Below are 216,652 nucleotides of genomic sequence, written 5' to 3' on the forward strand. Positions count from 1 at the left end.
ACCCCCCACTGGGGATGTGCCCGCAACCAAGGTACATGCCCTTGATAGGAATCGAACCCAGAACCCTTCAGTTCGCAGGCCGAGGCTCTATCCACTCAGCCAAACCGGTTTCGGCTCTAGATCTATTTTGTTCATCAGTTCATTTTGTTCATTAGGTTCCACATATGCGTGAGATCCTGGGATATTTGTCTTTCCCTGATTGTGACTTATTTCGCTTAGCATAATACTCTCCAGGTTCATTCACGCAGCTCACTGTCCCTGCCTCTCTTTAATAAACCTGAAAAAAAAAGGGGGGGGGGGGAAGGGGCGGGGCTTGCTAATAACTCCCGCCCCCAAAGCTGCGCGCGCAGCCGAGCCTCCGCGCAGGCGCAGGCGCCCGTCACCCCTCCCCTCTGCCCCTCCTCAGGCTCCCGCCCCCTTAAACCCGGGGTCGCTGGGGTTCCCCGGCTCTGCAGTCTGACAGCACCCCGCTGCGCCGCCCCGCGTCTGTCCGCCGCCAGGACCGCGCCGTGGAGCCATGACGATCACCTCCCTGGGGCCCCGGCCCTTGCGCCGGGTGTTCGTGGTGGGCGTTGGGATGACCAAGGTAACGGGGCCGCCCCGCCCGGGAGGCGGGCTCCGCGCTCCGCTCGGTCCGGGTGCGGGCAGGGGAGCCCCAGGAGCCCCGGCCCGTGCTGGCGCGCGCGGGGCGCGGGCCCGTCCCCCACCCCGCCGCCTGGGACATCGGCCCTCGGGGCATCGGAGCGGCAGTTGGCGCGGGTTGTGATGTAGAGGGTCTGAGGGGTTGCAGTGTCTCCCGGTTCTTCATGCGCCAATTTCCTCTCCCTCCTTCTGTTTCGTCCCCGCGACGGAGTTTGTGAGGGACACAGCAAGAGGATCCCCAGCCCGTGTCTCCTTTGACTCTGAGCGGACCTTCCGACGAGGCAAGGTCCACCCCACTCCCGGCAGGGAAGCGGTGGAGAACGCCACCTGCTCAGCACTCCTAGGAACACAGTGGTCCCCCGTATCCACGGTTTCCGTTAGCTGCCGCCAGCCACTGGAAAAGCCCCCAAATAAACATTCCTAAGTTCTAAATTGCACTACCCACCTAGTCACTTAAGCAGCCATGCACTTAGCCATCTTGGTTGTGTGTGTGTGTGTGTGTGTGAGAGAGAGAGAGAGAGAGAGAGAGAAAACACATCTACATAACTTTTATTACAGAATATCGTTATAATTTTTATTTTATTCTTAGCCATTGTGCCTAATTTATAAACTAAACTTTATCGTGCATATGTATAGATAGGAAGTAAACAGTATGTTTAGGGCTAGGCACTCTTTGTGGTCTCAGAGACCCACAGAGGGTCTCAGAGCAGATCCTCCAAGGATAAGAGGGGACTGATGTTGGATTCCTTCTCAGGGACATTTAAAAAATATATTTTATTGATTTTGTACAAAGAGGAAGGGAGAGAGAGAGAGAGTTAGAAACATCGATGAGAGAGTCATCGACCAGTTGCCTCTTGCACACCCCCCACTGGGGATATGCCCGCAACCAAGGTACATGCCCTTGACCGGAATCGAACCCGGGTCCCTTCAGTCCCCAAACCGACGCTCAATCCACTGAGCCAAACCGGTTTCGGCCCTTCTCAGGGACATTTAAAAAAAATTAAATCTTGATTGTTGAAAGTATTAATATGCCCCCCCCCCCCGACCCCTTCTAGCTCATCCCCACCCCCAACCCCCCTACCCTAGGCTTTACCACCCTATTGTCTGAGTCTATGGGTTATGCATCTATGCATACAAGGTCTTTGGTTGATCACTTCCCACTCACCGCCCTCCGCAGCCTTCCCTCTAAGATTCCACAGTCTGTTCAATGCTTCTGTCTCTGCATCTATTTTGTTCCTTACCTTCCACATATGAAGGAGATCATGTGATATTCGACTTTCTCTGACTGGCTTATTTTGCTTAGCATAATACTCTTCACGTCCTGCCATGGTATGTCATAGGGAAAGAGATCCTCCTTTTTGTACTGCTGCCTAGTATTCCCTGGTATAAATGTACCACTTCTTTTTTTTTTTTGAAATATATTTTATTGATTTTACACAGAAAGGAATTGAGAGGGACAGAGAGTCAGAAACTTCGATGAGAGAGAAACATCGACCAACTGCCTCTTGCACACCCCCCACTGGGGATGTGCCCGCAACCAAGGTACATGCCCTTGATCAGAATCGAACCCGGAACCTTTCAGTCCGCAGGCCGACGCTCCATCCACTGAGCCAAACCGGTCCTGGCAAATGTACCACTTCTTTTTTTTTTTTTAATTTTTTTTATTGATTTTTTAATTTTATTGATTTTTGTACAGAGAGGAAGGGAGAGAGATAGAGAGATAGAAACATCAATGAGAGAGAGTCATCGATCAGCTGCCTCCTGCACAACCCCCACGCTGGGGATATGCCCGCAACCAAGGTACATGCCCCTGATCGGAATCGAATCCGGGACCCTTCAGTCCCCAAGCCGACGCTCTATCCATTGAGCTAAACCGGTTTTAGCCAAATGTACCACTTCTTAATCCACTCATCTGCTGATGGGCACTCGGGCTGTTTCCAGATCTTAGCTATTGTAAACTGTGCTGCTATGAACACACATTCTTTCTAATTGGTATTTCATGTTTCTTAGGATATACTTCTAGAAGTGGAATGACTGGGTCAAATGGCAGATTCACACTTAATTTTTTAAGGAAACTTCCTACTGTTTTTCCATAATGGCTGCACCACTCTGCATTCCCACCAGCAGTGTATTAGGGTTCTCAGGGACATTTTGAAGTACAGATGAGGAGAAAACGATGGTCAGTGTCTTGGTGAAGATATTTCCAACCTTGTTTCCTCAAGCGTTAACCATTTTAGAAATTTTGGTGCCTTTGGAGTTAGGACCATATAATTAACCACTTACTCTTTTTTTTTTTTAAATATACTTTTTTTATTGATTTTTTTATAGAGAGGAAGAGAGAGGGATAGAGTGTTAGAAACATAGATGAGAGAGAATCATCAATCAGCTGCCTCCTGCACACTCCCTAATGGGGATGTGCCCGAAACCAAGGTACATGCCCCTGACCGGAATTGCACCCGGGACCTTTCAGTCCGCAGGTTGACGCTCTATCCAGTGAGCCAAACCGGTTCCGGCACCACTTACTCTTTTTAATATTACTTTTATGTGTGATAATCTACTACCCATAGAGATACATCTTACATCACAGCTGAAATAAGTTTGCAAAATTTTGAGTGGTGCTTTGTACATAAAAATTCCTAATTTAGCCGAAACCGGTTTGGCTCAGTGGTAGAGCATCGGCCTGCAGACTGAAGGGTCCCAGGTTCGATTCCGGTTAGGGGCATGTACTTTGGTTGTGGGCGCATCCCCTGTAGGGGGTGTGCAAGAGGCAGCTGGTCGATGTTTCTCTCTCATTGACGTTTCTAGCTCTCTATCTTGCTCCCTTCCTCTCTGGAGGGGGTGCCAGTAAGGGGTGACCAGGACGGTGGGGGGGCAGTTAGGAGTGACCAGGCCATCAGGGAGGGGGCAGTTGGGGGCAACCAGGCCAGTAGTGGGGGGCAGTTAGGGGCGATCAGGCCAGCATGCAGAGGCAGTGAGGGGCAATCAGGCTGGTAGGGAGGGGCAGTTAGGGGCAACCAGGCAGGCAGGCAGGTGAGTGGTTAGGAGCCAGCAGCCCTGTATTGTGAAAGGGATGTCTGGTTTAGGCCCAGTAAACCGGCAGTCGGACATCTCCCAAGGGTCCCTGATTGGAGAGGGTGCAGGCTGGGCTGAGGGGACCCCTTTCCATGCATGAATTTCGTGTACTGGGCCTCTAGTAATTAATAAATAATAATACTAGTAATTAATAAATAATACAAGAATAAATAATTTCACATACTCATAGTTGAAAACCCACTTTTGCCACATCCTATATTTAATGAACTTATACAATTCAACATCCAAAAACCCACAACCCAATTAAAAAACAGACAGAGAACATGAATAGACATTTCTTCAAAGAGGATATACAGATGGCCAACACACTCATGAAAAGATGCTTGACATCACCAGTCATTGGGAAATGCAAATCAAAAGCACAATGAAATATCACCTCACACTTGTCAGATGGGCTATTATAAAAAAGACAACAAATGGCAATTGTTGGCGAGGATGTGGAGACAGGGAACCCTCGTGCACTGTTGGTGGGATTGTGAGTTGGTGCACCACTATGGAAAACATCATGGGGCTTCCCAAAAAATTAAAAATGGAGCGGTGATTCCACTTCTGGGTATTTATCTAAATATTGAATTATAAACAATAATTCAAAAAGATATATACACCCCTATGTTCATTGGAGCATTGTTTGCAGTAGCCAAGAAATAACAAGCTAGGTGTCCATCCATAGTTGAGTGGATAAAGAAGATGTCGTAAACACATACAATGAAATATTACTCAGTTATAAAAAATCTTGTCATTTGTGATAACATGGATGGGTTTAGAGGGTATTGTGCTAAGTGAAATAGGTTGGACAGAAAGACAGTATCATATGATTTCACTTACATGTAGAATCTAAAAAAAGAAACAAACAAACAAAATCAAACAGAGACTCATAGATGCAGAGAACAAACTGACGGTTATCAGAGGGGAGGTAGGCAGGGGAGTGGGTGGAAAAAGGCCTGTATCTCCCTTGACAAAAGTCAGTCTTTACCTTAATTGAGCCAGCCTGTCTATTGACTCATTTTTGTTTAGGAATTTTTTTTTTTTTTATATTTTTATTGGTTTTGTACAGAGAAGAAGGGAGAGAGATAGAGAGCTAGAAACATCGATGAGAGAGAGTCATTGATCAGCTGCCTCTTGCACACCCCCTACTGGGGATATGCCCGCAACCAAGGTACATGCCTTTGACCGGAATCGAACCCGGGTCCCTTCAGTCCCCAAGCCAACGCTCTATCCATTGAGCCAAACCGGTCTCGGCTTGTTTAGGAATTTTTATGTTCAGACCATCCGCTGTGGTTACTTTAGGTCTCAGAAATTCCCCCTCTGCCATCATCCAGTCACTGACTCCTCTCCTCCAAAGGCTCGCCATAGATTAGTTATGACTTTTTTGTTCAGCATTAGTTTGTGAGTTCATCCATAATTTTATGCGTATAGATTGTTTATTCTCATTGATGTAATGTCCAAAATGTGACCATATCACAGTTTATCCAAGCTACTGTTAATTGACATTTGGTAGTTCCCACCTAAACATGCTTTAAATTTTGAAGCAGTAATATTGTATGTGTTTATTTGCCAGACTAATTTTTTAAAGATATGTTTTATTGATTTTTTTTTATAGAGAGGAAGGGAGAGGGATAGAGAATTAGAAACATCGATCAATTGCCTCCTGTACCCCCCCTCCCCCCCTGGGAATGTGCCTGCAACCAAGGTACATGCCTTGACCAGAATCGAACTCGGGCCCTTTTGGTTCGCAGGCCGTCGCTCTGTCCACTGAGCCAAACCGGTTTTGGCCAGAGTAATTTTTTAAAAAATTTCCTTGATTTCAGTAAGAAATGGAAATGTGATGTTATTTTACTACATGGCTGGCAATTTAGTGTTTAATGGCTATTACTTGTTAGAGCCTAGCAAAGTACTCTTTACATACGTGCTATCTGTAAATGCTCTGATTGTGACTAGTCAACTGAAGACTATGTAGAAGGAGAATGGATAATTTTTGGATGCTGAATTAGGGAATTATGAAGGATTCCCAAATTCAGGGGTTATGAAGAATTGGGATGGGTCAGAGACAGAAATAAATGTTAAATATTTTGGTTTGGAGCAGTTTGACAGCTGCATTTTGGCACCACAATGAAGTGTGGCAGTTAAGTTAAATATCTGTACAGTGTTTCACATTGGATTTTGTGACCCTTTGGGGGTAATGAAATCAATTTAGAAAGTTTCCTCTAGCATTTAAAAAATTAAAAATAGAAAATATTGTACCAATATCACAAAGATAAGTATTTCATAAAAGTTTTGCTTTAATTACATATAAATATACAGTTGGTCCTCTATATATGTTGGTTTTACAGATAAAGGATATTCTCCTAAAAATGTCGTTGTAGTTGATGTGCACTATGTATTTAGGCCTATAATGGTTGCAGAGGATGTATCTGTACTGGGCATGTACAGACTTTTTTCTTGCCATTTTCCCCTAAAGAATACAACAAACAACTATTTAGATAGCATTATATTGTACCAGAGGCCCTGTGCACGAATTCATGCACGGGCGGGTCCCTCAGCCTGGCTGGAGATCAGGCCAGTCACAGCTGTCTTGCCCAGTCCTAATCAGGGCCAGCCAGGCCAGGCGGTGAGGGATGTGGGAAGTTGGCCGGCTGCAGGGAGAGACCGAGGGAGGTTGGCTGTGGGAGTGCACTGACCACAAGGTGTGTCATAGCGACCAGTAGTTCGGCCGTTAGGCTGCTTAGGCTTTTATATATATAGATTAGGTATTATAATCTAGAAATGATTTAAAGTGCACAGGAGGATATATGTAAGTTATATGCAAATACAACACTATTTAATGTATGTGACTCAAGCATCTGTGGATTTTGGTATCTGTGTGTGTGTGTGTGTGTGTGTGTGTGTGTGTGTGATGTTCCAGAACCAATCCCTGTGGGTACCAAGGGCAGACTGTATGTGTATGCTGGGTTGTGTTATAATACGTATTTTATTGTGGTTTTCAGTCAGAAAGTTTTAAGTCATCTTTCTACCGAAACCGGTTTGGCTCAGTGGATAGAGCGTCGGCCTGCAGACTGAAGGGTCCCAGGTTCGATACCAATCAAGGACATGTACCTTGGTTGCGGGCACATCCCCAGTAGGAGGTGTGCAGGAGGCAGCTGATCAATGTTTCTCTCTCATTGATGTTTCTAACTCTCTATCCCTCTCTCTTTCTCTCTGCAAAAAAATCAATAAAAATATATTAAAAAAAATAAAAGTCATCTTTCTTTATCACAATGACTAATACCACTTCACTTTATCTAATCAGTCACAAGTTTGGTAGATTTTACTTTCTTTGTGCTTCTTAAGGCTCTCCACTTCTTTCCTCCTCTGTGCTGCTATGTTAGTCAACTCTCACTTGGTCTATTTCAGAATCATGCCATTTGGTCTCACTGCCTCCAGCTTTGCTCCCTTCATTATTTTCCACATTGCATGTAGAGTGATCTAAAATTCATCTTCTCATCTCAGTCTCTCTTCCTTTTTGAAAAAATAGGGCTTTATTTTTCAAAGCAGTTTTAGGTTCGCAGCAAAATTGAGCCAAAAGTACCCAGAGTTCCCATAGACTCTCTGCTCCACACGTGCACAGCTTAATCCACTATCAGTAATCTGCCCCAGAGCGGTACCTTTGTCACAACTGCTAAACCTCTGTTGACACATCATTATCGCTCAGTCTCTCAGTTTACATCCGGGTCACTCTTAGTGGGCAAATGAATGTGGGCAAATGAATGATGATATGTGTCCATTATAGTATCATACAGAATGGTTCACTGCCCTAAAAACCCTCTGTGCTCTGTCTGGTGATCCCTCCATCCCTTTTACCCCTGACAACCACTGATCTTTTTATTGTCTCCATAGTTTTGCCTTTTCCAGAATATCATATAATTGGCATTACACAGTATGTATGTAGACTTTTCAGATTAGCTTCTTTACTTAGCAATATTCATTTAAGTTCATGTCTTTTTGTGGATTGGTAGCTCATAGCATTTTAGCATGGAATAATATGCCATTGCCTGAATGTGCCAGTCTATTTATTCATTCACCCACTAAGTTGTTTGCTTCCAAGTTTTGGCAGTTATAAAGTTATTATAAACATCCATGTGCAGGTTTTTGATTGGACAGAAGGTTTCAAATCATTTGGGTAAATAACAAGGAGTGCAGTTGCTGGATTACGTAGTAAGAGAATGTTTACTTTTGTAAGAAACTGCCAAAATATTTTCCAAAGTGGCTGTGCCATTTTGCATTCCCTCCAGTAATGAGTGAGAGTTCTTGTTGCTCAACATTCATGTCAGCACTTTGTGTTGTAACTGTTTGGATTTTGGCCATTGTAATAGGAGTATAGTAATATCTCATTATTTTATTCCAGTCTCTTTTAAAAAAAATCTACTATAGCCTGGCTGGTATGGCTCAAAGGTTTTGTTGACCAATACACCAGGAGGTCACAGTTCAGTTCCTGGTCAGGGCATATGCTGGGTTGCAGGCTCCATCCCCAAGGTTGGACATGCAGGTGGGAGCCAATCAATAATTCTCTGTCATCATTGATATTTCTATTTATTTCTCCCTCTCTCTTGCTCTCTGAAATCAATAAAAAAATATTTTTTTAAAAAAGTAAAATAAGCTGAAACCAGTTTGGCTCAGTGGATAGAGCGTCAGCCTGTGGACTGAAAGGTCCCAGGTTTGATTCCGGTCAAGGGCATGTACCTTGGTTGCGGGCACATCCCCAATAGGGGGTATGCAAGAGGCAGCTGATAGATGTTTATCTTGCATCGATGTTTCTAACTCTCTATCCCTCTCTGTTCCTCTCTGTAAAAAATTAATAAAATATATATATTTTTTTAAATAAAGTAAAATAAAAAGCCTGTTGTCTTCAGGATAAAACCTTGCCTTCCCAGGTGCCTATAAGGTCCCTTGTGAGTTGACTCTACAGCCAGACTATTGAAGTTTCAGTTCCACTGCATATTAGTTGAGTGTCCTTAATGTTGCTTAATGTCTTTGTGCTCTAGTTTTATTTTATTTTATTCCTTTTTCTTTTCCTGTAATTAGTTTATATGGAATTTTATTCTAACATTTCTCTGATGCTCGTTTTTATGTGAAAATTATTTTTCTGAATTGTTGAAGGAGATAGAGTTCAGGATACTTTTTAACTTTGTAATACTCCTTATTTTATTAATTCTTTGAAGTGTTGCCTCTAGTTTTTTTTGTTTTGTTTTTTTTTTTAGTGGTAAAATGGTGATGATAATAATAGTATCTACTGTGAATATTTCTCTCTTTTCTGCATCCATCGTGGCTCGAGAGCAGGGGCTGCTGGGGATTGAGAAAATGAAAGAAAGAGACAGACACAGAGATGGAAAGAAAAAGCTGGGGCCGGGTGGGACCACTGTCCTCTGCTGGAGAGACAAGGACCCAGAGCTAATACAGCGTGTTTATTTTATGCAGCAAAACCCAGGAAGTTTTACTGAAGGTCAAGACAGGGAGATTATGGGCATTCTTGGGTGGGCCTGAGTCATCTTAGTTCCTGGTGCTTGGCTGGTTTTAAATAACAAAACCCACCCCCTGGCACCTGGGCTGAAGGTCAAGCTGACACACTCCTGCCTCTGGCAAAGCATGTTTCCAGGACATGGCTCTGCCAATGCCACTGGATTCAGCTGACAAAAATTAAAGAAATGCTCAAGTGCCTTCCCAGGCGCTCTCTACAATCTACCTCTTAGTGTTATTGTGAGGACCAAGTGAGTGAATAGATATAAAGTGCTTAGCACAATTCGTAACACAGTAAGTTCCCAGGAAATGTTAGTAGTTACCATTTGTTCCTAAGTTATTTTTCTATCCCTATCACTGCCCATCTTGCGCTTCAACCTCTGCAATATAAAAGTTTTTTGCAGTACTTGGATTGAGCCACATTCTCTCACGGCTAGGCCTTTGCTCTAGGACAGGGGTCTTCAAACTACGGCCCGCGGGCCACATGCGGCCCGCAGAGGAGTCTGATCCGGCCCGCCAGGTTTTTTGGGCAGTGAGCGCAGCCGAGGTGTTACAGTAGGAATTAGTAGTTCATATAGTCTGGCCCTCCAGCTCTCTGAGGGACCGTGATCTGGCCCCCACTTTAAAAAGTTTGAGGACCCCTGCTCTAGGATTTCCTTTTCTCTCACGGGGCCGTTACCCTTAAAGACTTCATAAAAATGTCAGTTCCTCTGGGAAGCCTTTCTAGTCCTCCCTCTGACTCTGGGTAGTTGTCTCTTCCAAATCATTCTGTACTTATGACACTGTAGTGTAATTTCCTATTTTTCATTAGGCTGGAATCTCCTTGAGAGTAAGGACTATATTATTTATTATCAGAATCAAGGAAATGCTAGGTGTTCATTCTGTTTTTATTTGAATAAATGCATTTCTGTGATGTTCTGTTGTGAAGAAATCTAAACTTGCTTCTGTTTGTTATCTCCCTCTGTATTTCTAGTTTACGAAGCCTGGACTTGAGAACTCAAGAGACTACCCTGACTTGGCAAAAGAAGCAGGTAATACAGAACATTTAGACCTTTGAGCATTGTAGCTTGTTGTGTGATCTGCCTTGATTGTGGAGGAGCCTTGCCACCATAAAAGCCTATACAGGCAGCTGCCTAGTGGCTTTCAGGAGGAGGAGGGGAAGAGCCTCGGCATTCCTAGCTGGTAGCCAGAGCAGACAGTGGCAGTGATGTCCGTGCTACCCAGCTGTTGGTTGGGACAGCGAAGGGCTCTGTGGGAGAGAAAAGTAGAGAAATTAAAAGGGATAACTTGATTCTAGGAGATATGACAAAATTAGCATCTTCCTTTTCTAGAAAAGGGATAATCACATTCAAAACGTATTAAATACCTGTATGGTGGCTTTCCTCTCTTTGCTTGACTGAGCCAATGTAGAGAATTCTTTTTCTATCACTAGCCTATTGTGTGACTAAATGAGGTGATGCAATTTGTTGTTGTTTATTCTGGTGAGTATTAAGCAAAGAACTTGGATGCATCCTAGTGAGTGAGCTGGAACTCAGAGAGAGAAGGGTCCACAGTGTGTGGGTCTGTGTTCTCTAAGCCAGCAGTCGCCAACCCGTGGTCCGTGAGGTCCGAGAGGTTGGCAACTGCTGGTTTAAGGAAACCTTTGGAGCAGCAGCTGCCAACCAGTGGTCCCACTGGTGGTCCCTGAGGTGGGAAAGGTTGGTGACCGCTGCTCTAAGCTGTCTTCAGAGGCACGTGCTTGGGCTAGGCTGCTGCTAGCTGCACTATCGATCCTGCTAGCTTGTTGCAATGCAACCCCCCAAAAATGACTGCGGCCCTGACTGGTTTGGCTCAGTGGATAGAGCATCGGCCTGCAGAATGAAGGGTCCCAGGTTCAATTCTGGTCAAGGGCATGTACCTTGGTTGTGAGCACATCCCCAGTAGGGGGTGTGCAAGAGGCAGCTGATCGATGTTTCTAACTCTCTCCCTTGCTCTCTGTAAAAAAATCAATAAAATATATTATTAAAAAGAAGAATTACTACCGTTATTAATTAGATACTCCACTAGTGCCTACAGTCCATATATTGGGATTTTGTTTCAGCTCTATCATTTAACTCAGTATTTAGATATTACTATATATGAAATCAGAGCATCTCTGCTCCTCAAAAGGAAGGTTCATGAGGATTAATTAATTGATGTTGATTCTCTGGGTGGACATTATTCATTTAATATTTATCTTTTATATTGCTAAACATTCTCTTTATTTTGTTTTAATTTTTAAATTGATTTTAGAGAGAGGAAAGGAGAGAGAAAAACCCATAACCTGGGTATGTGCCCTGACCAGGTATTGAACCACCACCTCTTGGAGTACAAGACGATGCTCCAACCAACCTAACTGCACTGGCCAGGGTAATGTTATTAAATATTCTCTTTCTCTCACTTTTGTTTTTTTGTTTTTTAATCCTCACCTGAGGATATTTTCCCCATTTTTTTCAGAGAGAGTGGAAAGGACAGAGGGAGGGGGAGAAAAACAAAGGGGAGAGAGAAATATCTATGTGAGAGAGATGTCATTTGGTTGCCTTCTGTACATGCCCCTGACCAGGGCTGGGGATTGAATCTGAAACCCAAGAACGTACCTTTGACTGGGAATCAAACCCATGACCTTTTGGTACAAAAGCCAATGCTCTATCCACTGAGCAATACCAGCTATAGCTATTTTCTTAACATATGTCTCCAAATAGCTTCTGTCTTTCTCTGAAGTGGGAAATGCTTTAAACAGTTCTTTGTATATATTTTGTTCCATTTCTTTTAGTTAGTTAAAATTTTGTGGTTATTTTAGTAATATATGAATATAACATTTTGATTATAAAATGGTAATGTTGAGGTGAAGTTATGGAGTTTGAAACTAACTGTAGAGATTAACTGACTGTGCTTAAAATTCTCTTCTTTTGTAAGCATAATCAGGAAAAGAAAACTTCATTTAATAAAGAAACTTTGCCCTGGTCAGTTTGGCTCAGTTCATTGGAGCATTTTCCCGTGCACTCTAAGGTTGTGGGTTCGATTTCTGGTCAGGGCACATAGCTAGATTGAGGGTTTGATGCCCGGAGGCAACCCATCAATGTATTTATCTCACTTCAATATTTTTTTAAAAAATATATTTTTATTGATTTTGTACAGAGAGAATGGGAGAGAGATAGAAAGCTAGAAACATCGATGAGAGAGAGTCATCGATCAGCTGCCTCTTGCACACCCCCCACTGGGGATATACCTGCAACCAAGGTACATGCCCTTGACCGGAATCGAACCCGGGTCCCTTCAGTCCCCAAGCCGACGCTCTATCCATTGAGCCAAAACGGTCTCGGCTCACTTCAATATTTTTTTCTCTCTCTCTTTTCCTCCCTCTCTAAAACCAATAAGAAAAAGAAAAGGAACTTTTATGTAGAATAAACTTAAAAAAGCATATGTTTTTATTGATTTTAGAGAGCGAGGAATGGAGAAGGAGAAGGAGAGAGAAACATCATTGGGTTGACTCTTACACTGTATGCACCCTGACTGGGGATCAAACCCACAACCTGGGTATGTGTCCTGACCAGGAATTGAACCAGTGACCTTTTGATGCATGGGATGACACTCAACCAACTGACCCACACCTGCCAGGGCTAGAATAAACTTTAAAACCTAGCTTTGTTCATAGCTCTAGCCAGTTTGGCTCAGTGGATAGAACGTGAATTCTGGTCAAGGGCACGTACTTGGGTTGTAGGTTTGATCTCCAGCTCCAGTTGGGTCATGTGGGGAAGGTAACTAATTGATGTTTCTCTCACATTGATGTTTCTCTCTGTCTCTCCTCTTCCCTTCCACTCTAAAAAAAAAAAAATAAAAAAAAAAAATAAGTAAGTAAATAAATAAATACCCCTTGGTTCTAAGTTTGTAGGGAAATGAGAAGTATAAATATGACTCTACTCACAATTCTGAAATAGTCTTAGGTGAGATGTATGTATCTTCAGACCACAACAATCACATTTAGTTTACCTTGGGGTAAAAACCCATAACATTCTTTTTAAAAAATACATATTCTTACTGATTTCAGAGAGAAAGGAAGAGTAAGAGAGAGATAGAAACATCAATGATGAGAACCACTGATCCCTCCTGCATGCTCCCTACTAGGATCATATGCTACATAGTTTTATATTCTGAATCTTTAAACTTATTTTATCATGAGCATTTCTCTTGTTACTTAAAGTTGTTTGAAACATTAATTTTTTCATATATCATTATATATTTATGCTATGATTTTTGTTGGACATTTAGGGTTTGTAACTTTTTAATATTTTAGAATTATAGTGAACTGCTATATAAATTCAGTATTTATTCTTGCTAAATAAATATTTGGTCTCCCCTGGCCATTTTGGCTCAGTGGTTGAGCGTTGACCAGGAGGTCAAGGTTCGATTCCAATTACTGGTCAGGGCACATGCATGGGTTATGGACTTCATCCCCAGGGGGTGTGTGTCCAGGAGGCAGCTGATCAATAATTCTCTTTTATGATTGATGTTTTTATCTCTTTCTCCTGCTCCCTGTCTTTCTGAAATCAATAAATTTATTAAAAAAATTTTTGTATCATCTCTAGGTACTTTTGAGGACAGAGCTTGGAAGTAGACTAATTGGAACAGTAATTATGAACATTTTAAGACTCTTTTTTTTTTTAAAATATATATTTTATTGATTTTGTACAGAGAGGAAGGGAGAGAGATAGAGAGTTAGAAACATTGATGAGAGAGAGTCATCGATCAGCTGCCTCTTGCACACCCCCTTCTGGGGATATGCCCGCAACCAAGGTACGTGTCCTTGACCGGAATCGAACCCGGGACCCTTCAGTCTCCAAGCCGATGCTCTATCCATTGAGCCAAACCGGTTTTGGCCATTTTAAGACTCTTGCCAAATTATTTTTCAGACTGTTTACATTATTAGTCTCAGTATTATAACTAAAAATTAATTTTTTTGCTCATATGTTAAGCAGAAAAATATAACTGGTCAAAGGTAATCCCATAACCAATTATGTGTCTCTTAGTTTTGTTTTTGTTTTTTAATTTTTTGTTGATTATGGTGTTACATATGTGTCCTTACCTCCCCCATTATCCCTCTTCCCCCATCCCCTCATGCCCTCATATGTGTCTCTTAGTCTAGAAAAATTCAAAGTAATACATTCATGTGGTTATACACACACACACACACACACACACACACACACAAACAAAAAAAAAAAATGGCTTATGATTCCCAGGCCTGCTCCTCAGGAGACAATTTCTTTTAACTGTTTTGGCTTTAGTTGTCCTGGTGGTTATCTCTATATCTCTAAATGTCTATTCTATCACACTTAGTTCAGTTTTTCGCTTATCAATATGTTTGCTTCTCACTGAGATAGATGAGGATTTAACTCACACTCTTCAACCTCCACTCTCCTCCCAAGTTTTACTTTTTTTTATTGTTTAAAATATTACAAATAGTAGTACATATATCTCCTCCCCCCCACCCCGTTGACCTTCCCCCATCCTCCTTTACCCCCTGTCACATGCACTCATCCCCTCCCTCCCCCCCCAGTGTCTTGTGTCCATTGGTTGTGCTTATATGCATCCATACAAGTCTTTCGGTTGCTCTCTTTCCCCCCTCTCCAACACTCTCCAGCCTTCCCGCTCTCTCCAGTTTACTTTTATGTATTTTTTTAGTTCCTCCATTGATCATGTCTATAACTTTAAATAACATCCTTAATGCTCCATTTCTTGATCCTGACATTGTAAGATGAGCACCTGAGTGTTTCCATCCATCTTTATCCTCCATATGGACATTCTATCCAATTTTGCCCACTACATGTGCAGTGGAGCCACAGATATGAATAAGACAAGTGCCTTGCCATTAAGGAGATTTAATATGCTTGCCATTAAGGGGATTTAATATATTTATAGTTAGGTATATAGTTAGGACAGAAAATGTTAAATAACAAATAGTAGATGTGAGCCCAGTCAATGTGGCTTGCTGGTTAAGTGCCAACCTATGAACCAGAAGGTCACGGTTCAAATCCTCTGATTTACCGTTTAGTCCAGTGGGGGTTGTGCAGAACTCTCTCTCACAATGACTCTCTCTCCCTCTTATTTCCTCTTCAATGACTCTCTCTCCCTCTTATTTCCTCTCTGAAATCAATAAAAATATTTTTTAAAGAGAAGGTGTGAAAAAGTGATGCAGTAACTTAGAGGAAGAAATGATTACTTCTGAAAGAAGAGATCTGAAAAGATTTGGTGAAGGATTTGTCATTTGAATTTAAAATAGGCTATATGGAGATAAATTTATTACTCTGAGAAAAACCTAAACTTAATTTTTACTCACCTAAAGCAAATACTTAAAGCGCTGTTTGATGAAACCCTCTGTTTTTATAGGTCAGAAGGCTTTAGCTGATGCACAGATTCCTTACTCAGCGGTGGAACAGGCATGTATTGGCTACGTTTATGGTATGTGGTAAACTACATATTATAAAAATTATTCACCTAAATCTAGCAGCAACCACATAAATAATGTAAGGATATTTATGAATTTTAACTTTCAAAACTCAGAATTCAGAGTTTTACCTATCATTCCTAGATTTCTCTTATGTGTCAGCTTAATTTAACATATATTTTGTACCATTATTATATTGTCAAAATCGATAAATGAAAAGAAATTTATCTTTTAAAATGAAAAAATTATCTATAGTTCTATCATATAAAGAAAATTATTGTTCAGAAGATAAATTTTTGTTCCTTATTGTCTTGAAATTTGCATTTATTGTCTTTTTATTTTATAAAAAATTTTCATTAAACCTTTTCTGATTAAAAAATGTACTGCCCTAGCTGGTTTGGCTCAATGGATAGAGCATTGGCCTGCAGATTTGAAGGGTCCCAGGTTTGATTCTGGTTAAGGGCATATGCCTGGGTTGCAGGTTCAATCCCCAGTAGGGGGCGTGCAGGAGGCAGCCGATCAGTGATTCTCATCATTGATGTTTCAATTTTTCTCTTCCTCTCCTTCCTCTCACTGAAATCAGTAAAAATATATTTAAAAAAGATAAAAAATGACATATACTAATTGTAGAGGGGGAAAAAAAGTGAAACAAAAGCACACAAAAAAAGTCAACTGTTGAAACGAGGTCAGAAACATGGCAGCCTGAAAGGTCCCTATAGTTTCTTCCCTTGAACAGTTATAATTCAACACACAAACACATCTGAGAAAGCCGTGCCTTGAAACATCAGAATGTGGGCCACTCAGAGTGAGCAGGGAAGGAGAGAAGGGGGAAGAGCAGAGTTGGGGCCAGAGATACAGTCTGAAGTTCACTGTGGGTCCTGGGAAAGAAGAGTCAGGTTGCATGTGCACAGTCTGCAGCCCTGAAGAGCAGAGCGGAGAACCAACATTCCTGCCTGAGTGGTCAGCATGTGCTGTGGTTGAACCTAGTGACTGGAGCAGGGACAGGACACAGAGGTGTGGCAGCTGTGATTTAGCAGATGTCATCATCAGGCAGAAAACAAAGCCGCTGAGCCTGGCTGCCTCCCCTTACGCTCCAGAGCTAGCAGTGGGCCACAGAAGAAGCTGTGGAAGTGAGTGTTGAACTGGAGAGGCAGACACATTCCTCCCTGAGCAGCTGGTTCCAGTGGTGGAGGGGTGGGGGTGAGGGGATGGGGGGATGGTGGTGATGGAGATAGAGTTATGGTAGCTGAGATCTGGCAGTCGCCATTGCTGGCAGGGAGAACAAAACCACAGATGCACAAGCTGGCCTTTGCCACTCCACCCCTTGTCCCTGTTGCAGTTGAGCTCAGCCAGGGTACCTGGGAGAGCTGGGCAGTACTGGCAGCATCTGGTTTCAGGGGGGAGTACTGGGATTTCATGGACTCAGAACTCCATTAGACATTACAATTTCCCACGGGGGTGGTGTTCTGAGACTGAGGTAACCTGGTTACAGAGAAGATGCCCACCTCTCCAGGGAATGAATATAGGGCATTTTCCACCAGGCCCACAGAGATCTGAGAAGCCAGAGAAGCCAGAGTAGTGCAAGAGAAAGTAAAAACCTGTGCTCCAGCGCCACCTACTGGAAAACAAAAGAAAGACATCTTAGCCTGCCTGGTAGAAATTGTTACTATTTTTAAAAAAGCAGATTTCATTACCATAAATGCCTAGGCAGAGGCATAATCCATCAAATACCAATGATAACCAAGGTAACAAGGCAGTTCAGAAAGCAAATGAAAAATCTCCAGAAAATAAACTTAAAGACATGGAAAACTCAGTTTAATGAACTCAGAAATAAAATCAATGAATAAATGGAGTACTTTACCAAAGAGCTTAAAACTTTTAAAAATAACCAAATAGAAATTTTGGAGCTGAAGAACTCAACCAAAGATATGAAAAATGAACTAGTGAGCTTAGGAAAGAGAGTTGACCAGATGAAAGAAAAAATTAATGGTATTGAAGATAAAAATCTAGAAATGATTCAGATCAAAGAAGATAGAAACTTGCGAGTAAAAATAAATGAAAGAACTCTCCTAGAACTATCTGACTTCATCAAGAAGAGCAATAATGTGTAGCCCAGTTGGTGTGGCTCTTCAGTCAAACATTGATCCTTGCATCCACAGGTTGCTGGTTTGATTCCCGGTTAAGGAACATGGCTGGGTTGCCTCTTGAACCCCAGTAGGGGGCATGCAGGGGAAACTCTTGGAAATTTCTCTCTCATCAATGTTTCTCTTTCTCCCTATTCCCTTTCTCTCTCTCCAAAATATCAATAAAAAACATTAAAAAAAAATAATAACTTGTATACTAGAAGAAAAGAGAAAAAAGGGAACAGAGTCTATTCAGATAGTTGAGAATTTCTCAAACTTATGGAAGAGTTGGATCCTTAAATCCAAAAACCAAAGAGAACACCTAATTATTTCAATCCAAAAAAGGCCTTATCCAAGGCACATTATATTAAAACTAGAGGCCCGGTGCATGAATTTGTGCATGGATGGGGTCCGGCCAGCCCGGCCCTGATTAGGGTGGATCAGGGCCAGGCCTGTTGGAAGGAGGAGACAGTGGGAGGTTGGCTGGCTGGCCTGCCTCCATCAGGACCCAATCAGGGCCAGGCTGGTTGGGGGGTAGGGGCCCCATATGGCTGGTGGGTCCCACCCCCGATTGGGGTGAGGGGGGCTGTGGGAGGGGCTGTAGGTGGTTGGCCAGCCAGCCCCAGCCCCCATTAGTGTGTGTGTGTGTGTGTGTGTGTGTGTAAAATCAAGGGCAGGGCTGGCTGGGGGGAGGGACTGAGGGAGGTTGGCCAACTGGCCCCACCCCCTGATCAGCCAGTTCATTGGCTGCAGTGGGTGTCATAGCTACTGGTCATTCAGGTCATTACGGTGTTCCGGTCACTGGCTTTTTATATATATAGATTCTCAAAACTTAATGATTAAGAAAGAATTATCAAGGCTACCAAGGAAAAGCAGACAGTAATCATGAAAAGAAATCTTATTAGAATACCGTCAGATTTTTCTGCAGAAATCCTATAAGCTAGAAGAGAATGGAACCAAATGTTCAAACTATTAGAAGAGAGAAATGATCAGCAGAGTTATCCTTTGGATATGAAGGAGAAATAAAGACTATTCCAGACATACAGAAGCTGAGGGAATACTGAAAGAGGTTATCTATGTGAAACGGACAAAAGGATACAAAACTATGAATAAGATAACAGATAAGAGCAGGAAATTGCAACCCTCATTCAATTGCTTGGCTATTACTTGGTTATTTCTCTACTTTCCTATCATTGTATTGTGTAAAGGAAGTGCACATACATTCTGTGAGTTTTTTTCTACATTCTATATTTTGATAATTGTTTATATTTGCAGAGTAGATGGCACTTAATGTTAAAACTGTTTCTGAGTAAGCTGTTAATAGTGTATTTATTGTTCTGTCCATGTAATATAGTAGGCAAAGAAATAATATGGAAAAATAATAATGTGGTATTATATTGTGTTACAACGCCACAATTCCCATGCTGCATATATTAAAATTGTAATTTCTTTTTCTATACAGGCGACTCTACCTCTGGGCAGAGGGCTATCTATCACAGTTTGGGGCTGACTGGAATTCCTATAATCAATGTTAACAATAACTGTTCTACTGGCTCTACTGCTTTGTTTATGGCCCGGCAGCTGATTCAGGGCGGTGAGTAGTGCTGGTTCGTTTATGCACTGAGATAGATGTGGGCTTATCGGTCCCCTGGCATCATGTCTTCATTCGGTCACCTGAGTGATGGCTTTATTACACACAATAAAGGGATATGTGATTTCACCCTGTTAAAGTATACAATTCAGTGTTTTTGAATATATTCACAGATTTATGCAACTATCCCCACTATCTAATTTTAGAACATTTTCATCCCACCAAAAAGAAACCCTGTACCCATTAGCAGTCACTCCCCAGTTCCCTCTCCCCCAGCTCCTTCCTACCACTAATCTACTTTCTGTCTCTGTGGATTTACCTAGTCTGAACATTATATAAATGGATTCATATGATATATGGCCTTTAAAAAAAAAAAAAATATATATATATATTTTATTGATTTTGTACAAAGAGGAAGGGAGAGAGAGAGAGAGCTAGAAACATCGATGAGAGAGAGTCATCGATCAGCTGCCTCTTGCACACCCCCTACTGGGGATATGCCTGTAACCAAGGTACATGCCCTTGACTGGAATCGAATCCGGGACCCTTCAGTCCCCAAGCCAACGCTCTATCCATTGAGCCAAACCAGTTTCAGCGATATATGGCCTTTGTGGCTTTCACTTAGCATTATGTTTTCATAGTTCATCCATGCTTTGGAATGTTACTTGTACTTCATTCCATTTTTTGTCCAAGTTAGATTCCATTGTATGATGTTCCATAATTTGTTTATCCATTTTATCAGCTGTTTTCACTTTTTGGCTATTATGAATAATGCTACAATAAACATTTGTGTACACTTTTTTTGTGTGACTTTCAGTTCTCTTGGGTATATATCATATTTTATATTTCCATATATTTTAGGGTCTTTTATTAGATCCTTTATTCTGTTCTGACTGATTGTTGATTATTGCTCCATACTCAGTATTTTAGTTTTTGGAGCTTTACAATGTCATACTGTTTGACAATGCTAGTATCTCCTGTCCCCTCTGCCTTGTTATTTTTCTTTCTTTTTTAAAGACAACTTTTGTCAATTCTGTCTTGTTTTGCTGTTCTGTTGAACTTTAACATCATTTTTTTTTAAGTGCCCTACCCTCCAAAAATTATTCTGTTGATATTTTGATCATGATTCCTTTTAAAATAAATGTATTAATGTAATGGTTTAACATTAAAAATTACTTATTCATATTCATTGTTCACTGAAACATATTTCACATTAATCAAGTCTTATTAACATTGAAGATCAAAGAAACAATGAAACACTTTCTTGATTTTTTTCCCTCTTACCTAGTAGCATTTAAGAATTTCCCCTAATTTTTCACTTATTAAAAAATTATAGGATTATAGTATATTTTTAAATTTTATATAAGTTGACATATTTTTAAAAATTGGAGTATTTAATGTATTTTGTTGAATGTCTAGAAATTAAAAATTTCAAAATAATTTTCTTTCCAGGTGTGGCAGATTGTGTCTTGGCTCTTGGCTTTGAGAAGATGGAGAAGGGGTCTCTTTCAATAGGGGTAGGTCTCATTTACTATTATTTTGGAGTTGTTATGACACTATAAGAAAAGCTTTGCTCATCATACTGCCATAAATAGCTCCTGTAAATAAGCAACATCCTATATTAAAGGCCTATATGGTAAGTGTCCAGTCATAAGGTTGTCCCTTCAACCAATCAAAGTGTAATATGTTAATAACATACTAAGGTTACTCAGCCGCTTGCTATGATGTGCACTGACCACCAGGGGACACACGCTCCAACTGGTAGATTAGCTTGCTGCTGGGATCTGGCAGATCAGGACTGAGCGAGATGGGTCATACATGCCCTGGTGCCCTCCCATGGTCCCTGACAGCAGCTGTCAGCCCTGATTGCCCCCAGGAGCAGGAGGAGGTGGAGAAGCCCTGAGGGGCAATTGGGGCTGGCTGCCAGCAGCTGGTGTGAGAGGCGGCTCTGGCGCCGCCAGTGGATGCCGGGTGGACCACGGCATGCAGGTGCAAAGAATTTTCAGTAACCACAGAGGCTCGCCCCAATGACAGTGACCGGTGCCGTGGCTGTGTCTGGCTGCCCCGCTCACCTTCTCCACCATCCCATTGTAGCCAATGCCCACCATGTTCCACACTCTGCTGCCTGCTGCTGAAACCCGCCATGTTCTGTGCGTGCCCCCTATTGGTCAGCACATGTCAGTGACCAGTTGTTTGGTTGTTCTGCCGTTTGGTCTATTTGCATATTAGGGTTTTATATATATATATATAAATATATATATATATATATATATATATATATATATATATATATATATATATATATTTATATATATATATATATAGACTAGTAGTCCTGTGCACGAATCCGTGTGCCAGTAGCTCACCAGTAGCTTGCTGCAGCCCTCCAGTAGTTGTCTGCCTGCTGTCCCACCCTCCTGTAGCTCCCTCTGCCCCCTTCCATGTCTCCCTCATAGCTTGCTGCCCTGCCTCCTCCTGTAGCTTGCTGCTGCTGGCTTGTAGCTCCCTGCCCCACCCTCCTGCTGATCTGTGATGTGGTCATTATGTATGGTTGGTTGTTAGGCTTCATGGAGTAACAACCATTTGCATATTATATATTTATTATATAGGATTATTTACTTTTGTTCTCATCACCTTTCAACCCCTCTCCCTCTCAAATGTAAATGCCAGATGAGCAGGGACTTTATGTTTTTTTTCACCTTTAGTGGCTCATATGGGGTTCTTTTTAAAATTTTTTTTATTGATTTTAGAGAGGAAGGGGGAGGGAGGGAGGGAGGGAAGGAGGGAGGGAGGGAGGGAGAGAGAGAGAGAGAGAGAGAGAGAGAGAGAGAGAGAGAGAGAGAAAGAGAGAGAGAGAGAGAGAGAAACATCAGTGATGAAAGAGAGTAATTGATTGGTTGCCTCCTGCACATCCTATACTGCAGATTGAGCCGCAACCCATTGATTTTTTCCCATGACTGGGAATCAAACCCGTGGCCTCCATTGGTCAGTGCTCAACCACTGAGCCATACCAACTAAGCTGAGATTCTTTATAAATGTTTCTTGAAATAATTATACCTCTTTGGTCATTGATTACTTTCCATGCCATGTTTTTGTTCAAAGTATTTCCTGACTGATATTATTCACATTGTCCATTTTTTGTTTACATTGCACTTAGAATAAGCAAATGTCTTAGAAACACTGTAATAGTTGTAAGAGACATTATCATGTCAAGTGCTTATTAAATTTTGTTTTTCCTCTCTTAGTCTCCAAACAGGACTAATCCAATAGATAAACATGTGGAGGTCCTGGTAAATAAGTATGAATTGTCTGCTGCACCATTTGCTCCTCAGCTGTTTGGGGGTGCTGGAAAAGAGCACATGGAAAAATATGGTATGTTAAAAAAAACCTTACGGCTTATTGGTTAGTACATGGTGTATACTACATGTTGTATACATGTTGTATAGCTGTGATGAGAAACAACAGGTGTTTACTAAGGAACTGTGGAATGTGCCAGGATATACAACATATAAAATTGTTTTTGCATTAAGTTGAAAAAATAGTCTGTATAGAACTTAGTTGTAGAGAACATTTATATATAGGACATCATAGTGGAAGTACCTAGAAATTGAAATAGGAAAACTAATATAAATCTTATCTGCTTTAATTGTGGACTGTAAATTAGTTTAAAAATAATAATGAGACGCAAAGCTTGCTCTTGGTAATAGGTTTATATAGTGAAATTTTGTTTCTAGTACAAATTTTATTTGTATTATAGTAACAGGTTTTTATTGTCAATTTTTATTTATTTACTAAAAATATATTTTATTGATTTTTTACAGAGAGGAAGGGAGAGGGATAGAGAGTTAGAAATATCGATGAGAGAGAAACAATGATCAGCTGCCTCCTGCACTCCCCTTCTGGGGATGTGCCTGCAACCAAGGTACATGCCCTTGACTGAAATCGAACCTGGGACCATTCAGTCCACAGGCCTATACTCTATCCACTGAGCCAAACCAGCCAGGGCTGTCAAATTAATACTTAATACATTATCATCTGTCATTCCATAGTATTTTATGAGATTTAACTTTCATAATTGATTTTTCTTTTTTTCTCTTTTTAATATGTTTTATTGATTTTTTGCAGAGCGGAAGGGAGAGGGACAGCGAGTTAGAAACATCAATGAGAGAGAAACATCAATCAGCTGCCTCTTGCATGCCCCCTACTGGGGATGTTCCCACAACCAAGATACATGCCCTTTGACTGGAATCGAACCTGGGACCCTTCAGTCCGCAGGCCGAGGCTCTATCCACTGAGCCAAACCAGTTAGGGATGATTTTTCTTTTGTAGGTAAACATATTAATTTTTGACTGATGGTGAATAATTGGCCTGACTTAGCCAGTTAAAGCATGGAATAATACAGATAGGATTTTTATTTTTCACTGTATGACTAAACCAGTGCCTTGTTGTGTATTGTGAGATAAGAAGGAAAATTTTCACTTGAAAGTCCAGCACTCCTATTCTTTTTCAATTTTATTTTTTATTGATTTTAGAGGAGAGAGAGAGAGAGAGAGAGGGAGAGAGAGAGAGAGAGATTGATTATGAGAGACAATCATTGATTAGCTGCCTCCTGCATGCCCCACACTGGGGATTGAGCCTGCAACCGGGCATATGTCCCGAGTGGGAATTGGACTGTGACCTCCTGGTTCATAGGTAGATGCTCAACCCCTGAGCTATGCCAACCAGACCAGTATTCCTGTTCTTTGTAGGAAAAATATGCCAAGTTTGAGAGCGAAAATAAGGAATCAAAAAAATCTTCAAGGAGGAATGGTAGGATTGGATAAAGAAGCACTGCTAGTCTTTAGCTATAGAAATTTTCTTTTTTGTGCCGATTTCTTACCATTTAGAAAACCGATTCCAATCTTGCTTCCCTCCTTTCTCCAGGCTACCATTGACCACATGCAGTAAATACTTTCCAAACCTGATTGAACAGAAGCATTAAACCCTTTGATCACTTAAAAAAAATCTTTTATCTTGGCTTCTGTGACACCTCATTCTCCTGGTTTTTCTTACCTCTTTGGCTATTCCCTGTCCATTTCTTTTTCAATTAAATAATTCACTTAAAACATTATTGAGCTCTCATATTTCAGGCACTGTTCTAGGCACTAGAATATATCAGTATGTTAGTTAGATTTTGCTGTGTAATAAACCACCCCAAAACTCAGTGATTTTGAACAACAATTATTTATTATATAGTTTACAAGTATGTAGATTAACTGGGAGCCAGCTCTTCTTATCTGGGTTAATCATATGACTGGAGATGGTTGGTTACAGGCTCTGTTCTGGTCTTATTTGACTGGGTCATATGTCTTACCTCCTCCACCTGAGACTAGAGGACCAAGCCTGGTATATTCTTTCCATGGTGAAGCAGAAGCACCAGAGTGTAATCTGCAACATGCAAGTCCTTCTGAAACTTTAGTTGTTAACTATAGCAAGTTACATGGCAAACTTGCAATCAAGGGATAGGGGAACATTCTCTATTTCTATTATGGTAGGAAACTGCAAAAATCAGACTGCCATGGACATTGAGGAAGAAAAAAGAATTAGGTACATTAATGCATTCACCCTCAGGCAATAAACAAACAGATGAGATTTGAGGTTTTTGCTTAAATTTCTAGTAGGGGAGAGACAATAATACATTAAAAAAAAAAAAAAAAACTAAGATAGTTTCAGATAATTACTAGTCCTGTGAAGAAAATAAAATAAGGTAATATACTTGTGGGTAGTGGGGAACAAACAGGGTAGTCAGTGATGGCCTCTGTTTTGGGGATCAAGAATAGAGTTAGTTGTTTAGTTATATTCTGATTTATCCCACTGATGAACTTTGTTGAAGACTCTTTGGATCTAACATAATAGTGGTCACTTCCATCTTCAAGTTTGGTGAGAGTGCCTTTTTAATTTTCTAATCCAGTTTTTGGTAGAAATATTAGTTGGAGCAGCTCTTGGCTTTCCTGAGAATCAAAGCTTCCAAGTCTTTCTCTTATTTAACTTGGTGTTTCACCAGGCGCTCATTTATACACTCATCACATCAGGTTAGCGGTTAGTTATCACTAGATATTTTTCTCTAGAATTATAATCATTAATCCATGTCTTTCATTTCCCAGTGTGTGTTCCATGGGATATTAAGCTTATAAAATACTCCATAATGGCCGAAACCAGTTTGGCTCAGTAGATAGAGCTTCGGCCTGCGGACTGAGAGGTCTCGGGTTCGATTCCGGTCAAGGGCATGTACCTTGGTTGCGGGGGTGTGCAAGAGGCAGCTGATCGATGATTCTCTCTCATCGATGTTTCTAACTCTCTATCCCTCTCTCTTCCTCTCTGTAAAAAAATCAATAAAATATATTTAAAAAAAAATACTCCATAATGTGAGTCAGTCAGGGAACTGCTTCAAATTTTAACCCCCTGTTGAGCAGTCTTAATACATAATTTGGAGCAATAGTAAAGGCTCCTAATATCTTGCTGTAAAGAAATCCATTTAATTCTGTTTAAGCCAGTATTATCTAAACTTGACAGAAGAACCCTTATATTTTTAGCAACACCGAAAAGGAAAGCCCCTTCAAAAACAAAAGAAAAAACCCAAATCCACACTACACTCTTTCCTTATCTTATCCCAAAAGATGTCCTAAAAATTGTCTTGCTGATATCCAGATACCATGTTTCCTTTTATCTTCTCATCGGTTCAATAAAAGAGAAATTAATATGCTGTGGCTTGTTCTTTGTGTCTGCCTCCTGATCACCACTCTTGGTATGAAGTCACCAGCGTGGAATGGAATCTACCTTATTCCCTTTTTAAAATTAGAATTGAGAGAATATTTATGTTATTTCTGCTCTGAAGATCATTCTCCTTGACAGAGAAGATAGAGATAAAACAGAATTGAGGACTCTCCATATTACTGTGACATTTAAAAAAATATATTTGTTTGTTTTATTTCAGGGAGAGAAAGGGAGAGGGAAAGAGAGATGGAAACATCAATGATGAGAGAGAATCATCAATTGACTGCCTCCTACACTCCCCTCCCCCCCACCAGGATTGAACCCAAAACTTGGGCAGGTGCCCTGCCTGGGAATCGAACCATGACTTCCAGATTCTGAGTCATACTGGCTTGGCCACTGTGACGTTTTTAACATAACATTATTAGCTCCAGTCAGTCGACTTCTTCTCTTCCGTGGTCTTTCTAGCTTCAGAGGAGAATTCAATTCATTTTACAAATTTTACCTCATTAATATGCCTGCTTTTGCTTTCTTTCTTTAAAAAAAAATAAAATATATATTTTATTATTGTTTTATTTTTTACAGAGAGGAAGAGAGAGGGATAGAGAGTTAGAAACATAGATGAGAGAGAATCATCAGCTGCCTTTTGCACACCCCCTACTGGGGATGTGCCCACAACCAAGGTACATGCCCTTGACCGGAATCAAACCTGGGACCTTTCAGTCCGTAGACCAATGCTCTATCCATTGAGCCAAACCGGCTTCGGCTGCTTTTGCTTTCTTGACACTATTCTTTAAACTTTCTGTTAAGGAATTTGAAAAACAAACACATTTCTTGTTAGGACGTAACTCCTCAAAAGACCCTCTGTCTTATCATAGGAAAGAAGAGCAGGCCCTGGAGCATAGTGTAAGCTGTAAAAGTCACTTCATCTGGGGGCTTTGGGATGTTTTGGCAGACTTCCTAAAAAATTGTTAGCAGTGCTTTTGTGTCTTAAAACCAATGTGGTCCCAGGCTATATTTTCTAGTTTTTGAACTTGGACCCTAGTTATAGTAGATAGAATAGGCCAGTTTGAATTATTTTCATATTATACAGGATGGGTTTGCAGTTGTGAGTACATGAAACAGATTATTCTTGTATTATTATTTATTAATTATTGTATTATTTTCCATAAGAACAACTGTATACCCTATTTTTGCCCCCCTGCATGCCTATTATTTGATTCAACTCATTAAATATACCCAAGTTTAATGATTAAGAAATACTTATTGAGGGAGATACATTGACATCTTCAATCCTGATATCTGTGCAAAGGAAAATATAGAAATATGTAGCAGGACATTGAGTATCCATTGTAATATGTGCTCACAAGTAGTAGAAAAACATTAAGTCACTAATAGATATTTCTCTACAGGAACTAAAGTTGAACACTTTGCAAAAATTGGATGGAAAAATCATAAACACTCAGTTAATAACCCGTAAGTATTTCAGATATATGAAATATAGTGAAAATCTGAGTTATCTTGCTATATAACATGCAACTTTAATAATGTATTTTAATTACGCTACTGTCATTAACTCTTACTCTGGCAAAATAATATGGTTATTCGTATCCTAAAAAATCATTTAAAGTAAAGTTACATCATGTGTATTACTTGGAGAACCATTAAAAATCCTTTGGATTTCCTGAAACTTATAAGGAACTGTACCAACATACTAGGAATTCACAGCAGTGCAGTTTGTTGGCTTTGAGGCTCCAAAGAGCAGCTCTTGATTTCCCCAGGGAATCAAAGCTTCCCAGTCTTTCTCATTTAACCCAGTGTCTGAGCAGGCTTTCATTTATCCACTCATTACAGCATTCTTCTAAGGCAGTATTTCCCAAACTTTTGACATATGTATACCCCTTCTATAATTTTCATAATGCTGAGTACCCCTCGTACTCATGAGAACGTAGAATTAGGCGCAGCTAAGCACGGTGCAGTGCATATCCCCACCAAACTCCGGTGCAACGCGTACCCCCACCAAACTCTTCCCGTACCCCCGGGGGTACACGTACCACACTTTGGGAAACACTGTTCTAAGGGAATGTTGTTCACTCGATAGTATGTATTCAGTACCTACCATGTGCAAGCCATTGCTTTATCGGCTAGTGATGTAGCAATGAATAAGACTGCTAAGTACCTTATTTTCTTGGATCTTCCATTACATTTTATAAGTTCTCAATTTTGTTGAATAGGCAAATGTTATTTCTGGATCAGAGTCTTACTATATAAAACTCTTTGAAACAGCCAAGAATTTCTAGGTTTGGCTCAGAAATTTCAGGTGCTAACTTCTTGCTTTGTTTGGCTAGTGAAGAAAGAAAATTCTATGTTTGCTGACCAGTCATTAGAGATACCCTGTTATATATTTCTAAGAAAGCTGAACTAAGAAACTGTTCTCAAGGGCTTCCTCACAAGTTATAAGAATAATGAAAGGCAGAGAGAATATGTAATAAGCAGTATAATATTAGAGAAAACCCATGCCACTTGAGCCTTCAGACCTGTGTCTGTAACTTTCTTTTTTTTTCTTCATTTAAAAAAAATATTTTTTATTGACTTTTACAGATAGGAAGGGAGAGGGATAGAGAGTTAGAAACATTGATGAGAGAGAAACATCAATCAGCTGCCTCCTGCACACATCCTACTGGGTTATGTGCCTGCAACCAAGGTACATGCCCTTGACCGGAATCGAACCTGGGACTCTTCAGTCCGCAGGCCGATGCTCTATCCACTGAGCAAAACCGATTAGGCTTCATTTTTTTTTTTTTATTAAGGTATTACATGTATACATATCTAACCATTGCCCCCGCCTCACAGCCTCTCCCATACATGCCCTCACCCCCCAGAGTTTTGCTTCATAATACAGGCATACTCTATTGAATTATTGGCCACATGGTTGAACTCAAACTCCTGCCCCCCTCTTCTCCCTGGGCCAAACTGGCTGAAAAGTCCCAACCCTGTATTCACAAGGTTAGTCTTTCTCTTTCTGGTAAGCAGACTCCTGGGGGCCCCCATACCGCCCAACAGGAAGCCCACAAGAATCACCCTAATAGCATAACGAAGACACTTTTATCACTCAGGAAGTTCCAAAGGTTTTAAAAGCTCCATGAGGGTGACCCACGACAGAATTTAGTCAAATTTTTGTTGTATAGCATATGGCATTTTGAAGTTAGGATTTTTTAAAAATTCAACTCAAACAACTTGTTTATAAAAGTGAACTTTATTATAAACAACTGTTTATAAAAGCCCATCTTTTGGTTTTGAAAAGAAAACTTACATATTTTTCTCTCTTTAACTTCTAGACCAGAACATCTTCAATAAAAAAAATTGTAATTGCTCCCTAAAATTCTATAACTACTTGTTTTGCATTTAAACATTTAGGTATTCCCAGTTCCAAAAGGAATACAGTTTAGATGAAGTGATGACTTCTCGAAAAGTTTTTGATTTTCTGACTGTCTTACAGTGTTGGTAAGAAAAACATTTTAATACTTATTGAAGTTATTGCTTCTCCCTTCCCCACTTGGGTAAACCTTCGGCTCTGAATCTGGATATATCTTTCCTGTATCTTTTTCTATAGAACTACTAATGCTTTGTCAGTGAGGTGTTCTCTCTGTCCCCACCTGTTGGTGGAAGTGGGCTTCTTGCAATGTCACAAGAAAAGGAATTTTCAGAAGGAGGGATATTTATTTGCGTGGGATTAGGGCCCTGAATTTCCAAGGTCCCATCTCCCTGCGTCCCGCCAAGGAAAACGTCCAGCTGTGTCTTCAGCAGGGCTAGGATTAAAGTCACTGCCCGGAGCCTCTGTTCTATACTTGCACAGACCATTTTAGCATCAGGCCATCTTAGCTTGTGTTCCCAGCTGCGGTTCATTGAGTGTGGGGTTCGCGTGGCTCTGGGCCATGTGTCTTCTAGGGCCACATGGTGATGGAGGGAACATGGAGAAGTGCAAGGAAGCAGGAGCAAAGCAAGGGGAGCAAGAGATAGAATTCCTTTGTCTGCAAATTTTAACCTTCTTAGATTTCCCATACTTGCAGTGGCTCCATTCCCTCTAGTCGTTTCCTCTGTTCCAGGCAAGATTGACGGCAAACACCTTCCCTAACTGTCAGGACTATAGGGCAATGCAAGAAGCAGTACACCCTCTGAAATGGCTGTTTAGCCTACCTGAGCATCGCTGTGTTAATCTTTCTCCTATGTCACCCACCCCCACTTGACTGTACATTCCCCCTTTGCCCAGTCCCTTCCCCCAATGATCTACAGGGAATGGACTGGTGGTTCCCTGGGAATGGTGAGGCAGCCCTGATGAACATGCTTATAATGTCTGGCCTTCTTTTCACTCCTCTCTATTATCAATCACCAGCTAATTACAAGGGTAACAAATGTAGTCCTCGCTCTGGAGTGAGTACCCTTCCTTCCTTCTCCTGCTTAGAGAAGACTGTCTCCTCTCTTGGAAAATTATATATTTTACTTTCTTCTTTCATGACTTCTACTACTTTATTTTAAGTGTATTTATTCATTTAAATATGACTTAGGAGGCCACTGAAGTCCCAAGATTTTGCCCTTTGTTTTCCCTGCTGTATGCTTCGACTGTAGGAAATTTTATTCTGACATAGTAGCTAAGAGTAAGCATAAACCAAGAAAAAAAATCATAGCTCTAATAATGGTAACAGTTATATCTTTTTAAAAAAATATATATTTTATTGTTTTTTTTTACAGAGAGTAAGGGAGAGGGATAGAGTTAGAAACATCGATGAGAGAGAGTCATCGATCAGCTGCCTCCTGCACACCCCCTACTGGGGATGTGCCCACAACCAAGGTATATTCCTTTGACCGGAATCGAACCTGGGCCCTTTTAGTCTGCAGGCCTACGCTCTATCCACTGAGCCAAACCGGTTTTGGCAGTAACAGTTATATCTTAAAAATTGCTTGACAATATTTATTTCCTAGAATACTGAGTTAGCACTGCAGAGGCCCTGCCTGTGCCAGGGTATCACCTGGTTGCACCCTGGAGATACCGGCTGGGATGCAGGTGAACAAGTAGGGCCAGCTGTTGTCTCTTACAATACGAGGGTCTGCCCATGTATGAAGTCCGGCCGAACTTGCAGAAGGCTCAGTCATTTGTCACCTTCCTTCACAGCTTACTCTAAAGGAAGGATCTATTTTAAGGAGATCTCAAGAGACTTAACCAAAGCATGGACTTTCTGGTATCGCCTATTCCATCCTTTTCCAGTTTTCGAAAGGATTCTAAGGCTGAGCGGTTTGGGAGATAGCAGAGTTGGAGCTAGTTAGCCCTACGGCAGAATCTGCACTATACTGGGATAGGAATGACCTTCCATACGTCTCAGAAGTCACCAGAAGATGCTACATGTACCTACAAGAGCAAGTCCAGGCTTCTTTGCATTAAGAACTTTTTGAGAGAGATTCGCAGAGACTAAGCAGTGACTGACAGCATTTAAGTTCTTGATAGAGGTTCAGCCCTCCGGAGGGAAGCACAGGTAAGATTTAACTGTAGATATCACAAAGAAGACCATCCAGGGACCATCAAGCACACTCAGCCACCTCTTGTCCCAGAAAGAACCGCTAGTCTGAGATCTTAGGGTTGAGGTGGACCAGGTGTAAATACTTACTTTTATCTCCTCTTAGTCCCACTTCCGATGGTGCTGCTGCAGCAATTTTGGCGAGTGAAGAATTTGTACAGAAGTATGGCCTTCAGTCCAAAGCTGTGGAGATTCTGGCACAGGAGATGATGACTGATTTGCCAAGCTCATTTGAAGAAAATAGCGTTATTAAAATGGTACATCTAAAGTTCTGTTTTATTAACAATCAAGGATTTTTGTTTAAGGATTTCAAGGTTGCTATAGGCTCTGGATTAATTTACTTGAAAAACAGTTTAGGAAATCTAATATTATAACCCATCCTTAAGAATCTGTTAGGGCTGTGGTCGGCAAACTGCGGCTTGCGAGCCACATGCGTCTCTTGAGTGTGGCTCTTCCACAAAATACCACGGCCTGGGCAAGTCTATTTTGAAGAAGTTGTGTTAGAATAAGTTTACGTTTAAAAAATTTGGCTCTCAAAAGAAATTTCAATTGTTATACTGTTGATATTTGGCTCTGTTGACTAATGAGTTTGTCGACCACTGTTTTAGGGGGAAATAACTGATGAGAACATATACTTCCTGGAATAGAGTCATATAACATTATATAATAACTTTATTTATTTATTTAAAATATATATTTTATTGATTTTTTACAGAGAGGAATAGAGAGCTAGAAACATCGATGAGAGAGAGACATCAATCAGCTGCCTCCTGCACATCCCCTACTGGGGATGTGCCCGCAACTAATGTACATGTCCTTGACCAGAATCGAACCTGGGACCTTTCAGTCCGCAGACCGACGCTCTATCCACTGAGCCAAACTGGTTTTGTTATGATAACTTTTAATTAACTAGATGTGCTTTTTATTTTTATTTTGAATTGGCTAAATATGCTTAGAACTCCAAGTTTACAAAGTGAAGGGGAAAACAAAGATTTTTTTTCAGGGAACTTTATTGACACTTCAAAAAAACTATTTTTAAATATATTTTATAGATTTTAGAGAGGAAGGGAGAGAGAGAGAGAGAGAGAAACATCAATGATGAGATAGAATCATTGATAAGCTTCCTCCTGCTAGCCCGGGCCTTCCTTCGTTCTGTGCTGCCCCTGGTGGTCAGCACACATCATAGCGAGAAATGGAATTCCCACTCGGTCGAACTCCCAAGGGGGAACTTTGTATATTAGGCATATATATATATATATATATATATATATATATATATACACACACACTAGAGGCCTGGTGCATGAAATTCATGCACAGGTAGGGTCCCTAGGCCTGGCCGACGCTCAGGGACAATTGGGGCCTTCTAGCTGCCAGTTGGGGCCTTCATTCTGTGCTGCCTGTGGTCAGCATACATCATAGCAACTGATCAAACACCCAGTCTCCTGGTCGAACTCCTAAGGGGACACTTTGCATATTAGCCTTTTATATATATAGATATAATAAGGCATATATATATATATATATATATATATATATATATATATAAAATCTACCATAGTAGCAATAAACAATCATAAATGCTAAACTACAGTTTACAAATTTTTACAACAATGCTCAGAATTTGAAAATGTCCCTATAACTTGCCCAAGATCACAAAGCTAAGGTGCTAGGGTGTGGTAGAGGTGAAACTTATATTTAGGTTTTCTAATTATAGTACATTTGCCACTATGCTATAGTTTTTTTTAATAATATATTTTTATTGATTTCAGAGAGGAAGGAAGAAGGAGAGAGAGATAGAAACATCCACGATGAAGAGAATTATGGATCTGCTGCCTCCTGCAAGTCCCTCACTGTGGATCAAGCCGACAACCCCGGGCATGTGCCCTTGACCAGAATTGAACCTGGGACCTTTCAGTTACAGGCTGATGCTCTATCCACTGAGCCATACTGGCTAGGGCTATGCCATAGTTTTATTCTATGGAGAAAAGTTCAGTTTGCATGTTATTATCTGAGATCAAAGAGGTGTTAAGAGCATTGGTTTTGAAAAAATGTTTTTGAATCCCTAAAAAAATATTATTTATTTTCTTTCTTTTTTTTAAGTATATATTTTTATTGATCTCAGAGAGGATGGGAGAGGGAGAGAGAGAAAGAGAGAGAAACATCAATGATTAGAGAGAATCATTAATTGGCTGCCTCCTGCATGCCTCACACTGGGGATCGAGTCCGCAACCTGGGCATGTGCCCTGACTGAGAATCAAACTGTGAATTCCTGGTTCATAGGTCAACACTCAACCACAGAGACATGTCAGCTGGTGAAGATTGTTTATTTTCATACTAGAGGTCCAGCTTATGAAATCGTGTGGTCCCGCCCACTTGCTGTGCTGTGCTCATAGCCCCACCCACTCACCCTCCACATTTGCTCATTTTCTGCCCCGCCTGCCTGCAGCCCGCCTTACTGTGATCAAAGTCTGTGGGCCATGGGGGAGGGACCAAGAGGTGCTCCATGCACCTCCTGGTGACTTGTCATTTGGTTGTTCCAGCGTTATGGCCACTGGCCTTTTATAATATAGATAAAAATTCTCCCATTATTTTTAAGTGTATCTGAATCATAATGATCTGTTGATAAATCTCTTCAGCCTGTTTACCACAACTATACATTGTGAATGAATAGAGTTTTATAACTTAACATATGTCCTATAGAATTATAAGTCCTTTTATATATTTGATTTTATCTATTTGGTTTTAAATTTCATCTTTTATAGTACCAGACTTAATATGTGTATTTTCCCTCCTGAATATACTTTTATTTGGACTCTCTGTAAAATATAGAATCAGCCCTAACTGGTTTGACTCAGTGGATAGAGTATCAGCCTGCGGACTGAAGGGTCCCAGGTTTGATTCTGGTCAAGGGTATGTACCTTGGTTGCAGACACAACCCCAGTAGGGGAGGTACAGGAGGCAGCTGATTGGTGTTTCTCTCTCATCAATGTTTCTAACTCTTTATCCCCCTCCCTTGTTCTCTGTAAAAAATTAATAAAATATATTTAAAAAATAGAATCAATAGTTATTTCAATATGTGTGGCCAATTTTCAGCTGTTAAGTTTATGCCTATTAATCTCATATAATCTATATTTATAAAAGACTAAGCGACTGGTCGACCAGTTGACTGTTTCACCAGCTGACCATTCCATAACAGCTGATATAACTGGTAGCCATCATATGCATTGACCACCAGGGGGCAGATGCTCAAGGCAGGAGCTGCCGAGCTGTGGTGACTTGGTAGCTGTGGTTCTTGGTGATGCACCTGGAACCAGAGAGGAGGGATCCCGATTCTGGGGTGCTTTACACAAGAACCGCCCTCTTGCAATCCGGGACCCCTCAGGGGATGTCAGAGATCTAGTTTCAGCCCTATCCCCACAGGCCAACCCAAGGACCCTACTGGTGCATGAATCTGTGCACCAGGCCTTTAGTCCTTATATAAAAGTTCCAGTTTTGATGCATTTTCTTTATTTATATGTGATTTTGGTTTTAGGTTGGCTTTGATATGACTAAAGAAGCTGCCAGAAAGTGCTATGAGAAATCTGGCCTGAGACCAAGTGATATTGATGTAATAGAACTTCATGATTGCTTTTCTACTAACGAACTCATTTCTTATGAAGCATTGGGACTCTGTCCAGAAGGTACTATCTTTCATGAGATGCATATTAACTTAGTTTCTCTGATAAATTTTCATTTTCACGATAAAGAAAAGAATTCATAGTTGCTTTCCCCTCCATGTTGCCTCTGCCACACTGCAAAGTGAATGTAAGCTACCTCGATACTGGACTTTTAGAACCTGTAGTTTTACATAATACCAACAGTGAAATAACAGGGTATACAAATAATTTGTATTATGTAAGTCAGGGATATTTTTAATGTTCTGTTAAGTGGGGGAGGGGGGAAAAGAAGGATATAAAATTACACTTGTACTTTGATATTTCAAATTGTGTTTGAAGAAAGAAAAATGGAAAGACTAGTTTGTGGGATCTGGAGGATTTTTTATTTTCATGTTTAAGGTGGTTGTACCATTTTGCATTACTACCAGCAATGTATATATTTCAGTTTTAGTTGCTTTACATTCTTACCAATTCTTGATGGGGTCAGTTTTTAAAAGTTTAGCCATTTTAAAGAGTATGTAGTATGTCTTATTTTCATATCACTGATGACTAATGATGTTAGCATTTTTTATGTGGTCATACATGTATTTTTTGTGTAAAGTGTCTGTTCAGAACTTTTGCCCTTTAATTATTGGGTTGTTTGCCTTCTTTAAGAGTTGTAAGAATGTATATATAAATTCTGGATAAAGCCATTGGTCTGATATGTGTATGCTGTGAACATTTTCTCCCAGGCTGTGCCTTGTTTTGTTTTATTAATAGTGTTGCTTGAAAAACAGCTTTTTAAAATTTTGATGAAATGCAAATTATCAATATTTTTAATGGTTTGTGTCTTTTTATACTCTAAGAAACTTCTGCCTATGTCAAGGTCATAAAGATTATCTTCTGTTTTTATTTCTAATTTTATAGATTTAGATGTTATATTTAAGCATAAAATCCACTTTGAGTAAATTTATATAGATGGTGTAAAATAAAAGTCAATATAAATCTTTTTTATTTTATACACATATCCAGCACTACTTGCTGAAAAGACTTTTTCTCCACATTGAATTGCATTGGAACCTTTGTTAAAAGTCAATTGCCCATATATATGTGATGGACCCTTTCTTCTGTTCCATTGATCTTCATTCTTTTTTAAAAATATATATATATTTTTGATTTTTTTAGAGAGATAGGAAGGGAGAGAGACAGAGAGATGTGAGAGAGAAACATCAATCAGTTGCCTCCCATATATACCCCAACTGGGGACTGAACCTGCAACCTGGGCATGTGCCCGACTGGGGATTGAACTGGTGGCGATGCTCAACCAAATCACCCACCCTGGCCTGGGCTTATCTACATTTAAAATATAAATATATATATATATATATTATTGATTTTTTTACAGAGTGGAAGAGAGAGGGATAGAGAGTTAGAAACATCGATGAGAATCATCGATCAGCTGCCTCCTGGGGATGTGCCTGCAACCAAGGTACATGCCCTTGACTGGAATCGAACCCGGGACCTTTCAGTCCGCAGACCAATGCTATATCCACTGAGCCAAACCGGTTTCGGCCTGATCTACATTTTTATCTTTTTACCAATACCAAATTATTTTGGCTACTGTAATTAATTATATAGTACTGTAGTGAATAGCAAGTCTTGAAATCAAATAAGATAAGTTCTCCAACTTTAGTCTTTTTTGAAAAACTTATTTATTTCCTCACCTGAAGATATGCTTTTTATTGATTTTAGAGAGAGAGGAAGAGACAGAGAGAGATAGATACAGAGAGAGAGAGAGACAGAGAGAGAGAGAGAGAGAGAGAGAGAGAGAGAGACAGAGAGACAGAGAGAGAGACAGAGAGAGAGAGAGAGAGAGAGAGAGAGAGAGAGAGAGAGAGAGAGAGAGAGAGAGAACAGGGAGAGGGAGAGGGAAAGAAAGAAACATTGATGCGAGAGAGAAACACTGATTAGTTGCCTTCCGCATGTGCCCCAACCAGGGATCAAACCTGCAACCTGAGTGTTCCCTGACTGGAAATTGAACCCGCCACCTTTTGGTGTATGGCAGTGGTTGGCAAACTCATTAGTCAACAGAGCCAAATATCAACAGTACAACGATTGAAATTTATTTTGTAAGCCAAATTTTTTAAACTTAAACTTCTTCTAATGCCACTTCTTCAAAATAGACTCCCCTAGGCTGTGGCATTTTGTGGAAGAGCCTCAGTCCAGGGGCCAAAGAGCAGCATGTGGCTCACGAGCCGTGGTTTGCCGACCACTGGTGTATGAGATGATGCTCCAACCAACTGAGCCACACTGGCCAGGGCCGACTTTGTTCTTTTCAAAAATAATTTTAGTTATTTTAGGTCCTATGCATCTCTAAGCACATGTTAGAATTAGTTTGTCAATTTCTATAAAAACTTGCTGGAATTTTCATTGAGACTTCTTTGAATCTATAGATCCATTTAGAGCCAGTTGTCAGCTTAACAATGTTGAATCTTCCAGTCCATTAGGTGGTATGCATTTCCATTTATTTAGTTTTATTTGGAAAATTTCCTAATGGAATATTATTTAACTATAAAAAAGAATGAAAATCTTGCCATTTGCGTTAACCCGGATGGACCTTGAGGGCATCATGCTAAGTGAAATAAGTCAGAGAAAGACAAATACCAAATGATCTCATTTACATGAGGTCTCAGTTAATGGAACTTGAAAACAAAACAAAACAAAACAAAAAACCAAGCTCATATGTACACTGAACATATTGGCGGTTGTCAGAGGTGAGGGTTGGGGTATTGGGCAATTGGGCAAAATGAATGAAAGTAAGTAAAAATGTACAAACTTCCAGTTATAAAATAAATAAGTCATGGGGTATGCAATGTATTACTACATTACATGGTGACTATCCTATATAATAAAAGGCTAATATGCAAATTGAATGAAAGGCGAAATGACCGGTCACTATGACGCACACTGGCCACCAGGGGACAGATGCTCAATGCAGGAGCTGCCCCCTGCGCTCCCGTGGGGGAGCGCCGCTCAGCCAGAAGCCCGGCTGACGGCTGGCAAACGAAGTGGCCGTGGCGGGAGCCTCCTCCACTTCCAGGGCAGCGCTAAGGAAGATTGACTGCCGGCCTCTGGACATCCCCTGAGGGCTCCTGGACTGCAAGAGGGTGCAGTCCAGGCTGAGGAAAACCCCCCCACCCTGAGTGCACAAATTTCACGCACTGGGTCTCTACTAGTTAATAATACTGTATTGTATATTTGAAAGTTGCTAAGAATATAGATTTTCAAAATTAACATCATAAGAAAAGTAAGTTTTGTAACTACATTTGGGGATGGATGTTAACTAGACTTATCGTGGTCATTTCACAATATAGACAAATATGGATTCATTATGATGTATACTTGAAACTAATATAATGTTATATGTTAATTATATCTTGATTAGATTTGATTATTAAATAATGCAAGTACATGTGAAATAATTAGAATTAAGGCCTGACAGAATGAGTGCTTAAAAGCTATTAGCTGCCTCTGACAACCACCATTATCCTCATTACCTCAAGATTTCACCTCTCATCACTTTATCAGAAATATCATCTGGAGGAATAATTGATACAATGCATGCTTTTTATTTACCTTTTTACCATTTGGGAGGATGTCATGGGAATTTATAGGCATGTTGAAGTTGCTAAGCATGTAATGTAATTTTTTTTAAGTTTACATTTATGGCTCAACAGTATTTTCAGCCATTTCCCTTTATTTCATAAAGTGCTCTTTTTTCTGTCCCTCTCCCTCCCTCTTTCCTGTTTATTAAGAATATTTGTATGGTATATGAGAGTACAGTTAAAAATGTAGGGAAATGAATATAATTTGGCAAAGTTATAAATTTTTAAAACGGATATAATTTAGTTATAGTATTGTAACCATTTCTTTTGATTCTTTGAATTTCTATTATACTTGTAGCAATTTTGGAAGCCAAGAACTCTTAGGAATTAATAGATGCTTTTTTTTTTTTTAAGGGCATATGTGAAGTTTTATGATGGTTTATCACATTAATATTTTACAATCAGGCTTTAACATGCTTTTATCTTTTTTACACAAGATTAATATCCTGCCTGAATTAGTTTTATTACATGCATTTTCTTTTTTTCTTACATTTTTTTATTAAATTATCTGTGTACATATTTTAACATAATCAATGAAAAAAATAGATGCTTTTTTCATATAGGAAATGTTCAGAAAATATATGCCTTTATTACTCAATATTTATTACCTAAATTTTAAATGTGCTTACATCAATTTGATGTTAGCTTGAGCTGTTAAGAAATGTTTGCTGTAAGAAATTCGTGGCTCTATGGAAATTTAAAAAACAAATAATTTGTTTCAGTATTATTTCTAACATTTGTGAATATATTTTCCCTTCTATAGGACAAGGTGGAAAACTGGTTGATAGAGGAGATAATACTTATGGAGGAAAGTGGGTCATAAATCCTAGTGGTGGATTGATTTCAAAGGGACACCCACTAGGAGCTACAGGTAATGCTGCTCAGAGAGTTCACATACTTTTTGTTATCATTTGGTGTAGGTGTGAATGATTAGTCATTGATTTAAAAATTGTATTCTCTAAACTTGGTAGTGAGTGCTTTAAATAATTGTTTAGCCAAAGCATTATTTTATTTTTCTTTAAGTACAGGATACTTCAGTGACCTTGATTAATTGATGAGAATTTGAATTAGTTGATATTCGAAATTTAACAATTTGTATTTCTTAAAGTTTGAGTATTTTCAAATAGGTGTACAACTTAATTAACAAGATATTTCCAAATAGAGATCTGGATAGACCTGCTAGATATGAATCATTTGAAATGAACACCTTAATTATATATAGTTATATATGTGGTTGGTGTTGCAAGGAAATTTTTTTCTTTTGAGAGAACTGAACTAGAACTTATGAAATGTGAATTTTATTATGGCTGTACTACTGACTGGTCGTGTGACTCTTTTTGATTAATTACCAGTTACTCAATCACTTTAATTCCTAGTTTCATTAATTATAAAATGAAGGAATTATACAAAGAAATTTCTAAAATAACTTAGTATTCAAATTCTGGGACTTATTTTTATATAGATAGGTGAGTTTTATATTTTTCCATATTATCTTACATTTGAATTAGTTAATTTAGCAAAATTTTATAAATTCCAAGATTCCAAAATACATATGTTAGGATTAATAGTGTACTAGTATTCATTACAGCAGTTAATTTTGGTTTATTGCTGTTTATCACTCACATTTAGTGAGCTTTATAATTTAGTAGAGAAATAGATGTACGTAGATAGATGGAGAGGAAGAGGGAGAGACAGTAAAATATTTACACACAGGTAGTTGCAGTATAATGTGCCACCTTGCTTTTTGTTTTCTGTCTTATCTGTTCTTTGGTTCCTTTGTCTTTTTTATGCTATCTTTTTATTAATTGGGTAATTTTTAGTATTTTATTTTCTCTCTTTTATTGGATTATTTCTTTTTTCTTATTCCTTAGTGTTTGCTCTAGAATTTACAAATGATCTTTAAATTTATCACAGTCTATCTTCAAATAACATTATAATACTTCACATAAAATGTCAGGGATTTTTACAGCAGAATATTTACATTACTCCCATCTTATTCTTTGTGCTATTATTGTATTTCTAAATATGTTATAAACTCCACAACATATTATTATTTTTATTGCTTTAAGTAGTTTAATATCTTTCAGAGAAATCTAAAAGTGAGAATGAGAGTGGTGTCATTGGGGGTGGGAAAATAACATCTGAAAATACTGTCCTTTATAAAGTACCAAGAACACTGGCAAAAATTGTCAAAATTAACTTTTTTCAGAATGTTGGAAATTAACCAGTGGCTTACAACAATGTAGGAGAATATTTATTAAAAGCAAATAGCTGGAGAGAAAGATCAAAACAACAGCAACAACAAAAGAAATCATTTAATTTCTGTACAAACAGCAAGTTTTGTGGCATTTTGACTTGTACCCTCCTGTCCCCAGCTCCATGGTAGCCTTGAAAACCAACAGCCTGCAGGCATAGTGAAAATAAATAGTTGGCACTGGCGGAGTCAGAATGGAGTTAGAACTCTTTCAGAACCCCATCCTCAGAAAATTGTCACTATGTGACCTGTCATTCCCTGGGAAACCCTACTCAAAAGTCTTGTTTTAATGTAACCTAACTGAGAACTTGTCATGTGCAAACAGTATTTTCCCGGGGCTTGTTAAGAACAATCAGCAACAAGGTGCCAATAACAATTGGTGGGGAAAAGCAAACCAACAAAAAAACATAAAAAGAAAAATCTGGGCTATGAGATGTTTGTAGGAGGCTTTGGAAATGTGTGACATATTCCTAGGACTCTAGGACAGCAGTTTTCAACCGGTATGCCAAGGCACACTGGTGTGCTGCAAGAATTTTTAAAACATGCAGTACCTGACCTCTTTTCCCTTAGATCAAGCATGTCAAACTCAAAGGCTAACATGGGCCAAATAAACAAGGTTTAAGTGTACGTGGGCCACAAAAAAGCAAAAGTTTCTATTTTCATAGAAACGTGGGTTTATTTCGATAGAGACATGCTGAATACAAAGGGCTAGAAATAAATGAATAATCTTTAACATAAAATAATAGAATATTTTAAAATAAAAATTAATATTTTTTCTTGAACATTAACTTACCAGACACTGGATAACTGCACAAATTAATAAGCATAATGCAAATAAACCTATTTTTCTTGTTCTCTGAAAGTGAAATATTTCCTGTTGCACACACCAAATAAGTCAGTCCAAGACTAATAATGTGGCAATTGGCTGCTAAAATATTCGCTGCTAGTATTAGTGGAGAGAATTGGTGAGCCTGCGTGTAAGGTGCGTAAGGGAATTGAATGCAACATGATTATAGTAATCAGTCATTAGCGAATGTTGTAGTTATTAATAATAATGTATAACAGGATATTGTAAAAATTAAGTTACCAAATTTTTATTAAAACGTTTCTTACATACCGTTATATTGGCTTGGCGGCAAAAATATTTATTGTGGGCTGCATGCAGCCTGTGGGCTGTGAGTTTGACATGCTTGCCTTAGATTGTCAAATTAAAAAATGACAACCTCAACAAAACATAGCCACCCAGTATGAATGAATCAAAATTATACCTATTTTTTCTGGTGTGCTGCAAAATGTTAGTAATCAGTTGATGTGTGCCATGAGATGAAAACAGTTGAAAATCCCTGATCTAGGACACCAAGTACATAATATAAGGCTGCATGTATGCCCAAGCCTCTGTGTGTGCTCTGGAAGAACAATAGAAGGTCCCAAGAGCTTACCTCTGGCTAAACGTGGGGCTCTGCATAAGCAGCAAGTAAATGCTCAAGTGGAGTTGTAAACTGCCTGGGTGAGTGCTTTGACACAATACACAGAACCTCTGCAAAGACTGGGATACTTGTTAGTTCCAGGCATGTATGGAAGTCTCTGTCCAGCCATTAGCTGGCCACTAAGCTAACCAAGAAGAAAATCCAGTGGCCGATTGTGACAAAGAATACAGACTTTATAGAATTAGTGTTGTGGGATCGAACCCTGGATTCAAAATAAGACCACCAGAGGCTGATGATTGATTAAAAAAAAAGCAGGCAAGGATTTATTGAACTGGCCAGGAGGGCTGCAAGAGCACCACACACAGGTGGCCACCACCGCCCCGTTCCAGGTGTAGGCAGTCCTTTTAAAGGTCCAAACCACAAGAATTTTCCTTTGTTCTAAATTCTAAATTCTAAAGGCTGGAAACAGCCCACAGGGTTCGTCCCAGCCACATCCTGCTGGACATTGGAATGTGGCCCTATCTTGCGATAGATAGCCGGTAATACATAAGCAGAGCTCAGTGTTAATCTCTACAGGTTATCTACAATTTCTATCCCTGAAGCTACTTAGTCAATAGGAATCAATCTCCTGTGGTTCTGGTCCCTGGCACAGGAAAATTGCCTTAGCCTCCAGGTCTCCACCTGGAAGCTGAGGTAACTACCCTATGTTTAAGCAGGTACAGAAGCTAGAATAGCAGGGTTAAAATTCAAACAGCAGTTTTTACCTAAATATGGTTGCTACCATATTTCATTAATTTGGAAAAGTCACTAGATAAAAAATAACAACAAACTCTGGAAACAGGGGAGAATCTGATTTCTAAAATTGCCACATTCTATTATTTAAGTTGTACAATTTCCAACAAAAAAAGATGTGATGCACAAAGAAACAAGGAAGTGTAGCCCATATGGGAGTTGGGGGGTGGGGGGAAGCAGTCAATAGAAACGGAAGTAACTCAAACATTGGATTTACCAGATAAAGACTTTAATACAGAAGATGTATACCTGAAACCTATATAATTTTATTAATCAATGTCACCCTAATAAATTCAATAATTTAAAAAAAGACTTTAAATTAGTTATTTAACTATGTGCAAATAACGAAAGGAAACTATATATAAATAACTAAAGGAAAGTATAATAATGTTTCACCAAATAGAAAATAACTTTAAAAAAATATATATTTTTATTGATTTCAGAGAGGAAGGGAGAGATAGAAACATCAATGATGAGAGAGAATCATTGATCAGCTGCCCTGTACTGGGAATCAAGCCCACTACCCATGCCCACAACCTGGGCATGTGCCCTAAATGAGAATCGAAACGTGACCTCCTGGTTCATAGGCTGATGCTCAACCACTGAGCTACTCCATCCAGGCACTCCTATTTAAGGCTATCATAATAAGGCTGCTGTGAACACTTTTGTACAAGTTTATTTGTGGACATACCTTTTGTATTTCTCTTGGGTTAATCACTCAGTGGATTTGCTGGGTCATAGGGTAGATGTATGTTTAACTTTATAAGGATCTGCCAAATCATTCTCCAAAGTGATATCACATGTTTTTTAATATTATTGCTCAATGACAAATTTTAACATTTAATAAGTTTTTCTCTTCCTCCTTACCCTTAGTTCTAATCCTCGAAGTCAACCTCTTTTAATATTTCTTTTGTATTTTTCCAAAATTGTTATGCTTATTACAAATACATATGTATATGTGTGTTTATACAATCTTTCTGTATTTATGTGTGTATACGAGTATATTTATCACATTGTAGGTTACTTTCTTTACTTACATCTTAAAAATCTTATTAATTTAAAAAAAATATATTTTTATTGATTTTGTACAGAGAGGAAGGGAGAGAGATAGAGAGTTAGAAACATCGATGAGAGAGAGTCATCGATCAGTTGCCTCTTGCACACCCCCTACTGGGGATATGTCCGCAACCAAGGTACATGCCCTTGACCGGAATGGAACCCGGGACCCTTCAGTCCCCAAGCCGGCGCTGTATCCATTGAGCCAAACCGGTCTCAGCAAAAATCTTATTAATTATTGCTTATAAATATTTTTTATTCTCTTTAATGCCTGTGTAGTATTCTCATTCTAAGAAATTTACCTAGTTATTCACTTATAGGTAGACATATAGATTCTGTGAAATTTGTCATTACAAAGAAAGCTGCAATGAGCATCCTTGTGTTATTGCATACTTTTGCAAGTATTGCCTATAGGGTAAATTCCAAATAGTCAAAGGTTAGTTTGTAATTAAAAATAGTTGGAGCCCCACCACGTGGCTCAGTGGTTGAGCATCAGCCTATGACCCAGAGATCATGGTTTGATTCCCAAAATGTGGCATGCAGGAGGCAGCCAATTAGTGATTCTCTTTCATCATTGATATTTCCATATATATCTTTTTCTACCTTCTTCTCTGACATAAACAAACATTTTTTAAATTATTATTTAAAAAAATTTATTTATTTTTTACAGAGAGGAAGGGAGAAGGATAGAGATTTAAAAACATCAATGAGAGAGAAACATCGATCAGCTGGCTGCTGCACACTCCCCACTGGGATGTCCTGCCACCAAGGTACATGCCCTTCACCAGACTGTACCTGGGACCCTTTAGTCCACAGGCCGATGCTCTATCCACTGAGCCAAACGAGATAGGGCATATTTTTTTAATTTTAATTTTTTATTTTTAAAACTATTTTAAAAAATAAGTAGATATTGCAAAATTTTCTTCAAAAGAGATTAAGCTAGTGTATATTCCCAGCAACAGAGTATGAGAATGCTTCTTCTTCTATAATCTTGTCAACATTGGATTTTGTTTTTATCAAATGTAAATAATTTTCCAATCTTGGCAGGTTATCCAGTTTCTGCCCCTGCAGGATACTAACAAGATAACTTAAAACACCCAGGAAGATAACATTTACCCATTTCTTAAATACTTAAAGAGAGACTCATACCTTTTTCAGTTATCTTTTGAAAACACTATCCAATATTTACTTGAGTTTGCACTGTTGGTCAAATTTTCCTCTTATTATCCATTTTTGAGGGACGGTGTTTAGTGGTAGTATTTTAGAGGAAAAACTTATAAATCTTTATGACATGATTGATAGTCTAAATAAGGATGAGCAATTATTGAAGAGTAAATATTTACCTGCTACATTTTGTGACTTGGATGTATTGGATGTATTTCAAATGAATCTGACACATGGTTATTAGCTATAGCCCAAGAAAGAATTCAGACTCCTGGAAAAAAAATATTTCAGAATGACAGCTCTGAGTAGTTTAAATATTTTCCCCTGGTTACTTGGACAACCAACAGCAATAGGATTTTAAGAGAATCAAGTGAGTGTTCCAAAACATGATGAATTAAGATGGGATGGTGAGAGTGTCAAGTTCTCTTCTATAAATGACAGCAGTGTACTAGTAACTAATATATTGCTACTTTGGGAGAACTCAGTTTTCAAAAATTTGCTGTCAAATTAAAGCTGTAGTATATTAGTTTCTGATTTTAACTTGTTCAGATTTGCATAAAAAAAAGCTTCTTAGCTGCTATAGCAATACCCATAAAAAAAGCTTCTTAGCTGCTATAGCAATACCCAGATAGATTTAAGCATTTGAATGGAATATTCTTTTTTTCACTGTCAGTTTGAAAATATGAAGTCCTTTTAGATTTTGCAATGAGAAAGATAAACTCAGGAAGCATACAAGAGGCAGATAATGTAATAACACCAATAATCATAATGCAAGGCAGAATATGACTGCCTTGGTTGAGGACAAATATGTGATACCTTGATCAATAAAGAAATTAAAAAAAAAAGAATATGACTGCCTTAGGCAAAGTACAAACCAGAACTATGAAGGAAAGGAAAAGGGAAAGGGGAATGGCAGCTGAAGATTTATTAAGTACCCATCGCATGCCAAGTTCAGTGCTAACATTCGTACCTACTTGGGTTTTGGGGCAGGAGAAGCACAAAGAAGAAGCATGTTTAAATTGAACTGGACTGTTTGCTTTTACCAAGACAGGTTAATGCCTTCTCACCTTTAAAGACTCTGTCTTTGCTATTTTCTCAATAATAATAACAACAGCAAATACTTATAAAATGCCAAGTTCTGGATACTGTTCTCAGTATTTTTCATGTATAAATCTCATATCTATTTTTATATTTTATAAAAAAGGAAAATAGAGGGACAGAGTAACTTGCACAAAGTCACCAAACTAGAGTGGCAAAGCTAGGATTCAAATCGGGCAGTGTATTTCTAGAGTCCAAACACTTAACTGGACTCTATTTCAATGCCCTTTCCTCAGTGGAAAAGCCCATTTTCAAGGTCCATCTCAGGTGTCAGATAAGTTATGAAGCTTTTCCTGACTTCTGGATCTCTTCCATAGATTGAATTAATCTTTCCCTTTTCTGAACTACTGCTATACTTTCTCTATTTCTCTTTTGACATTTATGTTTTTAGTACATATATTATATATGGCTTAAAAAAATCTCTCCTATTTGACTAAGAGCAGTGAAGGCATATCCAAATTTCATTTATCTCCGAACCCTGAACAATGAATGCCCAATACAAGATTTTACACATGTAAAGGGGATGGTTGAATGAATTGGTGATCCTTTAACATCTAAAAGGTTGTATGGGACAGAAGGAATAAACTTGTGTAGTGTGGGAAGAATTAGGATCATTGGGAAGAAATAATGGGAAGGAATATTTTTGGTAGATACTGGAAAAAATCAACATGGTTTCTCGAAAGTGGAATAGGTTGCTTCCTGAGAGCATGTCTTTCACCGAGGCTGTGCACCGAGGCTGTGCACCGAGGCTGTGCACGGGAAGTACAAGTACCAACTTGCTGGGAATGTTGTAAGGGGATTTGCCCATCTGTTAGCGCCTGAGACTTGAAGAACACTTAGATCCTTTCTAATTCTAAGATGCTTTGATCCTAGCGGGATGTGATTATTTCTCCTCCTGAATTCACACAGCTTTTAATGGTATATATATTATTCTATCATGTGATTTTGGTTTGCATGTTTTAATGCTCTTAAGGATCTTATCTTAGGTTTAAGAATTTGGATGAAAATGAAATGTGAGTAAATGGAATTTTGCCAACCACTGAGTTAGGCAAATCTTGAGTAGAGATTTATCACAGCTACAATATTGGTTGTATGGTACAATGGAAATTATTGCAAAATATGTAAATGCTTTTAATAATTATTCATATTCTTTCCCCTTTTCCTTCCTTCCCTTCTTCTTCCCTTCTCTGCCCCTTCTTTCCACCATTATTCTCCCTCTCTCCCTCCCTGTCTCCTACCTCTCAATCTAATATTGGCTGACTTAAACACTCTCTAGTCTCACTTACTTCACTTTCTATTCCTTGAGCAGGCCATGTTCCTTCTTTACACATGTTCAAATCTATTCATGAAGCATTCTTTCTTTTTGCCTAGCTAGCTCTTCTTTATTCATAGGATCTCAGTTTAGATGTCCATCCATCTGTTCCTCATTCCCTGACCTGCCAAGCTATGAGAGATATTCTTCCTCCGTGTGCTTGTAGCACCTGCGCTAATGCCTATCACAGCGTTATCAGACCGTATTATAAATGCCTGCATTTTTACATCTCAAGACTATCATCTTCATGAGGGAAATGACGGTGCCAGTCTTGCTTATTGCTGGATCTTCTGAGTCTTATGCAGTGTCTGGCACAAAAATAGACATTCAAATAAATTTGTTGGATGGATGGGTAGGTGAATATTTAATTGGTCATTGCATTCCTAAGATGACATCATAAACATTTTCCTAAATTGTTAAAAAAAACTTTATAAACACCATTTTAAATAGAAACATAGTACTTTGTCATATAGCTCATAATTTTTACAACCATTTCCCAGTTATTTCATTTCAAGATTATCTAGTTTTTTACTCTTATAACAATGCGATGAACAGGTAGTTTTGTTAAACTTTGCCTATATTTATGTGAGTGAGGAAAAACTTCCATTTACCCTCAAGGTTCTTTTAGCTGGCCTAATAATTACTAGATAAGTCTACATGAGACAGATTAACATGAGAAAATGAGCACATTTAATTACTTACGTATGCATGGAGCTCCACATACATAAGAGACTCATAGACACCCACACATATGAAAAGTTCAAAGACAAAAGGGGGAAATAAGGTATAAATGACATTATGAGCTAAAGAATGAGGTAAGGTGCCTTGGGGCTTCCGAGGGGAGGTCATTGCAGGGCAATAGAAAGAACGGATGTTCGGTAAGTAGTAGTTAGCCCTGCCATGTAGAAAGATCAAAAAAGTGACTTCTCCTGCCCTGGCTAGTGTGGCCCAGTTGATAGAGCATCCTTCCATGTACCAAGAGGTCACAGGGCACATGCCCTGGTCGCTAGCTCTATCCCCAGTAGGGGGTGTGCAGAAGGCAGCCGATAGATTTCTCTCTCTTTCTCAAGTCAGCAAAAACATACTCTTAAAAAGAAAAGTTGTTTCTCATGGTAACTCTTATTATGGGGAAGGCCTCTAATTTAAATTCTTTAAGGGAGCGGTTAATGTTTCTCATGAGCCTATAGGGTTGTGATTGCCTTCAGCTCAATATAATTCACATGCCTACGTGCTACATTTTGGGTGGCTTGTTCTGAATCCCTGCACTTGATTATATCCGTAGAATGGTTTTCAAGGCATTTTAAAGGATCTTACTACTTTTGTACATTGCTTTCCGAAAAGGCTGTACTGATTTGAGTGTTCATCAGTACTTTCCCCCCAAGCTCCCCAAAATGATTAGTCTCATTTCTAAGCATCCTTAATAGTTTGATTGGTTTAAAATGGTACCGTTCTGTTGGATTTGATCAAGATGGGATTGAATGTTTTCTCAAATACTTGTGAACTATGTATGTTCTTTTGTGAAGAAAACTGGCAGTATTGTATAATAAGACCAATTTGAATGTTTTTTTCATTTTACATATTTATTAACTGTTTAAGCTTTTTGTATGGCAGATTTCTAGTAAAACTGATTGCCTCAAAGTTTGCATATATTAGTAAAATCATTCATTTGACTTTCCTGATTAATTTTCAAAATGTTCACAATTGAAAAAGTATTACAGGATATGGCATTCCCTATTTTAAAAGTGTTTAAAATACATGTCCTGTAAATATACAGATACTGCTTGGAAATGAGAAGTGGCATTTAAATTTCTTGAGGAGGTTGAGGTGTGTATGTATGTATATATATATATATATATATATATATATATATATATATATATATATATATATTATTTATATATATAAAGGACACTGTCTCAGGGACTTGGGAATCAGAAGTTGTGACTGGGGGTGTGGGTGGAAGAATTGACATTTGTAAGTAGACCTGTGAAGCCCTGCCTCTAGGAGGAGAAAACCAGTCTACCCTGATAGGAAATTCTTTTTTTAAAAATATATTTTGTTGATTTTTCACAGAGAGGAAAGGAGAGAGAGAGCTAGAAACGTCGATGAGAGAGAAACATCGACCAGCTGCCTCTTGCACACCCCCCACTGGGGATGTGCCCGCAACCAACGTACATGCCCCTGACCGGAATCGAACCTGGGACCTTCCAGTCCACAGACCGACGCTCTACCACTGAGCCAAACCGGTTTCGGCCTGATAGGAAATTCTTAACTCAGGATCTTCTAATGGCTGGTGTGGTAGAAAGAGAAACAATAAATCAGGAGACTTGGGTTCGAATCTCACCTCTGGAATAAGCCTGCTTTGTGACCATCCACAAGTTACTTAATCTTATCTTTTCTCAGTGTTTACATGATTAAGTTCTTTTCAGCTCTAAAAATCTTTGACTTTATTATCCAGGGGACAAAACTATTTTTGTGGATCCAGAGCTATTCCTGCAATACTTATATATAAGTTTGGAAGACAATTCATTCTTGTCGTGAACTAATTGGGGAAAATAATAGGAAAATTCTCCATACTAGCTAAATTTTTTAGGGAAAATGAACCCCCAGATCCTAGGTTATTTTCTTCTGATACATAAAAATGGAAAAATTAGTAAAATTATTTTTATGCCGTTTTGCGTAGGCCAGAGAACTTTATATGGATTGTTTTCTCCTTCAGCCTGGCCAGAAAGACAAGTTGGGTAAATGTAAATAGTGCAGAGAATTTCTTAAGCCTGCGAATTGTGCAAGTAGAGAGATTACTTAAGAAAAGAAAAATAGATTCAAAAACCATTAGTGCTTCTAAGAGACGTTATTGAAGTAAACGCTGCCTCTGCTTAATTAAATGCTTCAACTAAAAGTCACAATTAAACGTTAGTTAGTTAGCCCTTGTCTGGCTTACGGGAAGACTGGCTGTTGGGGCAGCCACCGAATCTGACTGCTCTGCGTTCGACTCGCTAGGTCTGGCTCAGTGCGCGGAGCTCTGCTGGCAGCTGCGCGGGGAAGCCGGGAAGAGACAAGTTCCTGGGGCAAAGGTTGCTCTGCAGCACAATTTAGGCTTAGGAGGAGCTGCCGTGGTCACGATCTACAAGATGGGTTTCCCCGAAGCTGCCAGGTAAGTGTCATTCTGGGGTTTGCCTGGCAATGAATCCTTCCGATCTTTCACAGCTGATTTCGGTTCACATGTATAGTATAAAGTCCTCATTTTATTGTTTTAAGTACTCAAAGAATAAGTACCTCATCACATTGCTTTAAAGCACAGCTTTAAAACTTTAAAACTGGCCATGAGCTGTAAACTTAACCAGCCTAGGACAATTGTGTTCAAAAAGGAGGCAGCATAGTCAGACGAGGGTGCTGAGCCCTGCCAACCGGAGTCATTAATTCAGGCAAGGCGCTTTTTGGTTTCCTTTCCCACAGTGTGCTTTCTCCCCACGGCTTCCCAGGCTTCGAGGTGGTTTGGAGAAAGTCACCAAACACGCTGCGTGGACCTCCGCAAATTTACTTCTTAACTCAGCTAAGCCCTCTCTGGGGCTAGAATCCTTTCTTATTTACATTTTGCTGATTTTCTTCCTGTCCTTGTCAGATGCCTGTGCTCAAGTATCTCAGCACCCCCCCCCCCCCCCCCCCCCGCCAAGCCTTTCAGGATCCCTCAACTGACTTGCTCTTGTCTGAGGAGTGCTCTTTCCGGGAGGAAAAAGGTCCCTCTTCAGTTCTAAGGCCCAGCTTTCCTCTTTCATGCTTCTCTTTCCAACAACTTTATGTAACTTAGTTGCAAAAACTAAGTACACACTCTCCCTCCCTTTTGAATCCTCCATCTTTGCCTTTCCACCGACTCCTTTCCCTCTTTGATTAAGCAGGTTCAGGTCTGAATTCTCAAACAGTCTGTTTTTCTCCTTCCCTTAATTTTTCACGATGAGCCTTTCATGTGGAGCCACCTTTGTTTTTCCGTGCTGAAATACTAGTATCTTACAGCCCAGTTTCTGACCTCATCTCTGAGGTCAGGTAAGGCCACCCGTGATCTGATTATGAAATTGTGACACGTCCTTGCCTTTAGTGTTCATATTATTCTTGTTCATCCTGTTGTAGCTTTCAACACCAATTGGCTCCTTTTTATCTTGCTGAAATTCTTGGTAATTATTTATTCACACTTTGGTTCTACAAGGTATGTAACACCATGAACAGAATTCCTTATATCCTGATGTTTTGCAAGCTCTTGCGTATATCCCCTTTGTCCTTTCCCTCTTCTTCCTCTGCCTGGAATATCATTTCTGTTGTGAAAATTCTTTCTTTTAAAGGCCCGTCTCAGGAGTACCATCTCCCTTTAAATATCTACAGCACTTTGTACCTCTTGGGCCCCTATCCAATTTTGGTTTCGTTGCAATATGTCTAGTTTGTTTTTATCCCCTTTATTATATGAAGTTCTTGAGGCCTGACTGTGACTGACTTCTCCCCACCTTCTCTGAGGATTTCTCTCATGGTGGTTAAATGTTTATTGAATCAAATCAAATCAAAAGATGTTAGGTTGAATGTTAAGTTTCCTCCCAAATCTGATTCATTGGCTCTGCACTGTCCTCAGAAATTCATCTAGTTCAGATTTGGAGTTGAAAATCCTCAGTGAAAGCCAAACTATAAAGAACTACCAGAGTCAGAATATTAATGTAGCTATTGAATTTGCTCAAAATATAAGGTTATGACTTGGAAGCAATAAATTATATTTTAAACATGGAATTTTCATTTTTATTTTTTATTTTCAGGAGGTGAAATATTGAGATATAGAATTGTTCACAGTAACCACGTTTAATATTTCTGGGAAGGCAGAAGCACAAAAAACAAATCTAGATAATATATTATTGATAAGAAAAAAAGAAAAAGTATATACTAATGACAAAAATTTGGTTTGAAATACTTAAATATATTGATAGTTTTAGTGATAAAAACGTAACTCACTCCAGAGGCCAAAGATGGAAAAACAATTCTAATTCTGATGGTGCAAATATAGTGTTTTTTTAAAATATATTTTTATTGATTTCAGAGAGGAAGGAAGAGGGAGAGAGAGATAGAAACATAAATGATGAGAGAGAATCATTGATCAGCTGCCTCTTCCATGTCCCTTACTGTAGATGGAATCTGAAACCCAGGCATATGCCCTTGACCGGAATTTAACCCTGGACCCTTCAGTACACAGGCCGACACTCTATCCACTGAGCCAGTACCAGCTAAGGGCCAAATATAGTTTTAAAATGAGTTGTAGTTTGGTTTTAAACAAGGTCATTTTAAGATACCATTACACATGATCTAATTTGCTTAGTTTCTCATTTAGCTAACGTTGCTTAGGCTCCTCAGAGAGGTGAGGAGAGAAAGCAGACATACTTTTTTCAAAATGTTGTAGAAGCCCAGAAGAAGGAATTTTTTGTTTTATTGTTTTTGTTAATCCTTGCCTGAATTTTCCTTATCCAGGGCTATTTTTCCATTGACTTCCCCTTTCTCCCCCCTGGAAGAGAGAGTGGAAGAGAGCCAGAGAGAAATACCAATTAGCTACCACCTGTACATGCTCAACCTGGCTGGGGATTGAACCTGCAACCCAAGCACATGCTCTTGACTGGAAATTGATCTCAAGACCCTTCAGTGTGTGGGCCCAGGGCCATTGCTCGGGCCAACACTCTATAACTACTGAACCACACCAGCCAGGGCATTGTGTTGAAAATCTACATTTGAATTGGAATTATTGGATCGCCCAGAAAAAGGAAAGAGGAAGGGCATTCCAGGCCTGTACAGAGATTTGAAAATACTAGGAGGTTTAGTGAGTGGCTGTGCTGTGTGGGTGGAGAGTAGATTCTTTTGTTTGTATTAGGGTAGAGGGCAGAGATCAGTGTGTATAGGTAACAGTAGATTGGATCATGATTTTGAAACTATTCAAATGCTATGCTCAGGTGTTTGGAACTTATCCTACAGAATATAAGTTTTAGCAAAAGTTTATGTGATTATATTATGCTTTAGAATAAATCAGTGGCATTATTTTGAGTTGAATGGTAGAGACCAAAAGCCAGGGATCCTTAGGAGGCAATGATAGTAGTATGGATAGTAAATGTTTAGTGCTGTTCTAGCCAGTGTGTCTAAGTGTTTAGCCCATGCACCAAGGGATTGAGGGCTCGATTCCCAGTCAAGGGCACATACCTGGGTTGCAGGTTGGATTCCCAGCCCAGTTTGGGCATGTGCAGGAGGCAAACAATCGTTGTCTCTTTCACATTAATGTGTGTGGTTTTTTTTTTCCTCTCCCCTCACCCCCATTTTCAGTCTCTCTAAAAATCAATGGAAAAAATAGCTTTGTGTGAGGTTTAACAAAAGAAAAAAATGTTTAGTGCTGCAACAGGGTCTGTGAAAATGAAGAGCAGAGGTCATATTTAACAACTATGATCAGTTGCATTTAACTTACAATTAACTTTTCTTCCCTGAATTTTAAAATATTCAAAATATTAATTTTGAATATGCACATTGACTTTGTATTATAATATTCTATTTGTTTTATGTAAATGGGGAGCTTTCATGATACAGAGAATAGACTTGCATTCTATAATCTGTTAAATGGAACTTACTTTAAAAATCCAACTTTGTTTTGTTTTTCCATTTTTAAATTAAGGTATAATTTACATACAGTATAAGTCACCCTTTTTAGTACACAGTTCTGCACATTTTGACCAACATATACAGTCATGTAACTACCATCATAATCAAGATATAGAACAGTTTCATCACCCCTCAAAATTCCTTGTTCACCTTAATAGCTGACCTTTCTCCTTACACTCCAGCCCCTAATAACAACTGATCTGGTTTCTGTCCAGATAGTTTTCTCTCTCCAGAATATCATGGAATAGGATCAAAAGGCCTTTCTTTCACTTAACATATTACACTTGAGATTCAGCCATGTTCCTGTGTGTATAAGTAAATTGTTTCTTATAATTCAGTAAATATTGCTGAGTGGATTCCACTTGTATGTATGTACCACGTTTGTTCATTTCTGGCTTGGGGCATATTTGGATTGTTCTGTGTGTTTTTTTGTGTGGAAAATTACCTAATTAGCTTGGAAGTTTAACTCAACAGGTAAAAAGCCTAAGTGATATAAGAAATTAAAAGTTAGAAGTAAAAATTATATCCACAAACTGATTACAACTGTATGTGTGTGCTCATAAACAAGGACTTGAAGAGCAATGTAAAAAAATGAATATAGGAAACTTGTTAGAATTGTGTGAATATAGGTGATTGGCTTTTTCATTTTCTAACTTTCTATTTTAGTTAGAACCCTTTTTTTTTTTTTTCACATACCTTCATACAGGAAGGATGACAAGAATGACACAGGGAACTCCTATATACCTTGTACTCAGATTCACCAGTTGTTTATATTTTGCCCCATTTTCTTTATAATTTTATCCTTACACATATTTATAGATATAGGCATATTTTTCTGAAATATTTAAGAAAGTTGGAGACATTATGCTCCTTTATAAACATTTCAGTGGGCATTTCTAAAAACCATATAAGGACATTCTCTGATTTAACCACAGTATAGTTAATAAAACCAGGAAATTTAACATTTATACGTAATCCAAAGAACATATTCACAGTTTGACAACTGTCCTAATAGTATCTTTATAAAAGATACTATAAGCTTTCTCTTTATCCTCCTTGACCAGAATCCATTCCAGGATCCTGAATGCATTTATCTGTCATGTCTCTTTAGTTTCCTTTAATTTTTCAGCCTTTCTTTCTTTGTATTTCTTAACCTTGATTTTTTTAAAATAAAATTTTATTGTTGAAAGTATAACATTAACCTTGATTTTTTTGAAGACTACAAAATATTTTTTAAATTGACTTCAGAGAGTAAGGGAGAGAGAGTGAAACATCAGTGATGAGAGGGAATCATAGATAGGTGGGGACTGAACCCACAACCCGGGCATGTGCCCTTGACTGGAGTTGAACCATGACCTCCTGGTTCATAGGTTGACACTTAACCACTGAGCCAGGCTATAAGTACATTTTTTTTTAAGAATAAAATGTCCCTCAATTTGCATTTATCTGATACCTCTTCATAATTAGATTCAGGTGTTTTTTTTTTGTGGTTTTTTTTTTTTTTTTTTTTTTTGCAGGAATACCACTGAGGTTGTGTCCTTCTTAGTCTATCACAGTGTTTCCCAAACTTCTCTCATGATGAGAATCACCTGGTGGAGTTGTTAAAACACAGATTCCTGAATCCCAACTAAGAAGTGCTAAACTAGAATTTTTGAGAACATATAGGTAAAATTGCATACCTAACTTAGTGCTCTGTATATAAAATCTGTCTTAGAGCACTAGTTAAGTATACAATTTTACCTATATGTTCCCAAAAATTCTAGTTTAGCACTTCTTAGTTGGGATTCAGGAATCTGTGTTTTAACAACTCCACCAGGTGATTCTCATCATGAGAGAAGGTTGGGAAACACTGGTCTATCATGTCTGGAGGCACATGATGTTGGTTGTCCTATGTCAGTGATTTTTAACTTTGTTCACATGATTAAGGTGCTATCTACCATGTTTTCCTCTGAAAAGTGACTGTTTTTCTTTTGTAGTTTTTAAGTAATTTGTGTTGAGATGCTTGAGATTATATAAATATCCTATTCCTCTTCAAACTTTTACCTATTACTCATTCATTATAGCATCCTTTGATGATTTTTTTTCCTAATGTCATCATCCTTTATATTTAAGTGGCATTCTGCTGTAAAGAAGAGTTTCTCTTCTCCCCATTTAAAAATTTATTCCTATCTATTTCTATCTGTTTATCTGTTGATAAACATATCAATGTGAACTCATGAATTTTTAAAAAAATATATTTTATTGATTTTTCACAGAGAGGAATGGAGAGAGATACAGAGTTAGAAACATCGATGAGAAAGAGTCATCGATCAGTTGCCTCTTGCACACCCCCTACTGGGGATGTGCCTGCAACCCAGGTACGTACATGCCCTCGACCAGAATCGAACCTGGGACCTTTGAGTCCGCAGGCTGACACTCTATCCACTGAGCCAAACCGGTTTCAGCAACTCATGAATTCTTATTTCGTTTAGTGGGTTATAATTCATTATTATCATTTCTTTTGTTATTTGAAATGTCCTGCTTTGACCAGTGGTAGCTCCTCCTAGCTGACTCATGTTGTCTCATGATTCCTTTTAGTACTTACTTCCTAGCTCAAGAAGATATTCCAAGCTTATCCTGTACTTTCCATGCACCAGCCCTACGACCGGCCATTTCTCCAAGGAATCCTGGTTCTTTCAGTGGAGAATGGAATTTCTCAACCACAGTGTAGCTGCTAGCTGAGTGCTTGTTTTTATTCTTTTTAGGCCTTCTCAGTGGACACACACACACAAATTTTAGTTTCATTTTAAAAGAGATACTTAAGGACTACATGCAAAAAAATTTATATCTGTCTTCATAGTAATGTAGCCATCCCTTTCTTACCCCTCCCCCCCTAGTTAGCAATTAGAATGAAGAAATTATATAAAAAACTACTTAATTGTCATCTGTCTATAATATCTTTTTACAATTTTATTGATGGGAATGATCAGAAAGGCAGTGTTGATCAGTGGACAGAGCACCCTGTCAACCTTTCCTTCACACTGCCTGCTTTGGGCATGCTAACTTAACCTTTCCTTGGTTAGAAAGGAGTAATAATATTCAGGGATTAGAAAACTTAGAAATACACATTGCAGTTGCTCAATTAACTATTGATTTCTGATCTCCCTGTGCATTTTTCCTTTCTTCTTTCCTATTTGGTTTTTGTCACTGGTCAAAAGGTTGAAAATAGTTGTATTATTAAATTATAAATATTATCTAGGGGTTTGAAAAAAAGTGAATTTTAATTTTTAGTTCAGAATGGGCATACCTAACTCATTGAAACCCACAGTTGGCTCTTTGGGTTGGATTTCTGTTTGTGATGGGACCACGTGCCTGCTCTGAGGTCAAGGGGAGTTTCTGATTGCAGGTGAACCTTACTCTCTAGACCTCGTGAGCATTGCCCAATCATCTGTAATCAGAACAAACTGATTACTGGTACAATGTGAGCTTTAGAGATGGAGCTATGATCAAAGAGTAGGGTTCTATATTCTTCCTAAACACTAAGAAAGATAGCAACAGCTTAAAATTTATAACAGCTTTATTGAGACATAATTCATATGCCACATAATCCATCCATTTTAAGTGTATATTCAGTGGTTTTTAGTGTGTCAGAGTTGTGCAATCATCGCCACAATCAATTTTAGAACATTTTCGTCACCCCAGAAAGAACACATGTGCCCATTAGCAGTCACTCCCCAGCCCCTGTCCTTGCAGGCATTGGCAACCACTAATCTACTTTCTGTCTCTATGGATTTGCCTATTCTGGACATTTCATATAAATGAAATAATAAAACGTGTGGCCTTTTGTGACTGCTGCTTTCATTTAGCATAATGTATTTGGGGTCCATCCATGTTATAGGAATAAATGTAGTTCAGGCATACCTCGGAGATATTGCAGGTTCAGTTCCAGACCTCTACAATAAAGTGATTATCTTAAAGCTAGAGGCTCGGTGCATACCTAACTCATTGAAACCCACAGTTGGCTCTTTGGGTTGGATTTCTGTTTGTGATAGAACCACGAGCCTGCTCTAAGGTCAAGGGGAGTTGCTGATTGCAGATGAACCTTACCCTCTAGACCTCATGTGCACTTGCAGGGGGTGGAGGGGGTGGAGAGATACCTCAGCCCAGCCTGCACCCTCTCACAGTCTGGGAGCCCTTGGGGGATGTCCGACTGATGGCTTAGGCATACTTCCTCCAGGAGTATGCCTAAGCCATCAGTCGGACATCCTTAGTGCTGCCATGGAGGCAGGAGAGGCTCCTTACACCACTACTGGGCTTGCCAGTGGTGAGCCTGGTTTCTGGCTGAGTGCACTAACCACCAGGAGGCAGCTTCTGTATTGAGCATCTGCCCCCTGGTGGTCAGTACACATCATAACAACTGTCAGTTTGCATATTGGCCTTTCATTATATAGGATAAGATAGAAATGAAGCTTGCCACATAAATTGACTTTTCCTCTTACAAACTACTTCTCTGTAGCATGTCTATTTGATAGCATTTTGCCCACAGTAGAACTTTCAAAATTGGAGTCAGTTTTCCTAAACCCTGCCACTGCTTTATAAAGTAAGTTTATGAAATATTCTAATCCAGGGGTCTTCAAACTTTTTAAAGTGGGAGCCAGATCACGGTCCCTCAGAGAGCTGGAGGGCCGGACTATATGAACTACTAATTCCTACTGTAACACCTCGGCTGCGCTCACTGCCCAAAAAACCTGGCGGGCAGGATCAGACTCCTCTGCGGGCCGCATGTGGCCCGCAGGCTGTAGTTTGAAGACCCCTATAATCCTTTCTTGCATTTCAACAGTCTTTACAGAATTTTTAACAGGAGTAGATTCCATCGCAAGAAACCACTTTCTTTGCTCATTCATAAGAAACAGCTCCTCATCAATTACTTTTATCATGAGATTGCAGTAATTCCATCACAAGCTTCGGGCTCCACTTCTAATTCTATGTCTCTTGCTATTTCTACCACATCTGCTGTTACTTCTTCCACTGAAGTCTTGAACCCTTCCAAGTTATCTGTGAAGGATCCAGTCAGCTTCTTTCAAACTCCTGTTAATGTAGATATTTTGACCTGTTTCCATGAATCACGAATGTTCTTGATAGCATCTAGAATGGTGAATTCTTTCCAGAGGGTTTTCTGTTTCCTTTGCCCAGATCCATCAAAGTAATCTCTTATCTATGGCAGATATAGTTTTACATAATGTATTTCTTAAATAATAAGACTTGAAAGTTGAAATTGCTTCTTTATCCAAGGGTTACAGAATGGATGTTGTGCTAGAAGGCATGAAAACATTAATTTTACTGTACATTTCCATCAGAGCTCCTGGGAGACCAGGTGTATTGTTAATGAGCAGTAATATTTTGAAAGGAATTTTTATCTGCGCAGTATGTCTCAATAGTAGGCTTAAAATATTCAGTAAACCTTGTATGAAGATGTGCTGTCATCCAGGCTTTGTAGAGGACAATCAGAGTAGATGTAGCTTAATTCTTTTAAATATATTGTATTGATTTTTATAGAAAGTTAGAAACATTGATGAGAAAGAAACTTCGATCAGCTGCCTCCTGCATACCCCACACTGGTGATTGAGCCTGTAACCTGCGCATGTGCCCTTGACCGGAACTGAACCCAGGACCCTTCAGTCCGCAGGCTGATGCTCTGTCCACTGAGCCAAACCGGCTATGTCTATAGCATAATTATTAAGGGCCCTAGGATTTTCGGAATGCTAAATGAGCATTGGCTTCAACAGAGTCATCCAGCTACGTTTCTAACAAGAGAGTGAGCCTGTCCTTTGAAACCAGGCATTGACTTCTCTGTACTTAATGAAAGCCCTAGAAGGCATCTTTTTCCAATATAAGGCTGTTTGGTCTACGTTAAATTTGTTGTTTAATAAGTAGCCACCTTTGATAATTAGTTTAGCTTCTGGATTACTTGCTACAGCTTCTACATCAGCACTTGCTGCTTCACCTTGTACTTTTATATTATGGAGATAGCTTCCTTCCTTAAACCTCATGAACCACCTCCTGCTAACTTCAATTGTTCAATTAAAAAAAATATATATATTTTATTGATTTTTTTACAGAGAGGAATAGAGAGGGATAGAAAGCTAGAAACGTCGACCAGCTGCCTCCTGCACACCCCCCACCGGGGATGTGCCCGCAACCAATGTACATGCCCTTGACCAGAATCGAACCCGGGACCTTTCAGTCCACAGACCGATACTCTACCACTGAGCCAAATCGGTTTCGGCCAATTGTTCAATTTTTTAAATTGAATTTATTGGGGGTGACATTGATTAATACAATTATATAGGTTTCAGGTGTACAATTTGATGATACATTATCTGTATATTGTATTGTGTACACCACTCTAAGTCAAGTCTCCATCCATCGCCATTTAGCCCCCTTACATCCTCTTACACCTCCTCCTAACCTCCCTTTAACTGCCAAGTGTCTTCTGGAGTTTCCTCACTTCTCCCAGCTTCACAGAGTTGAAGAGTCGGAGCCTGGATCTGGATTAGGCTTTGGCTTGAGGGAATGTTGTGGCTGGTTTGATCTTCTGTCCAGACCATTAAAACTTCCTCCGTATCAGCAATAAGGCTAGTTTGCTTTCTTATAATTCGTGTGTTCACTGGAGTAGCACTTTTAATTTCCTTCATGAACTTTTTCTTTGCATTCACAAGTTGGCTGTATGGCTGAAGAGGCCTAGCTTGGCTCTCAGCATGCCTTCCTCACTAAGCTCAATCATTTCTAGCTTTTGGTTTAAAGTGAGAGACGTGTGACTCTTCCTTTCACTTGAACACTTAGAGGCCATTGTAGGGTTATTAATTGACTAATTTCAATCTTGTTGTGTCTCCAGGACTAGGAATGTCCAAAGAGAGGAAGAGGGGGTTTGGCTGGTCAGTAGAAGTTCATGGTGTCCCAAAACAAGTACAAAAGTAACATCAAAGATCACTGCTAACAAATCACCATAACAAATCAATCTCTCCCCCCCCCCCCCCCCCCCCTATATATATACTCCTCAGGAGTTCAACCAGGAGAACTGGGAATTTGGTCGCTTGCTATGATGTGCGCTGACTACCAGGGGCGGCACTGAACGAACGAAGGCCCCGACTGCAGCTGGAAGGCTCTGATCGCCAGCCAGGCCTAGGGACCCTACCCGTGCAGGAATTTTGTGCACTGGGGCTCTAGTATAATAATAATAATAATAATAATAATAATAATAATAATAATACGTTTGAAATATTTTAAGAATTACCAAAATGTGATATAGAAACACAAAGTGAACAAATGCTGTTGGGAAAACGGTGCAGGTAGACGTGCTCTACCTTTTTTATTTTAGCTCTCAGTGGTGCAAAGTGGCATTTCATTGTGGTCTTGATTTGCATTCTCCTAATGGCTACTGATATTGAACATCTTTTTATGTGTTCACTGGCTATTTGTATATCTTTGGAGAAATACCTATTCAGATCTCAGCCATTTTATTTTTTATTATTCTTCACCTAAGAATACTTTTTTCATTGATTTTTAGAGAAAGTGGAGGAGGTGGGGGGAGAGAAACATCACAGTGAGAGATCTCACATTGATTGGTTCCCTGCCTCCCCCATATGCCCAGACGGGGGGCTGGAGACCGAACCCGCAGCTCAGGTACATGCCCTTGACCAGGAATTAAACCCATGACCCTTTGGTCTGAGGGCCAATGCTCTAACCACGGAGAACACCGGCCAGGGCTCTTGGCCATTTTAAAATTGGATTGTCTTTTTATTACTCAGTTGTAATAGATTTTTTAACTTTTTGAGAGCCTACTGTGTGCCAGGACCTTGTTAGGTGCTTCACATGCACTTATTTGTTTAATCCTCATAAAAGCCCCAAATGGTAGGTTTATGTCTTTTTAAAAAATATATATTTTATTGATTTTTTTACAGAGAGGAAGAGAGAGAGATAGTTAGAAACATTCATCAGCTGCCTCCTGCACACCCCCTACTGAGGATGTGCCTGCAACCAAGGTACATGCCCTTGACCAGAATCGAACCTGGGTCTTTTCAGTCCACAGGCTGACGCTCTGTCCACTGAGCCAAACTGGTTTCAGCAGGTTTATATCTTATTTACAGATGGGGAAATTCATGATCAGAGTTGCACTTGTGTGTGGGGGGTATCCATAAAACAACTTATCTAAAGAGAGTTTTGAGTGGTAGCAATCTAGATTCTAACCTTTAATATGAGTTTAAAGTTCCTGTTTTGTTGGCTATTCTGTGCTTTTGATCTTTGACATTGTTGAAACAGTGCCTGTATTCTAGGCCTTAGAATGAACATTTTCAGGAAGCATAGAGGGAATTCATACACCCAATAATCTTCAAAGTCCCTCCAATATTTTATATTCTGTATTTATTTCAGGAAACTTGTGTATAAACCAAATTAAAAGACAACCAGAATTTAGTTACTGCTAAAAGAACTTTGTATAGAATGAAATCGTGACGAGCATCCTTCTGTAATATGAGTAATCTCTTTCCTGAGTTTGCTTAAATTATTATATTCCATTTCAGGGCACATATCAATAAATGTAAGGTATAAGGGATTTTCAAAAAATACTGATAAAACATTTTATATAATAACTTTTTTTCTAATCTGGTTGAAAAGATTGTTAATCATTAGCTTGATGTGCTTTTCAAAACAAGATAAAGAGATAACTGTGACCTGTCGGAACTTGTTGTCTGGACTCTGCCCCACAAAGAATCAAGATATTTTTAGATAAAGCTTTATACTGCTAGTGAGTGATAGAAGAAAGTCAAGGCAGCATTGTGACTCCGATGAGAAATCAGAAACAAGAGGAAATGGTGTTGCAGATGACCTGGATGCTCCCAAGTCCAAAAAAAGGCTAAAATGAAAGAGAAGCTAACTGGAGCCTCTGAAGAAGGATATAACAGACTTTCAAATGAATTTTCTGAGTCTCATAAGTCAAGAAGAAAAGATCTGTCAAATGGAGATATTGATGAATATGAAAAAAAAAATCAGAGCGAGTGTCATCCTTAGGTCTACTCATAAGTCAAGTGATAATAAACTAGAGGAGAATGTCCAGTGTTTGCCTGGGGACATAGCACAGTTACAAAGAGAAATTACCCGAAAAGGCTTAAAGAAGGTAGTTTTAAAGTTTTGGTGGCAACCAGTGTGGCTGCCATGAGTTAGACATTCCTGAGGTTGGCTTGGTGATTCAGAATTCTCCACAGGGTGTTGAGTCCTATATTCATCGCTCTGGACGCACAGGTAGAGCTGGCCAGACAGGGATTTGCATATGTTTTTATCAACCAAGAGAAAGAGGTCAACTAAGATATGTGGAACGAAAAGTAGGAATGACTTTTAAACTTGTAGGTGTTCCTTCTACAGTGGATTTAGTTAAATCTGAAAGCATGGGTGCCATCAGGCCTCTGGCTTCCGTTTCTTATGGTGTTATTGACTTCTTCCGACTATCAGCTCAGAGACTGATAGAAGAGAAAGGGGCTGTGCATGCACTGGCTGCAGCATTCGTCATATCTCCAGTGCCTTGAGTTTTGAACCACGATCTTTGATTATCTCTGATAAGGGGTTTGTGACCATGACTCTGGAAAGCCCAGAAGAAATATGGGATGTCAGCTGTGCTTGGAAAGAACTTAACAAAAAGCTGAGTGGTAATGCTTTGTCCCAAATTACCAAAATGAGCCTCTAAAAGGAAATATGGGTGTTTGCTTTGAGGTTCCCACAACTGAGTCAGAAAGGTTACAGGCAGAGTGGCGTGATTCAGACTGGATAATCTCAGTGCCCACCAAGTTATCCAAAATTGAAAAATATTATGATGGAAGTACATCTTTTAATTCTAGACAGAGGAGTGGGGGATGTCCATCTGCCAGTTAGGTTGGTCAGGTAGACAGAGTCCACAGGGGAGTCAGTCAGGAAGTCAACAAAGTGGTAGAAGACGAAGTGGGAATAGAAATAAATCAAGAAGCAGGAGCCACAGAGGGAGTTTTGACTGAAAATTTAATAGTTAACCTACAAGTGTGAGCTTACTCTTTCTGCCTAATCATGTCCATGTAATCTACAAGTGTGAGCTTACTCTTTCTGCCTAATCATGTACATGTAATCTACACGTGTGAGCTTACCTATTTTTGCCTAATCATGAACCAAAAACTAGTTCATCATATCATAGTTGCGGTATGTGCCTGCTATTTGCAAAGAAGTTGGTTGTATTTAAAAAAAAACTATTTCACAACAATGGATATAAACAAATCAACTTACCCAGTTAATCTTTGAGTAATAAAACCTTTTTTAACATACATATTTGTATTGATTTCAGAGAGGAAGGGAGAGGAAGCGAGAGATAGAAACATCAAAGATGAGAGAGAATCATTGATCAGCTGCCTCCTGCATGCCCCGCACTGGGGATTGAGCCCGCAAGATGGCATTGCCCTGACTGGGAATCGAGCTATGACCTCCTGGTTCATAGGTCAATGCTCAACCACTGAGCTATGCTGGCCAGGCAATAAAACCTTTTATTGTCTATTAAAAAAAAAAAAAAAGATATTTTGTACACTGAAAAGGCACTTTAATATCAGTTATTACTTTGTCATGTACAATTAGGAAGTGGCAAGCTAGAGGAAGGTACAATGATAATTAAAATCCCCCGGGGAGCGGGCCTAAGCTGGCAGGTGGACATCCCCCAAAGGCTCCTGGACTGGGAGAAGGCACAGGCTGGGCTGAGGGACCCTTGCCGAGTGCACAAATTTTCATGTACCGGGCCTCTAGTCCAGCGGTGGTCCACGGACCAGTGATGGTCCGTGAGGTCCAAAAGATTGGTGACCGCTGCTCTAGTCTATAATAATAAAAGCGTAATATGCTTAATATGCTAATTAGACTGGACATCCTTCCGACGACCTTCTGGATGAAGCTGGGGATGTGAGGGAAGCCCAGGTCCCGGGTGCCAGAGGGAAGCCAGTGCTGGCATCTGGGGGAAGGAAGGCCTGCTCTTGCACGAATTTTGTGCATCAGGCTTCTAGTGTGTGTGTGTGTGTGTGTGTGTGTGTGTGTGTGTGTGTGTGTATTTTTTTAAAGCTGAAGAGTTGAATTGAAATGAAATTGGCCTGTGGAGGACTAGTCATGGTCATTTGATTTTAGGCCACTCATTCAGACTTTTGACAGAGAAGATGGTGACCATAGACAATTCTGCTCCAAACGGAACAGGAAAAAAATTAGGATTTAGGTAAAGGAGAATTTAGTGTAATTTTTGTTTCACTTAGTCACTATTCACTGAATACTTTTGTGTGCCAAGAACAGGTGATATACAGGTTTTTTAAAAAGATGTGATATCTTCTCTCGAGAAGCTGACATTTAGTGGGGATTCACAGCAAAGTAGTTTCTCAGCTTAGGCCTTGGAGGGTGAAAAGGAGTTTGCCAGGACAGAAGTATCCCAGACATAGAGCAGCAAAGGCACGGAAGTAGCATTCCGTGCTCTGAGAACTGCCCACGTTTCAGCATGGCAGGAGCTCAGGTTCCATGCCTCTTCATGACTTCAATAAGATTCCTCTGGTAGGCTGGCTTTCAACTCTTAGACTTCCCGTTCCCACTCTTTCATCCTCATTCTCAGCTGATTACTTTGTTGCGAAATCCTAAACCATTAGACCCATATTTCCTCATCTCTCATCTCAAGATCTGTAACCCTATGGAGAACCACACCCACTTGGTCCTCTTTCCCTTAAGTCTCCTCCTTTTCCTGTATCTCATTCCCCTGTCACCTCAAGACTTCTCTCCTAGTAGCTCCTTTCCCCTGGTTCATTGCCAACATCAGGCTAACATGCTCAGCATGTTAATCTTAAAACAAAAGCAAACTTTTTTCGATACTACACTCTTCTCCAAAGACCACTCCATTTCATGTTCCCCTAAAAGCCATGTCTCAAAAGAGCCACACTGCCTCTTTCCCTCTTCCAGTCACTCTTTAATTCACTCTCATCTGACTTCTACCTCCCACCACTGACTTAAAATTGCCTTTGTCCAAGTCATCTGGACTCTCCATGTGCCAAATCCACCGGTGCTGGACATGGTTCACTCCTCCCTCCAGGCTCTTCCTGCCCGTCAGCTCGTGTGACGCCGTGCTCTGCCGGTTTTCTTCTTGCTTCACTGGCTCTGCTTCCCTTCTCCCCCAGACTTCTCAATAAAGGCGTTCCGGTGTTGTCCTGGGCTCTCTTCTTTCTCCCTTGTTCTCTCTAGGCGAGCTTAGCAGTTCCCATGGATTTAAATGTGTTCATTATGCTGATGATTATCTCCATTGTATCTCCAGCCTGGACCTCTCTCCTCTGAGCACCAGACTCTCCTGTCCAACTGCCTTGTCTCAGAAACATCTCGTACTTAATGCGCCTACAGTGGAACTCGGTCCCCTCTGCTCCCACTGCGTGTTTCCTGTCATCAATAGCTGACATTGCTATTCTGAATCATCCTTGCCCTTTCCCCCACCACTTAGGTTTCCCTCATTCCATCTGGATTCTATCTCCAAAATTTATTTGGAATCCACTTCCTTCTCTCCATCTTCACTGGCCAACTGCCCCCACTGTAGTCCAGAGACCATCACTTCTCACTTGGACTACTCTAGCAGCCTCCTAACCAGCTCCCGCCTCTGTTCTTCAGTCTTCGCCCCAGTTCATTCTGCATACTGTTATAAGCATAATCACAAATTAAACGATTTCACTTCCCTGTTTAATCACTTCCGTGGCTTCCCAGATTTCCTACTTTGTTGTGCACGATCTGGGCCCTGCCTACTTCTCCAATTTCACGTCACTCTCCCCCCCTTACTGTGCTCTGGTGACACTGGCCCTGTCTTACTTTCTTTTACCATGCCAGAGACTATTTTCTCATGGACTTGGCTGTTTCTTCTTTGAATGGCTATCTCCTTTTCTTCCTTTAATTGGGTCTTAGCTCAAATCCATCTGCTCAAAGATATCATTCCTTGATTGCCCTAAAAGTAGGTTCTTCCTCTTTTTGTTTGCTTTCCTAGCACTTGCAATTATTTTGTCTGTTTACTTCCTTTTCTTCCCCACTGAAGAATGATAAACTTAGTGAGGAGAGGGACTGGGCCTGTCTGTCTGCTATTATACTCCTGGTACCTGGAACAATGTCTACCATGTAGCAAGCACTCATTAAATATTTATAAAATGATGGAAAGGAGGAAAGGGGAAGGAAAAAAGAAACAGGTGGGTAGGGAGAGAAAAAAGGAAAAGGAAGGAGAGAGGGGAGAGAAAGGAAGGAGAGGAAAGGCAGGGAAAGAGAAAGAAATGCTCATGGAGCAGCTGTTACACTCTTGACTCTTTCTAGTATATCCTTCCCGTGCTGTGCCAGTGGAGGCCCCGGCCACCAGCAGCATGCTTGCAGTGTGGCAGAGGAATTACCTGACGTCACAGGTGCCCTCTTCTTCCTCAGACCCCTCAGGTTTCTGTCCATCTAACACTTGAGGCTCTGGAGCCATAACTGTCAAGTCTATCATTTTTCATATTTTGGATTCCATTTAATTATGCAAGTCATTGGCACTCCCACCTTCCTTCCTGCCTCCTCACCAGAGGCGCACAGAGAGGACGTATGTGGCTCATAATCATATAGCCAGTGAGTGGAAAAGCCCTTGACATTTCAGCTGAGGCCTTTGTGGCAATAAAAACTGTCTCTTCTGCCACATGAGGCCATTATGGTTCCTTAAGAATCAAACAACCAATACTCAGACAGATGGTTGTAAATTTGTCAATGTAGGAAATGTCCAAACCTGTAGAGAATTTTTATGAGTTTATTTGAGTCAACACTAGTGACATATGCTGGAAGCAAGATCTCATATGCTTCAGAGAATGACAGTTTCTTTTATGCACTGAAATTAAGGAGGGAATATAAGGAAGATTACATGATAGCAGGAGAAAGCAAGGCAATTCTTAACCTAGGTGCACAGAAACAATGGACGGAGTGCTATAACAAAGATAAACCTTTTACTAAAAAGCTGTGTGCCTGGGGCGTGAATGCCCACCATGACCTTACCAGGAAGGAATTTATGATCAGATCACCCTGTGAGGTTACTTTTCATAGAACCCCGTTTTTCATCCACAGAACCATATATTGAATCACATGTACGCAGTGAACCTCAAGTCCATCCTCTGCTTATTCCACACTTCCTTATGAAACCTGCTCCATCACCATCACCTCCTGCCTGGACTTTTGCAGTAGCCTCTGAACCAGTCTCCCTGCCTCCCCGTTTGCCCCTTGCAGTCCATTTTCTAACTGGCAGCCAGGTTTATTTAAAAAACAAACAAACAAAAAACATGTAAATTGGATCATGTTACTTTCCAGTGTATACTCTACAATTCTCATTATAGTTGAAATAAAACCCAGACTCCTACTCATGACCTGTAAAGCCCCTCAATATCTTATCTTGCCCTGCATGTTTCTGTTCCTTAGATCCTTCCACTCTGCTCCACTCCAGCCATGCTGGTTTTATAGTTCCTTTAACTGCCAAGCTATTGTATTGATAGAACTGGCTTCCCCACCTAAATCACTGACATAATTTAAGTATCACTTCCTCAGAGAGGCCTATCTGACTAGACTATATAAAATAGAAAACCCAGCCCTGGCCAGTTTGGCTCAGTGGATAGAGCGTCGGCCTGCGGACTGAAGGGTCCCGGGTTTGATTCTGGTCAGGGGCATGTGCCTTGATTGTGGGTACATCCCCAGTGGGGGGTTGTGTAGAAGGGAGCTAATTGATGTTTCTCTCTATCCTTCTCCCTCTCTGTGAAAAATCAATAAAATATAAAAAAAAAAAAAAATAGAAAACCCAATACAAATAAATATACTTTCTCTATATCCCCTTAACCTGCCTTATTTTCTTCATGGTAACTATATTCTTTATTTTTTTGCTTGTTCATTGCCTCTCTCCCCCACTAGCATATAAGCTTCATGAGGGTAGGTTCTTTGGTTTACCATGTTTTTAAGGATGGTGCCTAGCATCTAGTGAGTACTCATATTTGTTGGGGGAAAAAATGGGGAGTAAAACTTGTCTTATGGGTTTAATAATTTTATTTGGGTAAGACTCATAACATCTCGGTTTTTAGGGTTTTGGAAAATTAAACTGTATAAATGTTGGAAAACCTAGTACCTGTATGACTCCATGGACTGAAATGAAGTCTTTTCCTCAATTCTTTAGAACTCGTCAGATTGAAGCTGCTCCAACCAGCGCTGCAGTTGAGGGATTTAAAGCAAATCTTGTCTTTAAGGAGATTGAGAAGAAGCTTGAAGAGGTGAGTAACATTTATCTATTGTAAAATACCACCAGGAGGACCCAGAGGCTAGAGGAGGTGCATATAGATTCCAGGTGCTGCATGAAGTGATACAGTTGAAAATTTATATCATATTGTCAAGTATTGAGTGTATTTTTGATATCTGAGTATCTATTACAGTTTCCTTGTAATTCTGGTAAAAGTGCATTTCAGAGATATAAATCTCCCAATTTGAGTTACATAGAGAGCTCTAGTAAATTGCTATTAAGATCGTAACTCTTCTCCATCCTCTCTCTGTCAGGAGGATAATAATTATGGATAGAGTTTATATGTAGAGGGATTATAATTTATTTTGGTTTAATTTTATTTTGGGTTAAAAATATTTTACATAAAACCATTCAAAAGAATATTTAAAGGGAACCTTTAAAACTACCTAATATCAAAACTCTGAAAAAGAAATCTTTCATGCTTGAATTTTTCAAAGTAGTTTTAAATTTGTTTTTTGTTGTTGTAAAAATGATGCTAATTTTTAAAACAAAATAAAAATTTAAATTTTAGTTTACTAAAATGTTAACAATAGTTGGCATTCTTTCAGATATCTCTTTGTATATATGAACATACAGTTTTATATAACTAGGATCATACAATACATGTTGAGTTTTTAAAACTATACTATATATGCAGATTTATTTTTATGTACAATAATTAGTTTTTGATAGATAATAATCATACTAAGGTAATCTAACTGAGCTACTTTCTTCAGGCGAAATAGAATATTTACTTAATTGTTTCAAACCTAAAGGCACTTGGGATTTTATTATTGACTAGTGGCCTGGTGCAGATTTGTGCACATTGAAAGGAAATTAATTAGAAGAAATATTTTAATACTAGAGTCCCAGTGCAGTCACGGGTGGGGTCCCTTGGCATGACCTGTAGGGATTGGGCTGAAATTGGCTCTCCAACAACCCCAAGGGGGTCCCGGATTGCAAGAGGGCACAGGCCAGGCTGAGGGACCCCACCAGTGCACAATAGGGGAAGGGAAGGAACTGGGGGAAGGCTCCAGGCTGTATCTGGCCCATCTTGCCCAGTCCCGATTGGCTGGACCCCAGCAGCAAGCTAACCTACCGGTCAGAGCATTTGCCCCCTGGTGGTCAGTGCACATCATAGTGACTGGTCAAACGGTCAGTCACTTATCATATTAGGCTTTTATTATATAGGATTGCTATTCACCCTTTCTCTATAATAGAAGTGTCAACCAAGTTCACGATTGACAATGACAGATTGAAACATACATGTGCGATTGGTGCCAGTGAAAGCTTTATATGTATCGTGCATGTGCGAGTCAACATTTATTTTTAAATTGCTAGTGTATGTCATGTGTACTAGTCAGTTGGATGGTCAGACAGACGTATGGTCAGTCACTTGCAAAGACACAGTTACAGCTAGAGTCACAGAATTCCAATTGCATTTCTACTAAGCTGATCAAAGTGGGCTGAAATAAAGAAAATGATTCAAAACATTTGAGCTATGTATTTCACTCGTGTTAAAGCCACAGTGTGGATGACAAACGTTTTCCTTATCTCATAACTCTCTTATTATAGGACAAAGGACTTCTTAACATCTAAGGTGATTGCATTGTGTATGTATGTGTGAGGGGGAGAAACAGCTAATGTGATGAATGTGTCTTGACAAAGCACCCTGCATTTCTAGGATTTCCATAATGTTCAGTAACCTTTCTGAGGATGAGAGGGCCAGTGCTGACAGTTCCTGGCAGGCAGGCAATGGTCCACCTGTCCCACCACCATCTTGAGGGAATACACCTGTGTGAGATTACCTTTTATTTTTTATTTTTCTATATTTTATTGATTTTTTACAGAGAGGGAGGGAGAGAGAGTCAGAAACATTGATGAGAGACATCGATCAGCTGCCTCCTGCTCACTTCCCACTGGAGATGTGCCTGCAACCAAGGTACATGCCCTTGACCGGAATCGAACCCGGGACCTTTTAGTCCGCAGGCCGACACTCTATCCACTGAGCCAAACCGGTTTCGGCAGAACTTTGTTTTTTTAAGGTAGAAAAATGCAAGGAAGTAAAGCTTTTTCTCCTTTGTTCTTTGGCAATCCCACCCAAGAATTTCAGGGGCCATGCAGATCACATCTTGCTTATAACAAAGAACTCTCAGTAATTCTGTGAAATGGAACCCCTGCCTGCACCATGTTTCTGATGGAAGCTGTTTTATTACTTATGTGTTTAAAGCTGTGTTTTATGTCACATTTAAATGAGGGTTTAATTGTCTTCAATATCTACCACCAGTAGATTCTAAGGCATGAAGATCACAGGAAATGAACTTCACTTCTCAGCATCACAAATGATTGGGGTACAAAAAGTCCAGGGATGGATATTATAATTAAGGAAAGTACAAAAGAAGTTTGCTTTAAAAATAACCCCAGCCGAAACCAGTTTGGCTCAGTGAATAGAGTGTCGGCCTGCAGACTGAAGGGTCCCGGGATTGATTCCAGTCGGGGGCATGTACCTTGGTTTCGGGCACATCTCCAATGGGAGGTGTGCAGGAGGCAGCTGATCGATGTCTCTCTCTCATCCATGTTTCTAACTCTCTATCCTTCTCCTTTCCTCTCTGTAAAAAATCAATAAAATACATTAAAAAAAATAACCCCCCAAAATTTAAAACTTGATTTCCCCCCAAAATCCAAATAATTGTGGTCTAACCATCAGAGGAAAGGCGTCCTTGGCTCAGTCCTTTGATAGGAATTAGTTCATGCACAGCTGTCTATCCCAGGGACACACACATGCATCACACATGCACCCACATACACCCGCACAGACAGACACACAGCTGAGCTTTTGCTGACCTCGGCACTTCATATCCATGCTCTTCAGTCTGCCGCCTGCCCATTGCATTTGGCAAGTTACTTCTTTGGAGGCAGGACGTTTTCCTCAGAGAAGCCCTGGTTGACGACATTCCCTGCTGGGAAGTATCTAGCCGCCACGAAGGAGGACCCATCACTTGCAGATGCCTTTCCCACTCCCATCTTCTTTGTGTTCTTCCATACCGTGGCCGTGAAGTGCCCTGTCCCACAGGGGAAGCCAGGCCGCTGGAAGTTGTGGTTCTTAATGTCATTGTCCACCTGTCCGCCACCTCCTGTCCTGGCTGATGGCAGGATGCCCGGGCCAGGCTCTCCCTGCACCGGCCGCGGCTGGCCTTGGGGCTGTGCTGGAGGATCCTCGTGCTGGCAGCGCCCGAATACTGCTGAGCCTCCCGGCCGAGTGCTCGCTCAGCCTCAGCGGAGGGACGCACGCCGCGGCCGGTGCTCGCTGGGCCCGCAGGGCCTCGTGTTAAACTGTTTGGACGCAGACTTGCCCATGGCCGGCTCGGCACGTTCCCGGGCTCCCGCTGCCTCTACCTTTTATTTTAGCACCTGCTTTTTCCTCTTGACACTATATTTGATGCCATAAATATAAATCATTGCCATCAGTTTTTAAATTATTTTTATTTTCTTTTTCCCAACACCATTTATCCCTTTTTCCACATCCTTCCTTCCTCCCCAGCAGTCCCCACACTGTAGTTCACGTCCAGGCTCCGCACTCCATCCTCTCCCCGCACAAACCCGCCCACCTGCGCTGCTGGCCTGCTCTGTCAGCAGTCTGTCTCTCTCTGGTTTGTTAGTCCAGTTTGTTCATTGAATTCGCCATATGAGTGAAATCATATGGCACTTGTCTTTCTCTGACTTACCATCAGTCTTAATGACCACATAGGACATGTTTGAATGTATGTCCCATAATCTAACCAGACTCCAGGATGGATGTCAGGTTGTATTGTATTTACATTTTGTAAGTAAAACATTGGTTTAATAAATTTCCTTTTGAGCTCATCTTTAAGTACTTAATGCCATGATTACCTGAGCATAAATAATTAAAGGGGGAAATTGCAGGGAGTTGGATATGTGTGTTTTGCATGTTGACACATGTTGCCAAATTACACATGAGAGTGACTTTCTTTTTCTTCGGATCTTCTCTAGTACTAAGTTGGCTGTTTTTTTTTGTTTTGTTTTTTTTTTGTTATTGTTGTTTGTTTGTTTTAATGTTTGCTAATCTAGTAGGGGGGAAAATCTTATTTTTAAAAATTTCTTTCAAATGTCCACTAAAATAAAATTGGGCTCTAAGCGGCTCAGCTTGAAAACATTTTTATTTTTTTCATGCCATCAACAGAGTAACCTGTAGTATAGTTGCTCCTGCCAAGCTGTCCTTTTTTTTTTTTTTTTTTTTTTTTTTTTTACTTTATTCTGTTTAAAAATACCAAATAAAAATAATTAGTTTAGAGAGTATCTGGAATGGCTAGATGTCAACCATTGGATACTTCATTATTGGAATTAACAAAGCAGGGCTGTTTTTATTTCACAGTCCTCATTTAGCTTTGCAAATGTATGCTTCTTGCTCCCACTTTAATTCTTTTCTCTTCCTTCCATAACTTCACTTGCATGGACCTTGTCCCCTTGTTTCTCTTCTCCTTCCCACGATTGTCAGTTTCCTAAATGTTTGCAAGGCTAGAAAGTGAAAGAAAGTCTTGGAATCTTTTGTCAATTCATGCATTTTCTGCCTTAGCAAAGGAAACCCCGCAAGATATTTTATTTCCACTTTTGTCTTTGTTAGCAATACCCCGTGGCCCTTCTCTGAATTCTGTTAATTTTTTGTTCTGATTATGTTTACGACAGGACCTACTCCTTGACCCTTTGCCTACTCAGAAAGAAGAACTTTTCTTTACAAGGAAGCACTTAGAACTTTGTTAGTATTAATGGTCTCCGGTTTTGCAACAAATGTGTATTTGCTTTCCCCTTTTAACTCTCTCCCTCCCTCTTCAGTTGAAATGTTTTATTGACCAAAGGTTGTAAGACGATCAGATGGTTCTGAAAATTAATCTACATCTGTTTTAAGGAGGGGGGAGGAATTTTCCTCCCAGTGTATAGGTAGAATTTCTGAATGTTTGCTGATGGTATCCTGCTCTAACTTGTTGGTGTCTGTCATAGCTCTCTCTGGTCTGGAGGCATTGTGCAAGCAGATGGCTTGGTTGCACCTAGAAATAGCCATTTAGGAGACGCTGGCCCCAAAGAAAGCTTGACTCTTGGAGGGCCCAACACACCAGCATTATTAGCCGCTCTTCCAGATTGTCTCCACAGAACCTTGAGGGATAAAATATTTCAAGTAATGTGGGAAGACTTTGAACTTCCTTTTAGTTCAGTCCAAAACTTTAGACTATGAAAGCAGTTGGTGACAAACTGCTTTCATAGTCCAAAGTTTGGAAGTATTGATATAGTCTACTTTGCAGTATGCTATAATCAAATGGAGAGAGCATTGTATTTGGTGTTAAGACAACCTAGGATTTAGTTCTGGTTGTTCTACTTACTAACCTGACCCCAAGGGAACATAGAGTTTAGTGGGAAGAGAGACATGGAAAAAAATAACTGCTTTAGCAAGAGACCTGATGTACATGCAAAGGGCTATCAAAGTCCAGCAGACACAGGAAAGCCTTCCCAGAACAATGAGCATGTGAGCTGAGACTTGAGTTGGTGAGCTTGGGGTAGGAATGGAGAACAGGAGGAGGTGAGTGACCCGGGAAAGGGCATGAGCAAGGCCATGGGGAGACCTGTGTTCCTGGAATTTAAAATGCTTAGTATTCTTAGAACAGGAAGCCCAAGGGACATCATAAAGTGTCTGAAAACAACAGATGAATATCCTTCAGATCATGAAGAATCTTGAACGATATGTAAAGACACACTTCATCCCATAGTCTGTGGAGAGCCATTTTATTTTATTTTTTTTTTTTTTTATTTTTTTTTTTTTTTAATATATTTTATTGATTTTTTTTTTTGCCCCCCACCCTCCCTCCCACACATCCCCTCCCTCCCCAGAGTTTTGTGTCCATTGGTTATACTTATATGCATGTATAAAAGTCCTTCGGTTGATCTATTATCTCCCCCAGATCTTCCTCCCCTCCCCGCTGTAATTTGACAGTCTACTTGTTGATTTACTGTCTCTATATCTATCTTTTGGTTCATCAGTTTATAATGCTCTTTGTTATCCACAAATGAGTGAGGTCATGTGGTGTTTCTCTTTCATTGATTGGCTTATTTCACTCAGCATGATGTTCTCCAGTTCCATCCAGTTTGCTGCAAATGATGAGAATTCCTTATTTTTTATGGCCGCATAGTATTCCATTGTGTAGATGTACCAAAGTTTTTGGATCCAATCATCTGCTGACGGACACTTAGGCTGTTTCCAAATTCTGGCTATTGTAGATTGTGCTGCTATGAACATAGGGGTGCATATATCCTTTCTGATTGGTGTTTCTAGTTTCTTGGGATATATTCCTAGAAGTGGGATTACTGGGTCAAATGGGAGTTCCATTTTCAGTTTTTTGAGGAAACTTGTGGAGAGCCATTTTAGAAACCCAAACCTGAAAGTGTTAGGTGGATTAAGTAAGGATTAGATGGATTGTTAAATTGATTACTTGGTGGCTGGATAGAGAATAGTCTGAAGGATTTTTAATCTTTATGAGGCTCAATTCTTTTTTTCTGCTCAATGAGCTAATACTAATACTTGTCCAGCTATTTACAGAGTTTTATGAAGATTAAAGAAAAAAGTATATAATAGCATTAAAAAACTTTATAGCCCTCCATGCCAAAACCTGTTTGGCTCAGTGGATAGAGTGTCAGACTGCGGACTGAAAGGTCCCAGGTTCGATTCCGGTCAAGGGCATGTACCTTGGTTGCGGGCACATCCCTAGTGGGGGGAGTACAGGAGGCATCTGATGGATGTTTCTCTCTCATGGATGTTTCTAGCTCTCTATCTCTCTCCCTTCCTCTCTGTAAACAATCAATAAAAAATATTAAAAAAAACAACAGCTTTATAGCCCTCCAAAGATTATTATTGTTGTTAATATTTTTTCCCAAAGTTAACTTAAAATAATTTGAGTGAGACCTTTTAAGGGAGGCCAAAATAAGAGAATTTCTTTTTTTACTTAAAAAAAACATCTGACAGTCATTTTGGTTTCCTGATGTAAGGGAAGTATTGATAGTTGATTTCAGGACACCACATGTAAGAAATGCATCCATGACTGTTGAGATAAATAGGCCTAGACTAAATATTTTTAGAATAGCGTCTTTAGAGTCCTAAAAACTATGGTTGATTCTAGATAGGTTCACGTGTGTTATCTACGTAGAAGAAAAAGATGGACATAGCCATGAGGATAGCTAAAATAAAAAAAGATTAAAATGTTGATGATGTGGAGGAACTGAAACCTTCATTCTTTGCCAGTAGGCTTGTAACATGGTGCAGCCACTTTAGAAAAACAGTGTGGTCGCTTCTCAAGAAGTTAGACATCTTATGAGCCAGGAGTTTCACTTCTAAATACATATATACCTACGAGGAATTAGAGCCTATGTCCATTCAAGAACTTTTACTCTACTTCTCCTTTTTAGCTGGAATCGCTGATAGTAATAGCTGCACAGGAGAAACAACAATCAGCTGATGAACCACTAAACAAAATGTGCTGCATCCATACAATGGGATATTTATTACTCTGACACAGGAAAGAAGGAATTGCTGTTGCATGTTTCAACCTGGATGGACCTTAGAAACATGCTGAGTGAAAGAAGCCAGTCACAAACAGCCATGTACAGCATGATTCCATTTGTGTGGAATGTCCTGAATAAGCAAATCCAGAGACAGAAGTAGATGGGAGGTTGCCAGGGACCCGCAGGAGGGAAGAGTCGGTGTGGAGGGGTGAAGCTCATGGGAATGGGTTTCTTTTTGAGGTGATGAGAACATTCTAAAATTAGATAGTGGTGTTGGTTGTACAACTTTGAATATTAAAATACCACTAAGTTATACTTTAAAAGGGTAAATTTTATGGTATGTAAATGGTATCTTGATAAAGCTGTTATAAAAAACAAACAAAACAAAACAAGAAGGAATAACTTAAATCAGGATCTCGTGCATGCATAGAAATAGAGGTTAGCATCTGATGTTAGCTTATGTAAATTCCTCAGGGATAATAATTATTTGAGTACTTCAGGCATTTATCACAGTGTCTGAACATAGTAAACACTTAAATCTTTGTTAAAAGAATAAAATGATACCAAAAGGAAGAATCTTAGAAGTAAATTTTTATAGGGATATAAGGATAAAATAAAGAAGGTGGAAAATAAAAACTATTAGAAATGATAAGAGAACTAAAAAAGTAGCCAGTTCCAAAATAAATAAAGATTAATATATTTTCTATACATTTGTTGTAACCCAGTCATCTCCACATATAAAAGCCTAATATGCTAATTGTCCCTCTGACTTGTTTGACCAGTCACTATGATGCGCACTGACCACCAGGGGGCAAATGCTCCAACTGGTAGGTTTAGCTTGCTGCTGGGGTCTGGATGATCAGGACTGGGTGAGTCAGGCTAGACATGCCCTGAAGCCCTCCTGTGGTCCCTTCCTCAGCCCTGATTGTACACTGGTGGGGTCCCATGGCCTGGCCTGCACCCTCTTGCAATCCGGGACTCCTCGGGGGATGTTGGTGAACCAGTTTCGGCCAGATCCCCAGAGGCCAGGCTGAGGGACCCCACTGGTGCACGAATCCATGTACTGGGCCTCTAGTAAAATATAATGGGAAATATCTATACATAGAAAAGGGTAATATGCTAGTTAGACTGGACATCCTTCCGGAAAAAGCCATGGTGGTGGGGGCCAAGACAGAGGCAATTAGAGGTGACCAGGCTGGCCAGGGAGGGCAGTTAGGGGCGACCAGGCAGGCAGCTAGGTGAGCAGTTAGGAGCCAGCGGTCCCAGATTATGAGAGGGATGTCAAACTGGTCCGAGGGGTCTCAGAATGAAGAGGTTGCAGGCTGGGCTGAGGGACCCCTCCCCCCATGCACAAATTTTGGGCACTGGATTTCTAGTATTATTAATAAGAGCAATATGAAATACTTAAGAATCTACCTGGCAAGAAATGTACAAAAGCCAATGTGAGGAAGAAAAAGGCATATTGCCAAGGGGCATCAAAGAACACTTGAAGATATACCATATTCATGGGTGGAAGGACTTATTATTGTAAAAATGCTACTTCTCCCCTAAACAGATCTGTATATTTTATGTAATCCCATCTAAAATTTTCAGGGCGGGAGTTGGGGGTAGGGTAAAATTAACTAAATGATTAAAATGTAAATCTAAGAGGAGGAAAAAGTTCAAAACAAATGCAAGAATAGCCAAGAATATTTGGAAGAGAGTAATTGTGATGGGGATTTACTATACTAAAGAGTAAAGTATATTATAAAGTCATAATAGTGGCACAGAAATAGCAGACAGATCATAGAGGAAAATAACAAAAAGAAAATGCTAACATTTATTGAGCAGCTACTCTGTGCTTTATGGGTATTTACAAAATTTAAATTTCATACAACTGAGTTATATAACACTAGTGTAATTATCTTCATTTCACATCTAAAAATGAAATTCAGAGAGGTTTAGTAACCTCAGAGAGGTAATGTAAGTATGTGGTAGAGCAGGAATTTAAACCTATGCTGATTCCAGATGCAGTGTTCTTAATTAGCAAAGATTAATTCTTGCAACTTATGCTATGTAAAAATATTTAGATAAACAAATGTTACTCGCAGCATTGTTATAAGAGCCAAAAGTTAGAACTAATCTAAATATCAAGCAATAGAGTATCAGTTAAGTATAATACACTTCTACAATTAAATGCTATATGTGGTGTTTAAAGTTATGTAGAAGAATATTAAATGATATAGTAATGAGGATAATGGTATTAAATAGAAAAGTGGATTATAAAACACTTCATATGCTAAAATATTTTCTCTGAGTGATGAAATTATGAATTATTTATATTTTCTTTTTGCTTATTGATATTTTCTAATTTTCCACAATAAAATGTGTTTTATCTCTGAAGAAAAATAATTATATTAAAATGATTATTTTATTATTTTATTTTTAAGGTGTGTGAGGTTGTTATCCCTTCACCTGCTAGTTCGCTGAGCTGTCCTCTGTGTTTCCCTCTAATCCCCTGTGTTTCCCTTTATCCCAATTTCTTGTCATAATCATCATAGTGTATTATCACTCTAACTCCTACTTCTATATTCTTGGTGCCCAGAATAATGTCTGGTGCCAATCATTGTTTCAGTCAGTAAATATTGCAGTATGGGAAGACAAAATAGCGTGGGAATGAAGGGGAGAGATTGGAACCAAACTACAGAGATGTGTATCTGAGGTTATTTTTTCAGCTTTGTTCTTCATGATCCCAAAGTAAGATGTAGATGGTATATTATTTGATAATTCTTTATACTAATTCAGAAAATTGGTTGACAAAAAAAAAAAAAGACTTTGATCTCAGAACCATGTATCTTTAATTGTGGGAAACAAACAAAAATGTATGTAAAAGAATTTAACTGCAAAATAGACAGAGAGAGAGAGAGAGAGAGAGAGGATTCATACACTAATAGAGATGCCAGAGTGAATCTTTCAGAAGTTATTGAGACTGTTTCGGCGGAGAATGCTGTCCTTCCTCCCCCATCATCCTTTTCCTTTCACCAGTTGTATCCAGAAAGCCACTCTTAATGAAAGGCTTGGCAGATGAGGGACTTGTTGCCTGGTTGCTTTTCAGACTTTTCTGGGTAAAAGATCTTAAGGGAGCTTGGGGACTGCCCCTGCTGGCCCAGCTGCTCACGTCATGTATCTATTTAAGCATTTAATTTGACTGGGGGAAAAAGCCAGAGAAATGAGCTTAACAACTCCTAATGCTATTCTTCTTTCCAGGAAGGGGAACAGTTTGTGAAGAAAATCGGTGGTATTTTTGCCTTCAAGGTGAAGGATGGCCCTGGGGGTAAAGAAGCCACCTGGGTGGTGGATGTGAAGAACGGCAAAGGATGCGTGCTCCCTAACTCAGGTCAGTGCAGTGACTGCCTTTACGGGAACACAGCAGGGTCACAAAGGAAAATGGAAGTCTGCTTTGGTGTTCCCCAAAATGGGCTGGCTCAGGACCTCGTTAAATTAGTGAATCCTGGGGAATCACAGCTGCCTCCTTACGAAGATTGGGAAACTCTATCACAGAGTCGCCAATCTTAGGCTTTGGAATTAGACAAACTTGGGTTCGGGTCCTAGCCTTGCCACTCTCAGATTTTGACTTTGAATAAATTATTTGACTTCTTTGAGCCTCAGTTTTCTGATCTGTACCTGTGGTACCTATTTCACAGGTTTGGTGGGAGGATTAAGAGAATATCTCTTAAGTAATCTGTAAAGTACATGGTCCAGTGTATGGCTACATGGCTTGAAAAACCTGTCTATACTCACTATCTCCACTTCCTCTCATCCCAGTCTTTCTTTCTTTATGTACTGCCAACCATTTATTCTATAGCTTTCCATTTCTTCCATCCCAGTCTTTCTTGAACCCACTCTAGTCAGCTTTTGTCTTCATCACTGTGCCACAGCTGTTCTTGTCAAGGTGACTGGTGACCACCATGTTGCTAAATTCTCAGCCCTCATGATATGCTCTTCTTACCTACTAGCTACTCCTTCTTGGCCTCTCTTCCTGTTTTCCCCTCATCTCCAAATTTCTAAACATTGGAGTGCTGCAAAGCTCAGGTCTACCTACTGGGGATCTCATTTAGTCTCAGTCTTTTAAAACTATCTCTACACTGATGATTCCCAGATACCATCAGCATGGACTCAGCCACTGAACTTCAAGGTGTGTATCCAGTTGCTTAATTGACGAGTTTACTTTGGATTTTAATGGATATCACAAAACCAACATGTAGAAAAATGAACTCCTGATCTTCCTCCCACTCCCTTTTAATTATGTACTCCTCCACTGTCTTTCCCATCTCGGTAAATTATTGCTCTGTCTTACCAGTCCCTCAGTCCAAAAACCTTGAGGCCACCATTGGCTCCTCTTTTTCTCAGACTCCACAGTCTACTCCATCAGCAAGTTCTGTCCTCCTCTACCACTGCCACCTTGGCCTAAGCTTCCATCACTTTGTCGCCTGGTCTCCCTGTTTCTAACCTTTCCCCTGCAGATTTCTTCTCCGCACACAAGCTTCAACGATCACTTAAAAACTTAAGTCAGGTTGTGACCCTCCTCTGCTCAGAATCATACAAGGCACCACATGGCCTGGCCCAGCTTTCTGAGTCTTACTACACTCACCTTCACTTCGCTCCGGTCACACTGGCCTCCTTGCTGTTGCTTGAACATGGGGTCCCACCTCAGGGGCTTTCTGCTTTGTCCCCTCTGCCTCGAATTGTCTTCTCTCAGATGCCCTCATGGCATGTTCCCTCGTTTCCTTTGGATCTTTATCCAAATGTCCCCTTCTCAGGAACACTTTCCCTAACCACACTTTTTAAAATCACACCCCTATTACCATTCTTTATTTTTCTTTATGGCTCTTGTCACAGTCTGATATGCCATATCGTGTTTTACTTACTATTATTGACTTGCTTTCTGCTCATCCTCCCCCCATTTGAATTGCCTAGAACAGCACCTGACACGTGGCAAACCTTCAGTAAAATAAATAATTTAAAAATGGACAGCAGAATGAATGAATGATGCTTAGTAAGCATTCAGTAAGTGGTAGCTGTATTGTATATTAGGTTTCTCTTGTTGGAGAGAGCCATTATAAGAAATATGATGGATGAGAACCAGCTTTTTGGAGGGTTTAAAATACCATGCTTGTGATTTGACGAGTAATCAAGCAATTGGGAATCTGAAAAAGCTTTTTTAACCCTTTGCACTCCGCTGTCCCCTCTCAGGGGACATCGGAATTCTAGCATATCACTCGGATGTCCCCTCTCAGGGGACATTGCAGTTTATTAGTGATTACGGGGAATTGAGTTAATTCAACGCACGTTTCTGCCGTTAGCGTCGAGTAGCTGGTAGCCAATGTCCAGAATGGTTCGGAGTGCAAAGGGTTAAAATAGAGAAGTGGAAGTCAGAGGATCTGTGTTTTAGAGGATCGAGTTAGTGCAATGGACTGGATGAACTGGGAAGGGAGAAGTCAGAGGATAGAGAGCAGCTAGGAGGATGCATGCTGCCACTGTCTGTGAGCGGAAAGGGTCGCCTGAGTGTGGGCAGTGAGAAAAAGGGATGCTGTTACAGGCCCACTGCCAAGGATATTGGGGTGAAGTTGATGGGACCCTGAAGCTGTGTAGGAGAAGGAGGTCTATCAAAGATGGTAGGGTTCATAACTGATAGAGTTTTGAGGGTGCTCCTGGAGGACAGGCTGACAGCAGGAACGCAGGTAGAAGGAAGGTTAGGAGACAGGAGAAAATGTTAAGAGCAATGCTATACGTACTGTTAATTAAGGAGTCAACTAAAGATTAACTGAAGGGAAAGGGGAGCAGCAGTAAGGCCTTCCATCTGGTGTGGAAAGGGTGGCATTGTGAAAAGTTCCTGAATTATATATGTAATCTTTTTTCTCAAAATGAGTGGCCAATAAAGGACTATATGTTTGACTTCTGTGAGCTGTTTCATCTAGATTCTACCTTTTAGAAATAAAAAGAACTTTTGGGAAATAGTGCTTTTTTTTTTTTTTAAATGACTGAAGAGTTATAGATACTATAGGATTATATTCTGATACCCCCAAGCAGATGTTAAGGTGATTTAATTTTTTTTCTGTTTTGCTCTTGGTGTTTGTTTGTCACGAGAAATAATATGCTATGGAAAGCTATTGCATAATTTCAGGAAAACCTTGTTCCCTGCACAAGGACTCTGGCAGTGAGCTCTCCCTTCATTAGGTGCCCCCTCCCAGACCCGAAGGGATTTTACCCCGGAGCGAGGTAATTTCTGCTGAAACTGACAATGCTGGCAGCCAGGGTGGTGCTGAAACATGGACTTACTCAGTAAAAGCCACCGCTGGAAATTGCCAGCTCCTTTTACATCAGCCAACAAGTGCCCGTTTGTTAGAGATCAGCTATGGTAAAGCATCAATAACCTGTCCTAGTTTGAACTGGCATCTTAGAGAATTGCTAGTACGTTTGGCATGCACATAGTGTGGAGGGATTTTCTTACCGTTAACAAAGAATTACTTAAATATATTTCATTTGCTTGTTTTCTAAGAGTGGTAATGGTTATACTTTAGACTTGGTGCATTTCCCTAATTTTTTTTCCTACCTATGTGCCTGTGAATTCTGCTCCTCTTCTCCTTTGAAGCAACTCACATAGCATATCTTTAGGAAACCGACTTTGATTGATCTGACACGACACAATATTCTTCCGTTCCTTCAGTCTGCCCTCTCAGCACTTACTTGAGTTGTCAGCTCTTCCCTTTGTGGGGAACACGATATAGAAAGCCGTGGCATCTCCTGTCCCCACGCTACAGTAGAAAGAGCATAGCCTCTGGAGACACCCAAACCTTGGCTCTGTCATTTATTGGATGTATATCTTCCCTGAGTCCAATTGCCTCATCTAGAAAACGGTGAGAATAATTCCTATTTATGGAACTGTTGTGAGGATTAAACGAGATAAGGGACATAAAGCACGGTAGCTCAGTAAGTGCTCAGTAAATCACTGCTTCCTTCCTTCCCAACCCAGATATTAAACATTAATTTTGATCGAATTCATTAGACTTCTCTAAGACTCTGTGGAGAACTGAGAATGCAAGGGACCCATCAGATGCTAATGATTTGATAAAGTTCCCAATTAAATCTGAGCTGGTGATGGATTTGCAGCCTTCTAATAACAAGAGGAGCCATAAAGCCTACGAGATGGGATCTGCTCTCACACCTAGCCCACTGCTTATAACTTGAGCAAGTTATGTGGCCTCTCTGACACTCACAGAGTTGTAATGATCCACTGAGTTATGTACATGGAATGCTTGGCATAGCACGAGCTCAATAGATGCTGATACTACATCAGCAGCAATAGCAGCAGCAGGATAGACTTCACTTCCTAAAGCCGCCTCTCTCTGACTGAGAGTTCTTTCTTGGACTATTACCATAGGATCGAGTCCAACTACCTCAGTTTGCTAGATCCCTCCACCCTTCTCTTTGATGTTATATAGCTACAAGAAAGTTGGATTTTCGAGATTGTCAATTCTTTCATTTTCAAGGCTTCATACTTTTTCCAGTAATAAGGGGAAATTTTGTAGAGGCAGAGATGGAATGGCTATTGAATCTCATTCTTGTTTGGGGGTATCTCTGAGTTGTAAGCTATATAATAAAAACTTTTTGTTTTCAATTTTGTTTTAGTTATTTAATAATACAGGCATACTATAATTTAACAGTCTATCTCTGTCTTCATCTGTTTGGGCTGCTATAACTAACGTACCCACAGACTGGGTGGCTTATAAACAACAGAAACTTGTTTCTCACAGTCCTGGAGATTGGAAGTACAAGGTCAAGGTGCCTAGTCATGTTTGGTGAGGGCCCTCTTCCTGGTTTACAGCCAGAGCCCTCTGGCTATGGGCTCACATGGTGAAAGGGGTTTGGGGTCTCTTTCAAGTCTCTTTTATAAGGTACTAATCCCATCAATTAGGGCTCCGCCTTCATAACCCAAAGTCCCTGCCTGCTAATAGCGGCATTAGAATTCCTGCCATCTGAGTTTGGGGGCGGGGGGGTGGGGGGGGGCCACAAAGACTTAGAACATAGCAACCCCCATCTCTGTTATTAAAGCATGGATTGTATGATTAATTTGAATTCTAAATTATTTATTCAACAAGAAATTTATTGATTGCCTTTTATGTATTAATACTCTTCAAGGGCCTAGAATTGTAGCAGTGAACAAAGTGACAAGGGCTCTGCCCCCACGAAGTTTCGTTCTAGTGGACAAGTATAGACGGAAAACACATATAACAATATACAGTGGTGCCTCGCATAAAGAACGCCTCGCACAGCGAACGCTGCACACAACGAACTTCATTTCATGATTCACACAACGAAGTCGCCCGAGCTTCCACGACCGCTTTGCCCGAGCTTCCACGACTGCTTCGCCCGAGCTTCCATGATCGCTGCCGATGTATTGCATCCTTCCTCGCAGGCACTACAGGCAGTCGTTAGTCACTGCGCTTAACTTAAGCACGTATCGCGGCAATCGTTCTTCATTACGAATTAAATCACGCACGTATCACGGCAGTCGTCCTTTTAAGTTAAACTCAATATTTTTTTTATATCATGGCTTCTAAAAAAAGCAGGAAGGTGATTTCTGTTGAAATGAAACAGGAAATAATTAGAAGGAGTGAATGTGGGGTAAAACAGTGTGACCTCGTCAAAGAGTTTGGCCTCAGCAAGACCACCATTTTCACCATTTTGACAGATAAGGATGCAATCAAATCAGCCAAAGTAGCCAAAGGAGTATCAAAACTATTTCATGAAAAACATAGGTCTTCAATCCACGAGGAAATGGAGAGGCTATTAGCGATTTGGATTAAGGACAGGCAGGTGAAAGGTGACGTAACAACCCAAGATATTATCTGTCACAAAGCCAAGAGAATTTATGACGATCTAAAGAAAAACGTCCCTGGAAGTAGCAGCAATCAAGATAATGAAGAAGAATTCAAAGCCAGCAGGGAGTGGTTTTTTAGATTTAAGAAAAGGTGTGGAATCCACAGCGTTACTATGCATGGTGAGGCTGGCAGTGCTGACAAGAAAGAAGCAGAAAAGTTCTCTATTAACTTTCAAAAATGTATTAAGGATGAAGGATACTGCCCACAACAAGTGTTCAATGCCGATGAAACGGGTCTTTTCTGGAAAAGAATGCCGAGCAGAACCTTCATTACAAAAGAGGAGAAGAAATTGCCAGGACACAAAGCCATGAAGGACAGACTTACCCTTATGTTTTCGTCTAATGCCAGCGGAGACCTCAAGATCAAACCTCTATTGGTTTATCACTCTGAAAATCCAAGAACTTTCAAGAAAAATAACGTTATTAAGTCCAAACTGCCCGTCCATTGGAAGTCCAATCAAAAAGCCTGGGTGACCCAAGTTATCTTCAACGAATGGATTCTGGAAACCTTTGCTCCTGCCGTGAAGAAATTCTTGCTGGAAAAAGAACTGCCGCTCAAAGCCCTTCTGATACTTGACAATGCCCCTTCTCACCCAAAAGACCTAGAGGAAATATTGCAGGAAAATTATCCTTTTATCAAGGTGCAGTATTTGCCACCAAACACCACATCCATTCTTCAGCCAATGGATCAGCAAGTTATTGTGAACTTTAAAAAACTCTACACTAGAGCCCTCTTTAATAAGGTGTTTGAAGAATGCGAGTTTGGTGGAGACAATATGACTGTCCGAAAGTTTTGGAAGGAGAAATTTGATGTCCTTATGGCAATACGACTTATACAGAAGGCCTGGGAAGAAGTGTCACAAAGGACCCTCATTTCTGCTTGGAAGATGCTTGTGCCTTCGTGGACCCAGGAAGAAGCAGTAGTTGATGACACAGAAGTGGTGAAGGACATCATCACAGTGGCCCAAAGGTTGGAATTAGAGGTAGAGGAAGAGGATGTAGAGGAGCTTATTGAGGAACACGAAGAAGAGCTGACAACTGAAGAGCTCCAAGCACTTCTGGTCCAGCAACAGGACAATGCTCAAAGGGAAGCGTCATCTGATAACGAGGAGCAACAATCAAACAATCAACCAATCCCAACTGCTGACATCAAGAACATCCTGGTCAAATGGAAAGCAGTTCAGGAGTTTACCAATGCCCACTATCCGGATTCAGCTGAAGCAAACAGGATCAACGATCTTTACTCCGATACTCTTGTCCGTTATTTCCGGCAGATGTTGGAGAAAAGAGAAAAACAAACGACTTTGGACAGGTTTTTCATGAAACCATCGGCCAAAAAGCAGAAAATGGATGAAGATGTGCAAGATTCGGTAGACTCTACTTAGTCTGTCTTAAAATTAAAAAAATGTGTGTTTTTTTTTTTAAAATTATGTTTTTAGATGTATCTAAATAAAAATAATAACAAAAAATTTATCTTTTTTTATGTCATCTTAGCATATTTTATGCTACAGAACGAATTATTTTTTTTAACATGTATTGTTATGGGAAAACACGTTTCACATAACGAACTATTCGCATAACAAACTTGCTCCTGGAACGAATTAAGTTCGTTGTGTGAGGCACCACTGTATAAGGTAGTGTCAGATAAGTGCAATGAGGAAAAATAAAACAGAATTGTGAGACAGAAAGTGACTTGGTTTCTAGGAGAGGCCAACTTTAATTTGAGGAGGAGTACTGTTGTTATATTGATTGCCTGAAATACTGCCGATAAGTTTGATTTTGGGGGGAATATTTCCTATTGTACCTGAAACCTCTCATTTGTCTAAGGTAGAACTGGCTGATTTACCAAAAGATATATTAGAGCCTTTTTTCATGAAACCTTGATGATATTAAAATTAATATTTTTAAAACTTTGTATGTAATCTTTACTCAGTGTAAAAAAAAATCAGAAAAGATAGAGAAAATGAAAAAAGTGCTCTCCTGTAATTCCATCATCTACTTTGGGAGTTGAAAAGCTGTGGCCAATGGGCCAAGTCCAACCTGAAGTATACAGCTTGATAGGTGTTAACAAATGAATGTGTGTCCCAGACCAAGATGCAGAATGCTGCCAGCATCCAGAAACCTCCCTCACAGCTCCTTCCTTCAAACCCGCTCCCAAAAGGAGCCACTATCTCTAATTCTATCACTATAGATGGATTTCATTTATTTTAGAAATTTGTAAGGCCCCAAAATGGAAGCATTGCCAAGATACATCAACCATGGGATGAATAGGTAGATTCTGGTGCATTCACATAGTAAAAATGAACTATTGCTATATGTACAAATAACTTAGAATTCAAAATATTATCAAATTATGGCCCAATATTAATGAATTTTACAATGCTGAGCAAAAGAAGCCAGACCTAAAAGAGTAAATATTGTGTGGTTCCATTTAAAATATTTATTACAAATAAAAACTCTTACATGTTTACTAGTTTATAGAAAACTAGAAAAAATCTAAGAGATGAAACCATCAGTGATATATTAGCAGAAAGCCATTTTCTGCATTTAGTATTCTTGAGAATGTCAGTACACTATCCATTAAAAATCCTCAAAAAAAAAGACCCCAAAAAACTTAGCATATTTAGATGCTTTTAGAATACCTCTTGAACAAATGATTGTTTACACTATACCATCATTTACTTGGTCAATTCTCTCTTATTAAATGTTGAGGTTGCTTGTGGTTTATGCCACATTTTACCAGGCTGCCACGAAGTGCCCGTTTCCCCACCTGCTCTGGTCTGGGTGTGATTCTGTTGCAGTCAGTGGCCTTTGACTAAAATGTGTACATAAAACTGAACCCTCTTTTTCTCTCTTTCCTTCTCCTAAATATCTGTTTTAGATAAGAAGGCTGACTGCACGATCACAATGGCTGACTCGGACTTGCTGGCTTTAATGACGGGTAAAATGAATCCTCAGTCGGTAAGTCTGATGGCACTTGTATCCTTCCAGGAGGTGGGGCTTTTAGCCCACTCCACTTTATCTCATTTCAATATCATGAAATGCAAAGTGGTCACACTCACAAAACTCAGTGCTCACTTAACAAACGACAAACGTGTGGAACAGACTACACGCCAGACACTGTCCTGTGTGCTGGAAATGCCCAGACGAATAAGAAATAGGACCCATGCTCAGGGCGTCCAGTTTGGTATAAGACAGATCTGCAAAAGAGTAAGTGCAGCCAGGTATGGGAGGTGCCATGCCAGGCTGTGGTCAGGGAGGGTGGGGGAAGGAGCAGCCTTGGTTGACTTCCTGGTCTGTCAGAGAAAGGCCACAGGAAGTGACAAGTGAGCTGATCCTCGGGGTTCAGTGAGCGGTGCACACATGGAGAACAGGAGCAATCAGGTGGAAGGAGGGAGACTGAACAAAGGAGGGATCTTTACGTTTTGTATCTTTGCCTAATCGATCCTTCCCTTGTCTCTCAAACTAAGCTCAGACATTATCTCCAAAAACCTCCTTCCAAGTTCTTGGGAGCTGTAGCCAGTTCCTCTTTTGTTCCTCTTCCTGGGCTGCTAGCTTAGCACTTGCCACATTATATGAGGTTTTTGGTGTTTTTAAAAAATATATATTTTTATTGATTTCAGAGAGGAAGAGGGAGGGAGAGAGAGATAGAAACATCAATGATGAAAGGGAATCTTTGATCGGCTGCCTCCTTCCTGCCCCCTACTGGGGATCGAGCCCACAACCCGGGCATGTGCCCTTGACTGGAATTGAGCCTGGGTCCCTTTATTCTGCAGGTTGACGCTCTTATCCACTGAGCCAAACCAGCTAGGGTTATATGAATCAATGTGCCTCTCTTCCCCATTAGATTGTGCTTATCTTAAAGGAACAAACCCCATCTTATCTTCTTGTCTCAAGAATTTAGCCTGACCTTTTATGTGTTGTATAGATTTCCCTCGCCCCCGAATTGTCCAGGATCATCTTGTATTCTTTAGTTGCTAGTGGTGAATAGAGCACTGTACACAGAGCTTTCCATTAGCTATCTATCTATATAAAAGCCTAAGTGACCATCGCAACTGAACAGATGACTGAACAGGCTGTGTGGGACAACTAGGCCAGCAGGGGGGGCAGTGAGGGGCAACCAAACAACTGAATGGGGCGACCCGACTGCATGGGGTGACCAGTCTGTCAGGGGGGTCGTTGGAGGCAACCAGGCTGGTGGGGGCGGGGGATAGTTGGGGGCGATCAGGCTGACAGGCAGAGGCTATTAGGGGTGATCAGGCTGGCAGGGGAGGGGCAGTTAGGAGTGATCAGGCAGGCAGGTGAGTGGTTAGGAGCCAGTGGTCCAGGATTATGAGAAGGATCTTCTGGATTGGAGAGGGTGCAGGCTGGGCTGAGGGGACCCTTCCCCCCCACCCCTGTGCACGTATTTCATGCACTGGGCCTCTAGTAGATAATAAAAAGGAAACTCAGGTATTTCTTTCCATTGTAACTTTTTTTTATTGTTGCCTCAGCCTGATTTGTTTTAGGTCTTCTTCCTATGGTCCCCTAGTAATTATAAAAATTGGATAAGACAACTAAATCTGACTCCCATTTGTATTCCTTTTTAAAATGTTTTTTTTCTAAGCAACTAAGCATATTTCAGTTAATGCGTTGACAAAGGAGAGACATACATTTGTGATGTTTCAACTGAATAGACACCATTGGCACTGGCATTTCCACCCACTGAGCCTGCTCCAAAAATCTGGACAGAACAGAGGCCACCAGTATAGGAGCTGGCTGTCACCCTCCTGCCCACCCACTGCTCCTCATTCCACTGGGCACTCCCTCCGTGCACTCCCTCGGCAGGGCGGTCAGACTTCACACACCAACCACGCTGGGCTCACTCATCTGTTTACTGCCCATTTCGGGGAGTGAAGCGTCAGCTTGTTTTTCTTGAGCACCTGTTAGCACCCAAAGGAACTAAAGATAAAAACCGACAGGCCTTTCTATTAATGTGCTAATGGCCTTCCCTGATGCTCCCTGGAGGGTTTGACTGGAAACCATTAGCTGCAGTGGAAATTACAGTTTCAGTGTCTGGCTGCAGTGGAGACAGAGCATGTGCTCTCCAGGGCGAGCACGTACGAAGAACACCTAGGGCCAGACTAAAATGATTCTTATGTTTGGATTCCCCGAAGGGGTATTTGAAAAAGGCAGGTAAAAACGGACTCAATTTCTAAAGATACTTGGGAAAGTTGTGCCTTTTGACAGCGCTAAGTAAAGCATGGCTTTTATAGTTCCTTCCTGTTGAAGAATCTGGTTTTAAATCTATTTGTGTTCACCATAACAGTTAACAAATAAGAAGTCATTTTCTCTTTTCATTTCAAAAGGGGAAAGATGGTGAGTTTCTCTTTTAGGAACCACTGGTTCGTATTTTTAAAGGACATATGTTAAATATATTGTGTTCTGAGGCACCTGACCTTTAAGTCATCAGACGGAAAGCTGAGTGCCATATAGGAAGGAAATATTTAGTTTGTCCAGACAGAGGAGGGGCGGGGGGAGGAGGAATTACTCACCGTTACTAGAAGGTGTAGGAAAAGCAGGGCTCTGCACTCCCCTGGGTGAGGCAGAAGGGCTCCTACCTTCTTCCTGTGCTTGTTAAACAGCTAAGACTACCGGGAGCTGTTTTCATCCAGCCCTTATTTTAAGAATCCAGCGAAAAGGCTGAGATCATAGCAGGGAAATCAGGCTGTGTTCCAGATTTTGCAATTTGTCCCAAGTTTTCCCGGGATTTTGTTACATGATAAATTCAGCAAGCATCATGTGATCTAATCCCAGGCAATTGTTAAATGGAACAAACTGTGGCTCTGCATTACGGATTGGTTTGATTCTTCTTATTGAGCCAAAGATGAACACAAGCTCCTCAGCCCCAGCAGGCTCCCTCCGGAGGGATAAGGCCTTTATCATGAAGACTGAAAAGGAGGGAAAAGTTGGTGACATGTCATCCGTATCGTATTCCAGGAGTTTCTGAGTGTGCTAAGCATGTGCCTTTTCCTCTCAGCAGACTTCTGAAATTTTCAGGCCGTATTCCTTATCCACATGTAATTCTCTAGACAGAGCCAATCTAGTGTGAACCCACCTCGCCTGGTATTTGAAAAAGGCAGGTAAAAACGGACTCAATTTCTAAAGATACTTGGGAAAGTTGTGCCTTTTGACAGCGCTAAGTAAAGCATGGCTTTTATAGTTCCTTCCTGTTGAAGAATCTGGTTTTAAATCTATTCCAGGAAGTTGAGTTTCATGTTTTGAAGAGAGTACGAGACCTGATAAATAAGTGATCTCAGGGCTGGCTAGTCTAGAAATATCAGCAGTTACAAAGCAAAGAACACTAAGTAATAACTTTTCTTTCTTCTTACTCACAGGCCTTCTTTCAAGGCAAATTGAAAATCGCTGGCAACATGGGTCTGGCTATGAAGTTACAGAATCTTCAGCTCCAGCCAGGCAAAGCTAAGCTGTGAAGAACTTCCTGTGCCTACCTTGGAAATCAAGATGAGACTTACAGATATATATCCATGTATTTCACTGTCAGAACTTAGACCGAATCAAGCATTGGCAATAGCATGAGATTTGTTTTTAAGTGGGTGTGACCAATCCTGTTTTTCCTAAGCTCTGGGTGAATAGAGCCTGATGGTATACTACTGCTTTGCTGAATTGCATACAACTGTGCATTACAAAGTTAATACGGTAATTATGGTTTTGGGTAAAATTGAGTTCCAGAGTAAAATTAGGAACAGCAAAATCCAAAAACCATGTAAACAAAAGCTCTCATTTTGCTTATGAAGTATATTTGAGGATTATTCTGCTGAAGATTCAATTTAAGTTTTCCTTGGGAGAACTAGGGGAGAAACAAAATACCAGAAGCTGGCCAGAAATTAGTGTTGTGCCCTTAATGACCTTGATCTGTTTTCCATTAATAATTTTTAAAATTCTGTGCTGGGATTAAAACAATGAAAATTTTTGCATTTTGTGCCACCAGAATGGTATTTTCTTCCCAGATCTAAACAAAAGAAATATCAGAGCTTGGGGGGGAATTTTATAGCTGAACACAGGCCTATTTTTAAAATAAAAATATTTTTAAATTAGTTTCCTTCTTGAAAAATCAGTGTTAAGTTATTTTAATAAAATTTGCTTTGATATGCACAGTTTCAAAATTATCTAATTTTAAGTTTATAAAGTTCAGTCCTATTATAATATTTCTTTTCATACGTTTAATTGAATAATTACCCACATTTATTTTTCTTCCTAGTTTTTCTAATGCTAATGTTATTTCTTATAACTCAGTAAGATAGGAGGAAAATAATGGAAGAATGTTTAATAGAAAATTAAATTGCTCTTCCTGATCTTAGTTTTTTATTGTGTTTGTCCTTTTTGTTCAGGGTTGTCTAAGTGAAGGAGATGAAGAGAGAAACACTGAGGGATTTCCAACCAGGGCTGCCTCCTGGTCACTTAGACGCCATCCGCAGTTCTTCATTAGGGAGCCTTGAGTTGTCGAATCACTGCACTAGGAGCCAGGACTCCTGCTTCTCTCAGACACCTGCCTGCCTGGCCTGCTTGCTCAGCTGTTAAAAGCGGGGTTTTAAGTCGGTGGTCTGTGAGGTTTCTGATGCTCTGATCATCCTGTGAGTCTATTCAGAGCCCAGAACACTGTTGGGGAGTCACTCAGGCTCCACCTTTCTGTTGTTAACACGTGACTTCGCCCGAAGATGGTCAGAGGCAAAAAGCCAATTTAAGTTTTAGATGCTTGTTGGAGCCTGTGCTGATCAGGACTGTGGATCAGATCCCTTTAGAACTTTTAGCTTCTGTGTGATCCAGCTGAAGAGCATTGGGTGATGGGGCAAGATGGCAAATTAAGCCAATATAAGCTTATCTCAAGTGCCATAAAATGCATTCGGAACACAGACCTACTTCCTAATCATAGTAACTTCTGACTCTGAGATGAAAGACTTTAAGAAAAAAGTGTCCACAAAAATGTCTGATTTTGCTGTAGTTTGGATTTACTACATTATTCTGCCTTCATTTATCTCCGATAGCAAGTGATACCTGAAATAGGCTATAGGATGAGCCTGAAAACACAAAACCAAAAACCGGTTCTTGTATAGAAATGTATTCACATAAAAGTGCAATTTATATGTATTCTAGAGAATTTTTTTAGTAATTAAAATGGCTGCTGTTATTGGTTTTCCTACTTGAGCAGGTTGAGCCTCAGTTGCCTGATTTATAAAGATACTAATATCAACTTCCCAGGATTATTGGGAACCTAGAGAGATAACATATGTAAAGTACCTAAATTAGTGTTAGGCACATCATAGTCATTCTTAGTTCCCTCACTGTATTGTGAATTCCCTTCCTGTCCCCTCCACAACCTCTACCCCTTGCCTCTGTGATATGTGATATGACATCTGTAGTGGTTTCTAATGTCCCACTTTTTGAGTCTTTGTTTTATTCGTTCACTTATTGGACAAATATTTATCAAATGCTTACCTTATATAGGGTGCTATGTGGAGGGTACAGTGCTAGGTACTGGAGACAGTGGTGAGTTCCTCCCCTCACGGTACTTACAGTCTTAGTGGGAGAGACAGTCAGTCCTAAGAGATGAATAATAATTACAGACTGTGGTGAGCCGTGCAGGAAATTGCTGGGATGAAGAATCCCAGAGAGGTGTTGCCTTTGATAAAGCGGTAAGGGAGACATTTCTGAAGAGGTAATATTTAAGCTGAGATCTAAAGGTTGCGGAGTGAACCATACAAAGAATATTGCACACAAGGGTAGAAAGAGAAGTCTAATTGGCAGGACATATACTGTTCCAAAATTTGGTATGTTCCAAAAATTGCGAGGAGGCCCATGTGAGTGGAATATCGTGAATGGGAAGGATAGGCCTAAGCTGAGGTTGGATAGGCACATAGGCTGGTTGTACTGGAATCTGTTCATATGGTCAGGAGTTTGTATGTCATTCTTAGTGCAGTTGGGAGCTGTCGAAGGTGGAGCTTCATGTATGTGTGTTTCTCACTCCTGCTGCGTATCCACTTTGCCATCATATCCTAAGTGAAGGATCCAGCTAATGGAGTAGCTGTGCTGTGACCATCATGTCAGGGGAAGAGAAAAAGGTCAAGCACACATTGGCTCTTAAAGTTTCCACCCAGAAGTGATCCAAATCACTCTTGTTCCCACTTCATTGTCCTAAGAAAGTCACATGCCCCCACCCCCTTGCCAGGTACCAGAAGTAGAGAATGGAGTTGGAACATTTGTGAAAGAACGGATGGCATCACAGAAGGGCTGTAAGCATGGGGATGAAGTGATTTAAACTCACGGTAGCTGCTCTGTGGAGAGTGTACTGAGGGAAGGGGCAGGAGCGGATGCCCAGGTGCAAGAAGGTGGTGTCCTGGACTAGGGCGCCAGTGGTGGAAATCGAAGTGGAAAAGTAAGTGGAGGTGGAGCTGACAGACTTGGTGACTGGATGTAGGGGCAAGAATGACTTACAGTGACAGGCGGCTGAATAGAGGGTGGTGACTGGAATGATGAGGGGACAAGCAGGTTTTAGGGAGAGTGGTTGAAATAATAGGCTCCACTTATGAACTTGTTAACTTTGAGATGCCTGAGAGATTTTCCAGTGGAGAAGCAAGGAGGCAATTGGATTTACAAGATGAGCTCAGAGGTAAGGTCAACTTGGAGATATATATATATATATATATATATATATATATATATATATGAATATATTTTTTATTGATTTCAGGGAGGAAGGGAGAGAGAAACATCAGTGATGAGAGAGAATCAATGATCAGCTGCTTCCTGCACGCCCCATCCTGGGGACTGAGTCCACAACCAGGGCATGTGCCCTGACCGGGAATCGAACAGTGACCTCCTGGTTCAAAGATCGGCACTCCGTCACTGAGCCATGCTGGCTGGGCTGGAGATGTATTCTGAAGTCATGAGCATACAGATGGTCTTTAAAGCTACAGGAATGACTGATACCACTTAGGGAGCCTAAGGGGTTGGAGTAAGCCTTGAGGAACGTTACAGATCGGGTAGAGGAGGAAGAATCTGGCAGTGGGGACGAGGCAGAGGCCCTAGAGAGGTGGAGGGAAATTTCCCGAGAAGAAAGTACAGTGTAACCAAAACGTGGGAGTGATCAACTGTGTCCTGTGCTACTGTGAGGTTGAGTAGGATGATGTCTAAGAATCATCTACTGGATTAAATTTGGCAAAATAGAAGTCATTGGTGATCACTACGAAATCTGTTTCAGTGGAGTAGCAGGGATAAAAGCTAGATTGGAACTGGTGACATAAAGAGCTATGAGTAAGAACAGGAGAGTTCCATTGGGTAGTGAGCAAGCACTTCAGTTAATACTTTCAACTCTAAATTAGGCCATCTTGCACGTGCTGGTCTCTGTGCCCACCCTCTCCAGTTTCTCCCGGTCCCCACCCTCACCTTATCCATTTGGCAAATTCCTTCTCATGCCTTTAGCTGTCAGGAAGCTGTCCCAGTTCATCGCAAAGAGAGCTCCCCATTGCTTTGTTGTAATTGGTTTCTGTCTCCACTGAACAGAGAGCGCCCTAAGGGCAGGGAGAAGCACATCTCGTGCGTTAGTCCGTTTGATACCCCAGCACAAAGTCTTGGCTTACTGTCACTAAGAGAGTAAATAAGATCAGCTGAATAACAATCTCTGAGGATAGGAACCTCGCCACAGAAATGCATTCTCTATTACAGCGACCCTCTGGCGCCCTGATGATGAAAGAGAATATTACAAATTCCCCATTAGCCTGACCCGTCCTGTTCTTTCTTTGAAAATATTTGCAGCTTCTCAGAACAGAGTTCAACCGACGATTGAAGCAGCCCAAAGCAATAAACATGAGAAGCCACTTTGTTGTGGTTTTATTGCATGTTTTTTACAAGGTGGCCTAGAGGGTTCTGCGTGCATTAGAGTCAGTGGTCCTGTTGCTGTACTCTTCTAGAGAATTCCAGCTCTCAGGCTTCCACAGTCTTCGTTGCAGATGTAGGAAAACAACGGAGAGCATGATTAGGAAGCGGAGGGTAGAGGTGGGGGTGCAGAGGGAGGCGTGACCAGAAGAATCTGGTCTCAGGTCAAGTTGGCTTCCTGGAAGCTAAGTTAGGACAAGCATTTAATCCTCACCAGCCTTCAGTTTCTTCCTCTGCACAAGGGGGATGCTAAATTTCTTTTAAGAGTCTCATTAGACTGAACACCTTAAGGAAATAAACGCTATGTCATTTATCTTCGAGTCTCACCTTAATACCATGTCTGCCAGAATACACATGAATAAAAGTTTCTTGGAGAAAGTATTAGACAGTGATCTCTAAAGTTCTTTTTAAATTGTAAAATACCTTCAGAGGTTATATCATATATAAATATAAACTTCTATTTTCCTCATATAGATTACCTTAGAAAAAAATATGACACTAAATCCTATAATTAACGGCTTTAACTTTTGAAACTTATGCAGTTTCAGAAAATAATACATTTAGAGCATTCTGGTATCGTGGGAGAACTCCGAGCTCTCCCGATGAGGGTTTGGGTCCTAGCTTGGGCACTCACAGGGCTTTGGGACTTGGAGGTAATGACTCTGAGCCTGTTTCTCCCTCTGTAAAAAGGCAATAACCAATTCTTGTGAAATGTCAGACACATAGTAGGCACTCAATAGACAGGTGGTGCCTAATGCTATTTGAGAAAAAGAATTTTTTTGACCTGAAGCAATTTATTTATTGGAACGTTTTGTGGCAATCCTTGAGTTCAGATAATCAGCTGGCTTCAGGATGAGAGACAAGCTGCATTTTTTTATTGACTGTCTACATTCTTATATTTTCCTCAAGAATCATTAACATTGCATAGTATCTGTAACTAAGTGAATGAATTTAGGATGAGTTGACTGGTGTTCAGAAGTTTTACATTTCAGCCCAAAATCACAGTTCTAGCTGCCCATGGTATGGTTGTTTTTTGAGCACAAAGAAGTTGCTTGATGTTACTGACTAAAAATAAAGGAGGGAAAAAAGAGGTAATCAGTCAGATTGTACCAATGGGTAAATTACTCTGTGGGATTGCGTTTGTTTAGAGACCCCACTAATATGAATTGGGAACGTGGGTTATAGTACTAACCAGCTAATGAGGGCCCTGGAAGATTTATGTGCTATCAGGAACCATTGCCACGTCTGGCCAAATTTTAGAGTTTTTCTCAATAGAGAGTCACAAAATCTACTGGAAAGGCCCAGTATTAATATCTATCTGGAGACGGCGGCAAACAAACAGGTCTTTAGTTCTTGGTAAGAGCAGAGACTATTAGGCCAGGTTTCTGGCCCTTAACAAATGTGGCGTCTGATTCCATTTGGCAGGGAGTTTAATTTGGTGTGGAGTTTTATTCAGACTTCTTGGAGAAATATACTTTTTAAATGTGTCATATCCAAAACTTATTGCAAAAAGTGATGTCTATTTAGTCTGTCTGTTCTATTAATAGTCATTTAAATACTTTGTAAATATTCACAGTGCTGTTTTCAGCAGCATGTAGTAAATACTTGACCTTTTAGTGCCTGGATTTGTGGCCAAAAACTTTTATGTAAAATTGGGGGAAATTCACTGTAGTCTGCTATTTATTTAAATTGCAGGCAGAGAAGCAAGCGGTAAGTGTTCTCGTTCTAGCCAACCACCAAGTTGGTTATTGTATAATTTACCTTTTAGACTATGGCCCCTTCGGTAGTGTACAGAATTCTTGGTTCAAGATTAAACGCCTCATTAGTCCTCAAATAAATGGGAAAGAAGTTCAGACATGACGACACAGCAGTACAAGAGAAAGGCTGATTTCGGAGACTTCAGCTTGGCAAAATGATACCCAAGAGCAGAGTCTGATAACAGTTCACAAATATTTAAGAAATGGGAAGACCAAAGAGGGGAAGGATTTCTTATTCTTTGTTATTAGGAGTAAAGGGAAGACATAGATAAAGGGAAATTTCAGGCTGAAAATCAGGCGAACTCCCTGACAATAAAAATTGGCCACAAGTAGACTGAACTCTCCAGCCACAGAGATATTCCAAAACCCAGCTGCATTTCACTGTGGAAGACATACCTTCGCAATGGCTGAGAGAGCATCTCAATGGGAGGACAGCCACTCTTCTGAGGATTTCTCTTTTTGCCATTTATAAGTCTTTTTTCCTTCTCTGGGCCAGGAGGAAGACATGAACCTTATGTCTACTTGTCTATGCTCTGACTTGTTCCCCGACGTGAAATCTTTGGAAGAAACAGAAAGGAGAATTCAAAAGCTTTTATATTTTCACTGTGTGAAAGCAGCCTGGTTTTCTTTTATTTTTGTCCTATATTTTTTAGTCCATTTTTTATTTATCTTAAAGTAGATTTAAGGCCACAGATGGTAGCGCAGTGTGGGACCCAACTCTCTCAGGAATTGGAACCTGAAGACCAAAGTTTGATTTGTGGCTCAAGTACTTGTTAGCTGGTCACCTGAGCAAGTTGCTTATCCTCCTCTGAGCATCAGTTTCCTAAAATAAGGAGAGAATAACACTGTCATGCTTATTGTGAAGCTTTAGTGAAATGATGTGTGGGAAAATGCAGTTTTAATAACGTTTGTATTAGTTTTCTATTGCTGCTGTAACAAATTATCACAGACTTAGTGGCTTAACTCAAATTTATGTAGTTCCGAAGTCTAGGTAGGTTTGGCTGGTTTCTCAGCTCCAGATCTCACGAGGCCAAAGTCAAGGTATTGGCTGCCCTGGAGTCTTACTTGAAGGCCCTGGAAGAGAATCTGCTCACACTCTTGCAGGACTGAAGTCCCTGCTTCCTGGCTGGCAGCCAATGCCTAGAGGCAGCCTGTATTTCCTTCATCTTCAAAGCCAGTTGAGTCCTCACATTTCAAATCTCTCTGATGCCCCTTCTGCCTCATCTCTCCGGCCTCCAGCCAGATGAAGTTCTGTTTTGAAGAGCTGGTGTGATTAGGTTAAGGCCACCTGGACAATCTAGGATAAACTCCCATTTGAAGTTCCTTTGGCAGGTAGTATAACATAGTCACAGGCTCTACAGATGAGAGCAGTGGTCGGCAAACCGCGGCTCTTTGGCCCCTTGAGAGTGGCTCTTCCACAAAATACCACGTGTGGGCTTGCACGTAGTATGATTGAAACTCCGTGGCCTATGCACAGAAGTCTGTTTTTGGCCTGGGCGAGTCTATTTTGAAGAAGTGGCGTTAGAACACTCAAAGGGCCAAAGAGCCGCATGTGGCTCGCTAGCCGTGGTTTGCCGACCACTGCGTTAGGATATGGACATCTTTGGAGGTTCCTTCTGCCTATGGCAACGATGGTGTTTTGGGGCTAGAAAGGGACCTTACAGAACCTAAGATTTAGAAGCCAAAAACGAATCTTAAATTCTGGTTTAGACATACTAGCTTAGGTATACAGAACGTAAGATGAGGTTCATGCTCTGGAGGGTTTACAATCCAGTGGGGGAAAGAGATGAAAACAATATACGGCAGAAAAGTCCAACAGTATTTGTATGGGATGTTACAGGAGCCCAGAAGACTTCTGTCCCGGACTTGGCCTGTGGTTTTCCCATCATACCCTGCTTGTTATGTAATGCCTTTTATCAAGATCCTTCAGATGGAATCCATATACACAAAACAACACCATGCGATTTGATTTCTAAATGTCCAGAAAATCAAGCTGCTGCCATAGCTCGGTATTTGGGACTCTGCTACTCTACTCAATAAGGAAAGGTTTTGAGTCCTCGGAGTAAAAGGAATTTTTTCCTCTGATGATGAAGTATAGCCACACCTCACCTCCCTCATCTTATTTCTTATGACCCCTTTTTCCTCATCAGATCCTCAGGATAATCTTTTCCTTTTCCCCTAGCTGTCTGGCCATATGTATGTCATTATTCCTTCCCTCTGGAGTGTTCTTGTTTCTTGTTGTTTTGAATCAGAAGGCACCAACCTGGGCAATGCAGAGGTTTCTGTATAATCCTCATTACCTGCCATTTCTGTTTTAATACCTGTTTCCTGCATGTTTAGTCACGTCTTGGTGATGGTTTATAATAACAGCAGCTACCTTTCATTGGCCACTTACCGTGTGCCAGGTGCTGTGCAGAGTCCTCTGCTTCCGTGCCCTCATTACCTTAGACATTCGGTGAGGAATGGGTACTGCTTTTATCTTCCTTAGGACCCTGCTGGGATTTGAACACAAGTCTAAGTATGAAGCTGGCACTTGACACTGTGCGCTTCAGCGGGAGCTGAGTCGGGGGGCAGCACAAAGGAGCCAAAGCAGCACACGTAGGTTCAGGAGCCCTGTCCTTCCAGCCCTTCTGCAAGGAGGAGGGCTTGCTCTGAGAGCACTGTGGTCACCCCCATTTCCCACCAGAGACACTCAAAGCGACCCCTCCACATTACACTTCAGACAGGTGGCTTTAGCCCGTGTCTGCAGCACTGGGCAGCCACCGAGCAGGTGTGGGCATGCACTAGCTTGGCGTTCCACAGAAGAGCCAGTTTCTTGGGGTCCGGCGAGGGGCCGGGTGTGTGGTGCGCCCCCTGGCTGGCTTCTGCAGTTACAGGAGACAGAATACCTTCCCCACAGCGTTGAGATGATGAAGATGTTTAAGGACTTAACACTATGCCTGGCACGTAGTAGGAACTCATCGTTCTTCTGGAAGGTTTTCCTTAATCCATGGGCATTCAAGCCAGTAGCACCTTGTTCTAGCTCCACTTGACTCTAAGCTCAACATTGAGAAGGCCCGAGATGCATCTCGGTGTTGGCTGGCCCCTGTCCAATCTGTGAATCATACCAATGCTCATAAATTTGAGCTCAGCATTAGGAGACCAAAGAAGGCAAAATATTTCCCCTTCCCATTCCTGTTAAATTCTTGAGTTTTTGAGATAATGGAAACAAACAGTCCTGGGTTCAAACCCAGCCTCCGCACTTGCCTGCTTAAACTACCTACCTGCTTCCATCGTGGAAAGGACTTGAGCTGTTGGGGAAGGATAAACTGGCCATTATACTCAGTTACTCCACCTTATCAGCGAACTGGGTAACGGCAATTCTCTTGCGGGTTGTGGCAAGGACAGAGTAAGCATGTGGTACAATCAGGTGTGGCAGCAGAAGCCAGTGAAAGGCCTGGGCTTTTACACGAGCCATTCATTCATTCTCTCGACCTTGGCCATTTAGGTTGAGCAAGTGACCCCAAGTTTGAGTTACTTCTCCCTCTGCAGTAGGAGGGCAGCTCGGGAAGGTACAATAGTTGTGGGTGTCCTGCCCACAAGGCCAGAGCAGGTGGGGGGGGAGAGGGGCGGGGCAAGCCCTGTTAGGCAGTGGAGGTGCCAAGTACCACCGAAAACCAGCCCTGCCCCGTTCAACTGCCAAAGCCCCTGGCGCCAAACAGTGTTGCTTCAGCTGCTAGCAGTTAATGCTCCCTGACTTGGAAACGTTTTCAGCTCCTGGGAGCAGCATGGCGAGGGCTCAGCCCTCACCCCCATTGTCTCCCTGCCACTGGGATCCGCATGCACCCCACTCCCTGCTCAACTTACCGCCCCTCAAGGCTGACCAGGCTGTGAGCCCGGGGCCAAGGAGGGGGTAAGGAGTGTGGGGCGGGCCGGGAGCTTTTCCGGGAAGCGACTCAACAGGGTCTTGGCGGGCGGCCCCGTTAGCCGCGGCGCAGGACCCCGGGGTGGGAGAGGGAACGGAAAGGTACTCGCGCCTGGAGCGGCTGCAAAACCCGTCCTGAGGAAGGAGCCGAGCGCAGAGGCCCCCGGTGCAAGGGGCCCGCTCCCCGTCCCTCGCTCAGGTGCTGGGGCCCAAACGGGGTCCCGCTCCGCTGCGGAAGGATGGGAACGAGAAAGCGGTGCGGGCTGCACTCACACCCCGCCTTCCCAGGCTCCTGGGCGGGGGACGGGGTGGAGGGAGTGGTCGGCGGTCCCGCCAGCGCCGGGACGGGGAGAGGGGTCGGCCCGGCGGCTCTGCCTCCCAGGGAAGTGGGCCCCGATCAGGTCCGACGTGGGGCAGGGGCCGGCCTCGCCTCCGCGCCCATGGGGACCCCCCGCCCGGGTCCGGGGGAAGCCGGCGTCCGGCAGATGCTCGCGGGGCGGGGGGGCGGGCGGGGGAGAGGCGGGGAGGAGGGAACCCACAACAAAACTCGCGGCGCCGAGCGCACGGCCGGACTTGAATGGCAGGAGCCCGCGCCCGCGGAGCGCGGCGGGGAGTGTGCGCGGCGCGTTCGGCCGGCGGGGCGCGGCAGGTAGGGGCCGGGGGCGCGGGGGGCGGCGTGGGGGTGCGTGTGGGGGTGTCGGGCCGAGCCCCGGCAGCGGGCGCGGACCTCCCGCCCGGCGCGGACCGCGGGGTCGGGCCGCCGCCCCTCGCCCCTCGGGGCGCTGCGCGGAGGGCCGGGCGGCGGGCGGGCGGCTCCCCTCCCGCGGGGCGGCTCCCCCTCCGCTCGGCTCGGCCGGGCCTGTCCTCCCGCCGGAGGCTGGTCCCGGCCCCTCCCCGCGCATCTGGAAGGAATCTGAGGGCGGCGGGCGCGGGCGCGGGAGGACGCGCGGGACCGGGACTGCGAGGGCAGGTGGACCGGGAGGGGAGGGCGCGGACCCCGGACCCAAAGCCGGGCGCAGAGATCTTTTCACGTCCCTCATCCCCGCCAGTCCCCCCTGGACCTCTTCACAGACGCGGAAAGGGAGGCCTGGCGAGGGGCAGAGGCTGCTCCCGCGGGCAGGTGAGGCGGCGCCGCGCCTCCACCTCCGGACCCGCCTGGGGCTCGGTCCCCTCCCGCCCGGCGCGCTGCCCGGAGCCCCCGCCGCGGGCCGCCGCCCGGACGGCCTGACGGGGGCGGGACGCGGGGACACGGGGCAGAGGGAGCGGCGCCTCTCCGGTGCGGCAGAACCCGGGTGCGGGTCCCTGGACCGGTGCGCGTCCGGCGGGGAGGAGGGGCCCCGGGCTGCGGGCGGGGGCAGCTGCACCCCGAACTTCGGGAGGGGAGCCGGGACGGGGTGCGTGCGGCGCTGAGGGTCCGACGGTCGGACGGTCGGACGCTGCGGGGCCGGGAGGTGCAGAGGGACGCGCGCGGCGCTGCGGGTGCGTCTCCAGCCACAGGCCCCGCAGCTGAACGCCGCCCTGGGCCTGGGCGCCGGGGAAAGGAGGCCGGGCGGGCTTGTCCCCTCGGAAGGCCCGGGCCCCGTGTCCTCCAGCCTAGAACGGAAGCTAAGACATGTCAGGGTCCCACGACTTCAGGAGAGCTGAGGAAGCGCGCTTTGTCCTCTTACCTGGATTAGGGTTAAGGGTGGCTGCTGGGGACACCGTTGGGCCCGGTGGAGTCATACACAAGAGCTCTGACCGGGGACCTGCCTGGCATCTTGATGGCGCTCTATCACCAGCACTTTAGGACAGTGGCTGATGCCCTGGGACCTTCTTTCTGGTGACCCTCCTTAACATCCCTTCCTCCCTCCTCCCCATCCCTACACCGTGCCTTTGCGCAGCCCCTCGCCCCCAGCACTGTCTGGAGCGCCCCCCCCCCCCCCCCCCCCCCCCCGTCCACCTGGGGAACCCCTACTCAGCTTTCAAGACCAGCTCAAGGCTCTTGGCAGGAGCCAGAAGACACAAACTCTAGTCCCGGTCTTGCCTGTAAACGGAGGGGATCAGACCAGACAAGGTTGCAGATCTTTTCCACCTCGGCCTTCCAGAAACCCGTTTCTTTATCCAGCAAACATTTCCTGAGCCCCCTCTGTGTGGGCCAGGGCGCTGTGGGAGCCCCAGGAACTCCGAACCCAGCCCGGCCAGCAGGAGCAGCTCCAGGTCAGGGGCGTTTGAGTGGGAGCCTGCTGGGGTTCGGCAGCAGTGGGCACCCCTCACCTGTTTCTCAGCTTGGATTTCTGTTGGGTCTGTACGATGTAGCTAGCTGTTGGGGGCCCAGCGCAGAGCAGTTGATCAGCGAGTCTTTACTGAATTTGGGTGGAGGAGGAAGGTGGTGCTGGGTTGAGGCTCTGCCTGCTGACTTGGGATCTACCCTCCCCTTCCGCCTTCTTCCTGCTTTAATCCCACACTTAGCCCTTGGGGGCACTGAGAATTGGGGTGGCGGGGTAGGGGGTCCCAGCTACAGTAACAACAGCCCGGGGTGTGGATGTCACAGGTGCTGAGTGCCAGCACCAGGGGGCACGTCATTTCATTTCATCCTCACGAAGAGTCCCCAGCTCCATCGCCCAGACAGAGCTCAGAGCTTTCCCAGAGGTGCGAGCTGATCCTTGCCAGGGGGACTCTTCACTCCGGGGACTTCCAGACACCGGGGGTCAGTTCTCTCTTCTGCCACACACAGCGCCAACACGGCGGGCACATAGACGGGGCCGAACAGTTGCTGAACAGTCTTAGAACAACAATAACACCAAAAACTGAGACCTTGATGGGTCTGAGATGTAGCCGAGGCCACACAGCAAACCAGACAGTGGACTGGAGCTGCTCAGGATTCCAAGGTCCTACGGGTGACGGGTCAAGCTGGAGGAGGAGGAGTGGCACTTGGGTCACCACTCTTCAAGCACTGTCTATTTTATTCTTCACTGATTTTTTTTTTTTTTTTTTTTTTTTTCAGAGAGGAAGGGAGAGGAATAGAGAGTGAGAAACATAGAGGAGAGAGAAACATCGATCAGCTGCCTCCTGCACACCCCCTACTGGGGATGTGCCTGCAACCAAGGTACATGCCCTTGACTGGAATCGAACCTGGGACCCTTCAGTCCACAGGCTGACGCTCTCTCCACTGAGCCAATAGGTTAGGGCAAACACTGTCTATTCTTTTCCCTCAAATCCAGCTCCCTCTCTGTCCCTGCAGCCCAGCACCTCCCTGTCTGCCCTGAACAGGCTTCGTAGCCCTTGCCTGCACACTGCACAGCCTCTGAAAGCTCCACACCGGTCCACCCATAAGCCTGCCTGCACACACTCTCCCACAGCTCCTCCTCCCCCGGAGAGAAGGCTCACTCTCCCTGGCCTGGCTTTCCGGTCCCTTCTTCGCCTGGACTGTGGCCGCTGTCCACTTGCATCCCTCCCAGTCTCCAGCCTCTGCCAGACCATGAGCTTTTCAGAGGCCATAATGGGCTCTCTGGTCCCCGGGCCTGTGCACCCACCCTTTGCCTTTCACCTGATACTCTCACCCCTCACGTCTAGAGAGGCATCCCTTCTGGGAAGTCTTCTTGGCCGCAGGCAGGTCAGGCCTCCTCTGGCTCCCCTTCATCACACAGTTTACACATGGTGTCTAAAAGAAACATGTGTGAGCCACAAATGCAAGTCTGCCACACATGTAAACTTTTCTAGAAGCCACAGTAAAAAAGTAAAATGAAACAGGTAAAATGAGTTTTAATAACTTAACTCAATAGATCCAAAATATTCTCATGTCATCAATAAAAAAATAAACGAGTGCCCTGGCCGGATGGCTGAGTTGGTTGGAGCATCATCCCGTAGACCAAAAGGTCACAGGTTTGATTCCCAATCAGGGAACATACCTAGGTTTTGAATTTGATTCCCAATCAGGGCACGTATGGGAGGCAACAGAGCAATGTCTCTCTCTCTCTCTTTCTCTCTCTCTCTCTCTCTTCCCCTCCCTCTCCCTCTCCCTTTTCTTCTCCCTCTCCCCCCTCCTCTCTCTCTAAAAATCAATTTAAAAATATCCTCAAGTGAGGGGGGGGGAACAAAAAAGGAAGAAAAAAGATAAATAAGCTATTTTATGATCACTAATATTAATAAGATATTTTACATTTTTTGTGCTAAGTCTTTGAAACCCATGGACACTACATTTTACACATACAGCACCTCTCAATGTAGACTGGTCACATTTAAGTGCTCAGTAGCCACATGTGGCAACCACACCGGATGAGTGCAGGGGTGAGCTGCTTCAGGGCAGAGCCACCCCTGCGTGGTCTGTCCTGGTCCTCAGGGCCCAGCTGTATTTTGCATCAACCACAGCATCGTGGTCAAAACCTGGGCCGGGAGCTTAGCGTTGCCGTGTAACAGCTGTGTTACACTGGCCACTCCCCCTGGGCCTCAGCTCGCTCATCTATAAAGTGGTGACGATAACATTTTCAATGTGGCTCATGTGTTAATATACATGAAATATTTCTACAGACACAGCTTGCAGACCTACACAGACAGGAAGGAGGAAAACAGCTGGTCCCGGAGAGCACAGGATGTGCGGGGAGACTCCTTTCCCTGGCCCTCTGCCTAAAGTGATCAGACGTCCCGCTTCTTAACAATTTGTCCCGCGTCCCACAGCATTTTTAAAAAGTCCCGATGGGACACGGGACAAATTGTTAAAAATCGGAACTGTCCCGCCAGAAGCGGGACGTCTGGGCACCTTACCTTGGCCCTGATTGAATGTGGGGCCTGAGCCTGTGCCCCTTTCCCCCTCCCAGAGTCCTGTTCTGAGCAGAGCAGACGGAGCAATGCTGGCGGACCCAGGGGCTGAAGGCTGTGGAGCCGGCCGGGGTTATACTGTGCCACGGGAATGAGGGTCTGTAGCCTGGCTGAGGATTTCCCGTCCATTTGGTCAGGGGCGGGGGCAGCAAGTATGTGGGAGGGTGGGCACAGGGCCGGGCTGCAGCCCAGGGCTCTGTGTGTGCTGGGCTCCCTGGCTCTCTGCCAGGCCAGGGCTGGGGCCCAAGTCTGGGGACCTATAGGGTCAAGCAAACCCGATGGCCAGCTCTCTTCTCTGACCTCACACCTTTCAAATGTTCTGGGAGGAGGTGGGCTGGGACTGGACCACAGAGCACAATCAGGAAGGGAAGGAAGCGGGGGGTTCTGGAAAGGGCAGTGCTGGGGCTGAAATGGGAACAAGTCCCACCGATGAGATAGTACCGGTGGGAAGAGCTAACATTTACTGAGCACTTACTGAGTGCAGCACACACATCCCACCGAATCGCACTCTTCTCATTAGGACATCCCCGCTACCAGCTCAGGGACAGGTGCGTAAGCTGAGGTTCAGAGGATGTCCACACTCACCCCAAGTGTAAGGTGACCAGATGTCCGCTTTTGGCGGGACAGTCCTGCCAAAAGCAGGACGTCTGGTCACCTTAGCCAAGTCCCACAGCTGCTAAGAGCCAGGGCTGAGCTCCAGAGCCCGCCTTCTTTTCTTTTTTCTTTTTTAAAATATATTTTATTGATTTTTTACAGAGAGAAAGAGAGAGGGATAGAGAGTTAGAAACATCGATGAGAGAGAGTCATTGATCAGCTGCCTCTTGCACACCCCCTACTGGGGATGTGCCCGCAACCAAGGTACATGCCCTTGACCGGAATCGATCCCGGGACCTTTCAGTCCGCAGGCCGACGCTCTATCCACTGAGCCAAACCGGTTCCAGGCAGAGCCCACCTTCTTAACCAGACATCCGTGTCCCCATCAAGCTTCCAGGGTACCTCCTGCCCACCCTCTCCTCAGACTGAGCAGCAGTGCCCCAGGCCCGGGCACTGGCCTGCGCTGTGTCCGCTGCAGCCCTGGTGGCAGCGCGGCACCTGATGGGCCAGGTGCTTGCGGCTGTGACTCGGGACTCCTCACGGAGGCTGCGAGCTCATGTGGACGAACTGTGAGATGAGGAAGCTGAGGCTCAGCAAGGTCAGAGCTGTTAGGTGGAGGACGGGGACTTCACCTACCCCAGAGAGGTTTTCGGAGTGCGTCCCTGAAGAGAACTCCTGGGCTGTTGGGACAGTGGAACCAGCATCTTCCTCAATGGTCTGGAACTATCCTCCGTGTGTGCCTCACCGCCCCCCCCCCCCCCCCCCCGCCCCAGGGGACCAGGCCGGGGGTGGCCTCCTGCAGGTGGCAGGGGTCATGTGAGCACAGCAGGCCCTGGTGAGGTTCCGCTGAGTGTCCAGCACCAGGAATGGGACTTGGGAGCTTCTAGAGGCGGCAGCAGCTCCAGTCACTGATGCCTACTCTGCCCCTGGACTCACACTGTGGTGGGAAAAAGACACAACATTATGTATTCATAACCCACCCCGATCCATGCCCAGCGGGAGGGGGGCGCAGTCACGGAGAGCCCTGGGCACGTCAGAGTCTTCCCAGGGGACGCAGTGCTGGAATTTCTTGGAGAACTTGCCGATTGCACAAGAGAGGGGAGGGCATTCCAGGAAAAGGAACCAGGCCCGGAGGGAGGACCTACCAAAGAGACGTGTCTAACGGGGGCAGGTGGGTGCGAGAGTTGGAAGACTGGCGGGCCATGCTGAGGGCCTGGAGTGGCTGGCTGCCGGCCGGGCCCCGTGGCCTGTGGCAGCCGGAGCGGGAGCTCTGCCGAGCCCGGCCCAGCCCAGGCCCAGCCCCGCACAGCTCAGGGCTGCCTGGGCTTCCGCGAAGGAGGCAGATTCTGTGGGCCCGGCCTGGGAGGGTTGTGGAGGTTTTGCAGACCTTCCCTTCGCCCCAACCCTCCTGGGGGCAGCCCTGATGGGGGTCTGGGGGGATGAGGGTGGGGGAACAGCAGTCCCCAGGTCAGATGCGTGCTGAGGACAGGATCCAGCGTGGGCTCTGCCTCGTGCCCCAAGGGCCCCATGAGGACGTCGGTGGCCGCAGGCGAAGCCAGCCCGGCTCCCGGCGGGTCTGACTCAGCCCTCCCGCAGGCACCATGGCCCGGAGCAGGGCGCTGCTGCTCCTGCTGCTGCTGCCTCCACAGCTGCCGCTCGGACTGGTGCTGGCGGTGAGGGCCCCTGTGTTCGGCCGAAACGGCGCCCACAGCCTGAGCCCCGAGGAGAACGAATTTGTGGAGGAGGAGCCCGTGCTGGTCCTGAGGCATGAGGAGCCGGGGCCCGGCCCCGCCACCATCAACTGCCCCCGGGACTGCGCCTGCTCCCAGGAGGGCGTCGTGGACTGTGGCGGCATCGACCTGCGCGAGTTCCCGGGGGACCTGCCCGAGCTCACCAACCACCTGTCCCTGCAGGTGAGGGCACAGCAACCCCACTCAGGGCTCCGGCCCAGAGCCCCCCGTTTCCGGTTCCGGCCCAGAACCCCCCACTCACGGCTCCCGGCCCAGGACCCCCCACTCACCGCTCCCGTCCCAGGACCCCCCACTCACGGCTCCGGCCCAGAACCCCCCACTCACGGCTCCTGTCCCAGAACCCCCCACTCCCGGCTCCGTCCCAGAACCCCCCACTCCCGGCTCCCGTCCCAGAACCCCCCACTCCCGGCTCCCGTCCCAGAACCCCCCACTCACGGCTCCCGTCCCAGAACCCCTCACTCACAGCTCCCGTCCCAGAACCCCCACTCACGGCTCCCTTCCCAGAACCCCCCACTCACGGCTCCCGTCCCAGAACCCCCCACTCACGGCTCCCTTCCCAGAACCCCCCACTCACAGCTCCTGTCCCAGAACCCCCCACTCACCGCTCCTGGCCCAGAACTCCTCACTCACAGCTCCTGTCCCAGAACCCCCCACTCACCGCTCCTGTTCCAGAACCCCCCACTCACCGCTCCCGGCCCAGAACCCCCCACTCCCGGCTCCCGTCCCAGAACCCCCCCCCCACTCACAGCTCCCGTCCCAGAACCCCCCACTCACAGCTCCCGGCCCAGAACCCCCCACTCCCGGCTCCCATCCCAGAACTCCCCACTCCCAGCTCCCGTCCCAGAACTCCCCACTCCCGGCTCCCGGCCCAGAACCCCCTACTCACCGCTCCCGTCCCAGAACCCCCCACTCAAGGCTCCGTCCCAGAACCCCCCACTCCCAGCTCCCGGCCCAGAACCCCCCACTCACAGCTCCTGGCCCAGAACCCCTCACTCACAGCTCCCTTCCCAGAACCCCCCACTCATGGCTCCCGTCCCAGAACCCCCACTCACGGCTCCCGTCCCAGGACCCCCCACTCACGGCTCCCGTCCCAGAACCCCCCACTCACCGCTCCCGGCCCAGAACCCCTCACTCACCGCTCCCGTCCCAGAACCCCCCACTCACGGCTCCCGTCCCAGAACCCCCACTCACGGCTCCTGGCCCAGAACCCCCCCACTCACGGCTCCTGTCCCAGAACCCCTCACTCACAGCTCCCGTCCCAGAACCCCCCACTCACAGCTCCTGTCCCAGAACCCCCCCACTCACAGCTCCTGTCCCAGAACCCCCCACTCCCGGCTCCCGTCCCAGAACCCCGCACTCACAGCTCCCGTCCCAGAACCCCCCACTCAAGGCTCCTGGCCCAGAACCCCCCCACTCACAGCTCCTGTCCCAGAACCCCTCACTCACAGCTCCCGTCCCAGAACCCCCCACTCAAGGCTCCCGTCCCAGAACCCCCACTCACGGCTCCTGGCCCAGAACCCCCCCACTCACGGCTCCTGTCCCAGAACCCCTCACTCACAGCTCCCGTCCCAGAACCCCCCACTCAAGGCTCCCGTCCCAGAACCCCCACTCACGGCTCCCGTCCCAGAACCCCGCACTCAAGGCTCCCGTCCCAGAACCCCCACTCACGGCTCCCGTCCCAGAACCCCCACTCACAGCTCCCGTCCCAGAACCCCCCACTCAAGGCTCCCGTCCCAGAACCCTCACTCATGGCTCCCGTCCCAGAACCCCGCACTCACAGCTCCCTTCCCAGAACCCCCCTCTCACCGCTCCTGTCCCAGAACCCCCCACTCACCGCTCCCGGCCTAGAACCCCCCTCTCACCGCTCCTGTCCCAGAACCCCCACTCACGGCTCCCGGCCTAGAACCCCCCTCTCACCGCTCCCGTCCCAGAACCCCCCACTCACAGCTCCGGTCCCAGAACCCCCCACTCACAGCTCCCGGCCCAGAACCCCCCACTCACGGCTCCCGTCCCAGAACCCCCCACTCAAGGCTCCCGTCCCAGAACCCCCCACTCAAGGCTCCTGTCCCAGAACCCCCCACTCCCGGCTCCGTCCCAGAACCCCCCACTCACGGCTCCCGGCCCAGAACCCCCCACTCAAGGCTCCCGTCCCAGAACCCCCCACTCAAGGCTCCCGTCCCAGAACCCCCCACTCCCGGCTCCGTCCCAGAACCCCCCACTCACCGCTCCCGGCCCAGAACCCCCCACTCCCGGCTCCCGTCCCAGAACCCCCCCCCTCACAGCTCCCGTCCCAGAACCCCCCACTCACAGCTCCCGGCCCAGAACCCCCCACTCCCGGCTCCCATCCCAGAACTCCCCACTCCCAGCTCCCGTCCCAGAACCCCCCACTCCCGGCTCCCGGCCCAGAACCCCCTACTCACCGCTCCCGTCCCAGAACCCCCCACTCAAGGCTCCTGTCCCAGAACCCCCCACTCCCGGCTCCGTCCCAGAACCCCCCACTCCCAGCTCCCTGCCCAGAACCCCCCACTCACAGGTCCTGGCCCAGAACCCCCCCACTCACAGCTCCTGTCCCAGAACCCCTCACTCACAGCTCCCTTCCCAGAACCCCCCACTCACGGCTCCCGTCCCAGAACCCCCACTCACGGCTCCCGTCCCAGAACCCCCCACTCACAGCTCCTGTCCCAGAACCCCCCCACTCACAGCTCCTGTCCCAGAACCCCCCACTCCCGGCTCCCGTCCCAGAACCCCCCACTCACAGCTCCTGTCCCAGAACCCCCCCACTCACAGCTCCTGTCCCAGAACCCCCCACTCCCGGCTCCCGTCCCAGAACCCCGCACTCACAGCTCCCGTCCCAGAACCCCCCACTCAAGGCTCCTGGCCCAGAATCCCCCCACTCACAGCTCCTGTCCCAGAACCCCTCACTCACAGCTCCCGTCCCAGAACCCCCCACTCAAGGCTCCCGTCCCAGAACCCCCACTCACGGCTCCTGGCCCAGAACCCCCCCACTCACAGCTCCTGTCCCAGAACCCCTCACTCACAGCTCCCGTCCCAGAACCCCCCACTCACAGCTCCCGTCCCAGAACCCCCACTCACGGCTCCTGGCCCAGAACCCCCCCACTCACAGCTCCTGTCCCAGAACCCCTCACTCACAGCTCCCGTCCCAGAACCCCCCACTCAAGGCTCCCGTCCCAGAACCCCCACTCACGGCTCCCGTCCCAGAACCCCGCACTCACAGCTCCCGTCCCAGAACCCCCCACTCAAGGCTCCCGTCCCAGAACCCCCACTCACGGCTCCCGTCCCAGAACCCCCACTCACAGCTCCCGTCCCAGAACCCCCCACTCAAGGCTCCCGTCCCAGAACCCCCACTCATGGCTCCCGTCCCAGAACCCTGCACTCACAGCTCCCGTCCCAGAACCCCCCACTCAAGGCTCCCGTCCCAGAACCCCCACTCACGGCTCCTGGCCCAGAACCCCCACTCACAGCTCCCGGCCCAGAACCCCCCACTCACGGCTCCCGTCCCAGAACCCCCCACTCAAGGCTCCTGTCCCAGAACCCCCCACTCCCGGCTCCGTCCCAGAACCCCCCACTCACGGCTCCCGGCCCAGAACCCCCCACTCAAGGCTCCCGTCCCAGAACCCCCCACTCAAGGCTCCCGTCCCAGAACCCCCCACTCCCAGCTCCGTCCCAGAACCCCCCACTCACGGCTCCCGGCCCAGAACCCCCCACTCACGGCTCCCATCCCAGAACCCCCCACTCAAGGCTCCCGTCCCAGAACCCCCCACTCCCGGCTCCGTCCCAGAACCCCCCACTCCCAGCTCCTGTCCCAGAACCCCCCACTCACCGCTCCCGTCCAGAACCCCCCACTCACGGCTCCTGGCCCAGAACCCCCCACTCCCGGCTCCCGGCCCAGAACCCCCCCCCCCCCCTCCCAGCTCCCGTCCCAGAACCCCCACTCACGGCTCCTGGCTCCCACCCCCAGACCTGGGCGCTGGAGCAGGTCAGACACGAGGATCTCGCTCCACGTGGAGGTATGCCCCTCTGACCATTGTCTTGTCACTGAGCACATGCTATAACCTGCTGCTCCCCTGGGAGGAGTCCTGGCTGAGGCCCGTCCGTAAAGTCAGGCCTGGTCTGTCATGGACACAGAGCTGCCCAGCAGCTGGCCCCCAGACACCACTGCAGGCAGGAGAGCACGAGCAGAGCGGACCCCGATAGAGGGCTCCGGGGGTTCAGCGGGCAGCGTGCTCTCTCCAGCTGAGGCAGAGGACGCGGGACAGGAGTGCCGATGGGGACTGGGAGTGCTGCCGGGTCCCCCGGGGGCGAGGACGGGCTGTGCGCCCATTTCCAGAGGAGCAGTGACGGAAAGGGCCCCGCTCACCAGCACACGGGCCTGTGGGCCGGGCTGGCGGAGGTGGGAGCCCGGGGCCAGGGCAGCCTCTGCGGGAAAGGGACAAGCTGATGACAACACTTGTTTTTGGCTCATTCACTCCTCCTCCATTCATAAAACATCTCCTGGAAACCTGCTCTCCCCTCTGGTCCCTTGGGGGTGCTGGGCACTGGAGAGGACTCGGACATACCCTGCCTGAGGCCCTCCTGGTGGGGGGGCGGTGAATGGGACAAGTGCAGAGGATGACAGAGGGAGGTAGAAGGACTAGTGAGCCCGGAGCAGCTCCTACTCCCAGTCCAACCCAGGAAGGCTCTGGAGGAGGTGGCACTACGCCCGGGTTTTAAAGTGCTGCCAGGGGGGTGGGGAAGGCAGCCCAGAGAGGGCACCAAAAGCGGGCCTGTGGGCGAATGGGCTGCCACCCAATGGGGCAAGTTTGAACTCCTGTGGACACCCAGATGTGGCCTCCTAGAAGGGGGGCCCCCCCATGCTCAGGTCCTGGCTCCCAGAGCCTGCCTGCCAGGGGGGGCCTGGGCTGAGGACGGTGGCCTCCCCTGTGCTGCCTCTCACCACCCACCCCGCCCCCAGAACAACCAGTTGGAGAAGATCTTCCCCGAGGAGCTCTCCCGGCTGCACCGCCTGGAGACGCTGAACCTGCAGAACAACCGCCTGACTTCCCGAGGTGAGGGGTCGCCCAGGCCGGGGGCACCAGGCAGGGAGGGCCACCCTGCACACCCTGGGGGTGGGACGAGCGGGTCTGGGCGGCAGTGGGTCCTGACGTTGCCTAAAAGCCACCCCTGGGAGTCTGGGACCTGGGAGTCTCTGACTCGGGAGAGGATTCAAAGACCTCTGTGGTGGACTCTTCAGGTCACTGAAGGACTTTATAATCAGAGTTGTACAGTCCTCAAGTGTGATATATATATATATATATATATATATATATATATATATACTTTATTGAGTTTTTATAGAGAGGGAGGGAGAGAGGAGAGAGAGAGTTAGAAACAACGATGAGAGAGAAACATCGATCAGCTGCCTCCTGCATGCCCCCAACTGGGGATGTGCCCACAACCAAGGTACATGCCCTTGACCGGAATCGAACCCGGGACCATCCAGTCCTCAGGCCGACACTCTATCCACTGAGCCAAACCGGTTTTTGCTATTAAATATATTTTATTGATTTTTCACAGAGAGGAAGGGAGAGGGATAGAGAGCTAGAAACATCGATCAGCTGCCTCTTGCACACCCCCTACTGGGGATGCGCCCGCAACCAAGATACATGCCCTTGACCGGAATCGAACCTGGGACCTTTCAGTCCGCAGGCTGACACTCTACCACTGAGCCAAACTGGTTTCGGCAAGTCCTCAAGTTTTAAAAAGTGATTCTCTTGCTGCTGCTGAAAATAATTTTTATTATAATAGAAAGTTTAGAAATAGAGAAAATAAAAAAGAAAATTAAAAAAAACACCCAGTCAATGCTGCCACTTGAAGTTCATCACTATTGACATGTTGGCATATTTCTTTCCATTTTTAAAAAGCTGCTTAATGGAGATGTAATTTGTATACCGTAAGATTTACCCACTGGAAAGGTACAATTTGATGAGTCTGAGTCCTTTATCCAGTTGCACAACTGTCATCACAATCCAGGCTGGTCTCTCTTCTCTGCATTTCCCCATTTCTCGCTGGATGCACAGTGTAGGCGGCACAGCTGTTCTGAGGGCTTTGTTTCGCGCAGGGAGGAGGGCGCAGCCCGCGCCCCTGGGTCAGAGCAGTTAGCTCGCGGCATTCCTCCTGGTGCTAAAACCCTCCGCGGCCGTCTTTCCACGGCAGCCATTCCATGGAGGATGCTGCACCATTTGTGTAGTTAGATAACGGGGTGAGTCCCAGCATCCGAGGGTCTGGGAGCCTCGGGCCTGGAGAAGGGCCCGCCTGGCCGGGACCCCAGTGACAGCGAGTCCGGACCCTCACTGCCTGGGGCAGGGGCGGGCCGGGTGGTGGGGAGAATCCCTGCCCTGCTGTTGATCCTGGGGGGCTGCCCCCAGGGGAGCACGCCTTCCTGACTCGGAAAACCTTAGTCTGGGTCCCCCATCCCCTGGCCTGACCTTATGGCGGGGGGGGGGCACCCATTCCCACCCGGTGGCTCACCCCTCAGCGGACACTGTCCCACCTGCTCCTCTGAGCACGGCCGCTGTGGGCAGGGGGCCGGGGGGACCTGCTGGGCCTGGCTGGGGCGAGCGCAGAGCCACCCCAGCCTCCGGGAGCGCCCTCCCCAGGCCTGGCACGCAGGGTGGGCTTGGGGCTTGGCGCTGGTGTGCTCCCCTGTAGCGTCTCCTTCATCCAGGGCTCTGACCGATGCCTGTCCTTTGAAGGGCTCCCCGAGGAGGCGTTTGAGCACCTGACCAGCCTCAATTACCTGTACCTGGCCAACAACAAGGTGAGGGCCGCGCAGGGAGGAGGGCGCAGCCCACGCCCCCGGGTCAGAGCTGAGCTCAGGGACCGTTCGCCAGGACTCCTTCAGGTCCTGCTGCTGCTCAGACACGGCCTGCACCCCACGCCTCAGCCCGGGGCGTCGGAGCGGGCCGTTAGTAAAGACAGCGGCCACGCGGTGCGGTGAGAGCGGGGCTGGCACAGCTCAGGGCCGTGTGGAGCGGAGAGCAGCGTGTAGAGGCCGTGAAGGGTCACAGGATTTCAGGCAGCGGCCCTGACGTGGAAGGGACGGCAGGAGAGAAGGCACAGAGACGCTCCGGCTCAGTACACGGGGCCCAGTGCCCAGAGCTCCGTGCTGGCCTCCTCTCTGACCTCTCTCCACACCGCCCGGCCCAGGGGCATGCCCCGGCCCCGCCCCCTCCTCCCATCTGAGCCTCAGAGTTCCTTCTGCCCCTGGGTGTCTCCCCAGAGGTCTGACGGGAGTAGGACTGCTTCCTGCCCACAGCCCACAGCCCTCCTGCGGGCTCTCCGTCTCCGTGAAGGGCGTCTCCAGAGGGCTTGGCTCACAGCGTCCAGCCGTACTGCACACCCCTCCCCCCAATACCTCCCAGCTGGCCAGCCCTGCCTCCTCAGAGCGGCCGCAGTGACCTTTAAAAACCGTGCCCTGCGTCTCCCCTCCATCCCCCCTCCCTGCTTAAACCCCCAAAGGAGCTTTGCCTTCCTTCTGCCCAGAATGCTGGCCACCCCCCCCCCCTCTCCTTACACAGCCCCGCTCACGCCCTCCGCTCCTCTGCAGCCCCCAAGCCTGCTCCCCCGCCCCCCTCCTCGCTGGGTTTGCTGCGGCTCCCACTGCCTTGGGAGCCGCCTCTCCGAGGGCACTCACGGCGTGTCATGCCTGAGTGCCTGTCCCTGTCCCCTGAGCACCCAGCCCAGGCGCTGTCTGCAGCCTGTTTGAATTCCCTGCGTCACAGTGATCGGCATCAGATCCTTTTATCCCCTGTGCATCGTCTTCTCCATGAGGATGAGGATGTCAGCTTGGGGGCGGGTGGGGGCAGAGGTGCTTCTCTGTCTTGTTGCCAGGATGTGCCCAGCGGGCTCCGGGAGCCGTGCCCGGAGGGTTGTAGACTCGGGGTGGAAGGAATGAAGGGTGGGCATCGTGGGCTGTGTCTGGGAAAGCGTGGGTGCTCGCTGTGGCTGGACAGCCGGTGTCGGGGCCAGTGAGGGGAGAGGACAGGAGGACGGGCAGGGCAGGGGCCAGGCTGGCAAGCTTTGAATGCCACGCCCAGGGGAGCCGTAGAGGGCCTATGTCTTATCAGAGGAAGGGGAACTGTGGCTGCTGGGAGGAGACAGGGGAAGGGGCCTGAATGGGCAGCAGGCGGTGGGACCCAGAGCTGACCGCCTCCCCTCCATCTCTTCCCCAACTCTTCCCTTTCCAGCTGACCCTGGCACCCCGATTCCTGCCAAACACCCTGATCAGCGTGGACTTCGCTGCCAACTATCTCACCAAGATCTATGGGCTCACCTTTGGCCAGAAGCCAAACTTGAGGTCAGAGGTCAGAGGGGTCCCTGGGCTCAGGCTGGGGAGACGGGGGAGCTGAGCAGAGAGGACCCCGATGGGCCGGGGAGGAGGGCCAGGCTGGCAGCGCGGGCATGAGGGCCCATGCTCAGGGCTGTGGTGAGAGACGCGGGGGGCTGCGGGGGCAGGGCTCCAAAGGCTGAGGCCTAGAGGGTGAGGAGGCCAGAGGAGGAGGGTGATGCCTGTGGAGGAGCCGTGGGAGCTGGGAAGGGAGACTCCCTCCTTCCTCAGCCCCGGGCAGAGCCTGGGGAGGAGTGAGTGGAGCAGGGTGGGGCTGGTGGGACTGACACTCCTGGTGTTGCTTCTGTACCCGAATCTGTCACCTCACTCGGCTCTCTCCACTCCCCTGAGGAGCCAGGCTCACTGTGTGGCCCCATCGCACAGATGAGAAGGCTGAGGCCCAAGAGAGGCACACAGCGAGAACGAGCTGTGTCTCCTGTGTGTTCCCTCTGGCCCGGTCTCCTGGCCCTCTCGTATGTACCTCCGTGAGGCAGGATCTTGGTGGTGGTGTCCACGGCTAGACCTTCAGAGTCTAGAACATTCCTGGCATGTGGGGACACTCACCCCCTCGAGCCACGCCCTGTGCTGAGCACCAGGGACAAGAGGTGTGAGGGTCACGCCGCATCTTCAGGGGTCCCACGGAACTCAGAGCCAGCTGTGTGGGTGTGACAGGCAGGGAATGACTGAGAGTCTTTAAAAAAAAAATTAAAAAAATATATATATATATACACAATATATATATAATTTTATTGATTTTTTTACAGAGAGGAAGGGAGAGGGATAGAGAGCTAGAAACATCGATGAGAGAGAAGCATTGATCAGCTGCCTCCTGCACACCCCCTACTGGGGATGTGCCCACAACCAATGTACATGCCCTTGACCGGAATTGAACCTGGGACCTTTCAGTCTGCAGGCCATCGCTCTATCCACTGAGCCAAACCGGTTTCGGCTGACTGAGAATCTTGAAGGCTTTGGAGAAGCATGGATTGGGGGTCAGGAAATCCTATTTCTGCCACTAACTTGTGGGGCTGGTGGTCCTTGGTCCGCTCAGCAGTACGGGGTGGGGTGGGGACTACATCAGGTTGAGTCTGAGGTCCCTCAGATGGAGAAAGGTGCCCTGGGCCCCAGGCCCACCCTGAGCCAGGCTTGGAGGCTCCCCGGTGAGCGGGGGCGTGGCCAGGGCGAAAGGGGGCGGGGCGGTGGCCGGGGCGGAGCGGGGCGGGGCGGGGCGGTGGCCGGAGCGGGGCCGTGGCCGGGGCGGAGCGGGCGCCGTGGCCGGGGCGGAGCGGGGTCGTGGCCCGGTGGCCGGGGCGGAGCGGGGCGGTGGCCGGGGCGGAGCGGGGTCGTGGCCCGGTGGCCGGGGCGGAGCGGGGCGGGGGGCCGGGGGTGGAGAAGGGGCCGTGCCGGGGCGGAGCAGAGGCGGTGGCCGGGGCGGAGCGGGGTCGTGGCCCGGTGGCCGGGGCGGAGCAGAGGCGGTGGCCGGGGCGGAGCGGGGCGGGGGGCCGGGGGTGGAGAAGGGGCCGTGCCGGGGCGGAGCAGAGGCGGTGGCCGGGGCGGAGCGGGGTCGTGGCCCGGTGGCCGGGGCGGAGCAGAGGCGGTGGCCGGGGCGGAGCGGGGGCCGTGGCCGGGGCGGAGCAGAGGCGGTGGCCAGGGCGGAGCGGGGCCCGTGGCCGGGGCGGAGTGGGGGCCTGCTGGGTGAGGACTGCGCCCGCCCCCAGGTCCGTGTACCTGCACAACAACAAGCTGGCCGACGCCGGGCTGCCGGACAACATGTTCAACGGCTCCGGCAACGTGGAGATCCTCATCCTGTCCAGCAACTTCCTGCGCCACGTGCCCAAGCACCTGCCGCCCGCGCTCTACAAGCTGCACCTCAAGGTAGGAGGAGAGGGCAGTGCGGGGCCGAGAGGGCGGAGCTCACGGGCAGGGCCGGGGCCTCTACACATGCCCGAGGCACAGCATCCCCTAAGGAGGAGCAGGCAGAAGCCCGGGCACCCGGCCGTCAGTGCTCCGGGCCGGCCCGCTCCTCCCGGCTCCCTCAGAGCCCTCGGAGCCCCTGCCCCCGCTGTCTCATGCTCCCCTCCCCCGCCTCTCCCCCAGAACAACAAGCTGGAGAAGATCCCGCCGGGCGCCTTCAGCGAGCTGAGCAACCTGCGGGAGCTGTACCTGCAGAACAACTACCTGACGGACGAGGGCCTGGACAACGAGACCTTCTGGTAAACCCGCCCGGGCCTCCGCGGCACCGGGCACCTCCCGGGAGGCCCCCCCGGCGCCCACCCACCCAGCCGGGCCCCATCCCACGCCTCTCCCGCTCCCTGCCCTCCCTGGAGAGGGAACATGGAGGCTTGTGCCTCCGCTGACATCTCTGCCCACAAGAGCAAGCGATGTGTAGGGGCGAGGCTGCCAAGACTCCAGGGAGGCAGGGAAGCGTTGGCAGCGGCCGGCTTCTTGGTACAAAATAGAAACTCAGACATTCTTGTTGAAGGCAAACATGTCTTAGTTTATTTTATTTTATTTTATGTTTTAGAGTCCAAAGTAGCCCCCTCTTACCCTCCCCCCCCCCCCAAAAAAAATCTTAAACAACTGGTCTTCAAATAAAAACCAGAAACCATGCCACAGCCTCCTACACCAAGGTCATGGCTAATCCAGCGGGCCTGGAGAGCTGGGGTCCCCAGTGAGAACCGGGGTGGATCAGAGGCAGTTCCCCGGCCACCTCCCCTGGGGAAACGGTGGGAACAGGAGCAGGCTCCTGCTGGGTGGGCTCCTGCCAGCCGCCCGTCCCCTCGCCCCCAGGAAGCTCTCCAGCCTGGAGTACCTGGACCTGTCCAGCAACAACCTGTCGCGGGTGCCCGCGGGGCTGCCGCGCAGCCTGGTGCTGCTGCACCTGGAGAAGAACGCCATCCGCAGCGTGGGCGCCGACGTGCTGACCCCCATCCGCAGCCTCGAGTACCTGCTGCTGCACAGCAACCAGCTGCGCGCGCACGGCATCCACCCGCGCGCCTTCCAGGGCCTCAAGCGGCTGCACACGGTGCACCTGTACAACAACGCGCTGGAGCGCGTGCCCGGCGGCCTGCCGCGCCGCGTGCGCACGCTCATGATCCTGCACAACCAGATCACCGGCATCGGCCGCGACGACTTCGCCGCCACCTACTTCCTGGAGGAGCTGAACCTCAGCTACAACCGCATCACCAGCCCGCAGGTGCACCGCGACGCCTTCCGCAAGCTGCGCCTGCTGCGCTCGCTGGACCTGTCCGGCAACCGGCTGCACACGCTGCCGCCGGGGCTGCCCCGCAACGTGCACGTGCTGAAGGTCAAGCGCAACGAGCTGGCCGCCCTGGCGCGCGGGGCGCTGGCCGGCATGGCCCAGCTGCGTGAGCTCTACCTCACGGGCAACCGGCTGCGCAGCCGGGCCTTGGGCCCCAGTGCCTGGGCGGACCTCGCCCACCTGCAGGTAAAGGGGAGGGCGGGGCACTGGGCTAGGGGAGAGGCACCTGCTGGGCAGGGGGTACCTGCTTAGGAATGGGGGGGGAGGGTAGGGGGTGGGCCATGCAGAGAGTATGGCTGCCATGCCCGGTAAGGAGTGAAGGGCCCATTACAGTGGGTGAGGCCAGGCAGAGCTCACTAACTGGCGGTACAGGCTGAGGGCTGAGGGAGTAAGGGGAGGTCATGGCTCCAGGCAGAGGCCCATGGCTCAGGAGGCAGGAGGACTGGGGCAGGCAGTCCAGGTGGCAGGAGAGTCATGCTCACCCACCCACAGGCACAGGAATGTGCGCCTAGAGAAGGGGGACTTGGGAAAGGGCAGCAAGGCGGTGAGGTGGTCTCCGAGGTCTGGGGGCGTCTGCTTAAGGTGTCCTGAGCCGTGGGTATGAATGTTGTGGCCGTGGTCGGAGTCAGGCAGGATGGCTGGCCTTAAGAATTGAGCTTCTTACAATGAAATCCCGCCCCCCCTGACTTAATGAGGGCCCAAAGGGAAGGAACCTCACTAGAGAAACCTGGGAGGCAGGGCCAAGGTGCTGCCAGGACCCCCAGGCCTGCCTTACTGTCCTCTGTGTCCCAGGGCTTGCTCCTCCTTCTCTCTTGGGGATATGCTCAAATGTCACCTCCTTGGGAGGTCTTTCTTGCCTACCTTCTTCCTCTGCTTTGTTTTTCCTCATCACCCGCATCCCTCCCAGGCATGAGGTCATCTGTTTGCTTTCTTGTTGCCTGTTCTCTTCTCTAGAATAAAGGCCGGCATTTTAGTCTCTTGTGTTCACCCAAGGCCCCCACCGGCTAGGCTCCCAGCCCATGCTTGTGGGGGCAGCTGCCAGGATAGGGAGGTCTGAGTGGGGGGCAGGGAGGTGAGGCAGAGCCTGAGGATGGAGCAGCGTGGGAGTCAGGGGGGCAGCTGGTCCTGCAGGAGCAGCCTCAGCGGGCCGGGGGAGGGGTGTGTGTGTGTGTGTGTGTGTGTGTGTGTGTCTCTCCTCACCCAGACTGCCCTGCTGAGTGCCAGACACAGAGTCAGCCCGTGTGCCCCTCAGCCCCTCGTAGGTACACTCCAGAACCTGTTCCCAAGGGGTCCAGACCCCATTGTCCTCTCCCTCACACCGGCTCCTCCTGCATTTTCTAACTCACTAAAGGGGTGACACCACCCCTGGTGCCCACGTGACACCTGGAAGCTGCCCTTGGCATCCCCTTTTCACGCCATCTGCCCCATAATGCCCCTGGTTACTACCCCTGCCAGCTCTGCCATCACCTCTCACCCTGTCCACTCCGCTCCATCCCTGCGGCTCATACTCCTAGCCAACCGCCTCCATTTCTCTCCTGGACCCAGCCGTCCCAGGAACCTCTGCGCCTGCATTCCATGTGCAGTCAGAGGGTGTCTTGAAAAACATGCTCAGTTTACGCTCCTGCCCTGAGAACCCAGATCAGAGTCCTCGCCACGGCCTTCAAGGCCTCTCTGCCCTGCCCCCAGCTGAGTTTATCTCCCAGGTGTGCTGGGCTTTGCTGTCCCGGCCCCTCTGCTGGAGGCACCGCTCCCGCTGGTGATACCCATTCACTCCCTCCATGAGTCTGTACCGAGACCGCACCACGAGCAGATGCAGCTCCCGAACTGAGGCCCCAGCCGGGAGTGAGACAGGCGGAGGGGCACCCCTCTCCTGGTGCCTCCAATCTCCTTGGGACTCCGGCGTCACCTCCTCCAGAAGCCAACAGGGACGGGAGGGTTCGATACCTCCCTCGGCCTGGATTCAGTCAGGGATGGGGTGTCTATGGGGGCGACGCTTCCTCTCACGCTGGATCTTTCTACAAGCGGCAGCTGCTCCTGCTGCTTCAGAGCCCCCCCTGCCCTGGCTGCTGTCCGAGGCCCTGACCCTGGGCTGAGCCAGGTCCTCCTCCGGCTCCCCGTCTCGGCTCCATTCCACCGGCTGTCCTGGTCAGGTCCCGTGTCCATCTCCCCTGCGGCCTGGCTTCCCGAGGGGGAGGCAGTGTCTCAGGGGGCTCCGTGCCCCCAGCACCACGGGCACAGAGGAGCGGGAATGAATGGGGAGGTGCTGGAGCCGTGCGAAGGGACCAGGTGGGGAGCAGGGAGCCTGTGTACAGGAGGAGACGGGGCTTTGTGGTGTGAGAAGCTCGTGCTCCCCTTACATGTTGAATCTGGATTCTTGGCCTTCAGCCTCCTGACCCTGAGCCCCTGCCTGCTGGGCAGGGGAAGGGAACGTGAGATGATGGAGCCCACCCGGGGCTGCACACGCGGGTGTGTGTGTGTGTGTGTGTGTGTGTGTGTGTGTGCTGACAGCCGTGGGGCAGTGAGTGGGGCCGTGAGCATCCAGGTCTCCTGCTCTCCAGGAAAACACCCCATCTTCCTGGTTTCCTGCTTCCTGGAACACAGGCACATGGTGACGCCGAGCCTGACCCCTGCCATTGGCCCCTGAGATCCAGAAATGAGCAGGCCGCCCCCATGGCCCTGAACTCCACCTCCTCTGGACAGTAGGACCCCTGGTCCCTGCCCTCGTGCTCTTCACTCTGATGGGGGTGGCCTGTGTGAGTGAGGAAGCACATTCTGGCTGTGGGTCCACGAGGGACGGCAGAGGAGCCGGGGAACAAGGGTTTGGAGTCAGGCGCGCCGGGTTCTCGCCTTGTCTAGGCCGCGTGGCCATGGACACGTCACCTAACCTCTGAGCCTCTATTTCCCCGTCTGGAAAATGGGGATAGTTTGAGATCCCGCCTCCCAAGGTCACGGTGAGATTTAGATGTGTTGGGGGGCAGAGTTCGTGGCGGTCTTCGCAAGTCGTTAAGCGTTTGCCTCCCTGGCCGCCCCTGCAGCTGCTGGACATCGCAGGCAACCAGCTCACGGAGATCCCCGCGGGGCTCCCTCCATCCCTCGAGTACCTGTACCTGCAGAACAACAAGGTCAGCACGGTGCCCGCCCACGCCTTCGACGCCACGCCCAACCTCAAGGGGATCTTCCTCAGGTGGGAGCGCCGGCCGCCCTGGCTCTAGCGGGGCAGGCAGGGCACTTGGGAACCGCGGGCAGGCAGAGGTCCGGGTGCAGGTCCGAGCCGTGCACCTGGCGGCACTGGTGTGGCTGCGGCAAGAAGGGGTCCCGGGGAGCATCTTCCCAGTTTACAGCTGGAGACACCGAGGCCCAGAGAGCACCGATGTGCCGTGTCCACATTGGCTGGGCTGAGCCTGGGCTTCAGACGCAGGGCAGCAGATGCTCAGGTCCCCACGGGGTTCTGGGGGTTTAGGATAATTCGGGAGCCCAGCTCCCCAAGGAGATGGGGAGCTTCCGTACAGCAGAGCCAGGGCGGCTCTTGCCAACCTCCCACCCCTTACCTCAGAGAGAAGACCTACTGGAGAAAGGCGGGTGTGCTCTCCCAGGGGCTTTGTGGCCCAGAGGGTCCGGCTGGGCAACATTGGGGGGGGGGGTCTGTGACCTGTGCTTGGCTCCTGCAGGGAACAGGGGCACAGAGAGTTGAGGGGGCTTGGGGTCAGAGCCCAGCCTCTGCCTTCCCACATCTGGGTGTCCTGCCTGAGTGCCACCTCACACCAGGCACCGGGGTGACCCGGGCCCAGCAGGCTCAGGACTCAGAGTTAATGCCAGAGGACAGGCGAGAGGAGGTGCCCACATTGTAGTGAGAGCTTACGCAGTGGCAAGCCTTCCCTCATCGTGTGGGTGCGTGGCCCAGGGCCAGCCCCTGTCCCCCCCAAGCGACAGCCACCCTGTACAGCCTGGGCTCCCCGGACACGGTGCCTCCCCGCCCCTGCCTGTGTCAGCTGTGCATCTTCCTGGAGGACCCCTCAGGGGTGGGTAAGTGTGGGGACTCGGGGCCGGCTCCCAGCTCTGATCCATGCGGTGGCCGCAGGTTTAACAAGCTGGCCGTGGGCTCCGTGGTGGAGAGCGCCTTCCGGAGGCTGAAGCACCTGCAGGTCTTGGACATCGAAGGCAACTTTGAGTTTGGTGACGTTTCCAAGGACCGGGATCGATTGAAAGAGGAGGAGGAAGAGGAGGAGGACGACGAGGAGGACGAGGAGGAGGAGGAGGAGGAAGAGGAGAGGCGATAGTGACCAGGTGAATGGGGTCTGACAGAGGTGGGTGGTCTGTGTGGGGCACACTCCCCTCTCCTTGCCAGTGTCTTCTCCCTGACCCACCTAGGGCCTTTCTGTCCACTTTCCACCCTTGTCGCCGGGTCACCGGTCATTGTGAACCTGTGAGAGCACTGGGTGTGCGCCAGGCCGTGGGTGGGAGGCCGGGTAGAAGGGCAAGCCCAGGAGGCTGGCTGTGCCGGCTTCCCTGCAGGGAGGAGTGCCCTGGTGTGGTGGCAGCAGGCGGTGGTGTGAGGCCCGGGCAGAGGCCCCTGCTGTCATCTAAGCCAGAGATAAGGGGCAGGAAGTGAGGCTGCAGACCAGCAGACAGCCTGGAGGGGAGTGGGGAGGCAGACCTACATGGGGGAGGGAGAGGCGAGGCCCAGGTTGGAGCTGGGACGTGAGGGTGGGTGAGAAGAACAGGTTTGTTTGAGGGAATGTTGAGCTGAGGGCCTGGAAGTCGCTGGGAGAGGTGCCCAGGGGTGGGCTGGATATGTGGTCTGGGCTTCAGAAGTGAGGTCTGGGCTGGAGGTGGCACCAGACATCGTCAGCCTGAACAGCCACCATGGCTGCAGGTCAGGGAGTCAGGAGGGAGAGAGAAGGCGTGGCCAGAGGGAGGGGAGCCTGCAGAGAGGGCTGAGATGGAGCAGCTGGGGAAGGAGGTAGGAAAGCCACGGACAGCCCAGATGAGAGGGCATTTACACAGGCATGTAAACAAGCACCCGCACATACATGCAGTGCACAACACACGTACCCATGCGTACATGCATAAACACGCCTGCACACCCACAAAGCACATATGCACACACATTTACAGATGTGGAACATGTGCACGCATGCACATCCATGCACATGGGCCCTCCCTTATGTGCACACATACTTACATGCATGCATGTTATTTATGCATGCATGTTGTGCATACGTGCACAGTGGGGAGAATCAGCTGTGTCAGCGCTGCTGAGAGGCTGCTGGCGCTGAGCACTGCCGAGGGCCCACTGCGTGTGTCCATGGCCCTGTGGGGAGCAGCCTGGGGCGGGGGTGAGAAAGTGGCGGACGGGAGCGGATCCAGGGGTGCAGAGCTCTGTGAAGGAGTCTGCTGAGGAGAGATGAGAGGGGGTGGGGGTGGGGAGGAGTGAGCAGTCCAGGCAGGCTCAGCTCCTGTGGGGCCTTTTTGAGGAATGGAGCTGGTTTGGAAGCTGATGGGGAAGGCTGCTGAGGAGGGAGGCGTTAACGACGCAGAGAGGAGAGCGGGGTGTCCGGTGGTCCCTGTGGGAACAGCAGGAGGCCTGGCTTTGCGGGAGGGTCAGCGCTCCTGCTGTGGAGGATGGACAGGGACTGAGCAGCTGCCGTCGCAGGCTAGCAGCTTGATGGCTGGACATAAAGCCACGCAAGCCAGGTGCCTGCAGCCTCGTGTGTTCTCGGCGGCAGCAGGCGCTCAGCAGACGGTGGTGGGGGTGAGTGAAGATGGGCAATGGGATCCATCCGTGGCTGGGTTTGACCAGGTGTGCGGGACAGGAGGCCAAGGAACCAGGAAATGGAGTGCACGGGCAAGGGACTGTCTGCGGTGCTGGAACCTGAGGCTGGGCTGGGAGGGGAGGAGGTGCAGGCAGGCGGGGCTGGCAGGGGGATGTCGGAGAGGGCAGGGGGGTGGCGAGGAGCCAGCGGAGAGGTTGGATAGAGCGATATCAGGGCGAGCCAGGCTGGGGGTCAGGGCCAGGGTGTGGCTCTGGGAGGCCATGATTTGGGAAGTGGAATTGAAGTAGGGCCTGGGGCAGAAAGGAACCGAGGGGTGTGAGGACCCAGGGGCGGATGGCAGCGGGGAGAAGAGGGTGCTGGGGGCAGCGGTGTGAGCGCGGAGGGCAGGCCCGGGGCAGTGCTCAGAAGTCATCTTTCTACTCGGGGTCCAGGGCTAGGAAGGTGGAGCCCCTTCTCAGGCAGGGGGAGGGGTCCCCAGCAGGGGTGACTGATGCTGTGGCCTCACGAGGGGCCTGGGGAGTCCTGGGATGGGAGAGAAGCTGCCCCTTCTTGGCCGTGGTCAGGTGGGTGGAGCAGAGCCCTGGGTGAGGCCCTGAGTCCAGTGGGACCCAAAGGTCCTCTGTCCACAGCAGCCCGGCCACAGCAACACGAGCACCTCCCGGGGGCGCCCACGGGCTCTGAACTCCCAGGGCAGCTTCCTCTCCTGCTGCAGCCCCCTGCTCTCCCCCCTCCCCTCCGCCTGAGCACTGACCCAGGGGGCTCCCCAGCTCTGACCCAGGGGCTCCCGCAGGCAGGCTGTGGCCGGCGCGTCTGCTCTGGCCTCCCTGACTCCCCCATGTTCTGCAGGACGATGGACGTCGGACCCCTTTCTGCAGCACGTGCCTGTGCCTGTGAGCCGCCACTCTGCCCCCCTCGACACACCCAGCATTGCACCCCACACCCCAACACAGCCGAACACACAGCCTCCCATCCCCACACCTTCCTGCGGTCTGTGCCACAGCCGGGCACTCGCAGATACCATGGCCCACCTACACACAGCCCGCTGCACACCGCCCTCCAAAGGGTCCACTCTCCCGCCCCATCCCCCCATCACTCCCTCTGAACCACACACATTCAGGGAAAGGCCTGACCCGATCCTGGCATACACAGGCTCACACTTCCTACCCTCCCACACACACACATGCGCACACGCACACACATACATACACACACGGTCATGTGCAAAGGGCCCTCCTTGGCCTATGCCACCAACAGCTCTTGCCCCGGCCAGAAGGGGCCAGAACATCGTGTCGTCCGCCTGTCCGTCCGTCTGTCCGTCCATCCTCTGGAGAAGACACAGAGTTATGTCCGAGCTCCCTGCGGCCCGGTGCCTGCTACCCTCCAGAACTCACAAAAGCTGGCTTTTGTTCCTCTTCCCTACCTCCGGGGACAGGAACCTTCAGGACTGCCGGCCCCGCCCGCCCGGCTCCCAGCCGCTGGGGGAGCCACTCCCTGCCGTCCCCCGGCCGGCCACGGGCGCGTCTGGTGGGCCAGGCCGGAGGACAGTTCTCCCGGGACCGCCAGGGGCCACGGGCGGGAGGGAGGTGGAGGTCCTGGCGCTGGGCTGAATGAGGAAGATCCAGCCCCCCCCACCCACCCAGGAGACACCATTTTTACTCTTCGGGCTTGCAGGGAGTGCTGGGCACCTTTTTTGTAAAAAGAAAAGAGTGATGAAAACCTCAAAGCTGATTTTTTTTTTTCTACAGAAAAACTAATATAAAAGCATTAGCCCTGTCTGGCAGCCCGTGGCTGTGTCTGTGTGTGCTTCCTGCCAGGCGCTGAGCTGGCACCCGGCCGGGGGGGCAGGATGCAAGCATCCCAGCACCTGCCAGACCAGCGGGAGTCAGAGCAAAGTTCAGCTCTTGGGGCCAACGAAGTGGCCCCTTAGGCAGAGGTCTGGGGACCAAGGGTGTGGTCGCAGGTAATCCAGCCTGAGGCATGTGGGGCCCATCAGCAGGGCGGGGGTCACCAGGTCCGGCGGGACCACCACCCGGGTCTGTGAGCTCACTGTGCACCCCGGAGGCTGAGCATCAGAGCCTGGCGTTGGGCTGCTCGGGGCCCCTGGAGGGTCGCCTGTGCACGGAGTGGGCATTCCCAATGGGGTCTGTCCCGTAGAGGACAGCTGGGGGGGGGCGGGGATCTGAGACAGGCCTGGGAGCCGGAGCAGAGCCTTGGGAGGAGGTGCAGGCATGCCCAGGGTGCCTGCCACCCCAGCAGGGCCAGGGCTGGGAGGGGGTGCGGTGGGGGCGGCACCTGCTCAGAGCAGAGAAGCGCCTCTGACAGGCAGCGCTGCCCTGCATGGATGCCCGGGGGTTAGCGGCCCCGCTCCAGGGGTGTAAGCACATCCTGCCGAGCCCCGTCAGAGCAGGTGCCTGCCCGTGGTGGGGCAGACTCCGCGGCTCAGAGGGCCTGAGACCCGATGGTGGGAGGGACCGGAGTTTGACATCTGACCTCTCCTAGCTGCTTATCCTCATGAAGGGAGGATGTTCCCATAGTGGGAGGCCCGGGGTCAGGCCCTGGGCGCTGGGAGGGAGGTGTCCTCTTGGTTCTCTGAGTGACCTTGGGAGGCCTGTTCCTCCCCTGGCTTCAATGTGCAAGCCCCCCAGTCCCACCCCCACCCCCCAGAGCTGTACCTTCTCCCCCAAGTGCATCCACAGCAGGCTGTGTGGCCAGAGTTCATCTCTGCCCCCCGTGAGCCTCCCAGAGGCCCCTGGGGCCGAGGAGAACCAAGGACACAGACTGGAACTGTCTGTCCTTGGGCATGACACTTGCCGAAGGGAGCCCAGCTGGCTGAAGAAATTGTTCCTTTTGTGGGTTCTGGTCGCAGAGCCAAGCCCAGGCTAGCGACAGAGCGACCTGTCCACCCTGGCCGTCGCGACGGCCCCCGCCCGCAGGCCGGTTTGCACTCGGCCTCCTGCGTGTGACAGCTCCGACAGGCCTGGCCTCGCCGTGGCCAGCCAGGCGGCTCCTCTGCGCCCTGGCCTCCCCGCAGGCCTGTCCACACGCCGACAGCCCAGACAGGCCGTCTGCATTCTAGCCACAAGGACAAGCCTGTGTATTGTCTGGCCACCTGGACGGGCCTGCCCACGCTCCGGCTGCCCAGACCGGCCGGTCTGCAGGGTGACAGCCTGCGTTAGCTCCGTGAGGAAGTGCTGGCCAGAGTCTGGTGGCTAAGCCCTCAGAACTTGGAAAACAAAAATACCTTTATGGAGTTATCTCTGAGTTTGCAAACACAGAAAAGAGTATAAAACCTAACTCCACTCCATCCCACAGGCTTTGGGGAGTCCTGGCTCCAGAGCCACCTGGGCAGCGTGACCAGAGCGTCCCAGGCAAGCCTGTTCCGGGCCCCGGCGGGCCCCTGTCGTGGAGGTTGGCCCAGGCCCCAGGTTCCCAAGGGCCCCATCTCCACCTCAGAGGAGCTTTGCGAGAGAGCCTGGTGGGATGTGAGACGAGACGAGACGGGCCGTGGCACACGGAAGGCAGCAGGCCGTGCTCCTGGCTGGGCCCCCTTTGGGGGGGGCTGTTTGAGGCCACATGCTGTGGGGCTGGGGGGAGGGCTGGCCTGGGCTGGGACACCGGGGCAGAGCCAGGGCACTGTTGTTGTGTCTTCATAAATGGAAAGCAGTGGTGGCTGCGGGGGTCTGAGGCAGGGCAGGGCCTAGAGCCTCTCCTGGCATCTGGGCCTGCAGGTGCCCCTGCCCCCAGGAGGGCGTGGCCAGGGCTGGCTCTGCGATCTGGGGTAACTGTGCTCAGCCTTAACCCTGCCGCCCAGAAAAGGGACCATCACCTCTGCCTGCTGTCCTCACGGGCCACGTGATGGCAAGTCCCAGCCAGGGCTGGGCCGCGCCGGCCCACCATGCCCCGCGGGTTCCCCTCCGAGACTCCAGTTCGGTCACGTGGGGCTCACTCCGAGCCCTCAGGGCGGGCAGCGTGTGTGAGGCTGGCGCTGTCTGCTCCCGAGAGCCCAAGTTGGAATCCTTCCCTTTGCCCCACCCCTGGAGGCCCCCCCCATCCGGCCCCTGCGGCTCCGCAGGCTCAGACGTTGGTCTCCAGCTCGCCGATCTCTATGGTGCAGTGGTCCGGGCTGGCGGCAGCCGGCTCCCCGTCCTGCTCCTTGTCCTGCTCCACCTGGACAGGGACGTGGTGGGGACAGGCGGGGCCCAGGGTCAGCTCGGAGGCCGCGGCCACGCTCTTCACACAGCCGTTCCTCTGGGTGGCCATGATCTCCTGCAGGCTCACCGGCGTGGTCTCGCAGGGCGGCAGTTTCTGAGGAGGGAGACAGTGGTGGCAGGTGGAGGGGCCGAGGGCAGACTCCGGGGAGGACTGAAAGAGCCTCCTGCGCTGGGGAGGGAGGCTGTGCCACCAGTCCCAGAGATCAGGGCTGGGAACCACACGGTCGGTTTTCCTACGGATGTGCTGTGGACCTCGGCAGGCCGCAGGGCCCCTTGGGTCGCCCGGCCACCGCCTGTGGCTGTCGTGGGAGAGGAGGGGACCTGACCCACAGGGTCTGTGCGGGAACCGGGCCCCTGTCTGGGCCTCAGCGGCCTCCTGGTGGAGGGGGCCGCCTGCTGCTCTGGTCACTGGAGGAGCCCTAAGACCACGAAGCCCGTGCAGATGTGCAAACATTGGCATTGCTGTGGGCAGCGCCACCCACACCTGGGCACGGCTCCCCGAGGGCAGGGCTCCGGCTTCCTTCGTTCCTGTGTCTGTAGCAGGGCCAGCCATGGTGAGGGCTCAGCCATAGCGGTGAGAGCAGTTAGTCACCGGGTACCAGGTGAGAAGCTGAGGCAGGGAGGCTGCGGGGATTGGCTGATGGCTCCCCAAATGGAAGATTGGTGCCCACCCCACTGGGCTCCACCCTCCAGGGCCTTTGGGTGGCCAGGCCGGGGGGAGGGGGCACTGCTCTCACCTCGGTGTCCGTGTCCTGAGCGAAGTCCTTGCGGCAGATGTGGGCCATGATCCCCGCGGCCAGCGCGTCGCCCAGCACGTTAATCATGGTGCGGAAGCGGTCCCTGGGGGGCGGCGAGCGGTGGGTGCTGGTCAGGGGAGCAGGGAGAGGGCAGCGCCCGGCCCAGCAGCCCCTGTGGGCACCCGCTGCCAGGGCAGAGCCACAGAGAGGCGCTGTCCCCAACACCTCAGGCCCACCGCTCCCTCAGGGACGTGGAGGAGGTTGGCTGGTGCAGGGTGGGCTCCACGGGCATGTGGCCGGACAGTCGCTCAGGCCCGTGCTAAGAAGGGCCCAGGCTTGCCGAAACCGGTTTGGCTCAGTGGATAGAGCATCGGCCCGTGGACTGAAAGGTCCCGGGTTCGATTCCGGTCAAGGGCATGTACCTTGGTTGCGGGCACATCCCTAGCAGGGGGTGTGCAAGAGGCAGCTGATCGATGATTCTCTCATCGATGTTTCTAACTCTCTCTCTCCCTTCCTCTCTGTAAAAAAATCAATAAAATATATTTATTATTTTTTTTTTTTAAAAAAGGGCCCAGGTTTGCTCTCACCCTCTTGAAATCCCTTTTAACTTGTACACAAGGGACCTCACGTTTTCGTTTCTGGAGAAGGAAGGGTTTTGAAAACTGGGCTCTACAGATTAGGCCGCTGGGCCAGAGCCGTGGCTGCTGCAGGTCTCCAGGAAGCTGTGCCAACGCCGGGCACTTTCCCTGCGACCCCCAGAGCCTGCTGCGGGGGGGGGGGCGTGGAGGGGGGAACCCCACTCACAGGGCCCAGTCGACGGCGATGATGAGGGTGATGTCGTCGGTGGGCAGGCCCACGGAGGTGAGCACGATGACCATGGTGACGAGCCCGGCCTGGGGGATGCCCGCGGCCCCGATGCTGGCGGCTGTGGCTGTGATGCTGCAGAGGGGAGGGGGCGGGAGGGGAGGAGCAGGAGGGCAGGCTGCCTCGTTGGGACCCTCGCTCCAAAGAGGAGGCCAGAACGCCAGCGCCTCTGGGGCCGGCCCAAGGGGGCAGGGTCGTTAGGAAGTCCACATCAAGGAGTTCTTGGGGCGGGAGGAGGGGGGCATGTTCCTGCCTGAGGCCCTATAGCCCCAGGGGCCCCACCCCCGGCCTCAGCAGGACCCCTGAGGAATTTGTGGGAAACCCTGTGCCTGGAGCCGTGGCCAGGAAGGCTTCCGGGAAGCCGCCCAGAGATTCTGAGTGTCCACCCGCGCAGCTCTGCCCGGCCTCGCTCCGGGGCCTGGTCCCCAGGGTCAGGCTGGCGTGTGCGGCCCCTCCGCCTCTGTCCCTCACCTCAGCGCCCTGCCCTCGCCGCACCAGCAGCCCCTCCAGTGTCCGGCCCCGGCCTCTGCCCTCCTCTGCCCTGCATGCCCAGACTGCAGGCCCTCCTCTGGGTCCCAGCTCCCGCCCTGCAGGGCGGCGCTGGGGAGGGTGGCTGTGCCACCAGTCCCAGAGATCAGGTCCTGGCCCCCCCGCCCCAGCGCCCACGTGCTGTGTGGCCTAAAAGGAGCCCCTCACCTTCTCTGGGCCTCAGAGACCCTGTCAGATCTGGAAGCTTTGGTAAGGTGACCAGACTTCCAGCTTTTGGCAGGACAGTCCCGATTTCCAACCATTTGTCCCGAGGCCCGCGGCGTTTTAAAAAAAAGTCCCGATTTTTGGAAAGATCCTTTTTTTTAAAATGATGCGGGACGCGGGACACATTGTTAAAAACCGGGACTGCCCCGCCAGAAGCAGGATGTCCGGTCGCCTTACGCCTTAGCACCCTCCAGGGCCGCCCAGGAGTCACCCTTCCACCCCCAGCCTCCACCCCGGGCCGGGGGCACCTGATGGTGACGATCTGGCCGAAGTCCAGCTCGCAGTTGTTGACCTGGGCGATGAAGATGGCAGCCACGGCCTCGTAGAGCGCGGTGCCGTCCATGTTGATGGTGGCGCCCACGGGCAGCACCACGCGGGCGATGCGCCGGTCGATGTGGTTGTTCTCCAGCAGGCACTTGAAGGTGATGGGCAGCGTGGCCGAGCTGCGGGCAGAGGGCCCGTGTCTGCCTCCCCTCCCCCTCCAGGGCGGCCGGGGGCTCCGAGCCGCCTCCTGCCGGCGACGGGAAGCTCGCTCCGCCCCAGGCGGCGCCCGTCGCGGGGAGAACAGGCTGGAGGGGCCTTGGAAATGGCCCCTGTGGGCGTGTGGGGCGGCGCCAGGGCCAGGCCTACCCAGGCCCTGGGCCTCAGAGACCCCCCCCCCCCCACCCAACACCAGGTCAGGAAGGGACTTCCACCAGCAGAATCCCACTCTGCACCCGGGACCAGGCTTCACACACACTCTCTTTGGATCCTCATGGCTTCCGGCGAAGGAGGGGTTTCGAGTCCATTTTACAGATGGAGAAACTGAAGCCCAGAGGGCGGGGGAGGGGCTGGCTCGAAGCCACACTGCTGTGCCAGGCTCTGGGCTGGACCTGCTGGGGTCAGGCTCCAGCCTCCCGTTCGCCAGTGGTAGGGGGATCCTTAACCTGTGTGTGTCCTGGGTTCCTCGTCCCAGGACGGGAGAATACCTGGACTCGGCTATTAGGGTGATTTAACGAGCCAGCGCTCAGAACAGTACTAGGTACTAAGTACTCAGGCAATGGTAGCTGCCAGTGCTGTCACTGTTTTGGTACCGGAGTTCCTGGCAGCAGCGCTGGGGCCGGTACCTGGGCTGGTGGCTGCAGAGCCCTCCCCATCCCACAGGCCCCTGCCGGGAGACCCCGCTCCCTCTTGCTGGGCCCCAGGTTGTGGTTCTTGTCGGGCAGGTGGCCGAGGGCGGCTGTGTGCGTGGACACCGACCCCCGGGGTGGACTGAGTGGGGGAGGGGAAGGCCTCAGGAGGTGACCAAGGCTTTCTGCCATTTGGGCAGATGGGGCCTCAGGCATTTCAAAGATGGGCCTTGTTACCACAGCTACCCCGCCGCCCCCCCCCAGTGTGGGGCGCAGGCCCGACTGGCTGGCACTTCTCTGAGCCTGTGGCCACGGACAGATGATGGCTGAACAGGTGGCAGGGCTGAGCGGCGCCCGCCGGCCTGCCGCCCGGGGTACCTGGAGGAGGTGGCCAGGGCGATGAGCAGGGCCTGGAGGACACCCCGGATGAAGACGAGGGGGTTCTTCCTGGTGATGGAGAAGTAGAGCAGGGGCAGGATGAGCAGGCCGTGGACCACCAGCCCGCACACCACGGTGACGGCGTAGAAGCCCAGCTTCTGCCCCACGGCCGTGGGGTCGTCCATCTCCAGGATCTTGCCGGCGATGAGGAACACGATGCCGAAGGGGAAGTACCTGTGGTGGGGGCAGGGCGGCCAGCTCGGTGCCGGGCAGGCAGGCGAGGGTCCCAGGCAGCCCTGGCACTGCATCGCTGCCTGGCCTGTTCCCCCTGAGCCCGCCAGGGCCCCCTGAGCGTGAATGAGACTGGGTGCCAAGGTGCCCAGAACATGGCATGATTGATACCTCCACCCTCAGCCAGCCCGGCCCTGCACCACCTCTCACGCCCCTGCCTTCCTGCCCAGGCCTCTGAGGAGGCCGCCTGCCCCCTGCAGGCCCGTCCTTGAACCCAGCAGTGCCACTGCCTCTGTGCGGGAGCTGGGACAGGCCTCCGCGCGGCCCCATGGAAACCATGTCTAAGAGCTGAGCTCTGCTCCAAGGGGTGGCAGCTGGTTCTCACTTGCAGAGTTCCCTTCCTCCAGAAGCTCAGCTGATGAGCTCCATGTGATGGGAAACGGGGCCAGGAGAGCAGGCCAGGCTCGGCGCTGGGCTCTCCCGCAGCGGGCCTGACCGGGCCAGAGTGGCAGGCCCGGGGCTGGAACCAGGCCTGGTCGGGGCTGGGAGCCGGGGAGCACGTGTGGCTCTGCAGGCCCCGGGCCAGGGCTCAGCCTCCTGGGCCTGGGCAGCTCACTCCTAGGAGAACAAAGGGTGGGACCCCGGGTCCATCTGTCTGGCCCGGACAGGAGTGGAGGGGGTGAAGTAGGACAGGACACCCCCACCCCAGCCAGGCTTACCACACAGCCACCGCCACGATCTTCATGACGCACTCATTGAGGCACTGGCAGAAGCTGACCAGGGGTGCCCCGCTCTCACCCATGCGGCCCAGCATGATGCCTGCGGGGGCAGGGACACGCGAGCGGATCACAGGTGGCACAGGCCAAGGCCAAGGTGATGCCCACTCGTGCCGACAGGCTGGGGGCAGGCAGGGACAGACCCCCAGGCACACACGTCTCTCGCCCTTGGCTGACTTCCCAGCAGCCTCCATGCACAGTGTTCCCCTCCTTCTCCTCGACCTTCACCCTGGACCAGGGCAGCAACCTCGCAACAGGGCTCTCATGTCTTCCTTCTCTCTAACCATTTTCTACACAGCACCAGCGTCATCTTCTCAAGATAAAACTGCTCCCTGCCCAACACTGGCTTCCCTGATGACCCAGACCAGTGTTTCCCAAACTTTTGACACATGTGTACCCCTTCTGTAACTTTCGTAACGCGGAGTACCCCTCGTACTCATGAGAACGTAGAATGAGGCGCAGCTAAGCACGGTGCAGTGCATATCCCACCAAACTCTGGTGCAACGCATACCCCCACCAAACTCTTCCCGTACCCTTGGGGGTACGCGTACCACGCTTTGGGAAACACTAACCTAGACCATAACCCAGCTCCCCATGCTCCGGCCGCACCTGACCTGGCCCCTGTCTGACCCAGAGCTACACCTCCCGCCTCCACCTGGCCCTGCGCGTGCCCTCCTCGCCCTGCTCCGGCCTCCCCGGCCTTCTTTCCATCCTGGAGTCCGCTGCCTCAGGGCCTTCGTCGTGCGGCTCCGGTGCCTGGAACATGCTGCCAGCTCTCCACACGCCCCTGACGCCCATCCCCACGCCCCTCCGAAAGCTGCCAATTTGCTTTTATCTGTCTCCTCTCTTTTGGTCCCTTCCTGTCGTTTATCTGTTATTCTCCAGTTGTCCATGGTTTTTCCGTTTCCTCCAAGAGAAGACTAGCTCCACGAGGGCAAGAACAGTATCTCAGTGGCACGTGGCAGATGCTCAACAATAACCTTCGAATGAATGAATGAATGAATGAACGAATGAATGAAAAGGCTTTTCCCAAAGTCCCTCTGGGGTTCCGGACTCTCCTCTACTTGGGAAGCGTTCGTATGTGTCCCAGTCCCCTGGGGGGCTCCATGTGAGCGAGCACAGTCAGGCCACTCTCTCAAGAGTGACGCGTGACCGCTCTCCCTTCCGTTGACACAGAAATGAAGAGCAAAACGCACTCTGTGCTGCCCTCAGGCCGCTGTGCTCAGAGAGGCTCACTGGCCGACTCAGCCGCTAGGGGAGGGAGGGCAGGGCAGGAGTGTGAACCTGGCCTATGGGGCTCCAGAGAGCTCTTTCCCTACCCCGGGAAGCCCGGAACCTACCCGTCCTCTGACCAGCTACCACTGGGGTGAGGTGGGGCTCTGCTGGCATGGGAGAGGCCCGAGTTGGAGGTGACACTGGCCTAGCCCTGCCCATCGGCCTGGGGAAGCCTAAGTGAATCAGACCCAGGTCCCCTGCTGGCTCTGTCCCTGCCCATGGTATCCCGCCCCTCATCAGCCTCCACTCAGGTTTCCCTGGGGTCCCCCAAGGGCTCTGGTTGGCTGGGTGTTAGTGTGCATGGGCCCCAGGGTGGGCCTGGGCCTCCTCCAACGGTAAATGTCAGTGAGACTTACACCAGCGGCATCCCAACGCCAGGGAGAAGCTGGCGACGGAGGCTGGGTTGAGGGGACCAAAGAAAGCCCTGTTTGGAGCAGCCATCTGAGTGTGAGCAGTTGTCTGAGTGTGAGCAGCCATCCGAGTGTGAGCAGTTGTCTGAGTGTGAGCAGCTGTGGGCACCCATTGACATGAGCACTACATGTGTGGGCACACATGGGCATGGGTACACAGTCTTGGGCTTGGGAACGCATACACACATAGACAGTTACACATGGTCAGTAAACATTTTGTGAATTGAGTCACAGGGTCTCAGGGTTTCTTTTGCTCTGCCAATAGATGTCCTTTTGATGTGTTTTCACCCCTGAGGGAGGCAGTGCCGAGAGGAGGAAGAATGTTCAGGATTGCGGACTAATTGTCAGATGTTCTAAACACACTTCCAAACACCATCTTGTCACACACTTAGGTTACTAAGGTCCTGGCCTCTCTGCATGCCTGGCATTTTGGCCAAGGTGATAAGAGCTCCATTACTTATGAGTACCCATCCATCCACCTATCCATCCTCCGATCCATCCACCCACCCACCCATCCACCCATCCACCCACCCATCCACCCACCCACCCACCCATCCACCCATCCACCCATCCACCCACCCACCCACCCACCCACCCATCCACCCATCCACCCATCCACCCACCCATCCACCCATCCACCCATCCATCCACCCACCTATCATCCTCCCATCCACCCATCCATCCATCCACCCACCCACCCATCCACCCATCCACCCATCCACCCATCCATCCATCCACCCACCCACTTATTATCCTCCCATCCACCCATCCATCCACCCACCTATCATCCTCCCATCCATCCACCCACCCACCCACCCACCCACTTATTATCCACCCATCCACCCATCCATCCACCCACCTATCATCCTCCCATCCACCCATCCACCCACCCACCCACCCACTTATTATCCACCCATCCACCCATCCATCCACCCACCTATCATCCTCCCATCCATCCACCCACCCACCCACCCACCCACTTATTATCCACCCACCCACCCACCCATCCACCCATCCACCCATCCATCCACCCACCTATCATCCTCCCATCCATCCACCCACCCACCCACCCACCCACCCATCTCTCCAGTAGGTTTCCTGAGCACCGCTCCTGCGGGTCACTGTGGTGGGTGGGCTGTGGGGATAGATGGAGGACAAGCCAGGCCTGTCTCCTCCCGCAAAGAGCTTACAGCAGCTGCTGCAGACATTAAACAGTTACACCAGCAGCTACATACCTGCAGAAGGTCAAAAGCTTAAGGAGTAACCCAGGGCACATGACCATCTGGGGTGTCAGGAAGACTTTCCTGAGGATGTAATCTTATAAAGAGACACCCCACCCCCCGCACCCCCTTTACTACCACCCCCAAGGATGAGAAAGGTGCAGGGAGAGGAGGGGCCAGGAGCAGGCAGGCTGAGGAGGTGGGAGGCTCTCAGGGAGGGTCTTCCTTCCGGCAGCCTGGAGCAGGGAGTGAGCGGACCCAGAGGAGTCCGAGGAGCCCGAGGCAGGCGGGGCCAGGTTGCTCGGCGCTCCCAGGCCGCAGTGTGAGGCCCCTTTCCTGGTGGAGTGGAGAGCACTGGAGGCCTTAAGCAGGGCTTAGTGACCCCGTGAGGAGGGCACACCAGGACAGGGGACTCTTCAGGCAGCTTTTGCTGAAACCAGGTGAGGGATGATGGGGGCCTTGGACCAGGGCGATGGCGGTGGGCAGAGGGAAACGAGGGATTGGAGCAGATTTCAGAGGCCGCCTGACGGGCTGTGGGTGTGGGCTGAGGTAGAAAGTGACCCCGGATTTCTTGCTGTGAGCAACCAGAAGGATGGGAGGCTGTTCACCTGGAAGGAAGCCGTGTGGAGAGTCAGGGGAGCAGCAGAGGAGTTCCCAGGCCCTTGGCTGGGGTGATGGGAGGGTTCATGCCAATGTTAGAATGAGACTCTTAATGACCCCTGGCATAGCCTGGAAGGACAAGCTAGATTGTTCCGGATGGGTTAGGAGGTGTCGCCCCAAAGGAAAAGGGGTGTGTGTGTGTGTGTGTGTGTGTGTGTGTGTGTGTGTGTGGTGGAGGGTGGGTTGGGTCACTGCAGGCAGACACATCCCTGGGTTTGTGAGATCTGAAGCTTATAGTTTGGGACCCTCTTTAAGAAAAAGAATATCGCCGAAACCGGTTTGGCTCAGTGGATAGAGCATCGGCCTGCGGACTGAGAGGTCCCAGGTTCGATTCCGGTCAAGGGCACGTACCTTGGTTGCGGGCACATCCCCAGTAGGGGGTGTGCAGGAGGCAGCTGATCGATGTATCTCTCATCCATGTTTCTAACTCTCTATCCCTCTCTGTGAAAAATCAATAAAATATATATTTTTTAAAAAGAATATTCCATATTAAAGGTATAGGCCTCAGAAGGGGCCTGTGCAAGTTAAGCTTCGCCAGTTTCAAGATAAGAAGCCTGTGGTTGGGTCCTTGGAGACCCAGAGAAGAGGAGCAAAGGGGAGGGTGTGGTCAGGGAGGCCGACTGTGGGCCCGAGAGAGGCACAGACATGTCTGAGGGGGGGGGAGGGGCAGGGAGGAGGGGAGGCTGCCTGTGAGAAGCCCCGAGGTTGGGGACGGGAGGAGGAATAAAGGCTCTGAATGCACAGTGATGGCTGAGAGTGTTTAGAGTTTTCCTGTTTTTACTGTAACTGCCTCCTCCCCTCCCCAGTGTTCGCAGACCTCAGTAAAAAGTTCAGGGACAGGAGGGGCCAGAGGCAGGGTCTCCTGTGAGGGAGGGCCCACAGCCCTGGAGGCAAACGGGTACCGGATGGAGAATTCCTCCTGAGGAGCACTGGCTCCCAGGGGGGAGGACCGGAGCCGCGCCCCTGGATGGGAAAGGAAGGAACCGCCTGGAACAGAGGTCGGCAAGCTCCTCAGTCAGCAGAGCCAAATGTCAACAGTACAACGACTGAAATTTCTTTTGAGAGCCAAATTTTTTAAACTTAAAACTTCTTCTAACGCCACTTCTTCAAAATAGACTCGCCCGGGCCATGGTATTTTGTGGAAGAGCCACACTCAAGGGGCCAAAAAGCCGCATGTGGCTCGTGAGCAGATTTGCCGACCACGGGCCTGGAAGATGGCAGGTTCTAGGACACTCAGGGTGCTGGATGCAGCAGGGTAGGTGCAGGAAGGGGGAGGTGCAGGGTGGAGGAGGTGCAGGCAGGGGAGGTGCAGGCAGGGGAGGTGCAGGCAGGGGGAGGTGCAGGCAGGGGGAGGGGCAGGCAGGGGGAAGGGCAGGCAGGGGGAGGTGCAGGCAGGGGAGGTGCAGGCAGGGGGAGGTGCAGGCAGGGGGAGGTGCAGGCAGGGGAGGTGCAGGCAGGGGGAGGTGCAGGCAGGGGAGGTGCAGGCAGGGGGAGGTGCAGGCAGGGGAGGTGCAGGCAGGGGGAGGTGCAGGCAGGGGGAGGTGCAGGCGGGAGAGGTGCGAGGAGGACCGGGCTCCCTGGCACTGCTGGGTGGGTGGGCAGCACATACCCATGGTGGCAGAGAACATGACGATGCCCAGCACGTTCATGCCATCGCTGGTGCCGGGCTCGGACTTGTAGACGACGTCGGGAGGCGGGGTCAGGTCCAGAGCGAAGTGCTGCACGTGAGAGCCGTTCTCTTCCTGGACCTCATAGATGAGGACCCGCGGGGCAGGGGCTGCCTCCGGGGCCACTCTGGGGGCCTTGACCACGGGCGTGGTCTTGGTGCGGTACTGGTGGGCGACACCCAACCGGGAAGGAGTCAGGGCCAATGCTGTTATGAATATCAACAACAACAACAACAATATCTTGGAAGCGTATTTGTATCCACTCATGAACTTTTTTTTATTTTTTATATTTTATTGATTTTTTACAGAGAGGAAGGGAGAGGGATAGAGAGTTAGAAACATCGATGAGAGAGAGTCATCAATCAGCTGCCTCCTGCACACCCCTCACTGGGGATGTGCCCGCAACCAAGGTACATGCCCTTGACCGGAATCGAACCCGGGACCCCCCAGTCCGCAGGCCGACGCTCTATCCACTGAGCCAAACCGGTTTTGGCCACTCATGAACTATTTGATTGACAATAACCCTGTGAGGTAGGCAGGACAGGGATTATTATCAATATTTTACCAAAAAGAAAACTGACCCCTTCATTCATCTACACACTAACCAGCCACACCTGTATTCATCCTTTCTTCCCTCTTTTTCCTTCTAAGCATCATCACACCCTTCTGGGTCCCCTCTAACTGTCTGTCTATCTTTTTCCTTCTAAGCATCATCACACCCTTCTGGGTCCCCTCTAACTGTCTGTCTATCTCTCTCTTTACCCATCCAGGTAACTCTTCATTCACCCAGCTATCCCTCCAGCAAACCATCACCCACCCACCTAGCAGCCGCCAGCTGTACCTCCCGCTGATGGAAACCTGGACCTTCTCTGGGCAAGCCTCACGTTATTGAGCCTTGCTTTATGGCACTTCACAGATGTTTGGTTGTTGTTACGAATTGAAAGCAAGAGCCTCCACCAGCAAACAGGTGACCGTTCATTGGGAGCCCCGGAACCTGCCCTGCTTAGCAGCCAGCTGGCCTAGGTTTACCTAGGAGCTCCAAGGCAGGCCCGTGTGTGGAAGCTCAGCTGGCCCCAGGCCTTCTGGCCCATTGAGCTCCCCGCTGGGAAGAACTGAGCCACTGAACTGCCTACCTTTCCCCAGGTAATTCGGGGCGAAAAGCAAGATGCACACTATGTGTGCCCTGTGATCCTAATTTTATTTTTAAAAATATAGTTATTTAGCCCTGACTGGTTTGGCTCACTGGATAGAGCGTTGGCCTGCAGACTGAAGGGTCCCGGGTTCGATTCTGGTCAAGGGCATGTATCTTCGTTTCGGGCACATTCCCAGTGGGGGGTGTGCGAGAGGCAGCTGATTGATGTTTCTCTCTCATTGATGTTTCTAGCTCTCTATCCCTCTCCCTTCCTCTCTGTAAAAAAGCAATAAAAATATATTTAAAAATAATAAAAAATAAATTAAAATATATTTATTTAGAGAAAAAAACACTAGAAGCATACTAACTACTTCCACTATTGCTAGGTGCTAGAACTAGAGATGATTTAAAATATATATATATATATATTATTGATTTTTCACAGAAAGGAAGAGAGAGATAGAGAGCTAGAAACATCGATGAGAGAGAATCATCGATCAGCTGCCTCCTGCACCCCCCCCCCCCACTGGGGATGTGCCCGCAACCAAGGTACATGCCCTTGCCCGGAATCGAACCCGGGACCCTTCAGTCCGCAGGCCGACGCTCTATCCACTGAGCCAAACCGGTCCCGGCTAGAGATGATTTTTTAATTTTCTGTTTTATATATATATATATATATATATATATATATATATATATATATATATATATAAATTTTGGATTTTTTTTTCTTTTTTAAAAAATATATTTTATTGATTTTTTTTTTTTTTTTACAGAGAGGAAGGGAGAGGGATAGAGAGTTAGAAATATCGATCAGTTGCCTCCTGCACACCCCCTACTGGGGATGTGCCCACAACCAAGGTACATGCCCTTGACCAGAATCGAACCTGGGACCCTTCAGTCGGCAGGCTGACGCTCTATCCACTGAGTGTGGATAGAGAGTCGGTTAGGGCTGTTTTATATTTTTTAGTATTAGGGAACATTACTTCTGTTCTTATTGGGTGGGGTGGGGGTGGGGGTTGTTTTAAAAAGAAAGAGAAAATAGGCTTAGCAGCCAGCTGGCCTAGGTTTACCTACTAGGTTACCCTTCACTGGTGGTATAACCTCTGCAGACCCTTTAACCTCGGAGCCTCGGCTTCCTCATCCAGAGAGGGGTGAACCCCCTGAGGGCAGGCTATTTTGGGGACCCCGTGAGGACAGGGAAAGCCCGCTGTACACCCAGCGGAGCAGCACTCTGTAGCCGGGCTCCACCCTCCCAGGTTTCTTCGGGCAAAGCCGGGCCCAGAGCAGGGGCACGGCTCCAGGAGGCTCTAAGGACCCGGTCGCCCTCCTCCCCTCTGGCATCCTGCCCCCATGAGACGGGAGACCTGCTGGTAAACCTGTCACTACCCGGGGGCCCAGACTGGCCCTGCCTCCACCCCTTCGTCCCCTGGGGACCACTCACCTGTTTGAATGCGGCTTCGACCAGGTTGGCCGGGAACATGTTCCTGGGAAGAGAGTCAGGGGTTGAAGAATTCCAGAGCCTGGGACAGGGAGGCCTGTGGGATCACCTGAGCGCCGCCCTCGTAGCCAAGGCCCCCATGACCCGGGCCCACCTCCCCTGCGGGCTCCCCTCCTCCCACGCCGGCCACCCCAGGACTCAGCTCCAACACAACCCGTCCTCTAAACACCCGCGGCCTTCCCAGCTCCATCCTCTGGTCACACTGTGTCTTCCGCCCGAAATGCCCCTCCTGCTGCTCGGACTCCGGAGGCCGAGCTCCGACTGCTCCGGGCGGGCTCTGCGGCCCTCCCTGGTCTCCGCTCCCCGGCACACAGCGGCCCGGCTCCCATGTCCGCCTGCCCCCAGACTGGCTTCCCTGAAGGTGGCCCTGGGTCATTCATGTCTTCTCTGTGGTGCCTAACCCAGGACCGGGCACTTAAGTGGGGTCATCATTCTTAGTAATATTATCTTCATAAAGCCAGAGGAGCAGAGAGTCTTGTCCTACCAGATAGGATAACAGACTATAAAGACATAACTGTCAAAATATTGAGAAACGGACACAGCGGTCCGTAGAAAACCGATGTAGCCAGAAGCAGACCCTGGGCCATCCAGGCACTTCCTAGTTGGCAAAAGTTTTTGCTGCACAAATCAGGGGAGAGAGGGATCCGTTATAGAGAGCTGTCCGGACACCCAACGACTCAGAGAAATAAGAATCCGATTCCGACCTACACTTTGCAGGTGGTTTAAAGAAATCGGTCATTTAAAAAAAACACAACCCTATCTCGGGATAGGGAAGGACTCCATAACAACACAGGGAGCCATAAAAGTTAGCCGATGGCACTGCATTAAAATTAAGAATGTCGTCAGTACACTACGGCATTCCCGGATGGGGTCCTGGGACAGAGGGAAAGGGCATCAGTGAAAAGAACGGGTCAGGCCCCAATAAGGCCTGTGATTCAGCTCCTCGCCGCACTGATTTAATCCCCGTGAGGACTGCGCCGGCGATGGGCGTGGCTGACGGCAGGGGGAGCCGGGTGAGGGGCACAGGAAGCGAACGACAAACGGGGGGAGCCCTGGGACAGAGTGTGACCGTCCGACGTCCATAAAGACTTTTTACAAGTCCCTCCCGTCCTGGGCTCTGCGCTCACTGCCTCCTCTCCCCGGACGCCGGCTCCCTGCAGGGCAGAGGCCTGTGTCCGGTTCATCCTCGTGTCCCCAGATCCTGGATTCTGCCCGGCGTGACCGGCACCCAGTAAATGTTTGCTGCTGCTTAAATACACGGGCCACAGACACATCCGCCGGCAGTTCACGTCGCCAAAGGAGAAACACAAGCAGCTTCAAAAGCTCTTTAACGATGTTCCGGTTCGTCAGCAAATGAAAGCTGGTGAAGAGTCTTTGAAGTGACCATAGATGAGGCTGAGAGGTGTGGGGACCTGGGCGCTGCCCGGGGTCTGGCAGCTACCTTGCCAGGAAGCATTAGCCATCCATACCCAGGGGCCTAACAGCGTTACCTCCTCGCCTTTCTACGCTGCTGCCGGGACCTGTTCCAACCCAGAGAGCCAACAGAGAGCCTTGTTCACATGCCTGCCCTTCCTGGAATAGGCCGGTGCTCACACTCACACTCACACTCACACTCACACTCCTCACACAGCCTCCACTGCCTGGGTCGTCCCTTCCCACTCAATCTCCTTTTCCTTTGTTAAAAAATATATATTTTTTATCAATTCCAGAGAGGAAGGGAGAGGGAGAGAGAGACAAACATCAACGATGAGCGAGAATCATGGATTGGCTGCCTCTTGCGCGCCCCCAGCTGAAGATCAATCCTGCAACCCCCACTCCACCTTCTTAGCAAATCTCCACTCTTCCGAGGCTCAGCTCACACATAAGTGGGGTTATAGATGTAAATGCGAGTGTGATTATTTCTTAACGTTACACCCCAGCAGCCACTGCTGGAAGCAGAAGCTACCATTTTTTGTTGCTCCTGAAACACAGGGTCAGTGTGAGCCCGTGGCCAGAGGGAAAGGGCTTAGGATGAGCTACCGAGGCAGAAAACGGAGAGAGGATGATGGTCGTGGCTCTTCCCTCTGATTTCAGCTTCGTCACCAGGGAGACAAGAGGCAGAGTCAGGAACTGAGCTCTCGGAAGCTCGAAGGAGGCTTTTCCCCAGTGAGTTATAAGCAGATTTCTGCCACCAGCACCGTAGCTGCCTGCAGGGGCTTTGGCAGCAGGCAGACCGAGCACAGGCCGGCACACCGCCTGCCGGGCGCCGCGGCCCCCAGCCTGGGCGCTTGCTGCCGGGTGAAGGATGCCCACGCTGCTCTGACCGCTCAGTCTGAGAGGCTCTCCCGGGCCCAGCCCCAGGAGGCTGCAGGGACGTCTGAGGCGGTTTTCTCGGGTAGCTTAGAGGAAGGCTGCTTCAGCCTGAGTAGAAACTAAGAGCACCCGGAAGATCGTAAGAAACCTGATGACACCAACCTAGCGCGTACGTTTCTGAACAACTTCCTCTAAAACGAGAATCTTTATAGCATGTGGGCTGTGGCAGGGATGGCTAGTTGCCTAACCAGCCTCCATCTCTTCCTAACAGAAGCCCTGGGATGTTGTGGGGACCAAGGGGGCCCTGCCACCCAGCCCTGCTTCCCAGCCTCTCTTGCCAAGGGGAGGTGAGCGGGAGTCCCAGGGAGGTGTTTTCTGGAAAACTCCTAAAAAGGTGCCCCCTCCACCAGGACCTTTGGGTTCCTTCCTCCAACTTCCTTCTCTCTGCCTGGGACAGGGACACAACCGCCGGCGCTTCAGCAGCCTTCGGGGACCATGAGTCACCCTGAGGATGTAAGGCGAGTGCTAAGCGCGGAGGGAACACCTCATGTGCGCTTGCGCGCGCTGCCCACTCCGGACTGCTTATCCGGGAGAAAGTGCAAGCCTTTCCCTCACTCAGGCCTCTGCTGCTTTCGGGTTTTCTTAACTAGCAGCCCAAAGCAGTTCCTGACAAATGCCTATGCCCATACGGATGGTCAATGAACGTATCCTGCAGATTTTAATAAAGAATTTACTTTTGCCGAAACTGGTTTGGCTCAGTGGATAGAGCATTGGCCTGTGGACTGAAAGGTCCAGGTTCGATTCCGGTCAAGGGCATGTACCTTGGTTGCGGGCACATCCCCAGTAGGGGGTGTGCAGGAGGCAGCTGGTCAATGTCTCTCTCTCATCGATGTTTCTAACTCTCTATCTCTCTCCCTTCCTCTCTGTAAAAAATCAGTAATATATATATATATATATATATATATATATATATATATATATATATATTTTTTTTTTTTATTAATAATTTACTTTTAAACGGGAAAATGTACGACTTTTGTTTTGTGTTTGAACACCCGCGGGAGCCTTCCTGTCTGCCCCAGGAGGCGTGCTCCTGGAGGCAGTTCCATAAAATGCAGACGTAAGGGGCCGGAAGGCGTCCATGGCCGCGGCCACCGAGCACACACATATGCTGCCGTGGGCCTGATTGCACATCTCTTGGCTTCTCTCCTCACCTGCCGCTTAGACGTTCCCACTGGGTCCGTCTCAAGCTCACCCTAACCCCATGTCCCCAGCCCAGCCCCTGCGGTGGGAATTGTTCCTCTCCGAGCACAGCTCCCGGGAGCTCCATCCAATCCCTGAGAGGGCAACGGGGAGACACAAATAGAGCCAGATCATTACTTCATCCCTCTGGTGTTCAATAAGACGGGGGTGGGGGCGGGGAGATGCTGTGGTTAGTGCACTGCTGGGCTCCCTCTGGGAGGCTGCCCCGGGAGCAGGCCCGACCCCGGAGCCCTGGGAGATGAATGCACGTCTCGGAGACTCAGCCAGGGACACGGCCTGTGGTGTCCTCTGCAATAGTCTTTGAGAGACAGACACATGCCTTCCCACCCCTGAGCTGTGCCCTGCCCCCACATCATCCGGGCTTTTCACTGGTCACACCTGCCCCAGTTCCCAGGCCCCTGCCCTGGTCATCGAGTTCTTGTTCGGGTTCCCACACACGGTGGGTGTCTGCTCTGGGCAGCGCGAGAGCGAGGGGGCCCTGGTGACCGCCCCCGCCCCTCGCTGGCATCCTCACTGCACACACAGCCTCACTGCACACAGAGCCTCACTGCACACACAGCCTCACTGCACACAGAGCCTCACTGCACACACAGCCTCACTGCACACACAGCCTCACTGCACACAGAGCCTCACTGCACACACAGCCTCACTGCACACAGAGCCTCACTGCACACACAGCCTCACCGCACACACATCCTCACTGCACACACAGCCTCACCGCACACACATCCTCACCGCACACACATCCTCACCGCACACACAGCCTCACTGCACACACATCCTCACTGCACACACATCCTCACCGCACACACAGCCTCACCGCACACACAGCCTCACCGCACACACATCCTCACTGCACACAGCCTCACTGCACACACATCCTCACTGCACACACAGCCTCACCGCACACACAGCCTCACCGCACACACAGCCTCACTGCACACACATCCTCACTGCACACACAGCCTCACCGCACACACAGCCTCACTGCACACACATCCTCACCGCCCACACAGCCTCACCGCACACACAGCCTCACTGCACACACATCCTCACCGCACACACAGCCTCACTGCACACACAGCCTCACCGTACACACAGCCTCACCGCACACACATCCTCACTGCACACACAGCCTCACTGCACACACAGCCTCACTGCACACACAGCCTCTCCGGACGTCGGGGCTAGAAAGGGTCTGAGAGGGTGGCTGTCCAGTGCGCTCTTCCTGTCTGTCTGTCCTGAGATGGTGATGGCCTGATGCAGGGACTTATAATTGCCCCGCCCCCACCCCCAGCTCTCAGCACGGTGTCTTCCCCAGAGCAGGCACTTAATACAGACGGGCTGGCTGGAACGGAATAGACTGCACCCCCTCCCGGGGCACCCCCATGCCTTCAGCCACGTCCTGTCCACTCCACCCTGCTCCAATTGTCTTCCCAAACTTCCAGCTTCTTGTTTCTAAAGCACAACAGCCAACCCCTCAGCGTGGGGTCAAGGTCTTCAAGGTTGGGCTGCACTGTCCTCCTAACCTCGGGCCCCAGGACCGGCCTCCAGAGGCCTCCGCTCATGCTCTGCAGCCTCCTCAGGGGACCGGAGGCCTTTGTGTTTCCGAACCACACAACTAGGAGGGAAAACCACTGGGGAAACCGAGGCCCAGAGGGTGGGACCGGCCTGCCCTGAGCCACGCAGGGACTTACGCGCAGAGCGGCTCCCAGGCTCCGGCTGCGGGTCCCGGGAAGCACACATACACCCCTCCCCCCTCCCCCCCACAGCCTCATTCTCTGACTAAGAAACGTGACAACCTCCCAGCTTTGCAGAAAGACTTGCCTGGGGGTTGAGAGCCACTGGGGGGAAAGCCTCAAACCAGAGGATCGGTTTTCACCACGTGAAAAGGAGCCGAGAGCAGGAACTGCTCCTGGAACATTTGACCCTGTCACGTGCCCATCCAGAGCCTCGGGCCCTGGGCCGGGAGGCAGCGGTGGGCGGGCGGGGCTCCCTGAGCATCAACAACTTCTCCCTCGGGAGGGAAGGCTGTTTCGAATCACAGGATCCAAGAAAAGATGAATCATAGTCACCAAATCTTAGACATAAGGGATCTTAGAAATGAAACTTCTCGAAATTCCTCTTCCCTTGGCTCCCAGGACATCTGCTGTCCTGGTTCTCCTCTTGGCCCTGGGCTTGCTCCCGCCGTCAGCAATCCAGCCTCCAGTGTGGCGGAGGCCACGGCTCAGGCTGGCCTCAGTGCCCTGTGCTCAGCACAGTCTCTGCCCCCCGCCCCCCATCTCTATTCCCCCACCCCCAGTGCCCGGCCACTGCTCCCCAGCTCCGAGGAAGACCCCACACCCCCATATGCATTCAGCACACACTCGGCTCCTCCTCCCTGCCAGCTGCTGCTCTGGGCTCCCGGACGCTGCAGGAAACAGGTTGTTTAATGACCTAACCCTCCTGAGCGTTTTTAAATCCGGGCTGGCCTCCTGGAGGAGCGTGGTTAGGTTATCTCCGCCAAGATCAGCCTAGATCAGCTGCGCCCCGGTTGAGGGACCAGCTGCCTGCAGTACACAACCTTCCAGCTGATGTTTAGACTCGGAGTTGTTTTTTTAAGCCCCTCAGGCTTGGGTTGGTTTGTTGCACAGCAATTAATAACTGAGAGAGAGGATAAGGAGGGAGGTAGAAGGAGGGAGAGGGGAGAGAGAGAGAGCGTGGGGGGGGGGGTTTGAGAGAGAGAGTTGTGTGCTGGGCATCAATCCCCATAGAGGAGGAGAGGAATGTCTCTTAGGACCTGAGGACTGTCCGGCTGGTGCCTGACTCATGCCCAAAGACCCTGGGAAGGGTTTGCGCTCCCAGCAGAGATATTCATGCTTCCCGTGTGCCCAGTGTGGACCCTCGGAAGGCACCCTGACGAGGAGGGTCAGAGGTCAAGCCTGAAGAAGGCATTGTAAGTGGCCAGATGGAGCCTAGATCACCCAAGTCAAGGAGTAACATGAGAGACACCCTCCCAGCTCTGCAATACAACCTGCCTGCTGTTTGGGGACAGGAGGGGCTCCAGAGAACCCACAAAAGCACCTCTGAAGAAATGCCACCTGGGAGTGCCTATCCCAGCTTACTCCGCCACCAGGGGAGGAGGACCCTCTAGCCCCCTCTCGCCCCTCTCCACTGCTCCAACCCCAGTGCCTGCAGCAGGAGGAGAGAGAGGTGGAGCAAGAAAGAGGGGAGCCCACCACCATCTTCCAAGTCTGAGTCAGAGGCAAAAGGCCGAGACAAGACCCATTTTAAGTTGGATGCGGTAGGAGTTTTAATATTCGAGGGGACCGGGTTTCTTATATCTGAGGTCGGCGAGAAAACGAAAGGGACGAGGAGTCCACAGAGCCAGCTCGATGAGGATCCTGCGGAGCCCAATAAACGCTTCCCAGGCTCTGTCTGGGCCCTGCTCTCCTCACCCGCACGGTGCTGGCCCCTCTGCCATCGGGGTCCCCCTAACGCCTCTCCCTGCTGGCTTCCCAGCCTCCGCCCAGGAGATGCGGCTGCACTAGGCGGCCATCAGCTGGCACCCCCCAGATAGCCTGCTCTGGCACCGTCCTCTGGCGTGGCGACCACACGGCCATCCACTTGGTGCTCAGACCAGAACCTCCATCAGCACCACCGCCTCCTTCACCCTCCCCTTGTCTGCCTGTCTCCTGGGGATCTTACCTCCGGAGCAGCCCGCTGGTCCACCCCCTCCTCCTGCCCCCCCGCCCATGGCCACCACCCTGGCCCAGTCCCTGCCTCTGCCTTCCTCTCCTGCTGTGCCCCCTCCCGACCCTCAGTCAGGCAGCGAGCCTTCTGACCTGGATCAGGCCTCTCCTATGTCTAAAAACCCCTTTAGGACAAAACACCGTTTGGCCTGGTTCACCGGCCCCACCGCCGCCTCCAGCGATTGTGGCCCCCCCCCCCCCCCCCCCCGAATGGGCTGTGGCTTCTCCCCAGGACATTCCCTCTCCGCTGGGGACCTGTGCACAGCCTGCCCCGCCTCCCCTGCCCTCCCAGGCATCCTGTCCTTCACAGCAGCAGCTCTGCCTCCTCTGACCCTCTCTCCACCCCACTGTCTGACCCCCTCTCCACCCCACTGCCTGTGACCCTCTCCACCCCACTGTCTGTGACCCTCTCTCCACCCCACTGTCTGTGACCCTCTCCCCCCCACTGCCTGTGACCCTCTCCACCCCACTGTCTGTAACCCTCTCCCCCCCACTGTCTGTGACCCTCTCCACCCCACTGTCTGTGACCCTCTCCACCCCACTGTCTGTGACCCTCTCCACCCCACTGTCTGTGACCCTCTCTCCACCCCACTGTCTGTGTCTCTCTCCACCCACTGTCTGTGACCCTCTCCCCCCCACTGTCTGTGACCCTCTCCCCCCCACTGCCTGTGACCCTCTCTCCACCCCACTGCCTGTGACCCTCTCCACCCCACTGTCTGTGACCCTCTCCCCCCCACTGTCTGTGTCTCTCTCTCCACCCCACTGTCTGTGTCTCTCTCTCCACCCCACTGTCTGTGACCCTCTCCCCCCCACTGTCTGTGACCCTCTCCACCCCACTGTCTGTGACCCTCTCCACCCCACTGTCTGTGACCCTCTCCACCCCACTGCCTGTGACCCTCTCCACCCCACTGTCTGTGACCCTCTCCCCCCCACTGTCTGTGTCTCTCTCTCCATCCCACTGTCTGTGTCTCTCTCTCCACCCAACTGTCTGTGTCTCTCTCTCCACCCCACTGTCTGTGACCCTCTCCCCCCCACTGTCTGTGTCTCTCTCTCCACCCCACTGTCTGTGTCTCTCTCTCCACCCCACTGTCTGTGACCCTCTCCCCCCCACTGTCTGTGACCCTCTCCACCCCACTGTCTGTGACCCTCTCCCCCCCACTGTCTGTGACCCTCTCCCCCCCACTGTCTGTGACCCTCTCCCCCCCACTGTCTGTGTCTCTCTCTCCACCCCACTGTCTGTGACCCTCTCCCCCCCACTGTCTGTGACCCTCTCCACCCCACTGTCTGTGCCCCTCTCCCCCCCACAGTCTGTGACCCTCTCCCCCCCACTGTCTGTGACCCTCTCCCCCCCACTGTCTGTGACCCTCTCCCCCCCACTGTCTGTGACCCTCTCCCCCCCACTGTCTGTGACCCTCTCCCCCCCACTGTCTGTGACCCTCTCCCCCCCCACTGTCTGTGTCTCTCTCTCCACCCCACTGTCTGTGTCTCTCTCTCCACCCCACTGTCTGTGACCCTCTCCCCCCCACTGTCTGTGACCCTCTCCCCCCCACTGTCTGTGACCCTCTCCCCCCCACTGTCTGTGACCCTCTCCCCCCCACTGTCTGTGACCCTCTCTCCACCCCACTGTCTGTGTCTCTCTCCACCCACTGTCTGTGACCCTCTCCCCCCCACTGTCTGTGACCCTCTCCCCCCCACTGCCTGTGACCCTCTCTCCACCCCACTGCCTGTGACCCTCTCCACCCCACTGTCTGTGACCCTCTCCCCCCCACTGTCTGTGTCTCTCTCTCCACCCCACTGTCTGTGTCTCTCTCTCCACCCCACTGTCTGTGACCCTCTCCCCCCCACTGTCTGTGACCCTCTCCACCCCACTGTCTGTGACCCTCTCCACCCCACTGTCTGTGACCCTCTCCACCCCACTGCCTGTGACCCTCTCCACCCCACTGTCTGTGACCCTCTCCCCCCCACTGTCTGTGTCTCTCTCTCCACCCCACTGTCTGTGTCTCTCTCTCCACCCAACTGTCTGTGTCTCTCTCTCCACCCCACTGTCTGTGACCCTCTCCCCCCCACTGTCTGTGTCTCTCTCTCCACCCCACTGTCTGTGTCTCTCTCTCCACCCCACTGTCTGTGACCCTCTCCCCCCCACTGTCTGTGACCCTCTCCACCCCACTGTCTGTGACCCTCTCCCCCCCACTGTCTGTGACCCTCTCCCCCCCACTGTCTGTGACCCTCTCCCCCCCACTGTCTGTGTCTCTCTCTCCACCCCACTGTCTGTGACCCTCTCCCCCCCACTGTCTGTGACCCTCTCCACCCCACTGTCTGTGCCCCTCTCCCCCCCACAGTCTGTGACCCTCTCCCCCCCACTGTCTGTGACCCTCTCCCCCCCACTGTCTGTGACCCTCTCCCCCCCACTGTCTGTGACCCTCTCCCCCCCACTGTCTGTGACCCTCTCCCCCCCACTGTCTGTGACCCTCTCCCCCCCCACTGTCTGTGTCTCTCTCTCCACCCCACTGTCTGTGTCTCTCTCTCCACCCCACTGTCTGTGACCCTCTCCCCCCCACTGTCTGTGACCCTCTCCCCCCCACTGTCTGTGACCCTCTCCCCCCCACTGTCTGTGACCCTCTCCCCCCCACTGTCTGTGACCCTCTCCCCCCCACTGTCTGTGTCTCTCTCTCCACCCCACTGTCTGTGACCCTCTCCACCCCACTGTCTGTGACCCTCTCCCCCCCACTGTCTGTGACCCTCTCCCCCCCACTGTCTGTGACCCTCTCCACCCCACTGTCTGTGTCTCTCTCTCCACCCCACTGTCTGTGACCCTCTCCCCCCCACTGTCTGTGACCCTCTCCCCCCCACTGTCTGTGACCCTCTCCCCCCCACTGTCTGTGACCCTCTCCCCCCCACTGTCTGTGACCCTCTCCACCCCACTGTCTGTGACCCTCTCCCCCCCACTGTCTGTGACCTCTCCCCCCCACTGCCTGTGACCCTCTCTCCACCCCACTGCCTGTGACCCTCTCCACCCCACTGTCTGTGACCCTCTCCCCCCCACTGTCTGTGACCTCTCCCCCCCACTGCCTGTGACCCTCTCTCCACCCCACTGTCTGTGACCCTCTCCCCCCCACTGTCTGTGACCTCTCCCCCCCACTGCCTGTGACCCTCTCTCCACCCCACTGCCTGTGACCCTCTCCACCCCACTGTCTGTGACCCTCTCCCCCCCACTGTCTGTGACCCTCTCCCCCCCACTGTCTGTGTCTCTCTCTCCCCCCCACTGTCTGTGACCCTCTCCACCCTACTGCCTGTGACCCTCTCCACCCCACTGCCTGTGACCCTCTCCACCCCACTGTCTGTGACCCTCTCCACCCCACTGTGACCCTCTCCCCCCCACTGTCTGTGACCCTCTCCACCCCACTGTGACCCTCTCCACCCCACTGTCTGTGACCCTCTCCCCCCCACTGTCTGTGACCCTCTCCACCCCACTGTGACCCTCTCCCCCCCACTGTCTGTGACCCTCTCCCCCCCACTGTCTGTGACCCTCTCCCCCCCACTGTCTGTGACCCTCTCCCCCCCACTGTCTGTGACCCTCTCCACCCCACTGTCTGTGACCCTCTCCCCCCCACTGTCTGTGACCCTCTCCACCCCACTGTGACCCTCTCCCCCCCACTGTCTGTGTCTCTCTCTCCCCCCCACTGTCTGTGACCCTCTCCCCCCCACTGTCTGTGACCCTCTCCACCCCACTGTCTGTGACCCTCTCCACCCCACTGTGACCCTCTCCACCCCACTGTCTGTGACCCTCTCCCCCCCACTGTCTGTGACCCTCTCCCCCCCACTGTCTGTGACCCTCTCCCCCCCACTGTCTGTGACCCTCTCCCCCCCACTGTCTGTGACCCTCTCCCCCCCACTGTCTGTGACCCTCTCCCCCCCACTGTCTGTGACCCTCTCCACCCCACTGTCTGTGACCCTCTCCCCCCCACTGCCTGTGACCCTCTCCCCCCCACTGCCTGTGACCCTCTCCCCCCCACTGTCTGTGACCCTCTCCCCCCCACTGTCTGTGACCCTCTCCACCCCACTGTCTGTGACCCTCTCAACCTCACTGTCTGTGACCCTCTCCACCCCACTGTGACCCTCTCCCCCCCACTGTCTGTGACCCTCTCCACCCCACTGTGACCCTCTCCACCCCACTGTCTGTGACCCTCTCCCCCCCACTGTCTGTGACCCTCTCCCCCCACTGCCTGTGACCCTCTCCACCCCACTGTCTGTGACCCTCTCCCCCCCACTGTCTGTGACCCTCTCCCCCCCACTGTCTGTGACCCTCTCCACCCCACTGTGACCCTCTCCACCCCACTGTCTGTGACCCTCTCCACCCCACTGTGACCCTCTCCACCCCACTGTCTGTGACCCTCTCCACCCCACTGTGACCCTCTCCACCCCACTGTCTGTGACCCTCTCCCCCCCACTGTCTGTGACCCTCTCCACCCCACTGTCTGTGACCCTCTCCCCCCCACTGTCTGTGACCCTCTCCACCCCACTGTGACCCTCTCCCCCCCACTGTCTGTGACCCTCTCCACCCCACTGTGACCCTCTCCCCCCCACTGCCTGTGACCCTCTCCACCCCACTGTCTGTGACCCTCTCCCCCCCACTGTCTGTGACCCTCTCCCCCCCACTGTCTGTGACCCTCTCCCCCCCACTGTCTGTGACCCTCTCCCCCCCACTGTCTGTGACCCTCTCCACCCCACTGTCTGTGACCCTCTCCCCCCCACTGTCTGTGACCTCTCCCCCCCACTGCCTGTGACCCTCTCTCCACCCCACTGCCTGTGACCCTCTCCACCCCACTGTCTGTGACCCTCTCCCCCCCACTGTCTGTGTCTCTCTCTCCACCCCACTGTCTGTGTCTCTCTCTCCACCCCACTGTCTGTGACCCTCTCCCCCCCACTGTCTGTGACCCTCTCCCCCCCACTGTCTGTGACCCTCTCCCCCCCACTGTCTGTGACCCTCTCCACCCCACTGTCTGTGACCCTCTCCACCCCACTGTGACCCTCTCCACCCCACTGTCTGTGACCCTCTCCACCCCACTGTGACCCTCTCCACCCCACTGTCTGTGACCCTCTCCCCCCCACTGTCTGTGACCCTCTCCCCCCCACTGTCTGTGTCTCTCTCTCCCCCCCACTGTCTGTGACCCTCTCCACCCTACTGCCTGTGACCCTCTCCACCCCACTGCCTGTGACCCTCTCCACCCCACTGTCTGTGACCCTCTCCACCCCACTGTGACCCTCTCCCCCCCACTGTCTGTGACCCTCTCCACCCCACTGTGACCCTCTCCACCCCACTGTCTGTGACCCTCTCCCCCCCACTGTCTGTGACCCTCTCCACCCCACTGTGACCCTCTCCACCCCACTGTCTGTGACCCTCTCCCCCCCACTGTCTGTGACCCTCTCCCCCCCACTGTCTGTGACCCTCTCCCCCCCACTGTCTGTGACCCTCTCCCCCCCACTGTCTGTGACCCTCTCCACCCCACTGTCTGTGACCCTCTCCCCCCCACTGTCTGTGACCCTCTCCACCCCACTGTGACCCTCTCCCCCCCACTGTCTGTGTCTCTCTCTCCCCCCCACTGTCTGTGACCCTCTCCCCCCCACTGTCTGTGACCCTCTCCACCCCACTGTCTGTGACCCTCTCCACCCCACTGTGACCCTCTCCACCCCACTGTCTGTGACCCTCTCCCCCCCACTGTCTGTGACCCTCTCCCCCCCACTGTCTGTGACCCTCTCCCCCCCACTGTCTGTGACCCTCTCCCCCCCACTGTCTGTGACCCTCTCCCCCCCACTGTCTGTGACCCTCTCCCCCCCACTGTCTGTGACCCTCTCCCCCCCACTGTCTGTGACCCTCTCCCCCCCACTGCCTGTGACCCTCTCCCCCCCACTGCCTGTGACCCTCTCCCCCCCACTGTCTGTGACCCTCTCCCCCCCACTGTCTGTGACCCTCTCCACCCCACTGTCTGTGACCCTCTCAACCTCACTGTCTGTGACCCTCTCCACCCCACTGTGACCCTCTCCCCCCCACTGTCTGTGACCCTCTCCACCCCACTGTGACCCTCTCCACCCCACTGTCTGTGACCCTCTCCCCCCCACTGTCTGTGACCCTCTCCCCCCCACTGCCTGTGACCCTCTCCACCCCACTGTCTGTGACCCTCTCCCCCCACTGTCTGTGACCCTCTCCCCCCCACTGTCTGTGACCCTCTCCACCCCACTGTGACCCTCTCCACCCCACTGTCTGTGACCCTCTCCACCCCACTGTGACCCTCTCCACCCCACTGTCTGTGACCCTCTCCACCCCACTGTGACCCTCTCCACCCCACTGTCTGTGACCCTCTCCCCCCCACTGTCTGTGACCCTCTCCACCCCACTGTCTGTGACCCTCTCCCCCCCACTGTCTGTGACCCTCTCCACCCCACTGTGACCCTCTCCCCCCCACTGTCTGTGACCCTCTCCACCCCACTGTGACCCTCTCCCCCCCACTGCCTGTGACCCTCTCCACCCCACTGTCTGTGACCCTCTCCCCCCCACTGTCTGTGACCCTCTCCCCCCCACTGTCTGTGACCCTCTCCCCCCCACTGTCTGTGACCCTCTCCACCCCACTGTCTGTGACCCTCTCCCCCCCACTGTCTGTGACCCTCTCCACCCCACTGTCTGTGACCCTCTCCACCCCACTGTGACCCTCTCCACCCCACTGTCTGTGACCCTCTCCCCCCCACTGTCTGTGACCCTCTCCCCCCCACTGTCTGTGACCCTCTCCCCCCCACTGTCTGTGTCTCTCTCTCCACCCCACTGCCTGTGACCCTCTCCACCCCACTGTCTGTGACCCTCTCCACCCCACTGTCTGTGACCCTCTCCCCCCCACTGTCTGTGTCTCTCTCTCCACCCCACTGTCTGTGTCTCTCTCTCCACCCCACTGCCTATGTCTGTCCGTGGCTTTTCTCTCCTCCAGAACTGGGCCCGCTCGGAGTGCCCTGGCGCGGGGCCAGCCTGGGTGAGGGAGCCGGGGAGAGGGCGCGGCCTGCGGGAGCCGGGGAAGGGGAGTCGGATGCGGGTGTATTGCAGGGCCTGCAGCACTCTTCTGGGAGGAGAAGGCAGGGCCCCGAAACAAACAGTGAGCAGAGCTCAGGCGGGGGCAGCACAGGGAAAAGGCACAGCCCGTGGAGTCAGTCAGGCCTGGCCGACGTCTGGCTCCACAACTGCTTGCTGATGACCCTGGACAGGTCACATCGCCTCTCTCAGCCTCATTCCCTCTTCTGTAAAAAGGGGACCAAAGCCCCAGTCGTTTGGCTCAGTGGATACAGCGTCGGCCTGCGGACTCAAGGGTCCCGGGTTCAATTCCGGTCAAGGGCATGTACCTTGGTTGCGGGCACATCCCCAGTAGGGGGTGTGCAGGAGGCAGCTGATGCAAGTTTCTCTCATCGATGTTTCTAACTCTCTCTCTCTCTCTCCCTTCCTCTCTGTAAAAAAATCAATAAAATTAAACACACACACACACACACACACACCAAAAGGAGGTGAGGTGGGGAGGGGCTACCATGACTGCTGGCTTTTCACCTGAGAAGCTAGGTGTGCACAAGCGAGCCCGTCAGTCTGCAGGCATTCCCTGACAGGACTGTGCCCGCTGTGCCCTGGGCTGGGCCCCGGAGGAGCAGCCCCACCTGCCCTGGAGGAGCTCTCGCCTGGTGTGGGCGGATGGTGTCCTGTGAGCCCTGAGGGGGCACAGGGGCTGGAGGAGCAAAGGGTGGCCTCGGTGCTGCCCCCTGGCTACCAGGAGGAATCCGGAGCAGCCCCTCCCCTGCCATCCGGCAGATGTGGGCGGGGCCTGTGGAGCCAGCACCCCCAGGCCTGCATGGCATCGGCATCCCCAAGCAGGGTGTGGGTGCCAGGTTACCGGATGAGGTCCAGCAGGGCGTCAGCTGAGCTCATGATGGGCTTCCCGCTCTGCTCCGTCTCTTCCTTCTGGGCCGCCCCGCCCGGGTGGATGATGGAGACCATGACGATGCCCACGATGACTGCCACGAAGGTGGTCCACAGGTAGTAGGCCACCGTGAGGATGCCCAAGCGGCTGGAGGTCTTGGCATCCAGAGAGGCGAGGCCGGAGATCAAGCTGGGAGGGCAGTGTGGGTCAGTGTCTGTGGTGGGGCAGGCCCTGAGCGTACCCGCCCTTGCCACCCTCCTGGCTCTGCCCAGCCCCCTCGCGGTGCTCCATGGCGCGTGTAGGCACGGGGACCCCTCCATCCCCAGCGATCCCTTTCTCCTGCTCCTTCCAGCCTCTCCCCTGCTCGGCTCTCTCCCCCAGGTCCAGGGTCAGCCGCCAAGCCCTCTCCCACCTCTGTGTTTTCTAGGTGCTGCTTCCTTTGCTGGATGTCTCTGGTCAGCCTCCTTCACTTGTTTAACTCCTACCTACTGGGTAAGACTGGGTGCAGTGTCACCTCTTTGGTCAAATCTTTTTGGACTACCCGCCTCTCCCCCAGAGGGAGGAGCCCATTGGGTCCCCAGAGCTCCTGGCCCCTCTGTCATGACCTGGCTGTCACAGTCTGTTTCTCGTCCGTCTCCCTTCTCAGGCCGAGGACGTGTGAGAGGAGGGACAGATCGGACTCCTCTGTGGGGCTCTCAGTGCCGCCACCAAGTAGGTGGTTGCGGCAGGCTTGCTGCGTAGACTGATGAATGAGGGAGTGAACGAATGTGTTAGCGCTCTGGGCTGGGAGCTGGTGGCCTGGGTCCTAGTCCTCGCTCTGCCCATTGGCTATGAGACCTCAGGCAAGAAGTCACTCACTCCCCCATCTTTGGGCCTCGGGATCTCAATCTATAATAAGTGGCCATGGTTAGATTTCCCTGAGAGGTTGCCCCCTGGGGCCATCTTGGATGAGTGCTCAGACCCAGACTCCCCTGAGAGAGGCTGTGTGAGGGGGCTTGTGGGTCTCTCTCCTCTTGGGCCCACCTGACCCGGACTCCACCCCCCAGTGCCCGTCAGCCTAGCTACTCCTCTCACGGCTGTGGGAGGGGAGGGAGAGCGGGAAAGGAGAGGTTAGTTAAGGAAAAGCTCGTGCTTTGTTTTGCTGCCAAAAGGATTTCCCCCCAAAGCCCTTTCATTCTTTTGGATACAGGAAGTATTTGTCTGGTTTTAATCATGTAAACAAGAACAGATAATCCCTCCCCTGCGGTGCCCCTCTTATCTTCAGGCTCTGGGCAGGCAGCCGCCAGCATCAGGTTTAGCACAGTTAGCCCCTCCGGACCCCAGGCAGTCACTGCCGCCTGGGAGCATCCTGCTCAGCCCTGCGCGCTAGAGCAAAGGCTCACTCTTCTGTGAGGACACCACTTAAGTGTCACCTCCTCCAGGAAGTCTTCCCTGACTACCAGGTAGGATGAAGCCTCGTCTCTGGGCTCCCACAGCCCCTGTGCTGCCCCTGTCCCAGGCCCACCTTACTAAGTTGCTGTCTACTTCCTGGAAATGCCTCTAGGGCTGGGCTGAGATCTGATTCAATGCTGGGTCCAGGCACAGGACCCCGGCAGAGTACAGCTTGCCAGCAGTCTGCTGAATCAAGGAGTGGGTGAATGAATGAATGAATGAATGAACAAGTCAATGTTTGCAGTGGGCTTAGGGTGAGTCTCAGACACAGATCCTGAAGGGCTTAGAATGAGATTGTATGGCCAGCGGAATTGAGGGGCCACCCTACAATCATTATCCATGGAGAGGGATTATCCCCAGACCAGGGCCAGCACATAAGCCCAGGGCCACACTGTCCCCTGACTCCCACAGCATTCCCCCCAGCAAGGTCCAACGGGGAAGCCATGGCCCTGAGGGGAGGACCTGCCCCAGGTCACACACCCAGGCTCAGGGGTACGAAAGGAGCGTCAAAGTCCTGCCAGCAGCTGGCGGGGGCTCCTGGAGGTCTCAGAATTTTGGGCCAAACTGTTAAAGTGGCCTTTCTGAGACCCTAAAGCCGGGTAGGGTAGTTGGCGGGGAGTATTAGGTCACATGGTCATGCCTAGAAAAAAAACTCTAGAAAGGAAGCTGGGGGTGATGGAATTATGGGTAATTTTTGTTTTGTTTTCCATGTTTTCCACATTCTCTCTTATTTCTAGGACGAGCTTGTCTTGCTTGTATGATGGAAAAACACCTCCCCCAAGAACCCAGCAGCCACAGAAGCCGTCATTTTTCTGGAGCTTAACTGTCCCCAAACACCTGAACAGCCACCTAATTTGGTCCTTAATGTTCTGAGTCGGTGCTGTCTTACACAGTTATAATGTGAACCACATTTGTAGTTTAAAATGTTCTAGTAGGCAAATCAAAAAGGCGAAAGAAACCGGCGAAATTTCTTTTGGGTGATATTAATCACAATACTATTTTAACCCAGTATATTCAAAACATGTTAATGTGAAATCAATATAAAAATGTCTATTCAAATGTTTATAAAACTGCGTCAGGCCTTTACATTTTAATTTCTATTCATTTTTTAAGGAGTTCAGTTCCAGGTGTACTAGCCCCATTTCAAGTCGTTATTTACGACCCCGCACGGCCGTATTGGGCTGGGCCGTGGGAGTTACAGATTGATAAAATAGAGAAGGGCCAGAGACGGGATGGCAGGACACACACAGGCTTTCTTGGAGGGAAGAGTACCCCTGCTGGCTGCTTCCAGAGAGAGGGGCGGAAGAGAGTGAGGGCCGGGGTACAAGCACCTTTAAGGATAGGGGACGGGGCTTAGGGCACTCAGCAGCGCTGATTGGTGATTAGGGACCTAGCGGCTTAGGAATCGGGGGCTTAGGGTATTTGACAGGTGCTGATTGGTGGTTCAGAGCTCAGGAACCCGCAGGTGGGGTTTACATCTCAACTGGAGGAAGGGAGGATCTATCACAGATAAGGAAAATAAAGCTCAGCTGGCGGAGGTAACTGGCCTAGCCTCCCAGCTGGTAAATTGTCAAGGAAAGGCTGTGGTTCCGAAGCCCCTGTCCGTTACCCCGTCTCCCTCAGTGCCTCTCTGCGGACAGACTTGGTTGGACTCCTGTGCAAGAAAAAGGTCTTCTGGTTTGGGCTGACCAGGATTTTAATGTGGCTCAGACCAGGTACCGCCTCTGTAGTTCAACTGTCAGAATTCATGACCTGGCCCAGGGGCCAGCCCTCCCGTTGGGAGGTGGCCACCTGTTGGGATGCTAGATCAGGGCCTCCAGATTGAGTGGGAGCTTCCATTAGGATGACCTCGGTGTCCCTTCTGGCTCCGTGATTTATGGTGAGGAGAGGAGAGATCACTTTGCCTCCTCAGCATGGCTAAGTGCTCCCCAAAGGCCCTGGGGAAGAGCCCCGGGAGCTCAGAGGCCCGGGCTCCCTCCTGAGCCACCTGGTACCGCCCAGCCCAGGGAGAGATTGGGTGGCTGGAGAGTGAGCTGGGCTCCAGGGACCCAGGAGAGGAGCCATCTGTTTCAATCTGGTAATTGCTCCGCGTGCCCGGGTGGGGGAAGGGAGGCACCAACTGCCAGGCTCCCCGTGGGGGGAGAAAGGCCGCTTGCTGACTCGCACCGGTTCTCACACCAACCCTGACGTGGGCATTGTGACCCACCTAAGCCCCGGAGGTGCCCACCGCTGCCTGCGCGCTTCCCTCCGGCTGCTGGGGCTGGGCTGCCTCCCCGTGCGGAGCCCTCAGGAGCAGGTGACAGACTCCGTCATGGCCTCAGGTCACCCCCTCCTCTCACCTGGCCGCTCCAGCACCTGTTTCCCCACTTCTCCCTGCACCACCTTGTCCTGGCTGCTCCTGCAGCCTGGAATCTCTGTCTCCCCGTCCACCTTCCTGTCCTTTCCATTCATCCTTTCCAAAATCAGTTAAACAGCACCTCCTCCAGGAGGCCTTCCCTGACAGCCCTCTGTCCTTCCTCCCCAGGGCGCCCCGTGCTTCCCAGGGTGTCACGGGCGGGCGCCCTGCCTGAGTCCCCAGCGCTGGTGCACCGCAGGCTGGTGGGAATGGTGCTGAGTGAAGCCGAGGAGGAACCCCGTCCCCTGCCCTCCCTGCTCTCCTTTCTGCTCTTCTGCTGCTGCTACTCATCTCTCGTCTCCACTCAGGCGCCACCTCCCTCAGGAGCCCCCCAGGCTACACTGGAGGATGGAATGGGGACAATGATGTTTTTTTGTGAAGGTTAATCTAGGTTTAGAATAATAACTATTCAATACATTCTATCTATTCACATCCACTGTTCTCTGGTCTCCTGCAGACTGGGGCACCTCCAGAGAAGGGCTGAATCTGGCTCAGTTCTGGGTCCGCAGAGCCTCGGGCCTGGCCCAGCCTGGGTGCAGGTGTGTTGATGTGTGTGGTGTTGAGCGGGGGTGGAAGGCTGGACTCCATTGTTAGAACGACAGCGTGTGAGCTCGGATGGCCCTGAGCGCCCGTTGTGGGCTCCCTGAACACAGGCCGTCCGGGCCGGCTCTGGTGTCCTGGCCAGGGTGAGGGGAATGCCCCCGGCTCTGTGCGTCTCTGTGACACTGAGGCAGCGGGCAGCAGCCTTTGGGGAACACAGGGGAACTTGGGGAGTGACTGTCACAGACAGTGCGAACCCGACAGGTCTCAGGAGGAGTACTCCAGGCTCTGCTTTCGGCCCTCTCCTTCCCGGCTGGTTGTTTTTTTATCAATGGCTTGGCCGAGGCCACTGTCAGCATGTGGATCGGATTTACCGAGGACAGGAAGCTGGGAGGAACAGCTAATGTCTTGGATGAGGGAGTTGGGACGAAGCAGACCCCAGCAGGCGGGGACCGCGGGCCAATTCTGACATGATGGAACTGAGCGCGGACACGTGTTGGGCCGAACTTGGCTTCCAAGGCCGGAGAGCACTCACTGGGGTGGAAGAGGGAGGGGGAGGCGGGGCCTCAGCGGCAGCCTGTTGGGAGGGCCTGGGGGTCGGGTGGGGGTTGTTTGCTTCCACTTGTTGGGTCTCCTGGGGAATGGAGCTGAAGAATAACTGGCCTTCGGTTGGTAGGTGCTGAGCCTGTGAGGCCAGGAGCCTGGGGAACTCGTCAAGGAGGACATGGACCTGCCCTGACGTCGGGGAGGCAGGGGTGTGTCGCACAGAGGGCGGCCGGGGTAGGTGGCAGGTGACCGTGAGGCAGGCCTGGAGGGGCAGAGCTGAGGAGCCTGGGCAGAGCAGACCTGGGGGGCGCTGGGTGGATGGGGAAAGCAGATCTCGGCTCAGCACCTGGGATAACTTTCTAGCAAACTGGAGGGAACCACCTTGAGAAGCAGTGAACTTGCTCAAGTCACACGGGGAGCAAGTGGGTTTGAACGTGGTCTCCCAGCATGACGGCATCCGCCATCACCACGTGCTGGCCCGGGGATGGGAGAGGCAGGAAGAGCTCGGAGCCCCGCGGCCAAGTCCCTGGGCTCTGGCCTCGGCTGACCCCGGGTGCTCTCCCCGGCCGGCCGGCCTCCGGGCTGCAGCTGCAGGGAGTCCACCTGACAGGCCGGCGGAGGAGGCATCTGGGGTCCGCGGAGGCCCCTGCGCTCTGCTGCCAAGCGCCGTGGCCTGCGTTCCCCCTGAGCAGATGACAGGCCGGCAGCTGACGGCAAGTGCCACGTTGCGCGGAATTACGCGTCCCAGATGGCCCTGCCACACTCGCAGCCCCGAGCCAGCGCCTTCTGAGACCTGCGGCAAGATGCCCAGGCTCCCACTTGGCTCAAGTCTGGGTCATCTGGTCCCAGAGCCCCCACGCCAGGGGCAGAAATCCCTCCGCTGCCTCTGTCTGCACACCTCGGCAGGTGGCGATCTCACCACCTCCATGGTTATGCTTATTAGAATGTCCTTCCTGGCGCCAGAAGGAACCTCCGGAGAATCCCCCTGCACGGGGCCCAGCCCTGCCCTCTGGAGCCAGACACACCCCGCCTCTTTGGTTTCACTGTATTATTGATTCGTTTATTTATTTATACATCTTTATCGTTGAAAGTATTACGTATGTTCCCCCTTTATCCCCCCCATCAGCCCCCTCCAGCCCACCTCTGGCTTCACGTTAGACTTCATGGGGGAGGTGGGGAGGGAGGGCAGGAGGTGGGGCGGGAGAGCAGAGAAGGAACTGTGCACAGACAGACACGGGCCTGGGGGGACATTGCCCTGGCATCCCCAACTAACTTCTGAAGGTCCCTCCTTCCATGGCCCTGGGCACGGGGACAGTGCCTGACCGGGACTTACAAACAAGCTTGAACTGGATCCAAAGCAAAAGCTGGAGGAAGCTCCACTGCCGCCCTCAGGGAGCTCAGAGGGGCCTGACGGTCCACCACTCTCAGCCACTTTCCACTGGGAAATAAGGGCCAAGTCAGGTTCCCAGCTCCCCGTGAGCTGAGCCCCTGCCCCTTTCTCCCCCCTCCTCACCCCCCACCAGGCCAAGAATGCAGGTGTGAGGGAGCAGCGTGTCCGTTACTTAGCTCCACAGTTACGACTGTCACCTCTGCCAATAGGAGCAGCTTCCATGGGCCGCCCATCATGGCTGGTTATGGCGAGCGCCAACAGGCACGGTGAGGAGCCCAGCCCCATCGGGCAGGAAAGACCCCCCGGAGCCTGTGAGAACACAGGCCCCCGGGTCCTCCTCCACCAGCTGGGCCCCTGGTGCCACCCCCAGGCTCTGGCCTGGGTTAGAGGAGGCCTCTCCAGTTCTCCGCAGAGAACAGAGCAGGAGCTTTTGCAAAACCTCCCCTTCCCCTCCCCAGACTGAGGTACGTGTCCAGCCCACCCCAAGCTGAACTTGTGCTCAGGGTGCTGTGGGGTTCCAGAACTGAATGAGGCGAGTCTGTGGTCCTCAGGGAGCTCTGCATTAGTGGGCGAAGAGACAACACAAAGCCCTGGGCCATGGCTGGGGCTGAGAGAGGCCAGGGGTAGAGGGGAGCCCAGGCTGGGAGTCAGGGTAGGCTTCTTAGAGGAGGTGACTGCTGGCCCTGCCCTCTGGAGCCAGACACACCCCACCTCTTTGGTTTCACTTTATTATTTATTCATTTATTTATCTATAAAGCGTTATTTATAAAGGGTCCTTGAAGGATGAGTAGGAACTCTCTCTGGAAGGGGGAAAGAGCATGGGAGTCTGCGAGGGATGATAAAACATGGGACTTTATCAGAGTCACCAGGCTCATGGTCTGACCCCCCTCGCAGCCCGCAGCTGGCCACGTTTCCCCTCTGGATGAGTAAGGCAGTCAGCTGACTGGGCAAGAGGGCCAGAGACAGATCCCAGGGCCCCATCGGAGAGATCAGCAGAGTTCTGCTAAGAACAGATGCCCAGGGCGTGAGGGGCAGAGTCCAGAAGCACGGGCTGCCCGCCTCCTGCCTCTTTCCCACTCACGGTGGGTCCCAGGCAGCCTGGGGCAGCTGCCCCCTGAGCCCTGGCTCCCAAACCAGACTTTGACACGGCTGCTTGGCCCAGGACCATCCAATAAGTTCGGACGTGGGTGTTCGGGAGTTTTCTGCCAAACTGGAGTTCCTCAGGAAGGGGGAGAAGGGAGTGTTGGGTTTCTGTGGCCAAATATGAACTCCTGATTCTAAGAAAAATCAGCTTAACATTCTTATAAGAAATAGAAAGGGGAAAGAATGTATACACAGGAACACACGTGCATACATAGACACACACACCACACACACATGTGAAGACACACCATGCCTTCACACAGAAACCCACACACGCACTCGGACTTCTTTGTTAAGAGAGAGAGAGCTTACAAGACATTCTGCCATGTTCGGCCTCAGTGAATCACAAACACATGGATTCAGTTTTCCTTGACTGATGCCTGGGTTAAGAAAGTGAAGCACGAAGGGAGAGGAGGGTTTGGCAAAAAGCAAGTGGGGAATTGGAGGCCCTGGCTGGATCCAGATGCTGACTTGACCCACCCCTGGTTCCCTGTGTCACCCTGGTCTGGGGATGTGTGAGAACAGTTGACTTCCAAGGGTTAGATGTGAACTCCGGCTTCAGTGGGGCTATAATGGGTCATGCGTGCGCACACACACACACACACACACACACATACACACACATACACACACACACACACACGAGCACCTGTTTGTAAATTTGCAGATGGCATGGTGTCTTTTTGGTGGCTGAGGCTAAGGCTACGGTAAATGACAGAGCTCGAGGTAAATCTAAAATTCTGGGGCGTGGTGATGCCCTAACAGCGTACCCGGCAGCATCCTGGAAATCTAGTGAAGGCCAAGGGGCTTTGCAAACTCCGCTCCAGCCCTGAGTGGAAGAGTGAAACAGGATCATGGAGAGGAGGGTGCAGCAGGACAATTCCTATGACATCGTTTTAAATGAAAAAGAATAAAGTAGCTGATAGCCTTATTTTTGCAAAAGTAACAATAAGTATTCTCCAAGAGCTTAAAGGAACAGAAAATTGACAATACTCTTTGGGTTAAACTATAAATTAAAAGGAAAAGGGACCCTAACCGGTTTGGCTCAGTGGATAGAGTGTCAACCCATGGACTGTGTCAGTACGGCGCCAGTCGGCAGACAACTGAGAGTGGCAAACCACTCGGCGCCCCTCGGGGCTCCTCCGTGGGCGAGGGACCCCAGTCCTGTGCCGATGTAACGAGAGGCAGAATTTTCTAAATCCTGACTGAGGCTTCTGTGTTTACAGCAAGTCTCCTTGCAGCTGATTTTTGTCTTTACAAATGGCAACTGTAAGCTCAGAAGGCACTCATTGTCCAGGGAAAGGGGGAGACTTGAGGGGTTTGATGCCAGTGCCCCTCCTGGAGCCCCACAGACCTTCAGAGTTGTGGGAAGGAGCACCAATTTGCAAGAGAGGCTCAGGGGCTTTCTGAGGGGAAAGAGATGGAGATCCCAACCCTTGCCCCCTCCGAGTTGAAGTTCAGGTCCAAAGGTCTCCAGGGCTGGCCTGTCAGGAGGAAAAGGGGACCCAAGGCTCACTCCCAAGGAGCTCAGCGCAAGGCATGACTGAGGATGCTCTGAAGAACAATGATGGGGCCCTTTGGTGTGATGTGGGCCAGCGCAGGGTGTCCCTGTGGCTCGATTGGGACTAGGCACCAGCCGAAGCAGTCAGCATCCCCTCAGAGGCCATGATGGCATAAAACCTGAACAGCCCTGTTTCAGAGCCTGGAATCACAGTGGCTCAGGGAAATACTCACACCCGGAGAGGCAGGTAGGGACTGGCACTGGGCTGGTGCCAAGCAGACCCACCTCCCATGGCACACTCACCTCACCGGGGGGCATAGCTCTGAATGGAAGAGCTCCTGCCACCGTTAAATTATTTTTCTCTCTTTTCACAGCATTCATCATAACTGAGTCACTTGGGTTAAATGCACGTATGGTGGGACTCTACCAGGTGGGACCGCTGGTAGTTCACCGAAAATGGCAAACCCGGAGCCACGTTGGTTATACAGTTAAATGAGTTCTCCTGCCAGCAAACGGGTTTGGCCAGTGGGTTCCCAGGAGTGTGACCCTGTAGGGATGCTCTGGCCTGAGGCTGTGCGCACCTGTGCTGTTAGCCATTTACTTTTCTCTGTGATCAATGGGCACTCGGTTTATAGGGTCTCCTGTCAGCATCAGGGAACAGGCATGACCAGCTCAGGGGCTCAGACAAGATAGAGCTTTCGAACCGGTCAGCTGAGGCCCACACTGGGCCTGGCGCAGTCACTGCTAAGAACAGTAAAAACAGACAGAGGAAAAGGTAACAGTGGCAGAATGAGGGTTGTGTGATAACAGGAGGATTTCCCCCCTGCTTGCCAAAATGTTTGTAATTTGCTTACATAATGTTTTAAAGTACAAAATATCTTTAAAAGATAACTCCTAACATTCTCAGTTCAAATGCTAGTCATGAAACTTCCCTGAATTCCGCTTCCACTGCCCTTCCACTGTGCTTTAGTCCGGTAATAAGCATTTATTAGGCACCTACTATGTGCCAGACCCTGTGATGTCCCTGTGAAAGAGAAAATTTTATATTCTCCAGAATTCTTTTCATGTTAAGGGATTTATCTTCATTCACAAGAAATTCCTTGATGAGCCATTTGGACAGACTTGAGAATCCCCACCCCCCAGCCCACTCCCAGGAACCAGGCATGAGTAGAGGTGACTTTTGAAAGACAAGGAGGGCAGGGTTTCTGGATTTTCTCGGAATAGCAGGAGAGAGAAGGAAGGTGCAGGGACAGAGAGCAGGTGGACTTAGGGTTTCTAAGGTGACCCCCAGTGATCCACACCCTGTATAATTCCCCTTCCTGACTGTGAGAGCTTCTAATAGCCTAGGACAGTGGTCGGCAAACTCATTAGTCAACAGAGCCAAATATCACCAGTACAACAATTGGAATTTCTTTTGAGAGCCAAATTTTTAAAATTAAACTTCTTCTAACGCCACTTCTTCAAAAATAGACTCACCCAGGCAGTGGTATTTTGTGGAAGAGCCACACTCAAGGGGCCCAAGAGCCGCAGGTGGCTCGAGAGCTGCAGTTTGCCGACCACAGGCCTATGGTAAAAGTGATGGATGTCACTCCTGTGACTACATTACATAAGACTTTGTCTTAGAAGACTGGAGAGTGAGGGGTCGTCCTCCTGGCCTCGGTGAAGCAGAGAGCCACATTGGGAACTACTTTGGAGAGGGCAGAAGGCAGTGCTTTAAAAATTTTCTCCTGAGGAGAGTTAAACCTTCGTGGGGGGGAGAATGACATTTCTGAGCCTCAGTCGCCTGTGTCCCTGAACCCTGCTTCTTTTACCTTCTGCTGGTCTATGATCCATCCATCACCCATCACCCATCATCCACTGGTCTATGATCCATCCATCACCCATCACCCATCACCCATCATCCGCTGGTCTATGATCCATCCATCACCCATCACCCATCACCCATTATCCGCTGGTCTATGATCCATCCATCACCCATCATCCTCAGCTCCTGCTCCAGCCAGCCCAGGGCTGGGCATCATGGTCCTCATGGGGCAACCGCCCTGGTGCGGGGACCGTCACTCAGGGCTGAGCAAAACCACCAAAGCTGCTTTGGAAATTCAGATGCCAAGGGGCCCAAGCAGGTGTTGGTTTTAAAAGTTCCACAAGTAACAAAATAAACTGACGAACGGAGTGGATCCAGAGACATGGACCCTGGAACAGAGTGGGGAATCTCGGAGGGAAGGCAGGGGAGGGTGGATGGGTAGGAAATAATCAACCAAGAACCTTGTATTAATACCAGTTATATGCATGGCTCATGGTCACAGATAATGGGGGGATGAGAGCCTGGGGGTGGGGGTGGGGCTGGAGAGGGTCAATGGGGGAACATGGGGGACATATGCAATACTTTCAACAACCACAAATTATTGAGAGAGAGAGGGAGGGAGGGAGGGAGAGAGAGAGAGAGAGAGAGAGAGAGAGAGAGAGAGAGAGAGAGAGAGGAATAGCTTGGTAGTTATACAATAGTCACAGGGTATTGAGTCCAGCATAGGGAATATAGTTAGTAAAATGGTGATAACTGTGTATGGAGCCAGGTGGGTACTAGAAATATCAGGAGGAGCGGTTCGTAAAGTATATGATTGTCTGATCATTATGCTGTACACCTGAAACTAATAAATACAAAATAATGTTGAATGTAAAAAGTAAATAAATAATAAAGAAAACAGTTCTACAAGTGTTCTAATGGTTTAAAAAAAAAAAATGCAAAAGCCTGATGTCCTGGGCTCCGGCCTTCTGAGCTAAGACAGAGGCAGTTAGGGTTGATCAAACAGGCAGGTGAGTGGTTAGGGGCAATGAGGAGTGGTTAGGAGCGACAGGGCCTGGCGTGAGGGCTGGAACCCAGGTGGCCGGGCTGTCTGCCGTGTAATGGCTCGGGGGCAGTGGGAGGACACACAATTTTCTTCTAGTTCCAATCACCTGCAAGCCAGGGCCCCAAATCCTGACATGTGTGACACTAAACGCTCTACCCTCTTCCAGGAGGACCTGCCACCCCTTCCCTTTGCCCAGCCCCTGGAGGCAGGCTGGCACCTCATTGGTCCCCATCCATGCCACAGACTTTTCTTCCTCCACACTCCTGCCCCAGCTGTTCCTCCTTCCACTAAGGCCCTCTTCTCCTCAGGCCCATTCTATGTTCAAGACCTAGCTCAAGGTTCTGTCTGTGAAATCCTCCCAGCTCTTCTTTATGGATACACTAGAGCAGTGTTTCCCAACCTTCTCTCATGATGAGAATCACCTGGTGGAGTTGTTAAAACACAGATTCCTGAATCCCAACTAAGAAGTGCTAAACTAGGATTTTTGGGAACATATAGGTAAAATTGTATACTTAACTAGTGCTCTAAGACAGATGTTATATACAGAGCACTAAGTTAGGTATGCAATTTTACCTATATGTTCTCAAAAATCCTAGTTTAGCACTTCTTAGTTGGGATTCAGGAATCTGTGTTTTAACAACTCCACCAGGTGATTCTCATCATGAGAGAAGGTTGGGAAACACTGCACTAGAGGCCTGGTGCATGAAATTCGTGCAAGAGGGGGAGGGAGAGGGTGCCACAGCCCAGCTTGTACCATCTTATATTCCGGGACCCTTGGACATCCCTCTTGTAATCCAGGACCCCTGGCTGATTGCCCCTAATCACTCACCTGACTGCCTGATCCCTTCTAACTGCTGGTCTGCCTGCCTGATTGCCCCCAACCACTCTGCTTGTCTGCCTGATCACCCCTAATCACTCACCTACCTGCCTGACTACCCCGAACCACTTGCCTACCTGCCTGATCATTATCCCTAACTGCTCACCAGCCTGCCTGATCACTCTTAACCACTCTGCCTGCCTGCCTGATCACCTCTAAACACTCGCCTGCCTGCCTCATTGCCCCTAACCACTCACATGCCTGCCTGATCAACCCTGACCACCTCTGCCTTAGCTCCCGCCTCTGCAGCTTCATCTGGAAGGACATCCAAGAAGGACGTCCAGAATGACGTCCGGAAGGTTGTTTGGCTGTCCCATCTAATTAGCATATTATGCTTTTATGATAATGGATGATCAATGATGACCTATCTCCACTGTTGATGCTGCATGTATCCCTGGATGTACTCAGTATTGTTAGTTAACCGAATTTGCAGTCACAGCTGGCATACCACCTTATGGAGTACTGACACTGTTTTTGGTACAGTAATGACATGGAGATAAGCCAGTATTCCTACCTGGACTGGCCACTCATGGTGATAAAAAAAGGACTGCCCCTGCCAAGGGGTAGGACCAGTCGCCACCTCCCCTCCATGTACACCACTGTGTTTTTATGCGAGGCACTGCGGGTCAGGTTCATATTCCCCTGTGCCCTTCACGCTAACCTCTACCTGGTGGTCCGGGTAACGATGTTTGCAGGAGACAGAAGTCTGACAGACAAGCAAAGAGAGATGAAAAGATGTCAAAAAGTGTGGGCAGTGATGGTGGCGGCTGAAGCGAGGGATGCGAAGATCCTGTGCCTGCCTCAGGGTCTCACCCTCTGGCGGGGAGACAGTCACAGAGACACTTCGTACCAGAGAAGGGAGGCCCAGGGGGAGGGAGGAGGGGCCGGCTGACCTCGGCTGGAGCCCAGTTCAGTCACTCTTCCCACAGTCTGGCACATTCCGGCTCTTGGGCTTTTTCTCTCTACAATCTACTGCAAACCGGCACCTGGCCCTCGCCCCACCTCAGACAGGCACGCCACAGGCCAGCTGAGGGCAGCCTTCCCAGCAGCTGTGGCTCCGCCAGTCACCGCGAGGGCGGGCGCTGAGCACACAGCACGGGCAGGTGTGGCTGAGGATCTGCAAGAGGCTCCGGGGAAAGAACAGGAGCTTTGGGGTCTCTCGCCGGAAAGGTGAACCCAACCAAGGCTCTTCGCCTCTGAGTGGCGGTGCCCTGCCCTGTGCAGTGGGAAGAGCTCCTCCCTCCCTCGCAGGGTGTTCCTGAGAATGAAATCGGAGATGCTCTCAAAACACCCGCGCGGCACCTGATTCATCACAGGGGCCAACGTTTCTCTTTAAAGCTTCCCCGCCGAAACCAGTTTGGCTCAGTGGATAGAGCGTCGGTCTGCGGACTGAAAGGTCCTGGGTTCGATCCCAGTCAAGGGCATGTACATTGGTTGTGAGCACATCCCCGGGGGGGGGGGGGGGGTGTGCAGGAGGCAGCTGGTAGATGTTCCTCTCTCATCAGTGTTTCTAGATCTCTATCCCTCTCCCTTCCTCTCTGTAAAAACTCAATAAAATATATTAAAAAAAAAAAAAAAAAAGCTTGCCCAGGCTCCCCAAGGCCCAGATGAGATGTTTCAGGAAACCCCTCCCTCTGCGTCTGCTCTCAGCAGACAGTCCCTGTGGGTGACTCCTCCTTCTTGGTGCTTTGACTTCGCACCACAGCTCGTCACTCCCTCCGGAAAGTCCACCTTGACTCAGGCACACGTGGGTGTGCCCTCAGCGCTGACACAAACCTGCGTGAGTCCTGCACACCCGTGTCCGTGGCAGCCTTTGCAGGGCCCGGACCAGGTCCCCTGCGTCTCCACGTAACACACCGCAGACGGCCCCGGTCTGCCGGGTTCCAGCCGGGAGCCCCGGGGCCTGAAGAGCAGCAGCCTCACACCAGGCTCTTTGGCTTCAGCCAGAAGGCCTGACCCCAAGACATCAGGGTTTTGCTTTTTTCTTACCATTGAACACTTGTGGAACTTTTAAAATCAACATCTGCTTGGGCCGCTTGGCAATCTGGCTCAGTAAGCCTGGCATGAGGCCTGGCATTTGAATTTTCAAAGCATCTTTGGTGGTTTTGCTCAGCCCTGAGTGACAGTTCCCGCACCAGGGCGGGTGCTCCATGAGGACCATGATGCCCAGCCCTGGGCTGGCTGGAGCAGGGGCTGAGGGAACTGTGGGTGATGGGTGGTTGGGTGGATCATAGACCAGTGGGAGGTAAAGGGAGCAGGGTTCAGGGACGCAGGCAACTGAGGCTCAGAAATGTGTCATTTTCCCCAAAGAAGGCTTCCTTGGGAGGAAAAGTTAAAGCACTGCTTTCTTTCAATGACACGGTTGCTCTGCACCAGCCCAAACTGTATAATAAACAAACGGAATGCATGAACACACACTGGCTTTTCTCAAGTTAGTGCCACATTTCATTTCCCCCACGAGCAAGCACTTGGTCTGGCGGGAAGAGCTGGGTGGGCCCTTAGTCACTGGATAAGGCGGGTAAACTCTGGCGCAGAGTGAGGAGTGCCTCAACCAAGGCCACAGGATGATTTGTGGTGCAAGCGGCTCTAGGACCTAGACCCCGGACTCGCTGACATCAGGATTCCCTTTTAAGTTAAGTGACAGGTCACACAGCTCAGAAATGGCAGGGCCAGGGTGGGAACCCAATTTTGTCTGACTCTAGGGTCCACACAGAGTAAGAGACAGGAAGGATGAGCAAGGGTGAAGAGTGATTAAGCTGCCTAACAAGAGTCCTGTGCTTTATCCTACCTAATAAAAGAGTAATATGCAAATTAACCATCACTCTGCTACACCCACAAGCCACGACCACCAGCCAATCAGGAACGAATATGCAAATAAACCCAACCAAGATGGCTATGGCCACAGAGAGCAGGAGGGAGGCTTGGGTTTCCCCAGCATTGGAGGAAGCCAAGCTTTCCGCCTGCCCTTGCCGGCTTAGGCCTCCATTCAAGGCTACAAAGTTTCAATGATAGAAGATACATAAATCCAAACAGAAATGGCAGCAGCCTTGGAGCTGGAAAGAGCAGGAGGCTGCTTTCACCGTAAAGAGGCCCTCCCCTGGGAAGCGATTCCTGAATCCCCGAGCTACCCTGGAGTCAGGTCTCATCCTGTAACTCCAAACCTCTGGATGGGATGGAAATACCTCCTGCCACTGGACGCCTGAGGCTCCAGCAGCCTGTGCCACTGTCTCCTGCCCACAAAGGCTCCCCGGCCCGCGGGGGCGGTCCTGTGGCTCACAGCAGGAGCAGGGAACCACGAGAAGCGCACAAAATCCTCTCCCCTCCCCGCCCAGACCTCCCGGCCAAATGCCTGGCCCCTCACCTGGAGACCACCAGCGGGAGGATCAGCATCTTCAGCATCCTCATCAGGAGCTCCCCAGGAAACTGGAAGTAACTGATTTCCTGAAAACACATCAAGAGTGAGGTTATAGCAGGCGCAGACGCTGCAGAGTCACCGTGGCTCAGTTCTTTATCACCTTTCACTCGCACTCTCCTGTCTACAGCGGGCACCGCAGAGTCCGCGGAGGAAGTCTGGTCTTTCGAGCCAAACAGACTTGACCCCTGCCCCCTCAGGACTGGCTGTGTGGCCTTCAGCAAGCTACTTGGAGTTTTCTCATCTGTAACACAAGAGTAACAACCACCCGGTAGGGTCCTTGGGAGGCTTCAGTGAGAGGCTGCACAGGAAGCCCTGGGCAGAGTGCCTGACGGGAAGTCCGTGTTCAGTAATCACGGCAATAACCGCTCTCCCCGCCTCTGCCCCACTCACTGCCTGTCGTGCTACAGACCTGCCTCGTGTAGGAGATGCTGGGAGGCGTGAGGGCAGGGCTGCCTGCTGCTCACACGTTCATTCGACACCTACTGTGCCAGGCCTCCCACTGGGTACACAAATGGAATAGGCACCACTTTACCCTGAAGGTCTCAGTCTAGCTTATGAGGAGACTGACTCACAAACAGACCATGGTATTCTTGAGTCAGTCTCTCATTCAACGTTGGGTCCATTGTCTGCCTCCCCACACAGCCCCTCTCACAGCTCGTCTCACATCTAAAACGCTGAAGGGGACTTGGATTGGATTGGTGAGACACCATCAGTATGCAGAGCGCCTACTGGATAGAGTGCTTATGCTGGGCTTCGTCATGGGCTGCTGGGTCCAGCCTATCTATGCGGCTGGCGTTCTGGTCCTAAATTCTTGCCAATCAGCGGTCTCCAGATCCAGTGACCAGACGCTGCCAATGGAATGGGAAGGGATTACTAAGCCCAGTAAAATGTAAATTTCAGGTAAACAACTAATATTTGTTTGTTTTAAATATATTTTATTGATTTTTTTACAGAGAGGAAGAGAGAGGGACAGAGAGTTAGAAACATTGATGAGAGAGAATCATCTGATCAGCTGCCTCTTGCACACCCCCCACTGGGGATGTGCCCACAACCAAGGTATATGCCCTTGACCGGAATCGAACCAGGGACCTTTCAGTCCGCAGGCCAACGCTCTATCCACTGAGCCAAACCAGTTTCAGCCTAATATTTGTTTTTTGCTAATACTAAACATCGTTTATCTGAAATTCAAATGTAACTGGGTATGCTGTTTTCAAATTTAATTTAGTCCAGTTTTGCTATTTCTGGCAACCCTAGTGTGAGGCCACGTTCATCCAAGGGTGAGGTTGTGTGTGATAAAGGCTGGTACAAGGACTTTCAAACACCATCCAAATTGAAGTGTTGTACTTGAAACTTTTTCTAAAGGCCAAACATCACACTTGGTTAATGGTCTGGTGATTTGAAAAGCTCCAAATCATAGAATGTTGGTGCTGAGAAGGGTTTTTGAAAGATCTTTTAGTCCAGCTGACTCATTTTGTAGTTGAGGAAGCAGAGCCAGGAGAGGGAGGTGACTTGCTTCACAGAGTGAGTTAGCATCAGTGAGGACCTGAAATCAGGCCCCCCAGGCCCCTTCTGCTACCATTTCCGATGCACAGAAGTTCTGCTTTTAAAAATATACCCATCATGGCTATGTATTTTTAACCAGTGTGCATATTCTTTCATTTAAGTAGCACTATAATGATAGTCCTTTCCTCTCCCATCTCTATCCCAACCCAACTTCCCAGGAATAACCACCCTCAACTCCTTTAGATGCTTTCCTTAGTATTGTTATTTCTAAATAATACAGTCATAATACTACTTCTAGGTATGTCTTTTTTACATCTATTAACTTCCCTTTTGGGCATCTGCCACGACAGATGAAGACTTATTCCCCTTTCCTCCTACCATCTCACCATTATGTCACAGTTTTTGTTTAAATTAATTAACAGTCACTATTGAGCCAAGTAATATGCTACAACCTTTTTGGTACAACCTTTCTTGTATGCCTTAACTTTCCTGCAAGTTAATAATGGACTGATTTTTCATTTGTTTTCTGTGAACCACTCACTAATTTCTTCCAGATGCTTCAATTTTTTTTTAAAAAAGTCCAAGCAACAACAACAACAAAAAATAACAATAAAAAATAAAAAGGCCCAACAAGGGTGTTCTCTATGAACTCAAGCACATCTGTGCCCTTCAAGAGCGCGCCATCTTCCTGCTCCGGTTCGGACGCACTGCTCTCTAGGCCCCATGGCTGTCCCAGGGCCTCTTATTTGCTGTCATCCTGGGACCTTCTCCTGTATGTTCTCCCCTCCTTCCTGGGTATCTTGTCTTACTTCCTTGGTTTTCGGGAGCATCTCCTTCGGTAGCTTTCTCAGTAAGAGTGAATAGGATAGAAACTTGGAAGTCCTTCTAAGTAAAAATGCCTTTATTCTACTTTACCTCTGATAGTAGTTTGGCCATATATAAGACCCTTAGTTTAAAAGGATTTCCCTCCCAAGGAGACTTGACGTGGGATGGTGAACACACAATACAATATCCAGATGATGTATTATGAGATTGTAATTAGTATCGCCCCAATAAATTCATTAAAATAAATAAATACAAGAATTTCCCTTTCGCCTTTAGATTCCAGTGTTGCTTAAGATGTTTGCAGCTATTCTTCCTGTTCTTTACATGAGACTTATTTTATTCCCACAGAACCATTTAAGGATCATCTGTTTATCTCCAATTTCCTCTAATTTTTAAAGTGATAAACCATGGTATGAGATTTTCTTCTTTCTTTTTAAAAAATTCATAGTGTGTGCATACCTATCATTTTTTTCTTCTTTTTTTCTTTTCAACAGGTTTCTGTAATCTTGACAATACCTTTTTATTTTAGGTACACTTTCTTCTCGTGAAATATTACCTTTCATTTTTGAAAAACTTTCTTGTGTTCTTCGTGAATTTTGTCTCCCCTTTTTCCTCTTAGTGCTCTCTAAAACTCTCAGAGAGTTGGATATTGGGCATTCTAATTTTCTTCATCTGTTTCCATCTCTTTTTGTTTTACTTTCTGGGAGATTTCTGCAACTTTATCCCAGCTATTGATCTTTTAATCCTGGCTCATCTATTTTTACTTTTCAAAAGCTCTTTCTTGTTCTTGGACTGTTCCATTTTATGTCACTATATCTTTTCTCATATCTTCAAAGAACAAAGAAAAGATTTAGCCCTGGCTGGGGTGGGGGTGGGGGCGGGGGTCTCATTTGGTTGGAACATTGTCGTCCCATACACCAAAAGGCCGTAGGTTTTACTCCTAATCAGGGCACATGCCTAGGCTGCAGGCTGGATACCTGGTCATGGCGTGTGTGGGAGACAGGCAACTGATCAATGATTCTCTCTCATATCGATGTTTCTCTCTCTCTCTCTCTCTCTCTCTCTCTCTCTCTCTCTCTCTCTCTCTCTTTCTTGTCCCTCTAAAAAGTCAATAAAAACATCCTCAGGTGAGGATTAAAAAAATTCCATTACTATAATTTTGGTAGAATCCAAGAAGGAAAGGAAAATGTGTGCAGTTGTAAATTCACCATATTTAACTGGAACTCTCAAAGTGACCTATATTTTTTAATGAGATAATTACTTCAACAATATTACAAATTATAAATCTTGTAAATTATTTTCTGAAACAGAACCTTCTATCATTTTGCAAACTGTTTATGATTTTGTGCCTGTTGCACAAGCTTATAAAATAAGAAGGGCTTGGTTTCTGAGTCACAGGCAGAGATCAAACAAAATCCTGGATTTCAAAGTGAGATGCTTGAGAAAGCCCATTTCTGCCAAATAATTGTTCTAAGACTCCACATCCTTCCTTCGGTTTATCTGGCAGGTTGATTCCGATGGGAATACATTTGCATTTCCAAACAGATGGGGAAGGCAGCTCTGGCAAAGGAGGCCCCAGATGAGCTTGGCTTTTCATAATAAGCATTCCAACTTGTTTTCACAAAATAATCTTCCTGCAGGAAATATAGTTTTGTTGTTGAGGAAAATTAAAGAAAGTAGACAGCAGATGGTTTGTGCCATTGCCAGTTTAATTCAGCAAAGAGCTGAGCATTCTTTCTGTGATAAGCACTGACCTAGGTTCACATTTTGATTCAAGAAAGCCCATGTGATACTCAGCCAGTTGAAGTCTGCTGGGGAAACAGACTCGTACACAAGCGGCTCTGAGGCAAGACAGCCGGCTGCAGGGCCACAGCGGAGGGATGAGCAGGGGGTGAGATGGGGAGGAGACTAGCACTTCAGATATGGGCAGATCTGGAGAAGTTGTATAAGATCTTGATGTAGGTAGCACTTAGGTAGGCAAGGGAGGGGGGAGGGAGGTGACATTCAGTAAGCACATGCTGTGTGCCAGGCACTGATGGATCCTTGTTTACTCCTCAACTATCCTAGAGACACGTAGTGCCCACTCCATTTACAGATGAGGAAACCGAGGGCCCGGAAGGAGATAAGATTTTGCCTAGGGTGACATAGCCACTTCTTAGTAGGGTCAAAGTTCAGGTTCCTCTGCCTCCAGTGTCCACGCTTCTGCCTAAATAACTGAAGGTGTTACTACAGGAACAGTGCCAATTCCCAGGGAGGGATGTTTTTCTTTTTCCTTTTTTTTTTAAAATATATTTTTACTCAGAGAGGAAAGGAGAGAGAGGTAGAAGCATCAATGATGAGAGAGAATCATTGACCCCACAGCTCTTGGCCCCGTAGTTATGCTAATGAGGCATCCTTGCCTCCATTCATCTGCTGATGCCGGTTTGTAACACTTGCTCAGCCATTTTATTGGCTGTCCCTCTAGTCCTGTAATGTATTTTTCACACTCATGTTACCGATGAGAAAACTGGGACCCAGAGAGGCAGAGTGGCTCACCCAAGGTGCTGTTACAGGGAGCCGTGGAGGGGGGATGTGACCCTCAGACCCCTCCAGCCCACACCCCCTCCTAAGGAGGACCCTGTGATGCCGGTGGCTGACCTGTGGTGAGAGGCGCTGGGTCCTCAGGAAGAAGCCGAGGAGGCAGCCTACGGTGACGGAGAGCACAGACAGGATGAGCAGTCCGTTCCGCTTACAAACATCCCTCCCTCGTGCCAGGATGGCACCCGGCACCATGGCGAGCCCAGCCTGCTGGCCCCGGGCACAGCACCATGCCACGCATGTGAGGCCAGCCGGGGGCACAGGGTCCTGGCTGGGGGCTTTGGCTCCTCAGCAGGCAGGTGCTCAGGGTTGCTAAGCACCAGTTGCCAGCCACTCGGCCATGGCCTGAGTGGCTGCCCCAGAGGGAAGCCACAATCCTATTACAGCTGCATCATTAGGAGCTGGGAGCAGATTAGGGCCTGGGAAATTAGAGCAGGCCACGTGGTCTGGGGGCTCGGACCTCAAAGCCAAGCGCTCCTCTTAGACAGGGGAGGGGCACCAGGGGCTGGTGGGAGGAATGAGAGAACATTTGCTTGGCTGTTTTGATTTTACCCCCACGTCATTCCAGAAAGAAGTGAAGGTAAGGCAATAGGATGCTAGCTCATTGCCAATTAACTGATAACATTAATTAAGCATTTATTGTGCACTAGGTATTATTCTAGAAGCACATTACTTATACAAGCACATCTATACTAATAAAAGGGTAATATGCTAATTAGACCAGACATCCATTAGGATGTCCTTCTGGACAAAGCCACGGTGGTGGGGGCCAAGGCAGAGGCGGTTAGGGGCCATCAGACCAGCAGGGGAGGGTAGCTAGGGGTGAGCAGGCAGGCAGTCAGAGTGGTTAGGGGGGATCAGGCAGGCAAGCAAGTGAGCGGTTAGGAGCCAGTGGTCGAAAATTGGAGAGGGATGTCTGATTACCGGTTTAGGCCCGATCCCACAGGTCTAAACCAGCAATCAGACAACCCCTGAGGGGTTCTAGATTGGAGAGGGTGCAGACCAGGCTGAGGGACACCCCCCCCCCCCACCCCTTGCATGAATTTTGTGCATCAGGCCTCTGGTTTAATATAAACACCAATCCCAAGTAGTAAGTGCAATACTGCAATACGTATCATTTTACAGATGAAGAAACTGAGGCAAAGAGAGGTTGAGTCATGAGCATGTGCAGAGGAGGGCAGCTGTGTGCTGACTTGCTCTGGCTGCCTTACCTGTGCGAGTCCCAGAGAATCATCCCAGCAGCCTAGGATTCTGATCTTCATTTTACTGGGAGGGAGATGGAGACCCCAGGAGCCAGAGTCCCTGGGCCAAAGTCATACAGCTGGCAAGTAGCAGAGCAGGATTCAGGCCTAGGTTGGTGTGGTTTTCACCACATGTGGAGGCAGACGGGTTCAAAGGTGCTTAGCCTTTGAAGTGTGGGGGATGCAGGCTTTGTGTCCAGTGCACCTGAGTTCCAGCCGGCTCTGCCCCTGGCTGTGATGCTTCCCGGGGGCTGCGGGAAGCCCAAACTAAGACCTCTGTGGGTTCTCAGGGCCTGTTGTTGTTGTGTGTGTTTTTAAATATATATTTTATTGATTTTTTACAGAGAGGAAGAGAGAGGGATAGAGAGTTAGAAACATCGATGAGAGAGAGACATCGAACAGCTGCCTCTTGCACACCCCCACTGGGGATGTGCCCACAACCAAGGTACATGCCCTTGACTGGAATCGAACCCGGGACCTTTCAGTCCACAGGCTGATGCTCTATCCATTGAGCCAAACTGGTTTCAGCAGGGCCTGTTATTTTTAAAGATGGCAGAGCCGAGGGACCTATATCTAAGTCACAGCTCTGCCACTCACTGGCTGTGTAACCCTGGGCAAGCTATTTAAGCTCACATGCCTCAGTTTCCCCACCCATAAAACAGGCATAGTAATACCGCATCTACTTTACTAGGGCTGGTGCCACATCCCCTCCAGAGAACATTCGTGAAAGCCGTGGTGAGCTCTTATGTGCTGAACAGGGATTATCATCTGCGTTTAGCATTCTAGAGAATGGGTTTCTTTTTGCTCTTTCTAGTGGCCGGGCCTGCCCTTTAAAGCCGGAGCGGATTAACTCTCGTCTGTTTTGCCGGGAATCCGTAATCTCATTAGGGACAGTCAGACATAGCAGGGAACCCAGTCTGTGGTGTGCAAAAGGGCGGCATCCCCGGACAAAGGGGGTGGAGGGTGATGGATGGAGAGGGCGGGGTGGGGTGGGGGCACAAGGAGCTGCTGGGGGTGTAAGTGGAGGGGGCTAGGGAGCAGGCCCTGAAGTCCTGGGCAGAGCTCCCGACTGGGAGGGGGCCCTAGGATTCTAGCCCAGTTTATTTATTTTTATTTTTTATTTTTTATTTTTTTTATTGATTTTTTACAGAGAGGAAGGGAGAGAGATAGAGAGCTAGAAACGTCGATGAGAGAGAAACATCGACCAGCTGCCTCTTGCACACCCCCTACTGGGGATGTGCCGGCAACCAACGTACATGCCCCCGACCGGAATCGAATCTGGGACCTTTCAGTCCCCAGACCGACGCTCTACCAGTGAGCCAAACCGGTTTGGGCTCTAGCCCAGTTTAACCAGCTCTGTGACATTGCCCTCTCTGGGCCTCCGTCTTGCCATCCTTAGAATTGGAGAAATTGGCTCAGTGCTTTCTAAGAATCCCTCAGTTCAACAAGCCAACCTTCCAAAGCCTTTATTCCTGTTAGAGAGAGGGAATGTTTAAGCACTACTGAGGCCGTGAACTATGGCCCAGATAGAGCTGTCAGTGCTGACACCAGGCCAGGCCTTGATATACGGTCTCATGGCCCCTTCCCAGCACGTAGGCCTTCTTTCATAGATCACTGTCAGCTTTCCGAAGAACAGGATGACCCTGTGAATAACATGGTCGTCAATGGCATGACTCTGACGTTGCTTGGGAAAAACTGTCTTGTCTTGGGTTACTTGTTCTGCAAAAACAGGATGTGGTTAATGTGCTTAAAAGCAGTCCTACACAAAGGGTCGCTGCTGCTCTCCGGACTCCCTGCGTGGAGAATGGCAGAGCAGTCGCCCGGTCGCCAGGTCGGTTAATAAAGGCTCCCTAAATTTTAATTTGGTCTGGGCTCCAGTGGTTGTTCACTCGTGTTTGCTCCACAACATTCCTTGCCAGTAGCTTTGGGGGTGAGGGTGGAGTAGCTACAAGTCTGAGAGTTTTATTTTTCCCTTCCAACTCCAACTCTTAAAACCAAGAATTTTCTAATATACCTTCAATTCCAACGTGCTCTCTTCTAGATAGTAACTACGATCTAGAAGAGAACACATTCTGAGTAGATATTTGAATTTGTATTTAAGATCGAATGGCCTTTAGCCTTGCCATGAAGTCTTGCTTTCCACTTGAACTCCAAGATAATTCCCACGGTACCCCCACCACTGTTCCTGCCTTCATCCCTCCCACATGGACTCTGCCACCACCTGCTTCCCAGAATACAGGCCTTACTTTTTGCTACCCCCACTGTCTTCAACCGAGGAAATGACTATTCACTCAAACACTGTCCTTATAGCAGCATCTCATATCACTCCTCTGGGGACTGGGACACAGCAATAAACGACAGAGTCCTTGCCCTCGGGGAGCTTAGAATAAAATGGAGAGGTTCTAAGAAAGGACTGATGCACACTAATGAGCAAGTGACTGATAATGAGCTCACTAAGGATATTTGCAAATGAAATTGAAAGGCTCCAGGATAAGAACCCTTATTTCCCGAAGAATCAGTCGCCTTATAATGTTACAAGATACGAAAAGCAAGTTGAGGAATGCTAGCTGAAACAAAGTTAAGCAGATTCTTTATTCCAGGACAGCTCAAAGTCAGACTGCTCAAGTTCAAATCTTAGCTTCAACACTTACTGGCTGTGTGACCTTGGGCAAATTTCTTAACCTCTCAATGAAATAGGAATAATGCCACAGTACTGCATTTGTAGGGTTATGATGTGGGTTAAATATGGTGAAGCATGTTAAGTGTTAAGAGCATTGCCTGGTGCCTTGCAGACATTCACATGTAGTTACTATTTGTTTTAGCAGAGCCTTTACAATCCTATATAATAAAAGCTTAATTGCCCCCTTGACTGGGAGTTCAACTGGAAGTTCTACTGCTCACTATGATGTGTGCTGACAACCAAGGGGAGGCATGGAACATGGCAGGCATCGGCGGCAATGGAGGCATTGGGCTCCAATGGGCCCTGATGACAGTGGGACTCCAGCCGGATGGTAGAGCAGGTGAACTGTGGCGCCAGGCCAAGGCAGGTGCGAGCAGGGAAACCAGCAGCGCCGCCCAACTCCCAGGTCCTGAGGGAGTCGGGCTGGGGCCCAATGACTCAGGTAGAGAGGGACACACAGGGGGTTGGGGGCCCAGGTACTGCCCAGGGCCCAGAGGTCAGCTGGGACGTGCCCTTCCATGCCAGACACTCGAGCTTCTGTCGCCAGCCAGACCTAGGGACTGCACCCATGCATGAATTCCGTGCACCGGGCCTCTAGTACTAACATATTTTAGAGGAAGTCTCCAAGTGAGGGACACAGAATCCCAGCCCTCCTATGGAGCAGCGAATCCCATGGGTCAGGTGTTGGAGAACTCACTTTGGAATACTCCAGCCTCCAAGACAAAGTCCCTGCTCCTCAGGGAAGTATTTGAGGTCCTCTGGGACTCGCATTTGCTCACCTCTCCAGCATGCCACCCTCTCCCTCTCATCATACCTCGAGCTTCTGCAGCAACTAATGACTTCTCGTTGCTTGAGCCCTGCACCCGCTCTCAGGCCTCCACACCTGTACCCATGCTATTCTCTCAACCTGGAATGGTCTTCCCTCTGTCTCTAAAGTCACAGGTCAAGTGCCCCATCTTCCCTGCAGCCTTCCCCGACTACCCCAGATACAACACCCCTCTTCCCTTCCTCCCACTAACTCTGGCACTTTCACCACAGCCACTTGGGGATAAACCCCGGTTCCCTTGTAACTGACTCTGATACGGAAATAAAAACCTGTGTGGCCCTCGCTGGTTTGGCTCAGTGGATAGAGCGTTGGCCTGCAGACTGAAGGGTCCCAGGTTCGATTCCAGTCAAGGGCACACACAGGCTCGATCCCCTGTAGGGGCATGAAGAAGGCAGCCGATCAATGATTATCTCTCATCATTGATGTTTCTCTCTCTCTCTCTCTCTCTCTCTCTCTCTCTCTCTCTCTCTCTCCCTTCCTCTCTGAAATCAATGGAAAAAAAATATTTAAAAAAAAATCTATGTGAGCGGAAAACCGGTTTGGCTCAGCGGATAGAGCATCGACCTGTGGACTGAAAGGTCCCAGGTTCGATTCCGGTCAAGGGCATGTACCTTGGTTGTGGACACATCCCCAGTAAGGAGTGTGTAAGAGGCAGCTGACCGATGTTTCTCTCTCATCGGTGTTTCTAACTCTCTATCCCTATCTCTTCCTCTCTGTAAAAACTCAATAATATATATTTTTAAAAATCTATGTGAATAAACTGAAGTCTCTGTCTGTTCCCATGTCATCTGATAACACCTTGATGGATCATCCTCAAAGTTGGAAAGTACAGTGGGGGGTTAGGGGAGCACCCCAAGAGTCAAGGAGTTGCCCTGCAGAGCAGCTGAAACCGATGGGCAGGTAGCAGGACGCCCGGAAGACGTTCCTGGGGAGACTTGTGCTGCACAGAATAAGATGCTATGGGCAGAGAGAAGAAAATGGGCCCTAAACCACAGCTCACAAGCACAGCCGCCCCGCTCTGCAGAAGTGCGTTTGCCTCGAGCTGTTTCTCCCCAGGCAGCTCTGTGCAGGCTGTGCAGGCGGGAGAGAGCAGGCTCCATGGCTTTGCTGATGATTAATGATTCTCTAGGGCCAGCCGAGGGGCCAGCTCAGCCCGGGAGGTGAGTGGGAGAAGGCTTCCCAGAGGAGGGGTCATTTCGACAGAGCCCCGACCAAGCCAGGAGCTCATCCAGCACAGGGCGTGCTGGTCAAGGGGAGGCGGACAAAGGGGCCCGGGCTGGAGGGCAGAGCTGGCCTGGGGCCCCGCAGTGGGTCCGTGGGCTGGGGCGGTGGCGGGCCCGGGCCTCTCCCCTTCCACCCTGTCTCCAAAGGAGTTTAGGTTGATGTCTGCGCTCCCGGCTGGGTTTACGGCGATGACAGCTCTGGGCTCGCTGGCTGCTGGCCAGAGACATACCAGAGGCGCCTTCGTATCCTCCGGACGTGTCTCACGATGGGCCGGCCTTCCCGGAAGACTCTCTGTGGACACGGGGCCCGGGGCGTGGATTCCTGCGCGTGTTAGTCACCCAAGGGCTGTGCTGTCGGCCGCCGGGCCTCTCCGGGTCTGTCTCAGCGGGTGGGGCAGGTGACTCTCGTGCGGTGGGCTCTCTGGTGTCACCTTCCGGCATCCTTTTCCAGCCCCTCCGGTCTAGATATTTCTCCCATAGAAATTGGGCCGGAGCACTCATGAAACCACCGAGCTGCTGTGAGTTGAGCACCTGCGATGTGCCAGACTGCTGAGGAGCCAGGGAGCCGAGCCGCCTGGCCCCTCCACAGGCACCTGCTGCACCAGCCACGCGCGCCGGCTGCAGGGCAGGGCCCAGCTCCCGCATCTGTGCCGTCCAGCGCACGAGCACCAGCCACCCTGGTTCAATGAAAATGCATGAAGACGAAACGGTGTTTAAAAATGCAGGTCTTTTTTTTTTTTTTTGCTGAAACCGGTTTGGCTCAGTAGATAAAGCATCGGCCTGTGGACTAAAGGATCCCAGGTTCGATTCCGGTCAAGGGCAGGTACCTTGGTTGAGGGCACATCCCCAGTAGGGAGTGTGCAAGAGGCAGCTGATCGATGTTTCTAGCTCTCTATCCCTCTCCCTTCCTCTCTGTAAAAAAAAATCAATTAAATATATATATATTTTAGTTGTGTTTTGTTTTTAATTATTTTATCGATTTTTTACAGAGAGGAAGGGAGAGAGATAGAGAGTTAGAAACATCGATGAGAGAGAATCATCGATCAGCTGCCTCTTGCACACCCCCTACTGGGGATGTTCCCGCAACAAAGGTACATGCTCTTGACCGGAATCGAACCCGGGACCCTTGAGTCCACAGGCCGACGCTCTATCCACTGAGCCCAACCGGTTTTGGCTTAAATATATATATTTTTTAAAAATGCAGGTCTTTTGTTGCACTTGCCACATTTTAAGGACTCAGTAGCCACAGGTGGCTCATGGCTGCCGTGGTGAACAGTGCAGACACAGGACATTTAGCAGGTTCTCGCCAACATCCTGGAGTCACAATGAGCTGAGTCACAGCTCGGAGCCTTTCCTTGGAATGTACGTGACTTTGTCCAACTGAATGGCCTTCTCTGAGTCGCTCTTCCGCATCTATAAAAGCCCGTGTTCTTTACGTTGAATCACATGTCCGCTCATTTGAATATAAGAGTTGGGGCAAAGTAGAAAGTTAAAACCCCCAGCAAATTCAAGTTTCATTTTCCAAATAAGTTAGGAAATAATAGGAAATTAAATCAAGCAGGGTTAGGTGTATAGGGAATTTACAGGCAAGGCTGACATAGAATGTGTGGGGCCCAGAGCAAAAGGAATGTGTGGCTTTTTTTGTTCAAAAAGCGGGAGAAGCCAGGCCCGGTACTCAGTGGCTAAGAATGTCATCCCAGTACACTAAGGTTGTTGGTTGGCGCCCCAGTCCAGGCACATACAAGAAGCAATCAGTGAATGCAAAAATAATTAGAACAACAAATCTCTCTCATTTCCCTCTCTTTTTTTCTCTCCCTCTTCCTCTCTCTCTAAAAAAGAAAAAAAAAAAAAAGAAGAAGAAGAAGAAGAAGAAGAAGAAAAGAATTGATAAGTATTTTAAGTATTTTTTTAAAGCAGGGGAAAAGTGCATTAAAGGTACTAAAATGTGAAGTTTTTTTTCTTTCTTCCACAGTATTTTCTCAACTTATTACGGTGTTTTTTAATTTGCTATTTGATGTCATTCTTTTTTTTTTTTTTAATAAATCTTTATTGTTCAGATTATTACAAATGTGTTCCTCTTCCCCCCCTCAATTGCTCCCCTCCACCAGGTTCCCACCCCACCCTCTGTCCTTTCCCCATCCCCCATTGTCCTCATCCATCGGTGCACAGTTTTTGTTCAGGCTCTTTCCTCATCCCACTCCCTTTTTCCCTGAGAATCGTCAGTTCACTCCCCTTCCATACCTCTGATTCTATTATATTCAACAGTTAATATTGTTCATCAAATTTTTTAATTCCCTTGGTTTTTAGATTCACTTGTTGATAGTTACGTATTTGTTGTTCATAATTTTTATCTTTATCTTCTTCCTCTTCCTAAATAACCCCCTTCAGCAATTCATATAATTCTGGTTTGGAGGTGATGAACTCTTTTAGCTTTTTTTTTATTGGTGAAGCTCTTTATCTGTCCTTCGATTCTGAGTGATAGCTTTGCTGGGTAGATTATTTTTGGCTGTAGGTTCTTGCTATTCATCACCTTGAATATTTCTTGCCATTCCCGTCTGGCCTGCATGGTTTCTGTTGAGAAATCAGCTGACAATCGTATGGGTGCCCCATTATAGGTAACTACCTGCTTTTCTCTTGCTGCTTTTAATATTCTCTTTTTGTCTTTTGCTCTTGGAATTTTAATTTTGATGTGTCTTGGTGTGGTCCTCCTTAGATTCCTTTTGTTTGGGGTTCTTCGGGCTTCCTGGACTTGTAAGTCTATTTCTTTCCCCACGTGGGGGAAGTTTTCTGTCACTATTTCTTTCAGTATTCTTTCGGTATCTTACTCTCTCTTTTCTTCTGGAATCCCCATAATTCTGATGTTGGTTTGCTTGAAATTGTCCCAGAGGTTTCTTACACTATCTTCAACTTTCTGGATTCTCTTATGTTCTCGCTTCTGCAAAGGAGTGTCCTCTGGCTCTTTGTGTTCTAAATCTTTGTCTTGATTCTTGTGATCTTTCAGTCTGTTTTTAGGACTTTGTATAACATTTTTTATTTCAGACAATGTTTTCTTCATTTCTAGTTGATCCCTTGTTATTTCTAGTTGCTCCCTTTTCATATCCTCATAGGTCTCATTTATTTTATCGGCCTTTTTTAGGATATTGTTGAATAAGCTTATAACTGTAGTTTTGAACTCAGTGTCCAATCTTCTCTTTTCCTCCATCTCCTTCCTTTGTGTCCTTCCTCTTGTCTGCATTTTAGTTGTTTCCCTGATTTGATGGAATAGCTTTGTGTGCAAGGTGTTCTGGTAGAACCCAGTAGCACAGCTTTCCCAGTTACCTGTGGTGGACAGTCTTAGTGTAGCCCTTTGTGGGCTGTGTGTGCAGTCTTGTTGTTAAGCCTTGCTTATTGTTGGTATCACTGGGAAGCGTTGATCTCCAAGCCAATTGGCTGTGAGGATCAGCAGTGTCTCAGCTAGGAGGGCTTCTGTACTCCGCTTGGATAGGGTGGGGTCTTAGGGTGGCGCAGACAACCTTTGGTTCCCTGTCAGTCTCTCCTTAGAAAACTCCTGTTCGCGGAGAGTTTTGGAAGATTGGTTGCAGGTGCGTACACCTCTTTGGTAAAGGCGCAGACAAGCTTTGGATTCCGGCCAGTCCCTCCTTAGAGAAAGCCAGCCTCTGGGAGAGCTTCTGTGCTCAGCCACAGATGGGGCGGAGTCTCGGGTTGGTGCAGACAAACTTTGTTTTCCCTTCGGCTCCTCCCCAAGTCCCGCAGTAATGGCCTCTGGCTTCACACACCTCCGAGAGATCTCTGCCCACTGCCTGACAGTCTGGCCTCTCCCTGTCTGGGGCTGTCTATCAGAGCAATAGGGTGATTCTGTTTTCCTCTCGAACAAGAAAGCCAGCTGCGCATTAGCTGTCCGCCTTCTCCGTGCACTGGGAGTAAGCCAGTAGCAAACTCAGCCTGGCCCGCCCTCTCCCCGCGCCGGGAGTAAGCCAGCGCCTTTTTGTGCACACAGTTCTCCGTACCTTCACAGTTCCTGAGGTTCAGTGTGCCTTCTCTCTCCTTCCCAGATGGCAGAGCCTCCTCTCAGCCAGCCGTCCAGCGCTTCAGGGCAATGCCTCCCCTGTTTTCCAGTTCTAAATTCAAATTTGTTGTGGTAGGCTGCATTCGGGTGTCTACCCTATGCCGCCATCTTGGTTTTCTCTCTCCTGATGTCATTCTTAAGTAAATAAAAATAAAAAATTTAAATTACTATAGTATAAATTTTTCCATTCGTCTTTATATTTTTAATGCCAGTTTTAAATGCAAATGTAAAAGCATTTAACTTGTATGCAGAATCATGAAAATGACACAATTTGTTTTTAGTAGCTCATACATGATATGTATTTTGTTCTTTTTAAAAATTTCTTTTATTTTTTTATCTTCTATTGATTGATTTTATTTATTTTTAAATATTTTTATTGATTTCAGAGAGGAAGGGAGAGGGAGAGATAGAAACATCAATGATGAGAATCATCACTCGGCTGCCTCCTGCACGTCCCCCACTGGGGATGGAGCCCATGTGCCCTTGACCAGAATGGAACTCTTCAGTCCACAGGCCAATGCTCTATTCACTGAACCAAACCAGCTAGGGCTTTTTATTGATCGGTTTTAGAGAGGAAGGGAGAAAAAGAGAAACATTGATTTGCTGTTCCACATAAGTATGCATTCCCTGGTTGTTTCTTGCATGTGCCCTGACCAGGGATTGAACACTCAAAGTTGGCATATCAGGACGATGCTCTAACCAACTGAACTACCTGGCCAAGGCCAAAAGCTTGGATTCTTTTTATTTTTCTTATTTTCTGCAAAGAGCTTTACTGTTTCCATTTAGTCCAATGCATGGGAGAGGGCTCCAGGGCGGTTAAAAGAATGGCTAGTAGTCCGGGGAGAGGCTCAGGCAAAAGCCAGACCCCAGGGGAACCAGAGGGGCCCCTCACAGGCCTCTGGGCCCACAGGCTCCTGGTCGGGCTTGAGGGTGAGCCTTTCGAAGAGACACTCGCCCAGCCCTGCCTGGATAGGTGGAGGGTTGGGGGTTGGGGGGAAGGGGGCGGCCAGCCTGCGGAGGTAGGTCAGGTGTCGCCCATCTTCTTCTTGAGTTTCACCTGCTCATCCAGGAGGTGGTTCTCCAGGAAGCCACGGAGCTGAGGGGCTGTGCGGGTAGAGCCCAGGGCCTGCAGCTCCAAAGGGCCTGGTTCAGGTTCCCCTCCAAGGCCAGGGCGGCTTCCATGGCGTCCTGAGTCTCACCTCACTCACTTTGGGAAGGCTTCAGCACATCCTGGAGGACAATGTGACCACCACGCTGGTTTTGCATTAAAAAAAAAAATATATATATATATATATATATATATTTATTGATTTTTTACAGAGAGGAAAGGAGAGAGATAGAGAGCCAGAAACATCGATGAGAGAGAAACATCAACCAGCTGCCTCCTGCACACCCCCCACCAGGGATCTGCCCGCAACCATTGTACATGCCCTTGACCGGAATCGAACCTGGGACCTTTTAGTCTGCAGACCGACGCTCTACCACTGAGCCAAACCGGTTTCGGCTGGTTTTGCATCTTTAAGAGAAGCTCGGTGCCCTTACAATTCTTCTCCGCCAGCTCAGAAGAAGTGGCCCACGCCCTGGAGAGCCACGTCATTGCAGCTGAAACAGAAGCTCAGAGAGAGGAGGTGTAGGAGGCCTGCAGATGCAGGTTGGCCAGGCAGTTGACTGCAGCCTCCACTTCGATGGAATAGTTCTGACGCATTTGGGAGCTCATGGTTGTTTAGAAATAGGAGGTAAGGTAAAACAAACAAACAAACAAACAAAAATGACAAAAAACGGTGTTGGCTGGTCTCAAAGGCCGAGGATGGCTGAGGTGGTTCTGAAAGTGGTGACTAGATACACTTTCCCCCGGCTCTCCTCCAGTATTTGTTCTTAACCAGAACAGTGGGAATGCTGTCCAAGATTAATTCAACTGTTCTTATTCCGCTCCTTGATACATGTACCTCCTACCAGTACATTCTCTACCATTGGCTTACCGGTGAGCGAGGAAGGACTGAAGAGAAAAGGAACTACGGATAGCCGTTTCCTTTTCCTTCTGTATCATTTCAGTGGACGTGGTTGGGTAACACAGGGAAGTAAGAAAGGATAGGATAAATTCCTTGGTCCCTTGTATTTCTTAGAATGCCAATGTCTCTTTTCTGTGTTGAAGCAAGTTCTGGTTTGAGGAAAGCGTGGTTTCTCCTGGCTGTCAGCACTCCTGGTTACTCAGTTGCAGACAAGACATGCTTTCCTGGTACTGGCTTTGAGTCTTGCTGAACTGCCAGGCATCTCCAGTTTGCCTGAATTCTGAGTCCACGGGGCGTCACCTACACTGTATGCAAATCGAGTGGCCAGGAATAGTGATGGACATTTATATTGCACACGTCCTGTCTGCTCACACCCATACCCCATTGTCCTGTCAGACTTTGCTTATAAAACGCAATTTCAAAGATAAAATTAATAAGAATTTAGAGATGGAGGAAGCACAGTGTTAATCATGGGTCTCTTCTGGTGCCCATGAAATCAGTCTTGTCCAAAAGACTGGATGGTGACGCTTCCACAGATCTCAAGGACAGCTGAATGTATCAATCTTTATATTTATGATTTGTCTGTGTCTTGTTTTAAAAATATTGCCTACCCTTAAAAAAGTTACTCTGCTATGGAAATGTTAAGAGTTGTGTACTTTCACTTTTCTCATAGATGTCTAACCAACTTGGTTAAAGATTGAAGTAAGAATCTAACTTTTCCCCTAAGGTTAGCTAATTGTCCCAGCACCATGTGTTGAAAAATATCTTCTTTTACCAGGAACTAAAATTACTTCTCTATAATAAAATCAAGTTCTGTGTATGTTTGGGTTTGTAATATCTTTGTCAATACCACTTTGTCTTTATTACTATAAGTTAATGATAATTCTTGGTACTTTGCCAGCAAAGTCAGCCATTTCCCCCTCTTCAGGAATGTCTAAGTCTTCAATAAACAAACAAACAAACAGAGAAACAACAACAACAAAATACTTGTCAAGTTCCAGAGAAAATTGGGATTCTTATTGTAATTGCATGGAAATTATTAACCAATTTTGATAGATTTGACATCTTTATGAGATTGAATTCTTCCAATTCATAAACATATATATTTCCATTTTTTTAAGATCTTGTTACAATAGTTTTATCATTTTCTCCATAAGAGTTGAATATCTTTTTTATATCTATTCTTACACACATTATACTTTTGATGCTATTATAAATAGTATCCTGTTTTATTATATTTTCTGTTTGATTCTGGTGTGTAGAAATAAAATTGGTTTTGTTCCTGGATTTTGTATTCTGTTAACTTAGTAAATTCCCTTATACTTTTGAGGTGTTCTATGTAGACAAATATACCATTAGCAAATATTGGTAGCTTTGCTTCTTCTATTTCAATCCTTACACATTTTATATCCTCTCCCTCCCCCAACCCCCCCCCCCCCCTTACAGCTGTGGTTAAAACCTCCAGTACAAAGCTGAATGTAAAATCAATGATTTGGGTCATTCATATCAAAGAGAAATACTCTCAACATTTTACCACTAAGTGTTGCTATTGTTATGTGTTTATTTTTTTGTATATACTTTTTATGGGATTAAGAAATTCTTTTTTATTTTTAGTTTGCTAAAAGTGTTTTTGCTTTTTTAAATGTGTATGGTTCTAACTCCCTAGCATAAGGTTTTCCTACTTATGTTGTTATTTTTTCTTAAAAGCTTTATTTAGTTACTAGAGGCCTAGTGCACAAATTCAGGCACCAGTGGGGTCCCTCAACCTGGCCTGTGGGATCAGGCTGAAACCAGCTCTGTGACATCCCCTGAGGGGTCCCAGATTGCAAGAGGGCGCAGGCCAGGTCGAGGGACCCCATGGGTGCATAATCAGGACCAGGGAAGGACACAGGAGGTTGGCCAGCTGGGGAGGGACTGCAGGAGGGCTCCAGAGTGTGCCTGGCCTGTCTCATTCAGTCCTGATTGGCCAGATCCCAGCAGCAAGCTAACCTGCAGGTCGGAGCATCTTCCCCTTGGTGGTCAGTGCATGTCAGAGTGACTGGTGGACCAATTGATTGTCTGCCCCCTGGTGGTCAGTGCACATCATAACTAGCAGTTGAGCAGCCTTAGCATATTATTAGCATATTACTCTTTGATTGGTTGAATGGATGACTGGACACTTAGTATATTAGGCTTTTATTATATAGGAAAATTTACATACCATAAGACACCCATTTTAAGCATACAATTCAATGGTATTTACTGAGTTTTGTAATCATTGCCACAGTTAAATTTTAAAACATTTTCATTTTCCCAGAAGACTGTGCATGCCAATCTTTAGTCAGTCTCTGTTCCCATCCCCATTCCCAAGCAAACTGATTTTTGTGTCCCATCTCCACTGGTTTTCCTTTCCTAGACATTTTAGATAAGAGCAATTCTACAATGTGTGTGTTTTTTTTCTTTCTTTCTTTTTTTTCTTTTTTCTTTCTTTCTTTTTTTTTTTTTTACTTCTTCCTCTTAGCATAATACTTTGAAGTTCACACACGTTTGTACCATGTATAGCCAGTTCATTCCTCCTATTGGTGAATAGCATTTATGTATGGATATACCACATTTTGTTTTCCCCATTCCCAGTTAGTAGACATTTGCATTGTTTCCATTTTTTGACTTTTATGAATAATATTCCTATGAACTTTCATGTACGAGTGTTTTTGTGGACACGTGTTTTCATTTATCTTGAGTAGATATCCTATGAGTCAAATGACTAGATTGCTAAACATAAATTTATGTTGAACTTTTTAAGGAACTGCCACGCTGTTTTCCAAAGTGGATACATCACTTTATGTTCCTGACAGTAATGCATGAGGATTCCAATTACTTTACATCTCTTCTCATAGTTACTGTCTTTTCTACTAAAGCCAGCCTAGTGGATAAGAAGTGGCATCTCCTTGTGGTTTTAATTTGCATTTCCCGGATGACTAATGCTGCTGAACATCTTTGAATGTTCCTATTAGTTATTCAGATACAGTAGTCCCCCCTTATCTGCAGGGGATACCTTCCAAGACGCCCAGGAGATCCCTAAAACCATAGATAGCACCTAATCCTGTATAATTACTGCATATACCATGTGTTTTCCTATACATACATAACTGTGATAAAGTTTAATTTATAAGTTAGGCAATTGCATAGATAGAAGTTTTGTTCTTACCATAGATCTTAGCAAGCTCAGCATACAGATTCTTTCTTACTTTCTTTACTAAGTCAGTAACTTTCACCTTTTCACTTAAAGGAAGCACTTTACAACATATCCAAACTGTGCATCACTACTCTTGGCTTCGGGGCCATTGTTTGGTAAACTAAGGATTGCTTACAAACAAGCACTGTGATACCATGCCTGCCAATCTGATAACCTACTGAGCGATGGGCACAAGGACAGGTAGAGTGTGCAGCATGGATATGCTACACAAAGAACTGACTCCCGTCCCAGGCGGGACAGAGCAGGACAGCGAGAGGTTTCCTCATGCTACTCAGAATGGCATGCGATCTAAAATTTATGAATTGTTTATTTCTGGAATTTTCCATTTAGTATTTTTGAACTTAGGTTAACCATAAATAACTGAAACCACAGAAAGTAAAACCGGAAAGGGAGATTACTGCATCTTCTTTGGTGGAATGTCTCTTCAAATCTTTTGCCTGTTTAAAAAAATGGGTTGTCTCCTTCTTGAGTTGTAAAGCTTCTATATATTAAATTTTTATTAAAACTGTGGTTTGCTGCCCTAACTGGTTTGGCTCAGTGGGTAGAGGATTGGCCTGCGGACTGAAGGGTTTTAGTCAAGGGCATGTACCTTGGTTGCTGGCACATCCCCAGTACGGGGTGTGCAGGCGGCAGCTGATCGATGTTTCTAACTCTCTATCCCTCTCCCTTCCTCTCTGTAAAAAATCATTAACATGTTTTTTTAAAAATTGTGGTTTGCAAATATTTTCTATGTTTGTGGGTTATTTTTTTCATTTTCTTAATAGTGTCTTTTAAAGTATGCATTTTTAAATTAAGTACAGTTTATCAATTTTTCCCTTGTGGATCATGCTTTTTAAAAAAATACATATTTTTAAAATTGATTTCAGAGAGGAAGGGAGAGGGAGTGAGAAATGGAAACATCCATGATGAGAATCATTAATCGGCTGCCTCCTGCACGCCCCCTACTGGGGATCAAGCCCGCAACTCTGGAACGTGCCCTTGACTGGAATCGAACCTGGGACCCTTCAGTCCACAGGCTGACGCTCAATCCACTGAGCAACACTGGCTAGGGCTGGATCATGCTTTTAGTGGCACATCTGAGAACTCCTTGCCTAATCCAAGGTTAAGAAGATTTTTCTCCTACATTTTCTTCTAGTAGCTTTAGCTCTTAATTTTGGTCTAGAGCCCATTTTATTTATTTTTATTTTTATTTTTTTAAAATATATTTTATTGATTTTCTTACAGAGAGGAAGAGAGAGGGATAGAGAGTTAGAAACATCGATGAGAGAGAATCACCGATCAGCTGCTTCTTACACACCCCTCACTGGAGACGTGCCCGCAGCCAAGGTACATGCCCTTGACCGGAATCGAACCCGGGACCTTTCAGTCCACAGGCTGATGCTCTATCCACTGAGCCAAACCGGTTTTGGCTAGGGCCCATTTTAAATAAATTTGTGTGTGTGGTGTGAAGGGAGTGTCTAAATTCACTTTTTTTTAAATTTTTTTTGCATGTTTTACGACTGTTTGTTGAAAAAATGTATTGGTTTCTAATAAGTAATCTTATTGTGGACAGAGGGGACATATGACAGTAATCCTCTCGGGTTTGCGGAGGTTTGCTTTATGACCCAGTAAAGGTTTGATGTCATAAATGGTCCGCATGTGCTTGGAAAGGATGCGTGTTCTGCAGATGATGGATTGCAGTGTTGTGTGTACATCCGTTAAGTCAAACTTGAGAATGCATCAGTTCCAATCTTCCTTATCTGTTCCCACGTTTGTGTCTTCTATACATGACTGATTGAAGTTAACACCTACTGATAAGATAGATAGTGGATTTGTCTTTTTCTTTGTCATTTTTCCATTTGTAAGTTATGTATTTTAGAGTTGTTAAGTTTCATATATGTTTTTTGGTGATTTGATTTTTTTATCATTAGGTAGTGACCCTCTTTACGTCTAGCACTATTCCCCTCCCCCCCCCCTCATTTGTCTGATGTTGATATCTTTCAGGGAGAAAGTCCATGGACTGTATACTTGGGAGGTTTGCACAGCACCCTCCTCCCCATCCCTCCTTCAGGCCAGGCCCACATCCTGTTATTAATCTAAGGACATCTTCACGGAGTAGTACGCAGCATTGCCTTGGGATGCCAGAGAACACTGACAAGTTTTTAACAGGTCATTCCAGTCACTTGTTGTTCTGTATAAAGAAGCAAAAAAAATGGTCCGAAACTGGTTTGGCTCAGTGGACAGAGCATTGGCTTGCGGACTGAAGGGTCCCAGGTTCGATTCTGGTCAAGGGCATGTACCTTGGTTGCAGGTGCATTCCAAGTAGGGGGTGTGCAAGAGACAGCTGGTGGATGATTCTCTCTCATCGATGTTTCTAACTATCCCTCTCTCTTCCTCTCTGTAAAAAATCAATAAAATATATTTTAAAAAAAAAAAAAGAAGAAGAAGAAGAAGAAGAAGCAAAAAATGTGACAGAGAAACACGGTCTGCCTTTCAAAGCCGGACAGACCTAGGAAACTTCAGTTTGTAAATAGAAGTAGGTGTATGTACTAGAGCCGTGGTTCTCAGCCTTTCTCATGCCGCGACCCTAAGACCATTGGAAAACACAGATGTTTACATTACGATTCATCACAGTAGCAAAATTACAGTTATGAAGTAGTAACGAAAATAATTTTATGGTTGGGGGTCACCACGACATGAGGAACTGCATTAAAGGGTCTCTGCATTAGAAAGGTTGAGGAATGTAGTAGAGGAATGTGAAACTTGGGGTTCTAGATCCCCACCCCCCAGGCTCTAGATTTCTTTTCTTCTGCATGTATGTGGAATGTAAAGCACAGGAAGCTGACGCTGTTACCAGCCTTTCAGGCTGTCAGACCTGGACTCGGAGGAAAAGCATAGCCAGCCATGTTCCATCAGACTCCGAGGCAGCCAGACCAGCCAGTGAGCGGGGACCAGGCTTCCTCCCTCCAGACAGCATCCCACAGCTAAGGAGACGTGCCTCTCCGCCCTGGTTGATGCCGAATATCGTTTTTGGGCTGGGAGCAGAGAGGTCTGCACCCCGAGAGAAATAGCCATCCCCCCAAAGTGAAGGAAGGATTTGGCTTCAACCCAGTCACCAAAGCAAGCCTGTTCTTCATCTATTCTGTGCTGAGTCCTTGACACGCGTGATTTCATCCGATCTGCACAACAGCCCATGGGGGAGATATTGTCACTGTTATTTCACAAATGAGAACACGGAGGCCAAAATAAATGGACTTTCCAAAGACCACTTAGCTAGGAAGGAGCAGAGCCAGGATTCGGACCCCAGCACTTCTTAACTTCCTGTTTGAAGGAGAAACCAGAGAACATGACCTCTGTGGGGGAAAGCTTTCCGTCCACAGGGAGCAGCCAGGAGAGCAGGTGCGGAGGGCGAGGGAGGTGTGGTCACTTTTCCGCCCACTCCCTTCTGAGCCCGGTCCGAGGGACAGTGGGGCTTCGAGGCGGAAGAGACCGGAACCAGGTGTGAATCCTGCTCCGCCTGCCTCTCAGCTGGGGGACAGTCGCTAAGTCACTTAACGGCTCAGTAATCCAGCTTCCTCATCAGTAACCGGAGGGGCTAATAACAGTTCCTTGTTCGGAGGACAATCTGAGCATTGACTAGCACTATGAATGAAAAACACATGTCCAGTGTTTTCTTAGGTTCAGGATTGGCCTATCTCATCCATTCATCACGGGGCCAATTAAATGAAGTCTGTGTTTCTTGTTTTCTTTCTCTTCTTTTTTTTTTTTTTTTAATATTTTATTGATTTTTTACCGAGAGGAAGGGAGAGGGATAGAGAGAAACATCGATGAGAGAGAAACATCCATCAGCTGCCTCCAGCACACCCCCTACTGGGGATGTGCCTGCAACCAAGGTACATACATGCCCTTGACTGGAATCGAACCTGGGACCGTTCAGTCCACAGCCTGATGCTCTATCCACTGAGCCAAACCTGTTAGGGCTCTCGTTTTCTTGACGCTCTGGCATTAACAGCTTTACAGACACAAGAGACTGCCCTTGCCAGGGCTAGGACAACCTGCCCAGGGGTACACCTTTCATATGTAAACCAGCCCATCTTGAGCCTGCACCCCTTAACCACCTCCAACCCAGCTCCCACACACACACACCAAGCCAGTCTTTCCCTTGCCCGAACCATCCCAGAGTCAGGCGCCAGGCAACCAGAGGCCACCCCTAGCGCCCAAAGCCGGTCAGACTCGTTCACTGCTGGCCTTGCCCAGCCCTGCCTTTCCTGCGGGAATCCTAGGGAAGACTCCGGCCTACACTGTCCCCTCGCTCCTTTGTCTCCTGACCTGCACACCCGCTTTCCCGTGGCCCTGCCCTGTGCGGTGACCTCCTCTCTAGGGTCCGAACATAGTAACTTCCTTCCTTACGAGCCTTGTTCTGGTTTCCTCCTGGCCACACTGGCTTTACCCATACCACATCCAACATGTCGACTTTTTTAAAAAAAATATATTTTATTAATTTTTTACAGAGAGGAAGGGAGAGGGATAGAGAGTTAGAAACATCTAAGAGAGAGAGACATCGATTAGCTGCCTCCTGCACACCCCCTACTGGGGATGTGCCCGCAACCAAGGTACATGCCCCTGACCGGAATCAAACCTGGAACCTTTCAGTCCCCGAGCCGACGTTCTATCCACTGAGCCAAACCGGTCTCGGCCAACAGGTCTGGCCTGCAGCGAACTTTCAGTAACTGTTACTGCTATTGCTGTTCTTCTAGACCAGCTCCCCATTCCTTATGTGACCAGAAACAAGTCCCTTTCCTTTCGGGCCTCCGTTTCCTCAGGGGAGCAATGGGGGTTCATGATAGCCCCCGCCTCATGGGGTGGTCTTTGAATATGTAAAAGTAAGTGTTCGTTTGTTTTCTGTTTTCTTCCTCCGCCTCCTCCATAGGGAGAAAGGCTGTCTTGAGCTCAGAGGGGTTTTGTGGTCAGAGGGGGCTTCCTACACAGAGGGGTCGCGCCGGCTCAGATTGCGATGAACTCTGGACTCCAAGACCAGTTCTCAGGCTCTGGCTGTCACTAGCAATGGTCTACGTTTCATCCAACATCGCAGAGGAGCCAGAAGCAACAAGGCCCCCAGCGTGGGGCCCTGCCCTGGGAGCTGGCTGAGGCCCCAGCTTTGGGAAATGGGTACCAGAGCGACTCCAGACCCAGGGAGCAGCATGTCCGCAGATGCAGACACTTAAAGGCAGGACACACTCCGCTGTGAAAAGCCATGGCCAGCGAGGCTTTCGGGGTCCATGGCTTGGAGAAAGAGCTGACGCGCAAATGGACACACAGGACAAGAAAAATTAATTTTGAAATGAAGGGGGGAAGCCAGGGACAAGCTTAACGGTAATAGTTCCACCGAGTCTCTGTTCCATCTGTTTTTATTTACTAGCTTACACAATTGCCTTTTAGGAATGCAAATAGACATATCAACGGTAATGTTGAGTAAATAGTAAGACTATCATGTTTGCGGGAGTTTGCTTTAAACCAGTGGTCGGCAAACTCTTTACTCAACAGAGCCAAATATCAACAGTACAACGACTGAAATTTCTTTGGAGAGCCAAATTTTTTAAACTTAAACTGCTTCTAACGCCACGTCTTCAAAATAGACTCGCCCAAGCCGTGGTATTTTGTGGAAGAGCCACACTCAAGGGGCCAAAGAGCTTTAGGCCATTGAGGCAGCAGTAGGTAATAAAATGCAAATTCACCTTGTGATTATCAAAGGAGTCCAAACTCAGCCTTCTGGTGGACTTTCCGCATTTATATTAATTACTGTTGTTCTTGGTTTCCAGCACTCAGCTAGGCCACCTCCTCCATGATTTATCCATTAGTAAGTCCTCAGAAGTATTAAATGAGCACAGTGGAGGGCCTGGTCTGTCTCCCCAGAGCAAAGCATTGAGCTGCAGACATAAACTGTACCAAACCACTGCTAACCCTACAAATGGGCTGCATCCTGGAATTCCTCTAGTGAATCAGTGCTTGGTTCTCACTCAAAAAAATTTTGTTCTTTGGGGCATATAAAGGTTATATACTCTATTGTATTTTATATCCCTGCCGCCTCAATGGAACAACATTTAATGCATAATTATGTATAGTGACATATATGCATAATAACAAATTGTAGGAAAAAAATATACAGGCTCAAAGAAAAAGAAAGAAACCATTAATGCTGGCATACAAATATTGCAAACAAATATGAACTTTTTTTGGGTCTCAGTTGCCTTCATCAGAACTCAGTCATTTGCTTCTGCTAGGTTGTAATTAATTTTTGATGAGCTACTAAGGTCAGATTTTTCATGAACTAAATTTTAGGCAGAAAACAATATTAAGAATTAAAAATCAAACAAACAAATAAACAAAAAAAAATCCATAAAGTCAAAAGGCAAGGAACAAACTGGGGAAAATTATTTGCAACTCATGTCACAAAGGATTATCTAGAAATAGAGAAGAGAAGATGAGCAAGGATGAGAATGGATAGTTCACGGTTACATACAGATGGCTCTTAAATATATGCAAAGGTGGTCAACTTCATTCAAAACAAGGGAAATATATATTGAAACTATGCTAGGCTGTAATTTTTTACCTAACAGATTGGCGAAAATCCAATACATTCTGTTGGTGAGTTTGTGGTGACACAAATGTTCTCATTCACTGCAGGCAAGAAAGCAAAAATCTCTGTGAGTAGCAAACATCGTCCTTGAAATTTCCAAGTTCATTTCCCCTTTGCTCCTACATCCCACTAGCAGGAATTTATCCTCTGACTCGCATCAATGTGAAATGACACATGAACAGGGTTATTAACTGTAGTAACAAATAAGAATAGCAAAAGAGCTAGCTGTTTTGCTCAGTGAATAAAGCATTGGCCTGTGGACTGAAGGGTCCCAGGTTCGATTCCAGTTACGGGTTTGGGTTTGATCCCTAGTAGGGGGTGTGCAGGAGGCAGCCAATCAATGGTTCTCTCTCATCATTGATGTTTCTCATTCTCCTTCCCTTCCCCTTTCTCTCTGAAATCAATAAAACATTTTTTTTTTTAAATAGCAAAATATGGACATAGCCTGAATCATTAGGCAGGAGTTGGTTAAATATCCTATTGTGCATCCACACAATGAAGTGATAGGGAATGTACAGGAAATAATGAACTTTTGTACTTACATGGAAAGGTCTCCAGCATCTAGGCAACAAAACTGAGGTGCAGAATAGTGTTTGTGTAAGAAGGGAGAAAAGAAGAATGAATATTGGTGTTATTGGTATTTACAAAGAGACACTGGAACGATACTTAAGAAATGAAGAGAAATGTTTATTAGCCTAGAGCAGTGGTTCTCACATTTCAGCATGGTCCAGAATCACCTGGAAGGCTTGTTAAAACACAATTACTGGCTCCCACTCCAGTGTTTCTGAATCAGTAAGCCTGGGATAGAGCCTGGAACTCTGCATTTCTAACAAGTTCTCAGGTTGCCAGAGAGGGGATCCTATTTTGAGACCTACTGGACCAGGAGGGTTTGATGTGATGTTTGGAGGCAGAGGGAGTGGGTTGAGGATGATGGGAGCCTCTGGTCTCACCCACAGCGATGTAGACGTATGGTCTGGATTATTATCATAAAGCGTATTAACACAGAGACATCGCTGCATCTTTGTACACTGCTTTGAACTGGTCCTGAGACTCTTTGATTTGGAGCCTCTGATGTCCTCTCTCTCCTTTCTCTTTGGGCTGCCCAGTCCAGATTTGGAAGCCTTGCTGAAAAAAATATCCTGATGCCTAAGACGCTCTTGCAAGCAAAGACCATATCATACGTTGACACTGATGGCCTTCACCTAGGTTTCCACATGTGGAGGAGGACAGGGCCATGAGTCTGAATGCTGGGCCCACTGCCTCTGCCCATTGCTTGGCATTTCAGGGGCATTTGGGCACAGGTGAAACCATGCTGCAATCTTGCCACATCATCAGAGTGAAAAGGAGTTGGGGTTTAGAGGAAGAGACATGGCATCCATCCATGTGATCTGAGGCTTCTCTGGGCCTCAGTTTCCTCATCTGTAGAATGGGGATGCTGCCGAGACCGGTTTGGCTCAGTGGATAGAGCATCGGTCTGCAGACTGAAAGGTCCCAGGTTCGATTCCGGTCAAGGGCATGTATCTTGGTTGCAGGCACATCCCCAGTGAGGGGTGTGCAAGAGGCAGCTGATCGATGATTCTCCCTCATCAATGTTTCTAACTCTCTATCCCTCTCTCTTCCTCTCTGTAAAAAATCAGTAATACTTTATTTTTAAAAAAGAATGGGGATGCTAATGCGTGACTCCTGGGATTGCTGGGAGAATCAAATGCTATCCTGTGCCTCACACAGAGCACCCCATCACTGTTCGTTACTTCTTGGCTTCTCAGTGTAGTTATTGCATCAGTTGTTTTCATAGTCCATCCCCCCCACTTGGTTTATTAAGTAATAGTTATAAAAGTTTATAACGAGTCACAGATTGGCGACCCGAACCCTTATTTTGATTGGCTTTCAAAGTGTTTTACAAGTATCGGACTCAATTGCCAACATGTGAAAACTGGAGATCTTACATAAAAGTCTGGATTTGAGGCTTCATTGAAAACATCTGTGTGACCACAGTCGCTGGAGCTGAGTGTTGGCTTCTCGCTCTGCTCAGCCCCCATGACTCTACCGCCTTCCAGCTCATTACCCGCCGCTCCCTGGGCTCCCTGCTCAGCTGGCCACACGCTGACCCCCCAGTTTACAAAGTGCTCTCACTTCATCTCACTTGAAGGAGACGAAGTAACATGAGGGAGAGGTTACTGTTATCCTCTTTTACGGCAGAAGAAACTGACGCTGAGCTGTTATGTGACCTACTTAGGTTGTTAATGTCAGTAATAACAACAAATAGCTTATTTATTGGGCCTTCAACATGTGCCAGGTATTATTCTAAACACTTTACATCTAAGTTAATTCAATCCTCACCGTCCTTTTATTGGACGTTTTCATTTTCCCTATTTTACAGATGAGGACATTGAGGCAGAGAAAGGTCAAGTGCTTTTCCCAAGGCCACACAGCTAGAAAGCTCAAAATAAACCCAAGCCTCCTGAGCCCTAATCCGCACTCATTTCATGGCACTGCAACCCAGTCTTTCCTTCCTGCCTCCCTTTCTTTTTTAAAAAAATAGGCAAACTGATGGGCCCTAACTTCCTGAAGGTTTTGTAGGGTTTTGGGGTGGGGTGCAGGTATCCCCAGTACCTAGCACAATGACTGACATGTAGCATAAGCATTAGAAATATTGAAAGAATTTAGAAATAAAGGCATTATTGTCAGCCTGCTGTACCCCCAGTGTCTATAAATAAGGTAATTGGTTAATTAATCAGCATAAAGATAAGGACCCAGTATGTGGGCTTATGATGGTTCTCTGCTCTTGAGTAGCTCAAGTCCAGGTGGGAAACATTGACAAATAAAATTCAAATACAGGATATATATGGACATAAGTCCCTTGCCAAGAAAGTTACTTTTCTCCTAAGAAATGATTGATGGTCCATTTGTGACATTTTCACCAACTTAGTTGGCTTACTTCTAATTTTCCCCCCTATTATATATAACTAGAGGCCTGGTGCACAAAATTCATGCGGGGCAGGAGGGGGGAGGAGGATTGTCCCTCAGCCTGGCCTGCACCCTCTCCAATCTGGGACCCCTTGGGGGATGTCCAACTGCCAGTTTAGGCCTGATCCCTTTCAGACATCCTTCTCATATTCCAGGACTGCTGGCTCCTAACCGCTTGCCAGCCTACCAGCCTGATTACACCCTAACTGCTCCCCTGCCAGCCTGATTGATGCCTAACTGTCCTCCCCTGCCAGCCCAATCGCCTCCAACTGCCCTCCCCTGCTGAACATCTTGTGGTGACCATCTTGTGGCAGCCATCTTGTGATAGCCATCTTGTAATGGCCATCTTGTGGTGGCTATCTGTGGTGGCCATCTTGTGATGACATCACATGATGCCACCTAGGCTTTTATTATATAGGAATCAGGAATAACCTTGTGAATAACATCTGTGAATACCTGGCTGATTATGACCTTCAGATAAAAGTGTGTGTAAGGTGTTTAGGCCTTTGGTACATGCTGCTGGGCCCTTGTTACCACCAGCCTCCTCCCTCCCACCGCCCAGAAGTAGGCCTGAGCCTGAGCAGGTTGCCGCACAGGCACCCACCCCTTAAGACCAGAGAGCACTGAGGTGCCAGGTCCCCCTGCTCCTCCGAGGTGTGAGCACTGCAGGGCGCCTGCATGGAAGCTGGTCAGGACGCCTGCTCGCCTGTCCTGAGGTCCGTGGCTGGGGGGCTCCCCAGGAGGCCAAGTTGAATCTCTCTGCCCTGTGCCAAAAGGGTCTCCACCAGAGACAGTTTGGTTAATCGTGAAGATGCTTAAACTAGATCAAACAAAAGGAAGGAAATTATGAGAGGGAAATGGAGGTCCATCAGAGATCCTGAGGACAAGGCCACTTCTAGACTCTGGAACCCAGAACTGCAAAGAGAGGAGTCTCCACCCTCTGCTATCGCCTCTCTTATCTCTGTTTCTCAGAGTCTCCTTCAGTTTTCTCTCTCTCTCTCTCTCTCTGTACAAACCAGGTTATTTTCCCCAATATGCCACAGTGCATTGAAACTGGTTTGGCTCAGTGGATAGAGCATCAGCCTGCGGACTGAAAGATCCCAGGTTCGATTCCGGTCAAGGGCATGTACCTTGGTTGCGCACATCCTCGGTGGGGGGGTGTGCAAGAGGCAGCTGATCGATGATTCTCTCTCATCGATGTTTCTAACTATCTCTCTCTCATTTTCTCTCTGTAAAAAAATCAATAAAATATATATATTTAAAAAATATATATATATATATATATATATATATATATATATATATATATATATATATATGCCACAGTGGGCCACTGGTTCCAGACCCAGTGCAGCCTGACCTCTCCACTACTGCATCATCCCAAGGAGTCGTGGTCTCTGGGTCCCAATCCCAAATTCCGGGGACAGGGCTCCTCACCTAGATGAGGCCTCCATCTGGAGAGAGAGGGCAGGGCCCCATGGAAGCCCAGCCTGCCCTCACACAGAAGTCGTGGTTGGGGGACTGGACAGGAAGCTCCAGACAGGTCTACATCCGAAGGGATCCCGCTCCTGCCTGGCACCTCTCTCTCGCTCTCCCAGATCTCAGGCCCGGATGGAATCCCTCGCCTCCGCGAAAACTTGTGAATAGTGTATGCATCCGGCAGGGAGGGGACGGTGTCCTCAGAAGGTGAACTCAACGGAGAGACGAGGGTGTGTAGGGAGGAGTGGGCAGGGTCAAGGGAGTCTGCAGGGATGGTGACTCACTTTGGGTCCTGCAACTGGGGGGCAGGCCAGCTGTCCGCAGCCCGAAGGGGGAGGCGTGGGAAGGAGCCATCACTGGAACGAGAGGGGACTGGAGTCAGCACCCACGGGTCAGAGCGGGCAGGCCACAGCCACTGTCCAAACCACAGGCTGAGCAGAGCAAGCAATACCGGCTGCTCTCTCCTCCTGCCCAACCCGAAGCCAGGGGCCAAGGCACCTGGAAGCTGGGTGCAGGGGGTTGGGCCTCCCGGTTTCAGAGCAGGTGGAGGGTGGAGAGTGGATGCGGTCGGATGGCACAATGGGAAGTGACCGGTCCAGGTGGTAGGATGCTGTGTTTTTAGAACACGATAGGCGTTTAACCCCTGACTTTGTCATCTCACTCTTGGGGACATCATTTCAAGATATGATGAAAATTAAAGTTTTATTTGGACCGAATTCAGGGAGGCAGCATGGCTTAGCCACAAAGCGCAGGTGTTGGAGTCGGACGGATCAAACTGCAGTCCAGGCCCGCCTGCTTCCTAGCTGTATGGGTTTTGGGGACAGGTTGATTTGCCTCTCAGAGCCCCATTTTCTTTATCTCTAAAACCCATATGCCCCCCCTCAAACCAACGCTTTTTTGCTTTGAGGAGTTATTGATGGAGAGACTTAAATAAAACCATATAAAGCGAAGTGCCTGATATGGCCTTCATGGGCACACCACAAATGGCATTATTATTGTTATCATTTTTCATTGTCACATTGTCTGGAGCAACTCGTGTGGAAATAGCCTAGAAAACTGACAATAGAGGATGATTCTGTAGTTAATGCTTGCAGGGCTCCTCTATGAAATGTGGTCAGGAATACATTGGCGAAGACAATATAGCCACATGGGACAGCGTCTCCATTCTAAAGTTAAATGACCAGGGAGCATTGCAAATGCTAGTTTTACATGTACTCACAAATGTAATAAATGGAAGAGAACGAAGGGAAAAAAAATTAACAATGTTCCTAGTGAGAATCTGGGTTTTTGTTTCTTCCTTTTGTAAAAAAAAATTAGGTGATGTTTACAATGTTTATCTAAACATAGTATTCAGAATCACACAATTATTTGACCTAAACAAAAGCAACTTCTTCCTATGGGGGACTGTATTTGCTTCCTGTGGCTGCCATAATAAATTACCACAAACGTGGAGGCTTAAAGCCACAGAAATGTATTCTCTCAAAGTCCTGGAGGCCAGAAGTCCTAAATCAAGGTGTCTGCAGGGCCGTGCTCCCATCGGAGGCACTGGGAGGAAATCCATTTCCTGCCTCAATCTGAGCTTCCAGAGACTCCAGCGATCCGGGCGCTCCTGGGCCTGTGGCCACATCGCTTGCTCCAGGCTCCGCCACCATCCTCATGTTGCTTTCTCCTTTTTTTTTTTTTTTTTTTTTTTTTTTCTTGGTTGCCCACTGACTCACTCTTATAAAGGCACTTGTCATTGGATTTAGGGCCCACCCAGATTCTCAAGAATGATTTCCTGATCTTAAAATCCTTAACTTAATTACATCTGCAAGGACCCTTTGACCGAATAAGGTCACATTCATAGGCTGCAGAAGTTAAGATGTTGACATAGCTTTTTCAGGGGGAGAGGGGCACCATCCAACCCATTTAAGAGAATTCAGAAACTGGAGGGAGGGAGACCAAGCTGAAACACCAGAGCAGATGATGGTCATGGGGGTCGGGGGGTGGGGGTGGAACACTAACGGAGGAAAGAGAAGACAACTTTAACACATCAACAAATGAAAATATTTGCTGAGTGAATGGGATGGATGGAGTTGAGGATGAGCTATATATGATAGAAGTGTGAAGTCCTAGACTTGTCTCCCAGCCTCAGTATGGACTTAACCAGTGTTTGCTGGCTGCCCCATCACTGTGCTAAATTCATCTCTTCCCTTCTTAAGCCGGTATGCCTCTAGTTTGTGTCCTATTGTATAAAAGTAGCCAAAGTCTGAAAATGAATATGAAAATCGGGGATGTGTGTACTGAGAGGATGCTTATGTTAGTAGACAATGGCCAGATTATAAACGACAATTGAATTTTGACGCACAGTCTCAGCGGCAACCATCTCGGAGCGGTGGGGACTTGGTCAGTGACGGTCAGCTCTCCTATTCTTTGCTCACACTTCCACTCGGGACTTTCCAGGGGAAGCCAGCATGCTCCCCAAACCCATCCCATCAAGAGGCCTCTGCCACTCAGCTGTTTCCAGCTTCCCTTTGCCAACAACCTCCAATCAGAGCCCTCTGACCTCTCCTTTCCTTTTTTTTTTTTACCAAAAAACTCTCCTGCTCCCCTGTCTGCCTTTGAGTCTCTGCCAGTGCAAGTGATAATGGCTGACTCCCTCGCTACAGCAAGCTCTGAATCCGTAGCCCCGGTCTGCTTTCATTTGGGGGGTCTGTGTTCATTCCCACAAGGCAGTCTCTCCATTCTGCTCAGTTGAATGCACTTAGCTCCTGCCCCTTGGTTATGACCATCGCCTATGACGCTGAACCACAACAGCCAGTGCACCGCCTGGCACACAGCAGATGGTAAATAAATTACTGTCAAGCGAATGAATGGCCCTCTAGGCTGAGATGAAGTGTGTGCTGTAGCTCCAAGTTCATAGATTCCGTTCAGGGGAGTAAGTCCAAAAGACTTGCTTTTAGGAAGATCCCAGCGAATGTTTGGTTATTCTGAAATAACCAAGCCCCTCCAATATGCCCCTCACTGAACAGACCTTAATGCTTTTTATTTTATTTAAAAAATTTTTGTTTCTTAATCTTCCCCCAAGGGTATTTTTCCCATTGATTATTTTTTTTAGAGAGTGGACGGGAGGGAGGGAATAGGGGTGGGAGTGGGAGGGAGTGCGGGGGGGGGGGGGAGGGGAGGAAGGAGAGGGAGAAAAGGAGAGAGAGAGAGAGAGAGAGAGAGAGAGAGAGAGAGAGAGAGAGGTGAAAGAGACATATGGATTGGTTGCCTCCCAAAGGCGCCCCGAAGGGGATGGACATTGAATCTGCAACCCATGGGGGTTGTGTGCTTGACTAGGAGCAGAACCTGTGACCCTTTGGTCGGCCATCTGAGGCTCTAACCATTGAGAACACTGGCCAGAGTGACGTGAAAGTGTTTTAAAGATGCAGATTGTGTGTATAATTTTACAAACGTTGTGAAAAGTCTCCAGTGCCACCCAGAATGGTGGAAGCCGGATGGTGCCAGCGGTGGGCCTACACCCGCCCTGGGGGCTATTGCTGAGCTAGATTCCCAGCAGTTTGTTTTCCCGGGACTTATTGCTCGTAAAATTGAACGCAAGCTGCTCCCATGCCGCCCCCTCCGTGGACTCCTTGTCCCCGTGGTTGTTTGGATTGTGGGTAAACAGGCTGTGGCTGCTGAGGGCTTCCCGAGAGGAGGGTGCAGGCAGCAGAGACAGGAGGACAGCAGGCCTGCAGGAAGGAGCTCGGAGGAGCTCCCCAGAGGCTGCTGTGTCCTCCAGGTCCTGGGACCACAGGACCCTCCACCTGTTACCTGTGCAGGGGGACAGGCACCATCCCCAGAGCCAGGAGAAGACAATTTCCCTGAAAACAACAAAGCATTCTTTGGACTCTGCCTTCCCCTCCCCCCCTCCCACCCCCCTATTTTTTAAAATAACTGAAAGCATCCTTTTTAAGCTCTGTTTAGGTCTTTTTATAGCTGTGTTTAGACAAACTGTACAAATGAAATTTACTTAATACTTCATTTGCAGGGCCTTTGATTGATCACTGCATATTCTGTTTGGAATAGAATTTTAAATGTGCACATCAACAAGAATTCTGCCGTGAAAATTTAGTATTTGCCACAAAGGCTAAAGCCTGTTCTCCTTGTCTCCATCTCTCTTTACGTTCCCTCCCATCCTCCTCCTGCCCTGGGCCCATCCACAGGCAGTTACTGTCATTTCCCAGCACACTCACCCCCTTTCTGTCTGCGTCTTTGCACGTGATATTCCCGCCTGGAATGGCCCTCTCCACTAGGCCCAGCTAGTGAACCAAACAAGCCTGTAAGACTGAACACAGCCCTAGCCAGTTTGGCTCAGTGGATGGAGCGTCAGCCAGTGGACTAAAAGGTCCCTGGTTTGTTTCGGTCAAGGGCATATGCTGGGCTTGTGGGCTTGATCCCTGTAGGGGGCGTGCAGGAGGCAGCCGATCAACGATTCCCTCTCATTGATGTTTCTATCTCTCCTCTCCTTTTCTCTCTGAAATCAATAAAAAAAAATTTTACCTTTTTTTTTTTTAAAGGCTAACTACAAATGGGAAGATGGTGTAGTAGGATCTGTCTCCCCACCTAGACAAGTACACTGCAGAATCTAGCTCAAGCATGTCAAACTCAACGGCTAACACAGGCCAGATAACCAAGGTTTAAGTTTCTGTGGGCCGCAAAAAAAACAAAAGCTTCAATTTTCATAGAAACATAGGTTTAGTTTCATAGAGACACGCTGAATACAAAGGGCTGAAATAAGTGCGTAATCGTTAACATAAAATAGAACATTTTAATAAAAATTAGTATTTTTTCTTGAACATTAACTTTTCAGACACTGAATAACTGCACAAGTTAATAAGCGTAACGCAAATAAACCCATTTCTCTTGATCTCTGAAAGTGAAATATTTCCTGTTGCGCACACCAAACAAGTCAGTCCAAGACTAATGACGTGGCCATCGGCTGCTAAAAGATTCGCTGCTGGTATTAGTGGAGAGAAATGGTGCACCTGTGTGCAAGGCACGTAAGGGAAGTGAATGCAACACGATTATAGTAATCAGTCATGAGTGAACATTGTAGTTCCTTATCAATAATCATGTATAACAGGATATTGTAAAAAATTAAGTTACAAAATTTTTATAAAAATGTTCCTTATATACCATTATATTGGCTGGGCCACAAAATATTCATTGTGGGCTGCATGTGGCCCTCGGGCCGCGAGTTTGACATGCTTGCTCTAACTAATGTGCCTACAGCTGACCCTGGAACTGTGGAGGTCCACTGACGTGCAGATTTTTTTCAGTGAATATACAGTCAGCCATCTGTATCTCTAGGTTTTGCATTTGTGGATTCAACCAACCACAGATCAAACACTATTTTTGACCTGCAGTTGGGAATCTGCAAATGCAGAAGGCCAACTGTACGCATTGTCGGTGCCATTTCACATAAAGGATCTGAGCATCTGGGGACTTTGGTGTCCCTGGGAGGGGCGGGGGCATCCTGAAACCGATCCCCTGAAGACACGGAGGATGACCATAGTGAAGGTTGGGGGGTCAGAAGTCGGAGTGAACTCTTGACTGCACAGGGGGTGGGGTTGGTGCCCCTAACCCCTGTGTTGGTCAAGGGTCAACTTTATTTTGGAACTCTGGAGTCTGTGCAAAGCTTGCAATCCCCGGGAGAAAGATTGGATGGCAAATTGCAGTAATTTTTAGTCCGTTTCAGCTCTGAGCACAGTAGCAGCTGCCCATCCACCATCCACAGCCACATGGCAAGTAGCTGTGTGTGGAGCAGTGTTCCTGGAGCAGCTTGCACACAGCTTGCAGGAGCCAGAGTGGGCAGAGAGGGTCCAGTCCTCCAAGTATCTGCTCCAACCACTGACTGCTCCTTCTGACCACAGAGGTGTGGACGAAGAGGTGGGCACCATCTCTGTGGCACCTCACCCCATCGTGGCGAGCCCCTCCCTCCGGGTGAGGTGACTTCCAGTGGACTTAAAGGAGTGGTGCCCTTTCCTCCTCCACACACTCCACACTCCTCTTCATTGTCCCACACACACTCCTTTTCATTGTCTTTTTTTTTTTTTTTTAATCCTTTTGTGAAACAGACATTAAAAATGAGGATGCTCAAAGACAAAGTGGTGGGCATGATGGCAAACTCGGGACGGTGGCATGTGGGTACAAGGTGTCTCCTTTCTGCCTGCACCTTTGCACGTGCTGTTCCACCTCCTGGAACGCCCTCACCACTCAGTCCATCTAGTGAACCAGACACTATTGGGGTGGTTCTGTCGTGGGCTGTGAGATGGCGCCCAGTCACTGCCTCGTCAGCAGGTGCAATGGAGCTTCTCTGAGGCGTGGAGGGTGGGCTGAGTGCGCTGGGAGAGTCGGAGTGGATATCTGCACAGCACGTCATACATTCAATTTTCTAAAGACAGTTGCCCACATTCAAACCTCAGAACTCAGATGCAAACATTTCAGAACTAGTTTTTTTGTTTTTGTTTTTTTAAATCGCTGAGTTATGGGAAACTAACTAGAATTCAAAATCTGAAGCTATTGTAAAATTGGAAAGAATTTGGTAAACATTCTATACTTAATTTCTTTTTCTTTAGCCCATTCTGCCAGTTTAATACATTTTGTCATATTTTCTTGTTCATATGATAGAAGTTCATCTGAAATGTATTTTGTGTTTAGGAGCTACTAAGGATAAAAATAATCCTTGAAATGTAGCAGTCATCCTTTTACCTTTGATTAAGGCAAATGGGACTATGGAGTATTTTTATCCTTGATGACGATGGAAAGAGGATTCTTGCATCCCTATATTTACGGAGGCAGGGTTTGCCCATTCAAAAGTGTCTCAGATTTAGAGCCATGGTGTTCTATGACATAACTGTGCATTCTTTTAAAAAGATCACCCAAAACTCATGCAGGTTAATTTCAATTCCTAGGTATGATTTATATTAAAGTTTGTTGATGGTTTTACATGAAAGGGATTGCTAGTTTCAGTAGCAACTTTTTATACAAGGGATAGAGAGATTTTAGACCTTTTCCTCACTTTTTTTAAAAAGTAAAAACTAAGAAATTATGTACCAAATCTATGCATACTGGTTTATATGCATAGAATAAAATATTGTGTTTCCTAATTATACGTTTTAAAGTGAAACACTTGTTTTACAGCTTCTTTCTGTCTGTCTGCTTTCTTTTTAAGTAGGGGTTTGTATCCTCAATTATTCTTCTCTCTCATGTGAGTGCATTTATCCAGAAAGTAGAGGACTTGTCTGGTAAGTTTTCAAATGAGCGGTCTAAAAAACAAGAGTCTTGCCCTAGCCGTTTGGCTCGGTGGATAGAGCGTCAGCCCTCAGACCGAAGGGTCCTAGGTTCTATTCTAACCAAGGCACATACCTCGGTTGCAGGCTCCATCCGGGCACATGCAGGAGGCAACCAATTGATGTCTCTCTCACATTGATGTTTCTCTCTTGTCTCTCCCCCTCCTTTCCACTCTCTAAAATATTCTCTGGTGAGCATTAACAACAACAACAAAAGTAAATAAATAAAAAAACTGAAGTCTCCAAAGTCTGTAGACTTGGATCCTGTGGTGCAGAAGTCTTTGTCCCTACTCATGGAGTCCCTGATTTTCTATGCCTCTGTGTTTTTCATTCACCCAACAAGTCTCTAATGCTGACTGACCTTGTGTACCTCCTGTGCTAAGGGCTGATCACCCAGCTCCAGGCCCCGGAAGCCCAGAGTGTGGGGGAAAGACAGGCCTGGCAGCAGATCAGGGCTCCCACGGGTTGGCTGTGCCCGAGAGACCTGTACGGGGGGGGGGAGGGGGGGGGAAGAAGCAGGTTGTAAAAGTGCTTCACAGAGGGCAGAACCCCGTGATTTAATTCTGGAAATAAATTCTAGATAAATAAATAAATAAATGCTCTTCCCTTTGCTGCCTTGTGCCTCTTCCCCGCTGAACTCGGCCGCAGCTCAGTATCGTCTCAGCCCAGCTCGTTAGCATCTCTCCGTTCAGCGGAGCCTGTAGCTGGAGCCTCCACTGTTCTCTCCAGAGGCCGTTCCCTGCCCCCTCCGCAGGGCCCTAACATTTCCTATCACCACGCTCCTGCTGGTCACACCACACAGCGCCGCCAGTGCCACTCAGCAGCGTGTTTACTCTGTGGGCGCGTGCTCGCCCTGCAGCCACCCTGAGCCGCAGGTCAGAGGGCTCAGCATCTCGTGGCCCATGAACTTAATCACTTACAACCTCAGTGCCAAACACCCTGCCTGGCCCAAAGTAGAGAGTAAATGTCTGTCTGCATATTTCAAAGTGCATGACTTTGCAAACGGAACAGAATAAAATAAAACAAGTATTTGTCAGGGAAGGCTTCATAAGCAGAGGGTGCACGCTGGGCCACCCCTGATGCTGCTCACAGTCCGGGGGGAGAGGGGAGCCAGGGGGTCCCTCGTTGGTGTGGGCCGCAGCACCTTGCCGCCACCAGCCGCCTCAGGTGGAGCCCGGCGGCTCCGCAGTCACCCAGGCGGAAGCTCTGCCTGGCGCCTTGGGCCTGCCCCCTCTGTGTGCCAGCGGGGGTGCCTCCTGGCTGCAGCTGGCCCTGCCAAATGGCAAACTTCCAAAGTCAGGATTTTCAAACAACTGCCTCGAAGTTCTGAGCCTTTGTGGTCTCATCCAAGCGCCCCGCTGCGGGGGCCAGGCTTGCTTTCCTCGGCTACCAGGCCAGGGTGGTGGAGAGGGCATCAGTCCTGGCTCAGAGGCTGCGTTTGGGCCTCGGCCCTGCCACTTTCCAGCTAAACGACGCTAGACCCCAGCTGCCTCCGCCGTGAAATGGAAACGGTGAGTGTTCCCACCTCGCAGGGCTGTTATGAGAAGTAAGACGATACGTGCGGGATGTGCTTTTTGCTGTAGCAGGGGAGAGGCTGTCAGTAATTCAAAGCAGCTAGAGCTCCTCAAGCCACAGTCTCGGGGCGAGGTACCCGGGAGGGCCAGTACGCCCTTAAAACAGCACATGCCAACATGTCTAGACAACCCAGTCGGTTTATCTGAGTTCATTATTGAGATCGAATCACAGAAAACTACGTGTTGAGCTGATTGGACCAGATGGAGTTATTTATAGAGTCTCCTTGGAACTAGTCCAGGATCTGGAGGCAAAAATTCTGGAAATAAATTCTAGACCTTAGCATTTCTATGTGCATAACCTAAGCATTATTTTTCAGCTCTAAAAGTGGAACTATAGCCAAAACCGGTTTGGCTCAGTGGATGGAGCATCTGTATGCGGACTGAAGGGTCCCAGGTTCGATTCAAGTCAAGGGCATGTACCTTGGTTGTGGGCACATCCCCAGTAGGGGGCGTGCAAGAGTCAGCTGATCGATGGTTCTCTCTCATTGATGTTTCCATCTCTTTCCCTTTCTCTCTGTAAAAAATCAATAAAATATATTTTTTT

The 216,652-nt window shown here is 48.3% G+C and overlaps 3 protein-coding genes, 2 long non-coding RNA genes and 1 pseudogene across 8 annotated transcripts; 2 read left to right on the forward strand and 4 right to left on the reverse strand.

Annotated features, from left to right (window-relative positions):
- Window positions 1-362: 362 nt before the first annotated feature.
- SCP2 (sterol carrier protein 2) lies at window positions 363-93,938 on the forward strand. The gene is made up of 16 exons (XM_084872914.1): window positions 363-586; window positions 10,199-10,256; window positions 15,631-15,702; window positions 19,274-19,405; window positions 20,855-20,919; window positions 22,648-22,774; window positions 27,565-27,628; window positions 29,570-29,656; window positions 31,829-31,979; window positions 35,258-35,405; window positions 39,789-39,896; window positions 51,129-51,282; window positions 69,997-70,090; window positions 80,905-81,034; window positions 89,460-89,539; window positions 92,956-93,938. Exons 1-16 carry the CDS (start codon window positions 518-520, stop codon window positions 93,049-93,051), a joined length of 1,635 nt encoding a protein of 544 aa, XP_084729040.1. The 5' UTR covers window positions 363-517; the 3' UTR covers window positions 93,052-93,938.
- Window positions 71,912-73,494, reverse strand: LOC311617133 (Golgi-associated plant pathogenesis-related protein 1-like; annotated as a pseudogene). The gene has a single exon. The product of its transcript is annotated as a Golgi-associated plant pathogenesis-related protein 1-like (transcript).
- LOC311616955 lies at window positions 93,414-96,290 on the reverse strand. Its single transcript, XR_014794020.1, has 2 exons — window positions 95,201-96,290; window positions 93,414-95,147 (listed from the first exon to the last, which is right to left on the reverse strand). It is a non-coding gene; the product is annotated as an uncharacterized lncRNA (long non-coding RNA).
- Window positions 96,291-96,342: 52 nt separating this feature from the next.
- On the reverse strand, window positions 96,343-101,934 carry LOC311616957. Its single transcript, XR_014794022.1, has 3 exons — window positions 101,663-101,934; window positions 99,664-99,824; window positions 96,343-97,695 (listed from the first exon to the last, which is right to left on the reverse strand). It is a non-coding gene; the product is annotated as an uncharacterized lncRNA (long non-coding RNA).
- Window positions 101,935-103,134: 1,200 nt separating this feature from the next.
- Window positions 103,135-147,693, forward strand: PODN (podocan). 3 transcript variants are annotated; one of them, XR_014794017.1, is made up of 12 exons: window positions 103,680-103,797; window positions 110,156-110,472; window positions 115,283-115,376; window positions 117,063-117,127; window positions 118,557-118,666; window positions 120,415-120,571; window positions 120,794-120,909; window positions 121,487-122,144; window positions 124,994-125,142; window positions 126,037-126,242; window positions 147,220-147,295; window positions 147,406-147,693. XR_014794017.1 is itself a non-coding variant. In XM_084872910.1 (11 exons), the coding sequence occupies exons 2-10, from the start codon at window positions 110,161-110,163 to the stop codon at window positions 126,233-126,235; spliced, it is 1,860 nt and encodes a 619-aa protein (XP_084729036.1). In that variant the 5' UTR covers window positions 103,135-103,159; window positions 110,156-110,160; the 3' UTR covers window positions 126,236-126,242; window positions 128,579-129,512. The 3 variants fall into 3 exon arrangements, 2 of the variants coding, with proteins under 2 accessions (XP_084729036.1, XP_084729035.1); XM_084872910.1 differs by lacking the exons at window positions 103,680-103,797; window positions 147,220-147,295; window positions 147,406-147,693 and adding exons at window positions 103,135-103,159; window positions 128,579-129,512; XM_084872909.1 differs by lacking the exons at window positions 147,220-147,295; window positions 147,406-147,693 and adding an exon at window positions 128,592-129,512 and having other exon boundaries at window positions 126,037-126,241.
- On the reverse strand, window positions 131,683-181,071 carry SLC1A7 (solute carrier family 1 member 7; the record flags this gene model as incomplete). Its single annotated transcript, XM_084872913.1, has 11 exons — window positions 131,683-132,037; window positions 132,681-132,783; window positions 133,485-133,619; window positions 134,546-134,740; window positions 135,785-136,018; window positions 136,735-136,834; window positions 141,966-142,188; window positions 144,600-144,642; window positions 159,858-160,073; window positions 175,918-175,997; window positions 180,937-181,071. The coding sequence occupies 11 exons, from the start codon at window positions 181,069-181,071 to the stop codon at window positions 131,807-131,809; spliced, it is 1,695 nt and encodes a 564-aa protein (XP_084729039.1). The 3' UTR covers window positions 131,683-131,806.
- Between the last annotated feature and the right edge of the window lie 35,581 nt (window positions 181,072-216,652).

The sequence above is a fragment of the Pipistrellus hanaki genome, assembly GCF_964339955.1.
Source record: "Pipistrellus hanaki genome assembly, chromosome: 2".
NCBI classification, from domain to species: domain Eukaryota; kingdom Metazoa; phylum Chordata; class Mammalia; order Chiroptera; family Vespertilionidae; genus Pipistrellus; species Pipistrellus hanaki.

Excerpts from the sequence above, each read along its gene's own strand:
- SCP2 (XM_084872914.1), top strand. The coding sequence starts at position 518 with ATGACGATCACCTCCCTGGGGCCCCGGCCCTTGCGCCGGGTGTTCGTG. Across the intron at positions 20,920-22,647 it reads AGGGGTCTCTTTCAATAGGG|TCTCCAAACAGGACTAATCC; the intron begins GTAGGTCTCATT and ends TTCCTCTCTTAG. Across the intron at positions 27,629-29,569 it reads AAACACTCAGTTAATAACCC|GTATTCCCAGTTCCAAAAGG; the intron begins GTAAGTATTTCA and ends TTAAACATTTAG.
- PODN (XM_084872909.1), top strand. The coding sequence starts at position 103,749 with ATGGCAGGAGCCCGCGCCCGCGGAGCGCGGCGGGGAGTGTGCGCGGCG. Across the intron at positions 110,473-115,282 it reads CCAACCACCTGTCCCTGCAG|AACAACCAGTTGGAGAAGAT; the intron begins GTGAGGGCACAG and ends CCCCGCCCCCAG. Across the intron at positions 120,910-121,486 it reads CTGGACAACGAGACCTTCTG|GAAGCTCTCCAGCCTGGAGT; the intron begins GTAAACCCGCCC and ends CCTCGCCCCCAG.